At 43.7% G+C, this 288,358-nt stretch overlaps 5 protein-coding genes across 5 annotated transcripts; 2 read left to right on the forward strand and 3 right to left on the reverse strand.

Moving 5' to 3' along the window:
• The first annotated feature begins 697 nt into the window (after positions 1 to 697).
• Positions 698 to 29,367, forward strand: TGFB3 (transforming growth factor beta 3). The gene is made up of 7 exons (XM_056851071.1): positions 698 to 1,043; positions 10,697 to 10,860; positions 15,026 to 15,155; positions 19,347 to 19,454; positions 20,390 to 20,561; positions 24,635 to 24,788; positions 29,150 to 29,367. The coding sequence occupies exons 1-7, from the start codon at positions 698 to 700 to the stop codon at positions 29,306 to 29,308; spliced, it is 1,233 nt and encodes a 410-aa protein (XP_056707049.1). The 3' UTR covers positions 29,309 to 29,367.
• A 5,026-nt stretch (positions 29,368 to 34,393) lies between these two features.
• TTLL5 (tubulin tyrosine ligase like 5) lies at positions 34,394 to 187,891 on the reverse strand. Its single transcript, XM_056850734.1, has 34 exons — positions 187,862 to 187,891; positions 185,704 to 185,867; positions 183,346 to 183,452; positions 182,228 to 182,310; positions 181,278 to 181,384; positions 180,501 to 180,631; positions 179,053 to 179,135; positions 175,264 to 175,333; positions 174,942 to 175,026; positions 168,918 to 169,019; positions 168,686 to 168,777; positions 168,235 to 168,342; positions 157,260 to 157,341; positions 151,599 to 151,660; positions 150,901 to 150,989; positions 148,964 to 149,005; positions 145,898 to 146,011; positions 145,451 to 145,542; positions 145,113 to 145,175; positions 142,138 to 142,176; positions 140,029 to 140,180; positions 139,423 to 139,714; positions 133,526 to 133,646; positions 131,574 to 131,720; positions 129,803 to 129,906; positions 126,431 to 126,558; positions 123,716 to 123,829; positions 121,365 to 121,736; positions 117,942 to 118,135; positions 109,582 to 109,736; positions 77,566 to 77,755; positions 67,214 to 67,431; positions 42,786 to 42,871; positions 34,394 to 34,439 (listed from the first exon to the last, which is right to left on the reverse strand). The coding sequence occupies exons 2-34, from the start codon at positions 185,778 to 185,780 to the stop codon at positions 34,411 to 34,413; spliced, it is 3,930 nt and encodes a 1,309-aa protein (XP_056706712.1). The 5' UTR covers positions 185,781 to 185,867; positions 187,862 to 187,891; the 3' UTR covers positions 34,394 to 34,410.
• Positions 187,892 to 188,987: 1,096 nt separating this feature from the next.
• ERG28 (ergosterol biosynthesis 28 homolog) lies at positions 188,988 to 197,906 on the forward strand. The gene is made up of 4 exons (XM_056850732.1): positions 188,988 to 189,141; positions 191,687 to 191,777; positions 196,102 to 196,220; positions 197,713 to 197,906. Exons 1-4 carry the CDS (start codon positions 189,009 to 189,011, stop codon positions 197,790 to 197,792), a joined length of 423 nt encoding a protein of 140 aa, XP_056706710.1. The 5' UTR covers positions 188,988 to 189,008; the 3' UTR covers positions 197,793 to 197,906.
• Positions 197,907 to 209,302: 11,396 nt separating this feature from the next.
• Positions 209,303 to 249,508, reverse strand: FLVCR2 (FLVCR heme transporter 2). Its single transcript, XM_056850735.1, has 10 exons — positions 248,936 to 249,508; positions 232,875 to 233,016; positions 231,315 to 231,455; positions 223,660 to 223,727; positions 220,984 to 221,087; positions 215,963 to 216,073; positions 215,437 to 215,542; positions 213,850 to 213,961; positions 213,040 to 213,095; positions 209,303 to 209,383 (listed from the first exon to the last, which is right to left on the reverse strand). The coding sequence occupies exons 1-10, from the start codon at positions 249,506 to 249,508 to the stop codon at positions 209,303 to 209,305; spliced, it is 1,494 nt and encodes a 497-aa protein (XP_056706713.1).
• A 21,141-nt stretch (positions 249,509 to 270,649) lies between these two features.
• Positions 270,650 to 279,471, reverse strand: BATF (basic leucine zipper ATF-like transcription factor). Its single transcript, XM_056850733.1, has 3 exons — positions 279,338 to 279,471; positions 277,620 to 277,724; positions 270,650 to 270,872 (listed from the first exon to the last, which is right to left on the reverse strand). Exons 1-3 carry the CDS (start codon positions 279,401 to 279,403, stop codon positions 270,663 to 270,665), a joined length of 381 nt encoding a protein of 126 aa, XP_056706711.1. The 5' UTR covers positions 279,404 to 279,471; the 3' UTR covers positions 270,650 to 270,662.
• Positions 279,472 to 288,358: the final 8,887 nt, after the last annotated feature.

Consider the following 288,358-nt stretch of genomic DNA (forward strand, 5'->3'; position numbering starts at 1 on the left):
CGACAGTCGCTGCCTCCCTGCCGGCCTTTGCCCAGGACGCGCCTGTTGAACACATTAAAGGCGCGCTGGCTGCGGAGGCCGGCCTTGGCGAGCCCTCTGCGCTCCCCTTGCCCCGTCCCAGAGACGTCATGGGAGGGAGGTATAAAATTCCAGGCCCGCGGAGTGGAGCGAGGCAGTGCGCGCTGCGAGCTGGCGAGGGACGGACGGACGGGACGGGACGGACGGAGGGGGGGGTGCGCGGGAGCCGCCCGGGGCTGGGCAGGAGAGCGGGGGGCCGGCGAGCCGGGGCCCACCTGGAGCGGCGGCGATGAAGGCGAGGCGCGGCTGCTGAGGGGCGAGCGGGGCGCGGCTGCTGGCGAGGGGCGCGTCGAGGCGGCGGGAGGCATGAGCGGGGCGCGCCGGCGGCCAGCCGCGCGCTCCGGGGCCCGCCCGACACGTGCGCGCCCGGCGGCGCCTCCGCCACACCCGGCTCGGGAGCTGCCCGGCGCGGTGTGAAGCGGAGACCCAGGGGCGCAGGCCGCTTCGCTCCGGCCCTCATGGCGAGGGCCCCCGGCGGGGCGAGGGGCCGGCCCGCGGCCTCCTGCCCCCCGGCGGCCTCGTAGGGGCGCTCCCCTCGCCGCCTGGCCGGGCCCTCCCTTCATGCCCCTGCGCGCCCCTCCGCGCCCTTCGGCCAGCATCGCCCGCCCCGCTCGGGAAGATGCGCTTGCCACGGGCCCTGCTGCTGCTCGCCCTCCTGGGCCTGGCCACCGCCAGCCTGGCGCTCTCCTCCTGCCCCACGCTCGACCTCGAGCACGTCCGCAAGAAGCGCGTGGAGGCCATCCGCGGCCAGATCCTCAGCAAGCTGCGCCTCACCAGCCCCCCGGAGACGGCGGGGCCCGGCCACGTGCCCTACCAGGTCCTCGCCCTCTATAACAGCACCCGCGAGCTGCTGGAGGAGCTGGAGGGCGAGAAGGAGGAGAGCTGCGCGCAGGACGGCACCGAGTCCGAGTACTACGCCAAGGAGATCCACAAGTTCGACATGATCCGGGGCCTCCCCGAGCACAGTGAGTCCCCCTTTCGGGGCCGCTCACACCGTGGGCTTGTGGGCGGCGGGGGAGGGTGTGCCCGACCCTTGAAGCTGGCAGCAGGGTTGGCTTGCTGGGACGATTGGGAGGCTGCAGGGGGAAAGGGAGGCTTGCAGAACTGGCTGAGGTGGGAAAGAAGGTTGGGGGACAGGGTCTGAGTTGGGCTAGGGTGGTGCACATTTGACGCGTGAGAAACTGAAGTTGAGAGACAGGGTCCCTTTGGGTTCTTGGGGAAAGCGAGATTTGCACCTAATTTCCAGGCTGGGCACTTGATTGAACTTCCCACTGTCTCTGTGCCTGGGTCTCCAGGTTGACACTGAGGTGCAAAGCCCTGTCTAGGGAAGAGGTTGGCCACGGTTGCGGCACCAACTGCAGTGTGCTTGCAGGTGTTGTGCAGAAGATTGTGCTGTCTAACTGGCATAAACATGCATCTGTATTGCGGCCGTGTACACATTTCTGTACACGAAAAATGTACGACCTGTCCACAAAACATTAGATGCTCAGTCTGTCTTTGGAAGGAGTCATGTGCACTCGTGTGCATTATTAGACGCATCTACATTTTTAAAGAGCTGCCAGAAATGTGCACATATGTGTCCAAATTGTGTGGGATGGGGGGGGATTCAAGTGAGGGAATGAAAAAAGGAGCGGAAGAAGCATTTGTGCATGTGGTAGTTCCTTGGTGATATGTGGGAATTGTGGGTCTGGAAAATCTGCGTACGGGCTGTGTGATCTTTGTGCACTGATTCGTCCTTTCATATCTGCAATTTGGGCCCACAGTAAATGAATTTCAAAGCTAGGCCTGGAATCTTGGCTCAGACAGAGGGAGCATGGGCAGGTTTTCCAATCATCTGGGGGCTGTGAGATTTTGGCAATGACCACATTCCCATTCGCTGCCATTAGGTGTCCTCATGGACTCTTGAATTACAGCAGATCAGTGTGGGGGTGGGAAGCAGGATGTGGCCAAATGTTGCTGAGGGATGGGCGGAGAAAGCAACAACAGGAGAGGATCACAGGAGTTGGGATGCAGAGCCCTGTCTGGGACAAAAGTATATTGTATTGGGGGCGGGTGTATAATACAAAAATAGGGGTATGTAGAGTTAGAAGCAAGTCCCCTTGAACAGAGTTTTACATATTTCTGCGTAAACATGCTTAGGACTGGGCTGTGGGAAGGTTAACTTATTATTTGAAACTGAGAGTTACAAAAGGCATCCAGGCTCTGGCTGTAGAGCAACACCCCCCTTCTCCCAGCAGGTGGAGGGGTTAGAGCATTGGCAACAGGGCAGGCCAAAGCTGGGGCCAACTTTCAATGTCTTGGAATAACATCGGCCCAAAATCCAGCCAGTGAACAGAAAACCAAGCCAATGTCTAGAAGTCTAAAGGAGAGAGGGAAGGAAGGGGAAAGAGAGAGGGGAAGGGGGAGAGACACGCATCAGGATCAAGGAGGGAAAAAGAGTTTTGAGGCCTGGGAGCCAAAATTATCCTTGAAGGGCTGAGCAGAAGTATTAAAATGTTCCACATGTGCCGTGGTCATCACCACAGACACTGGGCATCCTCCCCCCCCTTCCCCATGGAATGACCCTATCTTCAATAATTATAGCTGGGCCCTTGAGTCACTAGTCAAGCGTTCAAATGTGGCTACCCATAAGAATTAAGGCCAGCTCACACATGAATCTGGCATGGTGAAGTGTTTGCTGTTGAGTGAATTTGAGTTCTGATCTGCACATGACGGTTATGTGACTGGTCACGTCCCACCCTCGGCTAAACCACTTTCAGTAGCAGAGTTGCAGTTCTCAGGGACGCTTGGGTGAGTGGTTAGCTAGGTCCTCATTGTTATGTTGTCTACGTGTGTTTGTCTTTCTGAGCAGGATGCTACTGATATGAAACAGCCCCCACACACACACCGTGTACTTTCAAGCACACCATCGCAATCCCCATCTCAAAATGGCGGTCACACTTGACACAGTTGAAATTGCCCAGCTGACATGAGGGAGCACTTCATATACTTAGCTTTCCACATGGGGAACAAAACAACATTTTGTCCAGCAAGCACATATACACTGTCTTTTTCAGTAACAAACTCCCCATCCCAAATGGTTTTTAGAATGGGGACGGTGAACTGGCCCTCAGAGGAGCATAGTGGTAACTTGAGCCTTCCTTTGGAAATCTCAGAATGGAAGCAGGAAGCCAAGAAGGAAGAAGGTTGAAGAAGTGTCCAAGTATTCTGAAGAGAAGGTCTGTGAACGGATATGGAAAGCAAGCACAGTAGAGCAAGCACTATTTCAGCAGCAGAGGAAAGCAAGATGCTGAGAAGACAGAGGTCAGAAGCACAAAAGTACAGATGCTGTGCAGATGTACATTTCTGTCTTCTCCCACTAAAGGGTGGTTATGTGAGCCATGGAGGCTGAACCTATGCAGATCTGTGTCTATAGGTGCTGTTGTTTCTCAGTGCAACGGTAATGCAAAATAAGGCACTGGTAAGATAACGTGGTAGTGGCAGATTGTCAAGTATGTATGGAACCATAGATCCATTTTAACAGACTCCTGTTACAGGATCACATTCTTCATCTTCACACAATCCATAACTTGTAGAATTCATGGTTATGAGTTGCTACTCTGGATGGCTTTAAAAGGATACTGGACAAACTCACGGAAGAGAAGTATATCACTAGCTATTAGTGAAGTAAAGAAAGGGGCCACACCAAGGCAAAACAAAGGCAAGGAAACAAATGGTGAAGAGGGAAATTAATTCTTTAATTTTTGCAACCCCTACACGCTTTGCGTGTATCTTCATCAGGGGGAATCTTTCAGATTCTTTTTAATAACGTCCATAATTTCCCTCAGCACCATTTGTTTCCTTGCCTTCATCACTGGCTATTAGCCATGATGGATGAATGGGACCTCCATGTTCAGGGGCAGTATACCTCTGAATGGTAGTTGTCAGGGGCAACATCAGGGGGAGGTCTGGGCTTCTGTGTACCAGCTGGTGGGTCTTCTGGAGTGTCTGGTTGGCCAATGTGGGAACCAGGGTGCGGGATTAGATGGACCATTGATCTGATCCATCAGGGCTCTTCTCATGTTCTTAGCCATCCCCATGCTGGATAAAGGTGCAACAGTTGTGAAAAAGCCACTTGACCAGTCCAGGAATTCTCATTTAGGAAAGTTTCTTAAGCATGAGTAGAATGGAAACTTAGAGACAGTTGCTTGGAATGTTCTCTAGTGTATTTCACAATATGTTGCTGTGCAATAAAATCTGTACACTACCTACCAGGAATTCTCTGGAAACCTACAGTACTATACACGTAGCAGGAAAACAATTTATGAATACAATATCACATTTTCCCAAATATGGAGGACATATTTACTGGAAAGAGTAATTTTTGAATCAGCTCTGGTTTGACATTTACCAGGCTGGAATAGGACAATAACGCAACAAGTAGTATTTGCAGAACCTACATGTATTGATTTGATCAGCCTGTCCTATAGGGTTACAATCATGGCCAGTGCTTGTATGAAGAAATGCCAAGAAACTCTTCTAAAGAGATAAGGGAATAGCAATCACCATTATTAAGCTTTATGCAGAAAGGCCACACCCTTGCCTCAAGGGGCTTCTGTTTAAAATTATACCCACTTTAAATAAATGGGAATCTGTTACAATAATAGAACCAGAAATCAGCCCAAAAGAGCTCAGCAAATGGAGGTAAGGTTGTTGGCTCTTGATGCTTTGTATACCTTTTTAATAGGTGCATGAAAGGAAGCCGGTTCCCCAAAGAGGGGGTCATGGCACCTACTGGACCTGCTGAAGTTCTCTAGGACATAAAAAAAGAATACTTTGGGCTGCAGTCCTGAAGACTCTTTCCCATTGAATAACATACTTCCAAGTAGATCTGTTTAAGGATTGCTCCCTTAGAGGCCCAGGCATTGGCAATACTAGAGCTACAGATAAAAGAAATTGGTTTGAAAAGGGACATGTAAATGTGGTTGGCCCTGACCTGGATGGCCCAGGCTAGCCTGATCTTGTCACATCTCAGAAGCTAAGCAGGGTCAGCCCTGGTTAGTATTTGGATGGGAGACCACCAAGGAATACCAGGGTTGCTGTGCAGAGGAAGGCACTGGCAAACCACCTCTGTTAGTCTCTTGCCATGAAAACCCCAAAAGGGATCGCCAGAAGTCAGCTGCGACTTGAAGGCACCTTACACACACACACACAAATGTGGTTGGCCCAAAGGAAATGTGAGTCTATTCTAAATGCCTGAGTTGTATGCTCAGGTGCAGGGAGAGGTTACAGGCTGCTGACACATGCAGATAGTAGAGCTAGATCTATCAAAGAGACCTAGAATGGCCAGGAATGCTGCCAGGTGGACCTGATGTGATCTGTAGAAGGCCTTTAAGCTATCTCCTGCTGGGCACTTACTAGCCTGTGTATATCCATATTACAGAGATCTCAACGGAGTAACTGACTCTGTGGACATGGGTGTCCTTTTGATTGGCCTCTCCTGGAACCAAGCTGTTTGCATCCCAAGAAATGCTATGAAAAATTAGAATAATATAACCCTGGTGAAACAAGGCTGCATCTCAAAAGTCTGTAGAATTTCTTCCACTTGCCTGAGCCAATGATTTTGGTCCTGTGTCTTCAAAAGTGGCTGATGTTCAACTTTCCCGTGGCTTTGTCCATTTGCCAGGTGGTGATTCAGAATGAATTTAGAGCCAAAAGCAATCTCCTCCCCCTCCCCACCAGGGGAAAGTGTGTGCGTGTTTGGGGTGGGGGGAGAAACAGTCTTATTCCATTGAGGGCTGGTTATGTACTGATACAGACAAATCTGAATTACACACACAGGAAATGGTCCCTGGCTCCAAACCATCAACCAGATAGCTCAGAGCACTCGTCCTTTTCCAAGACTCCTTTTCCAGCAGAGGAAGCGAGATTGCAGCAGGAGGGGAGCAGAGTTCTGATAGGAAAGCAGACCTGATATTTCAGGAGGAGCCCACATTCTTGTCCCAAATGACGACAGGAAAGGAAGCCACCCCCACTCCCCACCCCAAACAGTGCATTTCTAGGATAGGAGCACATGGCAGAGACCCGGTGGCTTCTGTCCACAGTCTGGCTCAGTGCAGCAGGTTTCCCAGAGGACAAAATACACACTGTCAGAAACAGTTGAGAGTATCATCTCCGTCTCTCTGCGGAAGCAGCTAGTGGGTAGAGGGTCCTGCCCAGCTCACTCCTGAAAGTCTTGTTTCGTACTTAAGAGTCTGGAGTCCACTTTGGGATGAGAATCCTGAAAACAAGACCAGTGGTTATTCTACACTGCAAGGAGAAAGAGAGAGTGGGAAGAAGAGGACTCGCTGGAATGAGGAAGCCCTGAGAAGTCACAGCTATGAAGAAGTGTTTGTTAAAACCACCTCAGAGCAGTGTGGTCTTTTGAGGTCCAGTAACATGTTCATCACTGTAGCTTTGTAGTCAGTGTTGTTTGAATGATATGGCTTCTCCCCACCCACCCCTTACACCCCACCCCCATGGGGGAGCTAATATTGAAAAGTCCACAGAGTCACATCACAGTCTTTGAGGCCTATAGAGAGCAAAGTGTTTGCAGTTCTTTTGGACTGCCAGGTTTAGACATTTCATAAAGAGGTGTTCTTGGTGGCTGCCCCACAGCTGAGGAGTTGTTTTGTAACACAAAAGACTCACCAAAGCCCAAGTATGATGATGATTTTTTTTTTTTTTGAGGAGGAGGGGTGATGAAAGACTGTTTAAAAAACACCAGAGCTGGCTTTTTATGTCCAGGGGAAAGCAGGCTGTCATTTGCTATACTTCTAAATAATTGTTTATACTTTTAAATAACTGCTTGCTGTATGTCTGCTTAAAGCTATTGTTTCTGATCCTGAGGTTTTGGTATGGAATCCACTAAACATGTGAATGGAAAAAAAAAAGATTGATACTTAAAATGGTAAAGCTTTTTCATGGTGGGTATGTATACGGGGAATATCAGTGTCTCAGTGGTCGAGGGCCTGCTTTCCAGGCAGAAGGTCCCAGCATGAAAGGATCAGGTAGTAGGTGATGTAAAAGACCTCTGCCTGTGACCCTGGAGAGCTCCTGCCAGTCCAAGTAGACAATACTGACTTTGTTGGACCAAAGGTCTGAATCAGTTTAGGGCAACGTCATGTGTTATATGTTCACAAGAATTGTTAATCCACCTGCAGGAAGCTCAGTACTGCACCCATGTTTTACACCCTTGCGACTCAGTATAAATGCAGGGCCATGTTACCTCATAAGCAGCAGCTGTGTGTGCTGCAGCTGTAGCAGTGTTTGCTGCTACAAACCCATACAAGTATGAAAGGAAGGAAGGAAGAAGAGTTGGTTTTTATATGCTGACTTCCTCTACCACTTAAGGCAGAATCAAACCGGCTTACAATCACCTTCCCTTCCCCACAACAGACACCCTGTGAGGTAGGTGAAAAAAAGCAGTGAATATGTGCTACAGAATCATGGCCAATCCTAAATTGCCAAGTGTTTTGTGATACACATTTTCCTTTTAGGGAGCTGCTTCATATTTTATGTAGTGCTCATGTATTCTATAGCTATAATATTGTTACACCAATGAGGCCCCAGCAAATACATTTTCTAGATAGTGTTCCTTCAGCAGTTCATGGATATATCTAATTATTAGGGCTGCTGTCTTTGATCAGTTATTCTTTGTGATCAGTCAACTGAAATATAATTGCAGATCAACCCCCCGGCCTCAGGATAGTTGTTGGCGCTGACAACAAACAAACACTGTGTAACATAGGATTCCTGAAGAGCACCTCTTAAACCATCCCCACAGATGTACCATCTTCCTTGTGACAAATATGATGATTAACATAAAGATGTCTTTTCTTTCTGGTCTGTATTCAGAACTGTCTGGGAAAACTGTAAGTGTTCTTACACTTCAGAAAAATGTACTTTTTTCCCCTTATGCCCACAAAGGGTGATGATCAGTTAGGGTTGCCAACCTCCAGGTACTAGCTGGAGATCTCCTGCTATTACAATTGTTGGGCCAGTCATACACACTTAACCTTACCTTCCTCACAGGGCTGTTGTGAGGATAAAATGGAGGAGGGGAGAAAAGCACAAGCTGCTTTGGGTCACCTGGGGAGAAAGCAGGGTATTAATGAAATCAGTAAATCAATAAATAGTTATCCATGCTCTGATCATACCCAGTCTGGACTACTGCAGTGTGTGTTACATGGGTCTGCCTTCTAAGTCAGAAGCATCACTTGTTACAAAATGCTGTTGCGAGATTGCTGATGGGTACTAATTTTGGGGAGCTCATATTTCCAGTCCTAAAAAGAATTGTACTGGTTGGCTGTTTGCTTCAGCAAACAGTTCTGAGTGCTGCTGATTATTACAGTTAAAGGCCTAAGCAGTCTTGGACCACAGTATCTAAAGGGCCATTTCCTCCCATGTGAACCTACCTGGCAACTTTGGCCTTTTGGGGGGATGTCCTGCACTGTGATTTATTACTCACCCCATATGTATTTATTCCTGGGTGTTGGGTTACTATTCTGTAATTTTTTATTACTTTTTAATAAATATTTTAATTGTTCTTGGATGAACTGTTTTAACTTGAGTTGTTATTGCTAGCCCCCTCTGAAACCTTTGGGTGGAGAGGTGGGATAGCCAGAGGCTTTTAATGAAGTTTAAATTGCAGGCATTTCATTCGGCTGGGGGTGAATTGGGGTGTTGTTGCTGGACTTTTTAGTTACGTATTGTAAGCAGCCTTGAGCAATGGGGAAAGGCCGGGTATACATCTTTTACTAAAATAAATCTCTAAAATAAATACATCCAAAGATTTTAGAATATGTACCCTTTAAAATTTGGCCAGTCAGCTAATCAACTAACTCTTATTTGCAAACCCTTAATATATGTGCAGGGATTCTTAACATGGGAGGGCATTCAACCTTGTGATCGAGGTGGCTTTCTTGAGCAGCACAGTCCCAGAAAGGCTAAGCCACACATGGTCTTAAGGCTTTACAGTGCCATGCGAAGCAGAGTTACACCCTTCTAAGCCCTGTGACTTCAGTGGACAGAAGGGTATAACTCTGCTTAGGGCTGCACTGTTAACTAACAGCCAGCTTGTATCCAGTAAATCATGAACAGCACAAATCTTTCAGAAAAGGATTTCCTTCCTCCCTTCCCAAATTCTGTACTTAGGGGTTCCAAGGACCACCATCAAAAGAGCCAACAAAGCAGGGAACTACTATGGAAAGAGAGAATTACCAGAAATCATGCACATGCGCGCGCGCACCCCCCCCCACACACACACACACCTCCTTCACCAATGGAAGAGCATTTTTGGCAATGAAAAGTGATGTTAGGATACAATTACCAGGGTCATTAAAATATATTCTTTACAGTGCTTTACTCTTGTTGCTGCTGTAACTAAGGCATGATCTGAACATGCTGGTGAGGCAAAAGACCCAGAAAACGTTGCACCTGCCTAGCATCTCATTAAATTGGGCTGCTACCCATGTCATAGCATGCCAGTGGGACACCTCCTCAGGCTACAGATCTCTATTGTACGTATGACCCACGCACAGCTGCGTTACACAGGTATTATCCCAGTTCAGCTGAGATGTTGGGCATGTGGCAAGTCACATGGACTAGTTATTTTGCCTCAATGGCATCAAGTTTAAATCTGGCCCTGTAGCTTAGCTGTTGATGCAGGAGAGTCTTCCAGTTGACATAGAGGCTATCCATGCCTTTAGCTTCCACCAGAAATGGGCTAGCCGCTATGCTGTGGAAGAAGAGTAAATTGTATGGAAAGCATGGTAATGGCGGTGGCAATAGGAACACAGAATATGGAGACTGTTCCAGGCACTTTCTGCGGCAATAATGGGATGGGATCTCTGTATGCTAATGGAAGAGGGTGAGTCTGAGGCTGAGAGGGTGAGATTATGTTGCTTGTTGAGCCAATTTAGGTTAGTGTGTAAGTTATTGGCCATTTATGCATGGCTGTTTCCTCATGGTCACCCCGCCAACTACTTCAGGGCTTTGCTTTGACTATGCTTGCATTTTCTGATCTTCAGAAGTCGCCTCATTCTCTCTGCACATTTATTTCCATGCTTTTTGCCTGCATTTTCTGGATTCATGTTTAGCCAGCATCCAGAAAATGTAGGCAAAATGCACAGAAATGCATGGGGAGAGCAAGGAAACCTCTGACAGTCGGAAAATGTAAGCATAATCAAAGCAAAGCCCCGAAGTAGTCAGCGGGGTGACTGTGAGGAAATAGCCATGCATAAATGGCCACTGAGTTCTACAAAATCTGTGGATGAAGCTGATATCTCTTTTATACTTAGAACCACTGTGTACTAAGACTATGCTGGGACTGTTATGGGGAATGGTGGGGGTCCCCAATATTCCTTAGCTCTGCACGCTGGGCCATGTACTGTCAAGGAAGCCAGGTATGGGAGGCTAGGGTCACAGGACTAATGAGCAATTTTTCCTACAAGTTTCCAGAATTTAGACAGAGTTTAGCTGTGCTTTGACTCTTTTACCCAGCGCAGTGATAGGTCCATCAGCAAGTGCAAAACTATGATTTGCAGACCGTTTTCTCCCTACACGTCAAGCTTTGGTTATCTGTTCTGCTCTCTTCTAGACGAGTTGACCTACTGCCCCAAAGGTGTCACTTCGAACGTCTTCCGCTTCAATGTGTCTTCAGCAGAAAAGAACAGCACCAACCTCTTCCGAGCTGAATTTCGTGTCTTGCGAGTGCCAAACCCCAGTTCCAAACGCATCGAGCAACGCATTGAGCTCTTCCAGGTGAGCAAACCTCCCACTCTTCAGACTGTACCCTGACCCAGAGCATTGCTTTTCACGTATTTGTGGCGACATGCTGAAAGCTTAATCCTGGACATGGTGGCACAAGACCAGCTGGCACATAAATGGAGCTGGCACGTGAAATTTTTGAGCATTTTTCCTGCAGCTGCAATGTGCCCAGCTGTTGCATGGATCTGTCCTCGAGTGGTATTTGTGCCAGCATTCCTTGTTGCGTTTCTCTACGGCTGTGTCTCGCCTGATCCTATGCTGATCTTTTCCATGTTTCTTCTACGTACTGTTTTTCTCCTATCAGGATTAGTTAATTAAAATATTTGTGTCCCATTTCTTTGTCCCGAGAGCCAGACTCTGAGTGGCTTTACATACCAGATCTTAAAACAACACATAAAAATTAAAATACCACACAGACAATATAAAACAGAATGGAAAACCTGGCATCTTATACAACAAGCCACTCGACCAACTTGGGGCATCAACAGTTAAGCACTTTCAAATTCTCATTTAGGCAGTTTTGTTTTGCACAACGTCCTGGAATCATAGAATCATAGAGTTGGAAGGGTCCACCAGGGTCATCTGGTCCAACCCCCTGCACACTGCAGGAAATTCACAACTACCTCCCCCCACACCCCCAGTGACCCCTACTCTATGCCCAGAAGATGGCCAAGATACCTTCCCTCTCATGAACTGCCTAAAGTCATAGAACTAGCATTGTAGACAGATGGCCATCTGGCCTCTGTTTAAAAACCTCCTGGGAAGGAGAGCTTACCACCTCTCGAGGAATCCTGTTCCCGAGGAACAGCTCTAACTGTTACAAAATTCTTCCTAATGCCTAGATGGAAACTTTTTAAATTTAATTTCAACCTGTTGGTTCTGGTATGACCTTCTGAAGCAACAGCTATAGGCTAGAAATCTTCCTCCCTTGCTCCAGCAAACTATCTAGAAGTGCCAGAGTACCACCAGAACAAGTCGGGGCTTTGACTAAAGCAGATCTCACTGCCTGGGAGGAAGGCTCGATCAATAAAACATTTTGTGCAGTCGCATCCATACATTAGTGTGTATTTTCACTTCGGCGCCTTAAATGAGCTCAGCAGGTAAAATTAGCAAGGTGCATTGGGTATGTTTACGCAAATCAGTGTAAAGATTTTTTTAAAAAAATAGGGGAGAAACACGAAGTAGTGGCACGAAAATGTACAAACTAATTGCAGGAAGGATGGTATCTTGTATCAATGACTCATTATTGAGTCTTATACTTTTTTATACATGCACCCCCAAAAAACCCAGAACAACCAGGGAGTGGGGCACCCATGAGGGACCATCCATGGGATGAGGTGCAACCTGCGCTGATTTCAGTGGCAGAAGAAGCATGAATGAACGGAAGATGGAGGAGACATATCCCTGTTATGACCTGAAAATGTATTAATGATAGAACTCCATGGGTCATGCTTGGATTCCTAGAATAGAATAGAAACATACAGTTGTAAGGGACTACTAGGGTCATCTAGTCCAACCCCCTGCACAATGCAGGAAATTCACAACTACCTCCCCACCCACACCTCCAGGGACCCCTACTCCATGCCCAGAAGATGCCCTCTCTCTCATGAACTGCCTAAGGTCATAGAATCAGCATTGCTGACAGATGGCCATCTAGCCTACTGTCTTCAGAAAGCCCTCTTTGGATATGCCCAGAAAACCAGCACCCAAATAAATCATCTGCTTTTGAAAGCTAGCCTTGCTCACCATAGAAGTCTTTTACCAGCAGCTAAAGAAATAATCTGCTTTTGAAAGCTAGCCTTGCTCGCCATAGAAGTCTTTAATAAGTATAATCTCATGACAGTTTGCCTATTTCCAAGGAGGACGTTTTGGATCCCTTATATTTTAAAAGCCAGACTGATGAGAATATTTTCTTGGCCAAGGAAAGCAGTGTAATTTGGGAAGGATCCACAGCTCTGCAGGAGCGTGTGCTTTGATTGCAAAAGATCCCAGTTTCAATCCCTGGCATTTCCAGAATTTGGGTAATAGGCCTGGGAAAGACCTTTGCCTTAGACATGGGGAGTTCATGCAAGTTTAGGCAGGCAGCACTGCATGAGGCCGGCCCATGGTCTTAACTTAAGGCCTACCCCACACATGATTGCAACTCCAAACATGTTGATTGATCCTACAGAGCAGCCCTAGGAATGGGTTGGGATTTGGATTGGGGTTGTGGTGCTGGGGAGGAACTGACCTTCCTCGCACCATTTCCCTAACTGAAATGGTCTTCCCAGGTGGCTTTAAATCCTTTGGGGGGGCATCAAGTCACATCTGCCTTATGGCGATCCTCGGTGGGGTTCTCAAGGCAAGAGACTTTCAGAGGTGGTTTGCCATTGCCTGCCTCCACGTCACACCCCTGGTATTCCCAGAGGTCTCCCATCCAAATACTTACTAGTGTCAACCCTGCTTAGCTTCTGAGATCTGAAGAGATCAGGCTAGCCTGGACTTTCTAGGTCAGCAGGAAAAAATCCCGGGTGCTCTATGTGTTCCTCCTTTATTTCCCCCCATGGGCATAAAGCTGCTGGGGAGAGATTTTTGATTGATTAAATGGCACAGGGAAGGATCCCCAGCTCTGTGGCCATGATTCCTATTCCCTCTCCCCCAGCAGGGTCAAAAAATGTGTCTGGCGTTCCAGTCTTGTGTACTTTGGCTCTCAGGAGGAGCCAGTTTCATATATTTATAACTGAATCACTCCTTTATATCCAATAGATCCTTGACTCTCCGCATATAGTATGTACATATTGATTACCCTTCTGTCTCCTTATTAATAAGAATTGAATGACTAGCCTGATCTTCTCAGCTCTCAGAAGCTAAACAGGGTTGGCCCTGGTTAGTATTTGGATAGGAGACCACCAAGGAAGTCCATGGCTGCTACTGGGTTGCTCTAAGTTGGCTGCGACTAGATGGCACTTTTCACCACCATAATTTCCAAAAGGAAGAGAGTGATTAACTGCATTATAATTACGTGTCATCATATTAGTTCTAAAAATCTGTGACCTTTCATGCCATTCTGAAAATTGCTCCATTCCCATATTTGGCCTCTAAAAATAGGACTTTTCTGTGATTCTTTGTCTAGGTTCTGATAACTTTGACTCCCGTCTTAGCCATAGTGCTTATATTTTGGATAAATCCCTACTGTCTTCTTCTTGAAGCTATTCAAGATCTGAATTGAAGGGCGTAGTTTTATCAAATACATACATCTCTGCTCAACCTTAATTCCTTGCAACTGGTCAAACACAACAATTGGTACCCCTAGATGAAGATAGATACCTCTTTCCCATCAAGACATCCAGTATGGTGTAGTGCAGGGCTTCTTAAACTTTTTCCACTCGCGACCACTTTTCACCCGAGAAATTTTTACGCGACCCTGGGTATATAAAATAGGTATACAAATCAAATACTTACTGATAATAAATCATAAAGAAATTTATTTTAAAATTTAAAAAATTCAAGACCCCCACATTTAATTACATAACCCCATATGGGGTCGCAACCCACAGTTTAAGAAGCTTTGGTGTAGTGGTTATGGAATTATACAAGACTGGGAAGAGCCAGCTTCAAATTTGTACTCTGCCATGAATTTAGTGGGGGTATCTTGGGCTAGTCACACTTTCACAGCCTAGCCTACCAGAAGGAACATGAATCTAAATTCAGTGTATCACAGTGCAGGTAGAGCAGTGGTTCCCAACCTTTTTTTGACCAGGGACCACTAGGACTTTTTTGTTCGGTGCAGGGACCCTAAGGTTCAAAATAAAAATTCCGGGAATTTGAAAATAAACTTTAATCATAACTGTTAGTTAAACATTAAAATTAGGATTATATTTGAATATATATATTTTATAATAGAGAACTTTTAATTGAAAATATTAATTTATTATGGGTTTATAACTTTGTTTCACGGACCTTAATTTAGTTCTCGCGGACCCCTGGGGGTCCATGGACCCCTGGTTGGGAACCAGTGAGGTAGAGAGATGTGCTATCTGTATCTTCATTGACCATGTGTATGGAAGGTTGCTTCAGTCTGCATATCCTTGGTAACCTGGCAACAGAAACTATTCTAGGACGACACATATGCCGGCCTTGCTGAGTTGAACAATGTCTTATGTGTCTCCTCCTGACACAGATTCTGAAGCCTGATGAGCACATCGCAAAGCAGCGTTACCTCAGTGGCCGGAACGTGATGACGCGGGGCTCCCCCGAGTGGCTGTCCTTTGATGTCACAGAGACTGTGCGTGAATGGCTTCTGCATAGAGGTAGGTGGAGCAGGAGGCAGGTTCAATGACCCCGTTACTTTATCTGATGGTAGCACAGGGTGTGTTCACATAAGTGTGTATATGGTTGATTTCTCATCCCTTGGCTACTCAACATGAATTGCTCATTCACAGCTGAACGTATAACTTAGCTCATTTTTTTGCTTTTGCTTTTTATAATAATATAATTTATAATATATAAAAGATGTATTACATACTCAACAATGGAAGCAACACCCAGTAATTAATTGCTTCATTTAGTTTCTTCAATCAATTCCAGTTCTGTTCATTAACAGTCATTTCAACAACAATCCATGTTAGTCATCTGTTAGAAATTAAAGTTTATTAATAGTACTTCAGTTGATTTATTAACATTTACTTATTGAATATTAATGAACAGATTGTTCATGTTAGTTGTTGGATAAAGTATAATAAAACGCTAAATTAATTAGCCAGAAAAACAGTTTCTCAACACAAAAATCAATCATCGCGTGACTATTCCCTTTTGTTCAATACCAAGTGCAAATTGAAGAAAACAGGTTTCATAAGAACTTAATATCAATCAAGCATAAATAAATGATAGGAGAGATCTTAAATATTGAGTTGTGTAGGAGCTTCACGGCAGTTAATCACTAAGGTACTTCAATTCATTTTGCAGTTATTTCAAATGACAATCTAGTTCAAATATTGAAGTGATCATCAATTATGTACTGTAGCTCAGTGGTAGAGCATCTGCTTTACATGCTGTAGGTTCTCAGTTCAATCCCCAGCAATCCCCCCCTGAGATGCTGGATAGCTACTGATGGTTGGATATTACTGATCTCGATACGCCGATGGATAATCTGACTCAGCATAAAGCAGTTCCATGCGTTCACTCTCCAAAAAGGAGGCCATTAGGTAGTCCCGATTTTTATTGAGACGCTTCCTTCTTTTCTCCCTGACACAACAGGCAGGGAAGGGCACTTTCAAGGAACTCATCACCATGGCACTGGCCAAGGCAGGTCCATATTGCTTTGGTGGCAGCTCTCACCAACCCACACAACTGCTACTCCTGTTAATAGAGATCTGCTGCTGCTTTTCTGATGGCCCAGAGCTCCCGCCACCCCATTGCTCAATGCTGCAGCTGTTCCCTCATTTCAAATTTTGCCTGCACTGTGCACATGAATCCAAGTTGTGACCTGCCTCTCATCCATAGTGGTGTCAGGAACTTGTGAGGCAACGGCAGGGAGGAGGAAGAGACCCAGCATGGCCCAGAATTGCTATTAAGGCAGGAAGTGTCACCCATCTACCACAGTCTGCCTGGCAGTCACATGAAGTTGCCTTATACTGAATCAGGCCATTGGTCCATCAAGGTCAGTACTCTCTGCTCAGACTGGCAACAGCTCTCCAGGGTCTCAGGCAGAGGTCTTTCACATCACCTACTACCTGCTTCTTGTAACAGGAGATGCCAGGGATTGAACCTGGTACCTTCTGCATGCCAAGCAGATGCTCTACCACTGAGCCACAGCCCCTCATTGTAGGTCAGATCAGCCAGAGGCTTACTCTTGGTGATGTTAGAGCAGTGGCTCAAGAGCCTCCATCTTCTACTGTAAGCCTTTTCTATTCTCCGTTCTCTCCCCACCTATCTCTACAACACTGATGGAACACGTGTAGCAGGGATCAGCCAACTTTTAGAATTAAAGGGCCGAAGAACCAATATAAGAAAGCACATGTGTGCCCTTACATCGCAACTCTGTGCGCCACTGAGTAATGCGATTTTAATATTTGCCATACTTTGTTTCATACAGAGCCGTGTTTAGCTCTAGGCTGCTGATCCCTGAGGCGTAGAATAAGTTGCCTCTTGTGTCTTGGGCCGCTGCTGAGGAAAGCTGCCTTAAGAGACTTGACTCTGCTTCTCTGTGACACAAACAGCTGCTGCTGGGTCTGAGGGCAGCTTAGGGCAGGAACACTGATTCCTTTCATAGTTGCTGAGTCACAGGTACAGTAGGATCTGGGTGTCAGTCAAAGCTGGAATGGAAACAAGAGAGTCTGGGAGGAGAAATTGCCTGAATGCTGCTTCTTAAGTCAAGGCAGCTTCACTTGGGCTCTTCACGGTTAAAGCTCAGTGCTGAATTGGTTGTATCAGGGTGTTACTATAGCTGATCTAATACCCTTACTTGTGGCCAGTGCCTTACCCAGAAGTGCCTTGTGGCTTCTCCGGTGTGGCTTTTGTTGCTGAGCTTGCCCTTCATCGGCGAATAATGGCAGAAAATGATCATAACAGGATTCAAACTGTTGGACTCAGCAGCTGCCGCCAGCTGGGAAGCTTAAGACAGGTGCTGAGATCCTGGGGCTGCTTCTGTACCCTCCGGGGGCTCAGACAATATTTATGGTGGCAGCTATTTTTTAAAAAAACATTTTTTATAGTCTGCCTTTCTCACTGAGACTGTAGGATTGTCTTAAGTTTGAGTTTTCAACTTCACATTCTCCAAGCTACATTTCAGAATTATTAGCCAAATACCATTTACTTCACTTAACAAAAGAGAAAGGCTATTCAGTAGTTCCAAGGAGGCATGGCCCAGTATTAAAAGATACCCTCCTCCACTAATGGAGAACACGAAGCTCTCCAATCCAATTTAGGAGATCAGGAGAGGCAGGGATACTCCTTATAGCAGTGGTTCCCAACCATTTTTTGACCAGGGACCACTAGGACTTTTTTGTTCGGTGCAGGGACCCCAAGGTTCAAAATAAAAATTCCGGGAATTTGAAAATAAACTTTAATCATAACTGTTAGTTAAACATTAAACTTAGAATTATATTTGAATATATATATTTTATAATAGAGAACTTTTAATTGAAAATATTAATTTATTATGGGTTTATAACTTTGTTTCGCGGACCTTAATTTAGTTCTCGTGGACCCCTGGGGGTCCATGGACCCCTGGTTGGGAACCAGTGCCTTATAGAGATACTCCTTTCCCAGGGATACTTCTTTCCTAGCATGATTGTCTTTTCTAGTGACTCTTGTCTTCTCATAATGTGGCCAAAGTATGATAGTCTCAGTTTAGTCATTTTAGCTTCTACGGACAGTTCAGGCTTGATTTGATCTAGAACCCACTAATTTGTCTTTTTGGTGGTTCACAGCACCTGTAAAACTCCCCCCCAACACTACATTTCAACGGACTGTACTTTCTTCCTGTCAGCTTTCTTCATTGTCCACCTTTCACACCCATACATAGTAATAGGGAATACTGTGGCATGAATTAACTTGATCTTGGTTGCCAGTGACACATTCTTACACTTCAGAATCTTTTCTTAGCTCCTTCCTGGCTGCCCTTCCCAGTCTCAATCTCCTTCTGATTTCTTGGTAGCAGTCTCCCTGAGCAAGACTATTAACAATAGGACATTTTGGAGGACATTGATTCATAGGGTTGCCATGAGTCGGAAGCGACTTGATGAGCTGATGGCACTTAACACCCCCCTAAATAATTGCATGAACAAGGGTACCAGAGCAATGAAAGAAAAGGGAGGCCAGATTGGAATATGGAAAGCAAGGAAGCATGTTAGAGAATACGTTTAAGAGAACCAAACATTTTAGTGTCCATTCATTATCCCACTTTCCTGCCAGCTGCATGCATTGGGGGGGGGGGGGCTTGTAACAGATGGGGACCAGCCTATACATATTTAGTTAGTATGACTTGCCCTGGAACCCACAATAGGAGACACACGCACTAAGTGGTAGGAAAGCCAGAGAGTCACAAACAAACGCAGTACATACGGCCAGCTTCACACACACGCCGCCCCGCTTGTGGCCACCTTCTCAGCACAGAGCTCAACACTTCCTTCAGCTAGTCAGTTTGGGCATTATGGGTGGGCCACTCTCATGTTTCCCACCACTACTAAAGCCCTAGTCATGAATTTTCAAAATCCTTAGCTTCATCGCCCAAATTATGTAAACTGGGTAAGTTTGTGCTGTAACTTGCAACATGGATTCTGGCTGCAGACTTTGGCTTCCTTTGCTGTGGGATTCTGGGTTTGGCAGTGCAAGCATAACAATGCAATCCTGAGAACACTTCCCTGTAAGTAAACCCCATTGAGTAGGGTTATGAGTAGACCTGCTTTGAAATTGCTCTCTGTCTAAAAAAGTAACAGATTCTGTCAGTCTTACAGTGTGAAACTGCGTGATGTTCTCATAAATTCTTTCTCCCCCAACAGAATCTAACCAGGGATTGGAGATCAGCATCCACTGCCCATGCAATACCTTCCAGTCAAATGGTGACATCTTGGAGAACCTGCATGAAGTTCTGGAGATCAAGTTCAAAGGTGACAAAGGGGAGACTGGAGGGGAAAGCAAAAGGAATCACTAAGTGAAAATAATCATTATCCCATCCAAATTTTTAAAAAACCTTGTCGCAAATTGTATTCTGTTTGGTGACTATGCATCTGTGTGTGCGTGAGGATAGTGTTTTTTTCTTTACAGCAGAGACAGAACAGGTAGATTAGGATTGTGGGTGACCACATGTACAGTAGATACTTAAAGTGGTTTAATAACCATTCCCAAGGGAACGCAGGGAACTGTAGCTTTGTGGTGGTGGGGGAACTAGGATTCTCATAACAGAATTCTCAGCACCCTTACCAAACTACAGTTTCCAGGATTCTTAAGGGGGATGCCATGTCTCTGTCTCTCTGTCTCTCTCTGTCTCTCTCTCTCCTCTCTCTCTCTGGAAAGCTTGGCTCTGATGCATTCTTGGTTTCACTCTGGTTTCCAGCTTGCACAATGTGGGCACAGGGAAGCTGGGCAACCTGCCTGAGGTGGCACAGGCAGCCAATGGTTTGGCTAGGCTCAGCATAAGCAGCTGTCTGGCTTTTAGCCCTGGGCTGTGGCCACCCGTACCCACAGCTTGGTATCTAGGAGATTCCTTCTGCTGTGTGGTGCCAGTAATCTGACATCTCCTCCAAGCTGTTCATCATATCCCTGCCTGTCTTGGGACTGAAACCAACAGCCAGAGGAACAGATTAATGGTCCCACCACCAGTTTACAAATGATAAAAACAAGTGACCCACAAGACTTCATTTCAGGCTGAGAGCAACCGAGTTTATCCTGGCGAGGCTGCCCAGTCCTCCCAGAGGAGCCTGATGCTGGCCAAGCTGCTGGAGCCTTTCCCAAACTGTTCTTCTGCTGCATCTTTTATGGATTCCGGAATTCTTTATTGCAGCAAACATAAGACTTCATGGCTTCTGTTTTCCTCCTCCTTCAGGCATCAACAGCGAAGATAGCCACGGGCGAGGGGACTTAGGGAGTCTGAAGAAGCAGAAAGACCTTCACAATCCCCACTTGATTTTGATGATGCTGCCCCCGCATAGGCTTGGAAGTCCAGCCGTAAGAAGCCAAAGGAAAAAACGAGCACTAGACACCAATTACTGCTTTCGGTAAGCCAGGATTCCCACTCTTTCCCCTATGCTGGGCATTGACTGTCCCCACATTTGTTCTGCAGCAGCTCCTCTTCCCCATCTATCTTTCCTGCCCTTCTCTGCAGTGTAATTGAAAAATATTCTGGCAAGCTTAAGAGTTGAAGAGTTGGTTTTTATATACCGATTTTCTCTACCACTTAAGGGAGACTCAAACTAGCTTACAATCACCTTCCCTTCCCCTCCCCACAACAGACACCCTGTGAGGTGAGTGGGGCTGAGAGAGCTCTTAATAGAACTGTGACTAGCCCAAGGTCACCCAGCTGGCTTCGTGTGTAGGAGTGGGGAAACAAATCCAGTTCACCAGATTAGCCTCCGCCCGCTCATGTGGAGGAGTGGGGAATCAAACTGCCCGCTCATGTGGAGGAGTGGTTCTCCAGATCAGACTCCACCGCTCCAAACCACTGCTCTTAACCACTACACCACGCTGGTTCTTAAGCCACACAAAGTTGGGGTGGTTCTGGCCCACACACTTTGTGACTCACCATGGTATACACAGAGAAGATGGACTGCATATTGTGGCCTGTGAGGTGCTCGGCAGCTTCCCTGTTGTTTCAGGTCCCCGGCAGGCAGCAGAAACGAGCATCTTATTGATTCCTTGGTACACTGTTGTACGTGTCTCTCATACACTGAATTCAACTGAGAGCACGTTGTGCAAGCCTGGCCCGGCCTACCGTTTCCTTGGCACTTCCCCTTGGCACTGGGCACACACAGTTCACATGACAGCAGTCGCTGGGACCTCATATCAGACGTGCAAAGTGTAAAGAGTAAGATCTGTTCCTTCCCCAGCATCAGGTTTAAACTGGGCCTCCATAGGGAGAGTCGTGCTTTGGAAAGCCAGTTCTCCTAAGTAGCAGCATTTCCTGTAATCCAGTGGGTGTATGCCCCAAAAATGCCCCTTGGAAAGAAGATTTGCTGAGCTAGATGAGCCCAGCAGAGAGCTTAATTCTCAATCACAGCTGGATTGGGTTGCCTTTTGTGCAGGGCTGGCTTACATGTAGATTTCTCAAAGAGGCCTACATAATAAGGGATGTCTTTTTTTAGGGTTATGATTATTGCTAGGACTTGCTTATTTAATCAGTTTTCATCTTGCACTCCTAGCCTATCCCAAGGCAGCTCCCAACATAGTCCTAAAGACAGTAATAAACAAATGCTCTCTGTTTGCGTGTAAAGTGTCATCAAGTTGCAGCCAACTTATGGTGATCCCTTATGGGGTTTTCAAGACAAGAGACTAACAGAGATGGGTTGCCATTGCGTTCCTCTGCATAGAGACCCTGAATTGCCTGGGTGGTCTCCCATCCAACTACCAACCAAGGCCGGCCATGTTTAGTTTCTGAGATCTGACGAGATCAGGCTAGCTTGGGTCATCCAAGTCAGGGCCGAAACAAACTCTAAACCCTTAATAATATAAAGAAGACCCATGGCGCAGAGTGGTAAGCTGCAGTACTGCACTCAAAAGCTCTGCTTATGACCTGAGCTCGATCCTGATGGAAGTTGGCTTCAGGTAGCCCGCTCAAGGTTGACTCAGCCTTCCATCCTTCCGAGGTCGGCAAAATGAGTACCCAGCTTGCTGGGGGTAAAGGGAAGATGACTGGGGAAGGCACTGGCAAAACCACCCGTAAACAAAGTCTGCCTAGAAAACGTCAAGATGTGACGTCACCCCATGGGTGAGGAATGACTCGGTGCTTGCACAGAGGGGACCTTTACCTTTACCTTTTTAAAACAGTAAAGGGCAAGGACTAACATGAATGAAGCAAAAGATGACCTATACAAACATGACCAGGGAGCATAAATGAAGCAAAAGAACAATGAGTTGAAAGCCAGAGAAAAGGAACTTTTGCACTGGATGCCTAAAACTATAGACTTGGCACCAGATAAGCCTCTGTGGGGAGAGAGCTCCACTGAAAGACCACTGAAAGCCACCCATCTCACCACTGAGACAGAGTACACACACAGAAGGCGCTTACAAGATTTAGCTTCTGGGTAGGTATATAAGGAGTATGTGAACCTTTAGGTATCCTGTTCACAGGCGGGTGGGGCTGAGAGAACTCTTAATAGAACTGTGACTAGCCCAAGGTCACCCAGCTGGCTTCATGTGTAGGAGTGGGGAAAACAACCTGGTTCACCAGATTATTGTCCACATTTTGTCCAGAAGCAGAGATAGCTAAGGAAGCTGTCTTAAAACGGGCAGGATATGCTGCCCGTATCCTACTGCATCAAGTAGTCACACTGCTGCAGTTTGTACCATATTCAGCATCTGAACAGTCTTCAAGGGCAGCCCTTGCGTAAAGCACATTGCAGCCATCTGAACAGGATGTCATCAGAGCCTGGATAACCATGGCCACATCTGTGTTCTTCAAGAAAGACTGTAGCTGGAGTGCCAAATGAAAATGGGCAATGGTACTGTTTTAAAGAGAGTGGGCCCGCCTGTTGTGGAAGGAGCGGTGTTAGCATTTGCAGAGCAAGTTAAGAGCTGGGTGGTCCTAATGGCCCCGGTCCTGCTATCTTCAAAGCAGAATGGTGTAGTATAGTCTGATCTGTCGCCATGCTGATCCATGCTCGTGTAACCTGATGGATTATTGTAATGGGCTCTATGGTGGGCTGCCCTTGAAGACAATCTGGCACCTTCAGCTGATTCTACATTTTGCTACAATATGCCAACACACCAACCTCTCTGTAATGAGAATGTGTCAGCCTGAATATTGTCAGGGGCTAGCCAATGGCAGCCCTTTAAAAAAAAATTGCTGTCAAGTTGCAGCTGACTTACGGGGAACCTATAGGGTTTTCAAGGCAAGAAATGAACAGAGGTGGTTTGCTATTGCCTGCCTCTGTGTAGCAGCCCTGGACTTCCTTGGTGGTCTCCCATCCAAGTACTAAGCAGGGCTGACCCTGCTTAGCTTCCAAGATCTGACGAGATTAGGCTTGCCTGGAAACTATTTAGCCTATCTTAAAACAGCTGTGTTGGCTTCTAGTTTGTTTCTGAGTCCAAGATGCTGGTTACAACCCTTTAAAGCCTTTCCTGGTCTGGGACCCACCTTGCTAAAGAACTGTCTCTCCCCATATGTCCCTGTGCATCAACTACAGTCCTCAGGCTACCACCTTCTGGCTGTTCCCCCACTGAAAGTAGCTTGCCCATGCCTTTTTAACCTAGTGGATCAAGCTCCCCTGAGGGGGTGCCATCACTAGAAATCTTCAGGTGCCACTACAAGGCCGTTTTGTTTGCCAAGGCTTTTAATGGGGTATAGACTGTAGACATTGGGGGGGGGGGAGATTAGAGCTTTATTTTGTATGTTCTGTGTAAGTATTTGTAAGCAACTTTGAGCCACAAGGAAAGAGCCGTAGCTCAGTGGTAGAGAATCTGCTTGGCATGCAAAAGGTCCCAGGTTCAGTCCTTGGCATCTCCAGTTAAAGGGACTAGGCAAGTAGTTGATGTGATTAGACCTCTGCCTGAGGCCCTGGAGAGCTGCTGCCAATCTGAGTAGACAATACTGACTTTGATGGACCAAGGGTCAGATTCAGTATATGACATCTTCATGTGTGTTCATGTGATTATAATGTGTACAGAGAAGAACTGGGCTGCCATTTATAAGCCCAAATCTGTAGCATTCTGGCCTGCAAACCCGCTCTTTTAGAGGGAGCGCAACTTTGTCCAAAATCCTTCATTCACTGTATTGTTGGCTTCCTCGTCATGTCTTAAAAGGAATTGCTCTGGGTTGTCCGGCTCTTTGGCATATGTGGAGAAGAGAGGACAAACAGGAAATTTTATATTGACTGGTCTTGTGGGGGCTGAGGAATTGGCGGATTTACCCCTTTGACATTGGGCTCAGATTGCCGGATTCTGGAGTCTTTGCAAGGTGGTGACACCAATTCAGTGTCTTCTGGACAGGCTTCTTGTACCCCAATCACTCTCTTTTTGGAGGAGGCATCCAGCTTCTCTACTATGACATTGAAAACTCCCCAGAGAGGGTCAGAATAAGTTGTTCTTTCTTGGATGGTCTCACCTTCATTGTATAACAAGCCTCTTTTTACTGCAGGAACCTGGAAGAGAACTGCTGTGTACGCCGTCTCTACATCGACTTCCGGCAAGACCTGGGCTGGAAATGGGTTCATGAGCCCAAGGGGTATTTTGCCAACTTTTGTTCTGGACCATGCCCATACCTCCGCAGCGCAGACACAACTCACAGCACGGTAGGGCAATCCTTGATATTGACAAGATGCAGGAACCTAGGAGTTTGTGGGGGGGCATTGCCCAGTTCACAAACTCATAAAAATGGATTTAAACTTCTAAATGCTTGAGCTATAATTTCAGTGGGCAGCTGCCTCCTGGAAGACTTGTGATACTTTTGATCTGCTGCTATCCCAACTAACATTTCAAATTGAAATGCCAGTTTCCTGGAAAGGAAGAAGGGGTTCCCTTTTCCCTTCCAACAGATTAAGCAATGAGCAACCACTTTCCGGGAACAGCAGGGGATCACCCCCATCCTTTCTGTTGATAATAATAAAAGCCTGCACACACATTACAGTGGCAATGCAGACAATTCAGTGTACAGTGTCTGCATGATGTTTCTTTCTGGGTGCGCTGAGTTACTTTACGCGGCATTACGTTCATGTAACTTAAACCTTATATTTACTCAGGCACTGCTCCCCAGTTTGAAAGTAAATGTGTATTGACGTTTTCTTACAAACAGATGTACATTTTCCCCCTCTGAGCCTTCATATCTCTAGACTGGGATAGGGATGCATGAAGGGAAAGGGATGGAATGCATGAGACATTGCAGCAATGGGACATGGAAGAGCAAGGAAGGGACAAGGAAGTATACAAAAGGAAGGTGCCTGGGCTCCTGACCAGCGGAACTCTTCTGCCTGAGCCCAGTTTCTGAGACTTTTATAGTTGCTGTATACTCAAAGTTGTTGCTCCTTCATCCATATGGGCTGCAAATGGGCACATGCTCAGGATGCTGGTGGTGCTGCACATCTGCTTCATAGTTGTACGGTAGGCTGTACACTCTATTAAGCAGTCACTCCGTCACTTAAGAATATAGGAAAGGCCATGCTGGATCAGACCAAGGTCTATCAAGTCCAGCAGTCTGTTCACACAGTGGCCAACCAAGTGGGCCTCTAGGAAGCCCACAAACAAGATGACTGCAGCAGCATTATCCTGCCTGTGTTCCACAGAACCTAATTTAATGGGCATGCTCCTCTGATCCTGGAGAGAATAGGTATGCATCATGACTAGTACCCATTTTTACTAGTATCCATGAATAGCCCTCTCCTCCTTGAACATGTCCATTCCCCTCTTAAAGCCTTCCACGTTGGCAACCATCACCACATCCTGGGGCAGAGAGTTCCCCAGTTTAGCTATGCGCTGTGTGAAGAAATACTTCCTTTTATCTGTTTTGAAACTCTCACCCTCCAGCTTCAGCAGGTGACCCCGCATTCTAGTATTCTGAGAGAGGAAGAAAAGCTTCTCCCTGTCCGCTCTCTCCATACCATGCATCATTTTATAGACCTCTATCATGTCTCCCCTTAACCCTCACTGCTCCGAGTTCTCTACAGCATTTTAATTGGGTGTGGGGTTGAATAGGCATTCTTTTCTGGACTGTCAAAGTGGCCTGGTAGGTGCTGTGCAGTGCAATCTGAAGGAAGAGCAGACCAGTCCTTCTGCATGTACAGTGTAGCATTCCCTCATGCAGAAGAAAGGAGAAAATCCACCGGAAAACCTCCAATAGAAACAAGCTAGAGAGGATATTTTTAATGGTCATTTTTCTTTTGGCAGCAGCTAGGTAAGCCAACAGGTATACCACTTTGGTTATTATTGCTTGCCCTAAGTATTTATGCAGGCAACCACAAGAACACTTATTAGCACTGGTGATACACTGCTCCAGCACATAGGAGAGAGTTCTTGTTATAGCAGGATACCATCTACCTCTGGTAGGAGGCAACCCCATTAACAGTGTAGCTGTCATATCATTCTGGCAGAGATTATTATGTAATAGCAAGAAGTATTGCTGTGTGTGAAAGAGAAGCAGCTAATTGTATGAGAACAAAATCTGAGTTCAGTAGCCCCTTAAAGACCAACAAAATTTTCCAGGGTTATACACTTTCATGTGTCAAAGCTCACTTTGTCAGGGTATTTCACTCTGGAAAATGTGTTGGCCTTTAAGGTGGACTTGAATATGGTTCTGCTAATGACTAACACGGCTACCCTTCTGAAATTTACCGGGTATGAATTAAAAAGCAGCGAAGGAAACATCTAGTTGCATATAATGGGCTATCTGTGTGAGTACAAGCGACTCATTCTGTTACAGAATAGGATCCAGTGTGTGTAAAGAAGCCCTCTTCTGCCCCAAATTTATTCATCCCAATAGCAGAAATTGGCAGATCCTGCTGGTTCTGTTGCATCCTTGTTTCTCTGAGTGTCTGCTCAGAGGTGTCCTGTTCTCCTGCCTTTCTATTCTTTGCTTTAGAATATTAAAATTTAGAATAAGTCAGTGTGGTGTAGCTGTTAGAGTGCTGGACGAAGATCTGGGAGAGCCAGGTTTGAATCCCCATTCTGCCTTGGGCCAGTCACACATTCTCAGCCTAACCTACCTCACAGGGTTGTTGTGAGGATTTTTTTTTTTGCTGCACTCCCAAGAGAAAGCTCCATTAAATAAAATAGGACTAATTTCCAAGTGACCCTGCTTAGGATGGTTCCCTTCCTGTGTGTTTTTCTCCCTGAGGTTGCGTGGGGGTTTGTACATGCTTGCTTGGGCTAGGAGAAAGGGAAGGCACAAAATCCTGGCTCCCAAGATTGGCTGTTTCTTCCAAGGCTGCAGTCAACAGACTTTGGTGCATCCTGGCATTGCACTTAGAGATGGCGAATAAATGCATAAGCACAAACACATTAAATAATAATTGTATAGATGTCAAAAATGAGGGAAGCAAAAAACATAGTGCAGTTAGATTTAGACTTGGACTGTTGAGTGGATGGGTCAAATTCAGTGGAGAATTTCTGTGGAAGACAATTTCAGGAGCATCCCTGCATTATGCAGCATAATGCATTATGCTGAACAGGCGAGTGTAGTCATCAGAGTTGATCCCCCAAAAAGGCAAAGATCTGAAGAGGTTCCAGTACAGAAAGCTGTAGTTGATGTTCTCTCTGGCTGTAATAAGGCCAGGAGATTAAAAAGATGGGTATGTGTTGGAAATTCAGGTGAACATAAAAGACTCAAAAAAGAAACACATTAAATGGCACCAAATCCCCCCCCCCATTTCTCAGCGCTCATGGAAAGAGCAAGACTTTGTGCCTGAGAAAAGACATCTTGAGAGCTTCCCTGAAACAGTTCTGTAAAAACCCTACTTCTTAGACTAAGAGTCCTCTGGAGACAGAGATATACAGCTTGGATGGGCCTGTTGAGAGCTGTCCTCTTGAGTCCAGGGGGTAGAGGAGGGAATAAATATACTTAAAGAGACAGATTATTAAAAAGAAGAAAAAAACAGATGGGTGAGGAACAGTTATTGGGAGAAAAGGGAACTGGTTGCTCAACTGAAAAATGTGGCAAGTGAAAAAGTCTTCACAAGGAAGATGGATATGAAGACTAGCCAGTATCTCTATCTCTGGAAACTTGCAAAAAAGTGAGGAGTAACCAAAGCTAACCATTGTTGAGTCTACAACCTTGCCATGCAAGACTTCTGAGGTCTCGAGGATGAGAAGCTGGGCATTAAAGGGGTACCACCATGGTCATAATAAGGCAACCTTAAGGCAACCTTTTATCACAATATAGGCTACGCAGAGAGTTTTGACTCATTCATTCTTTCCTACTAAAGCTAAATGGTAGTGGGGCCTTTTTAGCACAGATGAAAGCAGTTTAAAATGCTTTAACCTCTAAACTACCACCAGCGCCACCCCTTTCTGTGAAATGCAGCTGCCTCTAGGGAGGAACACATTAAGAATAATAAAATGTTTGCAGGGTGGTTCAGGTGGAGGCAGAATTCATCAGAGCTCTTCTCTAGCAAGCTGTTTCTCCCTCCCTCTCGCTTGTAAAAATAGTATGTGAGATGGAGCAGTGAGAGACCTCACGGGCTTTGTAGAGGATTCAAAAAGCTGGGAAGGGAATGTAGATATTTGAGAGGGACTGGATTGAATCCAGCATGATCTGGAGATGCTGGCCAAAGCTAGCTGATTTTTTTCAGCTGTTTTTCTTGAAGCTCAAACAGGGTCACAGGGTGGTTACACCCAGAGGTTTTTGTTGTTGTTGGTGTGTGTTTGAGAGCAGAACATGCAAGAGAATCGGTTGTGCCAATGCAGAGTTGAGGTTTGGATGCTCCGTGGCAGTCCAAGCAGTTGCTCCTTAAAGCTGGGCCTTGCACATCTGCTCCAAATTTACTCGCCACGTTAACAAAATTTTATTAAGACATTGGACAGTGGTAGAGGGACAGGTATGGCAAGTGAGAGCTGTTGATTAAGTTGCACAGTTTTGGATCACTCACATGTTTTCTAGCTGACGGCAATCCTTTTTGTTCTGCAACCGTATCCCTCCCTTATTTCCCGTTTGCTTTTTCCTCAGGTGCTTGGCCTGTATAATACCCTGAATCCTGAAGCCTCGGCCTCCCCCTGCTGTGTGCCCCAGGATCTGGAGCCCCTCACCATCTTGTACTATGTTGGAAGGACACCCAAAGTGGAGCAGCTGTCCAATATGGTGGTGAAATCCTGCAAGTGTAGCTGAAAGGGACTCAGCACCACCAGTAGCTGAGGAACTGCAATGATCCGCTCTCTGTTCACTGAGCAAAATAAAACGACAAAGAAGAACTGAGGGGTGTGTGTGTGCATTGTGGTCTGGCCCCCTCAGTCTGCAATCCAGGACAAATGACCTATTTTATGGCAGGTGCTTTTTTTTTTTTAACACCTCTCGGCCTTACCGGCTCTGCCATCTTTTCTCTGGGAGTTTCTTTGGCAACATGGATGCTTGAGGAAGTGAACACATGTACGAGCTAGATGTTTAGTGGTGCAAATATCAACCAAATGAGGAGAACTGCATTCAAAGAGGCAAGCATGAATGGGGCTATGGACAGAGGAAAAGGAGACTTTTTGTCCTACCACTAGCTTTCTCAGAGCCCAGCTTTTTCTCTACAGGGTGAGGATTTCCGTTTGAAAGAACAGCCTAATGTCTTTTTAGAAACCAGACTGGTGTCCATCACAAAAGGAGTCACTTGTTGCTTTAGAACTGGGATCCAGCTTTAGAATGTTTGTACCATCCTGCATAGTGCGGGTTCAGCAGTCTGCTGCTCAGAATGAACAGACGTGAGCAGCTTAATTCCCATGCAGGAATTGTAGAAATGATCGGTTCCCCACTTCCCCCATGAAGCCCCTGCTACAGGACTTCTGGAGTTGGTGAGCAGCCTTGCTCCTATACACAAACCATTACTTAGACAACAATCTTCAAAGAATCCTGTATTTGCTGTGGTGGTTGAAGTATTATACGGAAATCTGCACATCTCTTGCACAAGAACCTGGCCCAGACTACACCTGCCAAGGTTTTATTAAAAAGTATTAATCTCAAATATTGTAAAAAATAAATAAATATTTTTTGGAAATCGGAATTTTCTATTCACGTACGTTGTTTGATTAGGGGAAAGCGTGGGTGAGCTAGCATTTGAGATGACATTGTCAGGTGTGGAGTAACCAATGGGTTGGTCAAAATTGAGTTACATGTGGAAGCCTGCTGAATGAACAGGTTTGTGTAATTTATTTTGACAGGTTTATGCTCAGGACAAAGCAGCTGATTAATCAAGGAGCTTGGCTGAACCTGCATTCAGCTAAGGATGGCTACCTCAGCTATACATTCAGTTGGTAATTTGTGCTCATAGGTGGTTTTTCCCTCCTCATGGAGCCCCTTCTGAAGGACTTTGCAGGATGTCTTCCATCCATGGCATTTACTTCATACCCATTCTGGCATGCCAGGATGATTGTGAGAATCCTCCTATGAAGCTGTTTTAGATCAAGTCTGATCATTTGTCCATCTATACCAGCACTTGCTACTGTGACTGGCAGCAGTTCCTAAAGTTTGGGGCAAGGGCCTTCTCCAGCCGCCCACGGTCCATGGAGAACAAGTGGGATAGAAATACTTTTAATAAGTAACTGCAGCACTACATATACAATAGGAAACTCCCTTTCAAAACAGCCATTTTTTCCCAGTCAAACCCTCTGACTAAAATCTGCAATCACTTTGCTGATACAACAATGAGAAGAATGCCACCCTCCCATACCAGCGTTAGCCAGCATAAATTCTGGTGCAACATCCTTTTCCCCATAAACTACCACTCACAGAAGAATATGCATGGGAAAATGATTAGTCCAAATGAAAATGTTCATGTAAGAAAAAAAGAAGCAGATGGTCCTGCAAAAATCCATGTGGATTTCCGGGGGGGGGGGGACATTCCGGCAGATTTGGCCCCAACTCTGACAACATCATTGAGATCCTAATTCTGGGAATTAGGTGCACTGTTTCAACACTTCCCCGCCGTCCAGATATATGAAGTGCTTGCGCGGTGCTCGTTCCCTATCTTGACAGCTTGCCATGCCCTCATCTCTGCTAGCCCTTCAATCAAACCCCAGCCAAGCTTTTCCACAGCATAAGACTCTTGCCGTTCATCACCTAACAGGCTGCTAAAATCCGTAATTTCAAGCATTTTTATGAGACATGAAAAACTCCAGATACAGCAGCTGGACTGGTGTCAATCCATCATTCCAGCTCTCTTGGCTGAGCGCCTGTGACAGGGGAGCTCAGGCGCAGATAAGAGGGTACTTCCCACTCATTGCCTGTCAGCCTTTTCATTTCTTCTTGGGTCTCCTTGACCTGCAATTATGTTCTAAGGAAACCAGTAACTTTACTCCGTTCTAAGTTTTTACTGTATATTTTAACTCTTGAGTGGACAAAGTAAGATTTCCCAATCTCTCTACAAATGGGATCACTTTTTCAAACGCTTTAACTATATCTGCTGCAGTATATGAGAATGAGCCACTGATTTGTATGCTTGCACTTCTTGATTTTGAGCCGACTTACAAACAAAAGATACGGTATATTTAAGAGTTATCTTAACGAGGCTTATGCTGGTCTTTGACTGTAATAAACTGTAAAGTACAGTATCTTAACAAGGCAGAAATGGTTACATAGAATACTGTAAGCTGCTGGACCAATGCCACTTTCCCCACTAAGCTGATCAGCACTTTGATTTCCATATGGTGTGGCTGAAATTTTGCTTCAGAGTAGCACTAGATCTCGCCATCATTTGCCATTTTTTTAACCTTTTTTAAAAACAGCCATCTCTACTCAACTACTCTAGCAGAAGTTGTTACCATTCTGCTCAGCCTTTTCACAAGATCTTCAACAAATATATTCTAGGGTCTTGTATGGGATTTCTCTACATAATAAAGCCAAGCAGTTGTTCAGCCTCTTTCCCTTTCAGTGCCTCAGGAAGAACAGTTGCAACTAGCATCATTCATCTCTATCTATGAAAAAATCCAGCTTTATGGTCCAGCTTCTTGTTGTATGCAATTGCACGTAAGAAAGCTATAGTTTCTTCTTGGTTGAAACCAGGAGAGGATGATTTTCATTAAAGAATGGAAGGAAAGAGGGGCTTCCCCTCCCTGGTTTTTCCACAGCAACTCTCCCCTTCCTCAACCCAGTAGCTGCTTTTCCCCTTTAGGATTCCTGTGCAGGAAAAAGCATCATGGGCAGGGGAGCAGATGTGGAAGAGCAGATAAAGAGTTAAGCACTTTTGTACCCATGTTGAAAATCACCTCCACCCAAAAGAAACTGCTGGGTGGGGGGTGTCCCTTAGTCTAGCTCTAAGACACAGGTGTGGCAGAGATTGGGAATACAGCCAGTGGCACTATCAGGACCCAGGTACTGCAATACAGCCTGCATTCTTTGGACTTCCCAGATATTCAGTTTGGGACAGAATTTCAAATCTAAAGCCTTCGTTATTCATTGCTGATACAACCTCAGGAGCATCGCTGGCTGCAGTGCAAGTGCTTGGTGGCACCATTGCCCACAACAATTCACTTCCGATCTCCACAGGCTCAAATGATGAGGGTGGCGCCATACGTGCAGGAAAGACATGCAATGGCACTCATGAACTGCTGCACCAGCCAGTGCTTTGCTATGACCCAATTCAGGCAGCAACCACAGCACTTTGGAGCGGCTTCTCACATTCATCAGAAGACAGCACTGAGTCCGCCCCACTATCAAGTAGCTCTCACCCTCATGGCAAACAGTCCACTGCAGACTACAAGAGTCTCTCCCTGGTATGCAAGCTGAGGGTTTTCTGAGACCTTTGTGGTGAAAAGGCCAATTTCTCAACTAATAAGTCACAACAATGGAGGGAAGGCAGCATAGTATAGACCAGTGGTTCCCAAAATGGGCAGTACCACCCCTTGGGGGGCGGTGGGATTACCTAGGGGGGCACTAAGAGGCAAGGGGGCAGCAGGGGGGCACTAGAGGTGGGCCCCTTCAACTGTGTTTTTGGATAGGGTAGGGGGCGCTGGGGTTGAGTTTGTGGAACCAAGGGGGCGGTGGCCCGAAAAGTTTGGAAACCACTGATATAGACTAACCTCGTCACATCTCGGAAGCTAAGCAGCGTCAGCCCTGGTTAGTATTTGGATGGGAGACCACCAAGGAATACCAGGGCTGCTGTACAGAGGAAGGCAATGGCAAACCACCTCTGTTATGTCTTTTGCCTTGAAAACCGCAGAAGGGATCAGCATAAGTTGGCTGCAACTTGGCGGCACTTTACACACACACAAGTCACAACACTGAGCAGTCTGTAATAAGGCATTAGATAGTTAAGATTGTAAGTGGAAAGTATGTTACAATGAACGGAGTGTGCAGCTTGGGGTATAAAAGAACAGGGACAAATTCCTGCTCAGTGATTAAGTGGCGTTTTGTGGATTTACGTCATTCTCAACCTAACCTACCTCAATGAGAAAATAAGCATAACCCTTCTAGTATGCTAAAAAAAATGATAAAAAGTGAACTGTTTCTAGGCTAACCTGAAGTCACACTCAGTATCCAATTGCTACGGTCCCGAGAATCAGGCTGGGTTCTGAAAATACCACGTTCAGAACAGCAGCTTATGCAATGTAAATAAACATGAGGAAAAGCCAACATAATTAGCATAAATTAAAACACATATATACACACACACAATCTCCCAATGAAATAAAATTAAATCTGAACTGATTGGGAAAAGCTTTCCTGGTGTAATAAATGTAAATTATAAGCTAAATAAACAAAATGAATGACTTTATTGAGACTGAGCATTTCTATGGCTTCCTGCCAAAATTCAAGATAGCAGCCTGCACAAACGTCTCTTGTCAGTCAGCACTCTGACCCTCTCGTGTCACTGATGGCCTGACGGTATTAACTTTGCCCACTAGCTGGTAGGCAACCTTCACTGCCTCCGAGTGAGCTGAAACAACCAAGAGGATGGAGAGACCTGGGTCCTGGGACACATCCTACAGACAGTTGGAAACCTTCCTTCTTGCATGGAGTCATAACCACAATGGGAGGGGCCGGCTGTCGGAAGGAGATGTGATAGAGAATGCAAAGGAAGCCCCGAAACTTAAGTAGAAAGTCTCAAGTTCCAGCACTGGTTCCCCAGGTGGTCGGCTGGCTCTCCTGTCCTGGAGGAAATTCTGGAGCGTTACAACAGACCGTGCTGCTGATCTGAGTGTGGCTGGGAGTGTGGAATGGTGAACAGTCATGGCGACTTATCTCTTTCTTGCATGCTGAAGCACTGAACTTGGGGTTATTTAGAGTCAAATCCTTCACTTTGAAAAGTAAGTGCAAGCAGGAGCTGAAAGAAACATAAGAGAAAATACAGTGAGCGATTTCAGAGAAGTGTGCACTTCAGAGAAGTGATGCAGGGATTTCTCTTGACACTCACACCCTACCTAACCGTGACACCCCTGCAGGGTACTTCCAGACAGCTCTAATGGCAAGCCTTGGAAATGATGCTGCAGGGCTTCTGATCCTGCCGTCCAGTCTGAAGGACCAGAACCTTCTAGTCGAGATGGCTGGCAGGGATCAGAGTGGCTTTGCAGTCACATGGCTGCCTCCCCACAGTAGTCCCAGGGAAAGAGACACCTGCAGTTTCCTATAGCACAATAAGCTTGCCCCAAGATAGCTGCACAGCATCCAATCAGTACTGCGGGAAGAGGATATCTGGACATGACCTGGATGCAGAACAATATACTAAACCTGCATGACAAATGTTCCCTGAAACACTATATGCAACTGCATCTATAATGGCTCCTCTACCTATGTTCAGCCCTGACCTGAATGGCCCAGGCTAGCCTGATCTCGTCAGATCTCAGAAGCTAAGCAGGGTCAGCCCTGGTTAGTATTTGGATGGGAGACCACCGAGGAATACCAGGGTTGCTGTGCAGAGGAAGGCACTGGCAAACCACCTCTGTTAGTCTCTTGCCATGAAAACCCCAAAAAGGGGACGCCATAAGTTGGCTGCAACTTGATGGCACTTTACACACATACACACCTATGTTCAACCATTAACACTGTTATGAACAATCCCTTCACCCTCTTACAAAATGTACACTGTTCCTTACTGAGTCCCTTGCTTTCTTAGTCACAGTATAGGTCCTTCTGCTCTGTCCCTCCCTCCCTGCCTTCTTCCAAATTGAGAAGGCGGTAGATTAGGGAATGAGGCACACTATCGTTATGCTGTCTTCACATGTATTAACTGAGATACATATTTTTTTGCAGATTCAGATGGGTAGTCATGTTATGCTGTAGTAGCAGAACAAAATTCGAGTCCAGTAGCACCTTACAAACAAAATTTCCCAGGGTATAAATTTTGTTGGTTTCTAAGGTGCTACAGTCAAAGCTCCCTTCATCAGATACAAGTAGGAATGATGACTCATCAGCTCTTATATCCAGGTCAAGAAGGTGAGAGGGATGTTATAAAGAAGGGCCAGTTGGAGTCAAGATGCAGAATTGCAATGCAAAATGTAATCAGCTTGATTAGAGCAAGGATGTATGCATAGAGGAGGGAAGTGCAGAAAATTAGCTCCTGTAATAGGGTAAGAATCCTATGTCCCTACTGAGGCCATGGAGGAGGGACTAATTATCCTGAACTAGTTCAGCAATCTTGTCTATCTCCCTTTGAAGCTTCTTTGTAGGAGAACTGCCTACCTTATGTCAGAAGGGGAATGTCCTGGAAGATTAACATCCCAATTTCCTAGGAAACATAATGAGTTCCATGGATAAACTATGGGACAAAACATGCCCTGGGTATTTAGGAAATCAGTTTTGTTAAAACTGTTGATTTCTGTTGAGTAACATTTGCTAAGCGTTGACTTGTTAAAAATATTAGGAGCAATTTACAAAAACATATCTGCTCTCTCTCAGTGCCAAGCATCACACAAGCATGTGGGATTTGGAATTATGTCTGGGCTGTGATTGTAAAGACATTTGTGAGCAAGTCCTGTGGAATTCAGTAGAACTAGCCTATGTGCTAGAATAATAATTAAAAAAAAAAAAAACTTGAAAGCTGGGCCATTCAACAGAAACCTTGGGAAATTAACCCAGTACAAAGTTGTCTGCTTTTGAAGGCAAATTCTCATGTTACTCACATTCTCATGTCACCCACATTTATTCTCAAGAAAAGCATCTATACTGAAATCTAAGAAAGGCTGTGTTTATATTTTGGTCCCAACACTTGCATTAGTAACCCAATATATGCTTTGGCTTCCTTAAAACAATCGCACGCTCAGTCTTACATTACTTTACATTACTTTAATACAAATATATCCCTCCAAAAGTGTGCATAACATCTGCGTGTAAAGAATGCTGTGGAAGTTGTTAACCCGGGAACCTACTGGGTCCTTATTCTTATTGAGGGAAAGGGTGGGTGTGCTGAATCTTGCTACATTACAATGGAATGGAACCGATAATGTAGGCCCACTTCAGTCCAGCTTCCGAACTGGTACCGGAACTGAAACTCCCCTGGTTGCCTTGAATTATATCCTCCACTAGAGCAGAGACAGTGGAAGTATAACTCCTGTTGATGCTCCTAGATCCGTTCACAACTTTCAATAACATCACCCATGTTAGCCTCCTGCCTCAATTGGAAACTCTGGCTTGGGAACCTGCAGGATGCAATCTCTTTTAAACAATAACAAACAAACTTTCTTCTTGGTTGTCAGAGAAACCACTATGATCTTGGCTTTATGTTCTACTCATCAAGTGAAAAGTAGCCCTGTGTAAGCCAGCCTCTGACAGACAAGAGTCCAGTAGCACCTTAAAGACAAACAAAAATATTAAGGTGCTACTGGACTCTTGCCCTTTTCTACTACTGCAGACAGACTAACACAGCTACCCACTGTGAATTATCTGACAGACAAGACAGCATGATAAACAGAATACGGAGAAAGGCAGCCATTGGCGATACAATCCCCTCCCACTAACAAAGGGCCTTCAGAATTCTCAACAGAGCCTGGCTTACACCTACTTCCCACTTGGGAAGTGTAATGTGTTGCCAGTGCTAACCTATACCTTACACAGAAGGAAGTAGTAGACAGAGGATCAAACTAGATAAGACAATAGAAGATGCACCTATGGATCTCCAGGTGTTTTATTACTGCCAAACAGCAGGCATGGATAGGGTTGCCAGATCCCCCTAACCACTGGCGGGGGATGAGGGGGGGTAGGGTTGCCAGACCCAAATTGGGAAACACCTGTAGATTTAGGGGTGGAGCCTGGGGAGGACAGGGACCTCAGTGAGGTACAATGCCTCCGAGTCCAGCCTCCAAAGTATCCATTTTATCCAGGGGAACTGATCTCTGTATTCTGGAGATGAGCTGTAATTCTGGGGGATCTCCAGGTTCCAGATGGAGGCTGGCGTATGCTTGTGTGCATGTGTGTGGAAGAAATTCATACTGGGTCTGTAAACTCAAAGGGGGAATGGGGCTCAGTAAAAAATGTAGGAGATCCACTGTGACTTAGTGGTTAGAGTGCTGGGACTAGGATTTAGAAGACCCAGGTTCAAATCCCCACTCTGTTATGGAAGTTGGTCACTCTCTCTTTTAGCCTGTCATGGGCAGGTGTGAGGCTATAAGGAGGAGGGGAGAATGTCAATAGCTGCTTTGGGTCCCCACTGGCGAGAAAGGCAGGATATAAATATCTAAACAAACAAATAAATCATGGATCCTCCCCCCCTGCTTTCCATATTCAAATGTAGTAAACTAACACATGGGCAAGAGGACTACACTGAACATCTACCTCTGATATGCTAGCTTTTTTTTTTTTTTACATGCAGGGAGTTTTTTAAAAATGGAAATACATTTTAAAAAACAGTGGTACCGCCCAGAATTCTACCACTTCATTCTAAGCAATCTGTAATGCTAGTCTCAGTTTAGGGAGCTGGTCTGAAATGCTGCTGTTTCTCTCACACTCCGGCATTCCACGTGTGTGCTTCCCATACAGGAGAAATGTTCTGCAGAGTGACTATCCTCTTTATAACACGCAACCAGCAGATAACAGGAAACATCTTCTTCCTCTCATAAAACAAAGAGGCTTTCCCAAGGTCCTAAGGGGCAGCTCGGCCATTCTCATAAACTGAGAATTAAGTCTCCATCCACTACTCATTGGACGTGAGCATCAACCCTCAGGAGAAGTGGCTGGATGGTTTGTCCTTGTGCAAGTGTCGTCCTTCAGGAAGGGCTTTTGAAGAATGCTGCAATCAGAAAGTAGCTTCGAAATTTGCTGCAACTGCAATGCCTCATTGAAAAATCTGACAACTAGATAAACAATGACAATGAGACAGAATTGTTCATTTCAGAAGTACTTCAGTAAAGCCGGACGTCTTCCTTAATAGCTAGTCTGCGGATTCTTGTGTTGATATTGATTTGCTTTAGGCTAGGACTGCACTGGCAGGTTTTCATGTGATGTGCAGCAGTAAATACTGATCGTCGCTCTTAGTTTTGTGTCCCCTCCTGGTGTTAACTCCGGTTTGTTTTATTTTCCCCCAATACTAAAATTAATACCTCAAGAAGTTGTACTAACTTTGTACACTCAAACTGTTTGCACCCAGCCAATCAGCAGTTCCTCCTCCACCTTGGTTAGTGTTCATTAATCCCATTGGGCACAGGTCTACCTGTTTTCCAGTTGTCACCAATACACATCAGTTCCACACTTTGCCCCATGGTTATCAAGACATCATCCAGCCAAACCCTCCCCCAAATCCTAGGGCCAACAAATCCAGCATATGGCTAAGAATTCTGGAGAATCAGGTTAGAGCTATGGCCAGAAATATTTAGGTAACTGCTTGATCTTCTGCTGTGAGTTTTGCCTTTGGTGGTGTATCCTATGAATTGTCTTTGGTAGAAGTACACATCTCAATCCCTATTCCTTTTATTCTCCATTTTTAGCACCTGAACAAGACTCCTTTCTTTTGAACTCAGAACAGTGGCTACTGGGGGTTCTTCTTGACCTTTGCACACATTCTGAAGCCACTCACCACTTTAGAGAAAACGTAGCCATTTTAAAATTGCCACAATAGCCCTACCCTGATCGGCAGCAGCAGGCAATCTTGTTTCCTCCCTCTGTGCCTTTTAAAGTTTTGAAACAGCCCCCCTACAGCTGTTTCCGAACTTTAAAAGGCATGGTGAGTAAATCAGTTATTTGGCTACACTTGTAAATTTACCATGAGCACCACACCTGTAGCCATCAGAAATCCAAGGAAACGTGAGTGTTGTAATAATGTCACCATGTAGCTGGACGATGCTATATGGTCAGCTTCTCGTTTTTAATTTACTAACTAATTTACTTTATTTATAGCCTGCCTTTCTTATTGAGACTCAAGCCAGATTACACTACAAGTGCAGACCGGGGTGGGTGGGGGGAGAGGACTGTTTTATCTGTGGCTACCCAAGCCAATACCAAAAATGCAAGGATCCTTCCACATCTTACAGCTGTTCCCCAAGTTCATAGGGAGGGTATTTCAAAGAGGGAAGGAGTCTGGAGAAGGACCTGGGATTTAGAAAGATAACGAATGGGGTTTAGAAAGCTAATTTGGAGGAACAGATGGGAAACCAAATACTCTGCATCCCAGCATGGCCTCTAAACTTTCACAAAGGGAAACGCAAGAGAAGACATCGTTGCTTCCTCCATGTATCATCATGCTTTTTTCCATATCCCCGTGACAACGAAAGTTCACATTTCCTGCTAATCGTCCCCTCACAACTAAAAGGCTACCTGAATACCAACAGCACCAGCTGACCAGGTTGTGGCTCTACTGGAGAACCTACTGATGGTGTGCAAAATGAGGGCCGGAGCACTGGGGCTTAAGCAACTTGCTGAAGTTCTCTCAGATGCCTCTAAGGATCTCTGACAGCAAGCTGACATAATCCTAACTTCTTCTTTTTTTTTTTTTTTTTGGTATTGGGGCCAGTGAAGTGTCTTCAGAAGCAGCTTCCTGGTGCGATGAGATATTTCACACCCCTGCAGCCAAAACAAGGGAAGGCAGAGGTCACTTGAGGTGTTACTGGAAGTGATCTTCCAGACTGAAGGACACTTGTGCAATCAGTCAGGGCAAGGAGGACAAAGAGAGGAGGAATTAAATTAATGAAACTACTGCAGTAGGAGAAGGGAATCAGTAACATACAAGAAGTGAAGGGATTCCTGTTCCCAGACGCTCCTGTTTCTATTATACTTCTTTTCTCTGCTGGGAGCCTGCCGGTGATCAGAGTGCCTCTGTGCCTTCTCTGTCTTACCTGATGTCTGAGAAAAGGCACACTAGCACTTAAGAGGTGCATTCCTTTCCCATAAAAACACGTGATTTAACTCACTTGATATCTCAGTCAGAAAAGTAACTGCGTTCAAAGAACTGGATGCAGAAATTCACCCATTTGTCACCTGCAGCTTAGGAAATTTTATGGATCTTGATATCTGACAAAACAAGGACTTCTTAAAAAAAAAAAGGACAGAATGCAGATGGACCTTGCCCAGGACTGTGTAACAAGCCAGAATTCCTCCACTTCAATCAGCTCTTTGTTCTCTTTGAGTCAATCTGAAATTTTATGTGGATCAATCGATGGTGGCTTTCTGAATGTTTCTGCACAGAATTAGCACTACTAAAAATAGGTTGGATAAGCATTAAACATATTTGGCCCTGTTGTGAGTTGGTGAATGTCTGCAGTGTTCTGGAGCCTCTTGTTTTTCTAGCAAACAATGAGTATCAAAGTTGAGACATATGCACTCTTCCTGCACGCACAGCTATCCTGACATCTGACCCAGTAATCCCATTCTGGAAACTGAACCACCAAACCCACAAAAGGGGTTGGATAAACTGAATCCATCAACTGAAGACCTCTAGGTAATTGCCTACCTAAAAAGTCTCAAAGTGGTTCAGTCTCAGTCTGACGTGATTACAAATACTCAAATTAATTTGCTGGACAGAAGGAAACAGGAAAAGGTCTCAAAATATAAGAGCGGGTGGTGATGGTGATAAAACAGCCTGTTCCACTGATATGGCAACATAATACTAGATTAATTTACTGTGTTCAACTATGCTGAGCATCTATTGAAATGAATGAGACCCAAAGGAGGTCAGTACTACTGACAAACGGGCCAACATTTTGAATGCCCTCTAGAGGTAAGTCTATTTATAGTACTCCTTAGCTGAGGTGAATCCTTTCCGAACCCTACTGAACCATAAATCTTAACAAGAACTTGGCTTAATTTTCAGTCTCTGCACTGACTGCTGCTTGATTGATATGACTGAATTTCCAGCAATGTCCAGTGCCCCAAAGATCTGCCTGCATAATCAGAGACTCAAAATGTATAGTAAGCAAGTTCGGTCATTTGTCAGACTACCCCTGGCCCAGATGACCTTCTGCATAAAATACCTCCTCGCTCCAACAGAAGAGCAGGTGGCAGCTCCAGCAATGCGCGGATTGTACAGAGCTGCTGTGCAATCAGCTGAGCCGTGAGACTGCAACTTTCTATGCTGCAGCGGGTGCTTGGTTCAAAACCCAGAGTAATGGCCCACAAAGGATTACATTTCCTACTTTCACGTTTAGGCATTATGCTAACATTAACAGATTTGCTGCAGCCCTCTATAATGGTTAGCTTTTCCCCTTTCACTCCCTCTTTTACTTCCTTTACCCCCATCAATAGCTCTTTGGCAGGGTTAGAGTAATTGCTGTTAATGCAGAAGACGAATGGCTGGTGAACACAGAAGCGCCTGCTGTTACCTTAATCTGGCCCTCCCTGCACTCTCCTTTTCTTTCTTTGCCCTACAACAATGTCAATGCTGTTGGATCGGCTGGATAAAGTTCTAGATTTGGCGAATATAATCTGAGGGCCAGCTTCAAAAGAACCTGGAAAATGGAAACAAGAGCTTAGCCTGGGACTGGTCTCTCTGCTTCTCTGTACCAAAGTCCATCTTCTCCTTGACTTGTCACCCACCCACCCCAGGAATGGCAACAAGAGCCCCTATGGGAAACAACACCTCCACATAAAGCCTCGAACGCGTTCAGTCCACCTAAGGTTTCAATATACTCACCAACATGAGGTTCTTGGCATTGGTGTTTGGCTTTTCAGGGCTGAGAAATGCAGCTCCAGCATTAATGTAGATTCAGCACAAATACATTTGAATGTATAATACATGTATAATACATTTATTGGCTGTTTTAATTATTTCTCTGCTTAAAATTCAGGGAAAGATCAACTGAACAGGGCAGGAGTTGGATCCAAGCTAATGAAACTACTCCCTAAAAATGCAACCAGGAGATTTCTTTCTTTGAAGTATGGAGTAGACATGCCCTCTTTCTTTTCCAGGATTCTTAGAGTTTGTTTTAAAAGATTTGCTTCCTGTATTCTGCATGATGGGGTGTGTGTATGTGTGGGGAGACAGAAAAGGAGGACTGGCTTTAATGCCACTTTTTATTTCTGAAATAAATCTGTAGTTTTCCCCATTTCTTGCCTTATTGCTATATTGCTATTAGGAAATGAATCTCCAGCAGAAGCTCCAGCCTTCCTTCCTTGTGTTTTTTATGTCATTCTGCGCTAATCAAGACAATGGCTACAAAGTGATCTTCACAGGAACAGAGAGTGCAAATGTGGAATAAAAAAATAGCAGTTGACAAAAGCATTGACTTTATTATGAATCTAGTTTTCTCACCTGCAGAGTTTGTAAGTGGCTCCCAGGATGTAGCACTCTTAAGGCTATTCTGGAATCCATTCAGTTGTCCTTCAGTAGAAGTTGCTCTGCTGGACAAAAACAATGTATCAGAAGGTAGAACTGACTACAGAAAATCCAGATTTAGATTAAAAACCCACCTCTAAGAGACAGAAGGCAGCAGGAAAAGAGGAAGACCCAACAAGAGATGGACTGACTATAAATGAAGCCATGGCCTTCAATTTGCAAGATCTGAGCAAGGCTGTTAAGGATAGGACATTTTGGAGGACGTTGATTCATAGGGTCACCATGAGCCGGAAGCGACTTGACAACACTTAACACACACACGCGTGCGCACACAAGAGACAGAGCCATTTAGGATTAAGAGACAGAAGCAGTAGAAGGACTTTCCAGAAAACTTGTTTTTCCATAAAATAAATGCATGACCATTGCTCATTTGTTGTGATCAACATATCCGTTGTCAACAAAGTCTTCTAATGCACATCCACTGCATCTTGCCAGGACTACTAAATAACAAGAATTTCTGAAATGGTGGGGCAGCATGAATGGGAGAGGTAGCCCTGCTGCTTTTGATTAAAAAAAATAGTTCTGGTGAATCAATTGAGCACCACTTGAGCACAGAGACATGAGCGCATAAACAAGCACACATGATTATTTACTACTAGTTAATAAAATGGTGCAGGCTGGGTTATTGTATCACTTGTCTTGGTGTCAGAGGCACTACAGCAGGTATCCATGAAACAACAATCACATATCATGCAATATTTGTGGTAACAATGAACAAGCTACAAGAGGAAGAGCAGCATTTTCTCAACAACAAAACAGCTGCTTTAGCAACGGTAAACCACAACAGAAAGAAGAATGCATCTGGTTCCAATGCTACAGCAAGTTGGTATTTATTGTACAGAACAACCCATGCCCTAGAAACCTGAACCACAGATACCACCCAAATGGCACTACTAAATTTTGATATTCAACAAAGAATAGTTTACCTTTTCATTATGGCCTTTGCAAGGCAGTAGACCAAGGAGGTCCAAAAGAGATTTACTGATAACAAAATGCTATATACAATTGTTCCTGCTTGGGTCAGAGGTTCAGGTAGTTATCAACTGAAAACTTTTGTCTTCCTTAGAATCTATAGTCCGGTCACAACAAATAAACAATCCATACACAAGCAGCTGATAATAGTCTGAAGCATCCACAAATAGCAGTTAGTAAGGGAACAGAAGTATATAGGGGGGAATTGCAAAAAGTAGCTTCAGATTTGCCAGGTCACACAATACCTTTCTTGCTAGAGAGAATATATAGTCCAATACCAAGATACATTCTTTACATTTTGTGGTAATTCACAAAAATACTTTGTTTTGCCCTGGCTATCCTCTTTCTTTTCCCCAATTTCTTCTGCCTCATATCCTTTCTAATTTTATCTGCTATGCCAGATATCCCAGACTACTACACTGGTGTTGATTACAACCTATCCCCTCCCAACCCCGCGTCCCTCATCTCTATTCTTAAGACTCACAGAAAAAGACAATAACGCTATGAAAAGTCGAAGGTAGCAAGAAAAGAGGAAGACCCAACACGAGATGGATTGACTCGATAAAGAAAGCCACGGCCCTTGGTTTGCAAGGCTGTTAACGATAGGATATTTTAGAGGACATTGATTCATAGGATCGCCATGAGTCAGAAGTGACTTGACAGCACTTAATACACACATGGCACATTATGTCCAAGATGCTCTTATGTTATTAAAACCCATTAGTAAACTTCGATTTAACAGAATTGCAAGGTTGGATGAGACTAAAGGTAATGAAGGGGATGGACTTGACGCCTGAAGCAAAGTTGCATCTCAAAATATACATCAGCCACAACCACAGCACATCAACAAGAAGAAGGCCTTGTTTTTGGCAAAGGAAGAAGTTCAGACAAGATGAGCAAGTGAGCTAAGCTATCCAATGCAGGTGAAGGGGGGAAATACTCAGGATCATGCAGAGAACATTATAACAAATTTGTTAGATAAGGACGGTCTCTTGTTTAAAGTAATAGCCAGTCCCACGCTTCAGGAAGCCTGCAAACAGGGCATGAAGATAACAGCCCTGCCTGTTGTATGTCACCAGCATCTGGCTCCCCAGAATTTTGTAACCTCCATTTAAACGGTACTCTATGTTCAAAGCAATATTTTGCAACAGCGTTAATGTGACCACCAAGAAAAAACCCCATAAAAATAAATGTCAACAAAATTGCTGAACAGAACGGGGAAGGGGTTGAAAATTGGTATTTAACATTGATGTTACAGCACCATTACAATACCAAACTGCTATACAAAATACATAACCAAAATGAAATATTTGAATAAAATAAACATCACTCATTATGTACACTCAATTAAACAACACAATTACAACCAGTCTGTGGAGGAAGAGGGAGAATTATAACAGAGACATTTTGAGAAAGCATGCAAGTTGTGTGTCGTTAAAGAACATTCAAATCAATAACTGCCATTAACACAATCATGGGGGAAATTGACGGAAACAGCCACGAGGCTGCATTCAGCGTTTCTGCATTCTAATGCTGTTGAAATTTTTTTCTTAAAAAAAACCACAGCAAAGTAATGCTATCAGAATTATGTGTTAAATAGTTTGGCAATCAGGGGAAGGTGAATGGGGTGAGGGCTGAGGAAGGGAGGGAAGGTGGGTTTTGGAGAGGAAATGGTGATGTGGAGGTGTGTTTCGCAAATGTGAGGCAAAAAACAACAACTCTGAACGACAAATTGTACATAAGCAATACAGCAAATCTGGCTCACCGGGGGAAAAACTCTGCGCAAAAAGTGCTGCTAGAAAACATGAGGAAAACCCACAAAAAATTCAAACTACTCCTAGAGACACTTAAATATGTGAAGAAAAAAAACACAAAACCCGAACTAGTAGGGGACCAGACCAGACGGGAATAATGTGTGCAGAAAAGGGCCTTTTTTTTTTAGTACTTTTTTCACACACACCCTAGAATGTTTATCCATTTAAACTAATCTGTGTGGATTTTTTAGACTTTTCATTAACAACATATTTTCAAACATAAAATTGTTTGAATATGACTAATTTTGCCCACGCCAAACATGCAATATGTACGATAAAAAAAATGTCAAGGAATTTAGTGCTTTCATTGATATCAAGCTTAACGATATCCAAGTATGCTGCTGGTCCTATTTTGACCATATGAGACTGTTTCTGTGCAAATAATCTGCTTTTTTGTTTACTACAAAAGCTGTTTTCTATTTTCATCTTTTATTTCTTCCCAGCCCCTCAGATGGCAAAACTACAATACAATTAAAGTATTGGACACAGTCACAATTTTGCTTGTAGAAAACAAAGGCGTTTGTACTTCTAAATTCCATAACTATGCCAAAGAGTACAATGTTATAGGCTGTTATATATTATGCATTTTACACTGTTAACAGAACTAATAACGCATTCCTGAGCCTCGAGGGCGAAAGCCCTTAGGAGGCCAGGAAGGCGCTGCACCGGCATTTGGACCCCCTGTGCCGGCGCCCGGGTTACTTACATCGGCGTTTGTGGCCCCAGTGCTGGCATGGAGACCCGGGTGCCAGGCGCCACCATGGCACCACCACCGGTGTAAAGGCCTGCGCCGGTGTCCCAGGTGGCATCCCAACGTCCCAGGAGGCATTCCAGGGGCGTTCCGGGGGGAGGGAGGAGCCGCCGTTAGGCAGCCTCCTGTCCCCATTCGCCCCAGGTACACCGGTGACGAGAAGAGCAAGGCTGCGCCTGCTTTTTAGCAGGCACAGCCTCGCTGTTCTCTATGGGGTGAAAAGCCCCATTTAAAATTTTAAAAGCCGCAAAAAGGCTTTTTTATAGTTTTTGGCGCCAGGGAAAACGGTTAGGAGGCGCCGCAGCGGCGTCTCCTCCTTGCTGTTCCCTGGCACTGAAAGCTCAGGAATGCGGTTAGTTTAGGTTTTTATCAGAAAAAAGTATTGTGTGGTGAAATGGGGAGGAGGGATGCCTTGACAGTTATAGTGCTGGAACACGGGTCTGGGCATCTTCATGGCCAGGAAGAAGGGGAAAGATGCTCTTTTCTGGATACCAAGTATCCTTTCCCGCTGGGAGGGATAACATGCCAGTCCTTTGATGTGTTAACACCTCTTGATTGGAGGGTGCAGGTTGGACTGAAGGGTGCTTGGTGGACTGAAGCCCCCAGGCTTAGAACTCAGATTGAGTGAAGACAGGGCCGTATCTTAATTTTTTTAAGGGGGGCAAAAGTACAAAATGATGCCCCCTGCATATTACATACATATTTTTTCTTTATATATGTATCATCAACGTTTATAATATACATGTATGATTAACAATCTTTTAAACAATAGAATAAATTGTGTTGACAGCTATAAACTATTAATGAATAATGATACTTTTACATTATCTTATCTATCGATTATCTATGAATAATTACACTTTTGACACTTGTCAAAAGCGTAAGCTTGAGAATGTTCAGAGCCTGGAGGATTGGGTTGCTACCCCTTCATGAGATCAAGGATGGAGAGAATTTCATTAACAGCAGCCATGAGGCCCTGCATAAGGATGGGAAGACCAGTCCGAGGGACAACCGAGTGGATGACTTCCCTAACGAGAATGGGTGACTTAATATTAACCAACAGGCTAGAGTTGGTAGGTGGGGTGAAGGTGGTTGGGACTTCATGGGGAAGTGACCATGCCCTCCTAGAATTCCTGTTGCTGTAAGGAGCCAAGGGAGTTCATAGCCATGTATGTATTTTAGATTTTAGGAAGACAGACTTTAATGAACTCAGAGGCATGATGAGAGTCATCCCATGGCAACAATGCTGGAAGGGAGAGAAGCAAGTGAAGGGTGGGCCCTCCTAAAACAACAGCTCTTGCAAGCAAAAGCCATCAGTGTTCCAGTAAGACAGAAATGTGGTTGAGAATTCACAATTAAACTTTTTAAAATGATTATAATTAATGTCATTTGCTACATCCCTTTCGATAGACAATATAGCCAGGCTTGATAAACGCTTTTGGTGCATAGGTTTTTTAAGCTTCATTTTTCTAAAACTCCTTTCACAGGATGCTGATGTTCTTGGTAGGGTGGTGTACATTCTTAATGCTATACACAAATTAGGAAATGTATCCTGTAAATCATTTGTGTGAATCACAGATAATAAATCTAGGCAGCTCAACTGCTCTGTACTTTTAGAAAAATGCTGAGCTTGATCTCAATGTTTCAAGTTCACAAGTATATTATTCAGTATTTAAGTCCTCTGAATTTTTTTTTTTTTTGGCCAAATGTGCTGCAGACACCAATAAATCTATGCTACTCATTTTCATTAATTTTTCACCACAAAGAAATGAAAAATCTGTTTTTAGTCTTTCGGTGTTTTCAGTTCTTATATTCAATTCTGTTAGTATTGTGTCAAAAACAATGTTTATTTCGTGCCTGGTCCGCTCTTCTGTTGAAAATGTGCAGGACTCGTCACTTGCAAATTCATCTGCTATCTTCTTTTTCTTGGATCGTCTTCTTTCTTGTAATGTTACCTCCACAGACATTGTAGTGGTGATATTCGTTGCATCTTCAAGCCAGCTTTCAAAGCTTGAATTTCAGTTGCTGTAAAGTAGTGATCAAATCTTTCATCAAGGAAACTGATTGGTTCAGTATGATGTCACTCTTCTGAATTTCTGTATTTAAATGATTAATCTCTCTCAAACCACAGTTCCATATTACCAGATTCAGAATAAACTGAAAATCCATTATTGCATGTAAAAGACTTCCTGCACTGGATTTAGTTTCTGGAGGAAAATCCTCGCCTTTAATTTTTTCCAGTGCTTGAGCTACTTTGTTCACGTTTTTTTAAGGGCATGCACAGCCTCTGACTTTGCAGACCACCATGTCTGGCTGGTTCCCTTTAGGTTACTGTCTGGGTACTGCTTCATAATTTTCCAATGTCTTGTACATGATACAAAAAAAAACCACCCTCTGCACAATACAAAATAGATATGACACTTCTGGACAGACCGAAGAAGCATTAACTCCTATTAGGTTAGGCGAGTGAGCTAGGCATGGCACAAACACAGCCAATTAATTTTTTTTCTTGACTCCTTACCTGAACTCCTTTGTAAATTCCAGCCGTATTAGATCCATTGTCATATTACTGTCCTCGACAATCACAGCACAGCCTTGGGCTGATTAATTTTCAGGGGGTGGGGAACGGGGTCATATTCACAGGACCAAATACCTCTGTGAAGCCACATTAATTTCTATTGTTAAATGGCTTGCTGTCTTCCACACTGATTGCTGCTTCAGGCCAGTTCTGATCTCAGATTTCTCAAGTTCAAACCAGTACTTGCGCTAGCACTCCTGCAAACATTTCAGCTAAGAGAAGATTCTGCTAGTTATGCATAACCACTGATTTTTAACTTTGCTACAATAATCAGGAATCTATTGCTGATTTTTCTTGTTCGTAGAGTGGCACCTTCAGAAGGCTTTGCTCAGCTGAGCAGAGTTTGCACAGCTCTTTCTACCTTTCACTCACTTTCCCTCATGCCTTAATCTCAGATTGCACCTTGGTCCTCTCTTATTCTAATGACCTTCTCTTCACTGATCATTTTGCCTAATCAAGCTACATCTACCATTCTAGGTCATCTGTTCATTAGGTTTCCATTTTCTATATTGTGATAACTTATTTGCAAGTATCAAATACAGAAAGAGAATGAGCCAGGGGACAAAGCATCGACAGGAGCAAGTGTGTCTCATGCTCAAACTGAGGTTTGAACTCAAGACATCAACAACTGTGAAGAGCCAGTGCCAGTGTCTTTGTTGCTCTCGGACAAAACACATATGTATGGGTTATGTGGCCAGCCAAAAGCTTTAGGTTTAGTGATCCCTACCAGGGTAGGGTGTTAAATCAAGGCACTTCTCTTAGATGCACAGGAATTGCTGTCAAAAATGTCTAAGGGTCAAGCAGCCTGATTAACCCAGGCACTCATGAGCTTAAAACAACCATCAGGCCTCAAGGAATAGGAAAGCATGAAAGGGAAATTTTCTTCTTCTAAGTTCCCACTCTTTATCATGTCCACAGGACAGTCTCTAAATCCAGGATTGCATCTCTGCCTGGTTGGAGCCAGGCCAACTTCTAACTCCACCAGGAGCAGCAGTTCTCTGATTTACCAAAGTGTCTTCACAACCCATACATCAACACAGACAATAGCACTGTTAATGAGCAGATATCAACAGTAGGAACAAAAGTGTGAAAATGTTTATGTGAGAAACAGAGTAGGATTTCTCTATCATGCCCTAACTGTAGCCCTCCCAACTTCCCACACCCCACATGCTTAAGGGTATAGCCAACACAAAGCACTATGCCAGGTGGGTAGACAGTTCCCTGGACAAGTTGAAAAATGGCAATTTACAACAAGAAAATTTCCCTCCCCACATCTTGCCCCATGTTCAGAGGACAGCCTGTACAACTGGCACATAGAAAACATTGCCACCTCCCTGGGCAGGCTCCACAGAGATAGGCCAAATCTTAGGAAACCTGCTCCAGAATCATGCATCCAAATGTAGTGTCGGCTGATGCCCAGAAGTCTGCCTTATAATGCTTAGTGAAAATGTGTAGTGATGACCAAGTGGCAACCTTTACAGATCTTTTTCATAGGAAACTTACCCCAGAAAATTGTGTAGATAGCTGCTCCACAACAGAATGTGCAGAAACACACTGTGGGAGCAACATTCTGAAAGCCTTATTTGCCATGACAGTACATTTCCTAAGCTAACTAGCAGTGACTTAAGCTCCTCAACAACTTCTGTTTGTAGGAAACAAGCTTTGGTTTTTCTCAAATCCTGAACCCTGTCCAAATAAACCTTCACAACTAATTTATGATAGTCTTTCCTCTGACAGGTCACATTAGCACATAAAGAGGGCACCAATAATTTCTGGGACTTACAAAATAGGGGAATGATCTTATGCATTAATGAACAATCAGGTTTTAACACCTTGTTTCTATGAAAAACGTGTAAGCTCTTATTAGCCAAAAAAATTTCCAGCTCTGAAACTGTACAGGCTGAACTAATACTTACATAAACGATGGTTTTAAGCATGACTTCTTGAGTAGAACGTTGAGAAAATTATCGGAAGAGATAACACACCAGAACAGTACAAATCCAATTCATTTACAAGCTTTTCCGCATGGGTTTATTCATCCATTCTTCATCAGGTTCTGGCCTCATACTGCTTTGGTTTATCCCCTGATTTCCACACACATTTTTTGTGCATTTTGTGCCTTTGTTTTTCAATCCGGTGTTTTTATTTTCTCCCTGGTTTTTCCCAGTTCTTTTCAGACCAATTTTACCCTAATCTTTTTCTGGAAGCTGATTTTGAGTCAGAGCTTTATCCTCATGTGTAATGTTTCTGTCAATTTTTGTTGTCCTATTTAATCCCACCCACCTCCAGCCCACTTTTCAATAGGGAGACTGGTGGTCAAACAATTCTCCCCCTGCACTGTAAACTGGTGTCTTTTTTGTTAAAATGGCTCTAAAATATCAGTAGTAAATCTCTATCCCCTTCCCTAGCTGAGATATATGGGAAAGGGAATATCTCCATGAGGGAAGGGCATAGAGACTTTAAAAAAATGAAAGCTGGAAATTCAGAGAACCTGATAAGCCTATTGTTACAATGTTCTGGTGACATATTGATATTTTAAAGCAATTTTTTAAAAGGGGGTGGCCACCAACGATTCCACTGATGACGACGCATACTTGCTTGAAAGTCATTATTGAAGAAAATAAATTGACTCCACAACTGTGAAAATGCAGAGGGAGGGCAGATGTGCAGAAATACCTTGCCCAAACCAATTCCAATGCTTGTGGATCAACTGCCAATAAAATCAGGAGTACATCCAGCATGCCGAAAAGCTCCACATGTCAGAGAATTGTGTACTAGTGCTGAGCTCTTTAAAGCTGTATTTTTTATATGGCTGTGTGTGTATGGAGATGGATTTGCAACTTAAAACCCTATTTAGAAGAAGAAAAAGAAGGAGAATTGGTTTTTATCTGCCCGTTTTCTCTCCCTTTTAAGGAGAATCAAACTGGTTTACAATCTCCTTCCCTTCCTCTCCCCACAACAGACACCTTACGAGTTAGGTGGCGCTAAGAGAGTTTGGAGAGAACTGTGACTAGCCCAAGGTTACCCAGCAGGTTTCATGCATAGGAGTGGAGAAACAGAAGCGGTTCACCAGATTAGAGTCTGACGCTAATGTGGAGGAGCGGGGAATCAAACCCGGTTCTCCAGATTAAGAGTCCAGTACTCTTAACTCAACACTACAAAAGCAAGATATACAAAATACACTAAACCGAGTTTATTTGATGATACTGGAACCAAGATAATAAATCCTTAACTTCTTCATACTCTTTGGGGAATTTTTCATGGAGATTTGCTGCGCTTTCAAATCTGATTTGTGTCGGTGCAAATTTTTGGTTATTCATTGTAGGTCCGCATTTTCCCAGAATGAACAATAAAAGCCGCGTTATAACTGAGGCAACTGAAACCACTTTTAAACCGTCCTTTCCTGTTGGCGCGTGTTTTTTGGTTCAGAGGCCCATGAAGAATTGTTTGCTTCAGTTCCGCTGCCCCTGCCCGTGACGTCTACTTTCTCCTCCCCCAAGAACAGTGATTGGCTGGGGGAGTTTCGTGCTCAGACAAGAATACCGCCCCTTTTGCTGCCTGCCTGCCTAGAGTCCTGGCACTTCTCTCCCTCCGTCCCGGAGGCTGGCGGGCGGGCAGGCGGCACGCCTTCCCTGCCCCTCGCCCGGGATGGGCCTTGGAGCTGGGCCCACACCTCCAAGCCCAGGGGGACGTTGGACGGACGGCTCCAGGGGGAGACCGACGGGGCCACGCCATGTGCGCCTCGTGCGCTGGGGGTGGTGGTGGCAGCTTGGTCTAGGGCAGCTGGACCCGTGGGGGGGATGTTCAAGGGAAGGGGCTGTTGGCCCCTCTATCCCAGCAGGGAGGGGGGATTTTTGAGAATTCGGATGGGGAAAATGTGCATCCTGAGAGCGGAAAACCCAAGGCAAAACTCCCTCCTATCACTCTTCTGAAGAGGGGCAGCCAGTCTGCTCTGGGTCTCCCTCCTCTCCATGCACTGGGGCTGGATCGGGGCCGGCGCGCAAGTCAGGAGCCCTCCTCTCTCTCACGATGCACTGGGGCTGGTTCATGGCCAGCGCGCAAGCCAGGGGCCTTCTTTCCTCTCCCCCCCCCCCCGCCATGCACACTGGCTGGATCGGGGCCGGTGAGCAAGCCAGGAGCTCTCCTCTCTCTCACAATGCACTGGGGCCAGATCATGGCCGGCGCGCAAGCCAGGGGCCTTCTTTCCTCTCCTTCCCCCGCCATGCACACTGGCTGGATCAGGGTCGGCGCACAAGCCAGGAGCCCTCCTCTCTCTCACGATGCACTGGGGCCGGATCATGGCCGCCGCGCAAGCCAGGGGCCTTCTTTCCTCTCCCCCCCGCCATGCACACTGGCTGGATCGGGGCCGGTGAGCAAGCCAGGAGCCCTCCTCTCTCTCACGATGCACTGGCTTTAATGCAAGAGGTTTACAGTGGGCATTTATGAATGGGAGGTTTTTCCTTGGATTTGCTGCTCTCTAGATGCACCCTTTTCCCATCCAAATTCTCAAAATTCAACAATCAGCCCCCAAGAAGAGTTTTGAGAATTAGGATTGGGAAAATGTGCATCTAGAGAGCAGCAAATCCAAGGCACACCTTGGATCCAAGGCACACCTCTTGGCACATGGATGCAATTCCTGCCCCCCCCCCCGAATCCTGTCTTTCATTAAAGGGCAATGGGTTCCACACCTATAGAAAATAGAGGGAAGCTTTGAGGAAAGCGCTGCCTTGCCCCCCCGCCCTTTTGGAATCTGACTGTTCCAAAAGCAGAACAGAGCGAGGGTGGAAGAAAAATGGAGGAGACCAGAGGGACTGGTGGTTGTTTTTTGCGCTGGGGCTGGTGAACCGCACGAGGTAATCTGCTGGGCGGAGTTGGGGGCAGGCATAAACAATGAGCTTGTTGGAAGGGGAGGCCTCCTGCAAAAGGGACAGACCAAACCGTTGTCAAATACAGCGTGCTTTGTTTCCATGAAAAACCAAAACTACAGATAATTGACAGGGATAAATCGCCGCCATGAAAAAAACATTTAAATTGGGTTTTTTATTGGTCCGTGGCAAAAGAGAAGCAAAATCTACCGTGAAAAATGCCCCTCTAAGTGAACATTTTGTACCTTCCCATTTCAAAAGATCCTGGTAAATTACAAATTGAGCAGGTCTTAATGGGCGTAAAGTTAGCATTTCTTGTGATGAAATCCAAAGCGGGGTTTTTACTTCTAATAAATGTTTGTATCTGATCCATATCCTATACAGGGATGATTTGACAATGTGTTGCTGAAATGATGCATGAGTTTTAGCTTTGTTATACCACAAATAACCATGCCATCCACTTCTATTTTCACAACTCTCCAGATCCAGTAACCATGTGTTTTTTAAGTCCATCCAGTCTTTTAGCCATACTAAAGCAGCCGCTTCAGCATATAATTTAAAGTTAGGAAGTGCCAGTCCACCTCTCTCTTTTGAATCAATCAGGTATTTGTATGCAATCCTTGGTTTTTTACCTTGCCAAATAAAATTCATTAAGTCTTTTTTCCAGGTATTGAAGTACTTTACTTGGGATATATAGGAAGATTCTGAAACAAAAATAATAATCTTGGTAATACATTCATTTGTATTGTAGAAATGCAGCCTAACAGGGATAAGTTCTTATTTGTCCAAATCAATATGTCTTTCTTTATTTCTTCCCACAATTTAATATAATTGTTAGTAATCATATCCGCATTTTTTGTAGAAATCCAAATTCCCAAGTATTTCACTTTAGTCGCTTTCTGCCAATTTGTCATTGCAGTAAAATACTGTTGTTCTGAACCAGAAACATTCTTAAAAATCATTTGTGTTTTCTCTTGATTAATTTTAAATCCTGAAACTTTACTGTAAGAGTCCAATATCTCTTTCAGGTTAATTGCAGATTGATTGGGGTCATCTAGAATCAATAATAGGTCATCAGCAAATGCCCTCAATTTATATTCCTGTTTGTTTATTTTTAATCCATTTACATCCTTTGATTCACGAATCTTACAGCATAGGGACTCCAAAACCAAAATAAAAAGTAAAGGAGAAAGTGGACATCCTTGTCTCGTCCCTTTCTGTATATTACATTCTCCTGACATTGATTCGTTAACCAATATTTTCGCTTGCTGTTTAGTATATATAGCATCTATACCTCTTCTAAATTTTTCTCCAAAGTTCATTACTTCCAAGGTCTTTTTCATATAATCCCAAGAAACCATATCAAAAGCCTTCTCTGCATCTAGAAAGATAAAAGCTGCTTTGTGTTGAACGTTCTGTTCGTAGTACTCCAAAGCATCTAAAAGTACCCTAACATTGTCCTTAATTTGTCTTCCCGGAACAAAACCTGCTTGGTCGTCATGTATCAAATCTTTAATCAGTTTTTTAATTCTAGATGATAAAACTGAAGCATAAATTTTGTAATCCACATTAAGTAGCGAAATAGGTCTATAGTTAGTTACTTTTTCAGGGTCTCTTCCAGATTTATGAATTAATGAGATAAAAGCATGTGACCATGTTTCTGGTATTGTTCCCGTTTCCATTATTGAATTACAAAGCATCAAAAATGGTCTTACCAAATGAAGTTTAAAAGTACGATAAAACAAAGCGGTTATTCCATCTGGTCCTGGAGTTTTATCTATTTTTTGTTTATTAAAAGCTTCTTCTAATTCCTCTAACGAAATTGGTTCATCAATAAGTCTCTGTTGGGCTGATGATAATTTTTTTATGTTTGTAGAATGTAAAATTTTTTCCATCTTTTTCATTGATATTTCATCTTTTTGGTACAACTTGGTATAAAAGGATACAAATTCTTTTTGAATATCTGTTGTAGTATAAAAACAGGTCCATTTACTGTTTGTATTTTGGCTATAATTCGTTTTTGAAAAGAGTCCCGAAGCTGAGTTGCCAAAAACTTGCCAGGTTTATTTGCCTGTTAAAAATATCTTTGTTTTGCATATTTCAAATTTTTATTCATTTCTTCAGAAACCACCATATTCAAGAACATTTATCTTCCCCAAAATAATACCTTTTTGATCTTCTTGTAATTCCAGAACCAAATCTTGTTCAAGTTTTTGTAAATCCCAAAGTATAGTATTGGTTAACTGTAACTGTTGCTTCCTCCATGCCGCATTTTTCTGGATCATAAATCCTCTAATCACCGCTTTAAAAGCATCCCAAACTATATTTAAGGTGGTTTCTCCATTCATGTTGATTTCAAAATAGTCTTTAATCAAAGTAGATAATTCCTCCAACAATTTCTGATCTTTCAAAAGTTTATCATTCAGTTTCCATCTAAATACTTGTCAGTTATTCCACTCAAAAGAAATCGGATTGTGATCTGAAAAAGTTCTTGGTACGATGTGTATTTTACGTAGTTGGGTAAAGATAGATTTACTTGCCCAAATCATGTCTATCCTAGAGTGTGAATCATGCCTTGCTGAATAAAAAGTAAATTATTTAGCTGTCGTGTTCATTGTTCTCCAAATATCCTGTAAATCCAAATCAGCCATCATTTGAAAAAAGGTCTTTGGGAGGATTCCTTTTTTTTCACTTTTAGCTTGGGTTTTTTTTATCCAAAAGAGGGAAGTTATTCCATTAAAATCTCCCATCAATAAAATCTGTTCTTGAGCATATTGAAGTAAAGTCTCATGCAATTGTTCATAAAATTTAGCCTTCCCTTCATTCGGTGCATAAATTCCTATCATCAATGTTTTTTGACCCATTATTTTTGTTCTAATTATCATAATACGACCTTCTTCATCTTTATATACCAGTTCAGGACTCAAACTGGCATGTGCATAAATGACTACTCCTTTAGTTTTAGAAGACGTAATGAATGCTTGACCCAATAATTTCCTTTCCAAATATTTCCTATCTTTTTTCGAGATGTTTCTTGTAGACAGATTAATGTATGTTTTTGTACAAATTTAATGATCCTTTCCCTTTTTATTTTTTCATTCAAACCATTAACATTCCATTAAATTACTTTAGCCATGGTGATTTTCTGGTGTAGTATAATAGCCTTATAATCTGGTCCCTCCAGTTGCTCCCTTCAATGAGAGATCCTCTTGTTCTTCTTCCTCCTCTTCTAATTTACCAGAGGGAACATCAGCAAAATCTCTTTTGTACTTTCTCAGAAACTTTCCAGCATTTTGTAATGAAGTGATAGTTGTTCTGACTCCCTTATACATAAAGGTTAACCCTTGCGGTAGTATCCATCTATATTTTATTCCATTTTTCCGTAATGTTGCAGTAAAGTCTTTGAAGATATTCCTTTTTGCCATTAAATGCCTAGGTATGTCTTTAAGTATTATCAAAGTTGTTTCCCCTACAATCATTGGTTTATCGTAGTGAAGTTTCATAATTGCATCCTTCATCCTGATATCATAAAAGGAAATCATCACGTCTCTTGGTTTAGTTTTCTTCAACCTTGCCGGTAGGGGAATCTGTAGATTCTATTCACTGCATGGTCCAATTCCTGTTCATCAATTTGGGTTAACTGTGCCAAATTCCTTATCAATGCATCTCTGGTGTGCCCTAAATCTTCATGAAGGTTGTGCAAACGCAGGTTAGATTCTCTAGTCTTCATGTCCATCATAGCCAGTTGGTTCTTCACTGTGTCTTCCTGAACCAACATTGCATCTATTTGTCTCTCATGGCTATCCACCTTCTTCTTGACATCCTTCTGATCTTCCATCACTTTCTTTAATGATCCATCTAATATCTTCACATTTGTTTTAATTGTATTAACTTGGGTTTTCACTTCTTTGAGATCTTCTGTCACCTTGTTCATTTTCTGAGTCAATGTCTGAGATAAAGAGGTCATCATAGTAGTCATTTGTTCCATTTGCTTTGACATCTGCTCCTGTTGTTTTGACAGCTGTTCATGCTGTTTTGCAAAAGCCTCATTTTGCTTAGCAAACATATCTTGAATTTTTTTCTCCATATTTACTTCTTGCGAGGGTTCTTTGGATTTAGATATTGCAGGTGATACTGTATGCAGTGATCCAGATCTTTGACGAGTTGAAGACATTTAAAGTTGATGCCTTATTTTTAGCGATTTTGGCAGGTCTTAAAAAAGCGTTTTTCCAGGGTGTGGGTAGACTAGTAGTTCATATTAAGCATAGTTGCTAAGATATTTTCGCAAAAATCTTCAAGAAACAAGTAAAAAATAAGTTTTTAAAATTTGAAAAACCAACGAGTTTCTTATAGACGCTCTAGGTCAGCAAGCATCAGGGAGTAGGAAGTTAGCCGCAAACAATACAGCGGCGGACCTTCCGTCGTCCCCTTTTTGTAGTTTTCAATGGCAAACCTTTTAGTTGGTGCACCAAGGGAGTTCGCTTCCAGTCCTGCGTGCTTCTGTGCTTCCCTTCTCCCTGTTGTCGGCAGGCATGCTGCAGTACAATAATATTCCTAGAGTCTTACGGTGCTTCAAGATGAATTTTGAAAACATGGCAGGAGGACCTTCCCGGCCCAGAAAAGGTAGCGTGACCAAGGGGAGGGAGGGTTTTATTTCTCCTTTCCCCTCAAATGTCACAGAGTCTGATTGGTACTTGCCACATCCATCAGAAAGTCAATTGTTTAGTCTACCCACAGATCAACTTGATAGAGTCCTTGCCATTTTATCTGATGTCTTATCTTAACCAAAAACGTTTTGTATGATGGGGGGGGGGGAGAATGCGGAGTTCCCAGTTATTCCTGCCAACCAGGTCAGCCTTCTATTCCCGGTAAGATCAAAAGTATTCTTGTTACATAGATTTCAGAAGGTGAGGTATTTCTTCATTAAAGAGTTCATAAGTTGGTTAAAGGTAATGGAGGTCCAAGCCAAAAGCCAAAGAAGAGCTCACGGCGATGCCTTCTCCCCTCGATGCCTAGCGGGACAACATCCACACCCCCAGGAGACTTAAAAAAGCTCCCTCAGGGAGTATGGGAGTCACACCGCTTTCTTCGGGCTGCAGAGGAATTCCTGAGTCCCGGTCCACTATTTAGAACCGGATTAGTGTGCTAAAAAACACTCAAATTCTAAGCGTTTCTTGGATTCCCTTGGGAGCTTTCCCTAGGGACGTGAGTTTGGGACCAGCTCGTTACTGGAAGTCCCAGTCCATTGGCTTTTAGAGTCATCATAACATCATAACGTTAGCAGTGACTTGGGATCTGAACTGCTCAGCCTTTTTCTCCACCACCTTTGAGTGCACAAAGCTTTTGTGAGTGTGTGCGCCTCAGTGCAGCCCCCATTTCGAAAGGAAGAATGAGGAATTGATCAATTAGTACTGGGAACCTGGATCCACCTCCAAGTTGCAAAGCCAAAGATTCCAGCTAACCATTACATTTACAGTGAGAGTCTTAGCAAACAACCGCACTGAGGAATTGGCAAGGAGAGCCAAAGACAGACAAATCTTTCTGATCTTGACTTGTGTGATCTGTTTGGCACCGGAGAGCTTTCATTTGATACCAGCTAGCTGCACCCTGTGCCCACTGAAGTCAGCAAAACATCTTTAACAAGAGGCAGACAGAAAACTTAAGATCATGGCCTAAAGATCCCTTCCCCCACATGCGCACATACACTCTTTGTTTATTTAACATTCAGCCTCATGAAGATTTCTGGAGAGCCTGAAAACTTGCACAGCGCATTGTGTTATTTTGGTTGTTCTTAACTGAATGTCTTTTAGTTTTCAGATTTTGAGGTGTTCCAACATGGCTACCGACATTTTTGTCTACCTGATATATACTGCTCTTTGTGACTGCTGAGCAAGCCTCAAAACTGCCTCAGCGTTGTCTAGTCCTTTGATCACAGGTATTACTTAGGGAATCGTCACTAGAGTAACAGCTAACTAGAATCTTAACTAGAGTAACAGCTGTTGAACTTAGAACAGATATGGAAGTGTCCACCTGTGGAATTTGGAAACGCTCCATAAAGTTGTTGGAAAAGATACAGTGTTTAAGAGCCAGTTTGTTCACAGTACTGACCCTTGTGGGATTTGACCATCCAGTCCACCCATATTGCAGAAGACTGCTTTCTTAAAGGGTTTTTTCTTAATCTTACTTTTGGCACCTCACCAGCAACCATAAAATTAGTAGTGGGAAGAATGGGAGGAATATTGAGAACTAAATGAGCAGTGAGTGCTGCTGCCTCAGGAGGGCCTTTTTTGTGAGAGGGATTTAATTGGAAGTCATGGGAAGGAGACTTGTGTCTGTGATCAAGTTACCTCCCACAGGGACTAAGCCCTTCATTTCCCTGGTGACCAACTACTGGACCTCTACCCCCACGAGTTTAGGCTTAGCTTTATGTGCTGAAAGGTCTTAGGAGGACAGGTAGAGCAGGGTCAGGGTCCCCTGTGACGGACTCATATTTGCCTGGAGAGTTGATAGCTGGGGTATTCCCAGGTTATGATCCACAGCTGTGCCATCTGGCCAGGCGAAGGGACTGAAGACCCTCTTCCAAACCCATCTGAGATTGAATGATTTTTAGATGTTATTACAATGGGTTGCATTGTTTTACAGCGTGTAATCCACCTTGAGTGTCAGTGAGAAAGGAGGGCTACAAATAAAGCTAATAACATAAAATGAAACATGCTAAGAGAGAAAAAATGCCACACTCCTACACTCCACTTCCACTGGAAGATGGGCAGATAGACTTACTGTCCCATTCTTACCGTGGTCTCCCAGCCAAGAGAAGCAGGCAGAGAGAGGATGTCGGCATACAGAGCCTAAGCTGGCACTAGACTCAATGCACAGCCTGCTTCCAGCTATCTCTGTGTGTGTTTCATTCCGTACAGTCAGCTGAATTGGAATAAGCATCAGGACTCATGTGTCTGTGTTGCTATGCTCTCTGCTGCCAGCCAGAAGAGTGGGGGAGGGGAGAATAAGCTCCGCAGCTGGCAACTGGAGCCGGGTGAAAGCTTCAGATGCCTCAGCCCTGGAAGAAAGGAAGCCAGTTCTACTGCTTTCTTCACTATATCCCCCAACAGAAAAAAGTTACTTCCTGACTAGAAATGTTCACTGGGAGGAAAATGCTTTCCTTAAAGGGGAGAAGAAAAAGGACACCCCTCCCCAAAAAAGGGGGTACAAGACCCAGAAAGAATTAATTAATTAACTTGAAGGAAGCTCCTAAGAGATCCTACTTCCTTGTCAAAAGACAGGCCTGATTTGGGAAGCTAGGGAGTGCTTCCCACTGGTGAAGCCTGTCTTCCAGCCAGTGGGAGATGCTAACCCAATGTACAAAAAGAAAGGGTTCCAATAGCAGCTGAATGTTTGCTCTGCTCCAGTCTTCCTCTGAGCATTTTCTTCTGGGCAGTTACACCCAACACGTTAGACAATTTATGTTTGCCAAAGAATGTTGAACCTGGGAAGAACAGGATCAAAATCAGAGCAGTAACCATTTGATGAGCTGCCTTTCTGGTTCCTTTCCCTGAGGTAGGTTTTCTGAAGCCTAAAATAAAAGCCTCATTCCATCACTGTTTCTGGATCTTCCACCAACCTTAGAAAGGGCACCAACATTTAACACAAGAATCATCCTGTCAAGGAGTCTCCCAAGGAACTGGCTTATTCATTATATACAAAGAAATTATGTATTTGATTCTAATACAAAACAATCTCTACAGATGCCTTAAGGACCATTACTGTAGACACTGGTGAAACTGGGGAGGGGGGAAGAGAAGGGGAGTTGAATATGATTAGCACCTGGACAAGAAATCATTGAGAGTCACATAAAAGTCACTTTCCAAGAAGAGTTGAATAAACAAAAATAAGTTACCGTAAATACATATATTTTGATTTATTTAACAGCACCACATTCTTTTGATGGCTCTTAATTTCACAATTCCCTTCTTCTGTGAGCTGCTATAGTGATAAATGGCTGCAGTTTTTATTTTGAATTTTAGAATTTTTAAAAATATAAAAACAATTAAAACCAGAGCTAAAACACTAACAAAAGCATATAAACAACACTTAAGGATGGATCACTGAGGGAACACCCCCAGCTGATCGTTGGTTGCAGGGAGAGGTTCCCGTGGGCTGCCGGTCGAGCTGTTAGGCGCTGCGGTTGCTAGCGGCGTCGGGCACGGGATCGCGTGTGCGCCCAAAATGGCGGTCTCTGTTGGTGGGTTGAGGAGCAACCCTTCGCTGCCTTCCCACAGCGAAGCAGGAAAAGAAACTGAGAAGGGGGCGATTCCGGAGCAGGAATCCGGAAGTTAGTTTATTTACATCCTGCCTATCCCAAGGAACCGGAAAGGAATCACCCGTCTCTTGCAAGATGCTCTCCCCCTCAGAGAGAGAAGGGGACAGACAAGTCTCCTTGGGGAGAGAGTCCCAGAGTTTTGGTGCCACTCCTGAGAAGACCCTTTCTTGGGTTGCCACACAATGCTACTGTTAACCCATTTCTTGAGGTCTAGTTAAAATGGGCATTGCTTTGTCCTTCCCCACCAAACCAGACTTAAAAAAAAAACACCCACTGTACATAGAAAACATGGATGGCATTATTTTTTGTACAGAGGAGCATTGATCATGTGAGCACTCTGAAGTGGTACAGTACAAGCACAGCCACTTCACTTATGGTCCCCCCCCTTTTACCATCTATGGAGGCCTAGTAATCTGTTCGCCCCTCTGTAGCTCCATGTGACAATCTGGAGGGTGTCATCAGATAGCTTTATGCTATTTAGGATTTTACAGGGCTGTTTTAATTGCTGTTTTTAAACATTTTATTCTATTTTAATGTATACTGGAGTTTTCTGTGAGCTGCTCTGAGCCCAGCCTTTAGCTGGGGAGGGCGGGGTATAAATAAAATGAATGAATGAATGAATGAATGAATGAATGAATGAATAAATAGGTTCAAAATCATTCAACTCAAATTAGTTTTGTAAGTACTAACCCCTACAACTCATCCCAGGCATTATAATCAAGTTTGTTTTTTTAATTTGTAAGGGAGGATAGAAAAGTAAAGTGTGGCTTTCTCCACTATCTATGCAGTTTCCAATGCTTTGAATTCTTTGCTTGATGTTCCGGGTGAATACTATTGCTCTCACAGCATTTTTCTATCTGTGATATAAAAACTACCCAGCTGGATTCTCAGAACCACAGCAGCGTTTATTAGCAGCCCCAAGCCTATCTTTTTATTTACAACCTAATTTTATGGACAGCCCCATTAACCAGGTTCCTTGATGAAAGGAGATCACGTGCCAGTGTTGATACTCTAGCAGAGAAGGCTTCTGCCAAATATCCGGTCTCCAAACAGAGCTAACAGAACCCATTGCAAGATGATGAAAAGTACCATCACAACTCTAAGGTGCAGCTATGCTACAGTCAAAGCTGAGAAGGAATAGGCAATTGAGGGTAGGTCTCTTTTCTGCACTGCATCCCCTGTCCCATGGAGGTACTGTATATGCCAGAGCAATGGAGCCCAGTGTAAAACCAGCGTGTTTGGTGTTTTGGATATTATCATGGGCGTAAAGTGTCACAGGGCCTTGATTTCCTATACTTGTGTGTGGCATAGGAGATCAAGCTAAAGGGCTATTTCATTTCAATAAACTGCTTATATTTATAATAGTTCCACTAAACCTCCCAAATCCTAAATCTATTTAAGTAATGTTTTTCTACTCTGTAAAACTTCTATTGTTTTGTAAATTAGGAAGCCAAGAAAGCCAAAAGAAATATATCGAGATACAAGCCCGCTGTATCTGGTTCTTGTTACTTTTTTAAGTGGGGAAAGTATGTGTGTGAGCGGTAGAATGGAGGAAAATCCCAACCATAGGAGTTTCTCAAGCTATTCAAATAGTTTTTGAATTAGTAATATTCATCTTTAAGATATCTATCACATATTCAGCAAATGTTTTCTGTCTCATAATCCTCTTCACCTCCTAAAGGTCAGATGTGGTCTAGCTGAGACAGCAACAATGATACAACTCAGGCAAGCAATTCTGATTCTTCGTTTACTCAATAAGTCTTCCAAGAAGGAATTATCCCAAAAAACTTAAAAAAAGATTCACTGGTTGTGCTAAGAGACTAAGCTGAAATGAAACAACTAAGCTGAAATGAAACAACAGAAAGAAGAGGGAATGGAAAGTGGTTTCCAGAAATCAAAAGGGGGATAAGTCAGCTCCAAGTTCTGAGACTGGAATTCCACAAAATAAAGTTCGTTCTCAGGAATGAAGTTTGTCCTCAGCTACAGAGTTTAGAACAGACCAAACAAATCCAGAGGCCAACTTCCTTCACCAACTTTTCCTTGAGAATCTTTTCAAGGGAGAGAGATCCTCTCTCTAGGAAGCTTATTCTGCTCATGAAATGCATGTTCTTGCCTCCATCTCAAATCTTTATAGCATAGTTTGCACAGAGGATTTTAGTAGTATGATACAGAAAAATTTCAACTCTGTATAGAAATAAATTTTCCGCTAATGAGGATTCTGTATTTGAACTTTTTTTTTTTCTTTAGAAAGACATACATTACTGGGGAAATAAACAAAACACAGAAATTATTCCCACTTTACAAATGAAGAACTGAGACTGAAGTTAGCAAGACATTTCCTCATATTTTCTACCATGGATGTAACAGAATTCTTGACAGTGGAGCTTAAAAGCAGGCCAAAAATAGAGAGCAAGGAATGGTCAATAGCTGAGATAGAACAGAAAATGTGGAATTCAAACACCTAAAAAATATTTTTCACCTGAACTGCATTGGAGTCTTTGAGGAAATCTCTCCTGTCTATAGAAAACTTGTTCATCCCCCCTACCTTGGTCCTTTAAGAAAGACAAGACGGCACAGGACAGAAGTACAAACCGATTGGGAAGACATTCAGATGCAGTCAACCTCTAATACTGCAGACCAACTGAAAACTCTTATTTCCATGTAAGTGAGAAAAACGTTATTATAAGATCCCACAAATGTTAAGAGAATAGGTTTGGAACCTATTGCTGGAGTCTGAACAGCAATTCAGAAAATATTTCCGGAATGACTACTTGCAGCCTTTGATAATTGGACTATGTTCTGAAATTGTGAAGAAATCTTTTGCTTTCTTCCCCCTTCTGTACATTTTTGATGTTGAGCTTTTTCCGGTTTTCCCACACTCCTGCCTGTCACAGAGCAGAAACCACAAGAACGCAGTAAAGTAAAGTCTGTCCAAGGAGATGCAATTCCATCTCACAAGGATAAACATTCCCCTTGCCAATAAGTGAGCACAGCACACCGGCATCTTCAAATACACATCTTGCTGCCTGGCAGAGGAACTCAATGAAAAGATTTGTCACCTGAACTAACATGCAGTACACCCACAGCACAGGGGGACTGACAAAAAAAAAATCAGCCGCACAAGCCCACAACAACCGCTTCTCCCACATGTACTTATTGCGCTAACCACCTCAGTCAGTATCTTTATGAAATGGTTCTGAAGGATAAAGGTAAGATAGTTTGATTGGGAGATCACCTTATCTTAAAAGAGTTCATGGTAGGCAAGAGAAAATGTACATACGTCAAGTAAAAGGAGCCACCCTTCTAATATGCCAACAACATAAAAATCTGTTCTTGAGATCCTGTGAACCAGAAAGAAGGGAACAATGGCTTTGTGCTAGTGTTCCATTCCAACCTGATATGTTGTGACATTGTACTAACTAATCAAGCTGACAGAGCACCTCTGCATCATTAACAATAAAATTCTGGCCCCCGCAGGATCAGATATGCTGGAAAACAAACCTATTCTGCTCATCAGCTGAACACTGAGATGGTACCATGGAATTGCACTGGATAAGCCCCCTAAAGAACTGTCCCACTTCACAAGTTATTGTGTGTAGATACAGCCTAATCTGTGTGCCAGTGCAATAACACCTATCTTGCCCAACTACAAGGTACCCCTGTCCTAAAGACTGGGAGCCTCAGGACACATTTTGAAACCAAGTTTGTAACCATAATTTCGATGGCCAGGAAGCCTGAGCAGCAAGAAGAGCCTGACCCTGCTAAAACAGCAGCAGTCAAGGCAGAGTATCCTTCTGATCTCTTCATCCGCTCACTTCTTCAAAATCTTAGGGCACTCAAGGATTTAAAAGAGGATTCTGCTATATACTTGTGTCAACAGATTCCTAATTTTGTCTTCAAGTCTTTTGCACTCCTCTACTTATCCTCTCCCAGCTTTGCCATGAAACTGCAATCCAGCATCAGTGTGCTACATCAAAAGAGTCCCTCCAAGATACTTGCTATAAGCACCCTTTCTCTTCAAAGCAGTAAAAACTTGGAAGGAACCAAATTCAGAAGACCAAAATAGTACAGAACTAGGAACATCTTTAATCTGGCTTAACAAATACAAAAATGGATGACAACTTGTCGGAAGCATTGGAAGGCTTCTGTATAGGGAGAGACAGACTGTTTAGTCTAGTGAAGAGAGAAGTTGGAGGAAGTATGATGGAAAGCCACAAAAATAAAAAATGGTCAAGGAAAGATGTCAAGCCTCCAACTTAATGATTTCCATAAAAATAGAAAGACAACAAAGTTACCAACTGTACAAGGATTTCAACTACTCTCTTAGGAGACATTTATTGCAATATAGTGATATCAAAAGCTGAGCAAGACACCATACCAGATTGTTCCACATTTTACACATTAACAGTTGGGCTTTTTTTGTTGTAGGATCCCAGAAGTTATACAAGAAGGATGCTGTGTGCCAAGAAATAAACAAATGACCAATCTGGAGTTCAAAAGGCACTTTCACAAGGATATCAGCTAGTCTATTAGAATTTTTTTCTGGCTCTTTCTTTGGCTCATTAAATACCAGCTATTCTCTGCCATAAAATGAGGGCTGAATCACATGTTACTTTTTCAACACAGAGGTTAGGTCAATCGCTACAAGTTAATCATGTTCCTCATAACATCCAGCGGTGATATAAACATCTCCTTTGTCCCTAAAAGGTACATTTAGAAGTTGATGCATGAAGTGGGTTCCCATTATGTACTCATGGCAAAGGAACATTGTCTGTCAGGAAACAGCAACGTTAACAACGTGCAATAAAGGCCCAGTAGACAGGATGGACTGCAGCTTTGCTCAGGCATGGCAATTCCTATGTCTCGGTTTCTTCCAAAATGTTGCCAAAGTTTAATTTCTCAAATCACAGTACATATACCATGTCCCCAAGGACGAGGATAAGAACACTTGCTGCTAGTGGAATATAATAAAATATAATAATAATAAACAGTGTTCCCCATCTAAATTTTTCAACAGTGAGCTCCTTCTTGAAAAATGAAAACTTACTTGGAAATCCTCTGGGATGCTACCTTTCTGATGGCCTGTCTGTGGTTGGCAGGGGGTTTGGGAACCAAGTTTGAAGACGCGCTCTGGGATGTCATAACCTTGTACAGGCTGGGTGCTTTCTGGTGGCTAGAAATGGCACTTGATGTTCTGCAGGCACCAGAAGCAGAGGACAGGCCTACCGGGCTGACGCTGGATGGCGGAAAGTTGGAAAACATTGCCTGGCAAAAGAAAAAGAAAAGAAAAAGTCAATTTAATTTATTTGCCCTTTATGGCAGGCCAGGACAGTCTGTGTGATTAGAAAGTTTAAACAGATCTTCTCTGAGACTGTTAATTTCATATAGTTCCTATTGCACCACGCATTACAGCATGAGGAAATGCTTGAACTTAGAAGTATTTTTCCTCTCTCCATTGCTAAATCATAAGAATTCTAAAGTGTGCAAGATTGTTGGTCGGTTTTGTCTCTACGTCTTCCTTAACTGCATGCAGACAAGGAGTTCTATCACCCAGTGGGAAGAGTCAACACAGCCTCTTCTAACAGCATGACTATCAGAGGCTGAAGAAAGGTCAGGACTGTTTTTCTTGGGGGTAGCAAACATCCAAAAGGCTTTTGTTTTCATGTTGTGCTATAATGCTGGCTGCTCTTCACTCTAGCCAAGATATAAAGACAGGGAACCGACATTGACCCAGAGCTTCTGGATTCAGCTTCAAAGAAAAGCTATCCCGCTGCGAGCCCCCTAAGCATACGCTGGGAAGGCAGAAGAAGCTACTGTGCAAACAAGACTTGCACTAGAGAGGTCAGAGAGTGTGACCACACAGAGAAAGGAGGCAAAGCTGGGAAAAGATTCTGACATACATACAATCACACACACCCGCCCCACAAAAAAAAGAGAAAAGAAAAAGGAAGCCTTCATCTGCCATGGATCAGGTGCAGTGGGGGAAGGAAAGCAAGAGACATTCAGACATAAAACATCCAGATGTGAACACAACAAATAGCCTGCTGAGTACTGTTAAAAAATGGCAGAGGTCTCTATTGGCTTTCGAGGGAGAAGTCCTGTGTGGAATAAGCATACGTTATTACACAGATTTTAAAATGAGAAAAATCAGAGTCCTACTTGGCAGCTGAGCTAATTTAACACACTGGATTTACTGTAGCTAGTCTATCTCATGTTAAATGTTCAAACAACAAAAGTGTCTGATCTTCGACTAATAAATTAGCACATCATGGTATAACATAGTTTCATACAGGAAACTGCCGTCAAGGTTTTTTGGACAAAGCCAACTGCAGTTGTTGAATGAAACTATTTTGAGTAAGCCAAATAAGCATGAATGGTGTGATTTTTAATGTGAACCTTTCCAGTAAGGATCAAGTTGCTATAGGGCTGGACTGGTATTGTTTTAATTTACGTTATTCCCCATGCGACTTGGGAAACATTCATTTTATTTCCAGCAGCAGCTTCATCCTTGGAGATCATCTGCACAAACAGCAACAAAATGACTACTGATAGAAGTCGATCTATGGGGGAGGGCAGTCTCCTGCAAGAATGAGAAGGAGCACGCATCTGAACACTTTTTTGAGCATGATGGGTGACTGCATTCTGAAGTATGGACAAATGGACTAATTTAAACCTGCAACATGCCTCCCAGGTGGAAAGAGATTCCTTTCAACACTCACACCTCTGGACTAGAATCAGCTCCCTCTTCCCGAGAATCAGCGCATCATCAGAGCCCCCCCCCCCCGGCAAGTCTCACCTCTGGAATTCCAGAACAGAGGCAATACTGAGTGGTCGCTTTTGCTTGCATTTCATACAATGGCAGTGCTGTTACTCGCTCACATGCTGTCCGTGGACAAACAAACAAACCCAAACCACAAGTTACAAGGAGAACAGGAAGGAACAGCTCATACACAGTGCTTCAAGGCACCTTTCGACATAATGAAATACCAGGGATATTCCCATATAAGCAACAGCCTGTGAGCTGCTGGGGAAAAAAGATGACTGCCTCACCGGGGCACTTCCCACTTAGTATTTGAACAGGAACACCATCCTCTGTATATTCACAAGCCAAAAAGCATGCCTGGGCTTTGACTTCTCTGCTGCCAAACCCCCCCCCCCCCAAACTCAAATTCTCTGGGATTTGTGCATCCCAAACAATTTTGCTAGGGTAAGTCAATATCAGTTTGGGCAACTAAAATATAGAGAAGGGATAAAAACTACCTGGGGTAACATTACTGACTCCTTGGGAGAGTCAGAAATATAAGCATTTTGCCACTGTGAACAAAGGGAGAATGCAGACTACAGGGCTTTGTGTACTACTGAGCAAAACCCCTCTCAGGGAATGGTGCTGACTGTCCTGAGAATAGGCAGACACAATGGCCTACATAGAATTAAACTCTCCCTGATTGGCCAACCTCACGGTTTAAGGTAATCCCGGATAAAGCACTGTAACTAGATGATCGGGTGGCACTTAAGGTCACTGTACCTTTTTACAATTTCAGTTCATTTGGGGGCCCAGTGAAGGGTCTGGAAGTACTTGGTAGCAAGGTAAACAGATGTGAAACTCATCATCGGGGAGGGGAGAGACCACTGGGAATCTCATGTGAAATATGCTTATACTTTAAGATATGTATTTTTAAAAGCCCTTTAGTTGGTTCTCTCCTGAACAACAATATTCTGTTTATGATCATACATGCATTGGTAACTTCTAGATTGGACTACTGTAACACACTCTACATGGGCCTTTTCCTTAATAATGGTTGAGGCTTTCAGCAGGTCCAAAAGGTTTATTATTAGCATTAGGAGCAATATCTAATAGGCTTTCCCCCCCACATGAGCCCCTTACAATACAATCGTTAGCAGTTACACCCTTCTAAATCCAGCGACCTCAAACTCTGCTTATGGTTGCAGTGTTAGGTTTCTAATGCTATCTGATGGTTACAAGGGGACTGGTATTTTCAGTGGTGGCCCCTATGTCAGTGAACCCCCTCCCTAAAATACTAGCTAGTCAATCTCTGTTTCAAAGCTGGACACATGAAGCTGCCTTATATTGAATCAGACCACTGGTCCAACAAGGTCAGCTTTGTCTACCCTGATGGGCAGCAACTCTCAAGAATCTCAGGCAGAAGTCTTTCACATCACCTACTACTTGATCCTTTTAACTGGAGATGCCATAGATAAAACCTGAAACCTGCACATCATGCAGAATACTCTACCACTGAGTTATGGTCCCTCGACAAAAGATCTATTTTTTCAGGAAGGCCTCTAACTCTCTCTCTGCATTTTATTTTGTACTTAAAAGATTTATTTTAGCATAGCTTCTGCAAAGGAAAGACTTACTTTGCTAACCTTTTAGAATTCCCAGGAAAAATGTTTTGGAAAGAGATAGTGGAAAGCTCATTGAAAAATGTCGGCTCACTTTACTGCAGTAACAAAAAGGGCAAATTTAATGTTAAGAATACTTAGGAAAGGGATGGGAATTAAACAACAAGCGTAAACATGCCCTACAACCACATATGGCATTCTGTGCAAGTACAGAAAGTAGATGTTAAAAAAAAGAGATGACTAACTTACTGCCATTAATTAACAAAAGATGCAGTGATGGCCATCAGTTTACATAGATTTTCAAGGAAGAATTAATTCATGGAATATCTATTTATCATCTGTGATATAAGTCAAGACAGCTAAGTAGAACCTCCATGTTCAAACTTTCAAACTTTTCATTGTTAGAGAATACAGGGAACAGCCCTTGCTATTATGTCTTGCTTGTCAATTTCCCAGAGGTATCTGGCTGGTCATTACTAAAGTCAGAGGGCTGTACTAGCAGGACACTTGATCTGATCTGCCTTATACTGAATCAGACCACTGAATCAGACCACATCACCTCCTACCTGGTCCATTTAACTGGAGATGCCAGGGATTGAAACTGGAACCTTCTGCATTCAAAGCAGAAGTTCTTCCACTGAGCCACAGCCCCTCCATGAAGATGATTTTTGTAGTCATAATTCAATATCTGCACCAGCTCATTCTTTTGTAATATGCCCGTGAAACTGTAGTTCAGCATCCTGCCTGTAATTGATACTCCAATCCTAGGTCTCCTAGCAAATACAACCTCTCTTTAAAGATGCAGTAATCTTATCACATTGTCCACTGTTGTTTTATGGACAACCACAATGGAAAATAATTCACCTTGGCCATTGTCAGGAATTGCTACATCTCTACTAGGGCTACTCCTCCAGACTGTGAGGGCTGGTGCAACAGCCTGTATGCACAGGCTAGCAGGGACAACAGCGGCTCGGCCACCTGCCCAAGGCTTCCAGCATTAAAAATTGGAACTCTACAAAGTTATCCCAACAGTTTCTGTGATTGGTTCAGGTGCACATCTGTCTGTGTACATATCTACACTCTTGTACAAAAAAAATCCCGAGGAGATGGAGAAAGAGCGGAGGGACACTGAGAGAAAGCCAGAGACAGAAACCAATACGGTATAAAAGAACTGTAGCAGAGGAATGCTGATGTGGAAACATCCTAGACCAGGGTGTCAAACATACGGCCCGGGGGGCTGGATGCAGCCCTTGAGAGCTCTTATCTGACCCGCAAGCTAGACGAGGCAGCCACCCCTCCCCACTCTTGATCTGGGCTGGTGAAGCATGGCCCGGCCCAACCAAGTGACATTTATGTCATATCCATACCTCATGACAATTGAGTTTGACATCCCTGTCCTAGAAGAAGAGTTGGTTTTTATATGCCGACTTTCTCTACCACTTAAGGCAGAATCAAACTGGCTTACAGTCACCTTCCCCTCCCCACAACAGACACCTGTGAGGTAGGCGACGCTGAGAGAGCTGTGACTAGCCCAAGGTCACCCAGCTGGCTCATGTGTCGGAGTGGGGAAACAAATCCAGTTCACCAGATTAGCCTCCGCCGCTCATGTGCCGGAGTGGGGAATCAAACCCGGTTCTCCAGATCAGAGTCCACCGCTCCAAACCATTGCTCTTAACCACTACACCACGCTAGTCCTAGACTCTTGAAGGGTACAGAAAAAATTCTGAGGGGCATAGTTCAAAGAGAATCTGCCATCTACAAAAGTCTTGTTAGCTGAACTCATCAAGAGAAGTTTTTTAAAAAACCAATTTATAATATACACCAAATTCTCTACCCAGCCCCACCTGATCTCCGCTTCTGAGGGGGCTGTTGGGTCCCCCCAACTTTGGAATTTTTTAAGATGAAATGTCTTCCTCAGTTACTATTCAGAGCAGCACTTGTCTGGAAATCTCCACCCCTTAGAAATGGTCCAAAATAAATTTGACTGGTTATTGTTGGCAGCTCCTCCTTCAACAGTTTTGGTTGTGGTTAGATTTGAGCTATCACTGCTCCCACTAATGGTTCTGGCCTATAAAGCAGCTGTTAATTATTGGTTAAAAATGATAACTTTGTGAATTCTCAGGTTTTTAGCACTGTCATGTGGACAGATGAAATCTAACTCATGGCACAGTTTCATACTGAATCTAGTTGCCAAAGTGGGGCTCTCCAAAGAATATCTGAAGAGACTTGACTTTTTACAACTTATAAAACAAAGATTATTTAATATGTTCATTTAAGAAGATAGCAGCTTTTTAAGGCACCTCAAGAACAATTCCTTTCTATTAGTACTTTTCTTTCCTGCCCTTGACTTTTCCAGCTTATTTAACTGATCTAATGAACTTTGATCTTAGAAAGGCTTTTCCTAAGGCACATTTGGATATTTTGCCATCAACAGTGGATTACAGTGGGATTCCTAATAATGAAAGAGTTTGTTTTGTGATTATAGCCAGACTGAGGATCTGGCTCATGTGATACTCCAATGCTCTAGATATGCTCAAGAATGTGAAAGATTCCTTTGGTCCATTTTATCTCAATTTTATAGACTACCAGATCAGGCTAAGCTAATATCATAGTTAGCAGGCAAATGTATTACTTTTAGAATGGCAAGGTTTATCACATTTGTTCTGAAGACAAAAAAATCAGCCCAAAACATAGCTGAGTATTGGTGTAATGGTACCACTCTGGATTCAATATTTCCTACGTGTTACTTGGTATTCAGCATTTGTAATTAGTCAATACCAGACTGATAAATGCTTTCATTAATTCTGCCATGTTATTAGCTGGGTTTTAAAATATTATTAAATATTATGCTATGCAGTATTTTAATATTTGGAAATTTTATTTATGATTTAGACATTTAGGCATTTTATTAGTTCTCATTTATTGTGTTGGAATTGTATCATTTGCTATGGCTTTTAACCTAATGCAATAAAACATTTGCTGATATCCCTTTCTGAGAATAAGGCCTATGACATCCTTGCCTTAGCAATGCACATCAACAACCTTCACTTATACTTTGCATATCAGAACTCCATCAAAGAATTACAACAACTCTTATTTAACACTTACATCCTAGGCACCACACAGAACTCAAATGGCAAAACAATTGAGAGTCAATGATTTATAGGGGAGAGAAGCAAGGAGGCAAAGAAAGAACAGGGAGAAGGAGAGAGAGAGAGAGAGAGAGAGAGAGAGACTCTGAAAAGGAAGAATCAAACCAGAAGTTCCTAAACTATGAGCCACAGAAGTCAGCTCCCATTCCTCCTTCTCAGCTGTTACTCTAAAAATACATTAAATACATTCCTGGCATGATTTTTCCATGTGGATGACTAAAGTCATTTCCAAAATAAGTTATGGCACAGTGAGCAGAGAGGCACAGGGACCCTGAATACGGCAGATGGGAGACATCACAGGAACTATCAGAAGAAGGGGCAGGGGGTTGGTTGACAGTGTGGTTAAGCAAGCAACAAGTGTTGTTAAAGAAACCCACACCAAGAGTAAGCACAAGAGAAGAGAAACTCGAAGCACATGCAGCCCTTACTAGAAGGTATCATGGAATATTATTCAAGTGGTAGTAGTGACAATTAATAAAGCCAGATACATACATTATTACTCATAATTTCAGTGTCAACAACCTTTCTATGTCCAAATTACACCCTAATCAGAAGATGGAACAAGAAAGTGTGATCTTCTGTCTTGGTGGACTTTCCTGTAAGGCACAGTTTTGTTTCATTTTTCAGAACATTATTTGAGTAAGTCAATAGTTGTGAAGATCCTAGTATGGCAATGGGATCAAACAAACAAGTTGAGGGGCTATGAATATTATCCTAAGCTGAGGTTCATAAAAGGGGCTACAATGATGGACATTTCTTTGTGAGCAATGAAGCAAAGTGCAAGGTAGAAAACAGAAGAATGAACAAGAAACTGTGGAGGAGGAAAGAAACAATTTTTACAATACCATGTATTCCAGGATACACTAATATTTTTAGCAGTATGCTTCACTAGAAAAACTAATGTAATTAGCAACTAGCATTTTCAGAAACACAATGCATTTCTTGATCCACTAACAGTACAATCCTAAGCAGAGTTACTCCAGTCTACGCCCATTGAAATGAATGGAATTAGAAAGGAGTACCGTATATACTCGCGTATAAGCCGAATTTTTCAGCCCAAAAAAAGGGCTGAAAAAAGCCAATTAAAAAAAAGCGGGTCAATACGGTAGGGGAGGTGAGGGGAGGGGGGAGGAGGGAGGAGGGAAACTTACCACTGTCGCCATCCTTCTCCGCCGGCCCACTCGCCTTCCTGCGGCCTGGGAGCGGCCAGGGAGCGGCCAGCGGGGCCTGCCTGGGAGCAGGCAGGCCTCGCGGCCGCCCCCGCCATCACCGGCCCGCTCGCCTTCCCGCGGCCTGGGAGCAGGCAGGCCTCGCGGCCGCCCCCGCCACCCCCACCCCCCGCCGCCAGCCCGCTCGCCTTCCCGCGGCCTGGGAGCAGGCAGGCCTCGCGGCCGCCCCCGCCACCCCCGTCGCCAGCCCGCTCGCCTTCCCGCGGCCTGGGAGCAGGCAGGCCTCGCGGCCGCCCCCGTCACCAGCCCGCTCGCCTTCCCGCGGCCTGGGAGCGGCCAGCGGGGCCTGCCTGGGAGGCTGCCGGGCCCGTGCCGCTTTCCGCCGCCCGGAGCGGCCTGGGGGCGGCCTCCTGCGGCTGCAGGAAAGCCGCCCCCACCGGAGCCGCGCCGCTTTTCGCCGCCAGGAGCCGGTCAGGTAAGCCTGCGGGGGGGGGAGGAGTTATAAGCCGACCCTCGGCTTATACGCGGGTGCCTAATTTTTCCCCATTTTGGGGGAGAAATTAGGCACCTCGGCTTATACGCGGGTCGGCTTATACACGGGTATATACGGTAAGTCTCCTTAGGACAGCATTGTAAGGGACATAGCTAGGATCATTTAAATCCCCCAAAGCACATAAACATAATGCTGAACAATCTATGCCCTGCAAAGGTCAGCATATTTGCCTTAATTCTATACTCCAACATGAAGTAATAAAAAGATTCAAGAACTCCACATGACTGAAAGAGCCTCTGCCTAGAGACCACGGTTCCATTCAAACATCATATGGAACCATGACTAAGGAAATATGTGGATAAGCCCAGCATATTGCCAAGCTTGCACATGCATTTCGCTCGTCCCTTCCCCCTCCCTTCTTACACCAAAAATAATGGTTAAACGCTAGCTTTGGCAACCTGTAATGTACAAAAGCAGTCACCGCTGGTGAACTAGCTAGTGTCCCTATTCCTCATATTAAGCAGAATTTAAATCTGGATTAAACCCTGGTTTAGAATCCGTTAGCGAAGGGAAAAATAAATCCAGCTCAACTGCACGCCTATCAATGTCACAAAAATGGGAACTAATGTTTAACCGTGATTCTCAGCGAAAGAAAGGAAGAGGAAGGAGGGAGGTTGCCATTGTTTCTTTTAAAGCTCTGTGTTAGTATGCAGAGTTCTGATTGCCATCAAGGACAAAACAGGCACCAACATTGCCGTGTTTAAGTCTGTATTTTTTTTCCTGCCACTGAATTTAATCCATGGCGCATGCAGCGAGAGCCTTTGCATTGAGCAACCCTCTTTTCTTCGTTAATGGAAACTTCAGCACTGCCTGAGCCTGCGGCATGGCAAGGCAAGGATCTCTCTGTAACGACAGCGCTGAATGGCTTGGCTCAGAGGGTGAGGGGGAGGGAGTGCAGGGGATGCGAGGGAAGGTTTAACAAAGAATCACTTTAACAGAAACTCCTGAGTAATGGCTTTGTCCCAAGCCAAGAACAACATCATCTCAATGTCGGCAATTAGAAGAGGGCTCAGCCAGGCAGCTCCCCACCACCACCATCAACCCCCCTCGCACAGGCACGGCTCTGCTCACAGGGATACCCTGATCTCAGTGTGCCCATTGCAGCGCAGCCTTCCACACGGTGATTAAAAATGTGCCTGCTATTTATTTCTGCTTGGCCAGGAGAGAAGGAAGGACAGCATGCCGCGCAGAAAGGGCCCACGTAAACAAGGAAGGGAAGCTGAGCTACGAGTGACCTTTCCTATAAGTTTCCTTTCCAGAATGAGACAGAGGGAACCAGGCCATGAGTTATTCTTATGCTTTCGTTTGCATCTGATGCTTATTTTCACATTTTACTATTTTAAAATTCAGGGATTAGGGGTTTTTGTTTTATTTTTAAAGAAGAAACAAATAGGCATAATCAAAAGAAACAGTTCCAGATACAGGATGAAACAAGACTGCTAATCAAAGCAAAACTGATACAAAACAGTTAAGAGGAGAGCTTTTGTTCTTTTGGTGCAGGAACATACAAGCTTTTGAACTAATAAGAGCAAGTCAAACCACTGTGAAGTGCTTCTGAACCAGGTTGACTGCAAAGGCAACTTTTTGGGACTGCCTTTCCCAAGTACAACTGCCTTCAGAAAGTAAAGCAGGAAAAGCAATCTCGTCACTATAGCCTGCGAGATTCAGTTTCATTAAATAAACTTATTACTGGTTAGAAACATGCAGGGCTATAATTATGACACCATCACAAGAAAATCCTGGTGGGTTCCCCCCTGTACTTTATTAACCTCTTCTGATCAACTTTTTTCACAAGCAGAGGCAACATCTCCTATAAGGGTTTAGAAATCAAAGAGCATTTCTGATCAGAATGCATGGATTCTTATACTGCCGTCTCCCTTACTGTGGCTTATGGGAGCTTGTTTGCCATCTCCTGAAAACTGGCTGCTCTGGTTTAATTGCCTCCATTTCTTTAGTCCCCCAGTATTTTGTGTTAAGAAAACAACCACATTTTTGTGATCTGTGTAACTGAACAGCTTTGATGTTGTTGTTTTTAGAGCCAGGGTGTTGTTGCTGTTGTTTTAAGGAGCATTTTTGCTCTACGTTTAGTGCGGGTCACCAGCCTGTGCAGTGAATCCAACAGCAATACTTCCCCTACGGCAACCACCCTCATCTTAGTTACCTGGTGCCGGGCTCGGCTCTGGTCCAAGAGCTGTCGAGACTGGAGCTTCTGCTGCTGGAGCTGCTGCAGGGCAAAATGGAGCTGATAGCTACCGGCTGTCGGCTGGAGCTTGGAATGCAGTGGTTGGCTCCCTATAAACTTGCTGCCCTCTACATCCCCTTCCCAGGCGAGGCTGTCCGTCTCCAGAGTCCTGCAATGAGAAAGGTCAACTGCTGTGATAAGGAGCCTGCACATAAAGAGCGAGCATGCCCCCAGGACTCCCTTGCTGCTGCTCAAGAGGTTCCACAAGCTCTGGCCAGCAAAGGGTCTTGCAATAAATCCAACAGCAGCATCCCTTGTGTTATGTGCCCACCACCAGCAAGGTGAAAGTGTTTTACATTTCAGCCGTCCATTTACTATGGGACATACAACAACAAAATGAACAGCCAAAAATTATCTTTCCTGCTCTCCTTCTCCTAATGCTTGAAAATACACAGGTCAAGCGCAACACAGACCAATATCAAGCAGTTTTGTGAAACGCAGTTAGAACATAAGAAAGGCCCTGCTGGATCAGACCAAGGCCCATCAAGTCCAGCAGTCTGTTCACACAGTGGCCAACCAGGTGCCTCTAGGAAGCCACAAACAAGACGAGTTCTACATACGCACCTCTGACCAATGCAGTTCTACATACGCACCTCTGACCAATGCAAAATCTCCAATATTCTGTCCACTGGCATCTCTTACCATGACAGCTCAGCAATTGTACCTCAGTCCCAATATGTAGTTACTAAACAGTTTGGTGAAACAATGAACGGATGTTTCAGATTCAAGGGACAGCCCGATCCCTTGCCAGGTCCTTCCCTTCTCATCCTGCAAGTGTAATTCTACTACTATTAGTCTTTGTCTTGCACATGCAGACCTGCACGCATGCTGACACATGCAGCAAGCAGGGTATAATCTCTGTAGCTCTGTCTTAGTGGTTTACAAAACTGGCAGCAGATAGCCAGTTCCTTAAACTCACCATAGTCCTGCGCCTGTTCCCTCGCCCATGAAAAATCCTCCATAAACATATCTACTCCCCTCTTAAAGCCTTCCAAGTTGGCAGCCATCATCACATACTGGGGCAGGGAGTTCCACAATTTAACTATGCCTTGTGTGAAGAAATACTTCCTTTTATCTGTTTTGAATTTCTCACCCTACAGCTTCAGCAGATGACCCCGCGTTCTAGTATAGACCTCGATCATGTCTCCCCTAAACAGCCTTCTTTCCAAGCTAAGCAGTCCTAAGCATTTTAACCGCTCCTCCTAGGGCAGCTGCTCTAGCCTCCTGATCATTTTGGTTGCTCTTTTCTGCACCTTCTCAAGCTCTGCAATATCCTTTTAGGTGTGGTGACCAGAACTGTGTACAGTATTCCAAGTGTGGTCTCACCATAGATTTGTACAAGGGCAGTATGATAGCAGCAGTTTTATTCTCTATTCTTTGTATAATTATGGCCAGTATGGAATTTGCCTTTTTCATAGCAGCCGCACACTGGGTTGATGTCTTCATCAAGCTATCCACTACCACCCCAAGATCCCATTCTTGGTCTGTCACTGCCAGCACAGACCCCATCAGTGTATATGTGGAGTTGAGCCAGGCTGTATCAGGGAAGCGGCTGAAGCATGTTTGGCAAACAGCTCACTGATTCAGGCTTTCCCCTTTGAGAAGAGGGGTTTTCCAGGGGGTGGGAATACAGTGTGCATGGGTTATGATATTTCTGTTCTCACTGGCTTTAAGAAACCTGCTGCTCTGCAGTCCCCACAAGTTTTAACTAAAAACCAGGCGTTCATTGCAAGTTTGAACTTCGTAGACATCTATAGAAGGCTGTACAATTAAAAATCCTCACCTTTTAATGCACAAAGCTGTTTTGCAAGATAAGCCCATGCACACGAGCCCAATGCAAGTATGGACTTTTGTACATACAATCACCCATAGAAGCTTCTTAACGGGGCTTCTTTCTGCAAGAGCATCCCCTACCAGTCTCCCTGCAGAGCCTGGCAGGTTTTCTTTTCCCTTGCACTAGTGTTGCTTAAAATGATGTGGTAAGTCTTCTTGGACCAGGGAGACCTCTCTGTCGGGGTGGGGCCAGGGGCTCAAAAAATATGGATTTTGGAACATTACTCAACCTGTACAACTTAATATATAAAATATACCACCACATGATTCACAATAATTTATTCCATTAACAAACCGATAAACATCTTGAGCATGTTGTAAAGGAATGATCTTAATCAAAACATATAATTCCTGGACTTTTCCCAACCATTCCTCTATTCCTGGGTTAATGTTTTCATTCCAACACCTGGCAAAAACCAAGCAAGTTGCTGTCAATGCAGTAAGAATTATAGTCTGGAGCTTGTTCAGTATCACGGCCCCAAAACTTCCAAAAAAGGTTTCAGGAGACCCTGGTACGCATTCAGAGTCCTTTTGAGACACAGTCTTCAAACAGGTCTGTGTCCTAAAACAGTGCCACCAAAGGCAGGGAAAAGAGGCATTGCATTGCTTATAATATCAGCATTTTAAAGAGGTTTTAAAATAAATTTTAGCAATCTTTAAATGGGACAAATACCACTGAATCATAATTGTTCCAGCATTCTCTCTTAACACTAGGACGACAGAGAAGGAAGAACCTTTTAAAAATATATACTGACATACCTCTTGACTGATATTGTATCCCAAATCACAGTGCCACTTAGAAATGAACCTTTTTTGTGCCTTACTTTCAAGATCAAACCCAACTTTCTTTTTAAACTGGAAGGCATGTGCTCGATGTCTGAAAAAAAGATGCTACAGCCTCCAAAAACTAAGTGAAAAAAGAGATATAAAAATGCTCACAAAACTGCAGGGAACTGATGCAGAAGGAGGTGGAAAATTTAATTCTCTTTCATTTTTGCACTGCTTTTGTGGGGAAGCATTAATTAGACAATACAAGAATGTTTTGGGAAAGCCCCATATCCATTTTCCCTAAGCAGCGAAGGATGGAGAAAGTGAAGGGGAAGATCCACGGACAAAACTACAGCTTAGTGCTTAACATGATTGTGTAGAACTGTGGAGCAACATGCAGTTTAATTATCTTCTCACAAAAGACATGCAAGAACTCACTGCAAAGACCCCAACATTCCTATACTTCTGAATTCATACCTTATTCCATAAAAGTATGCCAAACTGACCAATAACAAGTCAAAAATTTGGCCGTTCTAACTCACTACTGTCTATTCTGACTAGCAGCAGCTCTTCAGGGCCCCAGGCAGTAAAAGGTCTCTCAACACCTGCTCCCCAAGATCCTTTATACTAGAGATGTCGGGGTTGAATCTGGGACCCGCTACATGCAAACCATGTCCTCTGCACCACTGAGGCAAGGCTCCCTCCCAAAAAGAGCTCTGTCAAGCACTCTGGCATGCCTAGACTTAATAATCCGAACCACCCTGATAATGAGACTGTGCAGTGTACCCTGCTGGAAGGCAAACAAGAAGACACCCAAGTATAATTGTACCTATAAGGAAGGTAAGGAAACATGGTAAGCAAATATACACATGCAAATGGATTGTGATTCTGACAGTCTCCCAAAAAACAACTGAGGTTGAGTAGTCTCATTTATTGGGTGTTATAACCAAAGGCCTTTAGAAAAGAGGAAGGCATTTTAACAGCCTTGCCTTTCAGAGTGGGAGCTCAGCTATGAAGCGCAATGTGATATATGCCAGCAGAAGCTTGAGCATTTGCTTAGAAGTTTGAGTTCATGGGCCTTGTTGCAGTACTGCACTTTTCTAGGACAGGCACACTTGCTTTGCAAATGACAGGTGATAGACTGACAAGGCCTGGAATGTGAAATCACTTAAAGCCCATCACATGACTCAACCGTTCCTGGAACTTGCCATAAGTAAAACACTTCAAGTCCCCCAGTGCTTAGTCTGCTATCCCAATATGTTCTCATCAGCAGACGCTTCTGCAGCAGAATTGTTTGCACTGTAACCTGCAGGCCCTTGTTTTCTGAAGACGGACATATGTGTACAGGTGTATTACTACTTTTCAGGGACACAGTGGAAGGTCATGCACACTTAATCATGAACCACAGAGGCAAGTCACAAGTATGTGCCAGATCAATGGGCTCTCCATCCTCTAAACCTCCAAATCACAGCTACTACATAACGTGAACAGAGGTTTTACAGTATGGGTGCTGAGTACATTTGGTTGCATCACTGCTCTCCATTTAAGTATCCATGTATGAAAGGAAAACTGAGGGTCGGATGCAACATGGCTGCCAGCTGGGGATCTGGTCCTTCCTGGTGCCAACTGTGAACACAAGTTATCTCCAGCCTCAATGTATTTACTATTGATTTACTTCATTTACATTCTGCCTTTATTTCCAATGGGGCTCCAAAATGGCTTACATTTTACTCCATTTTATCCTAACAAGCATCTGAGGTCAGTTAGGCTGAGAGTGCGAGACTGGCCCAAAGTATCCCAGCAAGCTTCCATGACAAAGCAGGGATTTGAACCTGGGTCTTCCAGATTCTTACCCAACACTCCTAACTACTAAACCACACTGACTCTAGTTATATATGCAGCATCTGCAAAGTTGCTCTTGGGCTGGACTGAGACCCATCAAAATTCTCTTTAAGTCTGGTGACCTAAACTGCTGGGACTCCTCTTACTTAGAATGAAAGCTCCAAGGCCCAATCTGCCCAACCCAATCTGGCTATACATAGCTATCTCCTTTCATTCCCTATCATGCTACAGCATAACCTGGGTGTATTCCCAAAATTACTCCTGCTGCACTATGTATACCTTACTAGCCAGTCCTTACCTTTGCGACAGACTTACTGAGCCCACATAACCTCAAAGCTTCCCCACTGTTACCCTGATTGAGACCACAACTCGTTTTTCCAGTGAGGAGTTTATAATAAAGAAACAATGCTATACATAGCAGCTTCTAGAGCTACCTATTTGGGAAAGGATAACCTTTATGATAACCTTTTTCTCTGTGGCTTTTGACACTACACTTCTTTCTATGCAGTGGCGGAGATATCTGCTGCTCATGTTCTGAAGTCTGAGAGCAGTTAAACCTTTCCATCATACCCCATTGGTACAACATGTTGCTCCAACTGGTCCAATGGCTCATTGCATCAACACACTAAGACCTCCACCGATATGGATTCCTGTACTCAAATGAGTCCTACCTAAGAAATTTCTCAGTTTTGCAGGGATGAGATGGTTACTGCAAGAGGTGGATGGGTTGTAGATAAAAGGAGGAAAAGGGGAAAAAACAGACAGGAAGCAGCAGGAGAGTTCATTCCTTGCTACAGTATACAAGGCAACCATCAACATTGTTTTGTCAAAGCCAGGAGGCACCAGGTATCATGAAGCAGGGAAGACTGCAATGCAGAATTTGTTCAGTGGAATGGGTCCCGGCCTGCCAAATATTTGTATCTAGGCACGTAGAGATCATGTGAAATTTAATTTGGCATAGTCCATACCTCCTCTATCCCATACATTGTATTCTGGCCTCATGTTGCTAGGGAAGAGATAATAAGCAAGGCATAGAAAAGTCCCAGCTCAGACACAGGACACTCATGGTCCCTCAAAATGTTGCATCACAGGCATTCACTTTATTTGCCTTGTAAAAACAAGATCAGAGCGTCAGGGTTGGTTCCTGTGATGTCCAAGAAATCTGGCCAATCCAGCTTAGCTACAGCGACTGCACATTTTTGCGCAGCCTTCATATCTTGTGACTCACTAATCCTTCATCTGGGAACTTGCTGGAAACATACAAGTCTCCAAAAGCCACAGTAGAGCAAATCAGTTGTAGCTTTCCTCAGTAGGTTAGCATTGTGGTACTAGCAATTCTCTCTAGAGAAGGGAGCTGTCCAGGGACTGCTCTCTTTGAGTGCCACTGCATACAGATGGCAAAAGGACATTGTGCAGAGGCGGGGGGGGGGGGGGAGAGAAAACAGAGGATTCTATCACTTGCCATTCAGCCCTCCTCTATGCATGGTGAGATGCCAAGGGAAAACTTTTCAAAATAATGACCCAGCTGTTCTGGTCAGCTTGGCAAGTCTTTAGCAGTACAGTTTTCATTTAACACGTGAGGAATCCTCCTTTGTAGCCACTTTGTGTTCTTTCTTCCTTCAGATAGCAATCTTGATATACTACTAAGGGCTAGCACGAGTTATTTCAGTAAGTAGAGTTACAGTTAACTAGGGCTATGGGTATGATAACTCCACAGGAATGCAGAAAAGCTGCAGAATTCCACTTCCTGGAAACCTTAGGTGTCGTTTTTTTAAAAAACTAAGCAACTTTCTAGCTTTTTGAAAGGATACGTTTGAAAAGCATGCAGGCAAAGTCAGAGAAAGTCTCAGAAGGCAAAGGAATTGCTCACTAAGCTTTTCAGTGTTCCGAGGGTGGAGTTTTAGTGCCCTGTAACAATTCCCTAGACACAGTTCCATAACTAATAGGCCAAATTACACAGATCATCTAATTTTGTGTAATTTACAAAAGAAGGATTCAATTTCTCTCATCACAGAATGTGGGTTACTTTAGTACTTGTCCTTTTTCTCCTTTTTTTAAAAGGCAAAGCGTACACCTTAAAGAGGTCTGAAGAGTTTTGCTGAAGTGGTGTAAAATGTTTTTGTTTAAATCTGGGTTTGGGCTCACACATATTTCAAGCCCACTTGCATTTCTTCATAAGGTACCAACAATTACAAGCAATGTACAGAATTAAGCCAGTACTAAAAAGTGTTCATAGTCTACTTTAAATAGGTAATAAAGGAAAGGCAGCAGAGATTAGACATTTTCAGACCTACCCTGTGCATTGCCTCGGCAAGCCCTTCCCACTGAACAGTTGCTGATTGTATGTGCAGTGCAGAAAAGAGGGGGCTTGCAGATATGCCGGGTATATTATCATGCTTTCCGCATGTGGGTATGCTGGTATATCTCCCTTAAACTGGGGGACACAAGGAGTTCAACCAGACTACTCCTGGGTGACTAACAGCTATACCACAATGATCTTTACTACTGCTAGCCAAACACCTGTGATGCCTATTACCTAACGTGGTCAAGACCCACACAGAAGCTCCAGCAGCCGATGCAGTGATGCAATGCAGCTTTCTAAAAGGGATGGGTATTGGCTATGGGGCCACACTAGGTTCCCCAACAAGTGTTTCCTGCCATGTTGGAATCTAAAAAGGGGGGAAGGGGCGAGTGTGTGCTATTGTTTCAGGGGCAAGCAACAGCCAACAGGCCCCAGGGAGGCTGGGGAACAATTAATTTTTGCTTTAAATTGTTTTTATGTACTGTTCAGATTCTTGTTATAGCTCTCTATATTGCTTAATTATTCACTTCATTTATACCCTGCCTCTCTCCAACCGATTTAAAAACCCAATGCATTTTATTAATTAGAAAACCTATAATGTTAATGGCATCTAACAACTGCAAATTTTGTCCCTTCACATTTGGCTTTGCTTTTCTATTTCACATTTAGCACGGAGAGTTCTCATAACAGAGATTGCCCAGCTGGCAGTGAAACCTGAAACAACAGGTCAGAGTGTATAGGGTATGGGGGTGTAGGGTAGGAATGCTACCGCGCAGGACGTAGGTCTGCCAAAATGCATGCTGGCAAAGCTAGAAGCCAGACTTTTTTAAAAAAGTGAAACACTGGAAGGTCTGTTTAAGGAAAATCTAAAGACAATCTGATTAAACTATTTCTGGATTCAACTGACATTACCCACACTATCATGTTCAGAAGAACTAAATGTATTCGTTATTAAATACCTAAGGTTTTGGCAGGGTGGCCTTTCATTCTGTCCAAAGTAGCATCTCTGGACCTCTGCCCAAAGTAGTGTAACACTGGCCTCTCTGAGCTGAGAAATACTTGGTAAATGAACACTTACTTTTCCTTTCTTTCTTTCCTTTTTATTTTTCTGTTTCATAGAGTATCAAGCTTTGAAAACATATAGGGTGAAAGCGAAGGGTCATCTGGCTAAGAAGTTTAGTGCCTCTTTCCCATCACTACTCATCAGTTCAGTGGGGAAACAATATTGGCAGTTATGTTTATCCCCTCTGCATGATTTGGATTAGCAAAATCATTGAGCGCGCAGCAGCCTTCCTTTCAATTAGCACAAGCCAAAGGGTAAGACAGTGTTAAGCATGAAGTGGTCCTGACTTCTAGATGGGCGCATTTGCTCACACACCTGCACCCAGGTCCAGCCTACTGGAACATTTTAATCATGCATACATGTGATGAGATTAGCGTGATTGGATGGATGTCTGCTCCCCTTTCCCTTTCTTTGGGAAAGAGGGTATAGCTTGTCCTCTTTAAAACAGTGCATTCTGCAGTTTCAAATTCAAGATACCAAAATAAACACAAAGCACAATGACTGCCATGCATGAACACAATTCATTTTTCCGTGCTGTTGTACTTCTACCAAAACAAATGGAAACTGTTCCACAAAAGTGCTTACGTTAATTGCTCCCAAAGTTGCCATGTGTTATGCGTACTATACACAATTCAATTTTGCCTTTGCATGAAAGCAACAGTGATTAATTGGAGACTAGCTTCAATGTGTAAGTGTGACCAAAGCTCTCTTCTTCACAGAGCACTGATTTTCAAATGGGGAGATAGGATGTACCAATATGCTGCAAGAAGTGTGCTTTGCAAAATTAAGGTACACTGGTGGATATATTTACCACAATACGACTTTCAGAACAGGGAAGTTCAATTGTATCAAAATAATCGGATTTAAAATGAAACTGAATTTAATGCAAACATGTTGAAGTCAATACTCAATCTCATAAAAGGAAGTGACATGCTGTAAAACACATTGCTTTTCTAAAAACAGTAACAGACTTTTTTACTTCAAGCCTTACTAATGTAACAATATGACATGAACTATAGTCATTATGGCTAATACAGAAATATTTAAAATCCAGCCCTTGATTCACTCACTTTGTTTTCAAGTAAGTGATCTTGCAGTGTCCTCACACATATAAAGGAATAGCCAAACAGAATTTCTAAATTGTATGATACTCCCTTGTTTAAGATACAAATTCTGTAGGATAAAACATGGGTAATCTGCACGATCAGAGATTTTTCATTTTCAAATATTTATACTCAACTTTTTGCCCATAAGGCCCTTAGTGGGATGTAAGATAATAAAGCCATAGCAGAAAATCATAAAAAAGTTAAACAAAATACTAAAATGAATGCCTTTAAGAATATAATTTTAAACAGGTGTCCAGGCCACAAAAGTTCCAACAGAGGGGACCTGAGAGATCTGACGTGAGGCAGCCATGGCTGTGTGATAAGGGGGGGGGGGGGATTCTGATTCCAGATTTGACTACGGTAACATGCTCTATGCGAGGCTAACTTTGAAGAATGTCCAGAATGCCAACCAGTTCAAAATGCATCTGCAAGAGTTCCAGTTGGGAGCCACACAATGAGCATATATCACCAGCAATACAACAACTGCACTGGCTCTGTATTGTTTCTGGCCCAAACTCAAAGTGCTATTGACCTTTGAAAACCTAAATGGCTCAAGAGCTAGGTACCTCTCCTTATCTGAGCCAGTCCATCACCATTTTATTTCTTTCAGATATTTCTAAGCCATCTTTCCACCCAAACAGGGTCCCCAAATTGGTGAACATGTAAACATTAAAACGGCACTTAAAATAAGGTATATATAAAATATTTAAAGAATTCACTAAAAAAAATATCAATATACAAAACTTAACACAACCAGAGAGGACAGCCAATAAGAGTTACTGGGGGTGCACCAAATAAAATAAAAGTCTTCGCTCACTGGTGAAAGACAGAGGGAAACAGATGCATGTCCCTGTGGAGAGATGTCCAAAGTTTCAGTGCCATGACTGAGAAGTCCTTTGCACAGGTTGCTACCCATCTAGCCTCAAATGGGGGCACCCAAAGCAGGGCCTCCAAAGATGACCAGAATAGACAGGTAGGTTCATATGGGAGTATGCAATCCTTCAGGTATGCTGGCCATATAAGGCTGTAATGGTCAATACTAGTACCTTGAATTGAGCCCAGAAGAAAATTGGGAGCTAGTATAGATGGAACAAGACTGGAGTGATATGGTCCGCAGCTGTCTGTACCAACTGTTGCTTCTGGACAGTCTTCCAGGACAGCACCATGTAGGGTGCATTGCTGTAATCTAATCTAGATGTTACCAGGGCATGCACTACAGTGGCAAGATCTTCCTTCCCAGGAACAGCTGCAGCTGGCTCATTAGCCAAAGCTGGTGAAAGGCACACCGGGCCACCAATGTCATCTGTTTATCCAACAGGAGGCCTGGCTTCAGGAGCATCCCCAAGCTACAAACCTGCTCCTTTAGGAGCAGTGCAATCCTATCCAGAACAGAAGATACCCCAGTTTCTGGGACAAACTTTCCCCCCCACACACACCTGTAGCACCTTCATTTTGTCAGGGTTAAGTTTCAGCTTGTTAGCCCTCACCCATCCTGAAGCTGCCTCCAGGCTCCTGTTTACAATTTCCACAGCGTCCCTGGGATCTGCTGTTAGCATGAGATACAGCAGGGTGTCATCTGCATATTGGTGGCAACTCAACCCAAATCTCTAAATGACTTTATGTAGATGTTGAAAAACATCAGGGGAGGACAAAATAGAACCCTGTGGTACCCCATAGGTCAGAGGCCAAGAGGAGGAGGAGCATTCCCCCAGCACCACACTCTGAAACCTGCCTTCGAGGTAGGACTGAATCCACTGCAAAATTGTGCCTCCCAGTCCCAACCCCAAAAAGGCAGTTTAGAAAGATATTGTGACTGATGGTATAAAAAACTGCCAAAAGGCCCAGAATTAACATCCATCTCCTGGCACAAGTCATCCATCGGGGTGTCCAAGTCTGTTCCACACCTATGACCAGGCCTGAAATCAGACTGGAATGGATCCAAACAGTCTGTTTCATTCAGGAATCCCTGAAGTTGCCCCCCACCACCCATTCAATCACCTTGCTCAAGAATGGTACATCTGAGACTGGACAGCAGTTATTTAACTCTCCTGGGTCCAGAGGTTTCTTTAGGAGTGGATGTTTCAAGGCAGGAGCAACCATCCCCTCTCTCAGGGAGGCATTTACGGTCTTCCCAGACCCTGTCTGCCACACACCCACCCCAGGCAGATTTAAGTAGCCAGGAGCAACAAAGGTCGTCCAAGTAGGTGGTATGTCTCAAGCTTCCAAGAATCCTGTCCACACCCTCTGACTGGACAAGCTGAAAGGTATCAAACACAACTGGACAAACTGGCACCTGGGACCATTCTGTCACAGTTAATGCTGAGTCCAAGTTGGCGCAGGTGCAACAGATTTTATCCGTAAAGTGTTTAGCAAAATGATCACAGTGGGCTGCACAGCAGCCCACCTTCTCTTGTAGTCTGGAATCCAATAGGTCCCTGACCACCTGGAAGAGTTCCAGAGGTCTACACTGTGTGGATGCAACAGAAACAGAGAAATATTGTTTCTTTGCCACCATCACTGCCATGGAGTAGTCTTTAAAATGAGCTCAAGCCCGGGCCTTATCAGATTCGTTCGGAGTCTTTTTTCCATTGCCTTTCTAGCCATCTTCCATGTCTTTTCATCATTCACAGCCCTTCAGTAAACCAAGGGGCTGCTCAGGCTCTTAGATCATCCAAGATCAGCTGCCAGTATACTGCTCTGTGCGTAAATTGAGGCAAGACTTCAAGTATCTGTTGCCATGGGTTATGGATCCAGTCTTGTGATTGCAGCAGTCTTCACAGAATAAGTTCTAGACTTCTTCACACTGGTTTTGAATTCCAAGTGACTGTAATTCTTCACATCACTCCCTTCAAACAGGATCCTTCACCCTATTTTATAGATGACATCTAAACTAAATTAGTGCTAATGATCTGGGCCAGGTTCTATAGCAACACAGTAGTACACAGAATCATGTCTGGACTTTTCATTCTCTAGTGCCAACAGTAACTAGCACTGCTTTTGTCCCAAAACAAGCTGATGTATCTTCATGGAAACAAGTAACTGAGCCTCAAGGTTTCCAGAAGAAGCCATCTATATCACTACCTTTATTTTACTTCTGTAGCCACGCACAAACTTGCTTAAACTTCATAGTGCCTTGCTTTGTTGGAAAAAATGCACTACAAGTGGGGGGTGTAAATTCTGGAGCCCAATACTGGATTGAGGAGGTTTCACATCACCCCACAGTACAGGTGTGGTAGACAGGAAGGCCTAAGGCATCAATAATGCACTCAGCCTTTCCCAGAAAGCATCTTTGGCAGGAGGCCAGACCCCAGAGGTTTCAATACTTCCAAACATGCCAGGAAGCTGATACGTTCTTCCTTTCAGAAGTCCTTTCCATATCTACAGTAAGATGGCTCCTTTTACCCTCAGGGAATGTGAGGGGTTAATATTGGCAAAATTCTTTGGATTTGGGGAGGCAAAGTATTAGAACACCGCACTGACAACTCTAAGCTCCAGAACAGAGAAAACATTGAGAATGTTATTGGGAAAAAATACTGTGAGCATTATTAAATATTCAGGAAAAGATTTAGGATGAGTCACATGAGAGGTACTGCACATAAAGAAGGAGTAGGAGAGGGCCTGTGCCAAAACAAATTTAAACAATGTCATAAACTAGGCTAAAGCCTTTCACACTCTTAGCTAAGTTTTGGCTTCCCTTCCCCCATCCACAAACACTGGCATGTGCAGTGAAGAATGCAGCATTCAAAGACGGTGCAGAAACACTGCACAGGACTGAGGCAAAAATACCTGGCAGCTGCTAAAACGAAACTTCAAAGACTCGGCTCACTTTGAAAACCCATCAGGCGGGAGCCACTCTTCCCTCCTCAGCTTGCCTATGAGTCAGTGGGAGACTTAACCACTTCGGCATGTTTGGCAGCCTCCAGCCTCTTCCAAGCAGGTGACAGGACAACTGAACTGCGCATGTACTTGCACACACACACACACACACACACACACACCCTTCTCTGCTAGCAGGAAGCAGCGTACAAGCCAAGCAGGTACAGGTCTGTGACCGGCAACAGCTACTGCCCAAAAGTCAGTAAGGCTGCTATCAAAAAGAGGCACACGTGTAAAGGGATGATAGAACGGCTATGCATCCCTTCTTAATATAGTACAGACAGGTGTGCCTGTCCCCTCTTTCTCCTTTTTAGACTTATTGAGACAAGGACCTTCCCCTATCACGAGCAGCTCAGAATGGTTAAAATGAATAGTAACTTCAATCCTACAAATGTGCCTTACTTTGGAGAAAGAGCCAGAATGAGGGCTCAGTGGCAGAGCATCTGCTTTGCATGCAAAAGGTTCCAAGTTCAATGCCCTTGCATCAACTGGCTAAAAGGATTGGTAGTAGGTGATGTGAAAAAGTTTTACCTAAATCCCTGGAGAACTGCTGTGCAGTCAGACAACACTAAAACCTTGACAGACCAATGGTCTGACTCAGTATAAGGCAGCTATAAAACACCAAAGTTCTTGAAAATGTTGATTCAAATCCTAGCTCCGTTACAGAATTGCCAAGTGTCCTTTTGGTAAGGTGCCCAAATATCGGTTTAATTTAAAGGAGGAGGGAAGGGAGACATTGATCTGTCAGAAAGGATCTTGTTAGGACAGATGCCGGTGACAAAGAATGGCCTTACACTTCACATTTCATCAGTGATATATCTTTAAATGCTTCATAATTATCACCCAGGAAGATGGGTGATAACAGGGATTCTGAATGGAATGCAATTCCTTGGTATTAGTGAATCTCGGGGCTAAAAAGAGCATGAACTAATGATGCTCAGGTGGCAAAGCATCAAGTGACTGAGGAAACACGGCTTCTCCATGATCACATCACAGAATCATTATATGATCTTCCTGTTACTTTTCAGATGTAATTTCTGATTTACTGCTACTGATTGGGTTGCTGGAGGATGAATCTAACAGGTGAAGGTAAACCAATAGCAGGTTTTAAAAAACCAAACAGATTGGCTTCTGCAACAAAGATGCTCGTAACAAGTTATACACTTGTGCCTTTCCAGAAATCTGCCTACCATATAGGCAGCAAATGAATAAAGGCCGGGGGGAAGGGGATCTGAATTAGAACATATTACCTAGTGTACTGTATATAGCATGTGCGTCATACAGCTGCTTGTTCCAAGATCAAATGAGATGTTCATTGGCCAGGTGCAAACACCAGAGATTTGAGATCCAAGTACAGCAACTCAAGGCTGAGGTTATGAAATTAGAGTAGAGTCTTATAGTAAAAGCAGCTGAGGTTATTCCCAAGAGAGCAACATACAAGTGGCTGAAGCAGGCTATAGTAGCTTTTGTTCTGCAAGAAGAAAGATTCAAGTCAATGAAGCCTGATCTGAAACTTCAAACACTAAAGTGGCAATTATCACAAAACACATTTGACTGACTGAAGTACCCACATGGCTCGCAGAAGAGTTATTGTCAAAATAGGTATGATCATCCTCTATGGATTATACAAACTTGCAGCCTGCAAATAGGCAGATGATTGTTGACAAAAATGCAGAACAACATTTATACTGGGATTCTTTTCGGCAAAAGAACATCCATAATTCTTCAACTGTTTGCTTAAAGTAGTAGCATCATTCATGGCTGAGGATGAGGGAAGGGTCATTTTAGGCTATAGTTTGTTTCTGAACAGCTTCCACTCTTATTTTTAAAAGAACAATTTATGCTTTTGGCATCAGCTGTTCCAAGTATAGGTCTCAAATAATGCAGTAGGAAAACCTGTGCACTGAACCAAAACGTCTGACTCTGTAACTAGGTAGACCGAAACTTTTCTATGGGCGAAGTTTCAATCCTGCCTAAAATTTATTTGGCTTATTTACACAGCCTGCCTTTCTCACTGAGACTCAAGGTGGATTACCAAGTACAGAAGGGTGGTGGTGGAAGAAATGTAATCACACCATATAGGACATTGAATGAACCACGTAATAGGACTAGGAGTACAAAATTGAATGACAATATGAGCAACAATGTGAACATACAGTGTAAGATATATAATGAACAATGTCAATGCACTATGGCAGGATGGTATTAGCTTCTCATATGCCTTTCATACATGGTCCTTCTTATTCATGTGGGAACAAACGATACTGCACAGCCCAGAAAGTATTAAAAGGGACTATACAGCTTTGGGTAAAAAGGTGAAGGAACTGGGAGCACAGGTTGTGTTTTCGTCGGTTCTTCCTGTCGTAGGCCGTGGATTGGGACGAGAACGAAAAATTCTGGAAATAAATTAGTGGCTGCATCAATGGTGTCGCCAGGAAAGGTTTGGTTTTTTGGACCATGGCTTACGCTACCTGGATAATGCTTTTCTATCGGGAGATGGTTTGCACCTCTCAAAGGTGGGTAAAAATGTGTTTGGCCACAGCCTTGCAAGCCTGGTAAGTAGGGCTTTAAACTAAATCTTCCGGGGGAGCGAGACGTAAATTTAAAGCCTCAAGTGAGGACAATAACTGCAAATATAGATATGAACGGTTTGCAGAGGGTAGCACATATGCAAGAAAAGACAGTTCAAAAACTTAACAATGGGAGGGAGACAATCTTAAATAAGCTGCCAAGAAGAAGGACCTGTGGTCTCAGTGGTCTCTACACTAATGCACAGAGCATGGGAAATAAGCAAGATGAAAAACAGAGTTTCACTTACCTGTAACCATTGTTCATCTGGTGGATCTTCTATGCAGGCACACATTGGGACTGCGCAGGCGCAGGCCAGCACGGATAAGATTTGTCAGCTTCTAGCAAAATCTAAGAGTGCGCTTCCCCCTCCCCTTGGGGCATGCAATCTCCCCGCCCACGGTCACATGACCCAAGGGGGAGGGAGCACTCTTCCCTCCAGTTCTCCAACCTGCCGGCACGGAACCAACCACTGGTCTAGCGGAGAGGTCCCACAGCAGGGAAGGAGGGAGGGATGTGTGCCTGCATAGAAGATCCACCAGATGAACAACAGTTACAGGTAAGTGAAACTCTGTTTTTCATCTGCGTGGCTTCTATGCAGTCCCACATTGGGAGAGTAGCGAGCTCGCTTACCAGGACGGTGGGTGTGGGACAGTCCCCGAAATAAAGACTGAAGTACGGCACATCCCACGGCTGCATCTCTTACCGAGTCCACATCCATAGCGTAGTGTTTCATAAACGTAGAGGGCGAGGACCAGGTAGCAGCCTTACAGATGTCCCGGAGATCTATCTTAGAGGAAAAGGCGATGGAAGCCGCATATGCTCTGGTAGAATGCCCTTTGATCATAGGAGGGCACTCCTGGTGAGCAAACTCATATGCCATTTTGATGGTTGACGTGATCCACCTCGAGAGGGTCTGAGGAGAAGCACAATGACCTTTGCGGTATCCGCCGAAGCAAACAAAAAGGTTGTCATCTTTACGGAAGTTCTGAGACCTTTTAATGTAAAAAAGAAGGGCTCTGCGGACATCGAGGGAATGTAATGCTCTATCAGCATCAGAGGATGGGTGAGGGGAAAAAACGGGAAGGACAATGTCCTGTGTAAGGTGGAAGGCTGAAACAACCGTAGGTAAAAAGGAAATCTTAGGCTTCAATACTACCCTATCCGAGTGGAACTTAGTATAAGGAGGGGAATGTGACAGTGCTGACATGTCACTCACCCTCCTTGCCGAGGTAATGGCGACTAAAAAGGCCGCCTTGAACGATAGTAAGGCCAATTCGCAAGTAGCTAATGGCTCAAACGGAGGTCTCATGAGTTGTGAAAGGACTAAGGAGAGACTCCACTGGGGAACTGGTGGAGTGACAGGAGGGTACAAGTTATTGAGACCCTTCAAAAATGTTTTGGAAAGGGGATGAGAAAAAACTGAGAAGGAGTCAATATCTGGATGAAAAGCCGATATTGCAGCTAAATAAACTTTAATGGAAGAATTAGATAAGCCATCATCTTTGAGGGAAAGAAGGTAATCAAACACAACAGACAGTGGGCAATTGATTGGGTTAAGGTTAAAAATATTTCACCAATCAGAAAAACGTCTCCATTTAGTGTCGTAGGACCGCCATGTGGAAGACTTTAACGAATGCAGCAGAACCTTAGCTACCCTGTCAGACCACTGCCCCAGGGTAGCACCCTCCAGGCCGCAAGCTGCAGGTCCGGGGGGGGGAGTGGGAGGGATTCCTCGGAAGAAGAATGTAATTCCCTTGTGCAAGTGACATGAGCACTGCGAACCACGACTTCCTGGGCCAAAACGGAGTGACAATGATGGCATCTGTCTTGTCGTGGTTCACCTTGGCTAGGGCCTTGTGAAGTAGAGGGAATGGGGGAAAGAGATAAAACAGAGCCCCGTTCCAAACTGCCCGAAAAGCATCTCCCATTGAGCCCGGGCTGGCTCCCGCCCTCGAATAGAATCTGGGACACACTGAGTTGAGATGTGTGGCAAAAAGGTCTATTTGCGGATAACCCCAACGGCGGAATATTTGGTGGAGACAATCGCTGCTCAGGGTGAGCTCGTGCGCTTGATTGGGAAGGTGACTTAGAGCGTCTGCTAGTGTATTGCTTTTGCCCGCAATGTGAATCGCTACGAGAGTAGCGCGGTGAGCTATGGCCCGTTCCCAGATGTCGCTGGCTTCCTTGGAGAGCGAAACGGACCCTGTGCCGCCCTGCTTGTTTATATAGAACTGGGCAGTGGAGCTGTCTGTGGCGATCTGAATGTGCTGTCCGTCCAGGTGCCCTGTGAATGAAGACAGAGCAAGACGGATAGCACACAGCTCCAACAAATTGATGTGCTACCGGGATTCTAGGGAAGACCAAGTACCCCGGGCCGTAAGGTGACCACAATGAGCTCCCCAGCCTGACAGGGAAGCATCTGTGAACAGGTACCTCTGAGGAGAAGGGCAATGAAAGGGGACACCTGAGAGGATGTTGGCATCGTGTGCCCACCATTGCAAAGAAGAAATAACATATCTAGGGATGGAAAGGCATTTGTATTGGGGATCAACATTGAGCCTGAACACCCGGAGGAACTAGTTTTGGAGCGGGCGCATACGGAGCCTCGCAAACTCCACCACGGCCGTAGTAGAGGCCATGAGGCCTAACAATTTCTGTATATGATGGGCCGCTTGAAACCGGTTTTTGTGAATTTAGCCACCATTTTTTGGATGGCGCGAGCCCTCTGTACAGGGAGGAAGGCTCTGGCTTGGACAGCATCCAACTGTGCCCCAATGAAGGTTTGTATTTGAGCAGGTACAAGCTTAGACTTAGAAAAATTAACCAAAAGACCCAGATTGTTAAGGACTGAGAGGATTAAGTCCACCAGTGTGGCCAATGCCGATTGTGAAGGACCCATTACCAACCAATCATCAAGGTAGGGAAATATTACACAACCCTTCAGAGCAAGGTGGGCTACCACCACTGCAAGGCACTTCGTAAATGTTCTAGGGGCTGTGGACAACCCGAAGGGCAACACATTGTACTGGTAACATTTTCCATTGCATTCAAACCTTAGGTATTGGCGACACTCAGTATGAATTGCGATGTGGAAATAAGCATCGCGGAGATCTAACACCACAAACCACATGTTTATCCAGGAGGGGAAGCACTTCTGGGAGCATGAGCATACGGAACTTCCTGGTCCTAATAAAGGCGTTAAGGTCCTGGAGATCCAGGAGAGGGCACTTCCCCCCTTTTTTATTCACAAGAAAAAAGCGGGAATAAAACCCACAATTCCGTTCCGAAGGTGCAACCTCTGAAATGGCTCCCTTAGACAGGAGAGTGGTAACCTCTTGTACTAGTAGGTCTGGGGCCGGCTAAAGGGAACGGCCCGTGGCCCTGTATGGAGGTAACATATCAAATTCTATGAAGTAACCAACATTTATTATTTTGAGAACCCAAACATCAGTGGTAATAGCAGACCATGAGTGGCAGAAAGCCGACAGGCGATCAAGAAAGCAAGCAGACACGTCTAGTCTTGCCTGCTTCGGTTTGTTGAAATGGCCGGGAGACCCTCTGGGGCCTTTACGGACCCTGGGTTTGGGTGGGAACTTCCTGTCCTGCTGTGGGCAGGGAAAGGACAGGCGGAAGGAGGGTTGTTGGAAGGAACCCTGGAGACGATATGGGCGGGAAGATTGGTTGGCTTGACTGCCAAAATGACACCGCTTAAAATTGGGGGCTTGGGGAGCAATCCCTAAGGATTTGGCATTTGTTTTGTTCTTTTTCAGGCGATCCAGGAAAGTATCAGTTTGGTCGCTGAACAAGGATGTCCCTTCGAAAGGAAGGTCCTCAATACGGGCTCAAGTGTCATAGGGGAGAGCAGACTGGTGCAGCCAGGCATGCCGGCGAATGACAATGGCAGAGGCAATGGCTTTACTAGAGGAATCCGCCACATGGCGTGCAGCTGTAAGCTGTTGCCTTGTGAGGGACATGCCTTCGGACTGAATGGCTACTGCTGAGGGACGCTGATCGTCGGGAAGGATGGAGATTTGAGGGGGTATACGATCCCAGAGGGAGTATTGATACCTGGCCATGATGGCAAGGAAATTGGAAATGTGGAGACCCACCGTAGTGGAAGTGTAAATTTTTCTGGCAAGGGTATCTAGTTTACGGTCTTCCTTATCCTGCGGGGAGGAGCGTGCTCCAGATCTATATTTACCAGGCAAAGCCTCTACTATTACGGAATTAGGAGGGGAATGCTGGTAAAGAAATTCTCCACCTTCCCTGCGAATCTTGTAAAGGTTCTCTACTCGTTTGGTGGAAGAGGGGACCAAAGCAAGCTTAGCCCAGTTGTTACGGATCACTTCCAGAATGCTCTTTATCATAGGAAGGGCCATGGGGCCTACATCAGGGTTATGGAGGATATCCATAATATCATCTATAGGGCCGGAGTCCTCCGGCTTAAACTCAATTTTGAGAGCTTTCACCATGCGAATGAGCTGCTCCGCATATAAACGGACATCTCCCATAGGAGAGAGCGGCTTAGAGTCCCCAACAGTGTCCTCGGGTGAGGGAGCTGAAGTGCGGGATTCCTCATCCTCATCAGGGGAGTAGGAGGCGTCATACTCGGATGGATCAGTGTCCCTTGACATAGAAGGAGACCTGGAGAGGGGAGGCTTGCGAAGTGACTCTTGCCTTGGACAAACGGAATCCTTGGAAAGATCATCAGGACGACGAGACGGCATGTGTCGACGCCGACGAGAGCCTCCAGAAGGCGAGCGTGACCGGGAGCATCGGTGACAACGACGACAGTCGACCGAAGAGCCCGAGTAGACGGAAGGAGTAGGATATCGGCGTCGAGAAACCTCTCGATGCCGACGAGAGGGAGACCGGCTTCTAGAGGAGCAGAGGTGCCTCTGTCTGATCGGACCGCGCGAACGAAGTGAATGGCCATGTCCGGAGTTTGGCTGTTTGGATGAAGAACGGCGAGGTTGAACATCTGTACCAAGTGGATGAAGTGAACGGCAATGTCTGGTAACTGGCTGTTTAGATGATGACTGGTGCTGTTGAACGGCTCTGGGGTACGTGAGCGGGATGAACGGCTATGACCGGAAGAAGACTGTCTAGATGAAGACCGCTGAGAGTGGGAGCGGCGAGAAATGGATCGGCGCCGACGACTGGATCGGCCCTGACGGCTCCGATGGGACGAACGGCTCCGACTACGGGATCGACTCCGATGAGATGACCGGCGTCTGCAGGAAGCGGATTGACTCTGACGATCTGCTCGACGTCGAGAAGATCGACGTCGAGAAGATCAACAACGGGTAGATCAGCGACGCCGCAAGTTCAACAGACGCCGAGTGGATCCGGACGAAGCTGGGGATCGAGACTGGCGCCGAGAAGTCGATCGACGCCGAGGCCGTTGGCCGGGCTTGAGATGGGACGAACCCTTCAGAGACTCCGCTTGGTTCCTTTCAACCGAACGTTGGGAGTCTTGATGAGCACTCACAGGAGGGGTGGTTGATCGGCACTGACCTGGAGCTCTGTAGGTTCTGCCCGAGGCCCTTTATCATCAGGCTGTGGGGACTTGTTAAGCACCGGAGGCACATCTTTATAGAGGTGAAGGAGGTGCTTTTTGAACTCAACCGAGTCTTCCTGGGCCCTGCTCGGACACGGAACCGAGGGGGTAGCCAGGGAATGAGGAGGCGAATCCTCGATGGTAATGGGCTGCTGTGCAGCTTCGTCGGGAGCTCGCGACTCAGACGGACGAGGCAACTTGGCTTGGGATCGGCGTGGAGGGGATGCCGAAGGCGATCGGAGTCGAAGGGACTTCGGCGACCTCAAAGGTGATCGACGCTGAGGCGATTTGGGTGGGAAGCATGGTGCGATGAGCCGCGGCCACGGCCATCTTGCGAAACCTGAGCAATAAACTTTGCTGGCCGAATAACGACGGAGGAAGGCTTCTTAGAAGGGCTGACTTTTTTGTAGTGGGTCCCACATCGAGTTGGGACTTACCGGTCAAAGTACCCGGTTCAGCAGAACGACCTCGTGGGGGAAGTGACTCTTTGTAAAGATGAGAAAGTAATCGAGTCAACCGAACCCTCAAGGCCTTGTTGGTGAATTTGGAGCAACTTTTACAAGTTGCCGGAATGTGGCCTTCCCCCAGACAAAGGAGGCATTCAGTGTGGGAATCATTCTTCGCCATCTTAGTACTACACACACTACATTTCTTGAAAAGTGGAGCTTTTTTGGGCTCCATGGCTAGAGGAAGGTGCTGACATGTTCTCTCTCCGTGGCAGCAGAAAGAGAACTGGAGGGAAGAGTGCTCCCTCCCCCTTGGGTCATGTGACCGTGGGCTGGGAGATTGCATGCCCCAAGGGGAGGAGGAGCACTCTCTTTTAGATTTTGCTAGAAGCTGACGAATCTTATCCGTGGCTGGCCACGCAGATGAACTAGAACTTTTAATAGAAAAAGCAAACATAATAGGCATTACGGAAACCTGGTGGGACGAGTCTCATGATTGGAATGTATTAATTGAAGGGTATAACCTATTTCGGAGAAATAAACCAAATCGGAAGGGGGGAGGGGTAGCATACGTTAGGGATGATTACACCTGCGAGGAGGTCCAGGACTTAAACACTGGAACCCAGCTTGAAACCATCTGGATAACAATTAAGGGAGAGAAAAACAGTGATGTCATTGTGGGGGTATATTATAGACCCCCAAGCCAAACCGAAGAGTTAGATGATGCTTTCCTGGAACAGATGTCCAAACATTCAAAAAATAAAGATGTAGTAGTAATGGGAGATTTCAATTATCCTGACATCTTTTGGAAGGCTAACTCTGCCAAAACAACTAGGTCCGACAAATTCCTCACTTCCCTTGAAGACAACTTCATAGTCCCAAAAGTGGAAGAAGCGACAAGGGGAACAGCCATTTTGGATCTGATCTTAACCAATAATGATTACTTGGTTTATGGGGTAGAAGGAGTGGGATGTTTAGGTGGGAGTGACCATGTTCTCCTGGAGTTTGTTATACAGCAGAAAGGAGAAGCAAGAAATAGTCAAACATGTACTTTAGACTTGAAGAAAGCTGATTTCAATAAATTTAGGGAACTACAGGGTGTGATCCCATGGATAAGAATACTGAATGAGAAGGGAGTACATGAAGGATGGGAAATTCTTAAAAGGGAGATATTGAAGGCGCAATTTCAATAAATTCCCACGAGGAGAAAAAAAAGGTAGAGGTTTGAAGAAACCAGGGTGGATGACTAAAGAACTTTTGGTTGTGATAGGATTTAAGAAGGGCATGTACAAGAAATGGAAAAAGGGAGAAATCAACAAATAGGAATTCAAACAAGTAGCCAGCACATGTAGGGAGAAAGTCAGGAAGGCTAAAGCGAAGAATGAGCTCTGGCTAGCCAGGGAAGTTAAAAACAACAAAAAAGGGTTTTTTGGTTATGTCCATAACAAAAGGAAGATCAAGGTAACGATCGGGTCATTGCGTGGAGAGGATGGTGAGTTATTATCAGGGGAGGCAGAAAAGGCAGAATTACTTAACTCCTTTTTTGCATCAGTCTTCTCCCAAAAGGGGAATAGTGCTCAACCTGGGAATAATGGAGCAGAGGATGCAATAGGGGAATTACAGCATAGTATAGACACTGAGATAGTACAGGAATACCTGGCTACTCTTAATGAATTCAAGTCTCCGGGGCCGGACGAACTGCATCCAAGGGTGTTAAAAGAACTGGCTGAAGTGATTTCAGAACTGGCAATAATCTTTGAGAATTCATGAAGAACAGGAGAAGTTCCAGCAGACTGGAGGAGGGCAAATATGGTCCCCATCTTTAAAAAGGGGGAAAAAGAAATCCCAAACAATTATCGCCCAGTCAGCCTGACATCAATACCAGGTAAAATACTAGAGCAGATAATTAAACAGACGGTCTGTAAGCACTTAGAAAGAAATGCTGTGCTCATTGACAGTCAACATGGGTTTCTCAAAAACAGGTCATGCCAAACTAATCTCATATCTTTTTTTGAAAGAGTGACAAGTATGGTAGATGAAGGGAATGCTGTAGATGCAGTGTACCTTGATTTCAGTAAAGCCTTTGATAAAGTCCCCCATGATCTTCTTGAAACAAATGTAGTAAAATGTGGGCTGGACACTGCTACTGTTAGGTGGATTGGGAATTGGTTGACCAACCGAACCCAAAGGGTACTCATTAATGGCACAACTTCATCCTGGAGAGGAGTGACCAGTGGGGTACAACAGGGGTCTGTCCTGGGACTGGTACTATTTAATATTTTTATAAATGACTTGGATGATGGAATAGAGAGCATGCTAATCAAATTTGCAGATGAAACCAAGTTAGGAGGGGTAGTTAATACCCCGGAGGGTAGGGACAGAGTTCAGAATGACCTCGATAGACTGGAGAGCTGGGCCATAAGCAATAAAATGGATTTCAATAGGGAGAAGTGTAAAGTACTTCACCTAAGCAAAAACATAAGGCACAGGATGGGAGATAGCTGGCTTGACAACAGTACATGTCAAAGAGATCTGGGAGTCTTAGTGGACCACAAACTGAACATGAGTCAACAGTGTGATATGGCAGCTAAGAAGGCCAATGCAAGTCTGGGCTGCATCAATAGGAGTGTCTAGATCAAGGAAGTAATACTACCACTGTATTCTGCATTGGTCAGACCTCATTTGGAATAATGTGTCCAGTTTTGGGCTCCACAATTTAAGAAGGATGCTGACAAGTTTGAGCGTGTCCAGAGGAGGGCGACCAGAATGGTCAAAGGTCTGGAATCCATGCCCTATGATGAGAGACTTAGGGAGTTGGATTTGTTTAATTTGGAGAAGAAAAGGTTGAGGGAAGACATGATAGCCATGTTTAAATATTTGAAGGGATGTCATGTTGATGAGGGAACTAGCTTGTTCTCTGTTGCTCCAGAGACTAGGACACGGAGTAATGGATTTAAACTAATGGAAAAGCGATTCCACCTAAACATTAGGAAGAACTGTCTAACAGTGAGGGCTGTTCGACAGTGGAATGTGTTGCCTCGGAGAGAGTTGGAGTCCCCATCTTTGGAGGTCTTTAAGCAGAGGCTAGATGGCCATCTGTCGGGAGTGCTTTGATTGTGAGATCCTGCATGGCGGGGGGATGGTTGGGGTCACTGGGGAAGTGGGGGGAGTTGTTAATTTCCTGCATTGTGCAGGGGGTTGGACTAGATGACCCTGGTGGTGCCTTCCAACTCTATGATTCTATGAAATCTCATGGGCAAGATGTTGCCATCTAGAAATAGAATCACCGAAACATTCTCTCTTGTACTCCCCCCTCCGTCTAACCCTATCAACAGAAGCTTTTGTATGCTAGAACCCTGCAAAAAAGTTGCTAATCTATACCTGAGACCCAAAGAAACTGTGGAGAGCAAATGCTTAATACTATAGGGATACCCCCAAATATTTCCATAATTTATCAGTAATCAATATCCTGAGAATCCCAAATATCACCTGGACACCCAAATACCACCAATAAGCTGTTTTTTTAATCTATATTCAGACTGGAGATATCTGAATGCACATCCCTATAATACTGTGCCAACGAAACACCGCCCTCAAGCATCTGTACCATTTGCAAAGTTGAAATCAAAACCAAACTCACTTTGGAATATTAAACAACAAAATCGCTAATTCTGGAGCACGTATGGCCTCATATATAGCTAAAAATGTACCAGTTAGTTTTACACAGGATGGGCACCAGTGGATGTGTGACCCAATGTGAGTTGTTCACACACCAGTTACATATTAATTATAACAATGTATCATTTCCTGCAGTACTAGCCTCTCTCAAAAGTTCCAGATCCAAATGGCAAGCTCATTCTTGAGCTGGTTTCAAACGTCACAAAATCAATCTGCTCTCATCTCTTCACAACAGGACCCAGAAGGATCTCTTTTCTGGAATAATATTTGCTGCTAGCTGCTACCAACCCCTCTGTCTCTTAAAGCTACAGCAATGGGTCTATCCTCCTCGGTGGCATAGGAACAGCTTTCCCCCGTAGCCCTGCTGGACAACTCCTTTAGGAAAAAACCTTTTACTATGTGGCTGAAACTAATGACCCTCATATGGGTAGAAGCACAATCCAGTGTCTACAGGGATCTTTCTTGAGACTGTCTACATTCACCAGAACGGGTGAGATGCCAGACAGCTTAGCAAATAGCAGACAATGCATGGGGGTGATCATACGGCTGGGGAACTATAGCCCACCAAAGTTATTACTACAGGAATCCCAGAAACTTCTGGGAGAAAAGTCATCTCCCTTTTTATTGGGTATTAATAAAAGAGATGATTATAAAAATGATTAAAGAGCCCTTCTGCTTCCTCCCACACTACAATTTCTTCCAGCTGATCAGAAGAGTTAGCAGCTGTTCTGCCTGCCCTGTCAAGCACATGCAGCTGAAGGACAGAAGTGTCAGGGCCGGTGCAAGCAGTGAGCGATGGCTGAACAGCTACAGTACCTCAGCAACATCCTGATGAGGGATGAAGCAACAACAGAAGGCTGCATACTTTAAATTCAGAGGGATAAAAAGGGTGAGGCTGGTGCTCATAATCCTCCAAGCAGGGGGGCAGGGATGCCTAATAAAACTGTTTGAAACTCTTACACAACAGAAGCAGAGAAACTCTTCAGTACTCCTTTCTGATTTTACTCGATATCTCAACAGGCTTTTGGTCAGAACGTGCAGTGTTATTTCTTATTACCACAGAAATCTAAAACATGAAGATGGGAACATGCTACCTAAAAGAGAGGAAAGAGTGCTGCCAGAAAGATTTCTATAGGTATAATGCCCCTATGGCTTGAAAATAGACATGTAAATCCAAGCGCCTATAACAATGAAGTGGCTTCAATGTCCAAATACTGCTTTACTTTCCAAGGCCTGAATCTCATTTTTGGTGTCTGCGTTGGATTCATGCTTATGTCAGGTTAATTAACCAACAGGAACAGCAGCCCAATACAAAACATTCTGTGAAAGATATGCTAGGGATTGGCAGTTTGAGGACACTACTGACATATGCCTTAGAGTAAGTTTGATATAATCTACTCTTTCACATTATTCTTTTTAGAAACACTGCTGACTTACTGAAGTAACAGAGACCAGACAGAGAGGATCTGAGGAGAGTGATCTGTTGGCAGATTCAAGGAGATCATGTATCTTAACAATTCTAGGGGCCTATTTGAAACACAACCCTTTCTTCTGAAGTCCTGACATCTCAGAATAATTTTTCAAACAATTCATTAACAATGTTTAGCACTTAGGACAGTGATGGCGAACCTTTTAGAGACCGAGTGCCCAAACTGCAACCCCAAACCCACTTATTTATTGCAAAGTGCCAACACGGCAATTTAACCTGAATACTGAGGTTTTAGCTTAGAAAAAACAACTTCCCTGGACTCCCTGCTGGGCAGCGGGGAGTCCAGGGAAGGGGGCAGGGCCTTTGAACTGCTCCACGCTGCCTGCAAAAACTGCATTAGAACAAAAACTGCATTAGACCTAATACAGATGGGAACCAGACATCCATAGTGGTACCTTCACATTCAGAGGCAGTCTACCAGTTGTGGGAGGGCTGTATTCTCCATTCTTGAGGAAGTCCTGGAGAGACCTAGCAGGCATTTGCTGGAATCAGGAAAGTTTTCAGGGAGGGACGGAGGGAGGAAAAGGAAAGGAAGAAAGGAAGGAAGAGCTTTCTGGCCAGGGAAGGAAGGGGGCTTCTGGGCTGGTGAGTAGGGCGGCAGCCACCTCGTGCGCCAAGGAAAGGGGGTTTTGGTGGGGAAGGGGGCTTCTGGGCCAGCATGAGAGGCAGCTGCAGCCTCGCATGCTGAGGAAAGGGGCTTCTGGCGGGGGGGGGGGAGAATGAGGCTTCTGGGCCGGCGCGCTGCCACCTTGCGTGCCCAGGAAAGGGGTTTTGAAGGGAGAGGGGAAAGGGGGCTGCAGGGCAGCTGCCTTGCGACCCAGGAACAGGGTTTTTGCCCATGGAATGCACCGAGGGAGAAAAGGAAGGGTGCTGGAGGGCCGGCTCGCGAGGCGGCAGCCGCCTCATGCGCCCTGCAAAGGGGTTTTTGGCCAGGGAGGGGGAGAGGGAGAGAAGGGGGCTGGAAGACAGCCGCCGCCTCGTGCGCCCTGCAAAAGGGTTTTTGGCTGGGGGAGGGAGAGGGAGGCTGGAAGACGGCAGCCACCTCGTGTGCCCTGCAAAGGGGTTTTTGGCCAGGGAGGGGGAGAGGGAGAAGGGGGCTGGAGGGCGGCAGCCGCCTCTGCGCTCTGCAAAGCGGTTTTTGGCTGGGGAGGAGGGGAGGGAAAGGGAGAAGGGGGCTGGAGGGTGACAGCTGCCTCGTGCGCCCGCAAACGGTTTTTTGGCCGGGGGAGGGAGAGGGAGAAGGGGGCTGGAGGGCGGCAGCCGCCTCTGCGCTCTGCAAAGGGGTTTTCGGCCGGGGAGGGGGGGAGAGGGGAAAGGCTGGGCGGCGGAGAGTCCAGGGAAGGGGGCGGGGCCTTTGAACTGCTCCGCGCTGCCTGCAGGCAGCGCAGAGCAGTTCAAAGCTGGCGGCTGGGAGGGCAGGGGCCCCGCCGCCCAGCTGAGCCGTACGTGCCAGCAGAGAGGGCGACGCGTGCCGGAAATGGCACGTGTGCCATAGGTTCGCCAACACGGACTTAGGACAATGAGTGGTTCTGCAGAGACACTTGGGGGGGGAGGCCACCTGATTTAGGGGTAGCCTCACACAGTCCGAGAATGGCCATTGCCACCCTGAACACCTTAAAGAACCTGCTCAGGGAGAAGTACTCAATAAGTTCAATGAAATGATGCCCAAAGCCTGAGAATTATTGGGGGGGACAATGTAGATCACTCCCCCATTACTCGTGTTTCTCCCTCCTGGAACAAGCTCTCAAGGATACAAGCATGACAATTTCACCTCACACCATTTCCCTTTAACCAATGCTCAATGCCTTCAACACATCTTGTATTTTATATGCTTCTTAATGTCTGAAATGTTTAATGATTGCCACCTTGGAGACTCTGAATTGGGTGGAAAGGTGGCAAAGAAATGTTTGAAATAAACAAATATGCTCCTGGAGCATACTTAGCTCCAGGGGTGTGGGGGGAGGGCCCTTTTTCTTTTGGCATATTTCCAAAGTCATATTTTTGTGCATACCTGGGGTGTCCAGAGTATGTAATGAGCCTTCTACATCTGTGGGTGGCCTTTAATAATTGGCATGAGGCCAGCCATTTTACAATCTGACAATTCTTTTTTTTTGGGGGGGGCAGTCAAGTTGCATCCAACTTATAGCAACCCCATAGGGTTTTCAAGGCAAGAGATGTTCATAGGTGGTTTGCCATTGCCTGCCTCTGCATAGCAACCCTGGTATTGCTTGGTGGTCCCCCATCAAAATACTAACCAGGGCCAACCCCGCTTAGCTTCCGAGATGTGATGAGATTGGGCTACCTAGGTCACGGCATAACAATTATGTTCTATACAAAATAAGACCACAGCAGTAGTACTGTTTAATTAACTGTTTAATAGCACACCTGAATAGCTGCTGAATGTTTGCGAGATACTTCAAGACTAGCCACCACAGGTCTGGGAATCAAACCCTATAAATTTCCCAAACACATTACTTCTATGTGTGAACTAAGTCAAAAAGAGTTATCCAAGTTGTAAGAGAAGCTAAACAAAGTGATACTAGAGTCATAGTGTTAAACAGTAGATGGAACTAGGTCAGCTCATCTTAGGAAGCCATGCAATTATTTCTATAAAACAAAACTCTGTCATGCAACAACTCAGGAAATATTCAGAACAGCAGCAAGATAGTTCTGCAAGGAATATTATGCGCTACACAACACTGCCATAGCAACTGTAGCAAATTCAGCAGCAAGCTACAAGGGACCGATTGAGACAGAAAATCATCACAGAGGCTCTATCGCCCTTCTCAGAACTAACAACAAGCCACAAACATGCTTCCAAGCCATTAAGTTAAAACAAAGACAGAAGCAATGGGCACTGGGCCAATGGTGGTCAAGATGCTACATTTATGCAGAGAATTTCACAAATATGGATGAAACACATGAATAGCACAAATTGATTAATTTCCAAAATTTATTCTCATTTAATAGAAATAGATACAAGTATGTCAAACCGATTGAAAACAATATAGCAAGATGATATTGGGATAAAATAGAACAAAATATATGAGGAAGAGCTTAGATAGAAAGGTATTCACCATCTATCTAAGCTCTTCCTCAGATTATGGAAAAGGAGTTAAGTCTAAAATATATATAAAGAATCAAGTTTTTTTAAATCCCCAATGCCATTAATGAATTTCTCTCTTACCTGTAATTGTAAAATAATCTGGAAAACGTCTTAAATACTAAGCCCTCTGTCAATAATCTGATTCAACTTCAAGTATTTTGGGGGGGTTTTTTGTTATATTGTTTCTATGCTTGTCTGTTTGTAAAAAGGTTTGCTGTTACTGTTGTTTGTTTGGGTGGTGGCTTTCTGTTTGGAAAATTTATAAAAATATTTATTAAAAATATGGATGGTGTCTGTAAGTGCTACAAACAAAGCAACATAGTGCATACAGATATTTGCAAGGTAATAGAATAGAGCTATATTGAACTAAGCATCTTTGAACAGCCAAGACCAGAGACACTGTTTCCACTGGCACAGGGAATGTGGAGGAGGCTGAAGCAGCTGGGCCACGGCACACCCTTCCACACACCCTCTGGGAGCAGCAGAAGTTCTACACCTGTTGGAGATTCACTCCGTATTGTTTACATAGTAATTCCCATGGTAAGGCTCCAAGAGCGAGAAGCTGCAATTCCAATAACTCAAATCCCTCAGCAAAGGCTAAGAACTAGTCAGGAAGGACTGCTCTGTAGCTCCTCCATTCTCCACGCAGTAGTCCGCTGCACACAATCCACACCCCCAACACATGCTCAAGCACATTGTCTCGTGCTGATAAAAAATACAGGCAAAGGACAAAACTGCAATCCCTCCCACCTAATCAAGTTAATAAATAGGAAGGGGGAAGAAGGCAAGTGATAATCATCAATCTGTTGAATTGCAAGGGCAGCAGGGATACAAAGATTGTAGCAGTTTCCTTAATTTTAAAAAAATTGGTTACACAAACTTCATACATATAGGGTGGGTAACAACTAAAAGCTTAATCACCTCGCTTAGATGTTGAATAAACGGCAGTGTGCAAAAACATATCTAAGGGTAAAAAGTACAAGTTGAATAGGGGAGTCAGCAATAGTGTGTTATTGCAAAGAACGCACACACCACACTACTTTGTACTGATACGGAATGAGGCAATCAAATTGGAATATAAGCTATGCCAGCGAAGACCTTATTAATGCCAAGGAAAGTGGTAAAAAGCACAGTATATTCTCCCCCTATGCACTCAACATCATCTTTCCTGAAACATTACATTAGATTCTAGCTCTGACAATTACAAAAAGTTACACAGTTGTAAAGAATTGATGAAGCATAAAGTATCACTAGAAGGCTAAAGAATATGATATACTAAATGAGATAAAACTGAGGACACGCAGGCTGCTTAAGCCACAGAAGACTGAAGAGTACTCAACAACAGTCTTCAAAATACATAAATTAGTTAACTTAAACAGAATAGGGATCAGAAGTCAGTGGCTTACTGTGTTACAATTATCCTGCAGCTTAGCCCAGACTTATTTCCTTCATACACTTGCTGATGGGGGGTGCAAGAATGCTAGCATGCTCCATCCTTATAAAGCAACCAAAGGAACCACAAGCAGGAAGGTGAAGGGGCAGGTATGGGAGGTGGGTAACTCTCTCAGAGCTGTCTCACGGCTGATGGGAAACACAGCTGGCTCTTTCAGCCTGTGGCAGGGCAGGCATTGGAAGAATGTTCCCATCTCCTGCCTAGTCAGTCATGTCACTGCTGGAGGGGCGGGCAGAGGCACAGGTATGGGAAGCATACATTTCCTCCTTCACATGGGGCACCACCACCGGGCAGCTGAGGTTGCACAGGTCTGTAAGATGTCCGCCTCACCTCCTTGAACTATGCCACCGCCAGAAATGCCTGGGAACCAGGCCATCCCTACACCTATCTTGCTGTCACTAGCGTGAAAACTGGAGTTTCTGATAGGTGCCACCATGCAGTCCAGGATAGCTGCCAGGTCTTTATATGCTAGGCATGCAAGAAAAATTAAGCTCTAAAGTTAGGATCTGTCAAGGCAAGTCAGGTTTAAGTAACTGAGAGCCAAACCTTGGTTTCACAAATAACCCATAGTTAAAATAAGCCACAGCTTTGTGCTACATCTGAACTGTCTTATTCCCCTCTTTTTTCTTCCACTTCATCTGAACTGGGCCAGTATCTGCACTGAATAAACACCAAAAATCTCTTTAGGTTTCACAGTGGATGGAAAAGAGTGCCTCTCCTATCACCACCTCCACCTCTCTGTCATTCTGCAATGGTCCTGTGAATTATGGATGTTCTTAGATGCTACTAAGTGCCTTATTAGCCCTGTCAGTCTAAAGCCACAAGCAGTCAGTTTAACTTACCTGAGAGCCAAAGATACAGGTCTGTAGTCAGCTGCATGTGTGTCTGTTTGAAAGGCCCAAAATGAACCTCCTGGGTTGAATGGTGGCCGATAACTGGGAGGAGAGGTTGCATTTGCTCTGCTTATAGCTCCATTCATCAGATTTAAGTTTGTTAACTGAAAATTTAAACAGAAGAAGAAGAGGGCAAACACTTTATTTTAAAGGCTCAAAGAAACAGCAACAAGGTGGTCTGGAATATATCTGAATCAAGGTACTTTCCATATCTAACAGATTCTGCGTATATTTAGAGAGGCAGTATGGCATAGGATGCTGCAGCAAAAAGTGTATTTAACTAGTCTAAGCTGCAAAAACCTACAGGGTCACTGTGGGTTAGTCACACTCTCTCTCCCCCTAGCCTTCTCCGTGGGGCTGTTGTGAGGGAGGGGCATATATAATGTCCTAAACTCCTTGAAGGAAAGACAGGATAAAAGAGTAGTAACAATAACATTAAAATATTTATAACATGACTGCAATGCTCTTTGGAGATTAGCCCTTTCCTTCTGTCACTGCAGTGGTAAAATGAATGACATAAGAACTCTATGAGCAGAACTGTGTTTACATGGATTGTTATCCAACTCCACCCTGTCCCAAGAGTTCAGGATTGGTTGCAACACATTTAAAGCCAGAACATAAACAATAAAAACAAAAGATATGGCTTACAAACACCAACACAGTAAGATAGCCACCCCAGGCCAGTATCACATCTGGCAGCACCTCTGTGATGCTCCAGCTCGGACAAATCTCCAGGGGAAAGATGTTTTGTAAGAGCAGAGCAGCCACGAAATTGCCATAACAAAGGCACGTTCAGTAGTAACAGCAGTAGAATTAACAGGATGTTCCCTCAGTTGGTGAGACTCAACAACAGCAAGCAGAAATAGTGTGTTCTGAAGTAATGTTCGAAGAACACCCACGGCAAGCGCTCCAAGGATTATGTTAATGTAATATCAAAACTTTTGCCTTCCTGGGAGAGCAAATGTTAAGCCCTCCTTTTATTCCATATTTCTTCTTCTGATGAAACAAGCCTTCTGCCCTCTATTGTGCAACTGCTGAACCAGCAATACAACTATAAAAGTTGCCAGTCTGAAGGAACACCCAGTGAGCTATTGTGACAAAAATGCCCGACTGGATGTGGGAAACGAAAATTTTCAATCAAAATGGGAAAAGTCTATTTCCCTGGATAACAGTGGGTAAGACACTATCTCAGCCTGACCTATTTATTTGATGCCTTTATATTCAGTTTTTTTTCCAATAACTGTCTATTAAAGTGGCTTCCATCAGTAAAGAGGCAGGCTTGCCCTCGTGTCTGCAATCCCTTCCCCCTCCCACAAAAAGACAACACAGGGGAAGGGGAGTAAAGCGGGAAAAGGTAGGGGAGGGAGATCAGCTTACAGTTTATTTGCTTCACAGGCATAAAGTTAAATATCTGTGTGGTGAGCCCTAGGAAAAGACCAAGCCTAAGCACGAGGTCAGGGAGATGACGAAGTGGGACTTCAGGGATCTACACACCACCTTGTCCCATCTGCCCGCCAAAAAATTCCAAGCTGTTTTGGGGGTGGGGTGGGAATGGAGGGCCACATGATGCGTAATACAAATTATATGTAACTTTGTTCAGTTTGCAAAATTTAGTCTGAATGAAGAATCTGGGTTTCCTTGGAACAGCTTCACTTCCAGTCAGAAACATCTCAACATTAATGCAGGTCTTTCCACCCAGAACCAATGTGCATTTAAAGCCAGCTGTTTCACTGTTCCATCTCATCTTTTCAGCTCTTCACACCCCCCACCTTGGCGCATTTCCCCCTCAATACCAAATTGCTGTTTATTTTAAAGCTGTCTTTCCAAGTGAGGCAGGTGTGTAAACAGTTGAATGTGGCGGGTAAGGACATTTCACACATTCCAGGTAGACAGGTGTTTAAATTACAGCAGGATTAAATACAGGCAACAGATTCAAAAGCAAGCGTGCACACGGAGCACAGAAGGCTCATTCGAACCAGCCCACCGGCTTGGTTCATTTTGATAGTTACTCCTCCCTGCACTGATTTGTTTCAGCTGCTATAATTAGCTTGCCAGATTGGTAGATTCCTTGGGCACTCCTGTAGCACATTACACCTCTACACAGCAGCTCTGTTTTGAATTACCTGATAGCCACAGTCTTACACTGATAAACTTTCAAGCTGTCACCAATATATCTGCTCACATGCATCAACATTTCCCCCCGTCAAGTTGCAGCCAACTTATGGCAACCCAATAGGGTTTTCAAGGCAAGAGATGTTGGGAGATGGTTTGCCATTGCCTGCTTCTGTGTCATGACCCTGGCATTCCTTGGTGGTCTCCCATCCAAATACTGACCAGAGCTGACCCTGCTTAGCTTCCAAGATATGATATTGGGCTAGCATGCTTAAAACTAAGAGTTTAAAGAAATAGGATATAAACTAAACATGGAAGCAATACAATGAGTTGCTGGAAGAAATAGAATTTGTTGGCACAGGAACATTAGATCATATTATGTCAGATGCATATGTAAGATGACTTACTCAAGAGAGACTTATTCTGTATTTAATTTTCTCCTTCCTACCTGCTAATCAGCCTACCTTTTATCACCGCCCCCCCACATTTTCATTTATACCTTACCTTTCTCTCCAATGGGGACACAAAGCAAATAATTCTCTCCTCCATTTTACCCTCACATCAACCAGGTGAGGTAAGTTAGGCTGATAGCATGCAACTCACTGGTCACCAGTGAGTTTCTACAGCACAGCAGGATTCAAAGCTGGGTCTCCCAGATCCTAGTCTGCAACTCTAACCACTATACCATATTGATTTTCATGGGGTGGCTGATGTTGAATGGTAGCAAGCAGCCAGGCTTGGGCATGTCATACAAGTCACTTGGGGCTGCTGCCAGGCCTAGTCCCAGTTATTCATCCCTCAAAGGCCAAAACAGCCCTGGAAAGGGCCCCAACCCTTTCCCCTGCTTTTTACTGACAGAAACCATGGCTTGAAGGCTGGTGATACTGTTATAGTTGTCTAGCAACAGCTACTGAGAGCATTTGTTTCTTGAAACTACAAGCACTGCTTTTATCATGGAGGGGGGTTAAACTCCCAATTTTCTTTTAAGATTTCACATTTTTCTGCACACCTGGGGCTTTTCCTAGGTTTGTAGAATTGGTCCTATCTGTCCATGGCCTCAGCCTTCAGATTTAAGTATCCAAATACGGTGCCACATTGAGAATTAGATATACTGATACCTCTAAACTCTTACAGGCAGTGTACATAGAGCCCATCACTATAGTACTTTTCAAGCAGCACCTATAATTACTGGCACAAGAGAACAGCATCAGGCCCACTTATTTCCTTTCACTCACTTCTTGGGTTCCTTACAGCAGCACTGTATCCAGGGGCATTTACATGGTTTCATCCTGTTTCTGTGTTTTCACCATGTTGCTACAATCTTTCCAGAACATGTTTTGGTATTATCATTTTGGAAAGGCTGCAACCAAAGCACTTTCAGATGCTGTGTGGATGGGAAGGTGTTCATTTTTGCAGGTCCTTCTCACTGCAGCACCATTTTCATTGCTTTACACCCCACAGTTGCTACCACCCCACATACATATCAGAGAGTTTTTAAGAACTGGGGGCGCTACAGCATTATAAAAATGAACTGTCATAATCTACTAGTTCCCTGTGGGTTTTTTTGAAGGTTACATCTCTAGCCCTTTTCATTGTGGAGTGATATGGGGAAAAGGTTTTTAAAGTGAAATCTTGGCACTCTGTGCAGAAGCTGCTACAGTGAGTTCTTCTCATGGCCTCATCTGTATGCCCCAGATAAGATGACATGCCCTTCAACTACACCAAAAGCATGCCTATGACCAATCATGGTGTGCGTGTGTGGGGGGGTAGGTTTAACACACTGGTGATATTCACTTGCAGTATTTGGTTTCTATAAGAGGCTGGGGGTGGGTCATGACTTAAAATGCCATTCTGCTTATAATTGAGGTCTATTTTCAACCACACCCATACAGTACAAATCTACCCTAAGGCAAGTTCATTTCATGCATGTATTTGCATTTGCAAATAACACCCAGAAGAAAACAGAAATCAAAGACTAATAGGTTTGAGAGGTGTGAAATCTGTGCGTGTACCAAAGTTGATCTGGCTAAAGGCCCATGACATTCCTCCCTGCTTGCTGAGCTTACCAGCTTACAGGATATGCACATGCATGAAAAAAAAAAAGCATTAAAGTGTTCTAGTCTCCAGAAAATGTTCCAGACAAAGACCTGCCAGAGACATTCCTGGGAAACCTGACAAACTTGCAGATTCGTTTGTACTGTCTCCAGCGTATGCATTCATTTAACAAAGGGGGGGGAGGCAGTTTGTGCTGCAGCGGATGGCTGAACTTGCCTCTTGCTGTTACTGAGTCAAGCTCTGAATTAAGTACTCTCTGCTTCAAAACTTCTCAGTGGGAGCTATTTCTATAGTGCATGGAGATGCCAAATGTTTGATGATCAGGGGATAATCCTTCCCACAACAAAAGTTCATTGAAGTTCAGCCTGGTTCAGCTGGCAGCCTCCTGCAAATCACAAGGCCCATTCCAACAGCACAAAAGCCTCAGCAGCTGGAAAGCAGCAGAAATGGTACTGCTCTAGGGACACCTTTCTTCTATTAACACATTAGTCTTCAACTGGCAGGTCATGCCCTAAAAAGAGATCATATCATGAGGTAAAATGAACTGCACCCACTACTATTTTTATTTAAGTAAACAGAACAAAAAAGGCCGATAGGAAAGAGCATGAGAGAAGGAGAAAGGCTGGGACATATGGTTAAAGGTTTAAAATGGGTCTCGTGTTGCACGCTAGGGTTAAAAATGGGAGCCTGGTCTAAAAAGGTAGAAGAGGACTGTTTTAAATATTTTGCTAAGCTTAGTCATCTTACTGAAGATGATAGTTAGCAGTACTGGAAGAACACTCATTAGTATGGGATTCTTCCCAAGAATCTGCACCAAACAGAGGAAGCAATAGAATCCTGTTAAGGTTAAGATTATTCCCATTAACACAATCTTGCAGGCTACTCCAAATTATGATTCTCTGCTGCACTGGAAAGCAAAAAGCCATTTTAAAAAATATGTAGGAAGAAAAGAGATGTCTGGGAGGTCCTTCAAATGGCTTGATACATTGAGGAGGTTAAACTCTGTTAGCATAAACACTATTGTTCACCTGCCTCTTCAGTTTTATGGACATCGTTGTAGCTCACACAAGCTCATGCTGGTCAAACAAAATCCAGATGCAAGAAGCAGCCTGTAGTCAGATGCAATTTTCTCTGACAACACGGTCAACAAGGAGTCTAGCTTGACTGAGTAACAGTCACATACTGTGAAGCAGCTGAGGGCCAGGACTTGCAATGACTGATGTTCAGCAGAAGACTTTTACTGCAAAAAAAAAAAAAACAACCTCTAGTGGGGTATTTGCAATCACTATTTTCCACTGAAGGTCAATAGGACTGCCCAGGTTTTCTAATCACTATCTTTCTACCCAAATGAAAACACAAAAACCTCCATGGGATATATCAGCACATTTGCAGGAAACCTGGCTGCAAGATTTGAGCACTGCCTGGCTCAGCGGAGACAGTTTATTCCCGCCTGGGTGGTCCGATGTTATCCCTGTGATCAAACTCCTTGGATGGAAGAACTGGAGCGGTTCCTAGTGATAGCTAGCCCCTTAATTCCCACACATTTGTTCACAGAGAAGGACAGAGTGCTGCATCTGTGGTTTTCCCTCCTCTTTATCAAGTTAGGCTAATTCAACACATTCTTCTATTCCCTACCATCAATAACCACAAAGGGCTACAGCTTAGGAGAAAATAGCAATACTGCCTGCCCCTATCCAGATACCACTGATAGAGACCTTGGGAAGATCCAGTACCACCTCACAGTGTACTGCACGGAAAGGATTTTTTAAACAAAGGCAAATCCCTATATTATAATCATCTGCATGGGGATGACCAGTATACCGCAATGTTCGCTTAGAGAGGAATCTTGCATTGAGCCTACTGACAGCTACTTCCTGCTTTTCATTTTCTGAGCATGTCTAAAATCCAAGAGAAACAACTAGGCTTGCATATGCCGAGTGGGATTTTTAAAAATTAAGATCCCTTTCCCATGCTAAAGAAATGCCCCTTAGGAGAAGGGAGGTACTCTTGGCCTCTACTTGCAAAGTAACATAAACCCCAAAGCCTTGCTGAGTACGTGGACTAAGACAAATGATTATATGACATACAGCCGTGGACAGCTCCTCCTGTTGAGTCAGACCCATGGGGTTATCTAGCCAAATACTTTCAATCCTTCTAGAAATGGCTTTCCAGGATTTCAGGCAGTGGTTGTCTCAAATATACTGCAGAGATCCTTAGATGCCAGGAACTGAATGCTGAACAACACCAAAACACAAATTCATTTTGCCTTAAACTGGTGTGTTATTAAAATGTCTGTACAATGCACTAGAATCAAATGGAAATATATTCTTGGCTACTTCTTCCCACACTTTCTATGGAAATACAAATAAGTCTTCAGTGATAAGTCAACTTCCCAAAAATAGGAAAAAGCGGAGCAGAATGCCAAAACAAGACTTGTGTTTCAACCAGAGCAAGGCTCAGGTTCATCCTACAACTGTAACAGGAAAATACAGGATGCAAGCAACTGTGACATCACATGCTGCAATGCAGCTGCAGCCAATCCCATTAAATCTCAGTCAAACTTGAACAATTTATTTCAGCTAATTAAAGGACCACAAGGCAAGCACAATTTTAATGCCAAGACAAAGCTAGAAGTAATCAAACACTATAGAGCTTCCAAAATGACCAAATTATTCTATCACAACCACTTCTGCAGCCTCACTCACACCAATCCAACCTTGTTCAAAAGAAGGGGAAAATATATGAAGTAAAAAGATAGTGGGAGGAGGGGGGGAAATCTAGTTAGCTTAGGAATGTAACATGAACAGGACTTCCAGAATCAGATACAATTTGGTGATCTTCAATACTATCCAATTTAAACAATTCCAGGCAAATTTGGAGAGTAATATCAGGCTTCCCATTCATTTATTTTGTTGGTTCTAGTTTTCAGGATTAGCCGTTCATTTTTATACATAACTGCATATTTTTGTGGGGCCCTTATACCCCACATATTCATTGCTGAATACCAATGTTAAGGGAATATTAGTGGCACTTATTGATCATGTAAATGCTTATGCTGTAGTCCATTTCTAACTCTACAAAGCAATCACTGTTGCAGTGACAGGAATCTGACAGTGTTAAAGGTTAAGTGCTGGGCTAGCAAAGCTCTTTGCTGTTTTGTCATTGATAGTAAGTAAGCATCTTGCAGTATAAGCAGAGTTACACCCTTCTAAGTCCATTGAACTCCACTTAGAAGGACACAACTTTGCTTATAATGGCCATTTGTCATGGAAACATTAAGTGTGGCGCTTATAACGAACAGTGGTTAACAAATGTGGTGCTTGATCCTACACCTATCTGTCACCAGCCTTCAGAGTAGTTAGCACAGCTTAACACTGATGTGCTCTATGAGAGAAGGGAAAGGCAGGAGAAGCCATTGCCACTACTACTGATACACAGCATCTTTTCCTCCTCGGCCACTCTGCGTCCATCTCCTTAAAATGGGAGCTCCACATGTGTTCCAGCAGCAGCCTTTGCTTAGGCAGAATAGACCAGGGTCCACTGCCGCAAATTAGCTGCAGCTTTAAGATGACAGACGCACCTGCTGAAGACAGCAGATTGATAGCTGCAACTGCTTCTCCAACAGCTTGAGTCAGGCGACAGAAAGCAAGCTCCTCGAAGCCCCTCCCTTCTTTAAAATCCAAACTTGGAGGATGGCCCATTCACAAGTTCCTTCAGTGTGAACTAATATTACTATTAATTGCTCTAATTATGCTAAATGTGTGGGTCATGAATCTGGGTGCTTGGAATCACAGTTTGCTCTATTATTTTTGGTATCTTTTTCTCTTCACCAGGGAAAAAAGTAGGTTCCAACAGCAATTCATCTTCCTCTGGTTATCACCCTCCCCCACCAAGATTTTCCTGAAATTCTTATCCTGGATAACAGCCTCTGTGGAACCATAAGAACGTTTTAGAATGACTCACACCCATCATTAAGCATTGACCAAAACCCAATAAAGAGAATTAACCCTGTTCAAATTGCCCTTACTCATAGACCATTTCCTGTTTCTGCTGTCTTGTGAAATTCTTCTATCACTAAACCCAATTAAACTCTAATGTGATCACTAAACACTCCAAGCGCAGAGTACGGCAACTTCGCATACCTGCTGAGTAAGGAGGCTGATGTGGCTGGAAGGAGAGTACTGCCTGGCTGCCTGCTTCTCTGCCAATCGCTGAAGCTCTGCAGCAACAATGGTGTGACTGTAACGCTTGCTTAGGGAAGAACCATCTTCTCCATCTTTAGTCATCCTGGCAGATCCACCACGCTGTCTGGTCGGGCTATGACTGCTTGTACCTGCTAAAGATGGCAACAAAGTTGCAAACGATTAATTCCAGTCGAGACAAAATACGCCTCATGCTTCTGAATACAAGAAGCATGAAAAAACTAAGTCATGGTGTCTTTTGTAGTACCTGGCCACAACTAAATGAGATATAAGAGATCTGTGATTGGATTTCCTATTATCTTTAACTTTATTTAAAAGAAGCAGCAAGGGATCTGGATTTACATAGGTGCTATGGCACTGGAGCAGGGTGATGGTCTAACCCTTCCCTCTATGTTTCTGAGATTGAAAAAAATCACGCACACACACGCACACACACCCAGGACAGGCTGTCTGTCTTTTTCACCGCTGGAGCTAAAATTAACTGCGAGTGGGCAATTCTAACTCTCCCCCACCTCCATTATAATTATTCTCCTTCCACTGTGCACAAAATAAGCTTTAAAGCTATCATTTTTACTTTCTATCCAAGGTACATTTCATAAGGCGTGTTGCTTCCTACTTATAAAGCATAAGAAATAACTGGAAATTTAGATACCACATTAATGAGATCTGCTGATTAGGGTTGTCAGTTCGGTTCGTCCCGAACCGAAAAACAGCCGAATTTCCCGATTCGGCGGTTTTTTGTTCGGATGGAACTGAACTCAAAAAAGGCGGGAAAATGGGGAGCTGAGTTCGGGGTGTTCGGCGAATAAATTCGGCAAATTCAGGGTTCGGCGCAGCAGCATAACAGTCAGTTAGTAAGCAGCATTCTCCTGCGGCCTATCGGTGGCCAAGCTGGGTCTTCTTCTGGCCAATCAGTCGTGATTGAGTGCATGAGCCCAGCTGCTGCGCGGCCCAGGGAGAGAAAGAGAGAGTATCTGTTTTTGTGAGAGAGCGATCCCCCTGGGGGGGGGGGTGCGTGTGCACATTCAAGCCATTCCGTGGCTGCAGGGGGCGCGTTTTTGGGGGTAGAGCCCCCAAACTTTCAGCATAGCTTCAGAGGACCCTTCTTGCAAGAACCCCCAAGTTTCGTAAAGATTGGATCGGGGGGACTGAAATATGGGGCCGGGAAGGGGTCCCTCGCACCCTTAATGTGCATCTCTGACAATGGAGGGTTGCAATTAGCAGAGCTTGCCTCCCACGCCCAAAGCTCCCAGCCCTGACAAACAGCTGAGCTGCGGTGAGCAAGGGCAGGGCAGGTGCGAAGAAGATGGAACAGAAGACAACCACAGTAAGACCCATTTTGGGGCTTTTCTCTATAATTTTTCTCCTGTGTGTGTGTGGGGAGGGAGCAGTTTCTGGGTGGGGGGAGCCAAAGGGGGCTTTCACCCATTCTGCCTGGGGGTGTGTGCCCCCTTGAGTCTCTCTCTCCCTGGTTTGAGGGGGGGGGCTTCAGTTGTGCGTCCTCAGGTTTTCCCTCATTCTTAAGATCGGTTAGGTCTATTTTGATGCTTGCTCAAAACTGGTTTTCAAATTGTGACTTAAAAGAATGCATTTTCCTGGTCCCAAGTCCGATGCAAAAGGGGAAATTCCACCCCCTCCTGCTCCTTATGCATAGCTAGCGTGCCTCTGTCCCTTTCCATGGTTTGCAAACTCCCAGGCGTCACGTGTTGCTTTGCATGGTTGCAAACGTGTTGCTTTGCATGGTTTGCACGGTTGTAAACGTGTTGCTTTGCATGGTTTGCAAATTTCTTTGTACCTGCCCTGCCCTTGCTCCCCCCAGCTCAGCTGTTTGTCGGGGCTGGGAGCTTCCGGAGTGGGCGACAAGCTCTGCTAATTGCAAACCCCCATTGTCAGAGATGCTCATTAAGGAGGGGGACCCCTTTCGGGGCCCATATCTCAGCCCCCCCTGACCCAATCTTAACAAACCTTGGGGGTTCTTGCAAGAAGGGTCCTCTCAAGCTATGCTGAAAGTTTGGGACCTCTACCCCCAAAAATGCCCCCCCTGAGCCGCGGAAAGGAGCGATTGTGTTTTTAATGGCTTTATTCGGCAGAATATTTCCCCGAACTCCGGATCTCATGCCGAATTGCACGGACCCGAAGTGGGGGAGTTCGGGCTTCGGCATTTCCCGAATAAAAACGGGCCAAATTTTGCCGAATCCGAATTTTACCCAAAAAAAATTTCAACAGCCCTACTGCTGATACGTTTAAAATAAAACAGTGTAACATGGTTGGATTTAGAAGCTGGGCTATTTAAAGAGAAATAATCAAAAACGGTGAAAACGAAGCTCATATCATAAAATCTGCTGTCAGATACTGAGGAAGCAGGAAAATTAGAGAAGGGTTAGACATATTACAGGGCAGGCATGCAGTCATCTGTGGGCCACCAATGAGCCACCTGAGCAGACTTAAATGGTACTGCTCAAATTGGGGGTCTACACCTACGGTCAGCAAGCCTACTACAGGTAAATCTTGTTGAGGCAAGCCTCATGCTCCTTCTATAGTTGTGAGATCACTGGGCCACTGGCTGTTCTAGAGTCATTCCCCTCATAGATCAGGGCATTGTGCTGTTAGCCAGAAAGAGGAAAGGGCTAGGAAACAGACGTTTCTTGAAACGCAGAGCAAAAATAATACCTAAAAGCATTGCGATTTGTTTCTGTTTTTTTAAACCCGTATTTTTGAGGGAAGAACACTGCAAAAGAGAATACAGAAAAAACTGGCAAGACTAACAACTAAAAAGGAAAAAGAAGCCATGCAGCAGCGGCTTCTGACTGGACACATGAAAGGCACTGAAGATGCAAATCCCTGAAGATGTGTGACCTTTCACATACGTTGCCAGTACAGAAAATTCTGGGGCTACCAAGAGCTGTGTATAGTTGGTAATATAACTAAAAATGACAACTCACTTCTTTTTTAAAAAGCTCTCTTAAAAAAAGAACTGTTAACTTCCCATTCATAGGTTGATAGATTATTTTCTGCTGCCCTACTCTTGGCCCTAAGCAGTTTCACACGGGTAAACTTTAATCATCACTTCCTGGACTATCAGGGACCACTGCCAAGCTGTGCCATGTGCCAACAGCAGCTAGGTTGAAAATGCAAAAAAAAAAAAAAAAAAAATTCTGGAAGCTGCCAGAATTCTCACGCATGCATATTGTTGACTTAGGATTTCAATGGAGGTTAGTTTCTGAAGGTGACTGGCTGTCGTTTTCTTCTAAGCAAGACTCTGGTGGAAAATAGGTAAGAATTCCCCAAGCTAGATGCCTTTACACAGCTCCAAAGCAACTACAATATTCTGCAAGTTAAACAGCCGATATGTCACCAGCTCACCTGCTTTTGCTGAGGACGGCCGAGACAATCTTTGGCTGTAGATCTGCATAGCACTTTGAAAAGAAGAGAAGGGGACAGAAGTGTAGGTGCCAGACCGACAACGGGGTAAACCTGCATTGTTTGATGACAGGTGGGGTGCATTTTTTGCTGAGTTAGACCAGGTCTCCGGTGCTGCACTTTGGAAAGAAGGGAAAGGAATCAATCTAGAACCAGATGAAAGAGAGAGAGTTGAGTGAGGATCCACCTCGTCGGTATTTTCAGAGGCAGCAGTATGAGAGGACAATTGGGAGCTGAAGCATTGTGGGAGGATGGCAACAGGAACACCGGAGGCGGCAACAGAGGGGGCAAGTTGTGTTGTGTTCTTGTCATCTTCTGTTAAAAAAGAGACCCCTGTTAAAAAAAAAAAAAATTCCAAATTGATTAGGATGTTCCATATTTTTTCAGTTATTTAAACTGTATTTCCCAGCTCATTATTTTACCAAAAATACTATAAAAAGCTGTATTTTTCCTTAAAGTTTCTGGCTGACTTATAGATGTAGGCCTGATTTAGATGGTTCGGCACCTCTTGCACTCTGAATTTCTCTCTGCACTCTTGGGTTACAACAAATCATAGTCTGATGTCTGAACTGGGCATCACAGAGTTTCTCCAATTCAAACGTCACGGCAGACCATAGCTCGTCACAAGCTAGGGAGAGAACTGGAACATGTGAGGGGAGTGAAAGAATGCAACCCCAAGGTACAGCTCTAGCAGCCCAACCATTGCCTTTTAACCAGACGTCATTACATTACCTGAATATCACCCTCTTTATTACACTATTTTGTTATTATAGGTACCTTTTAAATCATTATCCTTGGTGTGAAAATCATATACACAACAAATGCAACTTTTACATATAGTATGCCTCAGTGTTTAGTGTACTATAGAGCCAGCCATATACACGAGTATAGAGCCTGTTATCTGCACAACCTATCAGGTAGTTTAGGCTGAGAGTGGCCCAAGATCACCCAGCAAGCTTCCACTACAGGGTGGAGATTTGAATCTGTGTCTCTAACCACTATACCACACCTGCTTTAATTCTCCTGGACCTTCTGGTGGCTTCTGATACTGACAATCATGGTACCCTTCTGGACCACCATTCAGAGTTGGGACTGGGAGGCAATATTGTGCAATGGTTTCTGTCCTACCTTGAAGGCAGGTGTGGTGCTGGTGCCTCTGGTCTACAGGGTCCTGAAAGGCTCCACCTTGTCTACCATGCTTGTTAGCATGTACATGAAGCCGATGGAACAGGTTGTCCAGAGAACTGGGCTTGGCTGCCACCAATACGAGGATGGCACTCAGCTCTACTTGGCACTTCCAGTAGACCCCAGAGAGGCTGTGGAAACCATGAACAGGTGCTTGGAGGAGGTTTTAGGATGGATGAGGGCTGACAAACTGAAATTTAACCCTGATAAAACAGAGGGGCTATTGTTGGGGAGAAGACTGACCCAGGAATTGGGATGTCTCCTGTTCTGAATAGGGTTGCACTCCCCCCCAAAGGAGTAGGTTTGTAGCCTGGGGATGCTGCTGTTCCCAGACTCCAATGGATAGACGAGTGGCAGTGGTGCCTTTCAGCCAGATGCAGCTCTTCCTGGGCAAGAAACATTTTGCCAATGTGGTGCATGCCCTGGTAGCATCCAGAGGAGAGTACTGCAATGCATGCTACACAGGACCATCCTTGAAGACTGTTCCAAAGCTACAGCTGGTACAGAATACATTCGTTTCTCAAAAGCTACAGGTGCTGCTTCTATCATTTGGGGCTTTTTTTAACCCCCAATCTGTCTTGTTTGTTTACAGCTCTAGATTTAAGTATTCAGAGATGGAGCCATATTGAGAATCAGAGATGCCAAACCATTCAAAAATACCAACATAAAATAATTACATATTAAAAAATCACTTTTAAAGTAATACAACATAAAACCTGGGAAATGTTGGATGTTCTGTGCCAGCCAAGTACCTGTGGGAAGGTGTTCCGCAACTGAGACAACACCACAGAAAAAGGCATGTCTTGGATGGACACCTCCCTTATGAAGACTTAAACGGTAATTGGGCAGGTTTACACAGGAGCAGGCAGCCCTTCGAATTACACTGGTCAAAACATAATGGAAACACTGCAAAGATCCTGACTACAGTAAACAAAAAACAAAAAAACAGACTAGCAGATTGATTGTTCTACTATAAATACTTAATTGGCAGCGAAGGTTCTGCTAGGAAATGTCCTTTACTGTGTTCTGTCAGATCCTAATACCCAGTAACTGTTCCCAGTGCCATATATTGTGAAATCTAGACTTTCCAAATTTGGATCCTCACTCACTGTGTGGTTTGGCTTCTTTGGGTTGTTCACTTCTCAACTCCTCTGCTGGATTTTCCTTACCAGCTGGTATTTCGGGCTGCTGTTTTTCAGCTTCTTCCATCATTCCTGAATGATCTTAAAAATGATGTTTGGAAATAAAAAACAGTTCTAATAACTACCATGCTTCAGGAAAGCTTGAAGGATTGCTGTCCAATTACCTATTTCATACACTTTTCTACTGTCCCTCAGGGCAGCATACCGTATTTTTCGCTTCATAAGACGCACTTTTTTCCTCCTCAAAAGTGAGGGGAAATGTTGGTGGGTCTTATGGAGCGAATGTGCGGACCCCCGCCCCTCCCGCCAGCCAGCTGGGTGCGCCGGAACGCAAGCTGGCGTTCCCCGCCCCGACGGCCAGCTGGGAGGCGGGGTATTTAAACTGCTCTGCGCTACCTGCCTAGGCAGCGCAGAGCAGTTTAACCTCCCCCCGCACGCTTCCCGTTCCTGAGCCTCGGGACAACAGTACTGAGTAGACAATACTGACTTTGATGGACCGAGGGGGGGGTCTGGTTCAGCATAAGGCAGCTTCCCGAGGAGGGGCCCGTGGCTCAGTGGCAGAGCCTCTGCTTGGGCATAGCAGGAGGCCCCCGGTTCAGTCCCCGCGGGGCGCCTCCGCTCCCACCCGCCCCTGGCCCAGGCGAGCCCGGCGCTGCCCGGCCTCCGCCTCCCCCCCCCCCACTCGCTGCACGGAGGCCGGGTGGGGCGGGCGGAGAGCGAGGCCAGATCCCGCCGCCGGGACGATCTGCCGGGCCCTCCCTCCTTCCCTTCCGCTCGCCCGGCCTCTGTGCAGCGGGGATCGCCAAGGGGGAAGTGGGCGAGGGAAGAAAGGAAGGCCGGGGGTGGGGTAGGCCTGAGGGGGAGACGCCACCTTCGCCCGCAGGGGGAGGGGGATGGTGAGGGAGGGGAAGCCGGGGAGGGGGGGAGGGGAGCCCCTTCTGAGGAGACCCTCTTTCCTTCCCGCCCGGCGAAGGAAGCCAGGCCGTGAGTCCGCTTACCTCCGGCGCCGGCTGCCCAGGAGCCCAGCAGCAGCAGGAGCCGCCCCAGCACCACCATCTTCGACCCCCGGCCCAGGCCTCCTTCCTATGAGGACTCCCGGGAAGGGGGGCGGTGGGGGTTTAAACTCCCCCCCCCGCGAGCTTCCCGGTCCTGAAGCGCCCCCGCCCCGCCCAACAGCTGAGCAAAGGCGGCGTCTTCTCCTCAGGCCTACCCCACCCCCACCCCCGGCCTTCCTTTCTTCCCTCTCCCACTTCCCCCTCGGTGATCCCCGCTGCACGGAGGCTGGGCGAGCGGAAGGGAAGGAGGGAGGGCCCGGCAGATCGTCCCGGCGGCGGTATCCGGCCTCGCTCTCCGCCCGCCCCGCCCGGCCTCCGTGCAGCGAGTGGGGGGGGGAGGCAGAGGGTGGGCAGCGCCGGGCTCGCCTGGGCCAGGGGCGGGTGGGAGCGGAGGCGCCCCGCGGGGACTGAACCGGGGGCCTCCTGCTATGCCTAAGAGCCACTGAGCCACGGGCCCCTCCTCGGGAAGCTGCCTTATGCTGAACCAGACCCCCTCCCTCGATCCATCAAAGTCAGTACTGTCTACTCAGACCAGCAGCGGCTCTCCAGGGTCCCAGGCAGAAAAGGGTCTTTCAGATCACCTACTTGCCTAGTGCCTTTTAACTGGAGATGCCGCTGGGGATTGAACCTGGGACCTCCTGCATGCCCAGCAGAGGCTCCACCACTGAGCTCACAGCCCCCTCCAAAATACACATGAACACATGAAGCTGCTTTCTAATGAATCAGAAACCCCCCCTTGGTCCATCAAAGTCAGTATTGTCTACTCAGACCGGCAGCGGCTCTCCAGGGTCTCAGGCAGAAAAGGGTCTTTCCCATCAACTATTTGCCTGGGCCCTTTAAGCTGGAGATGCCACTGAGGATTGAACCTGGGACCTCCTGCATGCCCAGCAGAGGCTCTGCCGCTGAGCTCACAGCCCCCTCCCCATGGCTCTCCAGAGTCTCAGGCAGAAAGGGTCTTTCCCATCACCTACCTGCCCGGTCTCTTTAACTGGAGATGCCGCTGGGGATTGAACTTGGTACCTCCTGCGTGCTGAGCAGAGGCTCCGCCACTGAGCTCACAGCCCCCTCCAAAATACACATGAACACATGAAGCTGCTTTCTAATGAATCAGACCCCCCCTTGGTCCATCCAATTCAGTATTGTCTACTCAGACTGGCAGCAGCTCTCCAGGGTCTCAGGCAGGGGGTCTTTCACATCACCTACCTGCCTGGGCTCTTTAACTGGAGATGCCGGAGATTGAACCTGGGGCCTTCTGCATGCCAAGCAGAGGCTCTGCCACTGAACCACGGCCCCTTCCCCATTATGCCACTCTTGCACATATCTAGGTGCAAGTGGGAAGGGAGAGGCCTCCAAGCCCTCCTGCCCCAGCCAGTGGGTGGGGCCGGGGGGGGGGGTTCTGCAGAGGAGAAGAAGAAGAAGAAGGGGCCCAGAGAAGAAGAAGAGGCCCCTTTCTCTGCAACACCCAATCACCCCCACCTGCAGTTTAACCTCCCCCCCCCCCCCGCCCGCTACAGGCCCAATCTGAATAGAGGGTCTCCAGGTTGCAATTTAGTGATAAAATGTCCATGGATCTTCCAAAATCTGGTCTAGTTTACCCTGGTGTTTCTCCAGGAGCAAGAACACTCACCTCCCTTGGCCTTGCACTCCAACTGGCTGCTGCTGTGCTTCGAAGCTCCAGGATTCGTTCCCAGGAAGACACTCGCTGACTTATTCTTGTGTGTGTAAAACGTCAACACTTCCTCCAAATCACTTTCACTAAGATGAGAAGGGAGTGAAAAACAATAAGGAACTGAAGTGCCAAGCATTTACTACGTGGTGACACAACAGTGGCAATATATAAAGGTTCAGATAAAAGAAACAGGGGAAGGAAGGAAGAGACTAATCTGATCCTGGTTATGAGGAAACTTCAGAGGAACAGCAGCTGAAATTCTACACAGAACTGTAGAATTACCCTATGACTAATACAGCTCTTGACCAAGAGTAAAGTTCTTGACCAAGAGTAAAGGTCTAGCTAGACAACAACTGCAGGCTTCACAGAAGCATTTATTCAAATGTACTCTAAGAGACTGCTAAGATTGAAGGATATTTCAGACTGATCTTTTTCTATTTTTCCAAGTCTTTAGGCCAACAGTGTGAGGGGCGGGGGGTGGGGAATGCGGATATCTAGTAATAATCCAAAAAAGGGACGGGCTTAGTAATAATCAAAAAATCATGCATCGTTCTAGAGAAGAATTTTTTTACAAGTGTCAAAGAAATAGTGCATGTGTCTGTTGACAGTTTAAAAATCCCACGCCAATGACCAAGGTCACTATCACTCAAGGGATCAGTGCCAAACATTCAATTAACACCACTCTAGAACTACAATTCAGCATCTGTGTCACAGAATGAGAATTTTCTCTTTAGTGTAGCATTACCATTGTGTGGGAAACCATTAAGAGAGAGAGGAAGCATGTAGGAACAAATTCTTCATTTCCACAGTGCAGTATACCTGATTTATTTGCCTCAACAAAAACACAATCATTCACTGACAGTATAACTAGCTAAGAAAAGTAATAAGACTAATGTTAATTATGAGCAGAACTTGGAACCAAGCAACACACTAAAAAGATTTGAGCCCAAGAACCAGAGATTCTTGCCCCACCTCTCCTCTAAGATATCAGAACTGCTTACCAACAGGTACACCAGAAAATTCTCAGTTTAGGCCTTCTCCAGAAATTAAAGCAGCAACTTGCTAGGTCAAGCAGGTATAACCAAACACTCCAGGCCATGGCACATTTGATTTTTGTTTATTTGCCAAAATTGTACTGCAGTTTTTTAATTCACATGCTTCTACACCTATTCGCAAGTATCAGAAGAATAATGAAAACTCCTAAAAAATCATGAGCAGCAAAGAAGGTCATGACTTCCTTCATAGTACAAACATTGAGTGTCAACCTAAACAGAGTTACACCCTACTAAGCCTGTTGATTTCAATAGGCTTAGAAGGGTGTAACTGCCTCAGATGACATTGTAAGACCCAGAAGAAACTGAAAAGAGGAGGCAGGGCAGGATGTGAAGAACTCAAGAATTCCAGTTTTGTGGAGAAACTAACTTTGATGCATTCGGAGGTGGGAAATCTGAATTAAAAACTTCAGGCCAACACAAAACTCATATAGAGTATATGTTATACCTTTATCTGCAAGTGCAGAACTTTCTTTGTTGTGGACACACATAATGGGACTGTAGTGAACATCTCAATTTGAAAAAAATGACATCTTGGCAGGAAGAAGGGTCATTCTCAACAGGCAGCCCATTCCTGGGGGTGTGGGGGGTGGATACACAGCAGCCAGGAGTGGCACAGCCATGCCGCCTCCTCAGAGGCTGCCTGGCTGCCGCGGAGAAAAAGCAAGCCTTTTTTAAAAAGGAAAAAAATTAAAAAGGGGGGAAATGCCCCATAGCGAACAGGTGGCACAGCCCTGCCGCCGCTCAAGGGGGCATTTTTGGGGCAAAAGGGGCTAGAAAGCTGACATCAGCTCTGCCCCTCGGAATGTCCCCCCGACACCAGCACAGCCTGCCACTACCGGGATTTAGGTCCTGCTGTGGCAGCTGCCACAACGGGGTTCCCAGGCACCAGTGTGTGCCACCCAGGACAGCATAAGTGCCCGTCATCCCAGGTTAAACAAGCACTTACGTCGGCGCGGAGTCACACCAGCTCCCATGGAGCTTCGCCCCCCCTCCCAGGAATGCGCTCTTAATCCACCACAAAAGGTAATTTATTTACTTGATGTATATCCAATGGGGACCCAAAGCAGTTTACATTGTTCTTCTCTCCTCCATTTTATCCTCACAGCAACCCGGTGAAGTGGGTTTAGGCTGCGTGTGGGTGACTGGCCCAAGGCTATCCAGCAAGCTTCCATGGCAGAGTGGGGATTTCAGCCTCGTTTGACACACTAACCGCTACAATTAAAATACCTCTCTCTGCTGGAAATGCAAAATACAAAGCACAGAAGTGTGCTTCCTTGTGGCAGATAGAGGATTGTTTCATACCTGACTACAGCCCAGTGAGGCAATCAAAACTCATTTTTGCTTTGGCATTGTCACAACTTTTTTTAAACAATAGGTCTTGTTTCCTAAGAAACAGAGTTGTGTTATCCTGCTAGTTACCTAGTTCCAAACACAGAAATACTCACTAAGGTAAGACTGGGCCACAGAAAACCAACCCAAGTAAGTTAATGAGTGGCTTAAAATACTTCATAGAATTCTAACTTTTATAGAAAAGAGTTCTCTGTCCTTTCATGGGGTACAAATATGTTTGCAACAAAAGTTATTACAAAGGATCAGACAGGGGGGGAAAGACCAAATATATTAGTTTGCCAACGTAATTGCCAAACGTCCGTCTCAAGATTTTTCTCCCCAAGTGAGGGTACAAATTTATGGGTAATGACTTCTGAAAATGATTACAGAAAAGTGCAACACGTCTATCTGTAGTTTATCATTAATTCATTCATGAAAATCATGCTAAACTCGTTTGGATATTTTTCCACAGTGGTCCCTTTGCTGCTGGACAGGTTGCATAAGAGTCATTACTGTAACACAACACTTTTGTTTTGCGCACAGCCAGTCAATTCACCTGGAGGAAGGTGGAGAAAATACATACTGCATGTGCCACAACATTACAAGTGTTTTGTTTGACTGTATCATCTTTGTGATGTATTAAAGGTGACTTGTGCAGTGGTGGTGCATCTCTTCTCTTCCATGAGTATTTCTCAAAATTAAGGAATGGTCCCTTGAAATAAGGAACAGGGAAAGCCTAGTTATCCAGTGAGGATGGCAATGCTATCTTTTACTGAGCTGAAGAGAATTGTTTCAAAACAAGGGCCTCTCACGGAGTTGAGATTACTGGATCAAAAAGTTCTAATCTGTATTTTACCATAAATATTGATAAGTCAGGAAAGGTAATCAACAAGAAAGAGACAGGTGAGATTACTCTGTTTGAAGAGACAATAAGGTTCATTTATACCTTGCATTGCTAATGAATTCCTGAAAGCCTGCAGCATCTACCCCCTCTTGCTCCTCTTCATCCTGTTTTTTCATGAATCTTGCTTGAGCCATTTGGTCAGTTTCCTACAACAACAAAGCAACAATACAGTAAGTATCTCCACAAAAGCAGCCTTTCTCTACACATGTTACGGTGTGACAGACAGGTTCCTTCCAGGTTATGGACTTCAGAGGGTCATCAGGTGTGCTCAGTCAAGAAAATCCCAAAATCAGACAGTGAGAACTAGAAAATAGCAGGCATCAGCATTCCTTGATGTCTTCTATAGGTCTTATTATGTATTTCTGTAGCTTAAAATGTTCAGCAGTTTAAAGGCTTGTTTCAAAAATTCAAATTGAATTGCAGTAAAAGGCAGGTGGCACATACAATAAACATTGCAATAGGGAATTGATGTAATTCAGTAAATTAAGGAGATCCCAAAAAGTTAAATGCCTTCAAAAGAGGGTTGCCAACCTCCAGGTAGCACCTGGAGATCTCTCACTATTACAACTAATCTCCAGGTGACCAAGATCACTTCCCCTGGAGAAAATGGCTGCTTTGGAGGGTGGCTCTGTGGCACTATACACTGCTGATAGTTGGTAGAATTTTGTCAGATTGCACAGAGAAGCCATTGAAATTCATAAACATCAGCACAACTTTAACAGAAAAGAGGAGAGTTTAAGAATGAATAAGGCTTGGCTTCCTGCCCTGAAAAACCTCCAGACAAAGACAACATTCAACAATAGCCATACAGATTAGCTTTGGATTACACACATTAACAGATCACTTCAGGATACAATGGTTCCATATTAACATACCATACCCTCATTAGCACATTATCTTGATACTTACAGGACAATACTTTTGCAGGACAATACTCAGCTCAAACCCAACCCCTTTCTGACTATATATTACTCTTCCTACACCCTTGACACTGAGAGACACTGTCCTTCAGTGTTACTACTCTGAAGATGCCTGCCACAGTTGCTGGCGAAACGTCAGGAAAGAAAATTCCAAGACCACGGTTACACAGCCCGGATAACCTACAAGAACCAATGAACTCTGACCGTGAAAGCCTTCGACAATATTTTATACAGAACATTCTGTTTGAGTTTAAAGGCTGCCTTTATAGGATTTATCCTGTCATTAGAAATCCCATATGGACTCTGCTCTCAGTGAGTTGCCCTGCCCACTTTACAACAGAATAGCTGCAAAACTTGCAGCGATAATTACTACACCAATATGGGGTGAAACAGCAGCTTTGGGAAGCCATCAACTCAACTTTTCATCTCGTTCAGTTCTCTGCTGCCAGTACAAGCAACAGACATTTGCTTGCATCTCTTTGGGTGGCTTATTTGGAGCTCAGTGACATCATTAAGTTCAAAACACAAAGCCCACGGCCTGATGTGAACACAGGTTTCAGTACAGCATTACAAAAAAGTAGGAAAGCAGAAGATCCTGCTTATCCTATGATATCTGAAATAGCATTTCAGGGTCTCGCAATATGGTCTGTAAGCACCTGAAGACACCTGGGCTCATGGATCATCTGCAGGTTACATGCAAAACTTCCACTTCATTTGTTACACTAGAAGGTTGGAAAGCAACTGTGAATGGCTCATATTTCCTCACTTCTTTGCAACCCTGGAAGTTACACAGCAAGCAGTCAGTCACAGAGGGGCCTTACACCGTGAGCAGTAAAAGTACAATAGAGTGCTGTGCTCTGGGAGTTCACCTGCATTTATCTGGCACAACTCACCCTGTTGTAGCAGACGATAAATTCACCCAGCTGGTGAGCCAAAATGCGCCTACGGTCATACAGGGCCAGGCGCCTACTCGGGAGTAACATCCTCAAAGACTGCTGAAGATTACTGGCTGCTCTTTTCAAAAAGCGAACCACCAGCTCCTGTCACCAAGAAACAAAGTTAAAGAATAGATTACTCCAACTCCCCTCCTATAATTTATTTAAGGCATTTTAAACCTGCTTTGGGGACAAAGTTAGGCCACAAAGTGGCTTGCTATTTTTTAAACAATCAATTTAAAATTCACAGCATTGCACATTCAGTATAACCCCATCAAATCACCATCAGAACCAAGAACAGAAAGAAACCCTCTCTTTAAAATGCTGTTGGTAAGGAGGAAGAACTTCTGAACTACAAAAATCACGCAACAACAAAACTCAGTAAGTAAGGGCCCAAACATGCTACATTAGAGCTCTGATATCAGATCTCCCAACATCTAGCTTACGCTTAAAAAGCAGCCATGGAGGAACCCTGGATCAGTCATGGTGCTGGGAAAGGAGTGCATACGTGGTGGTGAGTCTTAATATTCTCCCCATGCTGTTCCTCAGTTGCTACTACTGCCCCCCCCAACAGACTGCTATTAGCTTAAAAAAAAAACAAGAGAGGCCTGTCTCTTCTCCCTTCTGGGGTGAGCAGGAGCCACGGGGATGGCAGTGGTTCATCTTCATTATATAAACTACGTTATCAAGGGTTCAAACATGGACTCCTAACATTAGTGTGCAGTTTGGCCGTAAGAGTGAACCCACAGACAAAAGGTGTGAGGTAGGAGGCCCGGGAGTTCTGAAAGAACCCAGGATGGCTGAAGATAGGCTGTGGGAAAGCTCACCTCTGAATGGAAGCTTTGCAGCCTTCTACAGAACACTGACCAAGCCCATCCTCCCTCCAGTCGCCGCCATGCATCTCTGGCCTCAACTCTGGCCACACTCTCCCTGGTTCATGCCTTGTAGCGACTCTGGCTAGAAAACTGTATCATGCCCCTGCCACTACCTCACCAGTCAATGGTAGCTTTGGCACTGGAGAACTGCCCTCCCTGCAAACTTTGAACGAAAGCAAAGACGCCTGCTGTGGGTGTTCAGCTTCAAACATTCTGTCTCCACTCTGGATTTACTTTTGGTCAGATGCCCTGCTAGCATGCAAATGAACTGCATCATAGCCAAAGTGTTGAATTTCATAGCTCGCTTCTCACTAGCATTATATTAGGTTGGTTTGATCTGTTATTTTAAACATGATTTTTCACAGTGCAGCAGACAAAGCAGCTCTCAGAAAGCCAGTTTCAATTTTCCACTTGGAAAGAGCAGGGAGTAACATTTTCCACTGAGGCAAACTGATTATTCCCAATTCCTGACACAAGGCTTTTAATCTATGAGCTACACTGGCTCTTTCCCCACAGGCTGTTTTCACAAAGAGTCTCCCATTCGAGCTAAGAAAACTGCCGTCTGACGGCAAGGACTAGAAATGTGACCTGAAGTCATTAAGCACTATCAGCCCACTGCTGCAGATAGAACAGCCCCGTTTTCATCTCTGGAAGTCGGCAGACAACTCAGAGCCAGCTCCATGTAAGATGTGGGAGAAGAGAAGGCTGTAGAAAAATCTGAGGTGAAGCGCTTCAAACATGCTCCATTCCGCTCCCACTAGGGTGCCCCACCCCCATTCCCAATCCAAACCCCCTTAATCTATGGGCTCTGAATACCAACAGTTTACACCAATTTAAAGAGAAACATCCAGGTAATTTCAGTAACAGAAGCAGATTGAGCTGGTCCTGCGATGGCTAATAGCACTCCAACTCAACCTCAGGTGACAGGAATCTGCTTCATCCTGCCTGTGATTCTGGAATGCTGAATAAAATCAGATTAGTTTGATCAGATTAATTCCGCTCCAGAAAAAGCCAGGGAAGTTCACGGTTTCTTACCATTTGCTCATCCTCCTTGGCAGCCCAAGCAGCATTCTGGACCTGATCCCCAGCCTCTTTCATGAGGCGCAGCTGGACACGCTGCAGGTAAGCAGAGAAAGCCCTGCGAGCCTGAACTTTGCTGTAGAAGCAGAGAAGGACAGGGGGCAGTTGTAAGTGCAAGCAAAACTCACTTGCTTTGAGATTCAAAGATCATAAGAACATAAGAAAAGCCATGCTGGATCAGACCAAGGTCCATCAAGTCCAGCAGTCTGTTCACACAATGGCCAACCAGGTGCCTCTAGGAAGCCCACAAACAAGACGACTGCAGCAGCAGCATCCTGCCTGTGTTCCAAAGCACATACTGTAATAGGCATGCTCCTCTGATACTAGAGAGAATAGGTTTGCATCATGACTAGTAAACATGGATAGCCCTATCCTCCATGAATTTGTCTACTCCCCTCTTAAAGCCTTCCAAGTTGGCAGCCATCACCACATCCTGGGGCAGGGAGTTCCACAATTTAACTATGCGTTGTGGGAAGAAATACTTCCTTTTATCTGTTTTGAATCTCTCACCCTCCAGCTTCAGCAGATGACCCTGTGTTCTAGTATTATGAGAGAGGGAGAAAAGCTTCTCCCTGTCCAAGTGCTTTCCATCAATTTACCTGGAACAGACGTCAAGCTAACTGGCATGTAATTTCTTGAGTACCCCCTGGAACCTTTTTTATAAATGGGTGTTACATTGGCTATTCTCCAGTCCTCTGGTACAGAGGCTGATCTAAGGGACATGCGTTAGAAGCTCAGCAATTCCCCATTTGAGTTCTTGAAGAACTCTAGGATGAATACTGTCTGATCCCTGCGACTTGTAGTCTGAAGTTTTTCTAGATGTTGTAGGACTTCCTGCCTTGTTACCACTATATGCCCCAGTTCCTTGTTCTTCCCTCCTCAAAGCCTCTGTTCAGGAGAAGGAATCTGCCCTGTATCTTCAATAGTGCAGACAGATGAGAAGAATTCTGTTAGTTTCTCAGTAATCGCTTTATCCTCCCCGTTAATGTTCCTTTACTCCCACTGTCATCCAATGGTCCAACCGCTTCCCTAGCTGGTTTCCTACTCCTAATGTACTTAAAGAATTTCTTATTGTTCATCTTGATGTGTTTAGCGATATGTTCCTCAAAATATTTTTTTCCATCTCTGTTTGCTTACATTTCCTTTGTGCAAGTTTGTGTTTGCCTTTGTTTGACTCATTTGGGAAATCCTTCCAATTTCTTTCCCCCCCTAATAGCTTCTTTCACCTTACCCATTAGCCATGATGGTGACCTCTTGGACTTAATACTACCTTTCCTGACCTGCGGTATACCACCTAGCTGAGCCTCTAGTATTGTGGACGTGAGTAACCCCCAAGCCTTTTCCAGAGATTTAACGCTCCTAACTGTTCTTTTCAACTTCCTTTTTACCAGGTTTCTCATTTTAGAGAAGTTCCCTTTTTTAAAATCAAAAGTATCCTTCAGTGTTCTGTAATCACTGCTGAAGCAGAGAAGGGATGTTTTGTACTACAGACCAATAAGAAATCCGCTAGGCTATATTTGCCCTAAGAGGTGTTACTTTAACCGTTGTCAACCATGAGGCAAAAGGGGTACGAAGAAAGTAGCATGTGGCCAGAGAATTTAACAGTCGGGGGGGGGGGGGGAATCAAAGCACAAATTCCTTTCTCAAAGTAAAAAACAGTTTGCATATTAGACTTCCACATTTCCACTAGGATGCCAAAGGATGCTATGGAACAGTGGTTCCCAACCTTTTTGGTATGGTGACCCACAAGTTCAAATATACTTAAACCCACTTAAAAAAACAGAACAAGCATAAATCAATAACATTGCAAAAGCCTGCAACCTTCTTTCATAGGCTTTCCAACCCACAGGTTGGGAAACACTGCTACAGAAGATATTATCTGAGTACAGACAAAAGCTGGGAAAGTTTGCTACATCCATTGTAACAAATTATGGAGGCAGTTTACAAGCACCAAAGCTCTTACATAGCCCAGGGTTACAATTCTGCCTCTTCATAAGCAGTGTCTGATTTGTCCTCAACAACAGAGCTCTGCCATGGTGCTTCAGGTACACAAGAGGCCTCCTATATAAACATAGTGAATTAAAAAAAAAACACCTAGCTTAAGCCTCAGACATATGCACCCTCTGAAAAACAAGCCTCTGGGAAATTAAATACCAATATCTGAAGGTATGTTTGCCCAGCAGTTCAGTAAATGTTTCACAAAACAGGATGTCAGTTGACTTCAGAGAGGTAAATATTCCTCTGGTCATGCTGTTGAGGAAGACCCAACAAGAGATGGATTGACTCTATAAAGGAAGCCACAGCCCTCAATTTGCAAGACCTGAGCAAGGCTGTCAAAGATAGGACATTTTGGAGGATGTTGATTCATAGGGTCGCCATGAGTCAGAAGCGACTTGACGGCACTTAACACATTAACACATGCTGTTGAACGACAACAGCTATTCAAAATGAGAATATGGGACAGACGCTCATCTTAATAGTTTTCACCACTCTTATTTTACAACACAGTTCAACCAAGAAATGTTACACAAGTAACTGCCTTATTCAAACCATACGATTCCTTTCTGATCCAATCTGGCTGCTCTGCTGGGCTAACTTCACCAAGGGGCTGACAGTAGGGAGTGTATCTCTGTTGATTCTCCTAGACCTCTGAGCGGCTTTTTCACCACTGATCGTGGTAACCTTCTGGACTGTCTGGCTAGAATGTAACAGACTGTGGAGGCACTATTTTACAATAGCTCTGGGTCTCAGGCGATGGTACAGGGAGACAACTGCTCTACCTTTAAGGCAGGGGTGGGGAACCTTTTTCCTGCCAAGGGCCGTTTGCACATTTATAACATCATTCGGGGGCCATACCAGATGTAGATCTCCTGGTGGTGGGGAGAGGCTAGGGTTGCCAGGTCTCCAGCCACCACCTGGAGGTTGGCAACCCCAGGGGAGGCCACGCAGAGAAGGCCTGGAGGGCTCCCTCGGTTCTCTCCCCCCCAGGCAGGAGGGCAGCCAGCGGTGGTTCCGAGCAAACGAGGCGCCAGGGAGGCGCAGCCCATGGTCGATTGGCAAGGGAGGAAGGAAGGAAAACAGAAAGAGGAAAAGGGAGAGAGGGAGAAAGAAATGTTAAGAGGGGGAGAAAGAAAAGGATGGAGGGAACCAGACAAAGAAAGAGACAGAAAGAGAGGGAAAGAGAAAAGCCTTTCCCCCCACACACACGACTTGGCCCCAGGCTCCATGCCCTCCCCACCCCAGAGTCCACAAAAGACCCCCTGAAGCCCGATCGGCTCCTGCGTGCATGCTCTGCCGCCGGGAGCCACGGGCCTCTTCCCCCCCCCTCGCTGCTCAACAGCCGACAGACAGCAAGAGGGGCTTACCGTGTGCCCCGGTGTTCCTGCACACTGCGGCTATAGGGGGCAACCTTAGGGGAAGCGTCCCTCCCCCTCCTCTCGCCGACCAATGGCCATCAGTCGGCGAGAGGAGGTCCAAAGGGCGCCGCAGCACCCCTGCAAGCTGTGGCCCCAAGAACACCCTCAGGGAGGGCCGTCCTATCCCGCACCTCTGCGGCAAGGCCCCGGCCACAAAAAATGTCCTCGGGGGCCGCATACGGCCCCCGGGCCTGAGGTTTCCCATCCCTGTTTTAAGGCATTGGGGTTCCACAGAATTCTATCTTGTCTCTCATGCTAGTCAACAGATCTGGAGTACACTGTCATTAATATGCTGATGTCACTCAACTCTCTCTTTCCCTCTCCTTTCCATCCAATTTGAGGGTGGCAGTGGAAATCCCTACCTGGGTTTAAGAAACTGGAAAGGGCTGGATGTGGGGAAAAACTGAAACTTTTATCCAGACAAGGCAGAAGTACTGTTGGGGTGAAATAGTGCTAATAATTACAACTAGTTCTGGATGGGGTAGCACTCTTTCTGACCAGGTTCAGAATCTAGGGGTTCTTTAATCCAGCTTGAAAACACAGGTAGCAGAGATAGTCAGGAGTGCAGTGCTTTTCATCATCTTAGGCTAACTTGTCAGCAGCAGCCTTTCCTGGAAAAAGGAGAACTGGCTATGACCACTCAGGTCACATCTAGGCCGAATTACTGTAGCAAGCTCCTTGAAATACATTCAGAAGCTTCAGCAAAAACAAAAATATAGCCCAAGGATCCAGGCTAAGTTCTCTGGTACTAGAAGACACTTCAACCTGCAAAACAGAAACTTCTTGGCTCTCCCTCTCCCGCTGCAGCCCCGATATCCCTGAAATGTGGCTCCTGGGGGACCCACAGGAATGGCATCAAGGGCAAACATGGGAGTCTGGGGCACATAATATGTCAAACACCTGAGACACAAGCAAACAGTTATCTTCTTGGCTCAACCTTGCAAACATTAGCCACAGATGGAAGTGGCAGGATAGGACAAGAAAATGAAGATTTTAGACCTTGCCCTTGGATCTAAAGGCTTTGACATTAGGCAGAAAAAATAGCCTCTCCTGACCTTATTTACATACAACACAAGCCATGAATTTTTCTCTGTACAAGAGGGTTGGATTTAAGCCTTGGATGGAGGGGAGATTTTTGCCCACTTATCCTCCCACTTCAGATCAATACATAATTCCTAGCTCTTTTCTTGAGGTTGTCTGAACCCTGGGGGCAGCATTTCAAGGGGAGGAGTGGGCGGCAGCAGAGGTGAGGGTGCAGTTCCATTTTTGACACTTTGGATCCCACCCAGTGTTTAACATAGATAGGGTTAGAAATATTCCTCTTGTCCCACAAATAAAAGCACAATAATGGAAGATTTTTCTTTGTTTCTGAGGCATTGATGACAAGCTTAATGTTTTTTTTTTTAAAGGAACTGGCAGCAAGAATTGAAAAATTAAGTATTTCAAACCAACAAGTGATGCTCTTGTTTTTGAAGCTGCAATCATAGGTAAAACGTAAGAGCATCCCTGCGGAATCAGACTAAGGATTCCTTTTATCCAGCATTGCAACAGAGTCCAGGCAGCGGTTTCTGGGAAAGTTACAAGAGCAGCATGAAAGCAACAGCCCTCCCTCGCTGTTTATCCCTTGCGTTTGGTATGGAGCTGAATGTGGAAGTTCAGTTAACATGGTTAGTAGTCGATGACAGGCCACAAGTGCTTGATCCCTCAAAGCCACCATAGCTGCCACATCTTAAGACAATGAATTCCATAAAGTAACTATGAATATTCCACATTTGCACGTTTTGGATGTGGCAGTAACTAATAAGTTACTCTTAGCAACAACCATGTATACTAGTGCAGGGGTCCCCAATGTGGCATCTGTGGGCAGGGTGCCTGCCAAGTGTTTTAAAAATGTGGGCAGGGCTTGTGCCCAGGCAGGCTTCTGATTAGCAGCTGGAGATCCAATTGCCTGCACAGATCCAAAAAGACATTGCTTCAGCAGCAGCTGCTACCACAGCAAAAGTATCTTCACTGCATGACTGAAGGTAAGCTGTGTGTATGCAAGAACACACTTTCAAACAATACATTCATTTAAAAGGGTATCCTGTTAAGCAGAGCATCTGCCTGAAATACTGAAGAGTTATTATTAGTGTAATGCATAAACTCACTCCGACATTTCGTGACTGGCTCCGCCTCCTGTGCCAGCCATTTTATGGTTGCGCCCACAAGTCTGTGTCAGAATTCCAACAGTGTCTTCAGGCTCAAAAAGGCTGGGGTGACCCCTATGCCAGTGCTACCGGAAGACATGTTTCCAAGCATACCCTGGTTTCTCTCCAGTTCATATAAATCTTTAGGATGTGCTTCCAAGCAGACAGCTGAAGTGTTTTATCTCATATTAGCTGCTATTAACCACTTAGCTGCTATTAACCACCAAAGTCCTGTCATGAGAATTCTTACCTTAGATTCCTATTCTCTTGAAGAGTCTGTAGCAAATTAAAAGGTGGTTCAGGATCCTTGGGTAATGTTTCCATGCTGTTCTCAGACAGTGTCCCTTCAGGTTTGTGCTCAGGGTCCTTTGGCAACTTTCCTTGAACCTTCTCTGACAACTGCAACTTCACCTTCACAGTCTTAAGAGAGCCAACTGTTTCACTCCGAGATACCTCCAATTCATCGTCATCCTCTGCTATCTCCTCTTCCTCTTCACTTTCCATGCCTGACTTGAGGACAATATCAGCTGACTTTGAAGTCACTGTTAGAGGCAATATATTCCCAAGATCTCAACTTGTTTACTGATGTTAAGGCAGACAAATTCAGGTTCTTGCATACACCCACATCCAATACTTACAACACTGTAAGTGATTACAATCACTGTAAGTGATTAGTCAACACTTATAACACTGTATCAGTGATTACCCAACAGATAAATGTAAAAGCAAAACATATGCACAATCTACTTTTGTCCCAGAATTCGGACAGGATTGGCATATGCGGGACAGTTTCCTTAACCTCCAAACCAGAGGATTCATGCTCTAATATGGAAAAATGGTTCAGACTCACATGTACCTGGCAACCTTGTTCGCCCTGATCTCAGTCTGCCAAAACGTCGCCTTCGTTTCCGTACCTCTAGTGACAGGAGTTTCCGCTCATAAAGAGCAGCATGAAGCTGAGCATTACAGTCCACAGCCTCCAGAGCCTGTTCACCAGCAATGGCTATTCTGCAAAAGCACAAGAATGGCAGTAAGTTCAGTGCCCTTGCTCCATCCCTAAAGCCCAGAAAAACCTGTATGCTGGCCTTCCTGGTGAACACTTCGCCTATGCCAACTTTTAAAAGATTCAGCTAATTGGCATATGTTTTTAAATCATATTGTGAGCTGCCTCACACTTGTTTTTCTTTAAAGAGTATGAAGATTGTGTTATTTATCTAAAATATTTACAAGTGGACTGCTATTTTTAAGAATGATCCGATGACATACAACAGAAACAGAATTACCCATCTTGTAAGCAATATTTTTGAGTGGGCCACAGTCACAACAACGAAAGAAAGTGCCAAAGCAGTCTGTCAGGCTTTTAAAGCAAGATATGATTGCTGGGGCTCAAAAGGGAAGGACACCTCCCAACTGCTAGGCTTTAGCTATCAGAATGGTGTTCCTTCCTTCTCCAGTTGGAGACCCTAACAGGTGATGCGGCAGTAATAAGACAGATTTATTCCTGGGAAATAGAAAGGACTGCTGAAAAGCAACTACACAGAGAATTTTCATAAAATATAAACTACATTCATTCACAGTTCCACTTACAGGCAAACAGCCTCTCTGGTCAAAAGCCATCAGACTGAGGGTTTCTTACCCATGTCCTGGGAATGTATAATGTCCCCATGAAAAGTCCCCCATCAGGGCTGTTCTCAGGGGTTACCGCACTTTGTATTCCCAGCAATGTATTAAGAGTTTGAAAATGTTGTAAAAAACATCGCTTTAAAAGGGTTTTTGGATACCACGGCTTATAAATGGTTGGAAGACGTCTTCACAGCTAAAGGGGCCAAACAAAGCGTAAACAGTATTTTTTATAACGTTTTCAAACTCTTAATACATCAGTGGGAATACATAGAAAGTGTGAACAGTATTTTTTATAACATTTTCAAACTCTTAATACATCGCTGGGAATACAAGTGCAGTAACAGCCCTCATCTTCCTGCCTCAAGGGGAAGAGAAAACTTTCTAGCTATTTGGCTGTTCATGTCTGACTCTTTGGGGTGTCACATTCTGGCATGGTATGAGATGCTAAACCATTTTCCTACTTCAGCCACATCCATTTGCATTAGTAAGCACTAAAATACTCCATGCTTGGAGCTTGATGGCTCATCCCTTGATCTCCTCCTTTCTGCCAGCTTTGAGTCTACAGCTGGGTTCCCACTCAAACAGTGTGTAGAGTCCCGGACATTGCATTACTGGGGTGAACTCTTTGGTGGAGGGTCTTTCTCCACAAGTTTAACTGTAATAGCTCAAGTACTCTCAGTACCTTAACTTCAACAACATTTCATAGTTACTGAAGGGAGAATATGAGTTCATACATAAAAGCTGAGAATCTCCTATCGATAGGAAACCTACTTTCAAATAGCTAACAAAATTCTTTCATCATGAAGAAGTAGAGTTGGTTTTTATAGGCCAACTTTCTCTACCACTAAAGGAAGAATCAAACCGGCTTACAATCCCCCTTCTCTTCCCCCTTCCCACAACAGACACCCTGTGAGGTAGATAGGGCTAAGAGAGTGTGACTAGCCCCAGGTCACCCAGCTGGCTTCATGTGGAGGAGTGGGAAACAAATCCAGTTCATCAGATTAGCGTCCGCCACTCCTGTGGAGGAGTGGGGAATCAAACCAGGTTCTCCAGATCAGAGTCTACCGCTCTTAACCACTACACCATGCTGGCTCCATCATGATAGTCATCCAGGATATAATCTAGAAAGAAAGCTTTAAGTTTGTTCTTGGGTACTGTACCCATTGAGGAGGAGGAAAATGAACTGTGCTGAAAATGTCAGTCTAGTTTTTTAAACTGGCAATGTGGACAGAAATATCTCTTTTCAGCAAGTCAAAGTTATTACAAAATTAAGCTTTATGTCTACAATCCATATTGAAAAACCAACTTCCTTCCTTCAAATTTCATTACACAAGTTCCTTACCGAGTTCGTCTAGGAAATGGCCCTCTTCTTGAACCTCCCCTGCAGAGGGGGGGAAAAAATCCAAGAGCAGATTTTGACACCCTGAATGTTTATCAAAGAATGGTACATATATTAAATGGACTAAGTTAATGAAAAAAACAGATGACTTATTGACGTGAACACTACAAATAACATCTTCTACTTAAACTGTAGGTAATAATATAAAGATAGGAGCCCTGTGGCGCAGAAGGGTAATCTGCAGTACTGCAGTCAAAGCTCTGCTCAAGACCTGAGTTTGATCCCAATGAAGTCGGTTTCAGGTAGCCGGCTCAAGGTTGACTCAGCCTTCCATCCTTCCGAGGTCGGTAAAATGAGAACCCAGCTTGCTGGGGGTAAAGTGCAGATGACTGGGGAAGGCAATGGCAAACCACCCTGTAAACATAATCTGCCCAGTAAACGTTGTAATGTGACATCACCCCATGGGTCAGTAGTGACCCAGTGCCTGCACCTTTACCTTTTTAATAATATAAAGAACTACTTTCTGGATCAGACAAAGGTTTATTCCAATATTCTGTTTTGATCAGCAGCTAGCCAGATGTCAGTCGGAAGCTCACTCCCTATTTGTTCCCAGAATCTGGCATTCAGAAGTACAATGCTTGTGTACATGGAAATTCGATCACATTATCAAGTAAATCACTGATAGCCTGACTGTAATGCTCTTGGGTTCATAAACAGATATGGGGGGCCTAGCTTCAGTTGTACAGTATCTGTTTTGCATGCAAAAGGTCCCTTGTTCAATCCCCAGCATCTCCAGTTAAAAGTATTAGGTTGCAGTTGTTATTCAAGACCTCTAACTGAGACCCTGGAAAGCTGCTTCCAGTCTGAATAGACAGTACTGATATTGACAGAACAACAGTATGACTCAGTATAAAGCAGCTACATGAGAAATGAAGACTGGTATAGAACACAATTTTAATCAGAGGAGTGGTTCAAACGTTAATTCATGCAGCAATTCTGATTTTATTTAGGGCATGTCTACACATTAACATATGCTTAAATTAGTGCCTCGTGTAAGAGAATGTCGCTAAATGATTAACTTTGTCACAGCCCTGTTCACCATGAATTTGTCTAGCCCTTTTACATCCACCTAAGCTAATGATCACATGTTGTAATTTTGGAATTCATAATTATGCACTGTACTGAAGCAGTGTTTCAACCTGCCATGAAACCATCACAAATGAACTTACGTGGATGATCCAATAGGTGTCTGCAATTTTTAGATTACCGACATGAAAACAGTTCTGTGATCTCCCTTGCTGTACAGCACCTGACATCTTTAGATGCTTTAAAATTGACAAAGACTCACAGTTCTACTGTTAGAAACGATGAAAGGTTTCTTTCTATCCATTTTCTTCATGCTTTCATAAACCACTATCACGTTTCCCTTTAGTATATCCATTTTTTTAAAGATAGTTAAAGTTACAGCCATTGGGTTGTATCCAGGAATGGCCTACAACAGGCATTCAAAGGGATTGGCCATGGCTCAGTGGTGGTGGACATACTTGGCGTGCATAAGTTCCCAGGTTCGGTCCTTGGGCCCCTTCAGTCAAAAGGTTCTTAGGCAGCAGATTTAGAGAAAGCCTCTGTTTGCAGCTTTGGAGAGCTGTTGATACCAGTCACAGAAGACAATATTGGGTGAGTGGACCAATGAGTCACCTCCATATAAGGCAGCTTCAAGTATTCCAGTTCTTGGAAAGCCTCAAATGGTTCCCAAGAAGCAAAAAGAAAATAAACTGCTGCAGCTTGTCCAGCAGCAGAATGCCAGAGAAAATGCATTCACAGCATGGAGTATTTGCTTTGTGATATTATGGCAAATAAATAAGATGCAGATACCTCGAACAGTTACTTGCTGGCACTATATGAAGATCAAGTCAATTAAAACAATTAATTCCTCCAAGACAACAGAAACATATATAATTGGAAAGATGGTTTTACCTGCCTTTATGATAATTTTCTTTTCTGTATATATAGTGGATTGTTCTAATGATCAATAACTACAGAGGTTGATATACTGTCCCATGTACACATTTTAAGCCCTATGGTTCATAGGGTTTTCTCTATTGTGGTATTCAAAGAAAATACTGCATTTTTGCTCCATCACATTAGCAATGGGAGATATTACTCAGGGGGGTATTCCAAACTGGCTCAACCTACAAAATTCACCTGCCATATATTGCTCCTTCATGTACAATGACTAACTACTTGGACGCAACCCAGGAAATTCTGAGAAAGGTCCAGGTGTGCATTACGTGGAGAGATTTATGCATTTATATTTAATTCATTCAGGTTGCCAGTGGAGACAGTGATGGCTATGAGTGCAGATAGCGTTAGAAGGGGATTACAGATTCATGGAGGAGAGGTTCATCAGTGACTACTAGCCATGGTGACTGATGGGAGCCCCCATCTACAGAGGCAGCAAACATCTGGATGCCTGTGCTGGGAGGAGGCAGCAGCAAGGGAGGCCTCTATGCCGTTTGTTTGGCCATCCAAGGCCACTGGTCAGCCACTGTGTGAAACAGCATGCTGGACTAAATGGGCCACTGGTCTGATCCAGCAAGCTCTTCTTGTGTTCTTAAATAAGATACAGTTTAGGTAAGTACAAAACAAAGCAAATTTGCAGAGGTATCCAGCCGGCTGCTATTAAAAAACCTGGACCTTGATTTGAACCAATAAGATAATTCTTATAGTCTTGATATTGTCCTCCTTTTTACACCTGTGAGTTATTCGGTTTCTTGCTAGTATTCCTGCAGGAGTAGAAAAACAACCCTGAGCAACAGTGATTGAAAAGTAAAAGGTATCATAAGGCAACTACCAATACTTCCACTACTTTTGCTTTGGGCAATCCCTGATCTGTGTTGGGTTTCATTTTATTCTGTCCTTTCTTACAATACCACCACCTGCAGACTTCCTACAGATTCGGCACACAACTTCCCTACCTTTCATTGAAAAGGCGTGCGGCCAGCATATAGTTCATTGTGGTCTTGTGTTCCAAATAGGATCTGAAAAGCCAAGAGCAGTAGATTCAGTAAAAATTCAACCTAGCACAATTTTAAAAGGACATCCAGCATTGCAGATCAGGAAGACTAATGAGGAAGGCACAGCACTTGGACAGTAAGAAGCTGGTACAGTACGGAGGTAACACAATAAGATAAAAGCAGTAAGACAGCTTTTGATATCTCAAGAGTTCAAAACATAGCCCAGATCGTTAAGTTTATAGCCTGAGGAAAAGGGCCAAGACAGTACTTGATAGTCACAACGCTGAACTTTTGCTCACCCATAAAGATCCCAAGTTATTGGTGTAGGGAATATGCGAATGAAACCCCCTCTTCGCTCACATTCATCCTTCACTCGACGCAGAACTTTTATCTGCAATCAGAATGACCAATGGAAGCCACTTGAAGAATTCTAATATAGAACAGTTTAATTTTAGAGTCGTATCTGGCTTCACAGAATGCATCAAGATGGCCAAATTATATAGGATGTCTACCTAGAATCTTTACGAATCAAGGCTCTTATAGTTTAAGCACTTCTTGTCTTTAGAAGCTACCCATTTTCTTATCACTTGTTTTCCTTGCTGTACTCTCAAGATGCTAGTCTTAGTCTGCTGAAGCCAGAGAGAATTATCTGGTACTAAAATGCACTCATTCCTGAGCTATACTGGTCCTGTCATCAGCACATGTCCCAAGACCAGTCACTGAATATTGCACATGACTCTTCTTACCTCCTCCATGGAAAGGCCCAGCATGGAGCCAACAGGCCTTCCTGCTACCTTCTCCCTCGATGAGGACATCAGGTTTTTAATCTCGGCATCGCTGGCAGAGAGAGGCCGAGAACGCTGAAGAACCACAGTGGGAAACCAGATTTTAGGCTTTTCTTAATTTTATTCCAGTCATCATTTTAATAGACTTCAAATGCCAACCCATTTGCCCAGCAAAAGCCATACACTCCAGAAACCAGAGCCAGGAGTCATACTCAACGGTAGAAGGATCCAAGGGCACCAATGCCAGGAGTCACACTCCCTGTCTCCAACTATAGCAAGATCCACACCCCACTGAATACTAAGGCCAAACTTCACATTCTCAGTGTTTGACCACAGAACCACACCCCAAAGTAATAAGAGCCAGTATTCACAGCTTCTACTTCTATGGGCAACACAAGACATATGTTCCTGGCTCTGATGCCTGTGGAGGTTACAATCCCAACTACCAAATGCTAAACAACCCTAGTTTTGTAATCTGTTGGGGAAATGAAGCTACCGTAAGCAAGATAAATGTAACACGTTGTTCATTTTACCAGCTTCCTAAATGCTGTGATTATTACAATCTTTACTGAGCAGGGAGGTTGCATTTTCTGTACTCATCTCCGTTTCAGTCACAAGGTGGCTGTCTGCATTAGTCACAGGCCAAGGAAAAAAAGAAAGCCTGAATTTCTGGCAAGACGATTTCGACCTAGCTGTACTGCCAAGGCTGGTGTCTAAGGTATTTAAAGACTTTGAGACAATAAGTTCCCTAAAGAAATTTTTAAAACCCTGAGATCTGCGTAGCTGAAGTTAAAACGAGGTTCAGTTGTAGCACAGATTAAGGGTTCAGCTTGGTTGCATTTCTAAAAAAGATATCAAAAAGAACTATTAGCTGCACACCCCATTCTTTCATACTATTTCCATTCCTCTGAACACAGAAATTAAAAAAAAATAAGAGATTAAAACTCAAATGCTGGATAAGCTTTAGAAGAGAAAAGATACAAATCTTGACAAATTAAGATGACTACAGAATACAGCCAGGATTAAATCTCAGTTTTTAAAAATGCATTTTATTTAAAATATTTACATTACGCACTCTCAGTAAAAATATTTTTGTGGCTCCTTAAAGCGTCTGCTCAAAAATAACGAAACAAAATGCAGCCTAATAATCCACAACAGTAGCAAAAGAACAAAAGCAATAAATCAACCAACTTCCAATTGTTAAAAACCAGTAGAGATAAAATAGTAATCCAGGAAAGGACAATCAGTAAGATCAAGGCAGCAAGAAGTAACTTGCTTGAAAAAATAGAAGTGTTTTGGCCTGACACCTGACTAACAGCTACCTTTTTGGTGCCAGGAGAATTTCTGTTGGAAGGGAGTCACACATGAACACGCATGAAGCTGCCTTATACTGAATCAGACCATCAGTTCATTAAGGTCAGTATTGCTTACTCAGACAGTATTGTCTACTCAGTTCTCCAGGGTCTCAGGTGGAGGCCTTTCATATCATCTACTATCTGATCCTCTTAACTGGAAATGCCAGGGATTGAACCTGAGACCTGCTGCATGTCAAGCAGAGGCTCTTCCAATGAGCCATGGCCCCTTCCCCACAAAGTCTCATCACCACAATGGAAAAAGTCCTGTCTCTGGTCCTTAATTCTGAAAGTGGAGGCACCAGGAGCACTGCCTCCAAAGATCAACACAGATGTTGTGCTCACTCCTACCAGAAGAGGCAGTGCTTCCAGCACCCTCAGTCCCATGACTACGTAAGGCTTTACTCAGTAAAGGAGTTTTAATATTCAGGAGTGTTCTCCTACAACTTTGGTTAGCTCAAGAGATAATGACCATCCACAGTAAGGTACTCACTTGAGCCATGAGGAAAAGAACACCTGTTCCTCAGAAAATAATCAGAGTTCTTAAAAAAATAATATCCACTCATAATTTGACATCTCACACAAACTAATTCACACTTCACATTTTTTTCTACTTTACTTTTACATACAATGTTTATGCTCATGATGGGCAGCTCAATGTTAGGAACACAAGAGAGCCTTGCTAGATCAGCTCAAGGATCCACGTGATCCAGCATTCTTTTCCATCAAATAATTCAACCACCTCTGTCCATGGCTTTTAAAAGTAACCAAAAACAAACAGCAACTCTTCTCTTTGGCAAGACAAACATTTTTCGCAACACTCATTCATCACCTCCCCTTCGAACTGAGGATTCTCTAACACAGAAACACCAAGCTCCTTATTTCTATATCTAAGATACTGAGTTAATGGTGGCAGCAGAAACACAATCAAGATTAACATTGCCAAGGTTTCTCTCTTCTCTTCACAATCTTACCTGACACTTCCATTTTTCCTATAATGGTATTTTTCTACATTTCAGAGGATGCTCAAATTCTCCACCAAAATTATCTAAAATTTGGCATTCTAATAAAATATTTAACGATAGTAAACTTAAGAGCTGCCTTGAGCCATGGGGAAAGGTGGATATAAACGCTTTAATAAATAAAATAAAGAGCAAATTTGTAATAATGATGCCATTTTTATTGAGCATGCATAACTTGGTTGAATATGTATTTTTTAACTCAAAACCAAAAATTGGGATTTACAGAACATGAATAGACATAACTGTAAGGAAAATATAGGTGAAAAACAGGTAAGCATATTAAGGATATTTAGGTAGGGAATGCAACTATAAAAATATGTGGTACTGCCAACACATTCTTAAATTTAACACAACCATGAGGACTGCAGTGTCTCTCACACATACACACAGTTGTGGGGGGAAGTCAGGGAAAGAAATCTGAATTCTGTATTAAACACTAGTTTTCTGACAAATTACAGAAGTTAAGCAGCCTTGCATAGTGAATCATTTGCCTGAAGCTCCCACCATTTGGAACAGATTATTTATTTATTTCCCTTAAACTTCTTCAACACAAATAGCCTTGGCAGAAATAGAAGACAATCAATACATTATTCAAAATAGGGAATTTGAAATTTCTAAATGGCAGATTAAGCAATATAAAGCATAAAACCTACCAGTTTGGCATTTGTTGATCGGGACTGTGCTGATACAGGGCGCTACAAGAAACATATAAAAGGAGTAAAAATTTCACATTCCCCTCATGATACTGCCATGCTGCCCCTCCCTGTGCAACACCTCTGGAGTACACCCATGATTTCAGACCAGTTTAAAAATCTATTCTGTTTTAGCTCCATCCCCAACAGATATTTATAAATTTTAAATAAGCAGAAAATTTAAGACTTAAACATACATGCAGCAAACAATAACTTCTTTTTTGGCCTGATAACACATCAAGTAGAACTTTTGGGAACAAATAACCAAGTTTCGACTGTGAACTCGACTACAAAAGAAGGTGTTTTCATTAAAGGCAGAAAGTACTCTAATTGCTGTGAAATGGGACATGCTTCACATTTCCTTGAGGGTACAGATTTCCCACCTCAGATCCTCCCGTCCACTCAACCACAGCTGAGAGCCATCCCCTTTTCAGGGGGTAGCCATGTTGGTCTGCAGTAGAACAGCCAAATTCATGTCCAGGAGTACCTTAGAGACCAACAATGAGCTTTCCAGCTGACGAAGCAAGCTTATGACTCTTGAAAGCTTATACCCTGAAAACCTTGTTGGTCTTACAATGGCTACTGGACTAGAATCCAGCTCTGCTTTTCAGTGGTTGCTCTAGCTTCATGGAGCAACCTTTCCTGAGGGCCCCTATGCCACCCCCTTTCCATAACCAATGTAAGGCCATTCTTTTCAGGCGGCATTTAGCAGTCAATTGAAAGGGTATATTCTTGAGGCTGAAAGTTATGGACCTATTTTTTTTCCTTGTCTGACTGTTGCTTGCAGGTGATGTTTTCTGTAAGCTGCCTTGAGCTGCGATGGATGGTGGAAGAGGTGGCATATATATAACAAAATAAGCCAACAGAAGTCTTGAAATAATTATGTTCCTGATACTGGGATTAGTTTCGTGAATGAGAGTGAAGCTTCCACTTTCAGGGATTCTGTCACTTTAGACATGCCGGTATAGCAATGAACTAGAGCTTTTATGCATCTAGACACCCATTTCACCACCAGCATTATAGAGACCACCTGTCATGACCCCCATAGAGCTGGATCTGGACTCTGACTCGGAAGTCTCTGAGGAGCCTGAAGAGCCAGAGACATGGCCTGGAAGAGAGCAGAAAACTGTGGAAGACCCCTGCAGGGCAGATTCTCCTGGCCCATCTGCTCCAGAACTAACCCCTGGGGAACCTGCAGTGGGAGATCCTCCAGAACTTGCCCCTGGGTAGCCTGCAGAAGGAGTTCCTCTGCCAGAACTTTCCTCTATTCCTCCACGTCCTGGAGCAACTAAGTGCCAGTCCAGGACTTGGTCCACAAGCCCACCAGAATCCGCCTCCACCCAGCAGGAGTGGCGGAGGCAGAGGGCATGTGCCGAGGCAGCCCAATGAAGGCACAGTGCCAGGCTAGAAGCCCGTGCTCCACCTCCAGTGCCCGAGCATGATGGATGCAATCCTTTGCAGGATTCTGGCCCCAGTTAAGCATGAATAGATGAGTCCCTGTTGCTGCTTCCAGAGCAAACAGAGTTGCTGTCCTCTTGGCCTGTTTAAGCCTTGGGCTGAAAGGGGAAGCTTGCTGGATCAACTTAGTCCACGAGGCCTAAGCCTGCATCCCTGTTTTAGCTCCTTGCCTCCAGCTCCTTTTGACAATCAAGCCTCGCTATCCAAGCCTGAGGGCACTACCACTTGATGAGACCTGGTTGGCCCTGCGTGCATACAGGACACCAACCCCACAGTAATAAGCTACCAAAATGCAATGGAGCTAAACTTGTCAGAGAAGGCCAAAGATGGGGAATGGTTGCAACCTCCCTAAATTATTCACAACATCTTCAGAATTCATTAGCAGAAAAAAGATGCTGATTAGGGTCAAACAAAGCTACTTTTCCTGCTTTTCTCCTTACTTGAACTTTCTGGTAGGGATTTCTCCTTGCCTCAGATGAGCAATAAGATGTCCGGCTTGACCGCTGACCTGGATCCTGACAAACAAAGCCTGGAGGAGTGATAACACATTTCATTTCTGGGCAATTTAGGAACTCAGGATCAACAAGCCTTAATAGCATAATTACTGCACCAAAAGAATGGCCCCACTGAGGTGGGTATGGATGTCCTCCCAATCCACTGCTTAACTAACAGGGGCTACAGCATAACAGAGGAGCTCTCTCCAAACAGAATGTAAATTCACCGCCTTAGTTGCACTTCCATTTGAATAAAGCATCCCAGAGTTACTCTGCAATGCCCACACTACCTATCAAAGAATTGCACAGATGTCAGCCCCACCCCCAGCTCATCTGAATCCATAAACCCTCTTCACACCCTTCTCAATGTCACGTGGGCCTCTTTTATAGTATGCAGCCCATCATATCCACCTCATCACAAATTGTAAGCTTTTGCTCAGCTTTTCTATACCCTCTCCTCCACTATGCAAGTTACGATACATCTACTGCTTTACTACCACAAAGCTTTTCAATACATCACACTTACACCCACAGAATGGAAACAATTACTCCCTCAGTGAATTATCCCACTCACATGCGCTTTTAACCAGTATCAGCCAAGTTAGCAAAAGGATGGACTGGAACTGGCAGAATCCTGCACTCACCTACAAGAGTAAACATGTCTGAAATCATACTAGCTTTAATCTTCAGGTCCAAAGGTGCATCACTATCCAACATGAAACAAAAGGAAGCAATCAGTTAACGGCATCTCCGACATATTCCATGTATTTCGGGACAGTTTAAGGACATTCACATCCTGCAAACAAAGCATCTTAGCCCTTGTTTTTTTCCTCCCTGAAGTTTTAAATAGGTGAAGAAAGATTGTAACTCTAGGGTTCCCTTTGCCAAATGTGGTGTTTGACTGATTCTCTCTTCTTCGAAGCATATTTTGTTAAGTTTCTCCTGTGGAGCAAATGTTACTCTTCAGCTGGTCCTTCTGCTACACATTCAACACAGCAGAAGTTAATTCAACAGGAATATTCAACCGTTACCACCCCTTCTTAAGCAAGAGGTCAAGGGATTTGAAAGATTTGATAGGTGCCCCACAGAGACAGAACCATGAAGCATAAGTATAGGAAGTCTCAATAAATCTTCTTGCTGATAAGACCATAAATGCAAATTAAGTGAAGACAGCAGTGAATTAATAGGGAACAAATGCTCCATACAAGCAACACACAGGTAAGAGGAAAATGACAAGTGAGAATAACGGAGCAATATGCAGTACACATACTGGATACCATTCAGAAGGTGTCCAAAGAGAGCCTGAGGAGGTTGTAGTTTCCCAAGGCAAGACATAAATAAGATATACACTTATAAAGACAGGGAAAACTAGCTTTGATTTCAGGACCGTATGAAGAAAAAATAGCAAAGACAAAGATACTGGTAAGATAATAAAGAAATATAATTGATACAAAAACACTCACTTTCCTGAATTATAGTTCCTTATAGTGCATGGGGGGGGGGTCATACCACTAATTCCTGTTCTCTAGGAAGGCATGAGAGCATCGGCAATCTTTCAGAATTGCCCCTCCCACCTGCACAGGAGGCAGGGTCAGCTTGCTAATTGATTCTTCAGTGGAGAAGGGGCTCCAAATCTTTCAGAACAAAACAGAAAAAGAAGGAACCCCTCAGGTCCCTAAATCTGATTAACAAAAAAAAAAAATTAACAGTGCGCCGCTATTATAGCCATGTGGGTTAAGAAAGAAATGAGAACCACTGCAAAATTTATATGGGCAAATCCTCAAATGCCCAAACTGCCACCTCTAATTTAGCTATCCACGACTCCCAGCCAATCCAACCTCATCAACCACTGGAGTTAGCATGTTCTCCTCACCCCAGAAATGTATAGCACAAATCCCTCCCCAGGAAATTAGGAAGGCAATCTCAATCCCTTAAAATACAGAAAAATATTGGAGCAAAAGACCCTGGAGCAAAAGATCAGATTCTTTTCAAAATCTCTCAAATGAAGCACTTATGGAAGAAAAAATGTCTATTTTGCATCACTCAGACTTGCACTGAGGCCTATATCGCTGCCCAGCAATGGGACATAATCCCTTGTGACAGTATCCTACTAAGATCGCGTGCACCAACTTTACACAGTCCCTATGCCACTTGGACAGAGCTGATTTTGAAAAGCCTTTCACAAGAATGTTTTGTGGAGCTATATGAATAGGGTTTTAAATTTTTTCTTGTTTGATTTTTCTCCAGGTAGATCTCCTAATATCAAGCCTATGATAGTTATTCTCTTGAGGGTGAAAAAGATATGGCCAAAAGGAAGCACGTACCACTATCTTAGAGTATAAACCATTAAATTTATCTGTGGTATAAAGGAGATCACTGGCCTAAGGACTATTTTGTCCATTCAGAAAAATCACAGTTTGGGGTTAAAGGAAAATACCTCCAACTCTAGGACTCTAACTACAGCAGCAGCCACAAGAAAAATTGTCCTCTGAATATAAAAGTTCCATAACTGCACCCAGGCCATATGTTCAAAAGGAAACCCCGTGAAGGCTATCAGCATTCTATTTAAATTCCAGATAGGAAGAAAAGATGGACCCTACACGGATGCAGAAAAGAAAAAACTTTCAAATATGCAGGCAAGAAGGGAGTGGGGGAGGTCTTCCATTCTACATGCCAAGATGCTATTAAGAGCCATGATCTAGCATTTTAGTCTGTTATTACCCTGGTCAGCCTACTAGGTATAAAATCCAAAATAAACTTCTCCTTCCATCCCAATACTTAGAATGTTTGGGTACAGAACAACAATCAGGTCTTTCAGGAGGATGTCATAATTTATTGGTGGTTTATTGGTTTAATGACAACAGGCAACCTGCACCTAAACTATCAGAACTGTGTAAGCTGGTGTACACAAATTCACAAATATGCTTCTAATGTTAATGGATGGAGGCCTTGAATTTGATTGCCAACACTTTAGGATTTCCAATTGTCCTTCCCACTCTTGAAAATCTATTTAGGTACTGTTGGTCCAAGACCACCCTTTAGTCTCCACTTCTTTGAGACTAAAAAAAAACCCAGAATGAATAACCAGAGTACCTCTGATCCTGTGCAAGTGATCTGATAACATGTGTGTCCCACAGATAGTGTATGAAGAATAAAGGTTTTTCTCCATGCTCTTGGATTTTGATGAAGCCATAAACCTGCCCCTCAAGCTCTTGGCAAACTCTAAGATGTATGTTAGTGAGACAGTATTATGGCATCCAGGTATCTGCAGTGATGGGCCCCTTACAGGGGTGTGAAAACAGCCTGTCTAAAGGACCGGGTTTATGAGGCAGCCTGGCATTAGGTGGAACCATGTCTCTTTTCTCTCTTCAGTGTTGAGGAGGGTGCAAAGGAGTTCTTTGATATGAATGTCTGGGACAGAACAACATAGGCTCATAGCTGGTGGATTCTTGAAGATCTGTGCTGCTGTTTGAACTCCCAAAAGGACTACTATAGTAAGAACTATAGCCAGTGGAAACCTCCAGAGGTTCTCTGAAGCATTTAGTACTCATGAAAGGCCTATCACATGAGGTATGAGGGCTAACCAGAATCAATTACTCAGCCTTATAGACTTCTTACTGCAATAACAATATAAACTAAGTTGAACTCATCCAGGGACGAGCCTGCCAAAAGGCAAGCTGATAAGGAGATCTGTTTAGGCCCTCCCTGAGACTATTAGACAAATTTGGGTCCCAAGAGTCACATTTTTCTGTCAACAAGAAGGTTATGTGCACACAGACGAAACTGGTGACTGATGTGCACAGCAATGCTTCAAAGCTTTTCTTCAGAACTGTTTCCATACACATTGCAGATAACTTTAGGGCCCCTCTTACCCTTAGCTGGAACTATGTTAATGGACAATATGTCCACTGGCACATCTACAGTTGGAATCTGCAGCTTATCTATGATGTTCTCGAGAAAAGAACACAGCTTGTTAGATAAAGGGGCCATATCGGCCTTGAGTGGGCTGGTTCATCCTACCTTGAGAAGCCTACCAAGAGATTCTGGAAAAGAAACACAAGAGACAAAGCTGCCTCAACTCCCCTCAGGCAGGGAATAAAATACCCCCCTTCCTCCCCTAGCCTTCAGTGATGAGCCCAGTCTGGCTGGGAATGAGGGCGGGCTATAAATTTGAAAAATAAATATAAATAAAATAAAGTTCAAACTTTTGTCAGCAATGAGCTTAGGGGAAAAAATTCCACAAGTATAAGTCAAATTGATCTACTGCCTTTGATGGCAATTCTTCCTCCTTTCTCACAAGAACAAGGCTACCCTCAAACCTAACTGGAAAGAAAAAAAATCCAAGTGGATTACCAAGAACCTAATGGGCAAATTATGCAAAAGAGGTTTCTATACCAACCAAGATGATTAAGGAGTTAGAACACCTTTCCTATTTATTTAATTCATAAGAACATAAGAAAGGCCTTCTGGATCAGACCAAGGCCCATCAAGTCCAGCAGTCTGTTTGCACAGTGGCCAACCAGGTGCCTCTAGGAAGCCACAAGGAAACAACAATTTGATGGCTCATTTAACAACTTGGCTACTGTTTGCCAATATACATTCTCACCCAAGCACTGCATAAGCCTCCAGGAAGCCCACAAACAAGACAACTGCAGCAGCATTGTCCTGCCTGTGTTCCAAAGCTCCTAATATAATAGGCATGCTCCTCTGATCCTGGAGAGAATAGAAATCCATTTGTACCCCCACCTTTCTTCCCAATGGTGATCCAAATGGCTTACATCACTCTCTTCTCCATTTTATCCTCAGAACAACCTGTGAAGCAGGTTAGGCTGAGGCAGTGTGACTGGTCCAAGATTACCCAGTGAGTTTTCATGGCACAAGTGAGGACTCAAACCTTGGTCTCCCAGATACTAATCCAACACTCTTAACCACTATACCACACTGGATCTCAGCCTTTCCTATGAGGAAAGGCTAGATTATGGGACTTGCCCATTTAGGAAAAAAAAAGATGACAGAGGTTTATAAAATTATGCATGAGGTAGAAAAAGTAGACTAAACTTTTCCTCCCTCACCCATATTACTAGAACTTGTGAACATCCTATGAAGTTGTTAGGCAATAGATTCAGGACAGCCAAAAGGAAAATTACTCAATTAATAATTAGTAGTGATGGCCATGAGTAGAGATGGCTTTAAAAGGGGGTTAAGTCAGATTCAGGGAGGATAGGTCCATCAGTTGCTAACAGCCATATTCAGAAGCAGCAAACCTCTGAATGTCAGTGTTAGAAGGCAGCATCAGGGAAAGACCTTGGCCCCTATTCCCTGTTTGCTGGCTCTCCAAGGTAACTGGCCAGCCACAGTGAGAAACAGGATGCTGAACTAGATGGACCTGTGGTCTGATCCAGCAGGGCTCTTGTTATTACAGTAACCTTGTTAGAAAGGGGTCCTAATTCCACCCAGAGGCTCAGACTGGAGAAAATGGTATGACTGGTGAAAAGGAGCAACACTAGTGTGACTCAGTGACTATGACATTACACTGTGCTGCACAAATTGGGCAGGTTGCTGCTGCAACTGAGTTAATTCTACTCACTCCCAAGGCAGGTAGCAGGGTCAATGGAAAAAGAAGAAGCAGCGTTGTTTTTTATACCCTGATTTTCTCTACCTCTAAGGAGTCTCAAACAAGCTTACAATCGCCATCCCTTTCTCTCCCCACAACAGACACCTTGTGAGGTAGGTGGGGCTGAGAGAGTTTGTAGAGAACTGTGACTAGCCCAAGGTCACCCAGCAGGCTTCATGTGCAGGAGTGGGGAATCAAACCTGGTTCTCCAGATTAGAGTCCGTGGCTCTTAACCACTACACCACACTGGCTCTCAGAAGAATGTGGTCTTCTACCTTTCTGGTGCTCAGCCTTATTACATCTTGTCTTCAGTCAGCCAGAGGATGGGGGGTGGGGGGGATAGTAAGAAAGCCCCACTGGAGGTTCTGTGGAAGGCGACTTGGACCAAGGAACACAAAACAATGTATGGTCCCATCCATGTGTAAGACACATTGTGCAAGCAAAAGAAAAAAAATATACAGTTTTTAAACTAAGCAAGAAGTGCGAGCTTCAGAAAGAATAGCTAAAGTTCTGAGATTGGGAGCCCCTGCTCCATACTGGAATCAATTAGCAAGCTGGCTTTGCCTCCTGTCTAGATGGGAGGGGCAATTTCAAAGGATAAAGAAACCCATTCCATCATCCTTATAAAAACGAACATTCAAAATGGTTACTCCTCTATAGCCACAAATCCTGTTTATCAAGAATCTCTTACCAGGCCAGGGAAGGGGACAGGTTCACCTCGAGCAGCCAAGGCTTCAGAGTAGAATCAATGAGGACATCAAAGCCATAAAGCTCTGAAACACAAGCACACACAGAAATTTCTAGTGATGACGCCACCTTCTTTCCAGGAACTAAAGCCACCACCACACAAGCCTCTGCCAAGGGACATTGTCAGAAGAAACTTGATTCTCCTTGGGCAAGGCTACACGTGTTCTTTTTCCCATTGAAAGCCCAGGAAAAGTCCCAATAAAATAAAAAATTCAAAATGATTAAGTAGAAGGAAAACAGAGAATAGGGATAGGGAAAATACAAGAACTACAGATAGCTAGCTTCCAGTGTCCCAGTTCTGCAGACTGTAAAACTACAAATCTTACACAGGGATGGTATTTAGGAAATAAGGAACCTTTCACCATATCCTCAAATACTTTATTTGCTTTGTCAGCAAAGGTGTATGAAAGGGAAAAGCAGGTTGGCCAGAGAAGTAAACTGCAAAGGAAAGGAAGGTTTCATTCCCACATAAACTTTGCAATATGTGGTGGCTTTCGAAGCCCATCATTGATCCTGCGTTGTTGTTAGTGACTGTAAAAGTTACTTTCAAATTCCTAGATACCAGAATTTCTAGATACCAGATTTAAAAACGTTAGCTTAGCCTCTACTGTTTGGACACCCATCATGCAGTCCTTTCTGACAGACATCTTGCATTCACTTAGCATCATGCTCGTCGCAAAAGTTCAAACATGCTTCCAGCAACAAAGTACCGGAATGTGGCTACCAGCATCCACTGCCATTCTTTCTGGAAAAATCCTCCACCTTCCCTTCAGGCTGAAAAAATTCCCTTTGAAGAATGCTAGAAAAATGTTCCTTTGCTTATAAAAAACACACCCATCTACCTGAGGCTCGTTTAACACACACACACATATGCATGTGCCCACACCATTCTCTCATTCACATAGAGAGTAATACAATTTTTTGGCACATCTACTAACATTCATAATGAAGCTCCCATAGAGAAAAGCATGTGAAGAAGCTCTTTGACTCTATACAGATTGATTGTTCCCTTATTTTTCTGGGCACTGTAGTAAGATGCTTTCAAGTTGCCCTCTGTATTATGAATACTTCCTTCATATGTGTTATACAGAACCAAATGCCCAGGTTTTTCGCTCGAGTGGGAAGCATACAAAAACACAAAAGATGGTTTCTAAAAAGAACATTATCTTATAAGAGCTCAGTTTCTTTGTTAGAACCTTCAATAGCCTCACAATCCACAGCAAACAAGTAACTCCCAGGTAAACAACAATTATATAGCCACTCTTCCTGTTATATACTGAAAACAGAAACATGGGCTTTATTAGCCACTGCCATAACTGCCTGTTTTTATGTAATGCATTTCTTCCACCATCTTTAAACAGTAATTGCTTTGGATCACACACTGTATCTACATATGATTTAAAAGCTACACATCTAAGGGCTAAAGGCATTTTTACACATGCTGAATAATGCACTTTCAATCCACTTTCAATCAACTTTAACGATCACTTGCAAGTGGATTTTGCCATTTCACACAGTAAAATCCATCTGCAAAGTGCATTGAAAGTAGATTGAAAGTGGATTATTCAGCGTTTCTGAAAGCGCCCTATGGCATAAGGTAACACAACTGTAGTCCAGTTTCTCTAGAACGAAGTTTCACACTTAGATGCCAATGTATAAACACTTTGTATGGAACAATGAAATGCCGGCTGCTGTTCTGGAGAATGTACAAGCAGAGCTCCTGGAGTTCAGAGGAAAGGGATAACTCATGAGCTGTGCAAGGAACTCCGGTGGCGTCTACTCCACAGCTGCTTGCCACAGCCAGGCTTCCCAGTGTCGCTTCCTCTTTGTAAAGGGATTAGAGAATGCAGATTGATTAAAGGAGGGTAGTGGTCTGGGATATCTCCTCTTGGCATGCATGCGGCACTAGGCCTGACAGCTCATATTGCACTACTAGCGTTAAGGGTAAAATAGGAGGAAACTGAAGATCGGATTTCCTAGCTTTCCACTCGTACCGGCTTCTGCAAACAAATGGCTATTTCATCTTCATAGCCTTTCCTTAGCATTTGATACGAGTTCAGAAGGCAATGTCTGCTGACATAATTCAGCAACCTGTACTCCCTCACAACAGAGATTTGCAAATAAGCCTCCCAAGATTCTCATAGCCAGGAAAGCTTAGGGGAAATTCCTTTGCACCTTAACAAAAAACAAAACAAACAGCAGATTGCCCTGATTGGCTCACGTAATACTGCCAGCAAAGAACTTCGGTCCCACGAAACTGATAGAACCCAAATTCGAGAGCACTCAAGAGTGGTTAAAAACTGCATATCCCCACAATACCACCTCATTCGGGTCAGTATTCAGCTTTAATTAACCAGAGTAAATCCAGATGGCGATGATGTCAAGGCAAGTCAGTGAAAAACTGGAAATAATCCAATTAGAAAAAATTTAGGTAGCCCAGTTAGACAGACTTTTTGCTGTGCGGCACTAGCAGTCAAGCCTGAATTGGATATAAGAAAAAGGATAACACGATACCTAATGCTGGGGACCGGGAAAGAGATCCTGACACATGGAAAATACTCACTGCTCAGGATAAGAAAGCCAAAGAGGAAAGCAGCAAGGCACTACAGTTAGAAAGCTGCCAAGGTCAGATCACCAATAGTGATATCACCAAAGTATGCCCTGGGTATGAGCAAAGGTTCCTAGCTTGGTTTGGAGTAGCCCTCTGGAGAAAGGTGAGCCAGGGAAGCAGCCCAAGAGCCTCTATTTGATCTACTCCTCCTAGACAACCAGTGTGTAACCCAAAGGAGGCGTTTCCAGCTAACAGCGCTGCATTGCACAAGACATCCAGGCTCCCATGTGTAAGACAAAGAGTTTGGCCAAACTCCCTCACCCATCATCATCTGATGAAATCTGCTGGGGTTCCAGCTGCAGTTTAAGAAACTGTTGACTTATAACAGCTTTCACTCATCTCAGATGGACTGTTGTAGGCCTTCCAAGTGTTGGGGGCATTGTTCAGGAGACTCAGAGCAATGCCCCCAGTCCCTGGAAGGCCAACAAATCAGGCCCACAAGCAACTCTAGGGTGGGAGACAAGGTACACTAAAGGTCTATCCCCTCCTTCCCTAACAGAGATAACGGTATTCAAATTTCTCTGCAATCATTTGTTCCACCCTCTATCAAAATAAGCTCATTTTACTTGAATACTTTCAGCAGCATTACTATAGCAGAACTGCAAGTACCAGATCACTCAGTGAAACACAGGTGTTTAGAAAATGGCCATCTAGCTTCTCTCCCCCCAAAAAAACCTTGCTCTTCTTACTTGATTCACTACTGGATTCCCTCTGCTATATAATAAAACAACAATACGTCATGGTTGTAGTACAGCCCTCAAATGAGGTGCTGCTGACACAATTCTCCCATGCTTTCAATATTTTGTTTGGGAATGTGTGTGCATGTTTTCCTTCATCAACATCTTAACATCTTAAAGATCAACAAAATGTTACAATTCTGCTAAAGGGTATATGGTTTCAGTAATGCAAAACATTTTGGCTGTATATATGATCTCACCCAGACTTTGAGAAAGACCTAGTCTCCACGACTCAAAAATTACGTAAGCCTACATCACAGGTCCAGAAGTGGTGACATGGAACTCAATTATACCCTTCCCTAGATTCATATTTCACGGAGTGGAGAGGTATGGGTGCTACAGTAAAGTATGAGTCAGAAAATCAAATTCATGCAGCTTGCAATCTTCTGTCTCACCCCAGGGAAAGGTTTCACAGTGCTTCAAAGCAGGCCTTACTGTGCCATAATGGGGCTTTTTTCTGCCCACCCAGAAGCAGACTCCAGGAGTCAAAACAATGAAACCTTTAATAGGCTTGGACCGGAATACACCAGTCTCCTCCCCCTGCTGAATCACCTCTGCAATGGTCTACTTGGAGTGCTGAAAGCTCCCACTCTCCTTCATTTAACCCTATATAACCCTCCCTGATTTTCTACGAACGGTGATAAGCCTGCTAAGTTTTCTCTGCATGGAAATTATGATCACCTTCTCGCTTCCTAAACTACACTTCTTATCCAGTCTATTCAAGAGGTTGAGGCTGTGTGAAGTTGACTTATCGCAATTCCTCTTTCCTGTCAAAGGAGACTTGCCAATTTTGTCCATTTTCTTCAGAGAGAAGGACCCCCCACCCCCACCCCATACAGATACTGTACAGAGCTCACGCAAGAACTAAGCAGTGGCATTTTCCAGACTACCTGCCAAATCAATGCCTAGTCAGGATGTATACATAATACCTGCAGTCTCCAGAGAGGCTACGGCCAGACCACCTAGGCCTGCAATTTAGTCATATCTCCCAATGTCAAGCCAACTAGCATTTACAAGAGGGGAAAACTGCCCACGTTGAAGATAAAAAAGACCTTCTACCGATGAAACTTATACTTTCTCCCCTTTGTTCAAATCTTAACCCCATATTCAACCCAACAGTCAAAGGCTAATAGTCATAGATTCCATGGCATTTAAAGAGGAAAATCGTACACAGGCCCTATTGACTAAGCAGGATAGAAATATTTCACCCCTTCATCCTTCTTTGCAGATATGAACAGAAGCCAACCTCTTTATTGTTCATTCATGCGACCCAAAATCATTGTGCAACTTTTACAGTGCTCTACAAACCTTAAGGTTAAAGGTACTGAAAACAAAGTCAGTTCTGTATCAACCCAATGTAAAGTGTAATTTAAACGTTATACAGCATTACACAGACCTGTTTGACACAAGTGAAGGAGAAGCATTGAAGACCAATGTAATAGTGGAGAAGATTCAAAGGGGACAACAGCGCGATTAGACAAAATTATTCATAGTGTAGACACCTTACAAAGGGTTATAATAAAATCCTACAGTTCCTCATCTCCCCCACTCCAACAACTGAAAAAAATTATGTTCTCATAACTCCTAGAAAAAGTGAAAACAGAGTAACACCATGTTTGAAAGGTTCAATCCCCGGAAGGTAACAAGGAATCCCACAGCCATGTTTTCTGGTATTCCTTTAACATATTACACGAATGTGAAATTTGACACTGGGTGCAGAAACGAACATCATTAAAAACCAGTAAATTTCTTGCCCATAAAACTGGGAACAAAGGATTAAAAGCATCTGAGCAGTCTCAAGAGCCAAAAGAAAGACTGAGCAGGATCTCTCAGTAGACAGAGTCTGCGATCCACTGGAACTTTCCACAGACAGAAGGGATTTCCATCCACTGAGTGTGGCTTTCTTGCCTCCACCCCCCCCTGCAGTCCAAAATGCCCCCCCCAAATGTTGCTCTGGGGGACAAGGGATCCCAAGGAATAGCATTTGGGGGGGGGGGAGCTAAAGGTCTGTAGCAGGAAGGGGAAAACAGTGAAAACTACACCCTTCCCTGCCCATGTAAGTCCTCTGTGGGATTCCAGCCAGTGGGTGGGACTTCAGTTCCTGCAATGATCTTCTTCATGACTAGCAGAAGCTTACACAAGGGATGGTATTTAGATTATCTTTCAAATGCAGAATTTGGCCCCAACCGGGAGTTGAACATTCTGCACTTCTACAGTTAAAGGATGATGCACAAGTCACCTGGCTCTACAAAGTTTGCACAAGCAATAATATAGTATATACATTATTTGTGACAACTAATAGTACTGGCTGGTCAAACAGATTGACCACAGGCATTCAGATAACCTACAAAAGTGCTAAACTGAAACCTGCCACCTGTCTCCTGAATGCTCCTGCCCCTGGCATTCCTTCCTCACTCATCCAGCTTGGTCATGAAGTTTCATAGGATTTAAACGGGCCACCTTTATACCATTTCTGCATGTGTGTGTTTTGCCATCAAGTCACAACTGATTTATGGCAACCCTGTAGGGTTTTCAAGGCAAGAGACATTCATGATGTTCATTTCTGCCCCGGTATTCCTTAGACATCTCCCATCCAAATACTTGCCAGGGTCAGGGCTGAGAGTGTGTGATTGGCCCAAGGTCACCTAGTATGTTTCCATGGCAGAGTGGGGATTTAAACCTGGGTTTCCCAGATCCTAGACCGACACCTTAACCACTACACCACGCTGGCTCTCATATTTCTCATACCCATTTCTACAAACTGCCATATACATTTCATACATCTCTACAAGCCACTGGTTCCTGAAGAGTTCCTATTTGCTCACTCTCACTTCAGCTTCAGCTCTTGCATGCTGCAATTGATAGGGCTATCACATGAAGCTGCCTTGTACTGAATCAAACCCTTGTTCCATCAAAGTCAGTATTGTCTACTCAGACCGGCAGCGGTTCTCCAGGGTCTCAGGCAGAAGTCTTTCACATCACCTACCTGCCTAGTCCCTTTAACTGGAGATGCCAGGGATTGAGCTTGGGACCTTCTGCATGCCAAGCAGATGCTCTACCACTGAGCCACAGTCCTTCCCCAATCCATGGCTACTAGTCATGATGCATACCTATTATCTCTAGTATCAGAGTAGCATGCCTATTATATTTGGTGCTGTGGAACACAGGAAGGATAATGCTGCTGCAGTCGTCCTGTTTGTGGGCTTCCTAGAGGCACCTGGTTGGCCACTGAGTGAACACACTGCTAGACTTGATGGGCCTTGGTCTGATCCAGCATGGCCTTTCTTATGTTCTTATGAAAGCCACTACATGGGCTCAGTCCTTCCTTCACATCCCGCTTTTTCTGCAAAGCAGAAACCCACTCAGCTGACGAGACTTCAAGACAAAGTGTCATTAAAGGTAAAGGTAGGCCCCTGTGCAAGCACTGGGTCATTCCTGACCCATGGGGTGGCGTCACATCCCGACGTTTACTAGGCAGACTTTGTTTATGGGGTGGTTTGCCAGTGCCTTCCCCAGTCATCTTCCCTTTACCCCCAGCAAGCTGGGTACTCATTTTACCGACCTCGGAAGGATGGAAGGCTGAGTCAACCTTGAGCAGGCTACCTGAAACCAACTTCCGTCGGGATCGAACACATTAGCTACTGCAAACCCTATTCTAGAGATGTGGTGAATCCAAAAGGATCAAAGCTACAAAGAAGCTTAAAATGCCATAGAAATGGTCATTAGCTCAAAGAAGCATATTTGTTTATTTTATTAAAATAAAATACACCCCACCTTTCCCTTGTGGCACAAGGCATTTTGCAATTCCAAATTTAAAAACATACAAAATGCAATAAAATTCCAATTAACCTCCTTCCAAGAAAATGCCTGTAGCCTAAACCCCATTAAAAGCCCTAGTGAACAGCATCTCCTAAAAACATCTAAAGACTGTGCCACCCCACCTCCTCAGGGAGCCCAATAAATGGGGTGGGAGTGAGTACTGAAAAAGCCCTAAATCTAGTCTTGACACCAGGCAGGCTACCTCAAGTGTGGGAACAGTCAATAAGTGGCAACCTGAAGACCACAGCTGGGGCACGGGGACATATGAGGAGAGAGTTACAGACTGTGAAGGGTCATAAACCAGTACCTTGAATCGAATTCAGAAACAAAGAGCAGCCAGTGTTTTAAAACAGGCAAGATGTGTCCCTGTCTGCTAGCGCCTGATAATAACTGAGCGGCTGCATTTTGAACCACCTGCAGTTTCCAGTTGTCTTCAAGGGCAGCCCCATGTAGACCACATTACAGTAATCCAGCCATGAGATTACAAAAACATCTATTAGCAAGGCCAAGGAGAGAGTTAGCAAAACATTAACGCAGTTTATAGAAGGCACTCTTGGCCACCACATCAACTTGTTTCTCAGACAGCAAGGCTGGGTTCACGAGTACCCCCCCAGCTCTTAACGTGCTTTGGAGAGCCAGCGTGGTGTAGTGGTTAAGAGTGGTGGTTTGAAGCAGTAGACTCTGATCTGGAGAACCAGCTGGGTGACCTTGAGCTAGTCACACTCTCTCAGCCCCACCTACCTCACAGGGTGTGGGGAAGGGAAGGTGATTGTAAGTGGCAGAGAAAGTCGGCATACAAAAACCAAGTCTTCTTCTGTAAATCCAAACTCCATTCTATCTACCACAAATGGATCCAGACTCTCCAAAATATCAGCCTTCCCAACCAGCATAACAATACCCAAGCTATGCCACAACGCAACTTTTACCACTTAAACCTGCCTTTTCAAAAGCCTGCTTTTAGCTATCATGCTGCCATGTAAATGTCCAGTTTTAATGACTGATATCATTACAGTGCTGCCAAATTCCAAGCTTGTGGGATCCATCTCCTGAGTTAAAGTAGCTATTCAGCTCCCATTCCCTTAGGCAGGGCAGCCTTAATAAACGCTAACCCTCAATAACACCTAGGTCACTAGGATGAAGTGTTTCTAGTTTCCACAATTCCCAGCTTTGCAGCTTCTATCCTGTATTTGCACACAGGGCTGCAGGAAGCAGTAGGTAGCTGCCAAAAGGAAGGCAGAGGGGCAAATACTAGAAAGTGGGAGAAAGCACACACTGGTACCAGCCGTTGCTTTCTGGAACCATTCCCAGCTTCCTTGCCAATGAGCTCTTCAATCTTGCCAGCACATAGTTTTGTAAAAAAACTCCTGCCACATGTAAGCTCTACCGCCGCCATGTGGTATAATCGCCCAACGCACAAATCCAACAGATACTACCAAGCCAGTGCAACGCACTTTACCCCCCATCCAAACGCCTGTTTATTAAACAACCAACATAATCCTCGTTTCCAATCCTTTTTTAAAAAAAGCAGTCAAACTTGTAATGGCCTGCAAGTACTCAAAATAATTTTTCCACCTCAAGGTCTGGCACTTCCCCTAGCATAGGGTCCTTATGAATGACGAGTCTTTCAATTTACAGCTTCCTGAAATATACTAGTGGTTTATCCCAGCCCAACAGCTTGGCAGTAATGAAGGCCAAACAACTGACAAAGTTTAAATCAGGGGTGGGGAACCTTTTTCATGCCAAGGGCCATTTGGATATTTATGACATCATTCGCGGGCCATACAAAATTATCAACTTAAAAATTAGCCTGCTATATTTGGTCAAACATTTAGCCAAGAGGCATGACCGGAGATGGCTCGAAGTGGTTCTTGTAGGTTATCCGGGCTGTGTAACCGTGGTCTTGGAATTTTCTTTCCTGACGTTTCGCCAGCAACTGTGGCAGGCGAAACGTCAGGAAAGAAAATTCCAAGACCAGGGTTACACAGCCCGGATAACCTACAAGAACCAATGAACTCTGACCGTGAAAGCCTTCGACAATATTATGGCTCGAAGTGTCTGCTTTTGAGCTCTGCTGTCCCCAGCTGGGCCCAAGAGATTCAGGCAGGGCAGCATCCTTCTAAGCTAGAGATAAGCCAGGACCCATGGAGGGCCTGACCAAATTATTTCGCGGACCTTATACGGCCCCCGGGCCTGACGTTCCCCACCCCTGGTTTAAATAGAGGACAGAAAGTATTCCAAGACATCTTCTTCTATTCCCTTACAATAGGGAAATATTGAAGGGAAAATCGTCAACATTAGGACTGCTACAGTGAGTATTCTTGACATACTGTTTCAAAAAACAGATTCATGTTAGGACATATGTAATTTATTCATGTTTCAGAATTTGGGCCAAGTATCCTGATCTCATCAGATCTCAGAAGCTAGGCAGGGTCAACCCTGGCAAGTATTTGGATGGGAGACCTCCAAGGAACACCAGGGTCAAGAGACGGAGGCAGGCAAGGGCAAACCACCTCTGACCGTCTCTTGCCTTGAAAGAGAGAGCGATGTAAAGTCTGGGGAGGGGCAAAAACCCCCAGGAAAAAATATTTTTTCCAAGGCCCTTTTTCAATGGAAAAATTCAATGTTGTGATGGACTCCAAAAGAATATCTCCCAATTAGAAGACTGACCAATATGGCAGTATTCATAAGTATAAAGCAACGCATACTAAGATTTAAAAAAATTCACAGAGATTCACATATACACCAGAGGAACTTAAGAGTGACCATTACAACAAAGAAAAGCAATAGAATGGGCTACCCACTAACAAGGCATATTCTGAAGACTTCCACTTATTACATTTTGATGGCTCTTTTTCAGTTAGTGCACTGTGAACAAAGCAGGACTCACCCTCAGTTTATTTGATCCAGTGATAGCTAATGATATCTGCCACTGGGGGACTGTTTCAACGGATAAGGCAGATGATCAATGCCTACACGGAAGGCATAGTGCCTCCAGCCTAAGAAAAGCCATGGCAAGGCCTTTATTAAGAAAACGAGCACTTGATTCTGAAGATCTATTTTACAGTGGTTCCAATCCTTGCTGGGAAGAAGATCCCAAAAAGTGGCCCACCTCCTCTCCCACAGAGTTTAATGTCTTCATGAAATTGACGCAAGAGGTAATCTAAAGATTCAGGAAGAAGTGTCACTAATATGGAATGATATCCATCTCTGTTTTTCATCAAATTCCAGGTAGGTGGTTGAATATATAGCCTCACTGAGAACAGCAGCAGCACAGGTAAAGTAACTGGGGGGAGAGCTGCTGCTTACATAGAATCAAGCAAGTCCTCTGCAGTATAGCAGTGAAAGGTGGACAGTCACAGAGGGGGAAAAAGAGACCAGTTATGAAAAATCTCTCCTTTTGCTTGCAAGAACTGTTTTACTGTGCATACTGGAAACATACCATGGCAGTTTCATTCTCCTGACTTGCCCTCCCTCCAGTTTGAACTCTCTAAGTTCCAGAACAACTGGTATTAAATAACGTCACTAATTTCTTTGTGTGATAACCACTACCAATGAGACTTTTTCCCTTTCATCTGTTATTTGTTGACAAAGAAGTGCATATCCCTAGTGCCCAGATCATAGTTTCTCTATTAATGACATGGTATGGAAAGCTAATTCCACACCCTCACACACCATCACTGGGCAGGAAGAAACATGAAATGCACTCAGGGAATCTACAATCATTCTTGTTGAAGTGACCTCAGTCTCCTTACCAAAGCAAACACCTCGGTGAGGGACAAATGCTTTACAGGCTGAAGCAATGGCCAACTCCGCAGAAATTATTGTCTTAATGATCAGGTCCTCCACACTTGCCATCAAAGCTGAAAAGAGAAAAGGGGGGAAACAAAAATACAAATGAGAATCTTGAGGCAAGGACGGCTTATTCATATTATTGCATCGGACAGTCCATATGAAGTTGGGCATCATCAGCAGTCAGTACTTAAATTCCCTTGTTTGTGTACAGGTCATATTAATGCATCTAATAATAGTTTTAATCCCATCCTTCCTCCAATAAGCTCAAGGCTTGGTTCTATCTTCCCCATTTTATCCTTACAACAGAACTGTATTGGGAAACAATAAAAAAAGATAATTAAACCTAACACAACTGCTAACATAATTAAGATACATTATGGCAAATATTTGAGGAAAGAATAATAGACTCACCCGTAGTATCTTTCCCTTCCTGTTTCAGATACCTCAGCATTGCACTCATACTCCACTTGTTCCCATAATCCTCTACTTCAGGGTCATCACAACTAAAAAAACAACAACAACCCTGAGTTCATATGCCAGCCTTAGAAATTCTAGGTGTAAACTCGCCACCATTCCCTGTGACGGGTTTGGCTGCTTTGCTAAGGTCACTCAGGACTTGAGAACTCCAAGCAAATCTAAATACCTGACATAGTCACCACTCTTCTTGTTGACACTGTAGTTTGTTAGATGCATGAACTGGTTCTTAATATTCTTTGTTCCCTGATCATATCTCACGGTGGCAAACCTACAGAGAAGAAACAAGACTAAAACATTCAGAACAATCATGATGGGTGGCCATGTTAGTCTGTAAATAGCAGTCTAGAGTCCAATAGCACCTTAAAGACTAACAAAATTTCTGGCAGAGTATGAGCTTTCATGAGCTACAGCTCTCTTCCTCAGATACAGCTAGAATGATTCTAGCTGTATCTGAAGAAGTGAGCTGTAGCTCATGAAAGCTCATACCCTGCCAGGAATTTTGTTAGTCTTTAAGGTGCTGCTGGATTCAGAATAATGTGGGCCAATTGCTTCATCATTTATTTCAAGAAGAAGGGTGAAGATGCTCCAGCAATACTTCCTCTCTACACTGATACTGGAGGTGAGATGATAAGCAAATTCTGGCTTGCGGGCTCCTTCTCTTTGCCTCACCACTTACAGTTGTGAACACTCACACTGGGGAACCTGCAGGAATTTAAACACAGAGTCTACCTCTGATTTGGATATGTGTGTGTGTGTAAAGTGCCTTCAAGTCGCAGCCGACTTATGGCAACCCCTTTTGGAGTTTTCATGGCAAGAGACTAACAGAGGTGGTTTGCTAGTGCCTTCCTCTGCACAGCAACCCTGGCATTCCTTGGTGGTCTCCCATTCAAATACTAACCAGGGCTGACCCTGCTTAGCTTCTGAAATCTGACGAGATCAGGCTAGCCTGGGCCATCCAGGTCAGGGGATTTGGATATGGAACCTGCTTAACTTAGCAGATTCATTACTCAGAAGTAAAGCAAACCAGTGTTCAAATAAACATGAATACTTCTATTCAGGTGTCCCCCTCTATAAGCTTCAACAGACACATGGAAAGTAAGAAGGAAAGGCACAAGCATGATCACCACTCTCAATCTCACTGTACAGACTCATGTAAATGTCTGAACAGTCTCAGGTGGAGCTAATAAGTTAACTTAATACTATTTTTCCAAGGAACATTTTCCGCCTCCTCCTCAAATTAAACCAGACCTCTATTGCACCATTACAAATGCTAGGATTCAGACATTCTCTTGATCATAGCTCAAGTATTCCTATAGTTATTCGCACACCTCATTCTTATGTGTCAGTCAAATTTGTATTAAAGGTCTTCACAAAGAATGCTATATTCCTAGTGAAACAAACAGATAAAACCAAGTGCTCTAATGTGGACAGCATCATATTCATACTAAACTAGACCTAGATGTACCCCAGAGTAATGATTATTTTAAATTGTGGCAGGGAACAGTAACTTGTGTAGTGGATAGCAACTCTTACCGACTGCCAACACAAACAAAAACGCTTTATAACTAACATACTTATCCCGATCACTATGGAAAATGGATATGTTATCTACATCTCTCAACCCAGAGGGGCTATCAAGGGTACCTTTCAAAACCTTGGCTCTAGTAACATTACATAAGCTACAGTATAAGATATAGTCTATAATACCTTCAGTTTTCCCCTAGCTTCAGATATAAAAACATTGCTCAGCAGGGATTTTAGATTACTTTCCATCTTGGTAAACTGAAAGCATGATCTGAAACCTGAGTCTTGTTAAAGTTTTCCAGGGTGGGCAAAATGTTTAATCTTACATCTACGTTTTTGGGGTATCACTGTTGGTTAATCACTACCATATAAAAAAGTAAGAATTCTGAATACTCTCTGAATCCCAAGAGGCTATAGAATTAATTTTTCTTCTAACTATCCTGTTGGGGTAGTAAGTTCTAACTTTGCAAGTCTTTCTACAGATAAACCATAAACAGGTAACAACTTTTCAACTATTTCCACTGTGTCACCTATGAACCCTCACTATTCTTGGGATTTTTTACAGTTTAAAGTATTGATACTAATACACCTCTTGGCATTGTCTCACAGCTACTTCTCTGTAGATAGCAGCAGATACTTGACGTTTGTCCAAGCAAAAGTTTCATACATTGTGCAGGAAAAAGGTGTTTTACACATGGGTAGCCCAAAAGCAGACTAGGAAGCAGCTATCTTTCCCTTTATGTATTTAGGAAGTTGGTCAAGAAGACCCTTTCCAGTCCTTTCAGTCACAGAGGATAAAAAAGCGGGTCATTTGGAGCACTGGAGTATCATTTTAGTGACAGAACAGCTCCAAGACAAATATTCTAAAGAAACTCGTCTTCAGAGGTCTGTCATTCTCCAAACAAAAGAAAACCTCCCACTCCCTCGGCCATATTCCTTCACATCCAGGCCTGTATCATCTTCCACTGCAATTATAGACTGCTGAAATTCTCTTCCAAAGTCAAAATATCATCTTCAGCCTTTCCTAAGGGAGATCCACAAGGGAAACTCTTATGCCCTCTTAACAAGCCTGATTCTCTAATCTAGCAGATGAGTTGTGACAGTTTGTTTCATCCTGGGCTAATTGATCAAAGACCTGCTAGCAGTACAAAATGCTGCAATTCAAAACTGATACGCTTGTTATGAAAATGGGGGAAGGAGGTGGGTCAAGAGACCAACAGTTATTTGGGCATGCCAGGCAGGGGTTACTGCGAAGGGGGACTGGGCTGCTCCAACAGGCTCTGGCCACAGCACAGTCTATGAGGTAATGTGAATTCCTTGGCTCACAGTAAGTACCTGAATTCTTTGGAAACCACAGGAATCCAGCAGAGAAAAGGTAAATATCTCCACGGAGCCAGTGCTAATTAGCAAGCAGGACTATCAGAGGAGGGGGCACCAGGGGGCTCACAGAACAGGAAGGCAGCACACTGTCAGACATTACGAGGCTCTGATGCCTGGTCCTTCATTTTGGAACTCACATAGTTCTACAGCCACATTCATTTCCAGCCCCCCTCTCCTTCTCGGGCCCCTCAGAAGCACATTTGGTTTTCTGTTCAATCCATTGTGCCTTCACAAAACAACCCTTTATTTTCCCCTGGTTCAGCAGTAGCCTAACTACCAACGAGCGCTCAAAAGAGGTTAGGATCAAAATTACGTCTCTTTAAAACTTGATATTTTATTTTGAATCAGTTTTTTCCCTTTTGACTCCCAAACAAAGAAAAAATATTTCTTGGAGGGGGGGGGGACCACAGCCCTGTCCAGGAGTGCCCCCTGCTGGCAAATTATGCTTGTTTAACCTTTACACAAACCATGCTAATGCCTTTTGTTTTTTAACATTTAGACACCCTTTAAAGTCCACAAGTATGAGGATAGTGGCTTTTAAGCAAGACAAAAGGAGGAGGGGAAGAAAAGTATACCCACTTTGCAAGACTATTTTACAGAAAACAAGAATTATACCTACTCTGTTTGACTCAGAGTACACATAATTGATTGTTCTAAAATAAATCACAAATGTACTGAGATTGCTCCATTTTGTCAAGTATAAACTTGCTTTTTTCAATATTAATACTAATATGAATTATTAAGCTGGTGTTCCGCTTCTATACCAGACCCTAATTTTGGCAGGGGGTGGGTGGGCTAAAAGGCTTATTACAAATGCACCATCCTCTTCAAACTGTCAATCATCAACAGAGGAGATCATGGGCTAACAGAGATGGCCCCAAACAGTGCTACCCGAAACTAATGCATGCTGATGCTGGCCAACCTCCAGTGAAGAGCAGCTAGCCTCTTCTCTCCCCTCCCAAGCACCATTTTGGGTGGCTTGTTGCCAGACACCTTGCAGGAGACAGGAACCTACACCAGTTCAGGAATCCCCACAAGGCATATATGGTTTGGAGGAGCAAATAGGGAAAAAGAATTAGTTGCTCTGGCTCCTAAATTGGAGGCAACAGGGAAGGGAGTGAGGCAGGGGAGGAGACACATGGATGGGACAGGTGGGCACCCCCTAAAAATTCATTACCTGAGGTTACCACTGCAGTTGCAGAGCTGTCTTTGACAGCCAGAATGGTTAGTTGCTGTGGATCAAATTAAAGTATACAAGAGACAACCCCCAACCCAGCCAATCTTAGCTGATCAATGGAAGGTCACTGTTCTAGTCATCCTACATACTAAGGACCAGCCACAGCGTCTACAAATTTAAATTCTAGTTGCTAGGACTGTGAAGAAATTGAAAAAAACCATGAATGTATTTTTATATATAACTGTAAATAGAAAAGTATATGTGTTAGAATGAACTGAATGTCTTTATATGTATTAAAAAGCTAAAAATCATGCAAATTCAGGGTTTGTAAAGCCAACCATTGGTCCCTTAGCCTGGTTAGAGAAGAACCAATCAGACAGCAGGGAGACCGTAGCACTCTTTTAGGAAACTTTGACACGGGCCAATCACAAGTTAGATTTTCAATCCCCCTTCAACCTATAAGTGAAACTAGTTTAGTCAACCAGAGAGACAGAGTAAGAGCTCTTAAGAACTTCAGAAAACAGGGAAGGAGCTGAAATCCAGATACCTGCAGCAGATATTTCCCTCAGGAGGTGGAAAGTGCCTGAGAGCTGAGAGATCTGTAGACCAGGGAAGGCTGAGAGAGCTGTGGAGAGAGTTAGGCCCCAGCAGCCTGACTACAGTCAGTCTCAAGGCACTCCACGAAGGGAGCTGCTACACTGAAGTCCTGAAGAAAGTAAATCCCCCCCACAAGAGCACTGGCAGAAAAGGCCTCAGAAAATTGAATATAGATGAAGAACGAACACATTTCGCTCTACCATGTTCTACATTTTTTCTATTGTTCTTGTCAAATTGGTATTAAATATTAAAGGAGACAGTTTGTTCGGACCTGAGGAGAAACGAGTTGTTCTTTAACTTGGGAAGCAAGCGCCCAAGGCCTAACTACACTAACCAACATTGTGCATCTGATCCACATTACTCCCATCATGTACAGTATTGCCTTTTCAACCCATGTGAGCTGTTCTATACTGTTTCAACTTCTAAATGCTTCTGCTACAGCAAAAAGCCATAAAAAGTTCTCTCTTGTGTTCAAATAGAAAACAGTGCCCTGCTGAAGTACACAGAGAGGTGTAAAAGGACAAAAAAGTTGAAATCTGGTGGCGCCAGGATCTTGAAAGCTTTCCCTTGTGCCTACCCACACAAATACAGGAAGACAAAATCATTAGCATGCTATGAAAGCCTCAAAGCCTACTACTGCCACCTGAAGGCTACAAGTAAGAAGAGACATGTCACCCACCGAGTGAAATATATTTGATATTTTCCTGAATTTTGACCAGCAGCTAAACACTCTGACGTTTGCAATCATCAGCTGCACTCAAACCTTCTGGGCTAGAGAATAGCATAAAAACAAGGACTAGAGATTCACTCAAAGTGAGAAAGGAGAATTATCACTGAGATATTCATCAGCATCCAGTCTCCAACTCCAAAAGCTCTGCAGATCTTTATGAAACCCAGAAAAAGAGTTGGTTTTTATACCCCACTTTTCTCTAGTTTTAAAGAGTCTCAAAGAAGCTTACAATCACCTTCCCTTCCCCTCCTTACAACAGACACCCTGTGAGGTAGGTGGGGCTGACAGAGTTCTGAGAGAGCCCAAGGCCGCCCAGCAGGCTTCATTTGGAGGAGTGGGGAAACAAGCCCGGTCCACCAAATTAGAGTCTGCCACTCATGTGGAGGAGTGGGGAATAAAACCCAGTTCTCCAGATTAGAGCCCGCCACTCTTAACCACTATACCACGCTGGCACTCACCAGGTGTCTTCACTATGTTAGACTCAGCCTATGCAGCACGAGCAGAGCTGTGCTAAAGATTCTCACCTCCCCTTCCTGCTGCAGACTATGACCCCAAAATTGTGGCCCCCATGGGTCAGCTGATTCCCCCATCCCAGGAAAGCCCTATCAAAACGGAGTACAAGGTGAGAATCCAGTGAAAATTGCCTTCCTCTTCCACAAGTGTAAGTAATTGGTACGAAATAAAAGAGAGGTTAGGATCCAAGCCATAGTTATGACAGACAGAGACACACTCAACAGGGCTGGGGCCCAAGGTTCCTCATGAAACACAAAGGTGCTACCTACCTGGCCAAACCTTCCTCATAGAGGTAAACAACAAGTGGGTCATAGGATGTCACCAGAACATACAGCCGCACATCAAATTTGAAGTCTGGAGAGGGGCAAGCAACAGTGATCAATGTCTGCAAATTTTTAAGTTGTTTTTAAGGATAGGGAATGAAAATCACTGAATAGTGATATTTCCCATGTGACACAATTGTAAGTACTTACCACATAAAATTGCAATGGAAACAAACAGAATTGTTCTCTTATAGTGCAAATAGCCCACCCAAAACCATCAAGGTTCTGAGATCTTCTAAAGGAACAGCAAACTTTTATATAAACTCACCATCTATGAGCAGGGGGTTGCTGATGTAGCGGGAGACCAGAATGTTTTCTTCCAGAGAAATCTGATTTGGCTACAGGAGACAGAAAGCACATTCAAGTAAGCAATCAAAGGCCTAAATATGGAATGCCCAATTTCATTATTTTACCACTCCGCACTGAAAATCATTTTCACATCTGGCTGCCATATGCCAATGAATACTTCCCTGGCTTCTTGGTTAACCAAACCTTCTGATCAAGAGGTAATATCTTAATTATTCAGATAAGCATTCAGTGAAAATATTTTAAAGTGCTTGGAACACTCACAGTACTAACAACAGGACTAGAAAAGGACACAGTAGGAACCAGGTACAGCCCAATTACTGATCACTATGGTGGAAGCCTGCATGTGGTATAGAGCTTACTCACTAAGCTATCAGTTTAATTTATGGCAAAAGGAATAACTATGCACCATAGGCAAAAGCTAAGCAGCAAAAAGCAGAGCAAACACACTGGATTTTTAGTTGGATTTTCAGAATACGAAGAACTAGTGCAAAATTGGGAAGTCAAACCATGCCTGTTAACCAATTTGTCTTTCTGTTGGTTATCAACAGCTACATTTAATAGGAAGGGCTACTGTTCTCTTGAATACACAGGAAAAAAATGCAAATATCAAAATGCCCAAGTTCAACACCTGCACGAGAAAGATAATCTCTATAGCAATTATCTTATTTCCAGGTTCCTGAAATACCAGTACTGCGTACACAGAGAGGAAAACAGTTTATTTATGACAACCAAAACAGCTGTGCTTCCTCCTATGTCAACATCAGATGCAGAACTTAGAGGCTGCTTCACCCTTTCAAGTATCAAATATTAAACTATGTTTCTAGCAACAACTCAGAAGGAAAAGCCACTGTCGCCACTGGAAGCATATTATGATAAGACACAGAGAAGTCAAAATGACAGTATAATATACCAGGATATGATCAATGCGAGTAGATAAATTAAATCATGGCAGACAATTAAGGAGGAGAACAAAAATATACAATGGCTTATCTATTGCCAACTGATATCAAGATTACAAAAAGACTGCTTACTAACTGGCAAATTGTGAGAGTTAACAGAGTTTGAAATGTTGATCACAAAGATCACCTGCTGGGGAAGATATATAAATTGTTACTTAAATATGATACCGAAGCAGAACAAATCAAACATTGTATGGTGAAATTGATGCAAAACTTCGGATAAGAGATTACGTTGCAGCCATGGGAGCAGTTATGGACTAAATCAATTAAATTTACAAGTCAAACCTTGAGAGAAAATTGGTATAAGACCTTTTTTCACTGGTACATTACACCAAGAGATATTCAGAAAATGAATAAGGAGTAAAATCATGCTGTTGGGAATGCTACCATCTGATATAACAAAGTCTTCAGATGAACTGGTAAGATATATGATTACTGCAGCAAGAGTTGTTATTGCATCAAGGTAGAAGTCAGAAGAATGTCCAGACATTGAAGATTGGGAGAAACAAATTAGCAGAATATGCAGCGATGGCAAGATTAAAAAATCTGGTGAACAAAAGATCCAGCGAAGAATTCAACAACAAAAATGGGACCTGTATTACTTATATGCCATGTAAAGCTTGTTTAAACAGAAAGAAAAATGGTCAGTCTTTCTTTTTTCAGGATCTAGTAGTACACAACATAGTTATTAGAGAGGATGTGTAGACATTATTATAGATGAGCAAATTATCAATGGATGAGGGGGTAAGATACAAGATAAAGATATAGCATAAATACTACAATTCCATGGTCAGTATAATAAGGCTGTTAGTAATGAATAGTATATTAGTTTTGGCATGTTAGCTGAATTTACAATGAAATTAAATGTTTCAAGAGCACCCAGGAAAAGTATGTAAGGTTATACTGTAGTGCATTGTAAGTGGTTGTTTGGTATTATGTTGTGCTGTGCATGGTATGTATTGTTGGTTTATTGCGTAACAAACAGTGTGAGAAAATAAAAACTTTCAACAAAAAATCAGAAGGAAAAGCAAAACCTGCGTCTTGACCAAAGGGACAACAATAAGAACTCTTTACTAAAAACTACAACTTTAATCATATGTACACCTAACTTGAGAGTAAGCATTAATGAACACAGTAGGACATCCTATCAAGGCAATATCACACCTCTAGCAGTGGGAAGCAGCCTCTTTAAACACTTTCTGCAACAGCATTCTAGCCAGATTGCCAACCTGAGCTCTCCAAAGCTTTTAACTGTCAGCACTGCATGACAACTGTGAGGCCACTCGCGTTCATCATACATAAAGAGCAACTGCTAGACAGACATGCAGGTGAACTCTTCACAACAAGACTAGGCCACAGACTGCTAATTATTAAATGTGAGGGCTGTAACGTCTTCAGAAAGTTTTATTCTTCACTATCGCTTAGGTTTGAGCCAAAATATAAAATGTCATCAAAGCAGCATTTTGGAGAGTATCCAATAGAACTATTACTCCAAAAATTTGCATATGAACAACTTAGGTTAGTTACAGTCAATTGGAGACACACTCATCATCCCTCAGTCTCTGTAACAGGTGAGGGGTTTTCTACACAATGAGATACCATAGAGTGGTTGTAGTTTAACAGGTTTACAGTGCCTTTTTCAGATTCTGACCCTTTGTTCACTTATGCTTTCCCTTGAAGCAGAGCACAAAGCTTTGTGTGGCTCTGGAAACAGTTGCTTCATACAAGTTGGCTAGCAGTTCCCATATTCTGTGGGAAAAGAGCCAGGCTGAGAACAGATGAGACAAGCTGGCCCTTTCAACATGGAGGGAAGATATAAGAGAAAAAGAAATGACTCATTGTCCAGTTTCATAGAATGCCAGGAATACTTGTCCTATTAGCATTCACATTCACACACACACACACACACACAGAAAACCATCTTCCATTTTATGGCTCCAACCCAGGCTCTTGAATAAATGATTGCAGGCAAGGTACCTGAAACAGTCAACAATGAATCAGCACGGTCTCCCATTTAATTAATGTCACTCTATCACAATGAGCATAGAACCTTTGTCGTATTTAATCCCTGATTTCAGGTAGAGATGCATAGTAAAATTCTCCTCACCATGTAGAATGATACAGCAAACAACCAGCACACCATATGACTGTATTTTCACCACAGCCCATCTCCATCCTGCAAATAATTACCTTTATTTGTTGTACATTGTCTAAATTTCTATGATAAATTTCAAGATACTTGCCAAAAGGGTTTTTGGTTATCACGGAGTTTTAGGAACTCAATGACAGCAGCTCAGAAAGTGTAGAGATCAAGCTTCCCATTACAGGGCAGCAAGTCACCTGACAGTCTTGCTCCTATTGTTTTTCCCCCAGGCCCTATTCTACTAGATTCTTTCCTGAAGATATATTCCTACAGCTCCAGGAGAACAAATTTTCCATCCCTGACTCTACACCATTCACACAGAGGCCCCAAGTCCTCCACTTACACTATGACATTTTTGGACTGTGATGTGACTAAGAATCAGACATACTGCACATGAGTACTGAAAGCCAAGATGGCAGGGTCCATTCTACTTGCTGTGCCAAGGCTCTCTCCTTGCATTTCGCTTAGGTCAAAACAACAACCGACTATCAAACCAACTGGTTGATTGCCTCATGAAAGTCACACATAGCCAGAAAGTGTCGCAGTTTCAGCAAACTGAACATCTTTGAGCAGGAGAAAAAATGCTACCACGAACTTGCTAGAAGATTCCAGGGAAACTATGCTTGGTATACTTTCAAATACTTACACTGTTTATCAAATAGACACCTCGACCCCGAGAAGATGCTACAGGCTTCACTATCCAAGGTCCTCTGTCCTTTGAGTAGGAATCTTTGAGTTTGAAAGAAAAAATATATAAACATGACAGGAACAAATGCTTTGCCAAGGTTAGCAAGATATTAACACACTGGATGTTACTACACTGCACAAAAGGAATTTTGGACATTGGCGGGTATCTTCTTTCAATCTATAACTGGTCAGAATAGGTATGAGTATCTTTTATTGTTCTTTATCCTTTTTTACCCTCAGACGTTGGTTACAGAGAGCAAAAAGCAGCCATTTTAATGAGGGGTTCTTAGTTGTCCTCTTGGATGTTCTCCTTCTCAATGTTACACTATCAAGAGGCTCAAAGCTAAGAGCTTGGATCCGAGGAACAAGTTCCATGTGCACGTCCCTCTGCCAACGAGAGTGCTTTCTCTACTGCTAAAACATCTATGTGCAAAAGATCACTGGTTTTCAATGGTGTATTGTGCAAACTAAAGTTTCAGCAGAAAAGGAAGTGCAGACTATCTAGGGCACATGGAACATTCATAGGATCTCAGCCAAGGGATCTAATCGGTATGAACATACATAACAACATGTTATGGGACACCTTTCTGTTTTCCAGTTTTTCCTAAAGCATGATTCAGATCTCAATTATAAAACAGGTCAAAGGGGTTCAAGCTAGGAGTTCAACAGAAATCTCTGCCCAAAGGGAATTTTCTAATGCCCTTTTCCTGAAACACTATAACCCTCAATGTAGTAAATGAGTTTTCCTGCTTTTATTGTGACAGTTCAATCATGTAAATTTAATATGTGGATTATTATTTAGCAGCTTCTGTTAGGGATTAGCAAACGTGTATGTTTAATCATTTCTAATGTATTCAGTTGCACTGTGAAAACAAGGCAGTATTAATAAACCAAATGCTTAGCTGCCAGTTGATGCAAATACTTTTATTTTACTGCAAATATAAAATGGGACAGAAATTTTCAGACTGCAATAACTGGGTGATACTTTTCTGTGCAAGTAATAGGGTTGCACTGTACAAAATGGTTTTACAAAGATGGTTGGATAATATTAGGAACTGTGGTCTATATTGCTGTGTTTAGCTTATTGTAAGTAGGATCCTATTTGTATAATTTCTGTACCACTTAATGTGTCATGTGAACACTTATGCTATGTTTTGGTTCTTTCTGGTGGTTCCAGACTTTTAAAACCATAATGAATTGGTTACTGAACGTCCCATTTTGTCAACTGTACTGACTCACCATGTGTTATCCGCCTTGAGACCCTGTGAGAAAGGCAGACTATAAATAACGTAAATAAAATAAAAAAATTAATATACACTTGGGGGCAAGAGTTAGAACACAACTCAGGAACCACTGGCCCATATTTACTCCGCAGCTGAGCTTGATCATGCACAGTCAATCACTTACTACAGAATTCTTGGTATTCAGCTGGGAGGATGAAGGTCTGAGGCAGGACATGGAACGTCTTGAATCCATAGGTCTGCTGCATTCGATTGATGTTCTTGTACAATCTGTCTTTTCGAGTTAATTCATAGGACCTGAAACCATGCATGGATAGTTTTCTGACAACACATCTTTGCAAGGATTTTCAGGAATTCATCATTACTTTAATGTCCATAGGCTTGCAAGCATGAGCAACCTGGGCTTCTACAGGCTCAATGCTACAATCTAGCCAGCCTGCTATTTTGCTGTTCTTATCCTAAGTATACATGCAATTTTATTTGCTATCGAAATTTCTCACTAATTGACCACTTTCTTTCTATTGAGGACACACTCAAGGATTAGTATTTTTCTGCCCAGCCTGAATGACATGGACATACAGAGAGGGTTCTTGGTGGGGGCTCCTCAGCTTCAGAACTCCATTCCCCTAAAGGTTCCTCAAAGCCTGAGTAATTAAAAACATTCCTTGGCGCAAGCAGTTAAGCAATAATTTAGCAACTGCGTTACGTATCTATTTCTCTTAGCAATGTTGTTAACCAAGCCTGAGCCCTTGGGAAATGGGCAGTAACAATATAAATAAACAAATTTCATTTGTTCCAACTTTCTACATAATCTATGAGACAAAATGAAGCATAAACGCACAATAATAACCTCAATCTTAACATCTTAATGGAATCTGCAAGATACATAATCTTCCCAACTTTCCAAAGAGCAGTTATACTCACTGTACACTCTCTTTCTTACCTGGGAAAGTGATTGACTTTTTGAATATCTGTAAGGGTTCGTAGAATATAGGGCTTCAAGTGGGATCCTGTCCACATTAGGTTATATTCATTGCTGCTGGGATGCACCTGAGGAAAAGATAACAAAACAATATGTAAAGATGACATATTCATGACCATGCAAAACTGAGGACTTTATACCTTTCTGTTAAGAAATCTGAGCTAATTCTCACAGAAAGATCTATTTCCCACCAATGTTCTTATACAGTTTCAGGAAATCCCATTTCTCAAACAAATTCTGCTGCAGGCTATTGATAGCCTACCTAAGTTTCACCCAAAAGGCTCTTTCCAAATAAAGCAACTCTTTTTTTTCAGGAATACTTAAGAGTTGCACCCAAGCAGTAGGTTTTAAGGGTTTGAAAATCGGATGATGTGCAGGTGAATGAGTCCCAATGATATGGCCACTTTATTAAGTCTTGTGTTGCTTGTGTGGATATGAGGTCACATCTGACATCTGCAAGGCCAAATTGCCAGACATTGTTGTCTAATATAGTGCCTCTTGCACTTCCTGTTGTCCAATGACTCCCACCAAGCCTTATGATACACTAAGAGTTTGTGCAATATAGGGACTAAGTAAGGGAATAAGGTGTGATCTGGAGGTGTCCAGTTTAAATCTCCATCACAAACTCATTAGGTGGCCTTAGGCAAGCCTCTTCTTTCCAGCCTCAGTTGGAGTACCTCAAATAAGTACTCAACAGCAACAGGGAAGGGAACACACACTAGCATCACAATATCTGACAAAAAGTCAAATTCCATTACTTGCAGAAGGATACAGCTTAGTAATGTTGTTTGATGGCTGAAGCTTAAAGACATCCCAGACTCTGATCTGTAATTGTCTCTCAGCTCTAAAAGCAGTGCAAGGGGTATTTAGATATTCATTCTCTTCATACTGAAGGAATCTGATGTACACACCTCACGGAACCCATGAGCAGACAGAAGACTGCGAACCAAGCGACTGTCTGTTCGCACAATCTTGTAAGACAAACGATAGCGCTCTGTGAAGAGAACAACAAAAGTTTGTCACAGCACCCAAGCACTGCCCTACTGCACTGGCTCCAAAAGGAAAGATACTGTCAGAGAACATTTATTTTAGATTGTCTCATAAATAATGCAGGGCAGGGCACATAGTTATGGCAAATAGCTACACAACAAAAGTGAGAACACATAGCAATATGAGGTTAAATTACACAACATTTCATCATCCTGGTATTTACCTTAATTCAGTTCATTTACCATGAAGGCACAAAAGGGACCAGTTTTAAGTATATTTGTATATCACTTCAGATATGTGACTCACAGGTACACTCCAGTACTTGGAATTCCTATATTTCTTCTGAAAGTTTTTGTTGAGCCCCTTAGCGCAACAATAATTGAAGTATAATGTTTTCTTTCTCTTTGTAAAGTACTTTTCACATTGATGGTGCTACAGTAATAATTCTTACAAGAATCTACAAGCTTCTGTAACTTCTAGTTAAATTTAAGCAGCAGATAACAATAAGGACATGTTTAATTCAATCCCATTAAAATCAAAGACAAACCAACATCTATCCAATCTTTGCAGCAGAACTTTCCTGTTCTCCTCTGCCACCACCGCAGCCCACTTAACGCCCTGAAATTTTGTTCCTGAGTCAGCAGACCCCCAGGAACAGAACGTGGGGCAACGCAGAGGTATGTGCTGGGAAAAGAGAATTGGCGGAAACAGATGCACCCTCTTAAATGCCCTTAAATCTTCCGAACTGCGTGGCTGAATTTATGCCACTGACTTATATTTGGTACCTGGAGAGCGCCTCTATTTTTCATAAGACAAAAAGGAAACCAAGTTTTCAAACAATTGTTCTCCTTTAGCTATTTCTCTTTGTACATTCATGGTGAGATAGTTGCACAGATATAGAATCATAGAGTTGGAAGGGACCACCAGGGTCATCTGGTCCAACCCCCTGCACAATGCAGGAAACTCACAACTACCTCCCCCCACACACCCAGTGACCAGAAGATGGCCAAGATGCCCTTCCTCCCATGACTGCACTTACCTCCAATCAAGCGGATGTAGCTGTCCTTTGTTAGGATAGCTTCTGCATGAAACACCAGGATTGGGATCCTTCTGTAACCACCTGTCCACATGATGCACGGGTGATCCCTGGAGCAACAAGACTCATTTATGTATATATACACACAAGAAATTGCTAATTATGAAAGAAATCTGCTTAACTATCTATTCCATGCAGACACTTCCCTGCGAGAATTAAAAAAAACTCAACAGGAAAGAATATGGATATCAGGGTTCAGAAACCCAAAATACCAGTTCAAATTGCCCAATGAAAATCTAAAGCTCTGACGAAGGCAATGGATGAGGTATACAAGTGTAATCCTATCTTGGCACAATCCAGCCAAGAATCTAATCAGCTACAGATTACAAACTAGCATACCAATTAACAGCAGCACTATGACCTTCTCTACTGAATATTGCAGGTTTTTTTGTGAATATACTCTTCTATGAGAACCCCATCTGTCTTTGCAAAAACTGTCGGTAGTAATACGTTGCAGATACCACAGCTATTACTTGGATTCAGTGGAGATTTCCACAGACAGAAGAGTGGGACAATTGTTGATGATTTCCCCCTCCTGTTACAGTCCTCAGACTTTCCCCCTCATGCTGAACCTAGGGGTCCCCTGGCCTAGAGGAACAGGTCTGAGGGGGCATTTTTTACTGTAGAGGGAAAGGGGAGGAAGTCACACTCCACAGACAGAAATCTTTTTAATCTGTGCAAATAACCAGCCTTTATGTTTGCTCCGCATACACAGAATGCGTCTATCCTCAAAATCCCTTGTCTATATGAAGAACTGTGCATCTTTTCCAAAATGACCCCACCCACCCAGTTGTTTAGTCAGGAACCTAAGGCAGCAGGTTAAGAATGACAGGATTTTAGTGTCTAGCCTTACATAAATGAGACTGCTGGAAGATGCTTTAGGTTAAGCCCTGCCCTGAGGATTTACAGCAAGGACAGTGAGGTTCAGACAAGTTTCCAAGTGACTGAGATGTTCATCCCCAGGATGACCCTTAGTTACGTGGCATAATTACTGACACACTGGACAGCAGGCCATGCAAGGAGAATAATCCAGTCATCCACGTACTGCAGGAAGTTCCACACTGCTTGAAGCACCATAAAAAAATCTCTCTGGGAAGCCCCTGCTGACGTGCTGCTGATCTGTGTCACACTTTGATGAGAATAGCATTTCAGGGAATAATATCTGCCAGAGCATATTTAACTGCACTATTAAAGGGATTAAAGGAAACATTTACCCTCAACAAAAGAAAATTATAGTTCTGAACAAACCACAACCATTAGAACAAGCACAAGAAAGCACTGTGTGGACCATTCACATCCTGCTTAAGTCAATGACAATTTATTTGATTGAGTTAAAATTGCACCCTTAGCAAAAGTGACAGGGCTCACACTGATATGCCAAGCATTGAACAAAGGAAAACTCAGAGGGCAAGAGGGTCCGTGTAATCAGTTCAGTTCCATAAAGGACACCAAGAGTTCACACTGCCACCACATAGCTGAAAAGTGAACCAGCAGCCAGTAATTTATGTTTAATTCTAGCTTATCCTTTCTCTACGGTTGAAGGCTGAAAAATATTTTTAGAAAACCGGACCTTCCAAAACACAACACATGAAGAGATAACATCCTACTAATTAAACTAAAATCCCACTTAATCATGCTTGTCCCAGAACTCAACAAGACATAATGTTCATTTTCAGGCATCCATAAATCCATCTGCCTGGACCTCTGGCAAGAATGGCCAGCACCCCCCACCCCCCAATTAAGCTAACAGTTGCACTGCAGTTGAAAGAATGTAACATATCTTCATATAGTATCATTTTCTCCAAACATCAGTCCCACTTAGATGGCCACATCTCTCCTTCAAGTTCTTTGAGCACAAGCAGTGGGTTCAAGGGAAAGGCAGGGATTACTCTCATTTGCACTGTGGTACAGAGGCTGCAACAGACTCCCGCTATTTACGGTATAACTTCTCCAAAATTCAGCAAAAGAAAGAGCAGGCTCTGCTTCTCTTGTATGTGTACAATAGCGGATATGGGGGAGGGGTCAGTAGAAAGCATAAACAGGTAGATTGATAAGCCAAGGAATATCTATGAGCCCCTTTTACTTTCCTAGCTTCTATTAATGGCACAAGAAAGCATGTGAAAGATAAATGGCATGGCCAATCAGAAACGGAAGAGGGTCATGACATTCTCTTGGATCCCACCTCCTGCATCCACAATTACAGAAGAAAATGACTTTGCAAGATCCCACAGGTAAGCAGCAACCGGAATTAATCCTGGAAGATGTATTATTTCATTGACAGAGCTATATGCTTTGACTTACTCTGGTCCTTCCACCACGACATCTTCATCTGAAGACGAGCCCGTTTCTTCCAAGTCCCGAGCCATCCCAACTTGCATTGCCTGTGCACGTTTTCATAGAGCCCAGAAACAGTGGCCTCTCAAACACTTCCCTGCAGAATTGGTAGATCTAGCCAGGGCAGTTTTCTATGGCCAAAAACAAAACAGAAAAGGAAACTTGACGCGTAGAGCAACCCTGCAGTGTTTCTGCCTAATAGAGATCCATCAGTTTGTGCACTGTAGCAAGACTGCTGCATTTGAGTGCAGAAAAACCCAAGTACACATCCTCTCTCAATCCCGATGCTTACTGGGTAGTCATGGTCAACTCATTCTCTCTTAAGATCCTTACTAGGAAAAACTGAAATATATCACTCTGATCAAGAAGAGCAGGATACACATGTGAATAAATCACGGCGACTAACAGTGGCATCTTCGATCACATTTGCGCAGAAATGGGAGCAACAATGACCTCCCCTCCTCCAAATCAGCACACACTGTATACTGTAATTTCCAGACATCATACCTCTGGGTCAAAATGGCAGCACAGATGTGGGCTATACCAAACAGATATAAAATTCAGCATTTGCACATGCATAATTTAAAGCAGAGAAAAAGCAGGCTGTAGCAGCTTTATCCTGCCCAGTCTTCCCTCTGCCTACACCTCCTCCACTCCAAATTGCTTTGTCCCTGATGTTTTTCTCCTGGTATGACTTATTTCTAATCTTTGACCCCAGCCAGGAGAGAAGTAATTGAGGGAAGGGCATTCTGGATGCAAAGAGAGACTAGACAGAGAAAGGGCTCTGCCCCTTCTTCCTGTGCACATCTTCTCTACAGGAAGAAGCCTTCACTTCGAATGTGTTTAGAAGCACCTTTTCTAAGACACTTGATAGCAATAGATGCTTTTCTGGTACATATCTAGCAATCCATGGACTTTTCCATGTACCCCTCCTGCTACAGGCCACTGAGCCCCCTGAAATGTTCCTGGGAGTCAGCAGATCTTTGGAACAGCATAGTGGGCAAAGCAGGGGGCCTGCAACAAGAGGGGATAATTGGCAGAAATCACCAACCCCTCTTCTGCAAACAGAGGAATTTCACGGCTCAATGCTGGCTTCTGTGTCTAATCCAGCCACAATATGGCTGTCAGGCATGTCCTTATTGGATTTATTACATAATACACCTTTCCACATGGACTTGTCCCACATGTTGATGTGAGTCTCATTCGTCATATTCAGCCTACTGCATGAGATCAGATTACACGCAATGGCATAAGTCTTATTAAGATCAGGAAATCATGGTAAAGACTGAGATGGCCTAATTCCCAATAAAACAAGAATTCAGCTCAACCATAGCCTGCATCCCCATGTTATTGGATATTGCACTGTCCTTGCTCTAGAGCAATTATTTGCTGCAGGACTGCCTTATCCACAGAGGAAAATCCAGCTGCTATAGCACAACAAAAAGTCAACATCCGGCAACATGTGGAAGCAACCACGTTCCGTTCAGTACCATCTCTGCACTCGGCTGGATGCTTGAAGGCTCCCCTCCTCCTGAGAGCCAGCCGGTCCGCAAGCAAATCCCTTCCGTGCAACTAAACATTTGTCTATTAATTTAAGGCACTGCTATGCCGCTGATCTCCCCGAAAGGAAACTCCGTAAAGGTAGCAGCCAATCAGTTTTAATTACAGCAGGCAGCCTTAGGCTAGACATTCAGAAGCACAGGAAGGGAGAAGGAGCAGCAATGCCTCTCAGTGCCAGGAGGCTGCCAGTCTTTCCCCCACCCCCCAAAGGACCCGCTTCGCCATGCATGGCTTATTGAGCAGGAGGGATGTTACAGGGAACTCGGCCTGTCCCTGTCTGTCTCCTCTCTGCACGTGCACTCAGAAAACATCACGTGAGCTCTGCGGGCTTTGCCGCTGGGACCCTCGACTCCCCCGGCCAGGCCGCGTCCTCCTGATAAGAGTCCGCGGCCCAATCGAGAAGGCCCCCCTGAGCGCTTGACAAGCCCTGGGGAGGGAAGAAGCACGCGAGGAAGCCGCTTCACATGGCGGAGCGCCGAAGCCCCTCGCCCTGCCCGGCGAGGCCCGGAGCTCTTCCGAAGCAGGCTCCGCACAGCCCGCGCTGCTTAGCCCCTGAGCGCCATACCTGCTGCTTCATCTCCCCCGGGGCCCGGGCGCTCCCGCCGGCGCTTCTCCTGTTACTACAACAACCAACGAGCAACCGCCCCTCCCTCCTCCTCCGAGACGCCTCCACGCAAGCGCCGCCTCTCCCGCTCCCCCGCGCGTGCGCGGTCACAGCCCGCCCGCCCCCCGTTTGCCGCCTTTTGCCTCTTCTAACATGGCGCCGTGAACAAATCACCCCACCCCCCGACCCGCGGCGAAAACGCCCCCTCGCTCGCCTTCCTTCTTCGAATCTGACGTCACAACGCCTCGGAAAGGTTCAGAGCGTTTGATTGGCACAAGCCGCTACCCACCCAGGTGGCGCGGAGGAGAGGCATGGAGAGGAGGCCCAATCAGAAGAGAGATCGCGTCTGACAGCGGACCACTGAGCTGCGAGGGGCGGGGAGGCTGCTCCTCGGACTGGGGACGAGGTTCAGGAGCTGCTGTTGCGGCGGAGGACCAGGTAGGGCAAGGCAGGGTTGGGTGGGGTTGCGGGGAGAGAGTGGCGGCGGCGACGGGGCGCGATTTGCTCGAGATCACTCCGGAGGCACAGAGTCGGTGGCTGCTGTGTAGCAGCTGAATGGGAGATACAGCATGTGTTGAGGGTGTAATTATTTAAACAGGTATTAAATATAAGGGCATTAATTCGAAAATGCCAGTGGCGAACAGTAGAGAAATCCATCTGTGCGCTTCTTTTTTTGCTAGGGCGATGCAGTAAGCAATTGTTTCTGCTATAGGTTATGGGTTTAGAATGCGAACTGATTGATCACAGAGGCATGTAACCAGACCTTATTCCGGAGTAAGCCCAGTGAGGCTTATTCCCAAGTTCACTTGGGGCACAGGGTTGCAGACTCTGATGGTTTATTGCTTCTGGTCTTTGGAAGACTCGTTCTTTATACCAATATCGTTTGTGGACGTTGCGTGTGGGATTTCTACCTTCGCCTTCATTAAGGGATGCTATAGGATGAATCAGGGATCCCTAAAGGCAAGCTGTGCCCTATATTTCCTGGCTTAGGAGGAAAATGTGACAAGGTATAGGGGAAAGAGGATGCACATGAATTACGATGCACGATAGCACAAATTCTAGACATTGCCTTTGTTCCCGTGAGCAGGTTTTGTGGTGCCGCTGCAAGATGAGCCGATTTCTGAATGTGCTCCGTAGCTGGCTAGTTATGGTGTCCATCATTGCCATGGGGAACACAGTGCAAAGCTTCAGAGATCACAGCTTCCTCTCTGAGAAACTGTACACTGGCAAACCAAGCCTTGGTAAGGTGCACAGGTTGTCATATTTGCACTGCTGGAAGCAGTGGAATCTTTACTCTCTGTTCTGTGTCTTGCTTTGATCTCTAGAAATGCTTATTTAAATCTCTCAACTGTCATCCCCAAGGGTTGTTGTTCTTTTTTCACCTGATACCTGCCCCTGAATCACAAAAAGTAGCCAGCATTATTTCTCCTTCCTCAATGACAACTGAAGGCCACTTCGTGCATTACAGATTCAGCTGGCAAATCCTGGTCACTTCTATGCTATGACCTTCTTCTTGCGCCACTGAAAGAGTTCCCCAGTTGGCTGCAAATGGAATTGAAATGAGAGTTCCACATTTCACCTTATGTAACACTATGATGCCTATGGATATCCATCAAGATCCTACTATAATAATATGTTCTGTTAAACAGAAGTCTTGTGGCATTTTAAAAGCTATCATATTTTAATATCAGCATAAGCTGTTCAGCAAATATCCACTTCTCCCAGAAATTCTCTATTGAAATTGTTGCTTCTGCTGCTACGGGTGTAATTATTTCCTTTTCATTCTCCAGGGCAATTCCTGAATGGCTATTTAATCTGTTCTTTTTCTGGGGTGAGGTGGAAATTTTTTATTAATTGTTATTTCCCCCTTTGCAGCCTAAGTGTTTGTTCACTAATTTTATATTTTTTGAAATGACATAAGTATGCAACTACAATCATAAAAGTGAATATTCTGCAAAGAAAAATGCAATAGTTAAAGCCCCCCCCCAACAAGAGCTAATTAAGCTTCCATGAAGTTAATAGCAAGTAATTAATTAGGGTGAGAAATGGAGGTGGCTTTACAACAGTCCACATCTGCAGCTGGCACTGTTGTAAATGAAAAAAATGCTGGAGTGCAGTTGGTTGACATCATCTAGATTCTTTATAAAAACTAAGACAACATTTTATTTATATTCTAGACTAAATGGCTAGTGTGTTACTAACCCATGTGTGTACCTCTGGTGTACCCCATAACATGAAACAGATAGTTGTATTTATTTCATCATTTGTATACGAGGTGGGCCCTGATCTGGATTGTCCAGGCTAACCCACTCTCATCAGATCTTGGAAACAAAGCAGGGTCAGCCCTGGTTAGTATTTGGATGGAACACCACCAAGGAATACCAGGGTCAAGTGTAAAAGCAGGCAATGGCAAATAACCTTTGAATATCTCTTGCCTTGAAAACCCTGTAAGGTCGCCATGAGTCAGCTGTGACTTGAGGGCACTTTCCACCACATGAGGTGGGATGGGGAGCAGGAATCCATTGTTACTGTTCAGAGCATGTAAATGTAGTGTAATAAATCCATGTATCCACCTCAAGTAGGTAATAGATCAAGCAGCCTTTATTTCACCCTGTATTTTATAGTGCCCTTCTAGGGCCTCCAAACCTTTCAAGCCAATTTGCAGGAACTGGCACTGAACCCAAAGACAGAGAAGAATTGTTCTAAGTTGACGCACAGCTCCCGTCTGTGTCAGAATATTAATTCAGCTATATTTTCTGCATCTAAGAGATCTTATGTGACACACTCTGGGAACAATTGCATTAACCAAGAGTCTCACAAACCCTGCTATATTAGAAGCTTAGTAGAAGAGCTGGCAGTAGAAGCTACATTAGAAAACTATGGGAACAATTGTGTTAACTAAGAGTCTGACAAACCCTGCTATATTAGAAGCTTAGTCTCAGGAACTTTCCAGACATTGTGGCTAGAGGAAATGTGCAGCTGTCACTGAACAGCCCAGATGACATCATTTCCACAAGAATTCCCATTGAAGGGAATCACTCCTTGGTAACATTCAAGTCACATATCAGAACTAACACATAACTGCAGTTCTTTCCCCTTAGAAAGCACAGGTGTTTGGGATGTTTTCCTAGGAGAATGGATCCTATCATGGATAGTGCCCTGACCTGGATGGTCCAGGCTAGCCTAATCTCATCAGAGAAGCGAAGCAGGGTCAGCCTTGGTTAGTACTTGTATGGGAGACCACCAAGGAAGTCCAGGGTCGCTATGCAGAGGAAGCCAGTGGAAAACCACCTCTGTTAGTCTCTTGCCTTGAAAATGCTACTGGGTCTCCATAAGTTGGCTGCAACTTGACTGCACTTCCCGCACACACACATACATCATAGATAGCTATTGGACATCATTGCCAAGCATATGACAAGCCCCTTCTTACCATTTTCAATCTACTGCCAGCTCTTTTTGCCCCTCCTGCAAAGGTTGTACACTCATCCCTATCAAGGATTGTACCACCTGTGTGGTTTTTTAAATGCCACTCTCTCCACCCCTACCTACTTAAATTCTGCATAAATATCACTCTAGCTAGTGTTGGCTAAGCACTAGTAAAGAGTGAACTGCCAGGGACGGTGGGAAACTGGAATCTTCATTTGGGAAGCCTTCCAAACCCATTGATCTTGTAGACTTCATGCTCGGTTCATGCCTGCAATTTGGCTTTCTCTATTTTTTTTTCCTGGAGAGGGAAGAGACCAGAAAAGAAGATGCTCTGATTCAGTATTTGTTTTCTCTGCACAGTAAATGGCCTCCAGGCTCGGACCTTTGGTATCTGGACCCTGCTGTCATCTGTGATTCGCTGCTACTGTGCCATTGATATCCGCAACAAGACGTATGTAAAAGGAATGCTGAAATGGAGTAGAGCCATACTCTCCCCCTCCCCAAATTATGTGTCACATCTGCCATGACAATTCTTTAATATTCCCTGTAGGCAAATTCAGGCAACCATTGTTTCCTAAACTCTCTGATCAAGTAGCTTCTGGAAAAAGAAATAACTATTCTCTTGAAATGCTTTGTTGGCAAAGGGTGAAAAATAGACATGAAGATTTATTTATGCATCACTTTTTTCCCCTAATGGTGGCCCAAGGTAGCATACCACATTAGTCTTCCTTCTTCCTCAAAGCAACAACCTTAAGGCTAATAGAGAGTGGCTTGCCCAAGGTCACCCAGAGAACTTCCATGGCAGAGATATAGCTAGTTATTTTAAATTATGTTATGTGTTTGATCTGTGGTTTGGAATCACTAAAGAGTATTCTCCTCCTCCAGCAGATAGCAAGGCAGGTATCAGTTTGGGTAGTTAGCCAACCAGATATCAATTTTCCAGCAAGTTCTTTTACAAGGCTTATGGAATATTGATTCCATTCATGTGTTTTGCGTCAGTGGCGGTGGCTTCTGAGAAAAGTATGGATGAACAGGCCAGACTTGCGTATTCATTTAATTAGGCTACTTTGATAGAGGACAATAGATTTGCTTTAGTATATCATAAACTGCATACTTTGGCACTACGAGAAGAGGAGAGCTTCTGCAATAAGGCTGAAGATGAAACTGTCTCTGTACCGAACTTTAATTAAAGGGCTCTCTGTGATAGAAGCACAAAACTGAAGATTAACACTTGATGGATTAAGTAGGAAGGAATTTCTAAGTCGCTGATAAATTTTGTTAAAGCTAATAGGAGCATGAGGATCTTTTAATGAATTGGAACACATGAGCCAAAGTGATGTAATGGTTCAAGTGTGGGATCCAGGTTCAAATCCGTTCTCTGCCATAGGAGCCTGCTGGGTGACCTTGGGCCAGCCACACCCTCTCGGCCTAACCTACTTCACAAAGTTGTTGTGAGGATAAAATGAAGCATAGGAGAACAATTTAAGATGCTCTCAGTCCCCGCTAGGGGGAAAGGTGCGATCCAATTGAAGTAAATAAATCAAATAAAGATGTAGAAGGTATACCTACTCTGGTTTCACTCACCAAAGCCTTCTGTAAACTAAAACAGAATATATAGACTGACTTCTCCTATTCTGGGGATCTTTTCAATACTTCCCTCCCTAGGAAACCTTCATCTGTCCCTTATGTTCTCACTGCTTTTCCATATCCACGTGTTCCCAATCCCTAGCAATCTTCCAATTGAATGCCTTCCTCTACTGCTGTCTGGTAAAGTATGTCAAAGACTGATTGATTGATGTTTCAAACTTATGCATACTTACCAGGATTTCAGTGGGACTCTCTTTGGGGTAAACAGCCTTAGGGTGATGCTAGAAACGTAGGCATACTTAGCTGGAAGCAAGTCTCAGTGCTTGACAAGGAATGTGCTTCAGATCAGGCTGGAAGACTGGCTTTTCTTCTCTTGGAAGTAACTATGTGACTCTTCAAGTCTCACAAGTAAAGCAATTCAATGCAAATTTATGCAAAAATGTATAAGTTGTGGCTGGGTTGCAGCATCTAGGCTTCTTTGACTTTGGATGGGAAGAGAATCGAGACATATAAAACTATCACCCAAGATGTGCTTTTTTAATATAATTTTTTTTAAAAAAAAATTAAATCTTCATTCTTTCAATGATACACTTAAAAATACAACCTTAAATTTTACTTCTTTACATTGAAAAAGGATGTCAAAAGGACAGGTTATGCTTGCAGAACACCAGTTGCTGGTTTATACATTATTTACAAGTCAATCCTTCCAACAGACTTAAAGTAAAATGTAGCTATTTCAGTAGTACTTGCACTCCTTCAAACGCATGGTGCTGTCCCTGTTACCCTCTGTACATTTGGACAGGCACAATTGATGGGAGCTTAGGTCAGGCTTCTGTTCCAGGCCCATCAGCCAATTCATCCTCCCTCAGCTGTGCTGGCTCAACAGGAGTAATGTGTGAAAAGCCACAAATGGCTTATTTTTATCCCTGAAGTTGGCAGCTTCAACTCCATTACCCAGAGTGGCAAGGAACTGCATGCTGAGAAAGGGCTATTTGTACAGTCATCCTTCAAAGGTGAGCTACTCTTTTTTTAAAAAAAACGAACACTCCAAATAATCTGTTTCCTTCCTCAGAGCTTTGCTGTGAGAAATGGTAAATTGACAGGCCTGATAGGTACACTTTGAGCCCATAAAGGTTTTTTAAAAGACTATAATAGGCAGTAATTGCTGTACACTGTCAAGTATCTTTACAAATAAGATACAGCAATAGGAAAGGGTGATACTTTTATTTAGCTAGTCAGACTGCACAATCAAAGGCTCCTAGTAAGTAGCAGATAAATAGAGCAGCCAGATAAAATGAACAAATAGAACAAATACAAGCCCTCCTCTTGCCTATTTTTGTCACTGTCACACTTTTTTGCTTAAATGAAAGACTAGGATAACGGTCAATATCACCATGAAATTGATTGTGTGTTTTGGAGACACATTTTTAGGTTCTTCCCACACAAAGAGTAGTGCTAAACAAACAAACAAAATGTGGGAAAAGGAAACTTTGTCCTCAGTGAATTGACTTAAATCTCCAAAAGGGGAAAATATTAATTAGTCTCCTGTTTTGTAATTTGGATGTTTCTTATACAAAAAGTGAATGTTAAATGTTTAAATATATACATAGAGCCTTCTATATTATCCAACATTTTTTGCTCCAGCAGTCCACATGCCTTTTATAGACAAGGGGGGGAAACTAGAATTAGTGGGTTTTTATTTTTTCCTGAACATAATTCTGTAATAGCACTGAGCAAGATCCTTTACTTTAAAGGTGCATTCCTATAAAACACTTGTAAATCCAATTGCTGAGGAAACATGCTTAGGATTAGGGCTGTAAAATGCTAAGAAATTTCCAGAAGCAAGAGCCTATAGACAGTGTTGTTTGATTAGTAGTCATAAATACTCATAATTCAAGTAGAGCTCAGGGAGAAAGAACAGGCCTATTAATTCACCCAAATGGAGAAGAGTACATGCTTTGAATACAGAAGGTCCCAGGTTCAATTCATGACATCTGCCATTGGCAGATTTTGGGAAAGACCTTTCTCTGCTCAAGAACCTGGGCAGCTGCTGCCAGTTGGAGCAGACAATACTGAGCTAGACAGACTAATGGTTTGGCTCAGTATAAAGCAGCATCATATGGTCATATATCGTAAGGCAGTACTTCGTTACACAATAAACTGATGATGATGATGCATTCACATGTTGTTGATCCAGTCGAAACACATTATGGCAGGGGCAGTATTCCAATGCCTGGCTAGTCAGGCGCTAGCCCTTTTGTAAACCTTTAATCAATCTAATAGATTACCTATTCCATCATATTTATGAACTTAAAAGAGTTCATTTCCCATTATTCTCTTTACATGGATTCAGTTAAGGGATCATGAACATAGGTTTTAAAATGTTTGAATTAACTTAAGCTTTCAAATCAAACTGTTATTCTTAAAGAGGATTGAAATTTTTAAGACAGTACAACTTTTGGCCAAATAGTTAAAAATAAATTTGGATTTTTAAATAAAAAGTTGTGTTGAATTAATTGCCATTTCAGGCCACAGCTAATAGTTTAGAGTTCAACCCATGCAGAGTCTATTAATCTATTTTCAGTGCGTTTAAACAGGCCATTAAGACTCTTCTTTTAAAAACCTGCTTAAGGTTCCAAGGCTGCAATCCTAAAATCGCTTAGAAGGGAGGAAGTCCCATTAAACTCAGTGAGACTTACTTCTGAGTATACAGGATTAGGAGTACACTGTTTATGTGTGGTGGAATTTAATTAAGTTTGTGTTAGTCTCTCTACTATGCCAGCAACAATGTGATCTAATTCTCTGTTTCCCCTCAGATGTTTTAACGTACCGTTTGATGTATTTAATATTGTTCTCCACTTTGAGAATTCATTTGAATTTAAAAAGTAGACAATAAATGCTTCGAAAATTTAAAAAAAGATTTGGATCAGCAGTTATCAAGCTAGGGACTGACCTGGTTACTGTGGTTTGTGTATGGCAGGAGTCTGGGTCCTGAACACCTAAAGTGCCTTTTGAGCAACAGACTCTCTGTGGTTTCGAAACAAGGCAGAAGCCAATCCAGAATTTGGCTTTACTATTCATTGCAAATATGGACTGACTTGCTTTCTGGTTTTGCTTTCTATTCTCTGCATTTACTAGTATCATCCCTGTAATGCCCAATAATTCTTTCTTCCTGTACTCTCTGGCAGCCTCTATAACATCACACTTTTGACCTTCTTCATTGCCCTGGGCCACTTTCTCTCTGAAGTCTTTATCTACGGCACAGCAGCTATAACAATTGGTGTCCTGGCACCGCTCATGGTGGCAAGTAAGTACAGCTTTAACAGCCCATCCTTCATTGCTGTTTTCGTCACTACATTTATATACAGGTTGAGTATCCCTTATCCGGAATTCCGATATCAAAGATAGCCCAAATTCCTAAACTTTTTGAGAACCCACAAAGGGTAATAAAATGGCACTTGTACAAGCTGGTCGTGCCAACGGCAGGTCCCCCTCGATGCCCCACATGCACAAAATTATTAAAAGTATTGTATAAAATTACCTCTATGTATAAGGTGTATATAAAATGTGTCACTGGCCACCAAGACTAGATTAATTCATGCCATCGTATTCCCTGTTACTATCTATGGGTGTGAAAGCTGGAGAGTGAAGAAAGCTGATAGGATGAAAATAGATTCTTTTGAAATGTGGTGTTGGAGGAGAGTATTACGGATACCGTGGACTGCCAAAAAAACAAATCAGTGGGTTATTGATCAAATCAAGCCTGAACGGACCCTAGAAGCTAAAATGACTAAACTGAGGCTATCGTATTTTGGTCATGTCATGAGACGACAAGAGTCACTGGAAAAGACAGTCATGCTAGGAAATGTTGAGGGCAGCAGGAAAAGAGGAAGACCCAACAAGAGATGGATTGACTCAATAAAGAAAGCCACAGCCTTCAATTTGCAAAATTTGAGCAAGGCTGTCAAAGATAGGACATTTTGGAGGACTTTCATTCATAGGGTCGCCATGAGTCGGAAGCGACTTGACGGCACTTAACACACACACACACATATAGAACATGAATTAATTTCATGTTTCGACTTGGGTCCCATCCCCAAGATACCTCATTATGTATATGCAAATAATCCAGAATACGGAAAGATCTGAAATATGGAACACTTCTGGTCCCAAGCATTTTGGATAAGGGATATTCAGCCTGTATTGCTGTTTTTCCCAAGGAGCTCCCCAAAGCATTTTACTGTGCAGTCCTAAGCAGCTACATTTTCCTAAGCATTAGAAAGGTATAACGGTGCTTCAGATTGCACTGTTATCCTCTCAACAGCCCTGTGAGGTTGGCTAGGCTGAGTGACAGTGACTTGCTCAAGATTGTGGAACTCCCTGCCCCCGGATGCGGTGACGGCTGTCAACTTGGAAGGCTTTAAGAGGGGAGTGGACATGTTCATGGAAGAGAGGGCTATTCATGGCTACTAGTAAAAATGGCTACTAGTCATAATGCATACCTATTCTCTCCAGGATCAGAGGAGCATGCCTATTATATTAGGTGCTGTGGAACACAGGCAGGATAATGCTGCTGCAGTCGTCTTGTTTGTGGGCTTCCTAGAGGCACCACTGTGTGAACAGATTACCGGACTTGATGGACCTTGGTCTGGTCCAGCATGGCCTTTCTTATGTTCTCTTGGAAGGAACTGGATGCAGGTTTCCCCACATTCCAGTGCAACTGATAATCTCTTACATGTATTTCAGTGTCACATTAAGGGGAATGTTCTGTGCTCCCTCTCATTTTCCTTCTTTCTCAGGTTTCTCCATACTAGGCATGCTTATTGGGCTGCAATACCTGGAAGTGGAAGCAGCATCACAGAACAAGAAACGGAACTGAAGCTATGGCTGCAGTACATGTTGCATCTGCCTCCCAGCCATCTTCAAGAGTCCATGATCTTCGAGCGTTACATTCCTGACTTTTTCTCCTCCCTGTGTAGTCTAACAACCAGTCAGATTCTTTTTGGTTTTGGACTTTTCCATCAGTCGCCTTTTAATTTTCAGTCGATTTTGACCTGAGCAGGCAACACTGACCAATGGCAGAAGCCCGGCCCAGAACAGCTGTCCCAAGCTAGATAAGGGTTTCCCTGACGGAGGCCACTGTCTTAAAGCATCTTCAGCCCTGGTGGTGGGAAGGGGACCTCTCCATAATCGTGCCAAGCACAGATAATAGATTCTCCCTCTAGGGCAGGGGTGGGGAACGTCAGGCCCGGGGGCCGTTTAAGGCCCACGAAATCATTTGGTCTGGCAGATCTCTAGCTCAGAAAGATCTAACACTGGTGATCCGCACCCTTCCGCGGGCAGGAATAACCTCTATTCAAGGCAGATGTGAGTTTGTTTTGCCGAGAAAAGGAACCTTTTTCCCCCTTGCAGAAGATTCATTAGCTGTAGAGCTGCTAGGACTGCCCAAGAAACTGTGTTAACCCTTTCCCACTCGGGCTGTGGAGAAATGTATTGGTCGGCTAATTTTTAAGTTGATAATTTTGTAAGGCCTGCAAATGATGTTATAAATATCCAAATGGCCCTTGGCGGAAAAAAGGTTCCCCACCCCTGCTCTAGGGCATCCAGCAGAGGGGAAAAATGTAGTACTGCCAAAGATCCACTGGAGATTGTTCTAGAAAGACAGCACTAACTGAACTTTTTGCTGGTGCGTCGTGAGCCTGTGCATTTGTCCATAAGCATGATTTGTAATAAACAAGGGGAAATGGTGCAAAGCTGCAGCTTCTTTTTATGTGCTGAGGAGAATGCAAGATGTTGAATTCTCTCTTTCCTGGATTTCGCACAAGATGCAGTGACTTTTTGAATTCCAAAGAAAAAGCTGTTCCTTGCATTGAAATACATTGATTGGAATAACAGCTGATTATCCCCTCACCTCTTTTCTGGTACCAGTTCCCCCTTTTTTTAAAAACTAGTAAAAAGTGTTTCGCCTTCAGTCATCCTTAGCACACCTAATCCAGGTATAATCAGGAGCCTTATATATTGCAGTGCTTTCCAAATGTAGGTGGGGTGTGGGCCAGGCTCAGGGTGGAGGAAGAATATTCCTCAGTAATCCGAGGGTGATGGCAGATGTCCTGTTGAAGGGGAAACTGAAGAAACCAAGAGGAATGTTGCCTTTTCCCTCATCCTACAGAAAGAGAGTAACCCTCTCCCCGGAGATGTTTGTTGTTCACTTTACTGACAACAAATACTGTGTAGTCACAAAGATGCTGGTGCATCTCTTACAGAGCACCATGAGTAATTGGGAGTTCTCTTACTACAGGCCAGCGCAGGGCTGGCCCTGCCATAGAGACAAAGTACAGAAACACTTGCCTCCGTTCTCTAAGTATCTTGGAGAAAGAAGGCCCTGGAGGCCACTTTACCCATTAGCTGACTGATATTAGCTGACTGCATTCCAAGTCCCGGTCCCCAGCCTACACCTTTGTGTTTTGGTACTCAACAGTCCTTTTTGGCACATACGTAGTGGTGAAATGGAGGTTCTAATATGTTAGTGATGGCTCCCAGGAATCTAGAAGTAGAATTTAGGTCAGATTAATTAATGTGCTGAGGCTGTCGTACTTTGGACATATGAGAAGACAAGAGTCACTGGAAAAGACAATCATGCTAGGAAAAGTTGAAGGCAGCAGGAAAAGAGGAAGACCCAACAAGAGATGGATTGATTCTATAAAAGAAGCCATGGCCCCCAATTTGCAAGATCTGAGCAAGGCTGTTAAGGATAGGAGACTTTGGAGGACATTGATTCATAGGGTCCCCATGGATCAGAAACAACTTGACGGCACTTAACACACACACAATTAATGTGCAGCACAATAATGTGATAAGACGGGTGGTTTGGAGTGGTGGACTGATTTGGAGAACCGGATTTGATTCCCCACTCCTCCACATTAGCTCCCGCTCATCTGGTGAACTGGATTTGTTTCCCCACTCCTACATATGAAGCCAGCTAGGTGACATTGGGCTAATCACACTCTCTCAGCCCCACCTACCTCACAGGGTGTCTGTTGTGGGGAGGGGAAGGGAAGGTGATTGTAAGCCGGTTTGATTCTCCCTTAAGTGGTAGAGAAAGTCGGCATATAAAAACCAACTCTTCTTCTAGTTAAAACTATTGATATTGAAAACGCAAAATTAGAAAACAGAATCCAACTCTTAGTCATTTAATGTCATACTGTTAAACAGTTCAGCACATACGAGCAGGGAAGGAGGAGATTAACAGTGCAATCTTAAACCCATTGAGTCACTCTGTATAGGATTGTACTTATTCAATAAGAGCCACAAAATGGCTAGCCTTGGGCTAGTGTGGCTGACCAGCCTATAGATTATTAAAGTTATATGGAAATACCATTTGAGACTGCACAGCTCAGAAAGCTCTACACAAAGAAGGTGCTTCAATAAAGCCAACATTAAGGATGTCCTCTTCCAGAGGGACCTTAGCAGTGAATAGCCCATAGTGCAAATTTTGAAACACCCCTTGATTGCACTCATGTTCTCTCTCATTTCTACCTGGTCCCATAGGCAATTAAGCTTTTCATTACACAGAAGAGTTGAGAAATAATAAAAGCGACTGGAAGATGCCCTTCCCCAAAAGCTCATTTTTCATAGATCAGAGATACTGAAGAATGAGGCATAATGAACACCTGGAGCTGCTAAGCCAACCATCAGAATACAAATGCCCAAAGCAACTTAGCATTGAGGTCACAGAGGCAGTGATCGGGAATTACAGCTAGAAATCATTTGCATTGTAAAAATCAGAGAACAATTGTATGGTTTAGACACACTAGTTGACAAAAAGAGTTGTATGAAAATAGAAAAAAGGAGATGGCCAGTTACCATTTATAGCCATCATTGAATTTAAGGAGCTCACTTGATTGAGCACTTATTTACAACTAAGTAAACAAGACTGGGTCATTTAGACTGAGATCAAGCAAGACTGAAGGTCACAGCCTTTCAAGAGGACATGGCACCCAAACTTTCCAGCTTAAGAAAAACAGTTCTAGCTTCCCACAAGTGTTATATCTCTGTGTGAGTCTGACCTATTCTCTTTCCAATCACCAGAATATCCAGAAGAATGACTTCCATACTCTTAAAAAAACAAGCGGCGGGGTGTAAGTGTGCCTCAGCTATCTGAAAATTGGGAAACACTACTGATTTACAGTGTAATCCTATGGCCACTTTCCTGGGAGTAAAACCCACTGAATAGACCTGAGGTAAGATTAGATGTGCTTAGGATAGCTCCCTTGGTCCTGTACTGCATCCTCAACAGAAGACCTGAACTTGTGCTACAAACCAACAAGGAGGGAATTGTCACAACCTTGTTAAGAGATTTGTTCCACTACTTGAGTATACATTTTTTACTGTTTCCTTTCTCCTCTATTATTTATTGCTTACAAAAAATACACCCAGACAGAGGTAATGAAGTATTATCACACTGAAAAACACATCATGTCACAGCAACCAAAGGAAGAAAATGCAAGTTTGGCAAGAGGAATTAACAAAGTCTAATTCTTAAAGATGAAAAGTATACTATTTGTAATAAAGCAGTGCTTTTCAAGCCACCGCTCAGAGCCACTACGCTGCCTGAAAGTCTGCTTTATGTGGCTTTGGCCCCACAAATTTATTTAGATTAGGCACAGTGAGGACTTCACAGAAATGTTTCTAAGTGTTTGCTGCCTCTCCAAATTTGCAAGATTAAGAGGACAGCAATAAAGTGTATCAGCTCTGGCAATCATTCTTCCTCAGAAATGTTGCCAACCAACCAGCGTGGTGTAGTGGTTAAAGAGCAGCAGACTCTAATCTGGAGGACCAGGTTGGCTTCCCCACTCCAACACATGAAGCCAGCTGGATGACCTTGGGCTAGTCACAGTTCTCTTAGAGCTCTCTCAGCCCCACCCACCTCACAGGGTGTCTGTTGTGGGGAGGAGAAGGAGATTGTAATCCTGTTTGATTCTCCTTAAAAGGTAGAGAAAAATAAGCATATAAAAACCAACTCTTCTTCTAAAGACAGGTACTGCACCAAAGGGTACTCTGGTATGCTTGTTTTTTTGGGGGGGGGGTGTCTAAGTGCTGTTTGGCTATAGAGACTGAGATGGGTCTGGGAGTGACAAGTAGAAGGCTGGCAGGCGACACTTCTAGGGCAAGGTACTGTGGATGACACAGAGAAGGGCAAGTATGTATTAATCTCCATGGTGAAGAATATTCATAGAAAGTCTGGCAATAGAACAGCAATTCTTCACAGCTAATGAATTTGGAAGTCCCAACACTGATAATCTCACTGTTAATTTATACTGAGAAAGAGTACGTTTAGCCAAGTCCCTCGCAAAGAGTAGTTAAGAGTTACATCTGCCGATCAAACTGCAAATTAGGTCCTATTCAAAGCGAGAAGGAAATGTTACGGATCTGTTTCATTCAGGTTTATTTCCTTTCTAGTCCATTCTTCCTCCAAGTAGTTCCATGGCATTAGTCATACAGCTTTTCTACAGCAACCCTGTGATGTAGGTGAGGCTGAAAGAAAGTGACTGGCCCAAGGCCACTCCATGGCTGAGCAGATTTGAACTTGGGACTCCTCCATCCAAATCCAGCGCTCTGTCCCCTACACCACTTTGGTTCTCTGCAGCAAGTTGCAGTGGGACAACTTGGGGAGCTGGTTGTGAATGGGGGAAATTGTAAAGCACGTTGTAAGGCCGGAAAGTGCTGTAAAAAGATTTATTCTGCTTTATTCTAAAATCCAAAAATACTACTTAACAGGCAGCTTCTCATGTGAATCTGTTTGGAGGGTTTTCCACAACCAAAATGCAGCTTTCAGTATACAGGGCTTCCCAACTAAAGTGCCATGCATCTTTGCCTAAAGGACTCATCATCCAGATTCAAACTCACAACAGACTTAATAAATATCAGGAACAATCCATTATATTGCACTTACTCAGCAATCTGACAGAGGGAATTGTGTAATAGAACTTCTCCTGTGCACTTCATTAAAAAATGAACAATTCTTCTTATTCTGGTTGGAAACTATCCTGGCATTACTTACAGAGCACATGTGCATATTTATTATATGTATTTGCCCTACACTAGAGGTTCAACTCACACCATTCTTTCAAAATGCAAACACTTGCATTTTTTGGTCCATACATTAAGCTGGGTTTGTTTTCCTCCTATGACAGAGAGTGAAATGCCATGAAATTTCCATGCTTTCCTCATTTGGCCACAAACAAGCCTATGCATACCATGACATGACACACCCAACCTTACCAATCATACATGCTGGTGCTTCTCAAATACTTGTTTAAAAATTAGTTACCACAAAACATTTCAAGGGTATAACAACAACCGGTCTAAAATATTCATGTTGCAAAACTATTATCCATTAATTTTTTAAAAAAAAATCTTGACTGAGGTTATAAAAATAAATATTGTACTAACTGGAAGTCTGGAACAGGCCTGGAAGCCTCAGACAACTTCCCTATACTCTCACTTGTTGGGCCTGATGCCCTATAAATTCAAGGAAAGCTCACTCGCCACTCAAGGGCTGGGTTTTAAGTATGGCTGCTCATAGAGCAAGTGCTTTCTGGTTCTCCCTAAGGAGCAAGGATCTTCCTCTGGATCCAACTGACGTCTCATCCTTTAGATTTACTTTTCCAGTAGACGGAGTAAAAGGATGTACAGATGGTCGTTTGGATTCCACATCGAATATGATGGAGGCCTTCAAGGCGAGTCAAGGCGAGTCAACTGCTTCCATCAGTTCTTTTCCAATAGGCAAGGATTTGCCTGATGCCAGAGCAAAAAAGATGAGGCTGGCTCAAGCGAAGATGAGTCAGGTCTTGCATATTCCTTCTATCAGCAACATAAGCAGCTTTCTAGACTGGCACTGAATGCTGGGCCACTTCATACACATGATGGGAAATACAGCTGTAGACATGAAAATCGAAAGTGGTGGCAACCGCATCTCCTAGCTCTGCCCCTTGGCCCTTTAGAATTTTGATTCCTCGTACAGTGGTACAATGGTGGTCTGAGGCACCTCTCCCAGAGTCTTCTGAAAGTCAGAGGAAAAAAAGGGGCACAGTTAGTGGTAACAAATGACTATGGGGTTGACTGAAACAGGGGGCATAAAGTTTGGTGGCATATGCTCCTGAGAAAAACAGCAAGTCCTGCTTGGTGTTCAAATACATCTTAAAGGGAAAGCAGAGATCCTGTGAAAGAATACCTAAAACAGGGGTGTCAAACATAAGACCCACAGGCCAGATCTGCCCCCCTTAAGAGAGCTTATCTGGCCCACAAGCCAGCCGAGGCAGCCATCCCCCACCCCCACCTCTCTCGATCTGGGCTGGCGAGGCATGGCCCGACCCGACCAAGTAGCATTTATGTCATATCCGGCCCAAGTAACAATTGGGTTCAACACCCCTGATGTAGAACAAATAAACTGCTGCTCAAGAGAAGAGTTATTATAAAGCAAAGCCAGTATAAGTTGTATGTTTTATAGCCATCTAATGGTCATGGGTTCTCCCAAAGAATCCTGGGAATTTTAATTTGACCACAGTGCTAAGAACTCTGTTAGATCCTTAGCCCCACCCCTGTCTCCCAAGAACTACAACTCCAGGGATTCCTTGAGAACCGTGCATACATTATTGATCCAGCTAAGTCTGTAGGGAAGGAATGTTCTAAGATAACTGTTGTCCTGGTGCCAACAGAACGCAGAATGCTGGAAACAGAGCACAGAACCGAAGAAGTGCTGCTGTGATCATCCTTGGATTGTTGATGTGCCAGAAACAGATGCCATACTTTATTTAGCCTACATAGCATCACTTATACATCCCATCCACAGACTGGAATCTTTCCATCCTTCCTAGACATGTCTGAAAGGCAAGTGGCATCACAAACAAAGTTTTGTTCATGAGAGACATGAACCAGGCTTGTTGTCATGTTCACTTGCTTGCTCCCGCCTCATCTCATGGCGGAAGCATGAGAGAAGGCTTCCTAGTTTCCGAAGCCTTCAACGAACCTTCCCATTTTCTGGGACTTCCAAATGCAGATGCCTGGACCAACCTGGGTTTAAATCAGAGTCTCAGGTTTGTGGGGAAGAAACAAAGTATATGAATACATGAAACTGTCTTATACCAAAGTCAGACCCCTAACGTAGTGCTGACAAGACTGATTGGCTGTGACTATTCAGGGTCTTGGACAAAGAAAGGTCTTTTCCAACACTTGCAACCTGCCTTCCTTAAACTGGAGATGACAGGGACTGAACCTGAGACCTTATGGCAGCAAAGCCTGCCTCGTCACTAAGTCACAGCTCCTAGAATAGGTCCAGGCTCCAAGATTCACAGCAATTTGGAGTTTAGTCATCCAAAGCCAGGAAGTGTTTGATCATGTTTTGTGAATAAGGGGTGGGGGAGGTGCATGCCAGGTCCAGGCCAGCCCCAAACAAACCTCTGTTCGTGATGTTTGAATGCAGTCACAGATTGGTGAACTTTTACAAATTTTGCTTATGTGCATAAGGTCTTTCTTCTCTCCCAAAACAAGAATCGTTTGGGCATGGTCAAATAGCATATGTATTTTCTTAAAGAAGATAAGCAATTTATAGCAATAAGAAATGCACAGTAAGGTGCGGTATCTGTTTTAGAGACTGAAGGGGACCATGCTTAGCTGAGCAGAGGGAAGAATAATCTCCATCTGTCTCCTCACAATTCGGGATTTGGGGATCCAAGCATTTCTTCATCACGTTTGTAGAATTTCACAACCATGACAGATTAAGGGCCAAAAAATGCCTGTGGACAAACAGCCACCAGCTAGGAACCTTTGCCTAAGTGGTGAAACTCAGTTTAAGCTTCAAAAGGCTACAGTGTCTTCTTTTTCATCGCCTCCTGCCCGGCCCCTGATGTGGTCTTCCTTGGTATGAAAATAATGATGCTTCACTCCCTTGTCATAGCTCTGCCATTAAGATGCATCATTTATGACAAAGAACACAGTGTTCGGTGAAGAAGAAACAAGCAAGTAATACGGCATTTCTAAAGACATTCAGTGGCTTGCAGCACACGACCAGTGACCCAGACAGTAACTAGCAGTAGAATGTACATTAGCATTCCTAGATATTGCTCAGGGACAAGACAGAACTCAGTGCAATTAAAAATGTATTTTGCATAGCATCTTTTGCTTAAAGAGACATCAGACGTTTAAGATCTTCTCACTAGAAATAGCAGCTATAGACAAAATATCAAGCAAAGCAGAAGGAAAGGTTCTTGCCCATGAGGTGTTTAGGAACAGAAAAGCTTGGAAGTATTTAAAATACAGCTGAAATAACAGGCTGGTCAGAATATAGATGGGGGAAATTGTTTTTAAGACAGCTGAATATTGCATGTATTTGCATTTATTCATTTACATCGTACTTTTCTCCCCAGTTGGGATGCAAAGCAGCTTAGAGCATCGTTCTTTCCTCCTCCATTCTCTCACATCAACAACCCTGTGAGATAAACCAGGCTGACAGTTTGTAATGGGCCCAAGGTCACCCAGAGAGCTTCCATGGTACAAGTGGGGATTTAGACCCAGGTCACCCAGGTTCCTAGTCAGCCACTCTATCCACAATACCACAATGGCTCTCAATATTGCAGCTCTTTTTATCTGGTTCCAAAAACAAGGAAGACAGTGAAGTCTGGATTCATACTTTTCCCTACATCGGCACTTACCTTACATTTTACCTACTAGGGCAAAAAGGGTGGTTAAAACTAAAAGCTCTGTCAAGATGTATTACCAGAAATGAAAGGTCAAGCAGTGCAAACAAACAAAACACAAACATGCAGCAAGCTCACTGTGGCTCAGTGGTAGAGAATCCACTTCGCATGCAGAAGGTCCCAGGTTCAATCCCTGGTGTCTCCAGTTAAAGGGACTAGGCAGGTAGCTGATGAGAAAGACCCCTGCCTGAGACCCTGGAGAGCCGCTGCCAGTCTGAGTAGACAATACTGACTTTAATGGACCAAGGGTCTGATTCAGTATAAGGCAGTTTCATGTGTTCAACCAGCCACCTCATTCTGTGCCAACTGTCCACTGTACATCATAAATCTTTTTCTTTTTACATCCAGCTGTCCAGAATTGAGAATTTGCATAACTCTAATTGGAAGAGACCCTGACCTGGATGGTCCAGGCTAGCTTGATCTCATCAGATCTCGGAAACTAAGCAGGGTCAGCCCTCGTAAGTATTTGGATGGGAGACCACCAAGCAATTCCAGGGTCACTATGCAGAGGAAGGCAATGGCAAACCACCTCTGTAAGTCTCTTGCCTTGAAAACCCTATGGGGTCGCCATACGTCAGCTGTACATTTGGTACATTTGGTCTCTGTAAGATGCCTAATTCAGTTCCCTTTGCTCTGGGACTATGAAGTCATGGCTCCAGACTCCAACAGTGAATTGGGCATTATTGGCTCAAAAATACAAGCCACAAGTTTGTCCAGAGACCTAAACTAGGTTTACAACTTTAACGTGGGATTAATCTCATTAAGAATTTCTCCACTGTGTTGCACTCAGAACTCAGGCCCTTTTTCTGAAATGGCCCCACCAGGATGGAGGACAGCGAGGCTGAGGAGTGCTTTGGACAATCAACACTCTTATCCCAGAGTGGCATAATAGGAAGTCCCGACTTTGAACAGTGGGATGCTACTACCCAAATATGGAATCAATATTACTAAAGTCATGAATGAAACTAATGTGTGGTCTTTGAAACATAACTTAGGGGGTCCAGGGAGTCATTTTTATCACTACATCCTGCAAGCGATGGGTTAGAAACAGTATTTTAAGGCAGCAGTTGTGTTCACGTTGCATTTTGCAAGCAGCAATGCCAAAAGTATCAATGCCAACACATTTCAAAATGTCTGTTGTGAGTCCTCTGCAACAAAAGCAGAGTAAAAAGATAACCTTTCAAGATCTGTCAGCGCTTATTGCTCATTAGTCAAACCCACCTCAAGCAATTTCTATCAATTCTTATTTTAATTGCTCCAGGAAGGATTTAGGTCAAATTGGCAATTCAAAACTATATTTCTTAGCCTTTGCCCACTGGACAGAATTCTTTTCAGACCATTGAGCAACGTACATGCAGACACATCTTTGAACAAAAGGCAAAAAGAAAATAAATCTTGTGGAAGACAGACCGGCAGTCAACAAAAGCATCTCCAACAAGAAAGCAACAGCTACAGGGACCTCTACAAAGAAGGGTGGAATTGCTGTTTATAAGCAGAATATTTTATCAGCTGCAGGAACCATATCCTAAAGAAGCACCAACCCAGTAGCTGAAGGACAATAATCTCTTTGATCCATTTGATCAGGAGCAAATCCAGTAAAAGTGCAACATTTCTCCACCAGGCACTCGCCCTATTCCCTACAGATCTTGTCTATATCCAGTATCCAGCTTATCCCTCTTGCATTTCCTGCTGGGAATGCTAGGATAAAAGACAGCAGAGGATTTAATTTTTTAAGAGCAAGGACAGGAGACTCTTTGCCACTACTTGTTCCCAGATACATTCCACAAAAGCAAAAGACTATCTAATCCAAACACAATTTCCGAAAACAACCCCAATCCCTCTCTCTCTACATTGGGACACACCCCAAGTATAGAGGTGCCCCAAGAATCAACAATGAAGTTTATCTCTAGGTTGTTGCATGCAAACCCTTTAATCCATGGCTGTAGATCAGGGTTCCCCATCATGGTGCCTGTGAGTGCCACGGCGCCCACCAACAACTTTCCTGGTGCCCTCCAAGTGCTTTTTAAACGACGGGAGGGGCTAGATGGGTGTTTGCCCAGCAGGGTTTATGATTGGCTGTGCAGATTAAAAGGCATCCTGTTAAACAGAGCTTCTACCTGAAATGCTTGCAGAATTTTATTTTACTATTAGAGATATGCATAACCTCACTCGACCTTTTGTGGTTTTCCGGCAGCAACCATTTTGTGATTGGCTCCACCTCCTGTGGCAGCCAATTTGTGATTGTGCCCACTGCCCTGTGTCAGAATTCCAAAGATGTCCACAGGCTCAAAAAGGCTGAGGACTCCTGCTGTAGATAATTTCCTAGAGATGACCACCAGTATGCCAGAAGGAAGGGGTAATTCCCCTTCGCAGTAAAGTGGAAGATATTACATTAGTCTCCCAGGAAAGTAAATCTCTCTTGGAGGAAAGATTCAACATGCATGTGCACAAGTCATTGGTCCTCTCTTTTCTTCACAAACATCTTACAAGATCAATTTTTTCCATCAGTCCACCCTCACTATTTGCTCCTCACATCAACCCTGCAGCCCCGAAGCTACGGGTTTGGTGCCAGTGAAGCCCTAAAGATGATGTCAGATTAGTTGGTTAGTGTTATCATCCTACCTTTGCATGAGAATTACTGAGGAGGCATGGGAAATGATGGGGGTAAGGCACATGCGCCATAATTCATTATGTGATTGTTATTGCCCTGGAGTCTCTGTAAAACAGCCACATGTCACAATTCCAGAAAAGGGAGAGAACACAAGGTAAAGAAAAAGTCATTCACAGATGGAGGAAGGTAGTGAGCAGAACTGAAGTCAAGTAGGCTTCTTCCTGCATTGTCTTACGCTGCAGAATTTTCAGTTGTGTAACTTTCCTGAGGTGGCAGGAAATCTGATGAAACCAACTTCTACAACACATTGTAACCCATAATGCTAAATCTGACCTCTCAGCTTGCCTCTCTTCTATAAAAATGTTTCACTGTAACTAGGACTGCATCAAACATTTGCATGAAAACAATTTCGGAGGTGCATAATGCTCCCCCCCCCCCAAAAAAAACCCTTTTCACATTTGTTTGTAGATATCTGTAGTTGTTGTTGCCTCTCTCGGCTGCTACTTCATCTTTGTTTTTTATTATTTGATCTTAGCCAATCAGTCATCATCTAATGAATTTTGTGACATCACAATGCTACATGTAGTTCAGAGTGAGCATGAAACTCACTATATTGTATTGCCCTCACTGTAAGTAGGCAGGAGATGCCAGAATGGGTGCCATAGGAGCTGCTGCTGCCAATGCAGGTGCCTCCCCACCCCACTGCTCTGCACCAACTTCTCCTGCATGCTTTGCCCTCCCAGTGCCACTCATGGACACTTCTGCCAGTTCTGAGGCTTTCTCTACAAATCTGAAAAGACAGAGACATTCTCTGCATAAGAAAAGGTGCATGAAAAGGACATTTCAGTTCAGCCTTCTTTGCGACTCTTTCAATTACAGTTAAAGGCCTCTTTCCAAAACACTAGGGATGCTTTTTTGGGGGGCGGGGGGAGATTTCCTATGCTTATAGCAAAGGCTTAAGAGGCAAAACAAATCAGCAGGTGAAGCGTTCCCATTACTATAATTCCCAAAATTCCACTAAGAAACTTCTGTTTTTCATGCAGCTATTAACGGCATAAGAATTTTGCGGGGGGGGGGGGGGGGGTTGGCAGTTTTAGCCAAGAGGCAGGTAACTTAGGCAGTGTTTCAACTTTGTTCTTTACATAAGAGAATTACATAACTGTCATGCAATATGGAAGAAGCTTTTGGCCAAACAGATGACATTCTCTGGTCTGAAACTGATCTCAGATTTTAAGCACCAAAATAGTTCTCACCATTCTGTTCTTCATGCTTAGCATGTTTCATAAGAGTGGCCTCCTTCATGGGCAATTATAAAGAAAATTAAGTCAAGGGCAAAGAAGGAAGAGAGGTTAGAGGTATTAAAAAATGTTTAAAAAACCCTGCAATTTGACATCTCCGTTTTCAACATCTAGGTTTTAAATTTAAAATTTGCATCCAAATTTTTAAATTTGCCTTCAACATTTAAAATTTTGTCTATTTTGTTTTGGTTGGCTGCTTGTGGGGAGGCTTCCTAATTGATTTAATGAATGAGTGAAACTTGTTCAAGAGTGAGGATTTAGTAGAGACAATTGCATGCTGGCTATCAAACAGTGAACACAACCTGCATGCCCATGGTCAAATATCAAATGTCAAAATCAAATTGAATATTGAAATCAAACAAAACATTGACCTCAAGCATTTGTGGAATATATGATACCAAAATCATAGAAAATATAGAAATCATAGAAACATAGATCTGGAAGGGACCTCCAAAATGAGCACAGGAAAATATTGGAAGGCGAATGAATTTAAACTTAAGCATAGTAGAAATTCCACTATGTCTTTTGTTACTTACTAAGAGCACTTTTTTACTTTTTTAAAAACTTTTTTTACTTCATCCACTTTTTTACTTGATTTGTTCCTCAAGACCTGTGCCTGAGGGCCAAACCAGACATCCACTGAGAGTTCAGTGTTCAGAAGCCTTCCTCCCTGCTCTTTTACCTGACCTGAAAAGGCCACTATTCTCCCCACTGAAAAAAATGTATGTGTACTGATAAGAGTATAACTAAGTTGCCTTAATGGGGCAAATACTGGCTCTGCAGGGCCATTTCAGAGAAATGACACCGCTTGAAGGGGATTCCTCACTCCCCGCAAAGTGCAGCCCCAATCCAAATTGGGCATGTGCACACCTGAGAATTAATTTTTTTTTAAAAATGATGAGAGCACCGCAAATGAAATTCACAGTGGACTTCTGGTTTGGCCCTTAGATGGAGCTTATGTGAACAGAATTCTAAAACTAGAAGGGGCCAAAAGACCTTTAGCCAGATCCCCTGCCCTAATCCAGGATCACCCACTCATCAGCCACCTGAGACCAATCTACACAATCCAGACCACAGTAAACAACAAGAAGGGCAAGTGTGTGTCTGAAAAATACAATCAGAATAAATAATCCTCATCACATATATATTTTAAACCTACTCAATTCTGACTATTCTCACTCCAGGGAGGTTATTGAAAATCTGAAACAAGGGTTAAAACTGGAAGATATCAACTTTCTACGTGCTTCAGGACTGCTTTGTGGCCTTTGTTTCCCTTGCATGTTTTATACCAATTATTACAAGCATGCCAAAATGTTGTCAAAATATTTTATTTGGAAAGCCTCTTTTCAGGCCGCAAGTGGAAAGGGATCTGGTTTCTGGTAGTTGCTGGCCTCCCCAGAATGGAGCACAGCAAAATTAGCTGGCAGCAAATGGCGCAGTCTTCCAAAAGAGTCTAGCCAGCAGCAACTTGAACTGAAACCTGTCATTAGCTACCTTGCTTTTTGACTTAGTCTGGATCACTGAGCAGAGTTCACTGCGAGGGTCCTAGAAAAAGACCCAACAGCCAGTGCCGAAAAACTACTTGAAAATGAAGCTACCAATTCCTCCCTTTCTCATTGTTTTCTTAGCATAAGAGTAGACTAGAGACACTAGCAGAATCCACAAAAAAAATCATTGGTCTTCCTCCTTCCCTGTAGGAGTTTATACATCTTCTGCACGACATGGAAATGTGGACTTGTACCCTACACAGTGCAAGTAGAGTTGCACTACATAAACAGCAACTTCCCAACCTGCCCCAACTACTGCAGTCTTCTGTGCCCCCCCCCCAAATTGTGCCCCCATGGCCAGTAGACCCCCAGGATCAGCATGGGGACCAAAGTGCAGGAGGATGCAGCAAGAAACGAAGTTCAGAAAAATCAACTTCTTCCTCTTCCATGGAAGGGAGTTCCTTCTGTGAATGGAGTGGGAGGTGAGGATACGCTGTGGTATGAAATGCCTCCAATTGTTTACACTGGGCACCAATTTTTCAACAAAATGGATGAATGTCTAGGAAGCAGGAAAGTCAGAGTGTAAGCTACTAAAACGTTTTTGTTGCCCCATACAAGGTTCTGTCCTAGCGTCTCCTTTCTTTGAGTTACCAAATTGCAAGTCTCTAATCTTCTCAGAGACTATTGGATCAGTGCTTTGGGATGTCTATGTGTGCCATCACAGAAAATGGCTGCCTGAATGTGCCTCACTCCTCACAGATCCTCTTTGACGTCAAGAAAGCGACCTGTGTGTCATGCTCTGTTGACTCCTGGAGGAGAACATCTAACAGTGCCCAAACCTGTTAGCCCACCATACCTGGCACAGCTGACCCAACAGCAAAACCCCCTCAAACTGGCACAATTATTCATAATAAAGAAGAATCATAGGTGGAGAGAATGGCCTTAAGCTATTGGCAGAAATGCTTTGTTTACTCACAGTCTGATCCCTATCCAGATTGGCATTTTGTCTCCGGAGATCAGCTTTGATGAACACTAGGGCATAATCGGAAGAAAAATCAGAGTAAGAAAGTCACCATGTAGGTCCTAAGTAGCTGTGACAGAGTGACATATGACTCGAGAATATAGAAAACCACTGTATGAAGCTTGGCAAGGACAGCTGATGGGGGTGAGGAGAAAACAGATTCTTCTTAAAATACTGGATTTCTTTCAGCAAACCCTTCTTAAAATATTGGAGGTTTGTTATCCCTCCAGACAAGTTGCCCTGTAGCCATAGTTGGCAAGTAACATTCAACTGAAAAAAAGGAATGATGGGACATCAATGCTGGCTCTGCCTTTCCTATGAGCCAAGTCAGTGGCAAAGGGCTCTTTAACCCTTTATCCAGTATGAAGAACAAGATATGCTTGGAAAGAGTTCTTCTATTAGGAGCTTCAGCCACTCAAATGCTATTTCCCAGGTCTTATGTGCAGAAATGCGCAAGTGATGTCCTTGCTGAAGAGAGGCTTCTGCCAAAGGCTCTCTCACAGTTCACGTGATAGGAGAGGAAACTAAAAAGCCCCTTTCCTGTCTTTCAGCTTGGGAGAAAATGATGGAAATGCTCAATAGTGAGTGTATGCAAGTGGGGAGTCCTTAGAATCAGGACCTATGTTGGGGAACAGGTGGAAAGTTATAAGATGTTGAATATGGCCCCAGGGCTTCAATTGCATATCCCTGAGCTGAAGCACCAATATAAATACTGTATCAAGAAGCTCTGAGAAAGAGTCGAGAACTTTTAGAGGGTATCATTACCAGTTATAACAGTTCCAAGGACCAGGAATGCACAGAGGAAGAGATTTCCTGCTCGTGTCCCAAAGTGATGAATGATCTGTCCCTGGCTGATGGTGAAAAGTAGTCCAAAGATCTAGAACACAGTAAAAATAATTGGAAGAAACTGAGCAGAGAAGAACAGAAACATGCACATGGCCACCTAAGCTCCTTTGTTTTCCAGCTATATTATATGTCACCACTCACTGCAAAGGCCACATTGTCTAGCTTTGCACTATTAGATCAAGGTCGAATGAAATATATGAATGGCTATTGACTGGAATGGTCAAAGTAAATATCATCTTGTCAAGGGAGCATCAAGCATGACTTCAGTGGACTTCGACTGGAATAACTCTGCATAGGAACACATTGTAACACACTTCTTTTGTCTAAGAAATCCTGTTCTTACATTGGCAGCTGGGAGTTTCCCTTTGTCTGACAGCTGATTATAAAAGAGGTCAAAATTATAAAGCACTTTGTAGATATAAAAGTGCTATAGAGCTGATATTTAGTAGCATTCAACCTGCAGCATAACAGTTCAGTTCAGGAGGTGACTTATTAGGGATAAAGACTTTCCTGCAATGATTATCTCATTGTCCTAATCTGGTGTGTTTGCATGTGTTGTTCGGCTTTTCCCTCCCGTTTTACATTCTCAGCCAAACGGCATTATTTTGCCTTACTGAGAATCTTTGTTGTGAGATTCAAAGGTTATATCTTATAATCCTCTCACTGACTGACTGAAAATTCTTTATCATGTTTGTAATCTCCCTCGGGTCCCAGGAGAAAGGTGGATTGTAAATGAAAACAATAAAATGAAATAACGTAATGTGGTGGTGGTGGTGAAACGTGCCGTCAAGTTGCAGCTGACTTACGATGTGACCTCATAGGGTTTTCAAGGAAAGAGATGTTCAGAGGTGGTTTGCTATTGCCTGCCTCCATGTAGTGACTCTGGTATTCCTTGGTGGTCTCCCATCCAAGTACGAACCAGGGTGACCCTGTCTAGCTTCCAGGATCTGATGAGACTGGGTTAGCCTGGGCCATCCAGGTCAGGGCAACATAATGTGGTTCATTACTCTTGTTATTACAGAGAATAAAATACCTTCTCATTGCTAGGAGGAAAAAGACCGCAACTTGCTGATAGGTCTCTCAGTCACATTGGGGCTTTTGGATGCTACCATTAGAAAAACAAGGTGCTCTAGCATCCTGAAGATTTTTCTTGGAAAACAGTTAAAGCAGGGGTGTCAAATATAAGGCCTGTGGGCCGGATCCGGCCACTCGAGAGCGCTTATCTGGCCCACAAGCCAGCAGAGGCAGCCACACCCCCACTCTCGATCTGAGCTGGCCCGATCAAGTGACATTTATGTCATATCTGGCCCTCGTAACAATTGAGTTCAACACCCCTGAGTTAAAAGGCAGTCAGGCTTAAAACTATATTCCAGTATTTGATGGGGAAATGCATTGTGAGAGAGTGCTGGATTGATCAAAGGATGGAGTTATATTCCTGTGTCACAGCAAGACCTGGTCTACAGGGTGGGAACATTTTCCTCTTATATTTATTGAATAAGCACTCACTTGTGCAGATACATTAAGAAGCCCTGATGATGTTCCTTCTGACTCTGGGTATGTTAACTCTGCAGCGAATTCAAAGCCCAATGGTAAGTAACCCGTCATGAAAAACCTACAAGGCAAAAATTGGAAAATGAAAGGATCAGTAGCTACTACATTCAGGCCGCATTTCACTAGCAGTATTTCCAGAATGATCAGGGATCTGTGTGTGTGTTCTTTTAGTGGTGCTGTTCCACACCCCGTTTTGCCTGAGCCTCCAAAACAAAGCCCCACCTGCTTCATATGGGCATTTCAGTCATTCAGTCTTGAATGCAAGATGTTCAGATTAAGCTGGGACATGACTGCCATGGATGTTCCACAGTCCTCCCTATGCCCAAGGATCCATTGCTCACGATGTCTCCTTTCTTTTCACTTCAGTGGAGAGAGGAGAGGTTTCCATCTCAGTGTCAGAGGGCACAGCAAAATGCCTGCAGAGGGTAACTCTCTAAGAAAGGAGAACGAAATACAGACAAGAAAAGAAACTTGAACTTACCCCAGTGAACCTGCAGTTACAAAGACCACCCAGATGTAGCCTAGGTCCAGAGTAAAAGTATAAACCAGCATGCCCACAAGTGACATGACGTAAACCAACAGCGTTGTCTGCCTGTAACAGACAAAGTATCATCAGGATTAAAGGCCTTGGACTTTAAACCTTTGCCACAACAATCAAACCCAGTTCTTCTCAAACTGATGTGAACATCCAACTAAGAAACATGGTCAGAGCAGGGGGGAAAGCTGCTCGGAATATATGACTAACCTGCTATTGTGAGAGTGTGTTTTTTTCTGCAGCACAAAACAAATAAAGAAGAAATCCCTTCAAAACAAGCTCTTTGTTGTGCTGAAAAAAATATGCTTTTGACATACATGTGGTTAATTTTTAAAGAATTTCTCTTTAATGTCACACACAAAAGCTGTTGTGCTTCTGTGGGAAGGCAACAAAAATAAATAAAAATGTCCTACTAGTAAACCTCTTTATTTGTTTATTTTCAATATATTTAAAAGAAGAAGTCTTTTCTCTTCCATTATCTACTTTAAATTTCCCTTTATTGCTGGGAGACCACCAAAGCAAAACCCAAGTCTTAACAGAAATACGTAATAATTATGGGACAGAACTGAGAGAATTTGCTCACACCTAGGAATGGCTGTAGACATGATATAACTGCAGGTTTTAGGATTGGAACGCATTTGGAGATTTGGGTAAAGCGTTAGATGGAACAGGACACAGAAAAGGGCAGAGTGTGTAAATTGGGATGCGTTAGTGCAGCAGGAGGGAAGGTGGTGTGGTATAGCCTGATCTCATTCGATCTTGGAAGCTAAGCAGGTTTGGTAAATGGATGGAAGACCACCAAGGGAGGCTGTGCAGAAAAAGACAATGGAAAACCACCTCCGCTTCTCATTTGTCTTGAAAGCCCCTTTCTAGGGTCACTGTAAGTCTGTTGTGACTTGATGGCACACAAATGAGTGCACATATGTCAATGCAGATGAGGAAATTATGAAGCTGCCTTTTACTAAATCAGACCCTTGGTCCATCAAAGTCAGTATTGTCAGAATGGCAGCGGCTCTCCAGGGTCTCTGGTAGAGGTCTATCACATCACCTACTTGCCTAGTCGCTTTAACTGGAGATGCCGGGGATTGAACCTGGGACCTTCTGCATGCCAAGCAGATGCTCTACCACTGAGCCACAGCTCCTCCCACACTTTCACCAGAAATGGACACAGGAACTCTGCTTTCTTAAGCCTGCACCAACAGAGTTTTCATGATTTCAAGATCTTACATACTATAAGCCAACCATTTACACAAAGGAAAGAAACCAAGAGATGGATGAGCTAATCAGGTTTATTTTCTGAATGCTGGAAATCTTTTTATGATTTTTAAGAGGAAAAGTTACCTTGATAGATATAATTGAACAACAGTTTGTAACAGACTGATTAATTTATAATCACGTAGGTATTTGGAAGATGTTAAGCGGGGGACTTTGTAGGCACCCAGTAAGTACTTGTCTAATATTTATTATTACTATTATTATGAGATCCTTTATGGGGGGACCAAGAATGGGCCTAGACACTACAACAGATAAAAAATTCTGAACTTTCAACGGAGCCCTGCCTGCAAACAAAAGGAAGACATACAAGCTGCTCTTGCTACGCTACGGAACCTCACTGGGTGGATCATGGGCCAGTCTCTCACCTAAACTACCTCACAAGGTCATTGTAAGGATAAAATAGAGATGAGGAGAATGATATTATAACCCGCTTTGGGTCCCTATTGGGGAGAAAGTGCATAAATAATAGTTCAGCACTCTAGTCACTGCACCGGACTGGCTGTCATTTCCAGCTGCACAAGCAGTCATGACATGCCTCTGTGCCCTCCCCACTCCTCTTGAGAGAAGGATTAAAGGTTTTACATATTAACGAGCCATGGAAAAAGGGAGCTCTCCCTGAAAGTCAGCCAGAGACAGCACCACAAGGAATCACTGCAGATCTGAAGACACACGTGCCCTATTCTCTAGATGCTGTCTTGGGGTGGGAGGGGGAGAAAGAGAAGAGCTTAGTTCCATGCAGCCACCAGAAAGGCTAATCTTCCTTTGGGCAATTCTAGCACAATCTCTCACATGCCAGCAAAGCCTACCTGGGGATATCATACTTTACAGACTAATTGTTGCATAGTTCCTTGGTGATATTTTTCTCTACTCTCTTTGGAGATCTCTCTCTAATGGGGGGGGGGGGTCAAAGAGTTGTGTGTGCTTATATGTGTGTGTGTATTCAGTTAACATAGTCCTTGATTTCGGAGGCAGCAGTGGCTGAGGGGAAGCGTCAGAGCTATTTTGTTCATGCTCTGCTTGTAGGCTTCCCAGAGGTCTGCCGAGGCACCTGGTAAGCCACTGTAGAAAACAGGACATAGGACTAAATGAAGCTTTGGTCTGACCAAAAGGCTGTTCTTATGGTGAGTAAATCTTTCTGCCTTCCCCCCTCCAAAACTCCAAACTCACTCAGCCTAAAGATGCAAGCATCATCATCACCTTAAAAAAAATTATTATTTAATCTTAACATCTAAAGCCTGAAAGAATTCTACTTGACACAAAAGTTGTCAGGCTGCGCTCTCCATAAAAGAATCCTTTAATCTCCAAGAATAGTGTAATCCATCCTTAGAAGGATGTAACTCTATTTAGGATTGCATAGTTCCTTGGTGATACTAGAAAAGAGCAAGAGTCCAGTAGCACCTTAAAGAGTAACAAAGTTTCTGGCAGGATATGAGCTTTCATGAGTCACAGCTCACTTCTTCAGATAGGATTCTACTGTTCCATCTCCCAGTTTCTCAGACTACTGAGCAAGCCTAAGGGTGTTGCTGGATCAGACCAGTGGTCCATTTAGTCCAGCACCTTGTTTTACCCAGTGACCAGTTATTCTGGAGGGTCAACAAACGGGACCTAGGGGCCAAGGCTTTCCCCTGATACTGCCTCCCAGCACCAGGATTCAGAGGTTGACTGCCTCTGAATACGCAGGTTCCTTTTACTCACCATGGCTAGTTGTCATCTATGCTCATGGCATTCACCACAACCACTGACAGTGAATTCTCATACTTCAATTACACACTGAGTAAAGAATATCTCCGTTAGCGTTTCCTGAGTCTATTCCCCATTAGCTTTATTGGGTGCCCTCAAATATCTTCAATGGGATGACTATGTTGCCAGTTGGATAAGTCAGGGAACGGTGTTGGCTCAGCATTTTAGAATGCATGACCTGCAAACTCCTATAGGAACTGAGGAGTAACGCCTACCCTTGCCTAGAGCTGTGAAAAGACTTCCCTAGTGGGGCTTCCATTTTCCCTTCTGCTTAGCAAAGTACCTGCTGAGATTCCTCAGGTCAGCAGTTTGAGATCCACCACGGGAAGAATCGCATCAAAAACTCACTGAGTATTGTATTGCAATTCACATCCCACTTTTCCTCCAAGAAGCAAAAGGCCAGTGTGGCTTGCTCCAATTCCCCCCCTCAAGTCATCCTTGTGAGGTGGGGTAGGCTGAAAGTGCGACTGATTCCCCCTGTCTAGGGCCCAAACCAAATGTGCTGGGAAAATATCTGTAAATATGACTTCCTCATTGGGGAAGGGCGGTAGCTCAGTGGTGGAACATCTGCTTGGCACACAGAAGGTCCCAAAGTTCAATCCCTGGCAACTCCAGATTTAAAAAGGGTCAGGTGGTAGGTGATGCAAAAGCCCTATCCCTGTCACCCTGGAGAGCCACTGCCAGTTAGAGTAAACAATACTGACATCAATAGACAAATTATCTGACTCAGTATAAGGCAGCTTCATGTGTCCATGTGACCTCAGAAGCAATAGTGTGTGCTCATACATTTCCTCTATCCTCTTGACAGGCTTGCGCTGAACTCTTGCAGCAAGTAGCGGATTCTTCCTTGGCCTTCTCCTCTGTCATGTCAACAGGAAGCGTCTGCTTTCCCCCACCCTGCATATCATGGGGTTGCTTATAAGCCCCAGGCATGCCATGCAGGCCAAAAGTAAGGCCCTCTGCAATTTCACTTCCCCTTTTGATACATCCAAGTTCCTTATGCATCCTTCAACGCACTGCAGCTGTTCCCTCCCTTGCCAAACTGGCAACAGAGGTATCTTCATCTCCTCACATGACGTGGTGGATCTACTATGAAACTAATGAAGCTTAAGCTTCAGGGGCCCTAATCCCACAGGGGCCTGAAGCAATTTTTTAAAATGAGTGAATTTTCCAACAAAAACAATGGAGGTTTTTTTTAAGCTTGTTATTAAAATAAGGTAATTTTAATGATAGAATCAAAAGCCGATGGGTTGAAGTACTCAATATTGACCTTAGAATATGCTCTAATACCCATTTCATATGGCCTCAAAATGTCACTGTAATTGGTCAGATTTCAAAATCTTCTCGGGGGTTTGCAGAGGCCAGCAGAGAAAAGACAGCAGCAGACTGAGGCACAGCAAGCATGAGGCTAACAACTCAGAACAGATGTACAGGTTAATAGGTGGTAGCAAGTCTCAAAGTCACTGGACATATTCCAGTCAGAAGGACTGTACCCCATCCAGTATATTCCAGGCACTCAAAATAGTGAGTTGATGCCAGTCAGACTAGATAATACTGACTGTGACAGATCAAGGATCTGACCCAGTATGTGTTCAGCAGACATATGTTCAGCAGACATAGAAAGAGTTAAACATTCCTACTTCTGCCTGCCAGTCTTCCCTGCTAGAAGGCAAACTAAATGTTACTTCTTTCACTAGTTCACCACAGGGACTTATAGCCATACTGCAGCTGCAAGTCCCCATGGCAACTCATAAGCAAAGAGCACAGCCAGGCCCAATTCTGACTGGGAAAGTGGGGCATGGGAGGTGCCTCCCCCACAAACCATTTTCAGTCCTTAATGGTTGGATAACTAGACTTGGTAGATACCTGAATTTGTTTTCCACATTGCTGTGCTCATGGGGCCTGCGCTTTCTCCAAACCAGAGAGGGAGGGAGACGGTACAAAGGACTTACTTGTATGTTTTTGTTCTGTCCAACCAGATGCCCGAAATCAAAGCTCCAACCATGCCAGCTACTACAAGTGTAAGACCGATTCTGCCAGCATTCAAATCTTCTCCCTGAAGTAACACAAAGAAAGGAAGAATGGCTAATCTTTATCTGCAAGAAAACTGCCTCTTCGTTGTAAGAATAGGCTGGGCAGGTACAATTTCCAATAACTGACAGTTCTCATAATGGAGGGGAGTGAGCAGTGGGGTCCCAGAGGGATCAGCATTGGAACCAGTGCTATTTAATTAGTTCATAAATGATCTGGAGTTGGGGGTGAGCAGTGTAGTGGCCGGAGCAACTGTAATTGCCCTGACTAGTCTGATCTTGTAAGAACTCAGAAGCTGAGCAGGGACGTTATTTGGTTAGGAGACTACCAAGGAAGCCTGGGGCTGCAATGCAGAGGAAGGCAATGGTACACCATCTCTGCTTATCTCTTGCCTTGAAAGCCCCATGAGGTGGAACTTCACTGGACTGCCATGAGTCAGTTGCAACTCAACAGAACACTTCAGTGAAGTGGACAACTTTGCAGGAGATACCAAATTATTCAGGATGGCGAAAAAGAAGGTAAACTGGGAAGTGCTACCGGAGGATGTGTCTAAACTGGGTGAGTGGGCAACAAAATGGCAAACAAAGCTCAAAGTGTAAAGTGATGCAGCACCATAGAACAAAAAAACCTGACTTTAAATATATGTTAGTGAGGTCTGAGGTGGCTGAGAGGGAAAGTGATCTTGGGGTTGTAGAGGATAGGTTGATGAAAATGTCAATTCAGTATGCAGTAGCAGTGAAAAAGTCAAATTTAAGATTATTAGGAAATGAAAATAAAATTAACAATATTGTAATGCCCATGTCTTGTGTACATGTTTATGCTGAGGCCTCATTTCAAGTACTGCGTGCAGTTCTGTTTACTGCGTCTCAAAAAGGATATTGCAAAAAGGATAGGGCTGGAGCATTTCTCCTGTGAGGAAAGGCTGAAGAGCCTGGGACTGCTAAGTTCAGAAGAAAGACTACTAAGGGGGACGTGATAGAGGTTTACAGAATTATGCATGAGGTAAACGCTTGTTTACTCAACAAGTAATTAAATTGTGGGATTCACTGCCACCAGTGGTTTCACTGATGGCAACCTGGATAACTTTAAAAGGGAGTTAGACAGATTTGTGCAGGATAGACCCATCAGTGGTTATTATGATGACTAAAGGAGACCCTCCACATCCAAAGGCAGTAAACCTCTGAATACAGGCAGGAGGCAACATCAGAGGAAGGTCTCGGCCTCTGTGCCCTGTTTGTTGGCCCTCAAGAGTAACTGGTTGGCTGCTGTGTAAACCAAGATGCCGGACTAGATGGAACACTGGAGTCTTGCAGGACTCTTCTTATGTTCAAAAGAGAAGCAGGGGGTAGGAGAAGCAGGGTCTGGAATTAGGGTTGCCAGCCTCCAGGTACTAGCTGGAGATCTCCTGCTAGTACAACTGATCTCCAGCCGATAGAGATCAATTCACCTGGAGAAAATGGCCACTTTGGCAATTGGACTCTATGGCATTGAAGTCCCTCCCCTCCCCAAACCCTGTCCTTCTCAGGCTCCGCCCCCAAAACCTCCCACCGGTAGCGAAGAGGGACCTGGCAACCCTATCTGGAATGCCTGCTGGGGAGTCAAGCGGCTTGGGGGAAGGGAGTTGCAGAGGGAAACCTGTGGCCAGAGAAAGGGCGAAGCACCTTCCTGCAGTTTTTCTGCAAATCATACTGTCTGAGCCCCACTTTGCAAACAGAGTATTAGTAGGCTGGGCTTTGAAGCCATGGGGTGGAGATGGGAAGTGCAACTTGGCCCCCAGAAGAAAATACTAAATCATTTTCCAGAAGTTTCCATCATGATCGGACACTTTCATCCTTTTTCACTTTATGAATGGTAACATTTTCTTACTTGTGTTTGTCAGATTTCCCCCCCACCCTGCCATCATTTTTTTGGGGAAACCAATTACTTTTGAGAAAAATCAGGACACATACAGTGGGAGAGGCTCAAAGGCAATTTTAAGCCTCAACTATGCAAATGTTCTTAGACACCCCTTTTCCTACTAGGAAGCTGCCAAAGCAGCATATCACAGAAAAGGCCAATATTTCTTGTTACATTCCCCAAAGAGCGCTTTGCTGGAGAAAATCTGCTGGTGATCCCTGGCCCAAAAGACATCCGGCTGTCCTCAACCAGGGCCCGGGCCTTTTCAGCTCTGGCCCCAACCTTGGTAGAACACTCTTCCAAGTGAGATCTGGGCCCTGCAGGACTTAAATCAATTCCACAGGGCCTGTAAGACAGAGTTGTTCCACTGGGCATATGGTTGAGGAGAGTAATGGTTTCTATTTCCTTTCTCTTCTTCCCCCTTCTTTTTCTTCTATTGCTGGAAATAACTACGCTTGTATGTGCTGATTAATGCTGCCACTGTGAATTAAGGGCACTGTCGTTTTAAATGATGTTTTAGTTTAAATAATGTATTGTATAGATTTTAATTGTATAATGTTGCTGTAAGCTGCTCTGAGCCCAACTTGTCAGGATAGAGCATCTAAAAATCAAATAAATTACTATTATTATTATTTTAAAGGCTTCATATCAATGCCACAGAACAGCAAGTCAGTGTCAGACTTTTAAACAGAGTCACTTACTGGGTAGTGTGTCATCACCATGCGGTTTAACAGAGTGGAAAGAGCATAGAAGCAGCCTGTGTTCAAGCCTGAAAGAGAGAGAACAAGACAAAAAAAGGATAGTATGCTCTGAATTACAGGGCCCACCTGAATAGCGAGCCCCACCCACAGCACAAAAGTCAAAGATTTATCTAAAAGCCTGTTGCTTGTCAATGAGTTCAGAGCAGAACTGGCATTTGAAACCTTCTCAGGGGTGGGTGGTACCCTTAGGCCAGCATTCTTGTCTTATTTTAGTTTTGTCCCTCGCCATCTTGCTATAAGACTTCAGATGTTTTTCTACATACACACACACATACCATTCCACTCCCTGCAGCTGTATACTTGGTTTATTTAAGGGACAAACTTTAATAAACACTAAATGAGCTAAGATAATGAACACACACAAAAGACACTATTATTATTTTTTGCCCAAGACTAATTGTCTGAAATCTTTGTAACATATCAAAAAGTTCAAAAAGGTACAAACTTCCATGAAGCGGGGGGGGGGGGAGTAAAACAACTTGGAGGCAGAGGATGGCACCAATTGTCCAACGTCTTCACACAATTTCCTGCAGAAGATGGCATGAATTAACTGGATGCTCCCTAATGTTCCACCCGCCAAAGCTATGCAAGCTAATCCAGCAGATAACACTTTTATTGCAGCACAAATATCCCACTTTTTATATACTACACTGATAAGCCGGAGTTGAGATGCCGATCACACCAGGTGACTAAGAGACGCCTCACCCAAGTTGTCGTGTCAGGGTCAAAAAGCACTCACAGCTGCTGAGTTGTTCTTAACCCACACCTCAGTTGCAACCTATTTTCCCCACCTAGAGCCAACAGAGAATATTAGTTAGGCACCGAGATCGCAGGAGCCCCAGGGTTGCCAGTCTCCAGGTGGGGGTTGCACTGTGCATCATTGTCTCCTTCACCAGTATGACTGGCAGAGGTTCTGTGACCCTTCTCCTGGAGAAACACTCTCCAGGAGAGGAGGGATGGACTACATTGCAGACCATCTTTTTAAAGAGCCAGTGGAGGCAGAAATATTTCAGTGCTGCTCAGGTGCCCCAGTGAAAGATCATGGAAAGTGGGAAGTTTTTTTTCCAAAGGGGTCAAAATTCTTGTGAAAAGAGGTTATTTGGGCTCCTCACTAGCAAGAGAGTTTTCTCTCCATGAAAACTGAGGAAAAGGTAGAAGAAAAGAGAGAGAAATAACCCGGGGCAGGGCAGGGGGAGAAGGCAACAGAGAGATTTCAGAACACTGACATTTTATTTTAACACACTAAATTTAATCATAGGTTATGTGCATCACAGTCAACCTTTAAGAATTCAGCTATATGTATATGAAGCCAAGCATCATTTCAATTATTTCTCTGACTAGAAGGATGGGGCTTGGCTACGGTCAAATCATCACCCACTCTTTTAAGGATCAGATCGGACATGACAGGAGAGATCTGGCATCAGAATCCCCCCCTTCCTTAAAACTACAAAAGAGCTGTGGAGAGGCCTGAATCAAGCAAGGGCACACCAAGGGAGGGGCTTTAACCCTTTCCCCTTCATCTTACGCTGGTGACGTATCAAAGAGATTTCCCAGACTTACCCAACCCCCTTCTTTGCTACAGCCCCTGTCTCCCATGGCTTTTGTCCATGCAAATTCCATGATGACCCCCAGAATTTTGGGTGGCCAAAAGGAACTCTTCCTCTCTTCTCAGCCAAAAAACTTGCTGAGCCCACCCAGCTTGGGGGAAAAGATTCCATTACTTCGGGAGACTTTGACTGGAAAAACAGTAGAAAGGGAGGTTAAACCCCCCCCTCTTCCTATGCCACCTGTACAACCTGATTCAGCCCTGTTGGGTTGCTCTGACATTTCAGAAAATCCAGTCAAGGGTGTATCTGAGGCTAAGTTCGTTTGGCCCCAAGGCAGGATGACTGCAGCTTTAATGATTACTGTAGTGCTGCCTCTTGCCAAATTTCAATTTCCCAGGATTAGGAGAAAGAAATGGTATGAAAACTGCAAACAGTCTTATGTCCTGCAGTTACAATTAATAGATCTTCCCTCTCAAATTATTTCTGCTGACACCCTTGGCTCCTGTCATCATCTCTATTGTTTGTTAAGGATAGGTCTTCTGTTTCACTTTTAGACTCGAAGCTGTCTGTTACTGAGGATACAAACCAGCAGTGACAGTCCGTTACTATTCTTACTGTTCCAGCTGAACAGCAGAGCAATACTGAATAATTTGATCACATGGTGAAGAATCCAAAACTGACATGGGGTCACTCTTCCTCAAAAGTGCTCAGGCAGAGAAATCATTTCACAGCTTATTTAACATGGTATGACAAGTTACCGAATGGAAAGCAAGGAATTACAGAAGAGGGGTCACAATGTAGGAGAAATTTTAAGAACAAGGCAAGTAGCCCCCTAAGAAAGAGCAAGTGTGCCAAACCCAGAGACATGACAGCAAGCTCCTAACATTTTTGTTTTCTCTAACAGGAAAGACGATTACATCCTCCTAAAACAATTAGCAAGTCAGTGACCAAGGGAGTGATAAGATGGGCAGGAAGCTGACAGAACACATTCCAACAGACCTGTGCAGATCGTAGACAGGAACAGTGTACCTTGCCCTTTATAACGTATTCTTTTGGCAGGCCTTCGTTCTCACAGGAAAGGAGAGGCATCAAAGAACAGCCTTGAGGCCAAACCTTGGACAAGAAACTAGAATGGTCAGATACTTCCTGCTCTCTTCCCTTGTACATGTATTTACTGTAAAACTGAATCTCACCCCCACCCCAATCCTACATGACTATAATTAGCTGAAGACTTCGTGTGTGTTGTCTAAGTCCCGTCAACTTGCAGCCAACTTATGGCAATGCTGTATGGTTTTCAAGGCAAGAGACAAACAGAGGTGGTTTGCCATTGCCTTCCTCTGCATAGCAACCCTGGAATTTCATGGTGGCCTCCCATCCAAATACTAACCAGGGTCGACTCTGCTTAACTTCCAAGATATGATATTAGGCTAGCCTTGGCAATCCAGGGCAAGACATTACTGTGGCTTAATCTGGAAGTTTACTGTCAATGTTTGAACAAAAACAGCAACATATACCATCATGGTCAGTCCTTTTGTATGTCTGAAGAGAAGCCACCTTAAGGTAAATGTTCATTTTAATATGGGAGCCAGTATCTGTACCACTGAGGTAAATTTCTTATAATAGCTGACAATAATTTTTTGAAAACCTAAATTTGGAAGAGTAAAGGGGGGAAATCAGGCAGCTACATTCAGTACTAGAATTCAGGTTTTGCAGGACATACTTAGGACAAGTCCATAAATTGACCACATAGATAAACCTGATTATATGAAAAGTTTCCTTGCCAGCCCCATGTATCCTTGATGTGCCCCTTCATTGGCATACAAGCTTCCCATGGAAGATACATGTGATTAACTCCCACTATTAACAAGCAGTGTAGGGTCAACCCAGGGACCCTTTTCTCTGACCCTCAGTATTATAAATTATTATACTGGGGGGGGGGAATCCCCTGTCCCCAAAGCAACATTACTATATTCACTCTTTTTCTCGTATTCTCATTCCCAAGAGTCAGTGTGGTATAGTGGTTAGTCCAAACACAACCATGGAGATCCAGGCTTGGATCCCAACTAGTGGGTTTGAGGACTAACATTTATGGAATATGATTTTCCTGGCTCCCACCCCATCCCCCATCCATTACTGATGGTCCTCTAGATTTTGAGAGAACTGTGAGCTACCACAGGAGGAGAAATGCAAGAAAATCAAGTTTTATAAGTAGAAGTCTTTGCACCAATGGAAATCCCAATTAGGATTCAACCCCCAAATTCACATCCTCTCTTTGCCATGAAGCTTGCTAAGTGACCTTGAGCTAGTCACAATCTCTCAACCTAACTCAGCTCATATGATTGTTATAAAGATAAAATGGAGGGAACCGTGTACATGCCCTGAGCTCCTTGGAGAATGGGCAGGATAAAAATTGAATAAATTAACTTCCCATCACAATTTAAGAAACAATTCTTTCCCTGAAATATAAAATCTAATTTAGCCACAGCACTATATGGCTGCAAACCTCTTAAAAGAGATTTACCATCTGTTAAAATGTACCTCCTTCCTTCTTCATAGTATGACATGAAATGGTTGGTTGTTTTGAATTGCTTGGCATACTGCAGCTTCTGTCTCTGTGTTACTAAATGGGAAGTCAAGGATGACTGAGGAAAGAGATTACAAGGAGCCTTTTTCAAGTCCAGGAACTGGAAAAGACTAAACATGTTCTGATACAATCAGCTGGCATTTAATCAAACGCCTCAGAAGTGAGAAATTATCCCAGGAAGGTCATTCCACCAAATTGCAGGGGCAAAAAGCAAGGTTTCTCTCTGAAAGTTGCACTTCTCCATTTTCTCAGAAGAATTCAGAAGTAGAACAATACTAGGACTGTCTCTAGCAACTAATTGTGATGCTCAAAGCAGTAGAGATGCTTTGAACATCACAAAGGAAAAGGAAAGACTCCACAGTACCAAATCTGAAAGGACAAAGAAATGCTGGAACATGCTGCAAAACAAGCTTTACCTCAAGGAGACTACTAGATTGTACACAGGAAAAGACCCAAAAGGAATCACTACATACCCATCCAGCTTGAGTTATTCAACAGAACTAAAGTCTTATCTCAAAGAACAATATGAAGGCTCTCTTTAGAAAACTGTTCCTCAGAAAAGTGCTATTCCTCAGATGAGGTGATCGCTATAGCTGGATAGAACCCCCAAGGAACAAGAGGCATATAAATAATTTTCTCTCCTGGTTGGTAGGCAGAGAACTAAAATGGGAACTAAAATGGGAAGAGCAAATTCTACTGGGTAAAACTGGTGTTGTGTTTTTAGGGGTGGCTCCCAGCCTACAGAATTCTCTACCCCATTATCAGTGCATTCCTAAGGAGAGTTACTCCAGTCTAAGCCCATTCATTTCAGTGGGCATAGACTGGAGTAACTCTCCTTAGGAATGCACTGTATATATGCCTTGCTTCTTTGCTTTTGGCCTTCCAGAAATTGGTCACGACTGTTATTCCATGGGGCATTTGACGGTTTCATTTCTTGACTAGTTTGCTTTTAATCTGTTATTTGATGCTGACAAACTGGTAATCTTATGGATTATACCAATTTCTGGATTGGCTGCTGTTTTATTATTTTTTCCAATTACAAAGATCAATTTTTTATATATTAATTTTATTGGTTTAACTTTTTTATCTGTTTTATTCGTATTGCTGTGAACCATTCTGTGTCTCATTTAGTAAGGGGGAAATCTTTGGGTGCTGCTTAAAAACACCAAACCGTACCAATGATTCTTGGCAAAGCATTCCAGAGATCTGGCACTGCAAATGGACACAAAGGATGGCAGCCTAACACCAGAGATGAAATTTTGGGCTTAGGAAGTTAAAATATACCAGTAGAAGAGACAGGCCAGCAAAAAGAGAGAAGAGAAATAATGGAGGAGAAAGAGAATATAAATATTTATAAGCAAAACAAAGAAGTTTAAGATGAGCACCAGTAAGGAAAAAGAAGCCAAAAAGTGGCAATAGTAATGGAAGGAAACTAGAAAAACAAAGAGCAGAAAAGAGCAAGTAGGCAGTGGAATTCATAACACCACTGTGATCATCTTCAGTGGATCTATTCCATGTGCCACTATTATCTGATATAGAGCTGGCAGCCACAAGAGGCAGGGCCTTCTCTGTGGTGGTTCTTCAATTTTGAAATACAGTCCCTGCATTATTTGGCAGACCCCACCACCACCACCACCTTTGAGGTTTTGAAGTTTGTTTGGAAGAAATTGACAATCTGTCTTTTTTCTTAAAATAAAATACCAGCCTATGAATTACAGACTGCTACTGCTTATATTTTGTATGTCTTACTGTGTGTGTGTTAAGTGCCATAAAGTCGCTTCCAACTCATGGTGACCCTATGAATGAAAGTCCTCCAAAATGTCCTATCTTTGACAGCCTTGGTCATCTCTTGCAAATTGAAGGCTGTGGCTTCCTTTATTGAGTCCGTCCATCTCTTGCTGGGTCTTCCTCTTTTCCTGCTGCCCTCAACTTTTCCTAGCATGACTGTCTTTTCCAGTGACTCTTGTCGTCTCATGATGCCTTGTAGTTGTTAGCATCCAGTAGTTTTATAACACAATTTAAATGCTATGTAACTGCTGTTAATGCTTTTTGTGTATTTCTTTTATTGCTTCTGTTTTTTAACTTCTTGCATTTTAAATGTCAATGTTTTAAAACCGGCTTGATATTGTTTTTAGTACATTTTTGTAAGCCACAGCACTGCCTTCGAGCTGACCGTGTAGCCTAGAAATAGACTGACTGAATAAAGTAGTAAGAAGAAGTTGCAGACAAGAGATAGGAAAACCAAAGAGAGCAGTGCAGAAATCATGTTTAGGGGGAAAAAATAAGGAAGTGAATAAGTGCTTTTTGTGCATCCTCAGGAAGAAATGAATGTTTGAAATATTAACAGTCTGAACTGCCAAGACGTATAGTTGTGGCTTCAATGAAAGGACTAAAAGAAAGAGCAGAATCAAATACAATCCCCAACTGGGGCAAGGGAAGAGATGAGAAAGAATACTGTCTGAAAAAAGACAAGAAGGGGTGCTCTAAATGATGAGTGATCACTGGATGTAATGTGGCAGTGAATCTCTTCAAGCAAGTATTAGTACTCAACTGCACAGTGTGGTGTAGTGGTTAGAGGCATTGGTCTAGGATCGGGGAACCTCAGGTTCAAACTCCTGCTCTGCCATGGAAGCTTACTGAATGACCTTGGGCCATTCACACACTCTCAGCCCTGACCCACCTTGTTGTGAGGGTAAAAGGAAGGCAAGGAGAAGAACGTCAGACACTTTGGATCTCCTTTGGGGCGAAAGGCATGGTATTAATGAGATCAGCAATTAACAACAACCTCCTTAATGCAAATTAGATTATTTGCTTTAAAAAAATAACATTTAATTATATTTTAGTTTGGTTAGAATGCCTGAGCTTTTATTCAGGAACATGTTATAAAATCAATGATTTGTATTTAATCACTGAAAGCTGCCTTGCATGCCATAAGGCACGGGCAATCCTGAAAGGGGGGGTAGATAAGGCACACCCAGGGACGACGCAGCTGGGCCATCTCCTGAATTTCTGATGAAACCCTGTGAAACTCTCCCACTGAGTTTCACGGGGCTACGCTTGCCGCTTTGCAGGGATAACTCGGCACCTGCATAAGAGGGAGTTCCCAGCCTGAAAGAGGTTTGGAAGTTGCCTAAAGTCAACTCTGCCCCAGGAATGCCCCCTTCGATGCCGGCGCAAACCCCTGCGCCAGAGATATGCTGCCAGTGAGACTGTGACAGCGCCCATGGTTCAAGCTGCCCCGTGACTCCCCTACAACAACACAAGTGGCCCTGCGCTGGCGTCCATGCCAATCTGGACAGCGCGGCACTTACGCCACCATACGGGTCATGCCGCCTCCTCACCCGTTTTGTCCCCCCTTTCAGGATTGCATGATAAGACAGTCAAAACACGCTTATAAATAAAATGAATAAATTAAGGAAGAACAGTCATTTTGAACTCTCTCCGAACAGAGAAGGGAACCTCACCATAACTGGCTACCAACAGCACAAAGTTGACATTGCGAAACAGACGCCAAATAGACTGCAGATAACCAGACTCTTCGGGAGATGCTGCATGGATCAAGGCCTGGGCCCGACTTGGAGGATGCTGTGGCTTTTCCTTAAACACTGAAAGCAAGCACAGAAGCAGAAGTCAGTAACACAGGAATAAATGCTGAACCTGTCAATCATGGCAGCACCAAGCAGAGTACCCTGTGGAATAATAAGTCTTTATTCACACTCAACATGATAATGTTCACAGTGCAAGTCTTCTCATCCATCACATGGGTGCCAACTGAATAAGAGAGTCTCTGGAATATAAAAATCTATAAGAAGAGAGTACATTACTTATTAGCCTAGAATTTCAAAACCTCGGAAGCACTTATTTGCCTGCCTAGTCAACTTATCTTCTTTGGAATCCTTATGAACCAGAGAAGATCCTGAATCTGAGGAATGCTTAAAGTCACTTAAAGACATTGGCCAGACCTGTGAGGCCTAAGGTAGCCAACCATTGGGTGGGGCCTGGAGTTCTCCCGTAATTACACCTGATCTTCTGACTACACAGATCAGTTCTCCTGGAGGAAACGGCAGCTTCAGAGGCCAGATTCTATGGCTTCACATTCCTTCTAGGCTTCTTCCTCTACTTAAACTCCACCGTCCCCAGGCACTGCCCTCAAATCTCCAGGAAGTTTCCAAGCCAGAATTGGAAACCCTGGGCCTAGCTGTGGAGGAGGAGGAGGAAGAGGAGGAGGAGGAGGAGAATTGATTTTTATATGCCGACTTTCTCTGCCACTTAAGGAAGAATCAAACCGGCTTACAATCACCTTCCCTTCCCCTCCCCACAACAGACACCCTGTGAGGTAGGTGGGACTGAGAGAGTGTGACTATCCCAAGGTCACTCAGCTGGCTTCTTGTGGAGGAGTGGGGAAACAAATCCAGTTGACCAGATTAGCCTCCACCACTCATGTGGAGGAGTGGGGAATCAAACTCGGTTCTCCAGGTTAGAGTCCTTTGCTCCAAACCACTGATCTTAACCACTACACCACGCTGGCTCTCAAAGCATTCCCTAGAACGTGCCCACCACTCTTGAGCAGCCACACACCACCTGGGAAAGAGTCCCTTGAAACAATCACAGGTTTGATTGAAAAGTGGCATGGAATCATGGTTTCAATCGCAGTCACTGCAATAATCTGAATGTGGACCTGTGAGTGATGAAGGCCATAAAAGGCTGGAGAATGTGTATGTGAGCATTTGGTCACCTTTGGTCTTGGCTGCAATGACCAGACAAAGGCCACCAGGTGCGTCAGAAGCAGTCTTTAATTCACAGAGCACTCTGGTTTCAGAGAGACCTTTGCAGCCCAATTATACCAGCCTGCTTGACTTCCTCTCCCTACCTTGACTTCCTCTCCCATAAGATGTGACTACGATAATAACACCCATCTCTTCTTCTGTTGATTTCAAAACTTCATTTGTCTATAACACATTGCTAAATCCACCAGAGTTCATGCTGAGTAATGGGCTTGAACTTTTTTTTTTTTTTTTACTCACCAAAGACAACCAAGAAAAAGAGTGCTGACGCCACAGCTGCAGTCATGAAGAACATTATGCTTATGTGGTAAGATAGCTTCTCCTTATCCTGCACATTGGGCACCAAAACGGGAGGAAGGAGGAACCCCACAGCAATGCCAAGCTAAACACAGAAAACAACATTAGATGTCACTTATCATCCCCCATAAACACTTGTCTTCTCTTTTGGTCGATAATGTAGAAGGAACTCACTTCAATCTACCTTATCTCATAATTTAGCAGAATATATACAAATAACTATTGTAGAGTTGTCCCTTTTTCTCAAGGTAGCAATATCAGTAAAATCCCATATGTGCCCTGGGTTCCACAGTTATCCTATTTATTCCATCTTCTTCCATGTTCCACAGTTTAATATACATTCTTTCAGAAGTTCAGGCTGCAATCCTAGAAACACTTTCTGGAATAAGCCCTACTGGGGGAGAAATGGGATTTATTGTTGAGCAGACCTACTTAGGATTGGACTCTCAAAAGACTAGAAATAGGCTAACCTACTGACAGATCCATTGAGGTAAGCATCTGTTGTAGGAAGGATCAGTTGCTTCAAATTTTGTCCATAAATACTTTAAAATTATATTCATACCCACTCGATTTTGCAATGCCTAGAACCCATTCCACAAATGGCGATAACATATCAACAAATGTAACGTAAACATGATTTGCCTTTTGATTCAAGGCTGCTCAGCTTCATGTTATGGAAGATCTTTGTGTTCAAAATTAAGAGAATTGGGTAACTAGAAGTGCCATCCTAAACAGATGTATACCCTTCTAAGTCCAATTAGTGTTCTCTCGTGTCCTCTCTCTCTCACACTAGAATTGTACTATAAAGGGTTTCAAGCAAGAAAAGACAGCATCCACTCATATTTACCAGTGCCCCCAAGCCCCTGGTTATAAAGAACTGGTTTGGTCATGGTAATGTAATCTTTATCTTGACCAACAGATTGAGAGACTGTGCTGATCTAGACAGTCTGTATCACAGCGACATTGTTTTTCAGCTGCACCAGTTGTTTCATCAAACCAGCAAAATAGGTGCACAGCTGAGAATCCATCAACTGAAATATAAGATAGCCCTTAAAATATGACTGGAATTAATTAAGAACAAAATCAGTTTGCTCCCTTGTGTTCAGATGGGGGAAATTTAAATTCTGGAATTTACTTTGTTTCACATTTGACCTTTCAGATATGAACTAATGTCCATACTGCAGCCAAGAATACCATCTAACCCACAAATCATTAACTCCCACAATGTTTGTCAAGAGTTCTTCATCAGCCAGACATGGTCCTGAAACTCTTCCTTATCTCACAAGTGGGAGGCTCACAAGTTCACCATAACTGTAATGTTACACATGCTTGTGAGGGTCTGAAAGGGGAACAGATCAGCCTGGTTACATGGATCTACAATTGAACTACATTTTGCTAAAAGTGAAATACCTGGTGTTAGTGCACAGACCAACTTCTAGCTCCCAGGAAACTTGTATGAACTTTATATAGTGCTCTCACAATGAAAAGTTCTTCAAACCACTATAGTGTTAATCTGCAACAAACAATGCCAAGAGTAGGTAACTATTATCATTTTGAAGACTGGGAACAGACTTAGAGGTAAGAACCTTGTCCAAAGATACCCAATATGTTTCCAAGAGATTTGAACTGGAATTGCTTGCAAATGCCATAGTCCAATACCCTATCCATTGCTAACTCTGAGAAACAGAACCAGTTTCCCCACTTAAGGCAGCCAGGAAGTTGAGGGAGGGGTGTTGATTTTGCATATAGATAAACTCTTCCTACTCAGTGAAGACAGGAAGACTCGCAGTAAGCTTATCTGTGGATCAGACCCCACAAGAAATTAACAGGTAGGTAGCCACGTTGGTCTGCAGTAGAAGAGCAAGATTCAAGTCTGGTAGCACAAGATACAAGTCCAGTAGCTAGTGGACTCGAATCTTGCTCAAGAACTTAATACTGGCACAGGATGGCCTGTAACTTTAAAAGGTGATTAGACACATTCGTGCATGATGGCTCCATCCGTTGCTAGAAGCCATGATAGCTGACTGGAGCCTCCATGTTCAGAGGCAGTGTATCTCTGAAAAACAGGAGGTGGCTTTGTTCTCTATGCCTGGGTTGTAGACCTTCTGGGGATATCTATTTGGCATCTGGTTGGCCCCTGCGGAAACAGGATACTGAACCACTCCTCTTCTTGTTCTTAAAGTCCTTCACATCAATTTAAACTAAGGTTTTCAAGCGATGTGTTTATGCTTCTCTCTATATATGAACATCTAACAAGTTAAAAATTAGATGAGATGGAAACAGCATAGTAAGTCACAGATATTATATTAGATATAATATATCTAATCTGATAAGTAGTCCACTGCTCACAGGACATAATTCTACATGTCCCACAAAAGCATCAGGATTTTTATTTAAAAGACTTCCCAGGCTCCTCCATTATTATTTTTTTGTTTGGCTTCTTATTCTTTTTAGCATGCATATCACTTCCATTCATTCTGCAGCAACAAATTGAATGGCACCCTTAGGACTGCATCACTGATACATATGTGGCCCAACAGATGCCAGCATCATGTAGTTTCTGAAATCTATCTTTAAGATTATGGGAGTCTTGTGAATTCATGCCACTATAAATAGAAGCAGACTAGGATGAAGTCAGAGAGAGATCAAGGGGCACTTTTAAGACTAACTAGTTTATTCAAGCATAGGTTTTCATACGTCAGACCTCACTTCTTCAGATGTAGACTGCTTTGCCATCGGCTACAGTGGAAGCATCCTTGTTTACATCCTACCAATGACTCTCTCTGCCTCCTATCTGGAACAGTTACTTGTAAAGGCAATCCACACTCAAGTATGTGGGTGGCAAAACATCTAAGCATTTAATGCTGCTCCACTTGCCCAAGAAGTATGATGCTTCAGGGCAGTTACTTCGATGACATTTAGTGGGCTGTTTACTTGCAAATATACAGTTTGAGCAAATTATGTGCAGGTCCATTGGCAGGCCAGCATGGGTAAGTGCAGTGGACTCTAATCTGGAGAAGCGGGTTCAATCCCCCACTCCTCCACATCAAGGCTGCTGGGTGACCTTGAGCCAGTCACAGTTCCCTCAGAACTCTCTCAGCCCGTGCAGAGGCAGGCAATGGCAAACCACCACCGAACAGAAGAATAAGTCAGCTGTGACCTGACAGCACTTTCCACCACCACCACATTTGCAGGCCAGGGTAGTCCCACAACAACAACAGTCTCCAAACGCAAAAGCATCCCCCCCCCCCCGAGAAGTCCAAGTATTCCAAGTCCGGTCAGAAAAAGCACTCCAGCAGGTGGACAAGGCATGTTCCAGGAGCCTGGAGCAGCCACTGCCCTTCCAAGTCTATCCAGAGATCTGTTGTGCACGGCATCAAGTGCCAGGGTCTGCCCTTGTTTGAACTGGTGGAAATGGCAAAACTTATAGCCATTTTAAATCAAAAAGACAATGTTCAATTTATGGGGGAATGGGAGGCGTGGATGAAATATTGTGAATATGAACTAGGACTGGGGAAAATGGAAGAATACCTTTTAATCTGATCTAGATGACATTGTTAACATAAAGAAACGTAATCAATTATATTGATAGTATAATGTGATTGAAATCTAATTGAGATATAAGAATAATTAAGATCAGACCATATCACGATGGGATAGAATACTTTATTAAGAGGCGGACGGAAGTGATGGGGAAGTCAATAAATTTTCCTTTATTTTTTATTTTTATTTAGCACTTAAACAATTATAACAACATTACCTATGATTTAGTTTTTAATACTATGTATATTGTTGTTTGTTAACATGGAAAATTTATATTATAAAAACCAATAAAAAAAATTTCAAAAAAAAAAGTGCCAGGGTCTGCCCTAAAAGACTCAAAGAGGGGGGCATTTTGGGTCCAGAAGGACAAGACTGCACGTAGATTAAACCAGCAGTTGTGGCACCACAAAATTCTGCCAGTCCGCTGGGCAACTGCCTGGCAGCTTATACAGCTGGTCTTCCTATAGTAAACCCTAAATCTTAGGCTAGCTTCTTTTGTCCCAGAAGCTAGGGTGCCTGCATATAGTAGATCAGGGCAAGCCTGAAGTTTAAATATCCCTCCTACTATCTCTTCTGTTAACAAGTTCTTGACCTCCAGACATAAGCACTTGTCTGTGTTTAGCAGTGCATTCACCACTAGATAAAGGCAACCCAGTCAAAATTCTCCAGTATTATGATGGGCAATCCTGCACTTGTACCCAGTTCACAGTAGGGTTGCCAACTGACAGGTAGTAGCAGGAGATCTCCTGCTAATTCAACTGATCTCCAGCTGATAGAGATCAGTTCACCTGGAGAAAAATGGCCGCTTTGGCAATTTAACTCTATGGCATTGAAGTCCCACCCCTCCCCAAACCCCGCCCTCTTCAGGCTCCACCTCCAAAATCTCCCACTGGTTACGAAGAGGGACCTGGGAACCCTAGTTCACAGACAGCCTCTGATTTTACTGACTTTTGCTGGCACAACAGCAAACGATTTTAACATTTAAAGACAAAGGGCCTTTGCACAAGTGGTTCTAAGAATACCTGTTTATTTTGAATTGATACCTTTGTGAATGTTGTTAGATCATGGCTAAAAAACAGAAGACAACAACCTAAAAACACCTTCTCATTGATGTTGGTTTCGCTTTCAGTTTACACACACAAGAAATACAAAGCCTGACATTAGCATCACTTCTGAAAGCAGCCCAGGAGTTTCAAAGCCTAGTAACCATTTTACCTTTCAGTTGTGACTCTGAAAGGGATAGTCATGTAGTTCTTGGGGGAGGGGACACATTTTGCCATAATTAAAATGAGTTGAAAATGTCTGTTCAAAGAAAGTTATAGACAATTTTTGCCAAGCCCTTCATGTTTTTAGAAAAACAATGCAAAGCCAACAGACCATTTCTCTGTTCAAGATGTGCATATAAACTGGCCCGGCACCTTTCAAACATTTGCTTCATTTTCTGAGAACGTTTCATTTTTTACTTAGGTAATCAAGAAGGTTGACCTGGTTTTCCGGGTTGAAGTTTTTTCTTCCCCTTTCTGTTTTGGTCATATATTTTTTAACTTAAATATAAATGTATGTGTTGCTTCCAGTTGCTTTATTTTCGCAGGTATCTAGGGGTAACACACTCGATCCTAACCATCACCATGCACGCCATGTGTGTTATCTTTATAATTTGTAGGCTCAAAATCTATTTTGTAATGGGTCTTCTAGCTCTGGAGGTGTGGGGCATTCCACATCTCCACCCAGTTTCTGTGCTCCCTTGAGAATACTTCCTGCCGGTCTTTACAAATCTGCAATTACTTTAAAAAGTGGTTCTGCTGATAGCAAATGCTTTGGAGAACATTTCGGGGGAGGTGGGGGGTCAAAGATTGCAGCAACTCCAGTGGCTGCTGGTATTTTCCAGTGTTTCAAGGTTTCAGTGAAGACTTCTGTTTGCCTACTAAGAAATGAATCTGGGAATTCGATTGAGCTGTGAAAAAACTATACACAACAATTTATGTTGGGTGGTCACCACACCCAGGTATGAAGTCCTAGATAAGTTCTTGGAATAACAACCCTCCCTTTTCCCAGAAAAGAACGGGCAACGCACAACAGCCCCTTTCCCTCCAATTCTTCACACACAATTTACTATTTCACAATCAACATGCCTGGCTTCATCTTCACCTGTACAAATTTCTCGTACTCCCCATTGCATAAAAACAATACGATCAGTGTTGTAAGTACAATTTTGTAAGAAAACATCTAATGGAATGGACATGACATCAGGGGGTTTCAAAGAGCAGAAAAGCTATCCATCAATTACTTGATACGCATTACCTAGTGGGTTACCGCACTTTGTATTAAGAGTTTGAAAATGTTATGAAAAACATCGCTTTAAAAGGGTTTTTGGATACCACGGCTTATAAATGGTTGGAAGGCGTCTTCACAGCTAAAGGGCCAAAGTGCGAACAGTATTTTTTATAACGTTTTCAAACTCTTAATACATTGGTGGGAATACAAGTGCGGTAACAGCCCTAAATATGTTAACATCTACCAAGAGGTCACTGCAGAATTAGTTAGCTAGATTTAGATACTGAAAAGCTGTACACACCAGATGAAACCTGGGTAGAACCCTTCTTCAGCTCCAGCTCCTACAATATTCTTAATGATAACTGATAACAAAAAGCATATTTTATGAATGATGGACATGTGCCTGATCCTTTCCTGATAGCTGCTTCATTGCAGAAACTGCCCTGAAGAAAAGTTGCAAAGTCTCCAGTACTTGCAAGGGTTCCCCCCCCCCGCTCATATATACACCATTGATGGCCAAACCAGTCAAGTGTAAGAATCACAGTCATCGCCCTACTTTCAAGGATGGCTCCCCACAAGGTACACAAATAGATTTGCTACTCTTCAACTTCACCACACGCAAATACCATTCATTGCTTTCTAAATGCACTAAGCATTCATTTTGGATCAGTAAGTTAAGTTGAATTTTAAAACAACTGTCTTTAACAGGGTTGATATTTTGCCTCTATAAATTCAGCTCCTGAAATAATCATGAGCAGAAATGCTCAAAAATGATCTCGTCACATGGAAAAGCAATATTTTGTAAGGAAAATGGTTGTCAGGTTCAGCAGAAACCTTTATGTGGGGTCAAGAAGGGGGCATAGAATTAAGAATTGCTTTACACTGACACATAGTATAGGGCAGGTACAATCCGCAGAACTTCCCAGAGCAACTTCTGACCCTATAAAAATTTAGGGTGATAAACCAAAATGATATTTTTTTTAAATCCTGAATCCTTTTTCAGCCCTAAAGACTCTGTTATATTTCTAATGGCTATCATGCAGATGAAGAAACTCAGGAACAGCAAACACCAAGTGTGATGAAAGTACTATTACTGCACAAGCAAACATTGTCTAGTTGAAAGGAACCTGGAAAAGCCAAGATACAAAATGCAAGAGTATAAGACACAGGGTATCCCCCACACACACACACCTCTGCTGTGAGGTCTCAGCTGTGTAGCTGCAACAACAAAAAAACCTCAAACTGAAATGCTGTTAGTAAATTTTGATAAAGCTACAGCAGAACAGTGCTTTATACTGCAACTGCCAGCCACATGGATGATCAGGAAACTGGAGCACGTTGGAACTCCTTGTACGTGTGCAGTGCAGAGATTGGATGTGCTGCCATAAAAGCTTCTGATCCCCAAAATAAGCCCAGCACAGAGAGGTTTAAAGTAAGACCTAACGGTTGCTGTTCAGCAATTGGTATGTCCGCAGGAGCTATTTATGTTTTACTGTTGCTCAACTGCTCCTCAGACTGGTATCTAGTTTTACAAACGTGGTCATTACTGCAGAAGCCACATCTCTGCCTCACTTCCGACACTCCATTGCAGTCTGGCCCTAGAATCTTAGCATTGGTTAGAGATCAAAGGCCAAAGTGCAATGATTAGAGAGCGTCTCCTGTAATTAGAATATTCCAGGTCGTTCAACCCCACCAGGAGGTGACACTGTTTAGCGGAGAACTGTGAGCAACCCATCAGGTAAACCCAAGTCTACCTGTTTCATGTCACAGCCTTGCCTCCTCTTAAGGTGGGTACAGCTGCCAATGCACCCTGGCGATCTCTCTGCCTCCCAACCACTCCTGTTCCATCTCCTTGTTCTCATTTCCTCCCCATCTTGCCTTGGCCTTCCACACTTATCTTTGGGAAAGGAGCGGGGAAAACAGGTTTTGCAGGAACTCCATCTTCCACTCCAAATTAATTGTGCAGCACTGGCAACTTACTGCTAGTCACCCCTGATGCTGTCTGTAAGATTAGCATCAGCCAAGCCCTATTCACACTCCCCTAAGCATCAGGATGCTCAGCTCTGCTGCTACAAGCTGGCTCCTTTCAAGCAGCTTTCCCTCTCTTCATCAGGATGCCAAAGCAACTCCTGCCTGAAGTTAGAGCCCTTCAACAGGAAAATAAAAGCGTTAGTAGTAATGTTGGTACTCAGGAAAATCCAAAAACAAGCTCCATGTAATGCCTTTTATCAAGACCAACCAAACTAACACAACACACTGTGCAAGCTTTCAAGAACTCTTCATCAAGCTGGATGTTAAATATTCGAAGAACTCAAAGTCTTGCTCAACGTATTGTGTTATTTTGGCTGGTCTAAAGAAAAGGTATTACATGAAGCTTGTTTTTGGAACCAACATGAATAAGAATTAGAAAAGATCAGTGGATTTCCGAAAGTCAGTGTCCCAAAGCTGGGGTTCTGTGCACCAGGTTTCTAGCATCAGATTGGGAAATTATTGGAGATTTTGGGGTTGGAGACTGGGTATAATGCCATAGAGACCACTTTCCAAAACAGCTATTTTCTCCAGGGGAACTGATCTCTTTAGCCTAGATATAAGTTGTAACTCCAGGAGATCTCCATCTACCACTTGGAGGTTGGCAACCCTGTCTGTTAGGAATCACAGAAAGAGGGGAGGCAATTTGAAAATCCACTCCCAATTCTGTAACTTCTCCGGAGCTTGAAGAATGCCCCTCCTCCCTCTTTAGCTCACTCAACTGCTACCAACATTCCATGCATATCCATTCCTAACCAGGGAGTTGGGGAGGGGTTGTTTCTTTTTATTTTGTTTAACTTACACTGATAATATTTTTCTGCATACTAGAGAAGGCCCCGGGTTTGCAGAAACTCCTGTCTTGTCTATGAGTAGCTTCATAGCGCTGCCTTTGTGACAAATGCATAGCCGCAACTATTAGATATACCGTATATACTCGTGTATAAGCCGAGTTTTTCAGCCCAAAAAAAGGGCTGAAAAAGCCGAACTCGGCTTATACACGGGTCAATACGGTAGGAGAGGGGAGGAGGGAGGGAGGAACTTACCGCTCGCAGCCTCGCCCGGGAGCCTTTCTCCTGCCGGCAGGGGCCTGGAGGGGCCAGCAGGAGGTCCCTGCCGGCCGCTCTGCCGCTGCCTAGGCGGCAGGGAGCCTTTCTCCTGCTGGCAGGGTCCTGGAGCGGCCGGCAGGAGGTCTCTGCCGGCGGCTCCGCCGCCGCCCAGGCTCCTGGGCGCCTTTCTTCTGCCGGCAGGGACCTTCCTGGGCCGGCAGGAGGCCCCTGCCGGCTGCGCCGCCGCCACCCATGCGCCCAAGCGCCTTCCTCCGGCCGGCAGGGGCCTGGAAAGGCCTCCTGCCGGCCCAGGAAGGCCACGCCGCCGATTCGCCGCGTCTCCCGGTAAGTAGGGGGTTCAGGGGCTCTTCCCCCTCCCCCCCTTGGATGGCACTGGGGTTGGCGTGGGGTGGGGCGGGAGGGCCTGGGAGGCCGGCGGGAGGGCGACCTGGGGCAGGGGCCCTGTGCTCTAAAATGGCGGCCGGCATTTTAGAGCGCAGCATTGCCGGTAAAGGGAATTTCTTATTGACCCTCGGCTTATACGCGGGTCGATAAGAAATTCCCTTTTCTGGCCTCAAATTTGGGGGGTCGGCTTATACTCGGGTCGGCTTATACCCGAGTATATACGGTAGTTAGCGATGGTTAAAGAGTTTACTGACTAATAACCTGCCACACTAATAACCTGCCACACTTTTCGCTCCCAACTGCCAAATTCTGTGCCGTTGCAATTAAAATTTGCAAAAATAGAAGGAAAAAAATTACTAAACTGGGCTATCCTTTAAGAAATATTCATTTAAGTTAAATCTTGTTAAAATGTAGCTATTAAAATAAATCACATCATTAGTCTTTTATCCAATTTTGTAATTTATACTAGTTTTACAGTTTTATTAAGTCAGATAATTTTATGTATTAACCTTTGGCTGGTTGAATAGACCGTATCAATAAATATATATGACCTGCCTTTCATACTGGGATTCAAGGCAGATCACACAGTATAAATGCAATAAAATAGCATGAAAAAAAATCTAATAAATAGTGCAGTAGACGTGGGATTAGAAAAACTGGAAACATACAATGCAAAAAAGTATCCAACATGATAAGTGATAGGTTGTTAAAGATAGAGAGTTAGATACAGTAAGAGGAATATGGAACAAAGTTGCACAGCGAAACCTAGTTTCCAATTTACACTTAAAATTCATAATCTGTGGATAAAGTAAGTGCTCTCTGGTGCCAGCCACCAAAGCTTCTGTATCCTTGGTGAGGGACTATGCTTTTATATAGGGCTTTGCTTTTATCCCTAGCAACCAATCACCTTTGTTTTAATGCATTCCAAAGGCCATACAGAAATTCAACCCATTTCTACAGCCATTGGAAAGGAACCTAGGCAATCTAATGGACGATCCTGTGTAATTTTGTTGTAGCAAGGGCTTCCCCAGGGTTATCCACTTCGTCTCCCTTTGTGAATCAGCCCAGCTGGTCCTTCTTGGAAAATACTACTGTCAAGCCCCCACCCCAGCTCAGTTATGCCAGCCCTACCCCTAAAACAGGTCCAAATATACAGCTAAGTCTGCTTTATTTATATTTGTTTATTTATTATTTTATTATTTGCTGCGGGTATGCTGTGAGGCAGATGGTGTGCGTAAGAAATGCTTGACTTTTCTGTAAGCTTTCTAAGTGCAACAAGCCTGGTCAGCAGTGGACCCCCAAACCAAGCTGGGGGAGGATGGGGAGGCCAGCAAATGATGATAATGGAAAGACTTCCGGCCGCCCTCAGGCATAGGCCCGGTGGAACAGTTCTGTTTTACAGGCCCTGTGGAACTCATTTAGGTCCCGCAGGGCCTAATGTTACTTGGTAGACTGTTCCACCAGGCCAGGGCCAGGGCTGAGAAAGCCCTGGCCCTTGTTGAGGACATCCACATACTCGGCGGGCTGGGGACCACCAGCAAATTGTTGTTCCATGAGCGTAAAGCTCTCTGGGGGGTGTACCAGGAGAGGCGGTCTCATAGGTGCAATGGTCCCAGACCATGTAATTTAGAACATATTTATGCCACCTCTCCAGGAATCTGCCCAAGGCAGCTTACAAAATAAAAATTAATAAAAATGAAACATGAAAAGATATGAATTAAATCCAGCATTTAAAAAGCAATTACAATGATTACAAAAAGCAATGATTACAATATATACATGCTGGGCATAACAACTAACCTAAAATAAACTAGCCAACAAATCATACAAAGCAGAGAACTATAATATCAGATGAAATGTTCTTCTACCAACATACTGACAACTCAACTGGAGGGAAGAACTGTAAGCACAGATCAGCTGTAATCTTGGTACACTCTGATGATACTCAGCAGAAACACGCCCACAGTACAGCACCAACCCCATCACAGCTTTTATTAAAAGGACTCTGTCCAGACTTTTATCACCTAATAAAAACATTTACTGCTCCACTTAAGTCCACTTAAGCCTTCTATGCCATCCAATACCCACTAAAGGCAACCCAGTAATCTATTCCCATTGACTTCCTGTCCAGGTATTGCATTCTGGCCCTTAAGGCTGAGATACTTAAGTAGGGGCTATGAGGGGCAGAAATAGTCCCAAAGATCCCCCTTGCGACACAGCATCAAACTAGTTTCAAGAAAGCAGGCTCTTGGACTCAACCTCTGTTTAAAAAATTTAAGAAGCCAAAGTGAGAAATAGCCGACACTGGCCAAACTATTTGAATTGCCTTTAGAATAAGTGTTTGCGAATATAATTCAATCCGGCATCTATTGAGAATGCTTAACAGTGAAGCTTCGAAATGAAAAATCAACTTCTCTCTGCTAATGAGGTCAGTTCTTATTGCAAGAGACTCTGAGAACATCTCACTCCCAAAACGGTGACCATACAGAGGTGCTCCTGTAGCACATACAGTCCCCACAGAGCACATACTCCCCAGAATTCAGTACGCATTGGTCTCCTATCCATCCACACAGTCAAGCACAGTTGTAGGGTGCAGGGGAACTTCCCATCTTTGCTTTTTGGCTTCTTCCAAGAAAAAGAGAAAGATCAGCCTTTGGTAGGGAACGCCTTTCATGTAAGAAGGCCCTGCTGGGTCAGACCAAGGCCCATCAAGTCCAGCAGTCTGTTCACACAGTGGCCAACCAGGTGCCTCTAGGAAGCCACAAACAAGACGACTGCAGCAGCACCATCCTGCCTGTGTTCCACCACACCCAATATAATAGGCAAGCTCCACTGATACTAGAGAGAATAGGTATGCAGAATGACTAGTATCCATTCTAACTAATAGCCATGAATACCACTTTCCTCCATGAATATGTCCACTCCCCTCTTAAAACCCTCCAAGCTGGCAGTCATCACCACATCCTGGGGCAGGGAGTTCCACAATTTAACTATGCGTTGTGTGAAAAAATACTTCCTTTTATTTGTTTTGAATCTCTCACCCTCCAGCTTCAGCAGATGACCCCACGTTCTAGGAGAGGGAAAAAACCTTCTCCCTGTCCACTCTCTCCAAACCATGCATAATTTTATAGACCTATCATGTCTCCCCTTAGCTGCCTTCTTTCCAAGCTAAACAGCCCTAAGCGCCAGCACAGATCCCATCAGTGTATATGTGAAGTTGGGATTTTTTTGCCCCAATATGCATCACTTTACACTTACTCACACTGAAACTCATTTGCCATTTTAATGCCCATTCTTCCAGTATGTAGAGATCCTTTTGGAGCTCTTCACAGTTCGATTTTGTTTTAACCACCCTAAATAATTTGGTGTCATCTGCAAACCTGGCTACTTCACTGTTTAAGCACCGGTCCCAACACAGATCCCTGAGGCACCCCACTGCTAACATCCCGCCATTGGGAGAACTGATGATTGATTCCTACTCTCTGCATCCTATTTTTCAGCCAGCTCTCAATCCATAAGAGGACTTGTCCTCTTATCCCATGACTATGAAGTTTGCTTATCAGTCTTTGGTGGGGGACCTTGTCAAAAGCTTTTTGGAAATCCAAATACACAATATCCACAGGCTCATTCCTGCCCACATGCTTATTGACGCTTTCAAAAAACTCTAATAGGTTAGTGAGACAGGACCTACCCTTACAGAAGCCATGTTGGGTTTTGCCCAGCAGACCTTGCCCTTCTATATGCTTGACAATTCTATCTTTAATAATGTACAGGTTAAGTATCCCTTACCTGGACACCCCAAAACCGGAATGACCCGAAAACTGGACGTTTTGAGCTGACATGCAGGCATTACTCATGGGCCCTCAGACAAGCCTCTCTCTCTCTCTGGTGAGATAATTACACCTTTGTTTTCTGATGGTTCAATGCACACAAAATTATTAAAATACTGTTTAAAATTACATTCAGGCTATGTGTATAAAGTGCATATATATAACATATATAAATTTTGTGTTAGGCTTGGGTCCCATCCCCAAGATATCTCATTATGTATATGCAAATATTCTAAAATATGGAAAGATCTGAAATACGGAACAATTCTGGTCCCAAGCATTATGGATAAGGGATACTCAACCTGTAATACCTTTTAATATTATTACATGGATTATGTTCTTGAGGTTTTTTTAATCTTACTTTTTGACCAACACTGCTGTAAACAACTTCTTTGTCTTGAGAAACGTCCCAGGGGCTCCATTTTTCTCAAAAGACCAGCCCCCCTCCCCCCAAAAATGTTCCCCATGGCTCTAATTTTTTTGGAAAGTTTACAGCTCTATCTAGAAACAAATTTGATGGAGGAATGATTCAGCAGCATGCAAAGTTCAAATCACCGTCAGTGGGTAATGCACAGAAATGTGCCTTTTCTAGGAAGAGCCACATAAAACACACCAATGGTTCTTACAACAGCTCCTCCTTAGGTACATGCAACCCATTTCACTTCATGAGAGAAGTGCACTTGACTGCTCTCCAATGTTCAGAGCCTTGCAGTCCACACAGTCATCTTCAAGCAGCAAATGTTTGCTCTTGGTACTTCTACTGGCTACAGTCATCATCGCGCATGAAGCACCTGAAAAGGTCAGGACCTGAGAACAATCCTGAAACTAAAGTTATATTCTCATTGGACAACAAACAGCACTGAACACTTTCCTATTGCCTCACTGAGGCAATAGGATACTGAGCTCTGTATTTCAGAACATTGACACTCCACTGTATATTTCAGAAATAAGCCTCAACTGCAAACCGCTCAGCTGCAGCAACCCAACAGTTATGGTAGGGAAAGTCTGACCACTGAGCATTCCTTGAAGCCCCTGAAGAATGAGTACGGCAAAAAATAGCATCTAATTTCAGTCCATAATACACAGCTCAGAAATCTCTGCAAAATTCTGATGCTAAAAAGGGGGGCAATACCAGTATAAAGAGGCTAGACATCCTAGTGCAATAGCTGGAAAGCAGCATGTTTGGTTAAGGGTGGGGGAATCCCAGCTTTCACAGTAACATTTTTCACATGCAAGAAGGTTTGCTAGAATGTTATTCTAATCCCCACCCTGGCCACCCATGGTAAAGAACCTTTGCTCCAAAGACAAGTTATAGATTAGTGTGTCTTTGACTACCTAATAGACACTGGCATACGTGCATGAAAAAAAGCCTCACTAAAGTAAGCGACATTTAAATACCTCTTAATCTTGAAGATTAAGATCTAAAGCAGAAGGATCAAGAGGAAAATGCCACATTTGTGTGGGAATTGCTTTAATCCAGTACAATCAAGAGTTTGGGGAGGACCCATAAGGCGAACAGAGTACATGAAACACTTCCGCTACCTGTTTAAACAATGACTGAAGGAGGTTGTATTTGATGTACATTTACATTCCCCCTGGCCAGCAATCTATAGCTACTGCTTCTCTGATAGGAATGCTGACCTCAGAGAGGAAGTACAGAGTTCAGACACACTTTCAGATTCACAAGACAACTATCTGGCTGCATCAAGAACATACACAATGTCGTTCAGGGTTTTTGCCACTGGACAGCCAGGAAAGTAGCACAAGACATAACCCAACATACCTGCATTGAGCCTCTTGGCTCCAGAACCCTGTTGCTTCCTTCACCTCCCAAAGCACAGCAAGACAGAAGTACTAGTACCATACACTCAACCCAATATTTCACCCACTCCTGGGCATGAAGCCAAAATAATATCTAAATTTAAACAAAGCTTTTCAAACTAGTACAACAAATTGTGGAGCAAGTGATCTTGCAAAATGTAGGAAATTTCCACAATGATATGTAGAAGAAGAGAAAAAGAGTTGCTGATTTTCTCTACTACTTAAGGAAGAATCAAACCAGCTTACAATCACCTTCCCTTCCACTCCCCACAAAAGACACCCTGTGAGGTAGGTGGAGCTAAGAGAGCTGTGACTAGCCCAAGGTCACCCAGCTGGCTTCATGTGTAGGAGTGGGGAAACCAACCTGGTTCACCAGATTAGTGTCTGCCACTCATGTGTGGGAGTGGGGAATCAAACCTGGTTCTCCAGATCAGAGTCCACCGCTCCAAACCACTATACCATGATGGCTCTCTACAGCCTTTCCACCCCAGAGTTACTCTTAGCATGTGTTCTGAGCCATCATGTTCCTCCACCATCTTATTTCTTCTACTTCATCCTATGCCTACTGTCATGTTTAATAAAATTACATCCATGTCCCTGAATCACTTTTCCTGCTCCTTTTCATCCTCTCCCTCACATGCGAAACACCCCAGATTTCAAGTAAAAAGATACCCTTTATCCTAAAAATGTAAAAAGACATTGGCATGGATTGCCATTCTTTTTGAAAGAACATTTCCTGAGGACTTTACCAATTAACAGATTTCAAGCATGTCAGTTCCCTAGCATGATGCCAATCTTTAGGTGTGCTCAAATGTTTCTGTAGTGACTGCTCCGCAAACGTTACTCTTCTACCACAACAGGGCTTCGTATTATTGTGAGATTAACATTTCCTTTGTATTTTCTTACCAAACTGCTCATACTGCTGAATTTTTGCTTTTCTTGGGACCACACAGTTATCCCCAATACTTACAATTGCCTCCTAGTCTTAACACTTTTGTATCTACCTTAAGCTATAAAACAGAATGGACAATCTTTATCTGAGTATTCTGCTACCTACCTGGTTGCCAAAGACAGCAATTGAACATGCACTGGAGACCTCACGGGATCCAAACCAGACAGAAGCAATGCGGGAGGGCATGCCCAGGATGAAAACTTGGGCGAAGGAGCAGATGACCTGGCCCACCACAGTGACTGAGAAGAGGTGGGGTTTCATACTGCCTACCTTCACCCACGCCCCCAGGCAGTTAAGTGCCGAGCCAGCCAGGGCAATGAGTCGTAAACCCTTCTTGTCAAGGAGCCATGCGACGGGGAAAAGGAAGGGGATGTAGACGACCATGTAGCACATCGAGAGCCAGTCGATAGCAAAAGGAGTCACGCCGTAAAAGTCGGCAAAGATGAGATTGATGCTGCCGTACTGGATCCACTGGAAGGCATTACAGAAGGAATAGGAGCTAAAGAGGAATACAATCACCCAGCGGCGCCAGGTCAGGCGCACCTCTGGGTATGACCCTGGGGCAGACCCGTTGGGGGTCTCTGGCTCCACCTGTTCTGGCTTCCCCTTCTGCAGCAGCTCAGGCTCTTCCTGGCGCCCCATTCCTTTCTCCCCTACTTCTAGACCCCCACTCACCATGGCCTCCAAAGGGAAGGGGCCCCCCACTCTAAGTCCCGCACGGCCACAAAGGGATCTCGCAGGCAAGCAGGACCCGAGGTGGGCAATGGGACGGCCGCCACTTATCTGCCGCCCTGCCTTTGGGCTCGCTTCCTCCCCCCCTCCGGCCTCCGTCCTGCGGCCCCTCCTTAGCCACCAGCCCTCGTCCTGCCGGCACCGCTATTCACCCAGCTTCACCGCCGCCTCGCCCGGACACTTCTGACTCTTTCGCCCACCTTTCGCAACACACATCCGTCCCGGGAACCAGAGCGCGCCACGTGACTGCTCCCTCAGCCCACACGGACACGTCGGCCAGAAAACGCTCCGCCCCCCCGGCCGGATTAGCTACCTGGACACCCCGACGACGCCCCCCGGTCGCGGATTGGCTCTCTACGCCCCGCCCCGCAGAGACCCAGGGAAACTCTTTCTCCCGCCTATTCCGCAAAGGCGAGGGGCGCTGAGAGCGAGCGCTATAGCGGGAAGGACCCAGCTTGGGGTGGTCGCGCACGGGCGCTTGAGCCGCCTGGATTCCCTGTTCCAGCCAGGATCGAACGCGCGCGTTTCCCCGAACGTGCGTTCGATCCTGGCTGAAACAGGGAAGAGGCTCAGGGGGCGCAAACGCGCGGTCGCCTGAGCCTCCTTTCTTCCCTGTTCCAGCCAGGATCGAACGCACGTTCGGGGAGACGCGCGCGTTCGATCCCGGCTGCACATTACAAAAAGACACGGGTAGGGGAGAACGGATCCCAACGGGGACTCTGTAAAGAACGCCCGTCATTTAAGCTACAGAATGGCAAGGAGAGTAAAAGTTGCTTCGGCCTCTCCAAAGAAAAGCCTGCTGGCTAGTCAAAGCCCCCGAATGCAGTGTTTCCCAACCTGTGGACTTGGGGGCCGAAAGTGGGGCACGAAGCCTCCCTAATGGCCACTCCTGCCCTTTGCATCCTTTTTCACACCCCCTCCTTGCCTACTTTTCACATTCTCATCTTCCCCATCTCTATTACAAGAAGGTGGGGGGTGCTGTCTGGCAACTATTAACTTCATGGTAGCACCTGAAAGAAAGGGGTGTTGGAGAGTAGGTGGGAGCCAGCGTGGTGCAGTGGTTAAGAACGATGGTTTGGACTGGAGCGGTGAGCTCTGATCTGGATTCCCTGTGATTCCCTGTGATCATGTGATTCCCTGCTTCTCACATGAAGCCTGCTGGGTGACCCTGGGCTAGTCACAGTTCTCTCAGAACTCTCTCAGCCCTACCTACCTTACAAAGTGCTTGTTGTGGGGGGGGGGGGAAGAGAAGGTGATCGTAAACCACTTTGAGACTCCTCACAGGAGAGAAAAGCGGGGTATAAAAACCAACTCTTCTTCTTATCCTGTTTCTCAACTGTTCTGTTTCCTTGTAGGCTCATGTAGTTTGTATCAGGTGCTCTTTTGCACTATTGACAACTATAACTCCAGTCCCAGAGCACTGATTCCAGTCCTGGGGACCGTCATTCTACTCTGAGGACTGTCGTTCCAATTCCAGAGCACTGATATCAGCCCCAGGGACTGTCGTTCCACTCTGGGGGTTGTCATCCCTGTTCCAGAGCACAGATTCGACTCCCAGGGACTGTCATTCCACTCTGGTGTCTGTCATTCCAGTCCCAGAGCAGCCATTCCACTCTGGGGGCTGTCAGTCCAGGCACAGAGCAAGTTTCTCTAAATCTGTTTTGAATTTTGTTTGCAACTTTGTATGCTGTAATAAATTTCAATGGAGCCCATGCAAGTCAGTTGGCGTTCCTGTTTTCAGTGGGCATTCCTGTCATTCATTTTAGTAAGTCCCTCATTCAACAGTGTAAAGCTGCACATTGTACTGCAAGACTAGCAAGATTTTTCCATGCCACTAATTTTGCAAAAGCAGAGTAATTTTGCATTGTGTCAGAGAGTTAAATGAACTACAAACATCTTCAATTCAGGAGGATGCGATCTGCACAAAAAAGGAACAGAGTCAACAACAGCTTCACCAGAGAACTGGGTCAACTCTCTGTCCCAAACAGACCGTTTGGCTTTTGATGTGAATGCAAACAATAGAACTTGCACTCCCGCTGGCACTTCGAGGGGGGAAGTGTCGCCCAGATGTAGACAGCTGTTATTGAACATATGTTACCCATGCAGTTCGCTCTTAAGCATGTTTACTTGGAAGTGAGTCCTACTGTGGGGCTTGCTCTCTAGTAAATGTATTTAGAACTGCAGCTTTAGTTAACATGGTTTTACAGTTTATCCGAACTCCCCTTCTTCTTTAATCCTGGTACCTGTTAGGTTGCTGGTGGGGGGAATAGTTATAAAGGTAACTTTTTTTCCTCATTAACTTGAGAATAATTAGCAGATGTGTCCAGTTATCATTGGGAGCTATAAAACAGTGGTTTAAATAAAAGACACAAGAGGAATTATTTTGGTCAGGGATTAATTTAATCCAGGGTTTCTTGATCCCAGAACCCAATTGCCAATTGCCAGTGCCTGGACTGAGCCCAGCAGTGCCTCTTTTTATTACCACCAGCACTTGAACATCTGGTATCAAAGTGACAAAGCATAAATGGACTTTTACAAATGAGACATCAAATTATGTCCATGTAACATGGTTTAAAATGAGAACTATCTTAACCTTCAGGTAACCACTTTATCCAGAATCAGTGGGTGTTAAAGTCAGAACAGCCTCCCCAAAAAGCTATAAAGTAGAATGTTAAATGATTCCTTGCACATATCTATTGTATGAACAAGCAACAAATAAACCATAGTGTCTTTTGAATTTCTTGTCTGCCATTTAGCTCAGAGGGTTCCCCTTCCAAATCTAAAGTGTTTAGAGATTTTTAAAAAAATAATATATTTATAGGCCAGCTTTCCTTGTGGCTCAAGGCAGTTTACAAATAATAATTTAAAACATAACGGTATGATAGCTACAAACTTAAACCTGGATTCATGCTGTGGTGACACTGAGGCTAGACTAATGTAATGCACTCTACATAGACCTCCCCTCAAAATCAACCTGAAGACTCCAGTTAGTGCAGAATGCCAAAGCTCAGTTATTATCAGGAGTTAGGTGGAACATTCATATCACACCTCTCCACCGGCTGCCCATCTGTTACCAAGCTCAGTTCATGGTATTGACTGCCACTTAGGTCATTTATGCATGGGTACTTTCACGCAAGTTCACCCCCAGTCTGATAGGGTTGCCAACCTCCAGGTAGTAGCTGGAGATCTCCCGCTATTACAACTGAGCTCCAGCCAATAGAGATCAGTTCACCTGGAGAAAATGGCCGCTTTGGCAACTGGACTCTATGGCATTGAAGTCCCTCCCCTCCCTAAACCCCGCCCTTCTCAGGCTCTGCCCCCAAAACCTCCCGCCAGTGGCGAAGGGGGATCTGGTAACCCTACTGTCTGACTCGGTTGTTCCTTGGAGTTATGCATGAATTTTCCTTCCATTAGAGATGACCTGGCGGCCAGCCCTTGCAAATCCTGGGTCTTCAATCTCCCCTGAGAACAGCCTGGGTGAAATCTCCATGCATAAGCCAAAGCACGCGGCAGGGGAGTTGGGGTATGTGTGTCATTTTTCTCACAGTAAGCACTACAGCCAATTCAGTTCTATATTCCCTCTCAAGCAATCAAAGGCCCAAGCAGTTCAATACTTACACTTTGCTCAGATGACAGCTTTGCTTCAAACCTCTGTAATCCCAGTGCTATTGCATTGTTTATTAGCTGTATCATCCTACTGATTGTGTTGACTTGCATGGTGTGAATCTCAGTTAAAAAGACAGACTACAAATAACATAAATAAAATAAAACTGCCAAATAACCACGTTTCTTGATGTGATGTGAAGGTCTAGGAAGAAAAAAAGGAACAATTCGGAGGGGGACCAGAGTTGGGGGGGGGTGCTCCCTGAGAATTTTTTTTCTGTTTCAGTGGGTGAAATGTGCTAAGGTAGAATAGGTTGTAGCAGTGGGCAGCTTTCTCTTGATTTAGTATTGGGTGTATTTGCAATTTTGATTATTGAAAACTAACAGTGCAATCCTGCGTGTGGGGGTGGTCCCGCGGTGGCTGGAGGCAGTGGAGTTATGCCGCCTCCATAGTGGCTTGCTGCTAGCACAGCAAGCCGAAAAAAGGTAGAAAAAATATATTTTTAAAAGCCCCTTGGAACTCCCTATAGAGTTCCACAAGGCTGCACCATGAATTTTGCAGGTGTGTCTTGACACCTGCAAAATGGTGCATATTAAGTCCAAAAGGGGTTAGAAAGCTGCCTAAAGGCAGCGCCACCCCGGACATGCCCCCGGAACACCCCCCCAGGATGCCAGTGTGGGGAGATACGCTGCGGAAATGCTGGTGGGAAACCGTGCCAGAGTCTGAGAGCCACACTGCCGCAGCGGTCCAAAGGGACTGGCATAAGAGGCCCAACACTGGTGTCCTTGCCAATTTGCACGCGTGATACTGCCTCTTAACACTATTATTCAGAAGTTTATTGCCTTGGTATATGGAGGTTAAGGAGCCCCGTGGCACAGAGTGGTAAGCTGCAGTACTGCAGTCAAAAGCTCTGCTCACGACCTGAGCTCGATCCTGGTAGCTGGCTCAAGGTTGATTCAGCCTTCCATCCTTCCGAGGTCAGCAAAATGAGTACCCAGTTTGCTGGGGGTAAAGTGTAGACGACTGGGGAAGACAATGGCAAACCACCCCGTAGTCTGCCTAGTAAATGTTGTGATGTGACAACATCAGTAATGCTTGCAAAAGGGACCACCTTTATCTTTATATGGAGGTTCCCTTAACTCACCATGGCTAGTAGCCACTGATAGGCCTCTCTTCCTTGAATCTGTCTAATCGTTTTTGAAGCCATCTATGCTAGTGCCCATCACTATATCCAGTAAATGCAATGATTTAATAACTCGTTAAATAAAGAAGAATTTTCTTTTTTCTTTTTTTGAATCCATTGCCCATCAACTTCATTGGACTCCCCCAAGTTCTAGTATTTTGGGAGAGGCAGATGGGAAGGACACGCATGGGAGAATATGTGCTTATGGCCCGGGTTCCATTTTAGTGATGGGAAGTTTAAAGATGGTACATAAAGCTAAACAAAACTTCTTCATTCCTTTCCAAGGATCAAAAATAGTCTCACCACAATGATACTCAGCTCCATTTACATCTTTTTTTGAACTGGTTCATGGATTGTGTTAAGTGTAGACTGGACCTGTCATAACGCCTATAAACACACATACAGCAAGAGAGAGAGAGTCCAAAGCTATTAAGACTCTTATTTTAGACAAACTTAGAGACCACAGTACTCAATCCACCTTTTAGATTATAGAACAAGCTAACCTATATATGGTAAGCCTCCTATATAAGGTCATCTCTTAGTAAGCAAGGCTCATAGAAATTAGATGTAAGGAAGATGCTGTCTAAATAATACAAAGCTCTCCTCCAGGTTAAAAAGCACCGTGGATGGGATGTTCTGTTTACAACATTGCAAGAGCCAGAAGCCAATACTTTAGATTCTCGCTTCAGGCATAAGGTTGCCAGGTCCCTCTTTACCACCTGTGGGAGATTTTTGGGGTGGAGCCTGATGAGGGCAGAGTTTGGGGAGGGACATCAATGCCATAGAGTCCAATTGCCAAAGCAGCCATTTTTCTTCAGGTGAACTGCCAAAGCGGCCATTTTTCTTCAGGTGAACAATGTCACCTGGGCGCCTGGAATCTATCTGCTGGAGATCAGTTGTAATAGCAGGCGATCTCCAGCTAGTAACTGGCAGTTGGCAACCCTATTCAGACAGTAATAGAATCTTTCTACCTAGTAGTAAAAAAAACACTGGCACAGATTGAGCCCTTCTAGCCAGAAGGAGCTCTGTGGCTCCTTGCCAGCTATGCCACAGGCCCCTGAAATCTAGTATCCAGGATAACATTCATTTCTCTACAAAGTTTTCAAATAATCTTCATCATGGATGTCCAAACCCAACAAACTCAATGGAGATCCTTGGCCTGATCCTATTGATTTGCTCAAAAATTTCATTTTAAAACATTTATCAGATTTTTATCCTACCCTTCCCTCAAGGATCTCAGGGCTGCACACAGACACCCACTGTCTCTCTCATGCTCTCCCTCCATTTTATCCTCCCAATAACCTATGAAGTGTTAAGTGAGATATAGTGTCTGGCCCAAGGTAATCCAGTAAAGTTCATGGCTGAGTTGGGATTTGAACCTAGGCTCTGTGGCTGTAGTCCAACCACTACCCCACAATTGTTCTCTTTTGTTGGTCTCTGGGGATGACTTCCTCAGTAAAGTGGGAGCAGCCAACATCTTTGAAATTCCTGTGTGTGACAGATGCCTGCTTCACTCAGGCATTTGTGGGAGGCTTCATGCCCTGCATGTTTGTTCTTCTTGTGAAAAGAAAGTGGTAGACTAGCAAAGAATTATCTCTGGGGGGGACAGGACAAGTATTTTTTATTCCTATATCAGTGCAAAGGGTTTAGACTTCTTTTTTTAAAGTTGATGTGTCAGCAGCAAGAACTGACGTCTGGCAACTACAAAGTGGCATGATCAGACAGTCACCTTTCAGCAGCTTGATTCATTCTCTCTGTGTAGCTCTTTTAAGGGGTTGTAGCTAATTTTAAAAGACATTTTACTATCTGTATTGTATAAACATTCCATAGAATAAACTCTAGCAAGCAAGGTCAATTACCCTTCCACCATTAAACTAGCAGTTCAAACTTCATGTGGTGTGTCAGAGTTAAGAATATTATGAATTTACTGTATGAGCTGTAAAAGTATAAAATGTCATATTATAAAAAGTCTATGAAACTGTTTATATTTTTAATACATCTTAGGATCTAATGGGGGTAGGATTGCCAGCTCCAAATTGGGAAATACTTGGAGATTTTGGGGATGGAGTCTGAGGAAGGTGGGGTTTGGGGAGGGGGAGGGACTTCAATGCCATAGAATCCAATAGGCAAAGCGGCCATTTTCTCCAGGGAAACTGATCTCTGTCGCCTGGAGATCAGTTGTAATAGTGGGAGATCTCCAGCCACCACCTGGATGTTGGCAATCCGAAATGGGGGTTGCAGCCTAAAATCCTCTGGGGTCTTCCTTCATACCAGATTTTGGATTCTCTCACATTCAGACATACACAAGACATTTAATTAGAACAGGTAAGTTGCTACTTTTCTCTGGCAGCACTTTGCCCAGTTCACATAGCCACCTGGGCCCCCAGAATCTTGACATCTCCAAGTCCCTACCCCTTGGCAGGCTTGACCCCTATTGCATTGACTATTGGCCTTATGTCTGTCTACTTTACAACTGCAGAACAGGGACCCAAGCATGTATTATGCTCACTGTCTCCCCTTCCAGACCTACTGAGTAGTTTCCAGTGGGTTATAGGTGGTTAAATCTTATTTTCTACCTTATGGACGAGCAACTATTTCAGGGCATGCATAGGAAAAGAAAATGTGCCTGTCAAATTCATCTGCTGAACTCATTTGAGCAATGCATCTGGTTTATTGTGTCTCTTGAGCAGAAAATTGCCTTTTCTACTATGAGAAGTAACCATTCATCTTGGATAGAGACTTCACCTCCTGCCTCATGTGTTTACACTCATCTATTGTTAGTTTTCACTTCAGATATTTGAACATATAAACACTTCTTATGAGTTTGAGGACAAATAACATTTACAAGAGCCAAGAAAACAGAGCATAAGGCCCCCCAACAGTGCCAAAAGACCTCTCTCTTGACCTGCGGATGAGTCCTACCTAGATGAGATCAAGGCACACATTCTCTCACTTGTACTTTCAGAAAAGAGGGGGAAACATTTATGACTTTAATGCCCTAAATCGTGCTGGATGCTGAACACAGGAGAGAACACATGGCCATGTCCACTTTCTAAAAACACTTGTCGCTCACTGGGAAAGGAGTTGGCTAGGGTTACCAGGTCCCTCTTTGCCACCAGCGGGAGGTTTTTGGGGTGGAGCCTGAGGCAGGTGGAGTTAGAAGGGAAGGACTTCAATGCCATAGAGTCCAATTGCCAAAACAGCCATTTTCTCCAGGTGAACTGATCTCTATCAGCTGGAGATTAGTTGTAATAGCGGGAGATCTCCAGCTATTACCTGGAGATTATAAAGCAAAATAACAATCACCCGGTGCTGTACCGAGAGACTACAGAGATCACTTCCCCTGGAGAAAATGGATGCTTTAGAGGGTGGACCCTATTGCATTGTACCATACTAGGGTCCCCGTCCTACCCAGGCTCCATCCTCAAATCTCCTTGAGTTTCCCAACCTGGTTCAGGCAACCCTACCCCTCCATCCCTCGCCAGTGGCCTGAGCTAGGAAGCAATATCAGGGGAAGGACTTGGCCTCTGTTCCCTGACTGTCAGCTCTTGGGGCAATTGCCTGGCTGTTGTGAAACTGGTTGCTGGACTAGATGGACCACTGGTTTGTTCCCATAGGGCTCTTCTTATATTCTAATGTTTGGTAGGGAATGGGGCAGATACAGATATCCCCTAAATAGGAAAAATCATGACAATCTATCTTTTTTTAATAAGGGAAACAGCTGTTTGGTTGTGATATGCCTCAATGATCCCATTTGGGCCTGGTAAAACGGAACACATAGTTAAATTGTGGAACTCCCTGCCCCAGGATGTGGTGATGGTTGGCAACTTGGAAGGCTTTAAAGAGGGGAATGGACATGTTCAAGGAGGATAAGGTTATCCATGGTTACTCGTCAAAATGAAGACTAGTCATGATGCATAACTATTCTCTACAGTATCAGAGGAGTATGCCTATTATATTAGTAGGGTTGTCAACCTCCAGGTACTAGCTGGAGATCTCCTGCTATTACAACTGATCTCCAGCCGATAGAGATTAGTTCATCTGAAGGAAATGGCCACTTTGGTAATTGGACTGAATGGCACTGAAGTCCCTCCCCTCCCCAAACCTGGCCCTCCTCAGGCTCCGCCCCAAAAACCTCGTGCCAGTGGTGAAGAGGGACCTGGTAACCCTATATATTAGGTGCTGTGGAACACAAGCAGGCTGGTGCTGCTGCTGTTGTCTTTTTTGTGGGCTTTCTAGAGGCACCTGGTTGGCCACTGTGTGAACAGACTGCTGGACTTGGGCCTGGGTCTGACCCAGCAGGGCTTTTCTTATGTTCTTATGTAACATACATGCCCCTTCCAGCGAAACCATTTTCATGTACAAGGTAATGGGTAGGAGCTATAAATGATGGCCAAGTGGCAGAATGTGATGTGACAAGGGTAAAGGTTACAGTGAAATAGCCACGAATCAATCAGTCTACTCAGTTGCTTTGACTGTATCAACACAATGATTCATACTTAAGAGCATGGGAATTGCCTTGCTGGACCAGGGCGAGGCCCATCTAGTCCAGCATTCTGCCTCCAGTAGCCAACACAACACCACAGTTAACCCACAAGCAGACTGTAAAGCTGACAGACATTTTCTGTTTGTCCCCATCTTCTGGAAATCAGAGATACCCAGATTTTGAACATAGAGATTTCAGTCTTAGCTAGGATTGCCAACCTCCAGGTACTAGCTGGAGATCTTAAAAACCTCCCACCAATGCCGAAGAGGGTCCTGGCAACCCTAGTCTTAGCAGTGATAACTAGTAGCCATTAGTGGACCTGTTCTCCTTGGATTTTTTCTCTCTTCAGAATAAATTACCATGTTTAACAAGCAATGAATTCAGTATGTTTATCATTATTTGCTAGTTATTTCAATTTTGTTGTCCTGGCCTTACTATCAGACCCAAACTGTTACAGTTTTGAAAGAGCTGGGTCCAGATTCCTGGGACTCAACTCCTGTTCCCCACAGCTATAAAAATAAAAAAGGAGTAAAAATGGGCTTGGAACAATGCCACAGGGGGAGAAAGGGTGCTGGCCACCTCCACCCTCCAGGAGTTTTTTTGTATGTTTTTTTTTTTTTTGCTGCTCCACAAGTACAAATAACTCTGAGGAGCACAAAAATCAGAGAAATAACTCCCTTCCCAGCATGGTTTTCATGCAGGAAAATGGGAAAGCAGACTAAACTCTTTAAAAACCATAGTGTATAGTTTAGCCCTCAGTCAATTCAATTGGGTTATCACAAGAGATGATTGGATCCTATTTCTGACATCACTCTTGGAGCTGCTGAATAAGGAGAACTTCAGAAAGCACATCTTTTCCTGACACAAACATGCATTGACAGGAACATCTGCACCCATTCAGCCCCTGGCATCTCCAGTGTGTGTGTGTGTGTGCGGGTGGTGGTGGTGGTGGGAATCACAGGCTCTGGGAAAGACTTCCTCTGCTTGAGAACCTGAAAAATTGCTGCCAACCAAAGTAGATGTTACTGAGCTAGACAGACTAATGGTCTGACTTGCAATAAGGCAGCATATGTTTAAGGCTCTGGCAGTGATGGAAATGTTAGGATCAAGAGCAAACTTATACATTTTATTTGTAAGAGAAGAAGAAAGAAGCAGATTGAGCATTTTGTGGAGTCGATGTGAGTATGAAATACTGAGGTAACAAGAAACATAAGCTGAATGGAAGGGAAAAGCAAAGGGGGGGGTTAAAAACCTGTTCACCACTTATTACCCACATTTTGTACAGGAACAATTTTTGATTTTGGGTGCATAGAGGGGTGGACATTTGTGGGGGGAGAGAAGATAAAATACCACTTTAGAACAGCTTACTCTGTTTATCTAACCTACAGACACTGCAGCATTTTAATTCATTGGCTTTCAGTCTTACATGGCAACATCCCTTTCTGTTTCAGAGCTGGTATTTCAAATATCCTGAAAACCTACTATCTTTTCGGTAATGATATATTTTCATAGTAAGCCCCAGTAAGATACCATCAGTATGTGGATGACACCCAGGTCCTGTGCAAACAAAGAATAAACCACATGTATCAACTCAAATAACAGCAAACCTTTCCGAAGCCCAAATACCCTTTTATACAAAACCAACATCAAACCCAACAAAAGGTTACCAAGCAACATATAAGTTTTCAGGAAGGGTTGGAAGCCAAAGCAATGGAATTGGAAAGAACAGTCACTATGCCACCTAATGTAAAATAATAAGGAAGAAAAGAACTACCCAATCTAGCCACAGCCCCACTTTGCATGGTACTAACAGCCCAATCCTATGCAGGCTTACTCAGAAGTAAATCCCATCCAGTTCAATGGCATTTACTTCCAATTGTATAGAATTGCAGCCTAAATCAGCTGCATAATGAGAAAATAAATCAGAACCCACAGCCAACAAGACCTCTACTAAAACTAATACTTACTGTGCAATCTTAAGCAAAATCTTGGGAGTAACTTTAAAGCAAAGGCATTTAGGATTAGAGGTGTACATCGCAATCCTAAAGAAAATTACACCCTTCTAAGTCTCCTGATATCAATGGACTTAGAAGGGTTAGAAGACTGCTTAGGACTGCACTGTTATGTTTTTTAATTCCATTTTTTTTTTCAAATTCAGTTTAATGGCACTTATTTCCAAATGCATACTTTGTGCAAGAGATGGATTGACTCAATAAAGGAAGCCACAGCCTTCAATTTGCAAGATCTGAGCAAGGCTGTCAGAGATAGGACATTCTGGAGGACTTTCATTCATAGGGTCGCCATGAGTCGGAAACGACTTGACGGCACTTAACACACACAAAAACTACTTGGGCTGAAGACTAATTATCTGAGTCCAACTATCTAACCATGACTACATGATGACCACAATGGCTCTGTGTTCCTGGACAAGGCCAAAGGATGAAGTTTGGGTTAAGGCTAGGGAGTTCTGAAGTGGAAGAGCCCTTGAATTTATGAGGAGCATACTCATAAGGTCTGCTGTTTTGGAATCTGTGCAAAGAAAACTTGATGCATTGTCTCATAGGTCTCTTTCTACCACTCCATCTTAGTTGTCTTCTCCGCCTTCTCCATCTTTTCAGCATTACTCACTTCGCAAATCTCATTTTGAGCCTTTTGTTTGTGTTCTATATCACAGATTAATTTCTGTCATTTCATTTTCACATCTTATTGGTTAGGAAACCTACCAACATGTGCCAGACACTTTTCAAACAACCCTATGCTTATTGACTCAGTCTCAGAAATAAGTCCAGTGGGACTCCTTAAGTATAAGTGTGCATAGTATTGCAGCCCTATGAGTACTTTGAATAAAAGACTCTTGCAGGAAAGGGAAATTAATCCAGCAGTTCTTATTTCTCTTTTTTTTTAATATTTTTTTTATTTTTTCCAAATCATTATACATTTCATTTCACATATTAAAAAGTATAATTCTTTAACTTCCCCTCTCCCCTCCTCTGATCCTTTAATTTACATTGTTTCTCTCTTTGTATTATTTATCTAATTCAATTATAACAGAAACATCCGTATCCAATACATCCGCTCTGAATTAGATCAAAATATGTTTGTTAATATCACACTTAAGTTCATTTCTACAATAATTAGACCATGCCTCCCATTCTTTTGCAAATTCATTATCATCCTTTTGATTTATCGACAACGTAAGTTTTGCCATTTCTACTAATTCCATCATTTTTTCAATCCACTCCGATTTATTTGGTATATCCGTCATTTTCCATCTCCTGGCATATACCATTCTGGCGGCAGTAGTAGCATACATCAAAAAAGGTCTCTGGTTCACTATGGTATCAGGTATTATACTCAACAGCATCATTTCTGCTGTTTTAGGAATATTTTGTTGTAATACCAGCCTTAATTCATTGTAAATCACATCCCAGTAATTCTTAGCCTTCTCACATAGCCACCAAACATGATGAAAAGAACCCACTTCTTTTTGACATTTCCAACAGTTCGGTGACATATTTCCATACATTTTGGCTAATTTCTTTGGTGTTAAATACCATCTGTACATCATTTTATATATATTCTCTCTCAAAGATTGTGAATATATATATTTCATATCCTTTAACCACAGTCTTTCCCATTTGTACATGTGTATTTAATGACCCAAAGTTTGTGCCCACATTATCATTGTTGGTTTAACAAGGTCTTGTTCAGTATACAGAGTCAATAACATCTTGTAAATCTTGGATATTAAATGATCATTATTATCTAACAACATTCGTTGAAAAAGTGATTTATCTTTTGTAAAACCTAACCTCATATCTTGTATAAATACAGATTGTAACTGATAGTGTTGAAGCCAGGTAATCTGTTCCTTCATTTCACTATATTCCTTTAAGGCACATTTATTGTCCCTCCATACCAGTAAGTCTTGATAAGTAAGAAATTGCGCTGGTCTCAATGGTTTCAATGTCAACATCTCTTGTGCAGAGATCCATAATGGTGTTCTAGGTTCCAAAAGATGTTTGTATTTTAGCCAAGTTTTTATTAATGAGGATTTAACAACATGATGCTGAAAGATCTTATGTATTTTCAGTTTATCATACCATAGGTAGCCATGCCATCCATATCTATTGTTAAAACCTTCTAAATCCAGCAATCTAATATTTTTCAATTGTATCCAATCTTTTAGCCAAACTAATACTGCTGCTTCCATGTACAGTTTAAAGTTTGGTAAGGCAAATCCTCCTCTTTCTTTAGTGTCAACCAAGTATTTGTAGGCAATTCTAGGCTTTTTCCCTTGCCATGTAAAGTTAAGCAAGTCTTTTCTCCAAACATCAAAGTACTTGGCGTGCTCCACAATTGGCAAATTCTGAAGTAAAAAAAGTAGTCATGGCAAAATATTCATTTGTGCTACTGATATACGGCCCAGTAATGAAATATTTTTGTTGGAGCAAATTATCATATCTCTTTTGACAGAGTCCCAAAGTTTCACATAATTATTCTCCAAAAGTTGCACTGGGCAACTGTAGACACGGGGAGGACTCGTCTGTCTGTGGCTGCAAAGGAACGATGAAGTTCCAGCTTCAAAGAGTTGTGGAACTGAAGAAGGTCACCGAAACAGAGCAATTCTAGAGGGTTGTTTTCCTACTGCTGAAGCTTCATCATACCTTTGGAACTATTGTTTCCCCTTCTAAGGACTTTATTGCAATCAGCCAATGCATATTCTTTGTACTTGTTCTTTGTGTACATTAGTTGGTATGAGTTGTATGGTTCAGTAACTATGTTGTGATACATTGAATTATATATAGGAGATTTATCTGGTACTTGTTTCTGTAATTGTTAGCCTTTCTATGTTCGATTCTTCATTAGTGCATTAGTTCGTTAACATAGAAGTGTTATATAATTCTTTGGTAACCCTTAGGAGAGCAACATAAGCTAACAACACCTGAAGAGGATCCATGTGCATATGGCAGCATATGTCATGTTGTTAGACTGGTTGTATGTCCCAGTACCAGTAGGAGTTTATTAGAACTGTGTGTCTGCATCAGGCTTCTGTGTTTGTTTGAGAGAGCATGCCTATTAGCTTGTGGAATATAGAATTCTATGGCTACAATCCTATACAATGTTATTAAGAAGTCCAATTAAACAGAGAATTTGCTTCTAGGTAAACATAGGAAGGATCAACATGTGCATGTAAATCAAGAGTCTTCTGCCGAATGGTGCCCTTCAGTACACAAGAGCTCAGCAAGCTGTTCGCTGAAACGGGAGATTATTTGATATTCAAAATAAATGTGTTCAGCAATTGAATCTCACTTGTTCTCAGTTGTCCATTTGATAAGCAATTCAAATCAGGTGCCCTTTCTGACAGCTCTGCCCCAGCACAGCTGATGGCATTCAGCATGGCCACTGTCAGGTAACCCTTTGTATCTCCTGCTATTACAACTGATCTCCAGACTCCAGCCAATAAAGATCAGTTCCCCTGGAGAAAATGGCCGCTTTGGCAATTGGACTCTATGGCATTGAAGTCCCTCCCCTCTCCAAACCCTGCCTTCCTCAGGCTCCACCCCAAAAACCTCTCACTGGTGGCGAAGAGGGACCTGGCAACCCTAACACTCTTTGTGTGGTAGAGCAGCTACAAGCCCCTTCCTCCATTATGCTCATGACAACATATGTAAGATTTGGTGCTTTTTCCAGAGGTCCATATATGTGATGGCCTAATATGTGTTACTCCCCCCCCTTTAATGGCATGTCCCTTCTTCTTATGAAATCAGATAATGGAACTAAAATTAATGCAAGTTCCACAAGTAGAAATCCCTCAACAGTAGAGTGACTGCAGAGTTAGCTATCAACTAGAGGAAAAGGTCAATACTTCTTATCGTTGAGAACTAAACAGAACTAGTCATAATCAGATTATCACCACCTATTTGAAAGTATGAGGCTGTTATTTGACCTTTAAATCACAGAATTAAAAAATAAACCCCAAATAATTTTGTGCTGCTGTTCTACTGGGGACCAGTAGATGGCAGAACATGCAACAATGTCTTGTAAAACCAGTGGAACATTCAGATGTTTTAAATGTAAATACAATCAACATGTAGCGCGGGGATTGGGTGGCGACCTCTTTCCCTTTATTTATTGATCATTGCTTTTGCTGGGCAAATGCAGTTAGAATCAGAGTATAAAACTATACTGCAATGATAAATGCTTTGGCAAATTAAGCCTCATGTACACAGGTAGCATATTTGTGTCTGTATAACTGAGAAAAGCCTTCTCTCCCTGATTAGGGTTGCCAACCTCCAGGTACTAGCTGGAGATCTCTGGCTATTACAACTGGTCTCCAGCCGATAGAGATCAGTTCACCTGGAGAAAATGGCCACTTCGGCAATTGGACTCTATGGCATCAAAGTCCCTCCCCTCCCCAAACCCCACCCTCCTCAGGCTCCGCCCCAAAAACCTCCTGCCAGTAGCAAAGCGGGACCTGGCTACCCTATCCCTGATAGATATTGCTGCCAGCTCCGGGTTGGGAAATACCTGGAGATTTTGGGGGTGGAACCTTAGGAGTGCAGGGTTTGGAGAGGGGAAGGACTTCAGTGCCATACAGTCTAATTGCCGAACCAGCCATTTTATCCAGGGGAACTGATCTCTGTCACCTAGATATCAGTTGTAATAATGGGAGATCTCCAGCCACCACCTGCTTTTCCAGTACTGAGTCTTTTCAAGAATTTACCCAATGGCTCAACACTTGTGACCAACATTTGGTTTTTACTGGAACCCACAGTACTGATAAAATACAATACTTAGATCTTGAATTATTTGTCAGAGCCGATAGAACGCTGGCCTTTAGACCTTATAAGAAATCAATGTCAAAGAACGCAGGCTTAAGATATGAGTCTTACCATCCGGTCCACCTTAAGAACAATCTCCCCTTCAGCCAGTTCATTCGGCTGAAGAGAAATTCCACCTTAAATCGGGACTATGAGCAAGCGGCTAGAAACCTGCATTCTGATCTAGCTGAACGGGGATACCCAGATAATGTTATACGTACAGCAAAGATGAAAGCTGACCTTAGATCCCGTGATTCATTGTTCCAACCTAGAATAGGCATCAAGGAGAACAGAATATTCTGTTCCCTTTCCTATAGCAGGCATTCACAATCGATTCAACGCATAGTGAACAGGCACTGGCATATTTTGTCAGGAGTAGAAGGCTGCTCTAGTCCTCCCGTCTTCGGTTTAAGAAGAAATGCCTCCTTTAGAGACAAATTTATACATCCTGATATGTTTATAAGACGTCCTTTGTCTTTACCTGTTGGTCACTATCCGTGTGGTTCTTGTTCTTTTTGTTCTTTAAGTTTACCGTTGAAGGAATTCAGTTTCCTCACTTCAGGTTTCAGGTTTCAGCTCAAACATTTTTCAAACTGCCTTACTTGTAACTCTGTTTATGGGATCACATGCAAATGTGGAAAATTGTACGTGGGAAGCTCTGTACGCCCACTAAAATTACGCATTGGGGAGCATATTTCCAGAATTAGAACGAAAGTATTGGAAGCCCCTCTAACATCCCATTTCATTGAAAACCATCACAATGAAAAGGACTTGCGATTCTTTGCCATTTGGGTTTACAGAGGTAACCCTTTTAATGCAGAAAATATACAAAACATACTACTCAAACAAGAAATGCGCTTTATCTATCTTTTGAAATCTTATTTTCCTTTCGGGTTAAACAATGAAATAGACCTTTCATGTTTTTTATAAAATCACAGCTGTTTCAGTTTTGGGTAGAGTTTTCAGATAAATTACACACACCTGTAATCAGCACTCTAAGCAGCTAAGAGCAGAGCAGCCTAGCAGGCGCGTGAAACTTCAAACTTCTGAGAGATTGTATATATTTGGTAACTTATTGAAGGTATGTAATTGTCACTGTATCCAACATTATGTTGTATGCTATATTGAGTACTATAGACTGTGTCTAGTTTAAAGAGCAATAAGTTTAGGAATTTATTGTCATTTTGTTCAACCTTAAAGGAGCTTAGACTCCAACTGAAAGGAGAGCTGATGAAGCTGCCCATGGGGTAGTGAAAACTCAAAGCATCCGGACGGCGTTCCTCTCCACCTATCGTCCGTCATCCTTCTCCCTGTTCCTGAAGGAATAACAAGCTTATGAACAGTATAAAATTCTAAGAGACTGATAAGTTATTGAACGTGATAAGCCTATAAAATATATTTTTGTATTGCATCACATTGTACTCATAGTTATTTTTATAAGTTTCCTTTAATAGTTTTGTATGTATGTAATATTTTCACTGTTGTCACTAAATTCACTGGCTTATAAAATAAGAGTTCGCGTTTCATCTACAGAGCCTTTACTATACTTTCCCCCAGCTTGACTTTTATAGTAAACGTGCCTTTTTGTTCTAACCACCTGGAGATTGGCAACCATACTGATAGAGAAAAGGCTCTTGTTTCAAACATGATAATTTCTTGAAACTTCAAGTACTGGCCTTGGTTTTGGTGTTTGGTATTTCTAAGCTTTATTTGTGGAACTAGAATAAACTAGAATTAATGTTCATGTTTTGTTTATTGTTTTTGTTGATCTGTTTTTCTTAAATCTTTATTTAAGTTACGTGTTCCTCTCTCTCTCTCAAGTCACAGCAGACTTACGTAGGGTTTTCAAGGCAAGAGACGTTTGGAAGTGGTTTGCCATTATTTGCTTCCACGTCACAACCCTGGTATTCCTTGGAGGGCTCCCATCCAAATACTAGCCAGAGTCAGCGCTGACAGTGTGTGACTGGCCTAAGGTTATACAGCAAGTTTCCGTGGCGTGAGTGGAGATTTGAACCTGGGTTTCCCAGATCCTAGTTCAATACTTTAACCACCACACCGGCTCTAGTTTACACAAAAACTCTGACTTCGAACCACATAACCTTAATTGTTTGTGCACTACCTAAATAAATGCAGAATGGAAATTCGTTGCATTTAAGTATGAAATGTGGGCTTACATTTCATATTCGATGAATGTATGTTTATGTTACATTGATAGTTTTACCTACCTGGAACTTACTTAGGAAATTCCTGGAGATTTGGGGAAGTGTCTGGGGAGAGCATTTTGGGGGAGTGGAGGGAGCTCAGCAAGGATGTGATGCTATAGGCAGGGGTCCCCAACATGGTACCTGTGAGCGCCATGGCTTCCACCGACACCTTTTCTGGTGCCTGCCAAGTGTTTTTAGGAAGTGAATGGGTGCCCAGCAAGGCTTCTGATTGACTACTGGAGATTTGAATGGGTGTGCAGGTTTTTTAAAAATGTTGATTTGGCAGCATCTGCCACCACAACACAAGGATCTACACTGTATTACTGAAGTTAAAAGGTGGCAATCATTTTGTGGCTATCTGGGCGTCCTGTGGCAGCCATTGTGTTTCTGTGCCCACCATGCTGTGTCAGAATTCCGAATGTGCCTGCAGGTTGGGGACCCTGCCATAGAGGTAGGGTTGCCAACCTCCAGGTACTACAATAATATAATCACCTGTGCCGTATTTAACGTTGTTACTGAAATGTGCGGCACGAGAGGCTCAAAAATAAAAACGAAGCTGGAAATTCACCACAGAACATATATTCGAAATAAAGCATTACATCATGCAGAAATCAACAAATTACAGTCATGTTCGACTCAAACAATAGCAATAAGCCCACAAAGAGACTGGCTTGTAGAATGGGGCGGGACCAACCCGTCCAAAATGTCTCTGCTTGTAGAAGTCAGAGAGTCCATTGAAATACCAACGAAACAACACCAACAGAAAAATATGCGGTGAAGACAAAGTCCAAAGGAAAAAGGAGGAGGGAGAACGCGTGGCTAGTCGCTGATGCGCGTTTCAAAAAGGCTTTCTTCAGCTCCAATAAAGCAAAGCAACCTCAGCTTTTTAAGTCCACTTGGTAGTAAGCTGGTTGTCAATGAGACCGTCAGCTGTGAAGTATACAAGCATTGCATTGTCACAAACAAAATACATACAATAATAAAGCGTGTATAGACCCAATGGGGGAAAAGTAAGCTTACCAAATGCGTCTTAATGAAACTATTATTGTATGTATTTTGTTCGTGACAATGCAATGCTTGTATACTTTAACAGCCTATATGTGAGTGCCTGATAGCTCCCCACCTGCTATAACTGGGTATGGCAAAAGACCCAGGGGCATTCTATGGGGTTTCCATCATAACGTCTTATGCCCTTTAAAAAAAATTGTATTTATTAATTAAAGCATTTACATGGCAGCTTACCGGTAATAAAGGCTTATGGCAGCTTACCAGTAATAATCAAAACTTTTCAAATGATCTATTAAGTATCTTTGCCTATTTTTGTGACAAGAGAGAAACAAACCCCGGCAATAGTTGTGTAACTAGAAGTATTTGTTCCTCAACACTGGGATAATGTGCTCTCTGCCTCTGGGAGATTGTTACAACCCCATACAAGAAAACAGTGGAGATGGTATTCAGTGAAATAGCATTGCAACGCTAGATCATCACAGCCCTCAAATCCTCTGGAAATCTGCTTGTCACTAAACTATCGTTTAAAAACACAAGTATGTATCAAGGATGAGCCCCGTGGAGTGGAAAGCTGCAGTACTGCAGCCAAAAGCTCTGCTCACGATTTGAGTTCGATCCCGACAGAAATTGATTTCAGGTAGCTGGCTCAAGGTTGACTCAGCCTTCCGTCCTTCCAAGGTCAGTAAAATGAGTACCCAGCTTGCTGGGGGTAAAGTGTGGACAACTGAAGAAGGCCATGGCAAATCACCCCATAAACATAGTTTGCCTAGTAAATGTCATGATGTGACACCACCCCATGGGTCAGTAATGACCCAGTGATTGCATAGGGGACTACCCTTTACTTTTACCATGTATCAAGGACGGGTTAGGGTGCAATGAGTGTGCATACAGCCTGCTGCTGCAACATAAATAATGAGCCATTTGTGCAAACATACCACATATATGACCTGACAAGAACACTGTGCCTTTTAATGTCTTGCTGTGGGACAGAGGGGGAAAGATATCAGTCCCAGAGGTAGTAGAGATCATTCATTTTTGGTGTTTGTTAATGCAGCTCTCTCCAGAGACAAAGATGAGGATTGTTCCTGGCTTTGAAGTATACCTTAGTTTTCCCTTCTCTCAAAGCTAATTTTCCAACTTGATGCTTCTGTGTATTGTACTATTGCAGCTTGTCTGCGCCCCGTTCTCTCAGTACACGAGGCAGCTTTCCACAGTTCTGGTGGTTTCCTTCCTCTGTTCCCCTGACTCACTGTTGTTCTATCTCATCATCCCAGAACTTGCATCTCTCCCCCTCCCCGGACTCCAAGTACTGTATGCAAGGGAAGTCCTGGTCAGGTTTTACAAATAAAACATTAAACTTTTTTTTTTTTAAGACAACTTTATTTAAAACAGTGGAACAGTCTTGTCTCCCTTTCTCTCTTAACAGTGGCCGTAAGTAGAGAAATAAGTTTCTGTATCATACGAGCTTTTGGAATGAGTGTTCCAGTGCAAACAATTGAATATTTATTATTTAATTAAAGCATTTATAAGCCTGTCTTTTTCCCAGATAATGGGAAGAGGAACTAAATCCTTATTCTAGATTTAGTTCATAAACACAACCCCCTGCAGGTAGCTCCGGCATGTCCCAAATTCTGCACAAAGGCCCAGTCCTAGGCATTGCGCTCCTTATTCGGAACAGGGGGTCAAGTCAGCATAGGGATACCCCTAACCCTTCCATAGCTGTGACGCACATGAAGCCTCGCCTTTCATCCTACAGAGTCTGCAAGCATTTCCCAGTCCAAGCAGTTGGCCTCAGTGCTGGAAACATGGGGAGCTGATGTGGGTCTGGTGGAAGGAGAGTGGGGTATAGAGCACCTCCGAGGGCCCTGGAGGTTGTGTATGAAGGATGGAGCAGTGAGTCTCATGGGAAGTCAGCATTGTGGAGAAATGCTTCAGTTCCTCTGTCAGTTGTTTTATCTCCCGGCGCAAAGCAGCATTCTGCCTCTCCAAATCTTCGCTCTCCTACATTTAAAAAAAGAAAAGAAAAAAAGATCAATAGGTAGTTAGAGACTGTAAAGCTGCTGTAGGGGGAGAATGTGGCAAATAAATGGACATAGGATCTGGACAACTCTAGCTTTCTTGGGAAAGTCTCTCTATCCCTTTCCTGTTATTACCAAAATATAGGCAATGTGGAGAGTTTTATCTTGCTAAGAAATTGGTCTATTTGTTATCCCTCTCTTCCTCCAAGGAATGCAGGGTGACATTCATTTATTTAATTAATTTATACTCCACCTTTCTCTCTAGTGGGGACCTAAAGCAGCTTGCATCATTCTCTGCTCCTCCATTTTATGCTCACAACAACCCTGTGAGGTAGCTTAGGCAGAGAGTGTGCGACAGGCCCAAGGTCACCCAGCAAGCTTCCTTGGCAGAGTGGGGATTCAAACCTGGGACTCCCAGATCGTAATCTGACACTCGAACCACACTGGTTCACCATAAAAGGTTCTGCTCTCCATTTACAACAACCCTGCAAGGTTGGTTAGGATGAAGAACTGGCCAAAGGTCCCTGAGTGAGCTCCATGGCTCAGTGGGGGTTGGAGACGGTAACAAATAGCAATTTGATATATGATATCTGAACATGTACAAAATGCAGTTTAAAAATGTGCTATTGATTAACTCTCAAACTTTTTTCTAGGTCCTTTAGGAATAGGTACTTTTACTCATGTTCATCCCCGGAATGACTCAGTTGTTCCTTGGAGTTATGCATGAGTTTTCTGTCCTTTAAAGATGACCTTGTGACCAGCCCTCACAAATTCTGGGTCTTCTCGTTCCTGTTAAAACCTGATTCTTCAGTTTCCCCTGAGATCAGCCCGGGTCAAATAAGCCAAAGCATGCGGCAGGGAAGTTGGGGTGTGTTTGACGTTTTTCTCACAGTAAGCACTACTGCCAATTATAAAGCAGCGTTTAAAGGGGCAGGGACACAAATGCTTCCTGATTTTTGTCTCCACCCAGAGTTCTTTCTGAGCAGACATTCACATAAGAAATGGGTTTTAAATGACGCTGGGGTTTCTTCCCCGCCCCGCCCCCCATTCCATTTTGTGAAATGGTTTTTTAAACGACACTTGGGTTTCTGCCAGGGAGAGGAGAACTGGACATTTCTCTCACAGTAAGCACTACAGCCAATTACAAAGCAGCATTTTCAAGGGGCAGGGACTCAGATGCTTCTGGATTTGAGCTGGTGATTTGCAAACATCTCATTGGTAATATATGAGAAGCACTTTGAACTGCAAACATATTTGTTTTCCACCGGTTTAACTGGTCCCCCTCCCAGTATGGAAATCTATGAAAAAGGTACTTTGGTGAGGCAGCTGAGAACTCTCTCTGACTAGTTCTGTGATCATTTTAAAAGACTTCTTTTCATTTAGAAATGACAGCCACTCAAGTTGCAATCGCCAGAGAAAGATGGGAACAGCATTTTAACCTTTCCCTCACAACTACCCCCCTGAAAATTGCCACTTCCAAGCTGTTTTCGCCCCTTACTGGAAAAAAAATATGGGTAAAAACAGGGACGTATTTTTTCAGAGGGGAGGTGAATGGCACTAGGGAAGAGTTAACACACACACACACACACACACACACACACACACACACACACACACACACACGGTTTCCCCCTAGAAATCATACACCCAGCAGCTGCAATCTGTAAAAGCAAAAAAATGTTTTAAAATGTAATGCATAGTTCTGCCCTCTGAGATCCTTAGGATCCCCAGACCATAACTACATTCCCCAAATTTCCATAGAGAGAGGGAATGGCTATTTAAAAATTTTTAAGTTTTTGAAGTAGATATGCCCTGAGAAAGAGACCAAAAAAAAAAAAAAAAAAAAGGATGCTAGCAAGAGGCCTCATAATGTTCTATTTTTAAAACTTCATTTTCCATTAGAAGCTCATTTATTTTATCCCATGGCTGCTAGGAGAAAAAGGAGATGGGGCGGGGAGGGGTATGGTTCCCTACTCCACCTTGGCAAAATCCAAGCGGCAGCTTTATGAAACAGCTTGTATTTTTTACCACACCTCCTGAGTGCGGTGTTGGAGGAGTGGTGCTAAAATATGTGAAGTGGAAAAGGGTCTGCGTGGGCGGGGGTCATAGCGTGTGTCTAGCTACTCTGTAGAATTTCCAAACGACTGACGCTTTTCCTGTAAACTCACATTCTGGGCAAACCCAGGCAGGGAAGCAGGCCCTGCGTTGATAGCAGTTGACATTTTCAGCCCTCGGCCACACAGCCTCCCCAGCCAGCAACTTATGAGAAATGACAGCGGCGTATTCTCCACCCTAGGTTCCCACTGCCTCTCGCCGAACTCTGTCGTGCACGCATATCTCCTCAACCCAGGCCACATACATCCTGAACCAAAGGAGCTCAGGCCTGGGGGGAGGAGAGTAAGGGGGGGGGGGTCAATAACTGCCATCTAGTATGAGAAAAACCACCTGCCACAGGAAACTTGTTACTGCACTAGAAGGAAAGTCTCGCTTGTTTCTTTCAGCAGCTGGGGAAAGCAGCAAAACAGTGGGGAATTCATCAGGCTTGTGGGTTCAGAGATGTATAGGGCAGCACTTCTTGCAGAAACCAAGGCAGGATAAAAATGTACATCTTCATTTTCTTAACCCAAACTCCATCTTATATTAGTTTAACTTTAGGGTCTAAACTAGGCATGACATGCTTCTATATTTTCTCTTTTTCAAGCGAATCCAGACACGACCTTTATACTCTTACATGGCTAGTTTGGCCCTTAGTTTAACGAATGTCAGATAATGTTTAGACTATGTAGTCATAGAATTTATTATGTATGTTGCATAACACTGATATAATCTTATAAGAGGTATTAGATGTAAGGTAAAATCTGTTCCCTGAAGGACTATAATCTGTGTGACTGTAAGTGTATGTATGGTGTTTTTTTTTTTTTGTTTTTTTTTAAATACTTTTTTAAAATACTAATAAAATATCTTGGGGGGGGGAAGAAGGTTTAGTAGCAACCAAAGATAACATACTGGAGGGGCTGTGGAGTGCTTAATAGCTTACTGAGTACTTTTGGAGAGCCCCAGGGTTCATACTAGGTCAGGATAAGTAGAAGCTGAGAACAAGCATCATGGCTTTGCTACCCTGACATGAGGCAGCAACAAGAAAACCCAGAAGCAGACTGTTTTTTTAAAAAAAAGAGAGAAGAAATAGGTTTCTGCTACATGGAGTTGATAGTGCCAATATTCAGAGAAGGGCAGAAATCCCTGGAAAGCAGGAAAAAGTGTTCCCAGGTCATGATATGCCAGCCACTTCACCTCCGGATTATTCATGCTGGAGACCTCCAGAAGGCAATTTATTCAGAGTAAGTCTGGGAACACTACTTGAGATCGATCACTGCATTTGTTTCCATTTGGCTAATCATATATTGTGCCTTTATGTCTTAGGTGTCCATTGATCCTTTCACATGGCAGATAACACAGATATGAGGATGTGAACTTAGAACTTCCAGGCATGCTTTTTAGCAGGGTACAAATATTTCTGCTATGAACTTCAAACATCCTATTCCTCAAACAGATGAGACAAAAATGGCAGGTTTGGGCAGCCTCAATTTAACCTGGGGGTATGTAGGGAAAGCAATTGGGATTTAACCCTTTAACCTCACTTGGTTTGCTATTCAAAACACATCTTTTCTCCTTTAGAATGCTAACAGCAGAGCAGGGAAACTGGTTTCAAGTAAACCCTCTCTTCTTTGCTGACACAGCCCTGAGGTAAACTGAGGCAGCATGAGACTGCAATTTGCATGATGTAGACCTAGGCATGGGATCTTTGCCTCTTCTCTCTGAGCCCTCAGTGTCTTTTTCAAGACTCAAAACACTAATTTGGAAAGACTGATCTGGCTCTTTCCCCTGCTTTCTAGAAAGAATGTCATTAGTTTGATCTTAATGGTTTAGCTCAGTGTGCCCTATAATAGCTCAGTTAAAGTCCATATCTTTGAATGAATTGGGTTTCAGACTCTGTGTGGTTTGTCATCATGAAAAGTATCAATACTGAGAGAGAATGTTTGTTCAGAGGTGGCAACTTGTCCAAATGGACTTTTACAACAGAAGATCCCCTCCCTCCACATGTGGATGCCAGCCCTGGGCTGGCAATCCCCAGGAGATTTATGAGGCGGACACTTCTTGGAAGTCATTGCATGTTTTGAAACAGGAATTGACATCATGACACTCTAGGAATTTCTAAAACTGCTATGGTTTTACCATAGTTTTTTTTTTAAATTCCTAGAGTACCATGACATCTAGTGTTGCCAAAGTCCAGGTGGTAGCTAGAGATCTCCCACTATTACAACTGATCTCCAGCAGATGGAGAAAATGGCTACTTTGGCCATTCGACTCTATGGCATTGAAGTCCCTCCCCTCTCCAAATCCTGCCCTCCTTAGGCTCCACCCCCCCCAAATCTCCAAGTATTTCCCAACCCTGACCTGGCAACCCTAATTACATCACTTCCTTTTTCTGAAACAGGAAGTGACTTCCAGAGGATGTTTCCCCCATGCTCCATTGATTGAGGGCAAGGGACAAAGATCATCACCGAGAGTTCCCCGCTGTTACCAGCGAAGTGACAACCCTATTTCCAGATGACCCACCTATGTTTGACCCTGCAATGTATTTGGTGTGTGGAGAAGCATGAATTGCTGGACTTTAGATCATATTTTCAGTTACCATTCCAAAGGCTTTGGGAGAATGTATAGATTCTGTTGAAGGAACCCAGAAGCTGGTGTTTGTATTGGAATATGCTGTATCCGCTGTGCTGAATGATATAAGATAAGCAGTTCCTGGGGAGCTAAGAGGAGTTTGAGGTTCTTAATGTATCAGAAACCATTTTAACAGGCAACCAAATTAGAAAAGATCCCATAAATAAAGGGCACCCGCCAAACTGTTTATATGTATAATGTTATGCAGGAGTATCTTTCCTAGGGTTGCCAGCCCCTGGCTGACAATCTCCAGGAACAAAATGGGGGAGGGGGGAGGATTCAAAATTGGCATTGGTGATACTGCGGAAATGCTTATGATTTCAGAACTGGAAGTGATGTCATGGTGCCTTGGGGCTCTAAGAATTTCCCAAATCTCTATAGTTTTTAACCATAGAGATTTGGGAAAATCCTAGAGTGTTAAAACCATGATGTCACTTCTGGTTCTGAACCTGGAAGTGACATCACATTGTCACCAATGCTGGTTTTTGCCTCCCATTTTGCTCCTGGCTCTCCACAGAGTGACAGCAGGTGCATGGACTTTTGGGTGGGAGCTTGCCTGCCATAGCAGGCAATCTGGTGGCCCTACCTTCCTTGAACACCAGCTTGAGAAGTCCACATTTGAAGTCCCCATAATGCACAACTAATTGCTGAGAAAGCATAAAGTCCCCAGCACACAAGTGCACACCTACATCTCTGACTAACCAGAAGAACAGTCTCATGAGTAGGCTTGCTAACTGCAGCTTAGGGAATTCCTAGATATTTGGGGCTGGAGGATTTTGGGAACAGGAGAGAGCTCAGCAAGGATGTGATGCCATAGAGTCCACCCTCCAAATTTGCTAGTTCCTGCAGTGAAAGTGATCTCTATAATCTGGACATCAGTTGTAATTCTGGGAGAACCCCACAGCCCCCACCTGGAAGGTGGACCAACCCTCCTCATGACTAATAAGCAAGGCTCTGACCAGCATATTGTTTTGGGATATTGGAAGATGCTATGGGAAAGAGACTTTCTGTCCCCTGGGTACCAAAGTAAACAATAAATGAGGGGGAAATACAAGTCCACATTTCTTTCTTCTTCCCCCGGGGATGGGGAACCACCCTGCTGGCATGCCTGATCAAGGGAAAGGTATAAAGATCATGGGGGAGGGCAGACTTTTGCCAATCTGGGGCCCACTGACTTCATGGACAGTGTCCTGCTGTCTCCTAATGCCTTCAGAGGCTGTATAGGGTCCAATTTTTTGTCAGCTTAAGAACTTTTAGATTCCCCCCCCCCCCTTTATCTGTGGCCTTTTTCTCTCCTTGCCCAACCTCAAGTCTCATTTGGAACATAAATGGCCCCCACTCCTGCTAAACACTATGGACGCCAGTAGGGAAGAAGGGGAATCACCACACACAGAAGCAACTTGGATCACTTTTTTAGAAATCAGAAAAAAATGTGCACACCTCTACTTAAAATTGATTTTGGCCTGACTCAAACGAACACCAGTGAGAAGCTAAACCCATTCCCAGACTATTCCACCTCAGGCTGCAGACTGGGGGATCACACAGAAAAGATTCCCTGGACATACACATCTATGTATCCATTTTTATCCTGCCTTTCTTCCAGTTCAGGATGGCAGGCCTTGCTCCCTCATTTTATTTCACAACCACCCTGTGAAGTAGGTTGTGATGATAGAAAGTAACTGGTCTGAGGTTCCCCAGTGAGATAGCACATCACTCTACTACACAGCACTGGGTGTTAAAGAGCCATATCAGGGATAGGGGAAGCTGCAACTCTTCTCCCTGATCTTTAGTTTTGCTGTATGAAGGAACATTGGTAGGGCAAACTGCTTGAGGAAGGATGAATGAACTGAACTGTGAGCAATCTGAAGGGAAAGAAGGAATATTCCTTCATACAGTCATGTGATCATCCAAGCTACAATCTGAAGTGATGTGGTTTTGCCACCACATATGTTGATATGCACCAATTTAGACTTATCACAGGTGGATAGATGATGGAAGCTCTTACCACATGCAGAGTATCTGCTTTCTGTGTCTGTCTTTGCCGGCTCTTCTGAGCTGCGATGCGATTCTTTTCCCTTCTTTGCACTTTTCTCATGTCATCAGAAGATTCCTGGAGAAAGCACAAAGAATAAATGTGAAAGGCAGTCAGCAGCCTTGTGCTTACTGCTAAGGATCCCACATAGAAGGCAAAGTGATGGGACAGAAGGTCAAACTTGCTGTCATATTCATGTCAGAATCAATGTAAAATTGATGGAGGAATGCTCCTTCTCCAAGCTTACACAAATCCTCCTTTTAGAAAGCTTTCCTTGCACAGACTCCTGTTAAAGGTAAGGAACAAGCCTAATGGAGCACCCAATACATCCAGAGGTGCTGTTAGGCAATTCTAGTCTCTGATCTTAATAGTATTTTGGGTGCATGCAAAAAAGGAAGACTCAAAATGCAGTAAATAAACAAAGCTGGTAATGTCAAAGCTGCAGGCGGAGGGGGGAAGCTGCTGAACTGTAAGCCAGGTCCCCAACCTTCTGCCAGAAAGTCCATCATTGCCAGCAGCACTCCTGAATACATTTGTCAATAGGAGGGTCTGTCTTCCATTCAGTCAATAAAGACGGTTGGTGCTGTCATGGGAGTCCCAGATTCCAATCCAAACACATCCATGAAATCCAGTAACTTTTGTATCTACATTTCTAAAACTATTTTCATTTTCAGTCATTTCATAGCCTCCACCTCTATCTCTCCTGCCATTTGTTTTTCCCTTAAATATACACCTGTGTATATGTTCTGCACTTTTTATTCTATGTTTCACACTTTACCCTCTGTTCCTACCAAGAGGACTAGCATGTCTCTATTTCTGATTTCACAACTTGCCATGTCTATCAAGGGGAAACTTTAACCTCTCCTTAGAAAACCTAAGTCCTTTGTTCTTACTTTCTTCCAAAGGTTCTTCTCTCCAAAGCATGTCAATATATCCCCCAAAGTTAATGAATTTCTTCCCTCCAGATGAGGTCTGACGAGTTGGGAGCCACATAAATTGTTCTTTTGCTATCACATTGCGGAAAACCATTTACTATGCTTTTCTTCAACAGCACCTGCATGCTTCCTAAATCCGTTTCTGCTGTGTCTTAACTTCCTGCAATTCTGCACTGTGTTATTGCCTAGCCTCTCATCTTTGGCTTCATTTTGTTGTTGTTGGAGTTTATTCTTGAATCCCTTCCTAGAAAACTCTGCCATTCCAGCCTTGAAAAAGCCCAAGTGCAGGAGATGTTCCTGGTCCCTAGCCCTCAATGCTGGTTCTCTTTCAAGACACTTCTTTGGCACCAAGAAAGATCTCAGGAGTCGAGCCAAGTAGATAGAAAATACGGTGGAGTGCATCTAGTCACACTGCTCTGCAAAGACTGAAGCCTTCTTCCAGCCTAACAGAAGTTTCCTCCCAGTCCTTTAAGTTGGAGGAAGGCTTGGCTTCTTAGCCTGGAGGGGGGCTTCAGTCTTCACAGAGCAGAGTGCAAGATTCACCCTGGTGTGAAGCAGAATTTCCTTCTTTTATGTCTGACAAGGCTCCCATGCCTTTAACAGCCTGAAGTAAGGCAGATGGATCATCTGCATGCTGTGGAACACTTCATCAGTTGAATTTCTGGGTGCCATGCTGTTGTTCAAGTGCACAGGAGTCCTGACAGGAAAAAAGTGGCAACCTGAAAAGGATCTGAGAAGCAAATCCCCAAATCATACCTGTTTGCTGGAGGAAGATGAGTGGCTGAAACTGCAGGAGTCACTGCTGTCAGAGCTATGGGGCATGGCTCACAGCTCCCCCTGCCTGTGGACCCTCTACCGTCCTACTTCCTTTAGGTCCTTAGCGATTTTCTTGTCCTTCGCCTCTGGCTTTGACTTTTCCCCCCAGGGCTGCCTCTTGTACCATGGGCAGTTTCTCTGCTGCTTTCCTGCTGGCTCTGCCTGTATTCCTCTCCCTCCAGAATCTGCACCTCACACTGCTGTTATCAGCCTTTCGTTAGGTCTTGGGCGCTGTGGTTTCTCAGAAGCTGCGAAGGACTCAACTGGAAGTCACATGGGCGGAAACTCTGAAGAAGAAAACTTACAATGAGAAAAAAAAATCACCTCTGGGAAAATCAAAATAGTCTGCGAAAAAAACCCGAACTACTTCAGGCAGTTAGTGAGACAGTTTCAGCCATAATAGGCTCCGTATAAGGTGGGGAATTCACATGCTCAAAGAGAAGAAAAACAGTTCTGTTCAGATTTATTTTGTTCAATCGAAGCAATAAAATCTACCTTAAACCCTCTGAGAGTGCAAAATACAACGTTCAGTAATTTAAACGTAAAAACAATTGATCATGTACACTACAAACTTTCTATGTTTGCAGCCATAAAAGCAAAATGCTTCTGCTTCCATCACAGTCCTCCCATGGTTGTCAAGTAGAAATTTATTTTTTGCAAGTTTAGTCTATGTTCCTTGACAGCTAGCATGTGCTTTTGTGGTATTTAGATCTTTACATAATAGACATAGGAATAGATACATAGACAACTAGGGTTGCCAACCTCCAGGTACTAGCTGGAGATCTCCTGCTATTACAACTGATCTCCACCCGATAGAGGTCAGTTTACCGGGAGAAACAGGCCACTTCAGCAATTGGACTCTATGGCATTGAAGTCCCTCCCCTCCCCAAACCCCGCCCTCCTCAGGTTCTGCCCCAAAAATCTCCCACCTGGCGAAGAAGGACCTGACAACCCTGCAGACAACATAAAAGACCCCAACAAGTCAAACTAGATCTGATGTTTTATTTGTACATGATAGCAAATCTGGGTAGCATTGCTGGGAGAAGAGGAGCTAAAAATATTAGGGAAAATTTATTTCACAGTAAGCGTTGTTCGACAGTGGAATCAGCTACCTAGGGAGGTGATGAGCTCCCCCTCACTGGCAGTCTTCAAGCAGCGGCTCGGCAAATGCTTGTCAGGGATGCTCTAGGCTGATCCTGCATTAAGCAGGGGGTTGGACTAGATGGTCTGTGTGGCCCCTTCCAACTCTATGATTCTATGGTTCTATGATTCTAGCTCTTCTTCCCATGCAATTTCCTTGCAGAGGAATTAAACTACTTTCCCCTAGCAATAATACTGTGATCAAAACTGCACTCTCCTGAAGCTGCTTTCAAGTACAAACAAGAAAGTCAGGAGACTCCATCATGGATCTCCTGCATTACTCCAAAGGAAGATAACTGTGAATGTAAGAGGAGCCCCCTAAAAATGTTACACACAGTTTTTAAATTTCTGGACATAACTGTAAGTTATGGGCAAATTTAAGAGGACTCCCCCTTTTTTGTGGATGGCATACCTGGGGGGAAAACTAGGCTTGCATTTGAGTAAATATAGTAACCTGATCTTGTCAGATCTCAGAAGTAAAGCAGGTTCAGCCCTGGTTAAGTATTTGGATGGGAGGCCTCCAAGGAATACCAGGGGCGCGATGTGGAGGCAGGCAATGGCAAACCATCTCCAAATGTCTCTTGCCTTGAAAACTCTATGGGGTCGCCATAAGTCAGCTGTAACTTGACAGCACCAAAAAAAAGAAGAAGAAGCAGCTTAGCTGTAAGTAAGTAATACTATGCTATAATTGTCAACCTGGACTGCAGTAGGCATTTGTTGGAGCTGCAAAGAAGTTATATAGCTATCATAATTGGACATTTATTGTTCATTTTACCTGATGGATGTCATGCTTGATGATATTGAAACCTGCTAAGAGATTCAGATGGATTAACAGGGTTGTACTCCCCATATCCCTCACTTGGCAAAGACTGCCCATGTGGGCAACCAGGGCAGTTTCTGGTCCAAAACCTGGTCTGAAGCCAGACTGAAAAGGAGTTAGAGAAGCAATCTCAACAAAGAAAGCCTGGAGTTACACAGCCACCACATGTTCAAGCACTTTGATCAAGAAGGGAATATTTGCTACTGACTAGTATTCATTTTACACAGGTGTGAGGAACCTTTTTTCCGCCAAGGGCCATTTGGATATTTATAACATCGTTCGCGGGCCATACAAAATTATCAACTTAAAAATTAGCCGGCCAAGGACTAAGCAGGCAGCTGCCCCAGATTACACCCCCCCCCCTTGGCGTGGGCAAGCAGGCAGGCATCCAACCAGTGGCACACTTGCCCACCTGGTGGCACAGGATGATCTGTTGAACCAGCCAGGTGTAGCCGTCCAGCCACACACCGGAGTTGCTCCTGCTCCACATGGTTGGGGCCGGATTCTACAGCTGGCTCCTACTACCTCCACCTGCAGGGTTGAAATGAGGACACACTGGCTAAGAACTTGCCTCCCTCCCGCACATTCTGGCCCTGACCCCTTTAACCCGTCCATTGTCGCCACTTCCACCCCCAGCCCTCTTGTGTGTAAAGTGCCGTCAAGTTGCAGCCAACTTATGGCGTCCCCTTTTGGGGTTTCATGGCAAGAGACTAACAGAGTTGCTTTGCCAGTGCCTTCCTCTGTATAGCAACCCCGGACTTCCTTGGTGGTCTCCCATCCAAATACTAACCAGGGCTGACCCTGCTTAGCTTCTGAGATCTAACGAGATCAGGCTAGCCTGGGCCATCCAGGTAGTACAGAGGAAACATGTTTCTCCACAGTCCGGGTGGGAAAGGGTTAACACAGTTTCTTGGGCGGTCCTAGCAGCTCCATAGCTAACAACTCTTCTGCAAGGGGGGGGAAAGGTTCCTTTTCTTGGCAAAATAAACTCACATCCACCTTGAATAGAGGCTATTCCTGTCCGCGAGAGGGGGTGGATTGCCAGTCTTAGATCTTTCTGAGCTAGAGATCTTCCAGGACCCACAAAGGGCCAGACCAAATGATTTTGCAGGCCTTAAACGCCCCTCAGGCCTGACTTTCCCCAACCCTGATTTAACACATCAGGTACAAGGAGAATGGCTTGGATCCTATGAATTACATCCATGCACCTTAGATAGTCTTTGCTGTGGAGCATTTTTTGTCTTCCACCAAAAGTTCCATTTGTCCAAGATCAGTGGTTTTCAGTGGGCCCTTGTGCAAATAAAAGTGCTAGAGGAAGAGGGAAACTGATCAACAGCAGACACTATGTAGCATAGGCCATCTAATCCTGAGCTATATGTGTCAAAGTCACTTCTGCACTTGAAGACTATGGCCTTTTATGCAGGGACATTTCCCTGCGGCCACCCCCGCTGACTGCTTTGGGGCTTCCTTTAGATTATGCATGCCGTTTCCCACCCGTCAGAGGTTGCCTCGCTCCCCCCGCACGTTTTGCCCACGTTTTCCAGATTCTGGCAAAAACAACATTTGGAAAACATGGGCAAAACATATGGGGAGAGCGAGGCAACCTCGGATGGGAGGGAAAGGCACGCATAATCAAGAGGAAGCCCCAAAGCAGTCGGCGGGGGTGACCACGGGGAAACATCCCTGCATAAAAGGCCTTCAAGGACCAACACAGCCTTGGTGACTTCATTAACAAGTTCACTAGAGTAGCTCAAGCAGGAGGCCGAATTGTGGGTATTACATTAAATACCTATCCCTAACCTGTCCTGTGCCCTGACCTGGATGGCCCAGGCTAGCCTGATCTCCTCAGATCTCAAAAGCTAAGCAGGGTCAGCCCTGGTTAGTACTTGGATGGGAGACCACCAAGGAATACCAGGGTTGCTGTGCAGAGGAAGGCACTGGCAAACCACCTCTGTTAGTCTCTTGCCATGAAAACCCCAAAAAGGGGTCGCCATAAGTCAGCTGCGACTTGACGGCACTTTACACACACACGACCTGTCCTGTATCCCTGGCACTAGATACACAAGGGTGATTGTCTGGGCACCTGATAAACTACAGCAATTCTTCCTCTCTGATCTGCTGCACCGAGAGCACCGGCAATGATTAAACCTTAGCACGCAGGCACATTAAGGAAAAAATTAGCAAGAGTAACGAAGCAGGTTTCATACCCATGAGCAAAGGTTAATCATATAATGCCAGAGATGACTTCACACAATTCACACAGGATTTAACTAAAACAAAGTGAGTTCTAACTGAGAAACCTCTCTGGTACTTTTTCTTCTTCTGGACTCTGCTAACAAATCTCAGAATGGAAAGGTGGTAGTCTGGTTGCGATAAATGGAACACTAAAATGCATCAAAACAGTAACTATTAAATGAACGAGGACAATCAGGACATAATTGCTTAAGAATATTATGGGATCTCCTTCAGTTCGATGTAATTCAGGAAATCCAATTGGAGTTTGTACAGGTATAGCCCATCTTGAAAGACAGCTGGACTAGATAATTTTGGGGATGCCTTTCCACCTTATCCCTCATACTAAAAGCACCCAGATATTAAATCCAATACAATACATGGGAACCCACCAACAGAGGTTAAGTGGTCAAAATATTTGGGAAGAGCCTACTCAGGTTGGTAACTGTATCTCTGATACTTAGTTTTAAAGACTGACGTGTATGAGCCTGCAGCTACAACACTCTTGAGCTCTGAATTAGTAGAAAAGAGCAAGAGTCCAGTGTGTGTGTAAAGTGCCTTCAAGTCGCAGCCGACGTACGGCGACCCCTTTTGGGGTTTTCATGGTAAGAGACTAACAGAGGTGGTTTGCCAGTGCCTTCCTCTGCACAGCAACCCTTGGTGGTCTCCCTTCCAAATACCAACCAGGGCTGACCCTGCTTAGCGTCTGAGATCTGACGAAATCAGGCTAGCCTGGGCCATCCAGGTCAGGGCAAGAGTCCAGCAGCACCTTAAAGACTAACAAAAATATTTTCTGGCAGGGTAGGAGCTTTCGTGAGCCACAGCTTCACTTCAGATACAGCTAGAATGAATTGAGCTCTGAATGTTAGAGTGACAGAAATAATTACTTCTCTGCAGTAGACAGAGATGTGGATCTCCTTGCCGGTCCCTTGTACAATAGAATCTTGATCTGTTGACTGTCAAAAGAGAAAAAAATAGACAGACAGACAGACAGACAGACAGGTAGGTAGGTAGATAGACAGACAGACAGACGGACAGACACAATTTTTCCAACTGTTCAAACTGAGTCAGCAAGCAATATGGAAATGCATACTGCCTCTGGGCACGGAGGAGCCATTCAGCTGTTAGTGCTAATAACCATTGACATATATGAAGTGACATATATGAAGAAGGACTTTCTTTTGTCTGTCTTATTGCCAATTATTTTAATTGCATGCTGTGATGGATATTTTCACAGCCTCCTCTCAGGCTGGGTCCCAAGCTTCGAATGTTTTCTGTCTCTCACAGAGCTCAGAGTGTCAGCTTTCTGGCTCCGCCCACTCTTGGTCTGTCAGCTCCTGCTGATTAACCCCTTATCCGTCACACATGCCTTCCCCCCAAAAAGTTTTATTATTATTATTTTTTAAGGGACGGAGAGAAATCTCTCTAGCATTTTCTAGATGCAAAATTGTATACACCTTTATAATGCCCCCCGCCATCTTTTTTTTTCTACCCTGTAAAATTTAGAAAGGCATTTTGCCTTTCCTCACAGAGTGTTCCAACCCTTGGATCAATTTTTGAGCTCTTTTCAGTACTTTTTCCATTGCAACGGTGCATATTTTGATATGGGGGCAACCATAATAGCGCCAGGATTCTAAATGTGGCTGCACCAAAACTGCACCCAGATACGTATCGTGACATTGTTGGTTTTATTTTAAATGTTTCATAAAAATCCCTAACGTGGAATTTCCCGTTGTTGTGGCGTACGGTTGATGTTTTCATTAAGTATGTGCATGGAAAATAACCCTTTTGGTTTTGGTTCACTTTCTTTAAAAAAAAACCTTGATTTTGTTAAATTTGTTATTAAAACTATCAGTTCTAGTTATTATATTCATTGTTTCCATTGGTTTCAGTAGGAAACACACATAGGGTGAGACATTTTTTTCACCATCCTCTTGGGGTGAAATTCTCTCAGGGATTACATCCCTCCCCAAGGGCAGAGCTATCCCTTGGTCAGAGAAGGAGTGAACCAGGACTTCCGCTGTGAGCTGTTCCACGTTGGGACATCATGATGCTCTGAAAAAGCCACCGATCACCTGAGCTGTCAGGTGAGTGTGTGGTGGGTTTTGAATTCAGTGTGGACATTGCTGGATTCTTTCAGCCCCTGATGTAATACTAATCAACCGGAAGTAGAGCCATCTCCTCAGAAACCAGCATGACTTCCTTGGGCAAAGACTGCTTCAATCCAAGCATCAAGCTGGTTGTCGAAACATCAGACATCTCAAGGCTGGGGAGAGATAGGATGAGTACGTCCTGGCTCCTGCACCGTCCTAGGGATGACCCTGAACAGGGGGATCCTATCTAACAGAAACACAGAAGAAAGCATCCCCATTTTATAGACAATTAAAGCTATTTTTGGCAGAGTAGGCAAAAGGGAGGATTGGCAAGAGTTTTCTCTTAGAGAACTCTTCATATGTTTATATATGAATCCAAATATTCGCATCTAAAGTGGAGAGAAGAGAGTGTCTTTTTGAATAGAATTGGAGTGCATAGCTGAGGGAACTAAACCCTGCTTCTTCCTGTGCCTCACTTTGATGAACTCTGTTTCTTTTAATGTTTTTTTTTTTTTACATTCAAGCTTATTTTTTGTGTTTCCCTTCATTAAATTTTATGCTATTTTGTTCACTGGAGGCCGATTTCAATTTTTAAAATCTTGCTTTTTATAGCTTTCTTGGCTATGCTCATAAACTATGCTGGCAGTCCCTTGAACTTTGATGTAACTTTCCTAATCTTTGGCGAATGTTTTTATCTGTGCTTTTGTTCCTTTTCCCAAGTGTTTTTTAAATAACTTTCAGGCATAGTGAAGAGATTTGATCCTCCCAGATTTCTTTTTCAGCTTCCTTTCTACTGAGCCCTTCATGTTTGAGTTCTCTGTTGTCAATACATGTGACTATGTTGCATTTTCTGGGGAAATGGAACGATGGAAACGGAACTAAGTATCAGGATTAGTTCTCTGTTAGGGTTGCCCACCTCCCAGCAGTGGCTGGAGAGCTCCTGGGATTACACCTGATCTCCAGGTGACAGAGATCAATTCACCAGGAAAAAATAACTGCTTTGGAGGGTAGACTCCATACCATTATACCCCAATGAAGTCCCTCCTCTCCACAAACACCACCCTTCCCAGGCTCCACCCTCCAAATATCCAAGTATTTCCCAACCCAAAGCTGGCAACCCTACCTATGTTTTCATCATCTTTTGTCCACCACACTATAAAGCAAATTTGACTTATTTTATATGAAAAACTGCTGTTTCGTTAGTGAATTGTGGGAGCCCCAGAACCCCTGAACTTACCAGAGGTGAAGGGGAGAGGGCCAGCTGGAGCAGCCCACCTGGCATAGGGTTGCTAACCTCCAGGCAATGGCTGGACATCTCCCACTATTAGGCCTCCTGCAAACTAACCAGCTACAGGAGAGGACAGCAGGAAGAGAGCAGGAATACCTAGGGTGCTAATAATCTCTTCCTGCTGCTACTTTGAAGCCTGTTGAGGTTGCCATGAAGAGACTTTGGAGGGTATGTTGGCCCTGCCCAACCCTGATGGCATGGCAGACACTCACAATTAGCTATGTCAAAGGCAATGTAACTATACAACAACCTAATTTGCAGCATACTTTTTTTGGACTTATCTGATTACTATACAGTTTGACTTTCTATTAAATTATACTGTTACCATTTGATTTTCAACTCAGCTTACTGATATGATTCACATCTCAATCTTTCTGTTATGGTGCTCTGCTTTTTGTGTTTTTATGTATATTTAAAATCAGTAAAGTATCATTTTAAAACAATTAAACCTTTAACCAGACACATTTATATCCATTATCTGTCTATTATATAGGAATTAATTATGGCTATACATTCACTTGGTCAAGTAAACCTTCAGTTTGCTAAATTACGACATATCTGTTCATAGCCATTCTTGTGCCTCTAGTGCCTTTGATGTCCACACATATAAAGAAATTTTCATACAGCCTCATTTTCTTAGTCTAGTTTCCTCCATGGTGTAACTTTCCCCCATGATATTCTGGAAGCACAGAAGGAATCTCATTGGAATGCTATTTTCCTGCCAATACCGGATTCACAGCCAGCAGCAAATAAGTAATAAGTTGTCTCTGGAAAGGTATATTTTTGTAATGCCATTTTTTGGGTTTATTTTTTGTATTAATTAGTATGTAATTCTACAGTGTACATGAGCTCAAATGCCTTCTAGCATCAGTTATATTTGTTTAAAATCTAAATTAAAGTTCTAAATATAAACCGTTACCTATTTGCATACCGATCGTGGGGGACAGCCCGTCTGAAAAAAAATCCCACTGACTCTGCAGATGTTAAAAGACTGAGAAATATGAACAAGCTGGAAGAAAAGTAGGGCAACTTTAAAAATGAAAATGGGCATGCCAGCCCTTGAAGTCCATATAGGCAACTGTCATAAAAAAAGTCCCAGAACAGGATGTCTTGAACTTATCTTTGTGGGCATATATGCCAGGAAGATGTGAGCTTTGAGATTTGCAGAGCCCAGCATGTTTGCACCTCACCAATTACTGTGTTGCGCCTCACTGCCTGTCACCCCACGGTGGGGATATTGTGGGAGATTGGAAGATACTAAATCAGAGGCAGAAAGAAGGAAACCTCTATACGCATTTAAATTAAGAAAGGGGTATGCACAGACATGGGTATGCACAGACCTCATGAACAAAAACTCCCAGAGCTGAGATGGCTGTAGCTATGGGGAC

This window comes from Euleptes europaea, chromosome 6 (assembly GCF_029931775.1).
Source record: "Euleptes europaea isolate rEulEur1 chromosome 6, rEulEur1.hap1, whole genome shotgun sequence".
Lineage (NCBI taxonomy): Eukaryota > Metazoa > Chordata > Lepidosauria > Squamata > Sphaerodactylidae > Euleptes > Euleptes europaea.

Bases quoted from the DNA above. Each gene is read 5' to 3' on its own strand.
- TGFB3 (XM_056851071.1), top strand. From the start codon at position 698: ATGCGCTTGCCACGGGCCCTGCTGCTGCTCGCCCTCCTGGGCCTGGCC. The intron at 15,156-19,346 runs GTAGGTGGAGCA...CTCCCCCAACAG, and splicing joins TGAATGGCTTCTGCATAGAG to AATCTAACCAGGGATTGGAG. The intron at 20,562-24,634 runs GTAAGCCAGGAT...TTTTTACTGCAG, and splicing joins GACACCAATTACTGCTTTCG to GAACCTGGAAGAGAACTGCT.
- TTLL5 (XM_056850734.1), bottom strand. From the start codon at position 185,780: ATGCAAGTTGGGATGGCTCGGGACTTGGAAGAAACGGGCTCGTCTTCA. The intron at 126,559-129,802 runs GTATAAATGAAC...TTCTCATCTTAG, and splicing joins GAATTCATTAGCAATGCAAG to TGAAAGTGATTTGGAGGAAG. The intron at 67,432-77,565 runs GTAACTAAGATG...TTCTTTTGCCAG, and splicing joins AGAGCCGAGCCCGGCACCAG to GCAATGTTTTCCAACTTTCC.
- ERG28 (XM_056850732.1), top strand. From the start codon at position 189,009: ATGAGCCGATTTCTGAATGTGCTCCGTAGCTGGCTAGTTATGGTGTCC. The intron at 189,142-191,686 runs GTAAGGTGCACA...TTCTCTGCACAG, and splicing joins CACTGGCAAACCAAGCCTTG to TAAATGGCCTCCAGGCTCGG. The intron at 191,778-196,101 runs GTATGTAAAAGG...ACTCTCTGGCAG, and splicing joins ATTGATATCCGCAACAAGAC to CCTCTATAACATCACACTTT.
- FLVCR2 (XM_056850735.1), bottom strand. From the start codon at position 249,508: ATGGTGAGTGGGGGTCTAGAAGTAGGGGAGAAAGGAATGGGGCGCCAG. The intron at 223,728-231,314 runs GTGAGGTTCCCT...TCTCTCTTTCAG, and splicing joins GCTGTTGGTAGCCAGTTATG to GCTTGAACACAGGCTGCTTC. The intron at 215,543-215,962 runs GTAAGTTCAAGT...TTTGCCTTGTAG, and splicing joins GTAACTGCAGGTTCACTGGG to GTTTTTCATGACGGGTTACT.
- BATF (XM_056850733.1), bottom strand. From the start codon at position 279,403: ATGCCCCATAGCTCTGACAGCAGTGACTCCTGCAGTTTCAGCCACTCA. The intron at 277,725-279,337 runs GTATGATTTGGG...TGCTTTCTCCAG, and splicing joins CATCTTCCTCCAGCAAACAG to GAATCTTCTGATGACATGAG. The intron at 270,873-277,619 runs GTAAGAGCTTCC...TTTTAAATGTAG, and splicing joins AAGCAGATACTCTGCATGTG to GAGAGCGAAGATTTGGAGAG.